The following is a 263,838-nucleotide window of genomic DNA, read 5'->3' as shown; positions in this document are numbered from 1 at the left end:
CCGGGCGAAGGGAGGAGGCAGAGGAGGAGGAGGAGGAGGCGGGGGCGGCGGCGATGGGGCCGGGGCGCTGCGGGCTGCGAGGAGGAGCCGTGCCCGGCCGGAGTGGGGCTGCGCCGGGGGGGGCGCGGGGGGGATGCCCCGCGCTGCTCTGCCGTAGGCGCCGCCCGCCCGCCCCGCTCCCGGGCTTTATTTTTATTTTTTTTTAATTTTTTTTTTTTTTTAATTTTTAGAAAATATTATTTTTGCTTGCCTTCCAAAAATACCCATCGCAACCCCCCGCCATCCCCCTGCCCCGCCACCCCCGCAGCGCATAAGGCCGGGCCGGGCGCGGGCCCCGCGCTCCCGCCGCCCGTCACCGCCGCCCCGCGCCCCCCGCCCCGCAGCCCGGCCCCCCGCCCGGAGCATGGCCCCCGGCAGCGCGACGGAGCCGGAGCGAGGGTGACCGCCCGCGGGGGACACTGTGCTCTGCCGCTGGCCTCGGAGGACTTTTATTATAATTACCATCATTGTTATTATTGTTATTATTATTGGGTTTTTAATTTTTTAATTCTTTCGCGGGGCAGCGGTTTTTTTTTTTCTCCTCCTTCGGCGCGGTGGAAAACACACGTTTTAGACCAAAATCCCAAACCAGCCCATCCATCCTCTTTGCTTTGCGCTTCGCAGCAACTTGGAGCCCGTTAATTGCACTTGGCGATGGTAGGTCCCATGACACTTTCGTTTTCTCTTCTACTTCCCCCCTCTCCCCTTCACCCCCCCCCCGTGTGCGTGTGTTTGCGGGTGCCCCCACGAGCAAAAGTTGCTGCCGGGGAGGGGGCGGCGGGGCGAGTTTAATACGGTGTCAGGGCGGGGGGGGCGCGGGGCGGCGGGGGCGGGCGGGGGGAAGCTGCCGCCGTCTCTCCTCCCCCTGCCCACCCGCCCCGCGGTACCGGGGGGCGGAGGCGGCGGCGGGAGCCGCCCGGCGGGGAGGTCGCGGCGCGGCGCGGGGGGAGCCTCCGCAGCCCGCGGAGGGCTGGATGGAGCTGAAAATGGCCGCTAAAAAAGGGGCGGAGAGGCCGCCAGCCGCACCGACTTGAACTTGGAAGTGACGCCCGGGAGGGTCGCGCTCAAGTCCGCGCTGCGCGGGGCCGCCCTGCCCGTACCGGGGAGGGAGGGGGGGAATCACCGTCCTCGATGTGAGAATAAAAACATTTCCCCCGGCCCCGCTGTGCGGGGCTTCTCCCGCTTCTCCTCCTGCCAGGCCACGGCGGTAGCGCGGCGGCGCGGCCCGAGCCGCCCCGGAGGATGCGGGATGCGGGGAGCGGGCCCGCCCGGCCAAGTTTGCGCGGAGCCGCCGCATCCCGCGGGGACGGGGATGTCCCTGCGGGGGGAGTGTGCGGGGTGAACCCCAACCCCCGGCGGGGATTGGCCGCGGGGGCCGGCAGAAGTTGAGAGTGAAAATCAGTTGTGCGGGGAGAGGCGCTGCGGGGGCTCGTCCCCACAGAAGGGGGGAAAAAAAAAAGGCCAAAAAAAGCGGTTTTCTTCTTTTTGGGGGGCAGAGAGGCAGCGCTGGAGCCGCGGCCCCGCGCCGGGAGCGGCCGCGCTGCGGGCCAGGTCCTTGAAGGGAGCGGCGACCCCCGGTGCGGGAGGGGAGCGGGGCGCGGCCCCCCCAGCCCGGGAGGTGCCCGGGGATCCCCTTTGTGTTCCGCCCGTGGCGCTCCCCGCGCGCTCTCTAATTAGCGTCATTAGCGCCCGCGATCGGCCGGGGCCGGGGGGGTGCGGAGTGAGAACTTGCGGTTTGGAGTTTGCCGGGCGCAGGCTCCGCATTTTTAATCTCCTGCTCTCTTTGTGCGGGGGGTGTTGCGGGGCTCCCCGGGCCATGGGGGGGGGGGCTGCCCGTGGCGCTTTCCCCCCGCCCCGTGGCACCGCGATGCTGCCGGTCGTTAAATAACGCGGGGAGGGGGGCGGAATGAGCGTCTCCGCGGGATGAGCGCGGTGCGGCGGGGGCAGCGCGGGGCCGGCGGGGCGGCCCCCGCGCCCCGGGGCTGGGTGCGGGGGGTAACACCACTGCCCCCCCCCCGCGCCGGGGCCGCTGCCCAGAAGTTGCACATGAATCTGCAGGGTTTTTTCTCTCCCATCGCTGGATTGGCTCCGTTGAGTTAAAAAAAATAAATAAAAAATAAAACCCCCAAAACACGCAAAGCCGGGCGCGCTCGGCGCCGGCCGCGCCGGGGCGAGGGGGGATTCGCTGTCCCAAGGGGGGCCCCGTCCCTCCCCCGCCCCCCCCCGCCCCGCAGCGCCTCGGCCCTGCGAGCCAAAGGGGGTTCCTACATCTTTAAATGGGATGTAATATTTTGGGATGGGCTTTTTTCATAACGTCACTTCATTCCTCGCTCCTTTTTTTTTTCCGTCTTTTTTTTTTTTTTTTTTTTTTTTTCATTTTCTCATTCTTTCTTTCCTCTCTCTCTCTCCGCTGCCCGGGTCTCGGATGGAGCCGCTTCCCTTCTAACTTCCCCGCCGCCCGTGCCTGCAGGCTGGGTGCGGACCCCCGACCCCCCCCGGGGCGAGGATGACCCTTCTGCCTCTTTAAACCGCCCCCCCAAAACCCCCAGACAAACAACAACAACAACAAAAAAGAGCTTTATTTTCCAAGGGGGGGGGGGAAATTTTGCTTTTTATTTTTAATTTTTTTTTTTTTAGGGTTGGTTTGTTTTGGTTTGTTGGTTTTTTGGTTTTTTTTTTTTTTTTTAGTTTTTTGGCGGGGGGGTGGAAGTTGGAATCTTTTTATTTCCTCCTCGGCCCCCCCTCCCGCGGGGCCGCCCCCCCGTGCCCGGCTGCCCCCCCCCGGGCCCCGCAGAGCCGCTCCGGAGGAGAGAGAGAGAAAAAACGCCCGGACTGCTCCAGCCTCCGAAATGACTCAGTAACTTTTACGCCTCGAGTCTCAGCCCTGCAATTAGGCACTTTCCCAGCACGGCTCGGGATGTATTCGTCTCCTCTCTGCCTGACCCAGGTAACCGGGACCCCCCCGCGTCCCCCCCCAATTTGCTCCTTTCGCCGCAACAGACTTTAACAGTTGCAATACAAAAAAAATAAGAAAAAAACAAGAAAACCCAAGAAAAAGCAACACCCCCCTCCCTAAAAATAATCATAACAGAGAAAGGCGGGTTGGGGCCGTGCAGGGCTGCTCAGAGGAGCCGCGTTCCCCTCTTGTCCCCCTCCTTCGCCTTTTGCAGGGTTTTTTTATGGTGTTTCTGGTGCTTTTTGGGTTTTTTCAGCCTTCACTTTCACTTGGGGCGTGGGGGGGTTGGAAGATTGCGTTGTGGTTTGGGTTTTATTTTTTGTTCGCTGCGCCCAGAGGTGGGTGGTGCGGGGAAGCCGCCGGCTTTGGGGGCGAGGGGGGACACCGTGGGGTGCAGGGGGTCCTCGGTGGGTTCGGGGAGCCGGGGGGGGGGCTCGGCGCTGCAGGCTCGGGCTCGGCCGTGCTGCCTCTTGCGTAGCGTGAAACTTTTCCTTCCCCCCCCCAGCCTAGCTGCACATGGTGGGGTGCAAGGGGTGGGGGGGGCACAGGCTTTTTGTTCAAAATCCTCCAAGTTTGGGACAATGTGCACCCGGCCGTGCCACGCCGCGCTGGCGGGTGAGAGGGCAGGGGGGGTCGTGCGCGGCAGGATGTGGGGGGCACCCTCTCGGTATCCGAGGTGAGGGGCGATGCCAGTCCCCACCGAGGTGTCAGGGTGACGAGGGTGAGCCCCGAGCCCTGCGGGGGGACACTGGTGTCACCCCAGGCCACGCCACCATGGTCTGGCGGCACGCGGCAGGGTGGCCGTGCCAGGGCCCACGGTGCAGGCGAGCGAGGCGTCCCCGAAATCTCCCCCCAACAGCCGGTATGGCCACAGGGGGGAGATTCAGGAACCCCCCCCTTGCCCACAGCACGACCACTGCGGCTCTGCCTTTGCATTGTGCTTATTGATCGCTGATATTTATTTAATTATTGAGCAGGCAGCTTTCCCCGCCTTGTAACCTCTTCCCTGCTGGCAGCCACTGCCCGCTCCGGGCCTGGCCTCGTGCTGCACTCCACGAGGGCTCTGCTGTGGGCAGGGGGTGCTGCTGCAGGACCCCCCTGCCCGTGCCAGACTCCCTCCTGCCAGATGCCCTCCCTTGGGCCGGAGCTGCGGGCTGGGTCTGGCTCCACCTCGGGGGCTTGGGCTCCGCTGCCCGTGGGGGTCCGTGGGGGTCCCCTCGTGGCACTGTGAAGTGAGGGGGCAGTGCGGGGTCCGGCCCCAGCTCTGCCCGGACGCAGCGTGAGGCTGGTGAGGGCACGGGCAGGGGCAGGGTGGGCAGCACCAGGGCTGCTCAGATGACCCTGAGGTGGTGCTCCCTGTCGTGTGGTTGACTTGGCAAGGGTCACACCTCAATCTGGCTTATTTTCTTCTCTGTCTTTCTTTTTCTCTTTTTTTTTTTTGGTTCTTCTATGTTTTCCTTCTCTTTTTATTTCCTTTTCTCTTTCTATTTTTTATTTGCATTTTTTCTTTTTTCCCTTCTTATTTTTCTTTTTCATTTTTCCCTTCCTTTTTTTCTTTTTTCTTTCTTGCTCTTTTCTTCCTTGCTTTTTTCTTTTTTCCTTTTTTCTTTTTTCTTTTTTTTTTTTTCTCTTTTTTCGTTCCTTTTTTCCCGTTCCTTGCCATCCCGCCTTCCCCACCCTGACTCCATCCCTCCCAGGGGTCCCACCACCTCCCAACCCTCCCAGTCTCCAGCTGGTGCTGGGTTGGCAGCGCCTGTTGTTGCCAGCTCACAGTGCTGGTGTGATGTGGGAAGCCGTGCGGTCGCTGGCCGGGCCGGGGCTGGCAGGAGCCCTTCTCTTCACAAACCCGTGCTGTTCCCAGCACTCCTCCTGGCCGACGGAGGGGAGCTGGTTTTTCCTCCACGGATCCTCTGCCCCACTGCCTGGGCTCGGGGAAGGCTCTGGTGTCCTCCCCCTCACCCTGACACGGCCTCAGCTCCGATCCAGCCCGGCTCGGTTGGGACCAGCCGTCGTCCCCCGCCGCCAGCCCAGCCATTCCCGCTGCCGTTCCCATCCCACCCGCGCGGCGGGCAGGCTCGCCCGGGCTCGGGAGCTGCGGATGGTGATGTGGATACATTGGAACGTGCGCGGGAGCCGCCCTGCCTCGGCCTTTGCGCATCTCCGCACCACCACCGCTGCCAGCCCCTGGAGCCCGGCGCGGCCGCTGGGACCCCGGCGACCCCTCAGGCGGGCGCCCTTCCCAGCCGGAACAGGCCCGAGCTGGAGAGCCCGGCGGCACCAAAATAGCCCTGGCAAAGGCATCGCCCGTGACACGCTCCTGGCCACGGCCTCGGCCGTGTCTCCCGTTAGGCAAGAAGGGTGGCTTTGTGCCCTCCCCAGCTCTGTGTCCCTGCTTGGGGACTTCCTCCCGCTCCCGCAGCTCACCTCTGTCCCCCTCAGGGACAGGCCGGGAAGTCAAGAGGGAGCTGCCTAGATTAGCAGGGAAGCAGCACCGGAACCGCCGCCACGCACGAGGCCTCACCCTGCCCACGGGGAAGCGGGACGGGGGAGGGGGCAGTGTCCGGCTGCCCCGGCTCCAAAATAACCCTGGAGCTGAGCACCTGCCAGGGACCTGCACGTGTGTCCCCTGGGAGCTGCTGCTGAGAGCCGAAGGGATTTCCAAAGCCGTAACGGTTATCCTTGGCTCCTGGATCTGGATCTGCAGTGGGGGGAGATTTGGGATACATCTGGTGGGGGAATATTGCAAATTTTGTGACTTGTGATGCTCCTACATCTCTGGCTCGTGCCTGGCACCTGGCAGTACCCCCAGCACACCCTCAGCCCCCCACCCTGGTACCTGCAGGATAGGAACGAGGTGAGATGGGCACCAGCCTCCAAGGCAGCTGTAATGTTGGAAGCCAGGCATCCCGCCAGGGTCTGGTCAGAGACCCTCTTCCCTCTCCCAGGCTCCATACTAGGGGTGCAGAGCTGATTTTGGGTTGGCAGAGGCAATGCACCCGCGCTGCCTGACCGAGAGCCGGCGGCCGGGCACGGACCCCTGCGTGTGCCATTGTCAGTGGCTCAGGATCCGAGGGGAGCGCCTGGCTAAGCTGGCCTGGCACAAACCTCGGTACTGGCGAACTGGCACAGCTCAGGGCCTGGGGATGGAGCTGGGCTGCCAGAGGCGTTGCAGCCACGTGGCACGGTCACAGCCACATCTCCAGGCATCCGAGGGGATCCCACCTCTCTCCAGCCACAACCGGGCTCCAGACATCACTCGGCTGCCACCACTGCTCCAGGCACGTGGCTGGAGCAGGGAGCTGCCTGCTGGGCACATCTCATGGGGCATCCTTTGGCAAGCCCCCTTCCCAAAAAGCGCTGGGATTTTTCAGCGCCGGTGCTCGCCCCCTCCACCAGTAGCTCTGGCGAACTGGTTTCCAGCCGGGAGCTCAGATCGTCTGCCAAAGGATGGGAGCAGCAAGCCGGGCATGGCGGGGGAAGAGAGGGAAGGTTGCAACACACTTTCAATTCTCCCATCTGCTGAGTATTGTTTGGGAAAAACAATGAGGCTGTTCTTTAAATGCAACCTTCGGGAGATCCTCGCTTTCCCCGCGGCGCCCGCCGCGCTGTGCCCGCCTGCCCTGGCGAGCCCTGCCCCGCTGCTTGTGCCCGCTGCTCCTGCCTGATCCCATCTTAAATCCTCGCCCGGGAAACACAGATCCTGTTTTCAGTGAGGTTTCTGAAGCTGGATCGGAGGGCTGGAGTGGGCATGCGGGGAGGTGGATGGGATAAAGCCAGCTGCACGAGGGGCTGCTGGCCGGCGCTCACGCTGTGCTGCTCTCCCCCTCATCACCTTGAACTTGTCTGGGGCCTTGTGCAGTAAATCAGCCACCCCTTTCCGAGGTACCTGCCGATTCCTCCCCTCCCTGGGCAGCTTTGCCCTGCCCACGGTTCCCTCCCTGACCGTGGTTCAGGTCCCTCGTGCCCGCAGTTCCCTCCGTGCCAGGGCAGGGAGTGATCCCACCGCGTGGCCAGCGCTGCGGGTGTGCGCACGCCTTTGCAGACTGCTGAACAAAGCCCAGCTGCCAGAGCCCAGAGCACTGCCCGGAGCTCTTGGAGCAGTTGGGAATAGCTCCCTTTGGCGCTTTTCTATTCCCCTGAGCCTGGGAGGGCTGGGGATGGATGCTGGGAGCCGTAGCCTGATCCTGTTTTGACCCGGCGGTTTTCCCCCCTTGCAGGGGTGGCTGTGGCCAGGGCAGTGCTGGCATGGCAAGGCTCGCTGGGCAGAGGAACCATGGCAAGGGCCAGCCCAGCCAGCCACGCTGCCCTTATCAAGGCACAGCAAAGAGCAAGAAAGGCGGCTCCCCAAGGAGCCCTGGGCAGCCCTGGAATGGGGAGCTCAAGAGCCCAGGGGAGAACTGCCACGGTGGCACCAAGGGATCTGTCCCGACACAGGGCTGTGCATGGCGGGGAGGCCCCGAACAGGGATTTGGGACTCACAGGGAAAGGGAAGGACAGTGTCTCCCACCTTTGGAGGTGGTAGAGGCAGGTCCCTGCAAGGCAGGGCTCCGGAACGGCCCTGGGATAAGGACAGCTTGCCCTGTTTGCTCACCAGCCTTCCTTGCCCGATGCTGCCTGTGCCAGCCATCCCTGTGCCTGGCCCCCGGACACTTCCCTGCAGCCCAAGGGGTGCCCATTGTCCCCCCATCACTCCCGTTGTGCCTGCACCTGTTCTAGCCACAGGCCAAGCCCTTGGTGGCAGGACGGGGATGGTGACGGTGATGGGGAGCATCCCCAGAGTCCCTCACTGGAGGGGAAGGAGAGTTGTGGGGGAGGCAAAATCCCTCCCTGTGAGGCTGGCACGCTGCCTGCCACCCCCGGCCGTGCTGTGGCTCCTCTGCGCAGGGATGGCAGTGCCAGCACTGAGCATCTCTGAGGGGGATGGCTGCCCCTGGGAGGGGGCTGGGGGGGCTCCTGTCCCCATCAGTCCTTGCACCCAAGCTGGGAAGTGCAGGCAGGGCCCTGGGGTGGCAGGGATGTGCTCCTTAGGGACCCATGGGGAGAGGATTTCTCCCACAGCACCTTGGGGTGTGCCGGGCAGGTCGAGGCAGGGTTGCGAAGGCGATGGGAGCAGCCAGGGCATCAGTGGGTGCTGAGCCCTGCCAGGATCATGTGGCATTGCTGATGACGTCCCCACAGCATGGCTGAGGGCTGCCAGTGGGGCTGAGTCTGAGTGGGGCAAAGCTTCATGGTGGGCCAGGAGTGCCCAGTGCCAAATCCTCATGGATTTTCGGTACCAAAGTTCTTTTGGATGCACCAAATTGGTGCAGACAAAAGCCTGAGCTCAGCTTCCCTCCCTGCCCTGGCAGCCAGACACCCTGAGATCTCACCCTCGAGGAGGGTATGCAGACCCCTGGGATGTGCCAGCTGCAGGGAGGGGATGCACAGGGTACCCCCGGGCATCCCAGGGCCTGGCTCGCACCCGGGCGGGCGGCTGGGCTCGCCATCCGTCACGTCGGCCCTGGGCAGGCATCCCCCGCGGCCGGGCGCTCTGTGCCAGCTTGGCCGGGACCCAACGCCCTGCGCCGGCCGCCAAGACCTGGAGCTTCCCAAGTCCTGGAGAGGAGCTGGGAAAGGATCCCGTGGCTCAGGTGCGGCAGCGCTCACATGCTGGGGGACCTGGGGCCAGCCACTGCCAAGGATTGATTTCTCGGTTAACTCACCACTGCTCTAAAAGCGCATTAATCCTCCTTCCCCGGCCAGCAGCCAGTGCTGAGCAGCTTTTGGGCGAAATCCCCAGGTCTGGGCTTCGGGCTGCCTGCCGTGGACGTTGCCCTCCCCACCACCGCCACCGCTCCAGCAGCACTGCCTGGCACGGGAACACCGGGATCCGGCCCTCCTGCTGACCCCTCTTCCCTGGGAGCTTATTCAAGTCCATAGCCAGGTGGATTTTTTTTTTTTTTAACTGGTGGTTTTATCTTGTTTTTTAAGAAGGCTCTCGCTCTCCTTGCAAAGGGCCCCTGCATTCCCTTCACGGGGAAACGGTATTTGACCGGCTGTTGTCCAAAAAAAACCCCCAACATGTTTCTGATCACGAAAAACCAAGAAATATTTTTGCTTTCAAAGGAAAAGAAAAAAAAGCCCATGAGGGAGAAATGTTGATTTTCCACCCAGACATTTCCCCTTTCCCCAAACCAGCCCTGAAAAAGAGAGGCCCCACTGCTCCCTCCTCGCCCTAGGATTCCATCCTGGGCGTACAGTCCCGCCAGGGGCACGGTGGATGTCACCCAGGGCTCATCTGGGTGCTGGCAGCTGGTGGCAACACCAAGTGTGTGCCCCCCTCTCTGCTCAGACCCCCTTTTCCATCTGCTCCCACACTGCACAGGCACGTGGGGCTGCGGGGAGGACGGCGAGCGCCGGTGACCTGCTGGCTGTCCCCAGGGAGCCACCCATCACTGTGTGCTGCAGAGCCGCCGCCGCCAGCCCGCCTCGCCCCGCTGCCACAGGCGACGAGGCCGCTTGGTCCCACGGTTGCCTGGCGGGAGCTGTGATGTGTCGGATCCTGCACCCCCTCCCACCGGCCCTGGCTGCTGCCCAGCGATTTGGGAAAGCGAGACGGCGCGGGCTGAAATGTGACCCCCGCCACGCTGCGCCGCAAAAATCTCCTTTAGTAACCTGTGCGCCAGGACAGCGAGCGCGCGGCGTGAATACCAATGAGGGGAAAAGTGCCGAGTAAAGGGTTTTTGATGGAAATGGCATCGCATGAGAAAGAGAGCGGGAGCGAGAGGGCGAGTGCGCGCCCGGAGCCTGCGCCGCGCACGGGCACGGTGGGGCACACACGTGTGCGCACCTGTGGCCCGCGAGGCTGGAGGCTGAGCGTGGCAGGGTGCCAGGGTCGTGCCACCCCGGCGAGAACGGGGGCGATGGGAATGGGGGCGATGAGCGGAGGGGGCTGCGAAGCAGCACTTGAGGGGACGCACTGCAAGGGGTTGCCACGGGCAGCGTGTCCGCAGGGGCCGGGGCACTTCCGTGGCACAGCGTGGCCCTGGCCAGGGGGAACGGCTCCCGTCCCCCGGCGCAGTGCGCTGCTGATCAAAGGCGCAGGCGGGGAGGGAGCGGGCCTGTGTGAGCAGCGCCCTGGCCGCGCGCCACCCCACCTTCCCGCTCCGCTCCCCCGGGAGTTTGTTAAACAAATTTCTCTAATTGCACAAGCCAAGGAGTTTGTTGGAGAAAAAAGCCGGGGAAATTCCCCTCCTCTGGGCCACCCCTTCCCCGCTTCCCCCGGGGCAGCCGGCGCAGAGTGAGCAGGTCCTCCCCACGACCCCCGGCTCTGCGGGAGGCTGTGACCCCGACGCCTGCGGGGCGCAGCTGCGGGCTGTCCTCATGTCACCCCTGCCTACGCAAGGACGTCCCCTGCTCGACCTCTTCGCAGCCGGGTCACGCTCATTCCCGGCCGTCCAGCCCCCGGGGTCAGACCCTGTCACCTAACGCGGTGACACCCAGCACCGCCGTCTGCCCTTCCCGGCTGGCGTTCTCCATCGCTTGGCTGAGCACCCCTGGAAACGGCCTTTGTGAGCCTCCCGTGGGCAGCCCCTGACATCGAATCCCGTCGGATTAGCGAACGTACGGGATAAAAGCCTCGGCTTGGCGGCAGTTCTGTGCCGGGTGGGGGCTGAGGCGGTGGCCCTGCCAAGAAGGGACGATGCGCGGCCGGGTCCTGCCCCGGCTCCCGCTGAGGTCATGGCTATAGATAGCCCGGGAGGGCGCAGCGCCGAGGGCAGGATCCTCGTGCCCTTGCCAGCTGCACCGAGAGCCCTGTGGGCACACGCTGCCTGGGAAGAGACGCTGCCAGGGCGCTGGGGCTTGCTCATGTATGGGTTGGCTGGGCCAGCCACTGACCATCGCCAGGTGACAATCTGGTGCTGCGGGCTGTGACCCCACACCTGCAGGGATGCTCAGACCCAGCCACTCTCCATCCTCCGTGGTGAGTGGGGTCCTGCAGCCTCCGCTGACGCAGTGACCTGGGGTGGCTTTTTCCGTTCCTCCCCACCACGTTTCCTTCTTCCTCTGCTCCCGAGCAAAAGCCAGGCTGGGGCACCCCCCATCCCCAGGGTGCACCCATGGGTGCGAAGCTGCTGGGTCAGGGAGTGCAGGGCCAGGGTTTGCCCCCTCCAGCCCCCCAGTCTGGGTGCAGCTCAGCTCCCCACAAAGCCAGGCAGGCGTGTGCCCAGGGTGCCCCCGCCAGCCCCATGGGGCCCTGGAGCGCCGGGGTGGCTGGGGAAGGCGTTGTTGATGAGGGCACTAAAAATAGAGTGGGACTGGGATCTTAATGGGACTTTGTGGGAAACCTGGAAACATTTTCTCATCCCCATAAATGAGTCCAGATGCATTAACGATGACTGCATCGCATCCTGAGGTACCGCCGGAGGGAACCGGGACGCGCTCACCAGCTTCCTCGCCTTGCGGTGGGGAATTGGTTGGAGAGAGGAGTCACATTGGTTGGAGAGCAGCAGCCGGGGCGGAGCCGTGACCGCTGTATCCCATGTGGGGGGACAGGGACTGGAGCTTGCCCAGCATCACCTTGGTGAGGACCTCAGTCCCATCCCATGGTCTCTGTTGCCAGTGCCCGTGGGTGCTCAGAGCTTTGCGTGCGGCGGGCAGCGTGCAATGTGCACGGGTTGGTCACGGTACCGCAGCCCCTGAGCCTTCTGGAGCCCCCAGGCCCTGAGGTGGCCAGTGGGGGGAGGGTGGGGTGATGCAGGAGGGCCACCAGTCCCAGGGCCAGTGGTGCTGGTACACCCCAGTGTGCCCTGCAGTGGCATCGAGCTGTGGGATTGGGCCTGTCGAGGGGTTTTTTCCTGTTCTGTCGCAGAGCTGTGACTGGGGTATTGGCTCCCGAAGTGCCCGACCCCACTGGGGGACCTTGGACTCCCCCAGGGGATGGCTCAGGGCCAGCCTGGGCAAGTAGCCCAGGGCGGGTGGCTGTTGGAGCCCACGTCACGAGGCAGGTTGGCACGGCCGTCTCCGCGGTATGGCAGTGTCACTCAGCGGTTACAGCGGCAGCCTGGGAGGCAAGGGCAGTCCCGCCCTCTCCTCAGTTTACATCCAGGTGGGGAACAGCACCCGGCACGGGAGGAGGGCACTCGCCCCCTGCCCCAACCCGGGCTGCTGACCCATCACATGGGGGGACAAGGGGACCGGCCGCAGCCACCGGCCTCCGTGCCGGGCACCGCCGGAGCCCAGCGTCCCGAACAGAGTCCCTTTGTGCAGGTCAGCCCCCACCCACTTCTGTCGCTTGGGACACATCCAAAACCCTCCCGAAATAGGACCCAGCCGGGCTCAGCCTTTGAATCTCCCCAGGAAGGCTCTGCTGAGCTGCTGAAAGCGGATGAACACCCCCCCTTCCACTCCGTTGAACCAGTCCCATCCTTCAGTGCTCGGGGTGTAGGGCCTGGCCAGGCTCAGAGGTGACCCTTCGGGGACACGCCCAGCCCCTTTGACCTCCAGGCACCACCCCGTGCCTCAGTTTCTCCATCTCTCTGTGGAGGGTCCTGGCAGGTTGACCCGAGCACCCAGGGAGCCAATGAGATGCTGGAGGAGGGGCTGAGTCTTTGGCACATCCATGGCACAGCAAAGGCACTGGGGCTGTGGGGGGGCCATGAACTCTTCACCTCCAGGGCCCTGGGCTGGCCGATCCTCCTGCAAGGTTGCCGATTCCACGGCAAAAGGCTGGGGCTATTTTTAGCCACTGACTTGCTCCAGGGATTGGATTTGCAGCGGAGTGAGCCCCGCAAGCCCATCACAGCACTGCCCATCGTGGGGTGCAGAGATACCCCCAGTGCCAATTCCCCCAGCGGGCACCCCCAGGAGGGAGCTGGGGACACCGCTCTGCACCCCTACACCTTTAATGGTGCATGATGGGGGGGAATTAATCCCCCTCAGAAAGGCCAGGACAAAGCAGGCAGGGCTAAAAATACGTTGGGAGGGAAATAAAACCTCCTGCGTCAGGGGCTAAAGCTGGGCTCAGAGCCCTGGGCCCGGCCCGGGGGGCTGGAGGGACCCTTTCTGGTGGTGGCTCCTCCCCAGAGCGCACACGGTGTTGCCAGCCCCAACACATCTGCCTCAGTTTCCCTCTGTGCTCCTGGGAACATCCTCCGTCCCTGGGTCACACCCTGGCAGCTCCCAGGCTGAGACCCTGGGATCTGGGACGGGCCAAACGCTGGGTCTCGGACACCGCAGCCCCTGCCATGTGCCAGGAGCAGGGATGTGGGCATGGGCCACCCCCAGGGCCCCGCGCTGAGGCAGGGCAGGGTGGAGGAGCTGGCAGCGCCAGGACCCGTTGGCACAGCTTTTTTTTTTTTCCAGTTCCATAAAATATTTCCCTTCCTTGGAGCCCCAGGGGAGTTTCGGCTGGGAAGCCACGTGGCTCTGGTGCTGCTGGCCACGGGATGCTTCCTAGGACGAGGGGACATCTCCTTGGTCCCCCCGGTGCTGCTTCCAGACCTCTCCCAGATCTCAGCAGCCACCGTCGCATCCTGCCTCTTCTGTGGGCTGGCCTGGCAGGCGACGTGCCTCAGTTTCCTTATTTTTGGAAAGGCAGCGCCTCACCCTGGGGGCAGGTGGTGTCACCCTGGGAAAGTGGCTGAGCCGTCGGCTCCCAAACCCCAAATGTGATGCACAGAGACGGCACCTGGGGAAACTGAGGCACCTGGGGAGTCCAAGTGACTCTTCAGGAAGGCAGCGAGGGGCTTTGGGCTCTCACACCACCGAGTCTTCCTCACCAGAACCCTCTTGACTCCTCCACCACCCAGTGCTAGCCGTGTTGCTGCTGGATACCATCCCTGGGGCATCCGTACCCCTCCCTGCACGTTGGGCACGCTGCTCCCCAGTTTGGGGTGCATTTAGGAAACCCGGGGACCGGCAGTGCCAGTTGTTGCCGGGGTGGGGGTGCACGCAGGCAGACCAGAGGCGGTGCTGGGCATGGTGTCGGGGCACGCAACGTGCCGCCGGAGAAGCCCCCTCCGGCTCCATCCCACCTGGGCCACCCCCAGCTGCCGTCTGCGGGGCGGGCTGTGCTGGCTGGCGGGGGCCCAGGCCAGCGCTGGCACCGGAGCCCGGGGCTGCCAAGAGAGCTGCTTTTCTTCCTGCTGTTTTCCAAAGCAACTGGCAGGTTCTCTGCCGCCGCGGCCTCCTGTGACCCGCGGCCTCGGCGCGCTCCCCCGCGCCCCGCTCGCAGCCGCAGCACCTGCCGAGGGCGAGCGCCGGCACCGCTCCCGCCCCGGCACGTAGGCGCGGGCAGGTGGGCACCGGCCCGGCACCCGGGGGCGGCGGGGACCTGCGTGCTCCAGGGTGGCTCAGAGGACCCGGCGGGGCGTTTGTGGGCAGTGCCAGGTGTGGGGACCCCAGGGCGGCTCAGTGAGGAGTCACCGCAGTCCCGGCTGCGTGGTGAGCACCAGGGGCTGTACGAGCCCGCCCACCCCCTCCTGGGCTGGTCCTGAGCGGGGCTGAGCATCGCGGCAGTAAATGAGGGGTGGGAGCCCCTCTCTGCCGCATCTCTGCTCACCCTTCCAGCAGAACCCGTAGTGGGAACAGTCCAGCCCACCCAGAGCCCCCAGCCATGTGTGGATGTTGGCTGGGGGATGCTCTTGGCTCTGGGGGGGGGAAAAAAAGCCACAGGGTCTGGAGAGAGGAGCTGCGAGGAGGTTGCACGGTGTCCTGCCTTCACCTCCACCTGTGCCAGGGGTGCCAGCCAGATGCCCTGGGCGCCGAGGCTCTGTGCTCCGGCGTGGGCTGCAGAAGGGGTTTTGCAAGTGAGGGGCTGGGTCAGCCAGGAGCTGGGGGGCGGAACGTGGCTGCGACAGAGTGTTCTGCCCCACAGGCAGCTATGTCGGGGGGCCGGGAGTGCACAAGCAAGGCCAGCACAGCTCGTACCTCCCCTGGGAGCCTCAACTGCCCCCGTGCCCCCTCGCCGCCCCGCCCCAGCGCAGCGCTGCCGCTCTCCCGGGCCGGGGAAGCCGCGTTCCGATGCGGAGCAGGCCGGGACGCCCGGCTGCGCCACACCGGCGAGCAGCAAAAATTATGAATAAGCTCTTGTTAATAAATACTTTATGATGAATCCAAATAGATTTCCTCCTCTGGAGCAATTATTGTAAAATGGGCTCTAATAGGGTGCAGGGCGGCCCCGGGAAGGGCTGGGTGCCTTTCAGGGCCTAAGTGCCTTCTTCCATCCCCTCTAATGAGCACTTCCCAATCATTTGCATCTGTCTCGGCAACAGGTCTCATTACCAGGTTAACTCATTACCCAGAGCCGCTTCGGCGAACAGTTATAAGCGGCTACCGGAGGCTCCGCGGTCCATGCCAAGGGCATCTGCGGGCTGTGGCGAGGAGAAAGTAAGTTCCCGCTGTGCCCCTTTCAGGTACCGGGATTTTCAGGATTACCGGAACCTCTGTAGTCGCATCCCCTCCCTGCCGCCGCGCCAAGGCTTCCCATGGGGGCACGGAGCCCGGCGCCCGACTTGCCAGCCCTGCCCGGGCTCGCAGGGCCGCGGGGAGCGGGACCTGGCAGGAGCGGCGGCCGTGGGAGCCGGCAGCGGTTCGGAGGTGTGTGGCTGCTGCAGGGGCGGCTGAGCATCCTTTCATGAAGTAAACGCTGTGTGGTCCCTGCAGGGCTGCGATGCAGCGAGGTTGACCCGCGTCGCGCCCTGCCCGCGGTGGGGATGGCATCCCGCTGCTCCCCGCAGCCGAGGCCGCGCTGGTGGGGAGCAAAACCGACTGCCGAGGTGTCTGACCCCTCCCGTCCCGCTCCTCCTCCTCCGCCCCTCACCCCAGCGCCTCCCCCGTGAAAACTGCTCGGGAATTTCCTGAGGAAACGTTGTTTTTTTTTTTTTTTTCATTGGAAAATTCAGGCTGTTTCACTGAGCCCGACCTGTTTGGACAAGGCGCTGGAGCGGAGGATGTTCGGAGGGTGGCCAGCCCATGCCGCGGTGCCCGTGCCAGGTGCTGTGTCCCTGCGTGGCACAGAGCATCCCCCCCTGCCCCAGGGTGGAGGGTCCCCGGAGTGCAGAACCCCGGTGCTGCCGAGCCGGCGGCAGAAGCAGGGGAAGAGGCAGCGCCTCAGCTATGCCCCTTCCCACTCCCTGGCGCTGCCAAACCCTGGGCTGCAGAGGAGTTAATCCTCCGTGGTATGCCCAGCTCCACACAGAGCATCCCTCCTTCCTCTCCCCACTCCACCGCAAGACAGAGCCGGGCTTGACCCGTGCCTCAGTTTCCCCTCACAGCACCTGGCACGGAAAGCCAGCGCTCCAGCAGCCCCTGGAAAGGGGGTGCAGGGGGGCCCGGAGCAGGGCCGGCAGCACCCGACGCAGGCGTGCTGCTGCCTCGGTTGCAGGGCTTTACAAGCCTGGGCTGGATGAGGCCCAAGGGCAGGCTCTGCTGCCAGATTCTCATCCGGAAATGCCCCGGGAGCAGCCTCGTCTGGGGTATTGCAGCACGTCTCTGCTTCCCAGCCCCGCAAAGGAAAAACAGCAGGAGAAACACTTAACCAGTCCTTTGCCGGCACTCGGGCTGCTGGATGGGGGGAACGGGGTGCGAGACTGGGACGGACAGACAGTGCATCCCTGCCTTCGCCTTCCCAAGTGGATCCGGCGCGCAGCTGGCTGGTGCCAGCCGGGGTGCTGTGCCCGGCTGAGGGGCTCGCTGGCTGCACGGCTGGGGACGGTGCCCCAAGTCCCCGCAGCGTGTCCCCTTAGCCCCCAGCAGCAGCGTTCCCGTGTGGTTGTCCTGGTGCCCCCCGGCCGCCCTCGCCTGCCCTGCTAAAGCAGCTTAACCGCGGCATCGCGGCGCGGGATAAGCCGGGCGGGAGGGAAAGTTGGCGAGGGGCTGATTGGCTTTGGGTGCAGCTCCCGGCCTGCCGTAATCCCGGGCAAGGGGGGGGTCTGCGATGGCTCCGGGGACACCGAGGGCTGCAGGGGCTCCTGCACGCAGCGGGTTTTTGGAGAGTCTCAGTTGTGGGTCCGAGTGAGAACTGCAAATTCTCGGCACCGTGGCGGGGGAAGGCACAGAAACCGGGGTTTGCTGCTGCTGCTACCCCGGAGCAGAGCACCGAGCACCCCCGGCTCCTGCGGTGAGCACAAGCAGCACCCAAGGGTGCTGCCTCTCCCAACCCGGACAACCTGGTTCCTGCCACGCTTCCCCGCAGTGGTGCCTGGGGTGGCAGGTCCCAAGCGGGAGAGCAGGGATGGGGACAACGGCGTGGTGTCCCCCCGGCCCTGTGGCCAGCCCTGCCGCCGGCTGCCTGGGGAGGGTGGCGGGGCCAGGGGATGGCAGCAATTTGTAGGGCTCGTCTGAATAACCGGCCACCAAGGAAGATCAGCCGCCCACCGCCCCGGCCAAGTATTGTTTTTGGAACTCACTGCTGCTTTTTTCGGCTCCTGTCTTACTTTTCTTTGACCTTCTTCCCTGATTTAAGACACATGCCCAGCCCTTGCCCAGCTGCACTGAATTAGCGGCTGCTGCTGGGGAGGGAAGTGGGAACCAGACCCTGTGGCCGCCCCGAGAGCAGCCGGCGGGGACAGGTCCCCCAGGCAGAGACGGCTCCTCCAGGCAAAGAGGGGTTCCTCCGGCTGGCTGAGTCCCCTGGGCAGGGACGGGTCCCCAAGGTTAGGAGGGGCTTGCCAGCAGATTTGGATCCCTGCTGGTGCAATGGGCTCTCCAGGGAGGGGACAGTCCCCTGTCCCTTGTTGGGCATGGGAGGGACACCTGTGGGGTCACAGCTCTGGGTCCAGAGAGGGGCTGGTGGCTCCCAAGGGTGGCAGGGTCTGTGCCTGTGTCTGGGATGTTTAGGGGATTAGCAGGGCTGTGCCGGGGGTTGGGGCTGGCAGTTACTGGTGTCCGTGCTGGGTTCAGGGACAGTGAGGTCTGTACTGGGATGCCTGTGCCAGGACACAGCAGGGTCTGTGTAGCGGTCAATGGTTCAGCGGACACCCAAGGCTGTGCCATGGGACTTGTGATGGCTGTTGGCAGGGTTTGTGCTGGGGTGGGAGTTTTAGGGTTAATGGGATCTGTGCTGGATTTGGGAACCAAGTAGGAGTTAGCAGGGTCTATATGGGGCCAATCCTTGCCAGGAGCCTGTTTCAGGGGACATTGTTCCCTCCAGGAAGGGTCACTCTGGGACACAGCTGCTTCAGCCAGGGAATGGCATTGCTGCTCTGGGATGAGTGGGACCAGATCTGGAGCACTTGCCCCATCCCACAGCCACGGCCCTGTCCTCTCCCAGCTCCTGCCCATGGCCACCTCCTCACCCCAGAGCAGCACTTGCCCTTGGCACCCTTCCCAGGCAGGGGCAGTTGTCACCAGCCACCCCCCTGCCAGCCCTGACACCCTGCAGCAGGAATCCAGCTGAGGTCCTTCCTCCTCCTCTGCCCCACAGTCATGAGGGACACCAAGGGCCAAATCCTGCCCTTGGGGAGCAGCTTGGTGCCACCCTGGCTATGCACAGGGATGTTCAACCCTCTGCCTGCTGCTTTCCAAGCTCTGCTGCTCCTCACCAGGAAGGCTCCCAACACCTTTCCATCCCATGGTGGGGTTGTGGGCCGCCCCAGCCAGGAAGCACTGATTTTCCAAATTGGAAAAAAAAAAAAGGGATGCGGGAAGGAGGGGCCAGCGAGGGGGATGCATTTTCCTTGTTTTCTTTTTGGGGCCGGACTCATCCAGCAGCGCTCGCCAAATGGAAAAAGGCAGTCAGAGCACGCCTTGTGTGCCGGGCCAGACGCCAGCCGCCGGGCTGGCTGCAACTGGGGCAAACTGGGGGAGTTTCTACTGGTCCAGAGGGAGTGGAGAGGTCCAAGGCACCCACAGCTCAAGCGGGAGCACCCGGCATGCTGCAGGCGTGGGGGACCCGGCACTGGGGTGTTGCGGTCTGGCAGCACCTGACGCCGGCACAGCGGCTCCGGTGGGCACGGTGTCAGCTGGGATTTCAGGTGGGATTTCTGCACCTGGTGGGAGCAGATCCTGGCATGCAGATCCTGCGAAGGGGAGAGGGTCCAGGTGCTGCTGAGGTGGCCACGCTTGTGCAGGTGCCTGTCCCCCTGTGGCACTGCTGGCTCCACTTTGGCCTAGCCACTCCCAGTGGGTTGTTGGTCCGGGAAAATTGCAGCCAGTGGGATTTATGGAGGTTTTCTGGGATGGGGATAACCCTGCTGTGTAGTGAGGGGATCCCCATCCCTGGTGGGCATGTGCCTCTGCCACAGCTTTTCCTTCTGGTTGCACTGGGACGCAGTGGGAATGAGCCTGGCAGGTCCCCAGGGCTCCCCAGCCACCCCAGGAGGGAGCTTGGAGGGAGTCAGCCAGGAGTGACCCCCTGTCCCTCTGCTCCCACAGGATGAGTTCCACCCCTTCATTGAGGCGCTGCTCCCCCACGTCAGGGCCTTCGCCTACACCTGGTTCAACCTGCAGGCCCGCAAGCGCAAGTACTTCAAGAAGCATGAGAAGAGGATGACGAAGGATGAGGAGAGGGCGGTGAAGGACGAGCTGCTGAGTGAGAAGCCGGAGGTGAAGCAGAAATGGGCCTCGCGCCTCCTGGCCAAGCTGCGAAAGGACATCCGGCCCGAGTGCCGCGAGGACTTCGTGCTCTCCATCACAGGCAAGAAGCCCTCGTGCTGCGTCCTCTCCAACCCCGACCAGAAAGGCAAGATGCGCCGCATCGACTGCCTGCGGCAGGCGGACAAGGTGTGGCGGCTGGACCTGGTCATGGTCATCCTCTTCAAAGGGATCCCGCTGGAGAGCACCGACGGCGAGCGCCTGGTCAAGTCGGGCCAGTGCAGCAACCCCATCCTCTGCGTCCAGCCCCACCACATCAGCGTCTCCGTCAAGGAGCTCGACCTCTACCTGGCGTACTTCGTCCGTGAGAGAGGTGGGTGCTCGTCTGCCTGCAGGGCAGAGTCTGGCTGTGCCCTGCCACAGCTGGCTCCGGGGGGTTTGTTTTAGCTTTCCCTCCCCGTCTGTCCCATCCCCATCTCCAGCTGGGGACACTGTTCCTGGATGCCTTTCCCATTGCAGACCTTGCAGTGCTTCCCTCTCTCCAAACTGCTTCTCGGGTGGGTGCCCCCCACCCTGGCCCCTCTCCCCCAGCCAGGACTGGTCCCAGCTGCCTGGGAGGAGGAGGAGGAGGCAAAGGTCTCTGAGGATGCTCCTGTCTCAGAGCATTCCCAGCATGGAGTTTTGGGGGTTAAACCAAGAGCTAACCCCACATCCTGCGCCTAGCTGAGGGGAGTGGGTGGGCAGCGTGGGCGGGGAAGGGACAGCCTGTTCCTGGTGCATCCCCAAGGGCTGGAGCTGGGAGAGGTCCAGCAGTGCCCATTTGCCATGGGCTACAGTGCCAACCCCTCAATGCCAGAGCAGGGACAGGAGCAGCGAGGCCGTCTGGGGAGGGGGCAGTGATAATGTTGGTGGGGCACAGCTCCTGCTGTGCCCTGAGGAGATGCTGGTCCCAGCCCTTCACCTGCCTGGGGGTCCCATGGACTTGCTGGGAGAACTGGCTGCTTTCATTGCAGCAAGCAGGGTCAGACTTGCTCTCAAAGCCGTCGGTCAAAAGGGGGAAACTGAGTCACGGTGTGCGGTGCAGGCAGCAGGTCTCGGTTTGGGTCCCCGAGCCACCATCCTCAGCACTGCTTCATGTCACCTCCCTGCGTGCTGGAAGGGAAAGCTCATAAGAAGGTATTTTACCTGGGCAGGTTTGTTTTCCCTGGCTGGTGACATGCTGGCACAGACACTCTGCCAGCAGCTGGGGTCCCCCACAGACCCTGCCAACCCCCCAGTACCCCCAGGTGCACAAGGGGCCAGGGGAGATGCTGTGTGATCCCAGGTGAGGGCTGGGCTGTTGTGCAGGGCTGGCTCACAGACAGGGGGGTCGGTGACTTGCAGCCTTAGGGGCAATCAAGGGGCTTATGGCCACCTCTGGCCAGGCCAGGCGACCCAGGTGTGCGGGGACCAGGCAGTACCTTCTGCCTTTGCCCACAGCGCTTGGTGATGCCCCCCGGCTCCGTGAGCCCACCCCCGTCAACACCACGGCAGGGGGAGCGTGGGACTGGTGGCTCTTTGCCTGGCACTGGCCAGAGCCCAGGGACAGACAGTGACACCACAGAGGCCACCTTGATGCCGGCAGTGCCAGCAGATCAGGTGCCAGCGTTGTGAATCATGGTGGGCACACGCTCTGCCCGGCCATCCATGGGATATGCTGGGTGTCACTGGGGAAACTGAGGCAGGGCGGGCATGTGACCTCCCCCACTACCCAGGGGAGGGGCTTGGCAGGACTACCAGGCCCTCGTGGCTTTGGGGAAAAGCGAGGACACAGCCTCCAGCAGGGAACAGCCAGGGCCAGACCCTGCCCCAGGGCCCAGGCGGGACCCCGGGCTGGTGCGGGGCACAAGTGTGGTTGCACACGCGTGTGTGGCCAGGACCTGCCGGCCCGGCCGTGTCTCCCGGCGTGTGAGCACGTGTGCTGCCAGCACCGCGTGCCTGTGCCCACGCCCGTGACTCGCCCGCTCCGGGGCAGCGTGGGACCCAACGGGGCCTGGCACCGCCGCTTCCCAGCAGGGCACTGGGGAGAGTGGGTGCTCTGCTGGGAGTGGGGGAGCCCAGCGTGCAGGCTGGGGGCTCTGGGTGTGCTGTGCACCTGGGCAGGGAATGGGGTGTCATGTACTGGGCTGAGACATGGCCATGCTGGGCTGAACTGGGATGGCGTACTGCGCTTAACTGGGGTGCTGCATGCTGTGTACTGACTGGCATGGGGTTGCTGCATACTGGGCTGGACTGGGGGCACCCTGTGCTGGCTCAGCTGGGGGTGTAGTGTCATACTGGGCTGGGGTACCCTGGACTGGGCTGAACTGGGAGCACCCTGATGCTGGACTGGGAGCCCTACAGTGGCCAAGCTGAAGGCAGGGACCAGGACCCCCACTGCATCTGCAACGGGGTCCCCATATGCCACCTGGTGTGCCTCACTGGGGTGCCATGCCGGCAGGTTCCCTGGCCATGCCGTGTCCAGCTGCTGTCCCTGGGAGGTGGCTGCCCCTCTGCCACCCCCCACCCCCCCACCGGCGACCTTGACCCCCGGTGTCTGGGTCCCCAGCAGCCGCAGTCACCTGACTGTCTAATTGGGAACACAGCGGCTGTAAATACTCCCTGATAAGGCCTGGCAGCCTCTCACTTTCACTGTTAAGGTCGCTCTGCCCCTGGTTAAGGGGGACCAGGATGGGCCAGGAGCAATGGCGTGGGACCCCTGAGGTGCTGCAGGGTGCTGGGTGCTCGGCATGGCCCGGTCCCAGTCCACAGTGGGCACGTTCTGTCAGGCTGTGGCTGATGGGAGGGGTCTCTGGTCTCCCACCTTGGTGGGGAAACTGAGGTAGGGAGGGACACGGAAGAAGCCACCACATCGATGGGACCCTGCATGGCACGGCCAGGCTGGTGACAGCACTCGATGGGTGCTGGGGATCACTGTACCACCGCCTTGTGGGCTCAGTGAGCTTCTCCCTGCCCGACACGCTGCCCTCCTGCTCCCTCCTGCCGGCTCCCTCCTACCTGCTCCTGCCCGGCACACTGCCCGTTCCTACCTGCCCCCTCCTGCCTGATTCTGCCTCCTCCCTCCTTCCTGCTCCCTCCCGCCTGCCCCGCTCCTGCCTTCTCCTGCCTCCTCTCACCTGCCTGCCCGCTCCCCCGAGCCACCCGCAGCATCCCCAGCCCTAAGGAGAGGGGCCTGGGAGGGTCTCTCCCGCGCAGGGCCCCCCCGGCCGGGCAGTCCGGGCTCCCCGCCAGCCCCCGCGGCCCCCCGTTATCAGCCCGAGCACGTGCGCCCCGCGCTCCCCCGCCCCCGCCGCCCGGTTTTGCCGATGTCAGCACAATTTCCCAGCCGCTGCTCTGGCAACGCCGGGGAGGGGGGGGATGGAGGAGCCCCCGGCCCTGCGCTCTCCATCCGCAGTCTGGGGCAGCTCGGCAGGGGCTGAGCGCCCGGACGGCTCCCCCAGGCCGATGCCAAGGGCGAGCTCTGCCCCTCGGCTTTTTCCCCTATCCTCGGCTTTCAGTGCCCCCGGGATGGGCAAACTGAGGCACGACCTGTGCCGGGCTGGGGGGAGGCCCCGTCCCGGCCCTGCCGGCCCCGGGGATGGCCGCGGGGTGCAGGGAGAGCTGAGCGCCTGGGCCCTCCCCAGAGCAGCACCGGCCCTGCTCCCATCTTGCTCCCATCCTGCACCCAGCCCTACGACCGCCACCCCCGGTACCTTTGGGGAAGGATAGGATTAGGATGGGTGCGGGATGGGAGCAGGGCTGGATGCAGGATGGGTGCGGGAAGGGCAGGGGATGTGAGCAGGGTTTGATGCAGGATGAGTGCTGGATGTGAGCAGAGCTGGTTGCAGGATGGATGCAGGATGGGAGCAGGGCTGGATGCAGGATGGGTGCGGGATGGGTGCGGGGCTGGGTGAGGGCTGGGCTGTGCACACCGCAGTGGGGGAGGGGACGGCGCTGCAGCCCAGAGCTGGGTGTGCGGCGGGGGGGCGGGGGGGCTGGGGGGGAGCTCGGAGGTCGCTGGTGAAAGTCAAAAGCATTGCAGTAAAATGGTAATCAATCTCCCCAGCCGATGGTGCCAGGACCTTCGGAGCATTACGGAGAGATTCCTCCCAGCAGCTCCCGACGGCAGCAGCCAGTGGAGGGGGACATTGCCCCCCCCCGCACCCTCCCGTCAGTGCTCCCCACCTCCACGGGCTCTCTTGCTGCACCCTCACCGTGGTGTCTCCATCCCTGTATCCCCATCCCTGCATCCCCCCGTTCTTGCATTCCCACACTGGTAGCTCCCATCCTTGGACCCCATCCCCCCCAGGCTCCCAGAGCGGGGGAGAGGCAGAACAGGGGCAGTGCTGGCCCCTCACACCCTCTGAGGTTCCCTGCTCCCCCCCCCCCCCCCCAGGCATCATGCTCAGCGGGGCAGGAGTTGGGGCTCTGCCCTGCTGTGAGCTTTTCCCAGCAGTGCCCCGAGCTGAGCCCCCAGACCGAGTGGGGTGGGAGCAGATGGGTGCCCAGGGCAAGCAGGCAGTGGGCCCCAGGGTGGCATCGAGCTCCTGGCAGCCCCGGCCATGCCTCCGCCAGCGGACAGCACCTGGGGGGAGGCGGGGACCCCCACGCTGTGCCAGCATCTGCGTCTCCCACCGCCTGGCAGCCCCTTATCTCCCCCCACCAGCCTCGCCGCTGGCTGCGGCGCGAGGCAGATGGCACCAATCTGCCGGGGAGCCCGTGCCAGGGCTCTCATCCCAGGCGCGCTGTGGCCGTGCCAGGCCGGCCGTGCCAAGCGTCTGCTCAGCCCCTCCAGATGGAGGGGCAGGCGTTTCCCTGGGTACCGCCGCTCCGCCAGCCCCCGTGCAAATATTTATTGCCAGGGTCGTGAGAAGATTGATGGGGTTCACAATATTTGGGATCTGCCGTTCACAGAGCTGGGCACCAGCGGGCAGGCAGGCTGGAGAACCCCCCCAGCACACAGATGAACACGGGCAAACCCTCCCCCTGGTCCAGGTATCTCTACTCGCAGTTAAACAGCCAGGGAGGCCAGGGTTGAGGGGAACGAGGTAGGCAGAACCCAGCAAGTCCAGGAGGAGACCCCCGGGGAAAGGGCACAAGTGTATGAGAGAGCAGAGAATCCGCAGGGGCTGGGTGCCTGCCCCCAGAGCTGCGTGCTGCAGAGGCGGGATGGGAGGGGGCTCCCCAGGGTGCCACGCCCCCGCCACCCCCTGTCTTCTGCAGCGTCACTGCCCGGGGTCCCGCCGTTCCCGAGCCCGGCCCCGCTGCGAGCCTGGCGCTGGCACGGCCGGGGCGGTTTCCATGTGCTCGAGCTCTCCGGATCGATGTGCCGGCGACCTTGGGGAGGTCAGGGCTTCCCCGGCTCTCCCGCAGTGCGCCGAGCCGGCGGCGTGCCGGAGCCGGACGGCTTCCCCGCAGTGCCCGCTGCCAGCCCCGGCCCCGCGTCACCACTGAAGCGAGTTGCGCCGTGCTCAGCGCGGCGGCCCCGGCAGCGTGAGCGGTGCCTGCCGGGGACCTGGCACACGGTGCCACGTCCTGCGCTGCCGGAGGGGACAAGGGGCCAGAGCGGTTCCGCGCACCGTTAGGCACCCGATGAATAAAAGATGAGCGAGCTTCTCTCACGAGCACCTGCCGTCCCCCGCCCTCGCCACCCGCCGTCCCCCGCGCTGGCAAGCGCCGTGCCCTCCCCGGGGCCGCAGTTGCCATCCTGGCCGGGTGCCCGGCTTCGTGCTGCGCTGGCAAGGGACAGCTGGGGCGGCAGATGCCCACGGTGCTCTCTCCCGCCCGTGGCCGCGGGAGGGGGGAGAACAGACGCCGGCAAGCCTCCGGTGTGCCCCTGCACCCCCGATCAGGGCTGGCACTGCCAGTTGGGGCATGGGATCGGTCCCCTGTCACACTGGCCCCTGCACTGGGGTCTTGGCCCTTGGGAAGGGCTTGAGCCTGCTGCCGCAGCCCTGCGTGGTGGTGGTGAGGCAGGGGCTGGTTTTGGGGGAGCATCGGAGGGGCCATGGTGGGGGCCCATGGGACTCTGGGGGGAGGCTGGCTGTGCTGTGGGGCTCTGCCATGGGGCTGGGATTGGCAGAAAGATAGTGGCAGCATATTTCCCTTTCCCTGTCCCTGTCCCTTTTCCTTTCCCTTTCTCTCCACTTTAATTTCTTCCTTCCTTTCTCCCTCCCTCCCTCCCTTCCTTTCTCTCCTTTCCCTCTCCCATCCTCTGTCTTCTCTCCCACCCCCTCCCAGCAGCTGCACCCCCAGGTGCCCCCAGCTCAGGGCGCAGCGGCTGGATGCCAGCACCCCGCAGGGGAGAGTCCCAGGGAAGGGGGGGGCTCAGCCTTCCCTTTGTCTGTCCCACTCTCCCCATCCCTTTGCCCGCTGCCATCTGTCCCCCGCTCGCCTCCGCGGGCGCCGGCAGCCCTGGATGGAGCCCAGGCCTGGCAGGGCTGAGCGAGGGGGCGGCCGCGCCGCCCGCCTGGGGGGGTTCCCCCCGGCCGCTGCCATCTCCCCGTGCCGGCCGGGGTCGGCCGAGGACAAACCCGCTCGCTCCCAGCGCCGCTCGCTCGCAGCCGCCGGCCAACGTGCTCGCGCCTCCCAGGCTCCCGCCCGGGCCAGCTGGCCGCGGCCGGCGTACGTGGCAGCGGGGCGCGTCCGTCCCCCCCGCCACCGCCCCGCCACCTCGGGGGATGCCTCCGGCCAGGACCTCCCCGGGGCTTCGCTCGGCAGAGGGAGGAGGAGCTGCCGCCCCCGCAGCGTTCGTGGCTAAGGCCCAGCAAAGTCGCCTCACCCCGACGGCCCCGCAGCGCTCCGGGCATGGCGGGGGGCACCGGGGGCGGGGCGGGATAGGGAGTGGGGAGGGGGGGTCCCGCGCCCCGGCGCGCCGGCCGGCCCGGCTGAGCCAGGATTTACCCGGCACACGCGGCGGTTCAGGGTATTATATAAAGGAGGTTACACAAGCAGGACTGTTCCGGGTTTATGTAAGGGCCACCCCAGCCTGGCGGCAGAGGGATGGACGGTGGGACGGGCAGCGAGGCGGGCAGTGCCGCTCGGACCTGGGGATCGCTGTGAGACTGGGACGAGGAGTTCTCGGGGGGGGTCTGACAAGGCAGGGCCCCCAAATCACACCCTCCCACAGCCTCGCTCGCCCCAGCCCTTGCAGTGGGATCTGCCCCACGGCACACTGGCTCCCTCCGGTCTCCAGGGGTCTCCCATCCTGACCAGGCTGTTCACTCTGGGCCATTCTGGTCCGCGCTGTGGTCACGGCCAGCCGGAGGAGTGCAGTGACACCTGAGCAGGTGCTGGGGCTTTGTGGCCACGGAACATGGGGGCAGTTCCCCCCCAAGCCAGCCCCCAAGGGAAACTGAGGCACGGGGCAGAAGCCTGCAGGCAGCAGTGCTGAACCCTCGCCCATCTCCTGCTCTCAGTTGGCAGAGCTGGGGAAGAAGGAGGAAGACTGCTGCCCTCGATGGGGGGCTGGGACTGCTCACACCGGCGCCAGCAGCTCCCCCAGCCCCCGGCATCCTCCAGCCTCTGCGCCTGCGCCCGCGCCGTTGCCGGTAACACCGTGCCCTGTTACCGTCAGCTCTCGGGCACCGAGCCAGGGCTCTCCCGCAGCTGCGCCAGCCCCGGGGGGCACCCGGCCTGCAGTGACACCCCCCAGGGCCGGCCCTGCTGCCCGGGGGTCGTTCCCACGCGCTGAGACCGCGGGCGGGTGTCGCTGTGGGGCCCGGGGGCACCGTGCCAGCCAGCAGGGCCGGGGTGCGGGATCCGTAATTCAATGGGTGGCACGGGGCCAGGCTGCCAGCGCGGCCCGGAGCCCAGGCAGCTCGCGCCCCCCCCGGGCACACACTTGGCTATTTTTAAAAAAGAGATTGGATCGACCTGTTTGGGCACTGAGCACTCTCCTCCACCTTGCCGGAGACGACCCTGGCACTGAACCCCCTCCCCCCTGAGCGCCCCACAATGTGGCAGCAGGACCACCCCCACCTCCATCCCCCATCCCGGCCCTCCGAGGGGGTGTGGAGGGCACAGATCACCGAAGCAGCGGGGGCATGGGGGGAGCTTTACAGGCTTTTCTCCTCTCTGGTGCAGTCGAGCCACTTGTTGGGTCCTGGATCTGGAGTCTCCCCAAAACACCCCTTGTGGGGAGCGAGGCCCGGGAGCCCAGGGCTCCCTTCGCCATTTTAGCGCGCGCCAGCCGGCGCAGGCGGCCGTCACATGGCGGTGAGAGCAGCGCTTGGCCCGGCCGCCCCGCCGAGGAGGCAGCCAGAAATCTGCTGGCGAGCTCGCCCGCCCAGCCACGAGGAGCGCCGGGGGTACCGGGCCCGGGGCCCCGGCCTCGCACCCTCTGCCTCCATCGGCCCGGACACGAGGGGGCAGGGAGGGGCCGGCCCTGCTGCCAAACCTGCGAGCTCGGGAAAGTCCCCGCTGCTCCTCGGGCTGCTGTGGGTGGGAGTGGAGTGCTCGGTTTGGGGGCAGGTCCCCGGGGTGTCCCCTTGGGAATGGGCGTCAGTGAGGTGGCGTTGGCGGTGCTGGGTCAGGGTGGTGCCGTGGGACGGTGTGGGGGTACAGGACATGAGGCCCACCCGGGGGGCACCCGGGTGAGTGCCTGGGTGCCCTGGGGGAACAGGGACCAGACTGGGGTGGTTCGGTGTGGGCAAAGGTCCATGTGGGGCACCTCAGGACGAGCAGTGGTGGGGGTCCCTGGGCTGAGCCAAGGGCTGCATGGGCGCCTCAGAGGTACCAGGCGAGGGCACGGCCTCGGGGGCTACCCAGAGGCCGAGCACCCCAGGATTGGGCAAGTGGGTGCTATCTGGGAGGCAAGTGGGGCCCCAGGGAGCCCTGAGGCCACAGTGGGGGGCTGTGGGGAGCCGGGCCGGCCTCAGGCTGTGACCGCCAGCCTCCGTCCCGCGCCTTGGCCGGGCTCCACCACTAACCACTTCCAGAGCCGCCGCCAGATTTGTTGTTTTTAGAGGCGAGGAGGGGCCGTGTCCGGCCACGCGGTGCCCCTGGATGCGCGGGGGGTCCCCGCTGCCACTCCCCCCTGTCCCGGCTGGTTTGTGCCCCGCTCACTCCCACCACCCGCGCCCCGGTACTTGGGCACACGGCCGCTTCAAAATGGGGGAATAAGGTTAGAAAAAGAAAAATGGAGAGAAGGGAAGGAAAAAAACCCTGCGCCTGTCTCCAGGGGGAGTTTCTGCTCCCTAAAATGGCTGCCTGGAGGGAGCCAGGGGTGCGGGCACGGGGGGGGCTGGTGGTGGGGAGCAGCTTCAAGGCAGGATGCCATGGGGCTGCCAGCGTGGTGCCAGGCTGGCACGGGGTGGGTGGAGGGGAACGCGGCAGCTGGGCAGGGAGACAAAATGGCTGATTTGGCATCGGCATTGAGCAGCACCAAGGGGGTGTGGGCACACAGGGCTGTCAGGCTGGGAGGTGGCACAGTCCCACTGCCCCCATGGATAGTGTGCCAGGTGGGCAGCACACAGGGGTGGCAGGGTGGGGGGTGGCATGGTGCCCACATGGATAACTTGCCCAGCCAAGGATAACCAGCCTGGGAGCCACATGTGAGTGCAAGGGACTTGAGGGGAGAAAAAGGGGGAGAAAAACAGGGAGAAAGGGAAGAATCCCAAGGCGAGCACATGGGCCGGCAGTGGCAGCTGCGTGGTTTTGATGGTGTTTTTGGATTGTCTCAGCCCTTTCCTGACATCTGCCAAGACTGCCAGAGAGAAATGCCGAAGGCCAGGGGGTGGGAGGAGGATGGAGAAGCAGTGAGAAGAAGGAGTATGGGGGAGAAATACATGGCAAAAGTCATGGAAGGGCTTTGGGAGCAGCCAGGTGAGGAAGGATGCTCCTGACTGCAGTGTCTTTGCCGTGCCAGGCTGCTGAGCTCAGCATCTGAGCCGGGATATTTTTAGCCAAGAGAGAGCAGGGCCGGACGGGGCTCCAGGGGTCAGCGCCGGTGCTGCCCCAAGCCCTGCTGCCCTCCAGGAGCTGGGCAGAGGCAGGACAAGGTGCCACAGGTTATGCCATGCTGCAGTTAGCTGCCTGGTGGGGCAGCACTGGGTCATGGATGTGGCTGGAGAGAGGAGAGCAGGCAGCAGGCTGGAGCAGGGCCAGGTGACCAGCACCCAGCCCAGCACCGGGGGTCTCCGCCCTGCGGGCAGCGGTGCCCAGATCCTGCATGTGGGGCTGTCCGTGCTCCTGTCGCTGGCGGGGAGGGCAAGGGGGGCTGGTCGGCGACTGTTCCTCAGTGACTGGGGATATGCCAGCTTGGTGGTGGCCCTACTGCGTGGTGAGAGCTGCTGGGCAGCCTGTGCCTCAGTTTCCCCCAGCAGGGCAACGAGGGGGCAGTCAGCTGGTGGGCAGCCCTGGCTCACACCAGCATGGAGGCTCACACTGGCACGGGGGGGCTCACAGCAGCACGGAGGGCTCACCCTGGTGGGTTTTCCTCTTGCAGATGCAGAGCAGAGCAGCAGCCCCCGGACAGGCATTGGCTCGGACCAGGAGGACAGCAAACCCATCACGCTGGGTGAGCGCAGCGGGCAGGGCTTGGGCAAGGGGACAAGGGACACCCCAGCCTGTCCCTGGGGTACCTGCCATGGGGGGGGAGGGGGGCCCATGACACACAGCCAAGCCCCCCGTGCTACGGCTCTGGTGTCCCCCAGCCCCAGCCAGCCGCTGCCTGGCACCTGCAGTAAGCTGGGCATAGCCTTAGCCTTGTCCTACACCCAGCAGAGTCCCACTGAGGCCGCAGCCCTTGGGGACAGCAACTGCCATGGAGGTCCCATGGTGGGGGTGCAGCCCCAAGCCCTGCCAGCACTCTCAGCCACAGGGAAACTGAGGCACTGAGCAGCTCCAGGGCGTCTTTAGCAGAGGGGACCAGTTCGGGTGGTCTCTTGCTGGAGCAGGGAGTGGAGTGGAGGCTGAGGAGGGGGACAGATGGGGATTTGGGGGTGTTGGGGTGCCCTGATGCATCGCCACAAGGCAGTGCAGGATGAGAGGGGTGCTCCTGTTGTCCCCTCAGCACACCTTCCTCTCTCCCGCACAGATTCGACAGACTTCCAGGAAAGCTTCGTCACCTCGGGAGTGTTCAGTGTCACCGAGCTCATCCAGGTGTCCCGGAGTGAGTGTCACTGTGATGCCACAGCCCAAGCCCCCGCTGCCTGGGCACACCAGTGTCCCAACAGCCCCCCCACCCCACAGTGGGCTGGGACTCCCCTCCCCACCAGGCCTCCCTGACCCCCGTCTCTCTCCCCACAGCGCCGGTGGTGACGGGCACGGGGCCAAACTTCTCCCTGGGAGAGCTGCAGGGCCACCTGGCCTATGACCTGAACCCCTCCAGCACCGGCATGAGGAGGACACTGCCCAGCACCTCCTCCAGTGGGTAGGTGCCACTGGGGCTGTGCCAGGGCGGTGCTGGGGCCAGCCCGAGCCCGGCCATGAGGAAGGACGGGGGCAGCCAGATCCTGCCACGGCCTGGCACTGACCCATGACAAGCTGGGAGAGCTGGGGGTGTCCAGCCTGGATAAGAGAAGGCTCCAGAGAGAGCTCAGAGCCCCTTCCAGTGCTTAAGGGGCTCCAGGAAAGCTGGAGAGGAAGTTTGGACAAGGGCCTGGAGGGACAGGACACTTCTGGCTTCCCAGTGCCAGAGGGCAGGGCTAGATGGGTTCACTTCCCTATGAGGGTGGGCAGGCCCTGGCACAGGGTGCCCAGAGCAGCTGGGGCTGCCCCTGGATCCCTGGCAGTGGCCAAGGCCAGGCTGGACATTGGGGCTTGGAGCAGCCTGGGACAGTGGGAGGTGTCCCTGCCCTGGCAGGGGTGGCACTGGATGGGCTTTGAGGTCCCTCCCAACCCAGACCAATCCATGATTCTGTGACCCTTCCCTATCCCCAGGAGCAAACGGCACAAGTCGGGGTCCATGGAGGATGACATCGACACCAGCCCTGGGGGCGAGTACTACACCTCCTCCAATTCCCCCACCAGCAGCAGCCGCAACTGGACAGAAGACATGGAAGGGGGTTGGTGTCACCTCGTTACCAGTGCTCTTCCAGTGCCCCGGGGCCCCCATCCTGCTCCCAGCGTTCCGCAAACCACTGCCAGAACCCCCTGTGACCATCTGGGCACTGCCCGTGCCCTGGTGTCCCTATGGGCCTTCAGGTCACAGCACACACTGGCTGTGGGGGCTGCGCTGCCACCCTCAAGTCCCCCAGAACATCCCTGTTTTTCCGAGGATCTGTGGGGTTGCTGTCAACCCCCCCTTATGTAGGCACAGGCTCTCCATAGGTGCCCAGGTGTGTCTGTGGCCCCCCACTTCGGGCAGGGCTCTGTGGGGGCTGCGGTGTTGCTACAGGGCCCCCCCCATTTCAGCATGGGCTCTCTCTATAGGGCCAACCCAGCCTCCAGCCCCACACCAGCCTCCCCCAGCCCCACACTGCTGTGGACAGCTTTCTGGCTTGGTGGGTTTTTTTCCCTTTCCTGTCTAGACAGCCCCAATTAGCTGTTCATTAAGAAAGGGGGGGGGCTGGGCTAATTAAAGCGATGCTGCAAGGCTGGCACAGCAGCTCCCACGCCCCGAGGTGCAGGCAAAGAAGCTGCTCCTCTTCCTCCTCCCTTGGCTCTTCTCCTGCCTCGCCCAGCAGTGGGGTGGGCTCCACATCAGCCCCCCAGCCCTGCCAGAGCCTGGGGGTGCCCAGATGGGGGGCTGGAGGTACCGATCCTGTTGGAAGGAGGTTTGGGCGATGCAGGTCCAACCCCCAAACTGTATCCTGTGTGTGCAGGAACTGTGCCCCATCCTGCCCCATGGGGCTGGTGCATGGGGGGTCCTGGGGAAGGTGCAGCCCCCTCCCCAAAGTGGTGCGTGGAGGCAGGAGGGAGCTGTGCCAGGGCATCTGTCCCCTGCCGGTGGCCTGACCCGGGCAGGGGTGAGGGTGGCTAGCAGAGGAGCTCAGCCACGGCGGGGGGGGGGGGGGGTGGGCTTGGCAATCCTGTACGGGATGTTCTGGGAAATCCTCCTAACGCCCGGCTGAGAACGGGCTAAACCCATTACCAGGCCTGGGCCAAATGGCCAGAGCTAAAGCCACGGCAGTGGGAGATTAACGTGCCTGCCAACCCCCCTGCTCAGCCCCATGCCCCGGGGTGGCCTCGGGGACCCGGGCAGCTGCTGCTTCTGGCGAGGTCACCCCCATGCCGGCACCTCTGTGCCTCCCCAGGAGCTCCTGTAGCCCCCAGCCCCATGTGCCAGGGGAGGTGGGTGCCATGTGGGGGCTGCAGGGTCACAGTGGCACCCATGAGGGCACCCACTTGTGCCACCAGGGTGGGACACACACAGAGCTGTGTGCACCCGCATGCACACGCCTGCAGGGTCACACCTGTGCACGGGTGTGCAGGGACACACACACAGGTACACAGCTGTGCTGGTACACAGCACACACACACACACACACAGCTGTGCTGGTACACAGCACACACACACACACACACACAGCTGTGCTGGTACGCACACAGCACACACACACACAGGTACACAGCTGTGCTGGTACACAGCACACACACACACAGGTACACAGCTGTGCTGGTACACACGCGCACACACACACACACAGAGCTGTGCTGGTACACAGCACACACACACACAGGTACACAGCTGTGCTGGTACGCACACACACACACACACACAGCTGTGCTGGTACACAGCACACAGACACACACACATTCATACATACAGCTGTGTGCACACTCACACACACCCTGTGCGTGTGCATGCCTGTGGTAGCCCCAGAGGTGCCCACATATGTGCTCACCCTCCTGCCGGCACACACACTCACAGCACCACCCTCCCCACGCCCACCCTGACCCCGGGGTGCCCCTTGCCCCCAGAATGGGCTCCCCCAGCACTGCACTGAGATGGCAGCAGCCGTGGGATTTTGGGTCCCATGGCAGGTCCTGACGTTGCGCCCCACTTTCCCCAGGCATCTCCCCAACCGTGAAGAAGACAGAGATGGACAAGTCCCCCTTCAACAGCCCATCGCCCCAGGACTCCTCGCCCCGGCTGAGCAGCTTCACGCAGCACCACCGTCCCGTCATCGCTGTGCACAGTGGTGAGTGTCCTGCCAGGGAAGCCGAGGCACAGAGTGAGCGCTGAGCGGTCGAGGGGCTAGGGCAGCCACTAGCTAGTGACACAGGTGTGCGTCCCCTTTTGCTGTCTCCCGCAGGTATCGCCCGAAGCCCGCACCCATCGTCTGCGCTGCATTTCCCCACCACCTCCATCCTTCCCCAGACGGCCTCCACCTACTTCCCGCACACGGCCATCCGGTATCCGCCTCATCTCAACCCGCAGGACCCGCTCAAAGACCTTGTCTCGCTGGCCTGCGACCCGTCCAACCAGCAGCCCGGACCGGTAAGGACGCAGCCCCGTCCCCGCACCCATCGCTCGCCTCGCCGTGGGCACCGGGGGCTGCTGCCAGCCGGGCTGCCCGAGGAGAGTCCCCCGGACCGGCCACCGCCGCCGTCACCTCTGCCGCCGCACGGGGGGGGTCGGGGTGTTCCGGTGGCGCTGGTGGGGTGTTCGCTGGGGCTGAGCTCCAGCCGTGCCGTGCGTTGGTTCGGGAGCGCTGCTGCGCCTGCTGCGTGTTGGCACCTCGTGTCTCCGGCGATGGAGGTGCTGTGCCCCGGCTCGGCGCGGGGTCACCGCGGGTGTTGGGGTGCTGGGGCTGAGCCGTCAGCCGGAGCTGGGGTGTCGGGGGGGAGCGAGATGTCTGCCAGGGGTGTGTTACGATCTCCCAGAGTCACCGTCCGCCAGCGTGTCCAGGAGAGTGATGGGCTTGGCGTGCTCCATCCACCTGCAGAGCCCACGGGTGACCCGTCAGCTCCTCACTGTACCCGTGTCCCCAGTGTGCCTGCGGGGATGGCAGAGCCACACTGTGCTGCTGTGGGCCTTCCCTTGCCGCAGCGGCCTGCGCCCCATGCACCCAGTGCACCCCACAGACATGGGACCCCACACACCCGGGACCCCACACCCCATGCTCCCATCACCAAACAACCCATGCAACCAGCACCGTGCACATGCAGCACCCAGTGCATGCAGCACCCAAACCATCACCCCATACACCCAGCGCCCCCACACACAGCACATGCCCCACCACCAGCACCCCGCACACCCCGTGAAGGGCACCCTTCATACCCGAAGCTGGAGCCTGGGAGTGTTCCCGCTTCCACACCATCCCGTGGCCCGCTTCCACATCTTGGGGAGCCCTTCTGACCTCTGCCCACCGCTTGCCTGTTTCCCCTCACCAGCAGGGCCTGATGCCAAGGTGAGGGGCATGGCCACTCTTCCCCTGTGCAGTGGCTCAGTGCTGGCTGATGGACACCAGATCAGGAGCAGCCCACGGCCAGGTTGGGCACAGAGCACTGGTGCAGGAGCCTTTGGAGGCTCTGGGTGCCCCTACCCCTCCAGGCAGTGCTTCAGAGGCCCCCCTGTCACTGCAGAGAGGGGTCCCAGCGCCCCGGCTCCAGCATGCGCCACTGTGGGTCATGACTCCCATGGGGCCTCTGTCTCCACAGCCCCCCAAATCCCTCCTGTCCCGCCGTCATTTCCTGCCTGCTGCCAATGCCGACCATTCAGGGCTGCTCTGAGACCCAACAAACTCATGTCTGCAGTGAGGGACACCCCGTGCCTGTTCCGGGGGTGTCCCCAGGGCTCCCCGGCCATGCTGGTGTGCGTGTGTCCTAATGGCTTGTGCTGTTTGTTTTTTGTCTGTGTTGTCCCCAGTTAAATGGAAGTGGTCAAGTGAAAGTGCCCAGCCACTACCTGCCCACGCAGATGCTGGCGCCGCCACCTCCCCCCGGCATGCCCCGCTTGGCCGTCTCTCCTGACACCAAATCCACCACGACAACTTCCGAGGGAGGGACGACCTCGCCGACATCACCCAGTAAGCACCCGCGGCGCCCACCCTGCTCCCCGGCCCGGCTGGCCCCCTCCTCTCGCAGCCCCCCAGGGTGTCCCCCCATCCCGGTGCTGGGGGATGTTGGCGGAGGTGGCCTCCCCGCAGCCGGGGAGAGGGCGGCAGCTGGCACGCCATGAGTTTGCTGGGTCTCAGGCAGGTCGGAGTGGACAGGGTTTGGGCAAGTGGCTGCTGTGGCTGCTGAGCCAGGGGGTCCCGTGCTGGTCCCAGGGACCAGCTCGAGCCCCATGTCCCTCTGAGCGTGAGTGGAGCCGCAGCAGGGCTCCCCAAACCAGTGTCCTGCCCAGACCCTCGGTGTGGGCAGTGCTGTGGGGGAGGCCGTGGCCTCTCCGTGTCTGTTTATCCCACCATGGTGGTGGCTGTGCTGCCGGGAACGGGGACCAGCTGGCACGCGGGTGGCACTGGGACTAGGGACAGTGTGCCTGGTGTGCTTTGTGGGCTGTCGTACTCTTGCTGCCATGGGGGTCCTTGGTGCTGGGGACTCTGGTCTCGTGGGGATGTGAAGTGACACCAGAGAAAGGACTTTGTGCGGGTCCCCCAGAGCCCTTGGCAGGTGGCACCTGGGATCTTCGTTAGCACAGTGGCTGACAAACTCTTTGCCCCCCGCTCCACCTCAGGGCCATAAGTGCCTTGGCCAGGAGGGTTTCGGGGTGCTGGGCCCAGCAGCCAGAGGCACCCCAGACTGGCACTGGGGTGTGTGCTGCAGTGGTGGGACACCATGCCGTCGCCACATTCTGTGAGGAGTTGTTCCTGTTCCCATCGTGCTGTACCTATGGGACATGCTACCCCAAGTGGCTGCTGTGTCCCCACACAGTCGAGCCCTGCCTGGTTGGGCCATTACCCTGTCCCTGAGTAATGGGCCATGGCTGATTGCCAGCAGCTGGTCAGCAGGTATGGATATCCCATGGCATGGAGGAGCCAAAGCCTGGACAATCTGGAGGGGACAGTATGGGATGGCATGGGGTGGCCTGGCTGATAATGGGGTCACAGCCTTGGGGAGGGACAGAGGAGTGCAAGTTCCTGCAGGCTCAGGGAAGGATGCATTAGGGGGACACGGGCTGTCCCCAAGGGTTGCAGCTGGCTCCAAGTCCCCCATTCCCCTTGGCAGCACTCTGCTTCCAGCAGGGCTGCACCCAGATGCTCAGCAGGGCTGGAGGTCCCACTGCTGGACCCCCAGCTGAGGGATGGAGGTGGCAGCAGGGTGATGTGGCCAAGTGGAACTGGTGGCTCCCTTCGTTCTCCCCGTGGCAGCTCAGCTCTGGAAGCCGCAGCGCGGGCACAGCCGGGAGCACCATCTGCGCCTGCACCCCGGGGCACCTCGCCCCCCCAGCCTGTCATCGTCCCGAAACCACGGGTGGTACCGTCCGAGCGCAGCACCCCTGGGTGCAGCACCCCTGGGCTCCATTCGCCTGCCATCAGGTCACAGCCAGGGACGTCGCCCGGTCGCCAGCGCCGGGTGCCAGGGAGCTCCGTCCCAGCAGTGCCAGGGAGAGGGCCGGGCCTGGCCCCGGGGGGGACAATGGCAGTGCCACCCACAGCCCCGTTAACGAGCTCTCGTTTGTTCCCCAGCCTACTCTGCACCAGGCACGCCCCCTGCGAACCGTTCCTTCGTGGGATTAGGACCAAGGGATCCTGGGAGTATCTATCAGGCACAGGTGAGAGCGGGGATGCTGCTGGGGGGACCCTCCTGCCCTCGCCCCGGGCACCCTCGCCATGGCATCACCGTGGGCATCGCCGTGGGCATGGCCAGTGCTGGCATCGCCGTCGTGGCTGTCGCTGATGTGATATTGCTGATGTGGGCATCCCCGCCATGGCGTCCCTGCCGTGGCATCACTGCTGTGGCATCACTGCCATGGCATCGCTGCTGAGGGCATTGCCACCATGGCATCACTGCCGTGGGCACTGCCACCATGGCATCACTGCCATGTCATTGCTGCCATGTTTATTGCTCCTGTGGGCATTGCTGCTGTGGGCATCACCACCATGGATATTGCCACTGTGGCGTCCCTGCCGCGGGTCATTGCTGCTGTGGATGTAACCTCCATGGCCATTGCTGCCATGGCCATCGCTGCTGCGTCTGAGGCCACAAGGAGTGTCACCACAGCAGTGGCATCACTGCCATGGACATTGCCACCACTGGTGTTGCCACTGCAGGCATTGTGGACATGGGTATTGCTACTGTGGGCACTGCCACTTTGGGCACCACTGCTGTGTGTGTCACCACTGTGGGGTTATTTCCATGTGCAGTGCCACCGTGGGCATCACCACCACGGCATTGCAGCTCTGGCACTGCCACTGACGGCTTTGTTGCTGTGGGCATCACTGCCTTGGCATCACCGCTGTGGCCCATGGGCATTACTGCCATGGCGTCCTCGCTACGAATTGGTACAGGGCACTACAGGGCCTTGGGCACTGCTGGTGGCTCAGGGCCACCATGAGTCCTCCATCATAGCGGGAGGTCACTGCCATGCTCCAGCTGCACCCTGCCTGGCACCACCTGGCACCCTGCCCAGGTGCCAACAACATCCCCAAAGGAGGAGCAGCAGGGCCGTGTGTCCCCCTCTGTGTGGGCACAGCCACCTGCTCTCGTCCGGCTGCGCCCATGGCCACTCCAGCTGCAGCGGGAGGTTGTGTGCGCCTTTCCAGGGGCTTTCCATTAGTCCTGGCTTCTGGAGCTGGCATCGGTGCTGCAGGCAGTGCAATGGTGCCAGGACAGGGGTGGCAGCTCCTGGCATCACTTGTGACATGAGTGGTTTGGCCTCAGCATTCCCTGCAGGGGCAGTTGCGGTGGCTGCAGTCCTGCCTGGCGGGGGACACGGGTGACAGGACAGTGGGATGAGGCTGTGGATGGTGCCGTGTTGGGGCACCCTGGGCTGCTGCCCTGGCTGGGGGGGAGTACTCAGGGGGCTGTGCCGTGCCAGGGTGTGGGTACTTGGGGGCTGTGAGCGGTGACACGGCACCCGGGGGTGCTGTGCTGTGCCAGGCTGTGAGATTTGGGAACCATGAGCTGGGACACCCGAGGGTGCTGTGCCGTTCTTGAGGAAAAACATGGGGGACCCGGCTCTGATCACAACCCCCACTCTGCCTCAGTCCTGCACATGGGGTGGGTACTCCAAAGGCCTTGGGTCCCTAAAGAGGAGACCTGGGACAGCACCAGGAGAACCTTGTAGGAGCAGGGGGCCAGAGTCCCTGTCCCGACACGGGGGTCGCAGCCACTCAGTCCCAGGACACCAGGGTCCCTGTGTATGGATGTCTCCAGTCATGCTCGGGGAGGCTCCCCAGGGCTCAAGAATGCTCTGCCTGGGGAAACTGAGGCACGGGCGAAGGAGGCGGTGTCACGGGAGGAGCAGCTGAGACCTGCCACGCTCTGGTCATGTGTGGCGGGGCCTGGAAGGGTTAAGGGAAGCAGCGGCCCCGAGCTGTCTCGTTTCCAACGGAAACCAGACATGAGGTAATCGGGAATGAACTTGAACTTGGGGCTGGGGGGGCGGGAAACAATGGGAGGGTGGCAGGGGGCCACCTCGCGGGGTCCCCAGCCGTGCCACCCCCCCTACCTGTCCCCAGGCGGCACCAGTCCTTGGGGAGAGTCGCCTTTGCCGTGAAGGTGCAGAGGGACCGGCCCCCAGGGGAACGCGGGTGGCCGCGGTGCGGAGGACGGCCAAACTCAGTGCAGGAGTGGGGACGCCAGCCCCGTGCGCCGAGCAGGGCACAGCGCGGGCACAGCGGGGCTCTGGGGACCGGCCGGGGGACGGAGCAGCTCCGCGGGGCAGAGCACTAACGCCGGCCTCTCTCCTCTCTCCCGGCAGTCCTGGTACCTGGGATAACCGCCGCCGTGCCGCCCCTTCGCCTCCCTTCTCCTCTGCTTTAGGCACCCCCAGAGGAACATCCCCGTCCCCGAGCACCAGGCCCAGCCTTGCGGTGACGACGGAGAGCGCGGCCTCACGACGACGACGACGACGACAAGCAAAACCCACACCCGAAGGAAAGAGCGAGGGAAAGGAAGAAGGAAAAGGGTCAAACTGTTTTAAAAAGGAAAAAAAAAGAAAAAAACAAACAAAAAACAAACAAACCAACAACCCATCCCAGGAGGACCTTTCCCCCCACCCCGGCGATGCGCCAGAAAACAAAGAAACAGAAAAAAAAAAAAGAAAAAAAAGAAAAAAACACTATTATTTACCCCGTCGGCCGGCGCCGCGCTGAGACCTGACACAAGTCGTGCCAGCAACGCCTCCCGGAGCGGCGGCGGGGCCGCGGGGCCGAGCCCCGCCGGCCGCTCGAATATGCAAACGGCTTTGACTCTCTCGTTCTTGCCTCTATGTGAGTAAAAAGATCAAAACCTCCCCCGCCGACCCCCCCGGCCCCAGACTCTCGGGGGGCCCCGGGGCTGGGGTGGGGCGCGGCGGGGCGGGGTGGGGGAACCCCTCCTGCTGCCGGAGCCCCGCGGACCGGGCGCGCTCGTGGTCGGGGCGGGTGATGCTCCGTGCTGTGCAAGCGCCTCGGGGACAGGCGGCACCGTGCTGCAGTGACACGGTGACGGTGGTGCGGTGGCACGGAGACATGGTGGCACAGTGGCTCGAGCGGGTGGCACAGGAGGAGGGGGCTTGTGGCCACGGAGGGTGCATGGGCACGGCCAGAGATGGTCGCGGCGGCGGTGGCACCTCGGTTCCCGCGCGGACGCGGTGTCGGGACTCTCCCACCACGGCCCCAAACGTCACAGCGGCGGTGGCACCCCGATTCCACCGGGGAAACGGCATGGGGACTGTCGCAGCCCGGCCCCCATGGTTCCCGGGCGGCCATCCGTCGCGCCGGGGCACCGGTCACCATCCCTCTGGTCACCTTCCTCCCCCAAGCCTGCACCGGCCCCGGCCCCAGCCCCGTGTGTTCCCACCGTGTCCCTGTGTCCCCCGGCGTGTCCCCGCGCCCGGGGGGTCCGTGGGGCTGGGGGGCTTGCGTCCGTGTGTTTGAGCTATGCATTCCTGTGGACAGGTACCAGGTGGGAGGCAGGGGAGGGTGCGCTCGTGTTGCACATTTTGTAGGAAATGCACTTTTAAGAGGGAATCGTCAAAAAAAATAAAAAAAAAAAAGAAGAAGAAAAAAAGAAAAAGAAGAAAAGAAAACAAAATCACAAAAAAGGAGGAAGAGGAAGAGGAGGAGGAGGTGGAGTCCCCGGCACTGGCTTGCCGGGACGGCTGGTTTGGGGTTTTTGGGTTTGGTGGTTTGTTTTGTTTTTTGGTTTTTGTTTTTTTTTTTTTTTTTTTGGATACAAAAGGATGGCGCAAAGAAGCCCGAGCGAGGGAGAGGGCAGAGCTAGCCCCCCGGAGCCCCTCGAAGTCCGCCGGAGTCCCCCGGAGCCCTCAGCCCCGCGTCAAGTGCCTGAACTGCAGCGGGGAGGGGTCCCGGCCTCCCCGGAGGAGCCCCCGGCCGGGGGCAGCGCGGGAGAAAGCGCTCGGCCATCCCCGTCCCGTGCGGTGACAGCGTGGCCAGGAAGGGGACGCAGGGACGTGGCAGTGCCTTAGAGCAGAGGGACCCCCTCGACGGCCGAGGCGAGGAGGAGGAAGAGGACGAAGGTCCCGCTGTCCCCAGCGAGATGAGGAGACTGGTCCCCAAAGGATCTCCGGCCCAGAGGACACCCGAAGGGTGGTGATGGAGAGAAACCACCGTGGGATGTCCAGGAGCCGGGGATGCCACCGAGGCCACCGTCGCCACCCGCCTGGCCCCCTCCCCTGGCACCCAGAGCCGCCCCGAGGACCACCGGCATCGCATCCCCCATCCCAGTGGCCCCCGCTTCCCCCCGCTTCCCACCCCCCCGGGACGGCACAACGAGGCACCAGGGAAAGGGCTGACGCAGGAAATCCCGGGAGACAGAAAAATAATCAAAAAGGACAAGAAAAGGAGAAAACCCACCAAAAAAAAAAAAAAAAAAGAAAAAAAGGAAAAAAGAACAACAACAAAAAAAGCGCTTGGCGGAGAGGGAAACCTGTTTTTTTTTTAAAGATCTGAGAAAAGAAACACATGAAAAAAAAGACAAAAAGACAAAAAAAAAAAAAAAAAAGACAAATAAACTGCATGGTGCTTTAACAGGATCTGGTGACCTGGCTCAACCCAGCCGCGGCTGGCTGATGCTGTGCATGGCAGACTCTATTAACCGGCTCTACCTTCCCCTTCAGCAAAAGAGAAAAAAAAGAGGAAAAAAAAACAAAAAAAAAAATCTGTATAAAAGAAAAAAAAAAGCCGTAAAAAAAACACACACAAGAAAAAAAATCCATGTTTTCCTAATTTGCACGAAATTTTATACCACATGATGTGCCTTGCCTTCGAAGCCTAAGTATTACTGGACCCGATATCAGTGCGAGGGAGTCGCTGCATGCCCGGGGCTCCCGGGGGGCCGGGGGGGCCGGGGGCCGCTGCCCCCCCCTCGCCTCCTGCATGGCTTCTTCTCGGCCGGAAAAGTCCCTTTTTCTCTCTATTCTTCTTTTTTAACCGATTTTCCCCCTCAGAAACGTCTTCCAGTTGGTAATACCGATGCATCCTCTGCGCCAACACACCGGAATATGCAATAGCTGTGGGGGGGGGCCGGCCGGGGGGGCGGCCACCCCTTTGCTTTGCCTCTCTTTTCTTTGTTTTCCTTCCCTTTTGGGGGGTTTTTATTTGTTTTTTCTGCTTCCAGCAACCAAAGGCAGCGAGGCGGGAGGCGGCAGCGACCCCCGGGCCAGAGCCCCCCAGAACGCTCGGGGGGGGACCCAGTGTCCGGGCGCGGCAAGACTGACCGGCATGTGGTGGGGTCCGTGCGGGGAGGAGCAGGGATGGAGACCCGCAGGGCTGATCCTTACGGGGGGGTCACAGGGTCCCACCCCCCCCAAGGGGACCCCCACTTTTTCATTGGTTTTCAATGGGGCGCAGGGCCAGGAGGGCTGAGCCCAGCTGCTCTCGTGACAGGAATGGAACCGTGTGAATGTAGCTGTGCCCCCCCCGGGCTGGTGTCAGGGGGGTCACAGCCTCCCCCCCACCTCCACCCCATCGGCTTCATCCCCGGGGGTCCGGCTGGCGCAGCAGGGAATGGCAGGAGGCGCCTTCTCGCCGCCTCTCCCTGCTGTGCCCGCTGCCGAGCAGGGGCCCGACACCCCCTAAAAACCCAGAATTTGCCTTAAAACCCCAGCGTTCCGCCGGCTGGAGAGACCCCCCCCCAACCTCCCTGAGGCTGAGGACTGACGCGGGTCGTGACACCGGTGGGCGGGTGGCACCGGCATCGCTGCTGCTCGGGCATGAAGAAACGTCGTCGTCAACAGTTTTTAATTTTAATTTTTTAATTTTTTTTTTTTTTTTTTTGGTGTCTAAAAGTATTAGTGGGGGGTGACGGGGTGGTCGCGTCCCGCCGGGTTTCGCCCACAGTTGAGGCTGGTTTGAGGGTCCCAGACCCTTTGGGAGGAGCCTTGGGAGACGCTTCTTTATGCAAGGTGCAGTATTGATTTCTGCAAGGACAATGCAAGGAGGGAGCGGGGGCGGCGTCCAGCTGGGGGGGGGGAGGAATGAAAAATAGAATTTAAAAAAAAGAGGGGAAAAAAAGGACAAAATTAAAAAAAAAAAAACGAGAGAGAATTTTTTTTAAAAATAGAAAAACAAAAAACAAAAAAAATTGGGGGGTTAAGGCTGGAAAAGGCTCAGCTCAAAGCAAAAAATATTAAAAAAAAAAAAGCATTTTTCAGCGGTGACAGCGACAGCGAGAGCGGAGGGAGGGAGCGGGGGGGCACCGGGGCAGCCCCTCCGGCCAGCCCCGGGGAGGCGAGGGGCGCTGGCGCCCCTCGGGCCTGGGCCCCCCCGCCCCGAGGAAGCCCCGGAGCCCCCGTCCCGTGGGGACCCCACCGGGGCCGTCCCCTGCCCCCTTTTTGCTGCCTCCCCACCCCCCCGGGCCGGCAGCAAGTCCGGCCGGGCTGCGGTCGCAGCCCCTCAAAACCCGCCCTCGGCAAGAAAAGCACCTTAAACCGTATTAAAAAAGGCAAAAACGAATCAACTCGACGCCCCCCAGCCCGTAGGGCGGCATTGGGGGGGGCGGGCCGGGGGCTTCCCCTTGCGGGGCCGGGGAGCCCCCCGCGCCCCCGGGGTCTTTGCACTGCTCCCCCGACACCCCCCCGGGGCCGCACCCCCGGCTCTGCCCAAAGGGAATATGCAACACCCCCCCGGTCCCTCCCTGGGGGGGGGCACCACTCATTTTTATTATTTCTATTTTTTTAATAGTTCTCCTTTCTTTTTTTTATCTTCTGGCGGCCTCGATGGCCACGGTCGGGGTGACCGCAAAGCCGGGGTGGAGGACACCCCATCCCTGGGGATGCTCCGGGGGGGTCCCCCGCAGGATGGGGATACGAGGGGGCTCCGCTCGACAATCACCGCGGGGGTTTCATGCACTACAGTCTCTCCTAGAGGGTTTTTAGTCGGGCTCGTCGGCTTAAAAAAATTAATTAAAAATAGTCCTTGTGACCTATAAATAAAACAAATAACCTGTACATATATATATATATATATCTCCACATATATATATATGGGGCTGCAGGGCCGGGGGGGGCGCGGGCCCGCGGGCCCACACACAGTTAAGGTACTTTAAATCGCAAAGGAATATATATATATATAAAATCTCATATATATATATATATATGTCTTGTTTGGTGGGGTTTGGGCTCTTTTGTTTTTCTTTTTTTGTTTGTTTGTTTGGTTGGTTTTTTGTACTCAGAGTTTGGAATTTGCTGCTTTCTGCCCCCCCCCTCCTCCCTCCCCGGGATCCCGCCACCGGCTGGGATGGGTGCCCCCGGTGATGGGTGCCCCGGGTATGCCCATGGGTGACCCTCTGGGTCCCCTGTGCGGCGCCCGTGGGTGTCACTGGGGGTGCTCCAGGTGATACCCGCGGGTGCCGCACCGGCTGCCCCACCGGGTGCCCATGGGTGCACCTCTGGGTGCTCCTTTGGATGCTCCAGGTGGTGCCCACGGGGGCCTCTCTGGGTGCCCCAAGTGATGCTCACAGGTGCCTCGCAGGGTGCCTCGAGCAATTCCCGCGAATGCCCCTCTGGGTGCCCTCTTGGGTGCCCCTCTGGGTGCTCCAGGCGATGCCCATGGGTGTCCCTCTGGATGCCCCGAGAGATACCCACGGATGCCCCTCTGGGTGCTCCAGGTGTTGCCCACGGGTGCCCCGGTCCATGGGTGCCGCTCTGGGTGCCCCCATGCCCCGCTGGGCGCCCCGTGCGATGCCCGGGGGCAGGCGGGAGGTGGAGCCGGGGTGGGGGGGGGGGGGGGGGAAATCCCACCCCCGGGCAAAGAGCGGCAAAAGGAGAGAAACCGCCCCAAAAAGGCGCCGAGGCGGCAGCCGGCCGGACCGCGCCTCTTACCCAAACCAAAAATCCCGCCGCAGTGCCTCCGCGCCGCCGGCTGCCCCCGCCCGCCTTTTCGGGGGGTCCCCGCTCCCCCCGGGGGGCCGGGGGTGCCCCCTCCCCCCGCAGTTATATTTTACTCGTTCGCCGGATTCTCGCTTTCGCTTTGCCGCAGCCGATACACACCGCGAGCGCACCAGGGCCGCGAGCCGGGGCCGGGCCCCCCCCGCTGCGCCCCCCGCGCCCCCTGGCCCCGCATGACCCCCCCGAGCCCCCGCTCGCCTCCCTGGTGCTTCACGATATTTGATTATACCATTGTACGCAGCCATTACCGATAGCGCCGCTCCTGCCTACATACACTTACTGACCCTGATACGGATTTTTGGGGTTTTTTTTTTGGTTTTCTTTTCTGTTTTGTTTCTTTTGTTTTGGTTTTGGTTTTTTTTTTTTTTCCGTTGTTTTTTTTTTTTCTGTTGTTGTTGTTCCCCCCTATGCAAAAAAGAGAAAAAAGAGACAAAAAAGAAGAAAAAAACAAAAAAGAAAAAACTGACACACAAAAAAAGATTAAAAAATGAAAAGGAAAAAAAAAAAGACAAAAAAAAAATGTATAAAAATTAAACAAGCTATGCTTCAACTCCAGCTCGCCTCCGCCCTTCCTTTGCAGCCCCCGGGGGAAACTGAGGCACAGCGTCCAACCGGGGAGAACACGAGTGTCCCAGCGGAGGAGGGGGGCACTGGGGAGAGCAGAGCCCAGCCAAGCACCCATCACCCCAGAGGAGGGACCCGCACCCATTACTGCTCTTGGGCCGGATGAGGAGGGTGACAGAGCTGGGACCCCGCAGGGCGCACCCCCAGCCTCAGGCGGGGCCGCGGGGTGGCAGGGACAGGATGGGGACAGGGACATGGGTGGGGGCAGCCGTGGTTCACGTGGGGGTTCAGAGCTGCTGCCGCTTCCTCTGCTTCCAGACCTTGGCCACGGGGTGTCACCATCTCGTGCGCGTGACGTCATCGCCTGGCTGCGTGACGTCACTGTCCTCACCCGTAGGTCAGCGTTGGCCGAAGCTGCGCTTCACCCCCGCGGTCCCCACGGTCCCTGTCCCCAAGCACTGCTCAGGACCTCCTCGGTGCTCCCCAGCCCCCTGTGTCCCCTCGGTGCCCACCCCTCGGTCCGGGGTTGTCGGGCAGCGATGTGGCTGGACATGGACACCGGCTCTCGCCCTGCCGAGGTCGCTGAGGTCTGGCAGCTTGGAACTTGCCATTGTCCCCTGCCCCTAGTGGCACCCGGGGGTGCCGCACAGCCTCCTCCCCAGCACGGTGACACCAGACGCTTCACTCGGGGCAGGCTGGGGACCTTTACTAGGTACGTCTGGGGAGGGGGCTGTCCTCGTCCCCCCGCGGCCGGGACCCCCCGCCGGCCCAGGGTTGGGGGACACGGGGAGACCCCGCTGCCGTCCCCCCCTCTCCGCTCCGGCGAGCGGGCGATCCGCGCCGGGTCTTGGTCACAGCCGGGGCGGCCGCAGGGCGGGAGGTGCCACGGTGGCTACGGCTGTCGCCGAAACCCGGCGCGGATCCCCGCCCCGCGGACGGGGTGAGGGTGCGGCGCCCGTCGGAGGTGCTGCGGAGCGGGCAGAGGGGGGGCCGGGGGGACTCAGAAGGACGTGGCCTTGCTCCGCTGCTTGTCGTCGCTCAGCTCATCCCAGTCCTCAGCCGCCGGGTTGACGTGGCCGGAGCGCCCCAGCCTGCGGCAGGGAGGGAACGTCGGTCAGCCGCGCACTGCACCGGCATCGCGGCCGTGCCAGGGGCACGAGGGCACCACGGCAAGGCCGCCTCCGGCCATGCCAAGGGCATACAGCCACCATGGCACCTCCAGAACGTGGCCACTCTCGAGGGAGTCCGAGCCCCGGTGCTGGGGGGGTCCCGGTGCCGCCCCGCAGCACCCGGGCTGTGGTACCTGTCAGTCGCCAGGGTCTCCGGGTAGTCGTTCTCCTTCCTGCGAGGGGAGAGAGAGGCTGAACGGTGCCCGGGGACGGCCCTGTCTCCAGCCCATGGCAACCTTCCACGCAGTTTTCCCCCAGCCAGCACCCCCCGGCCCCCAACCAATCCAACCTGCGCCTCCTGAGATTCCAGAGCCGGTTAACGAGCAGCATCACGAAGACGATGAAGAGGAAGACGACGACGGCCGTGAGGCCAATGAGCCACGGCTGCAGCACCTTGGGGCCCGTGTCTGCATGGGCAGGGGACAGGGAAGGGAAAAGGTGGGGATGGGGACAGCTTCAGGGGAGTTACATCCTTCAGGGGATGGGAACCCCCATGAGATGGGACATTGGCAGACACTCACTGTGCCCCCTTCCCACTGTCCCTTGGGTACCAAGGAAGCCACCCCCAACACAGCTCACCCGCCCCCAGCACAGTGGCGAGCACTGGGGCAGCAGATGGGTGCCTCCAGATCTTTCTGCTCTGCCCCCAAAAGTTACTGTCGGAGCACTGGGACAGACTGGTCCCACTGGAAAGGTCTCCCAAGAGCTGATCCGATGCCTTGGGAGGGCCTGGCCACCTCCCCAGGCACAGCAGCACAGAGCATCACAGGGGCACCTACCAGCCTGTCCCTGGGCGGTGGCAGTGAGGACGAGCAGGACCAGGAGCGAGAGGGGCTGCAAAGGCCTCGGCATTTTTGAGTGGAGGGCTAGAGCACGGCTGGATCCTGCTCCTGAAAGTGAGCTCCTGTCCCCCGCTGCTGTCGAGCCCTGCTCTCCACACCCAGGGCAACGGGCACCTTTATTGGCTCCAAGAGGACAAGTGGCACCAAGCACCATGGCAACGTGTCTCCTGTCACCCGTGGGAGGTGGTACCACTCCCCTGGCTCAGGCACCGGCACCCCACAGCACCCAGTGGCCACCACCTCAGGGACCGCAGTGGCAAAGGACAGGCATGTCTCTGTGCCCAGGACCGGGGACCACCCCCGGGATAGGTGGATGGACGGAGGGAGAGACAGACAGGTGGGAGGGTGGAAAGACAGACGGGTGGGTGGATGGACAAACACGTGGGTGGGTGCACAGGTGGAAGGACAGATGGGTGATGGGGTGAAGTGCCCACCCTGCCTGGTTCCACCCAACCCTGCTGGCAGGGCTGGGGCAGATCCCATGGGGATGGGGCAGCACTGAGGGGTGGGCAATGCCAGGCCACCCCCAGCCCTCCCCTGGGCACAAGCCAGCTGGCCCCAGACAATCCCAGCTGGGACCCCATGACATCCTCAGGGCCCACGTACTGCCAAGAGTGAAATACTGATGGGGTTATCAGGGAGACCATGGCGGGGTGCCCACCCACCAGGGCACAAGGAAAACTGAGGCACAAGGTGGCCAGCAGCCCCCCAGGGAGGGACAGTGGGCTTTGGCAGGGCCACCCTGCCTGTGGCAAGTCCTCAATGGGCAAAGAATGAGACTGGGGACACAGGGATCCAGCTCCAGCCTGGGTTTAGGACAGGGGGTGCAGGACCATGCAACAGCCCCCATGCCCAGTGCCCTCACCCAGAGCCCAGGAGAGGCTTGTGAGTGCTTTGTCCCCCAAGAATGGTTTGGAGGTGCCACTGGGCATGGTCTGGCAGTGCCAAGGCACTGAGGAGGTGGTGGGGGCACAGCCAGCCTCAGTGTCCAGCTGTCCATCTGTCCCTACCCATGTGTCCACACTGACTTGGCCCATCCAGAGGTGTATCCATGTTTCCCTGTGCATGTGTGCACCCATGCCCACGCCCCCTGCCCACCATTGTCTGAGCCCCCACACCATGGGTTTGCACCCCCAAGCACCCACCTTTACACCCACGTGCCCATGGCCAGGGGTGGCATGGCTGTGCTAAGGGGTGCTGTTACCCCAGGCAGAGGTTGGGATGTCTCAGCCCTGCCACCCCTAGTGCTGTGCTGGGCCAATGTGCAGGTGGCTTTATTGGGGTGACAGCTCAAGAGAAGCCCCAAGAGCAGCACTAGGGCTGGGCAGGGAGGGGAAGGCTGTGTGCCAGTGCTGGGCAGTGCCTACGGCCAGGGCCACACTGTGACCCAATGGTCAAGCAGGGCTGCAGGGGTGTCCCCTGGCCCTAGAAGAACCTCTTGGGGGAGTCGGCAAAGGAGACGGAGCTGCGTGGCACGACCAGCCCCAGCGGGATGTCCGAGCCGGAGAGGATGCCGGTGCCTTCGTCCTCCGCCTTCTGCTCCACCAGCACCTCGTCCTTCTCCAGCCACTCTGCCTCTGGCACGGTGCCCTCGGCCATCCCTGCCTTCTCTTCCGGCTTGGGCCCGAATGCCCAGTCTGCAGGGGCAGAGACGGAGCTGTCAGCAGCAGCACCCCTGCCACAGCACAGTCTCAGGTGGGGGGGATCCCCCCAGCCTCCCGCCCACCCCGAAGCCTGACCCTGCTGTGGGCAGCACTCACCGGCGAAGTCATGCACCAGGTCCTTGATGAGGTGCCCCACAATGGCATATGCCACCACCAGCACCAGCGCTGCCGCCATCATCAGGTACAGGACGTAGCGGGGCAGGCGGATGCTGTCCAGGGCAGGGGGCTTGTAGTCCACATACAGCACCCCGTCCTCCTCGGGGGGTGACTGCAGCAAGTGCCGTGGCCCCCATGCCCCCCCGGTGCCAGGGAGGGGGACACCCCCTGCCAGGGCCATGGCCAGCTATCCGTGCACCCCCACCCCGAGCCACCGAAGCCTCTGCCACGCAGGGGACTGCAGGGGAGGAAGTGGCATCAGGGTCCACGAGGCTCCTCGGTGCTGGCAGCTCACAGGGACAGTGGTGTCCCCATGGCTGGTGGCAGTGCCACTCACCCAGTGACAGAGCTGTTACTGAGAAGGAGCTTAGCGCCTGCTAATCCAGGCACAGCCCGGCTGCCTCAGCATGGGGGGTGGCCAGTGGGCTCTGATGTGGGTCAGGGTCCCCAGATCCTGCCCCTCTGGCAGCACCACTGGTACCTCTGCCTCCCTGGGAGTGGGGAGTCACCTGCAGCTGGAGAACCCCCAAGGACAGGGATGGGGAGGGATGCTCAAGGTCTCTCCTCCCTCCCCTGGGCTGGGTTAAATCCCTCAGCAGACCCCAGATCCCTGGAGCAGATGGTTGAGATCCCAGAGGACACAGTACCCTTGGAGCCGGAGGCGATGGGCAGAGGGGATGGGGATGCAGGCTCGGCTGGGGGGCTCCCACAGGGCCCCCTTTGCTGTACAGTGGAGCAGCCCATGACAAGAGGCTGTCGCCTTCCCAGAGCTTCACGATGGCTGCCACCCGTGTCACCCCAGCGCCCAGGATCACCTCCCCCATGCTTCCCCCAAAAGCAATTCCTCCCACACCAAGAGGGTGCAGGGTTTAGCCCAGACCAGCAGCAGCTTTGGAGAAACCCCAAACCCTCCCCAGCACAGGCTAGACTGGGAGGGGTGAAGGTGCTGGTGGGGTTCAGTGCCAAGTCAAGGCTCAAGGCTCAGCCCTGCTCCCTTCCAGCACCTCCCAGCTCTGTGGCACCAGGTCACCCCTGCCCAGATCCCAGCCTCAGAAATGCACTTTGTTCCAATTTTGTCTTAAAAGGTGTTGGGGGGAGCAGAGAGAAATGCTGGCACAGAATGACTGAGAAACAACCCTGTATGGTCTGGGTGAGTCACCCGTGGAAAGGTTGGAGAACAAGGGTGGGGGCAGCTGGGGTGATAAGCGGGGACAGACACCCTGGCAAACTCCAGGGTGCTGGAGCCCATGTGCCAAGAAGGGAACAGTGGAAGTGATAACAGCCCGGGGGAAATCACCCATGGGGATGGATACGGACACAGGAACACCCCAAAAGTGCCAGTGGGTCCTGCCCATCACCCAGGGGCTACACAGGGTGAGGGAAGGGGGACAAGCAACCCATACCAGCTGCTGACTCCAAACAGTGTGAAAACATCAGGTGTTTGTCCCCAGTGCTGGGGAACTGCAGTCTGGAGCCCCTCACCCTCCACATCACACACAGGTGACCCTACCCACAGCGCTCGGGCACACGTCACTGACTCCCAGTGTGTACAAGTGACCAAAACTGGTCACATCTTGACTAAAAGCCCTTTCCATGGGGTCCTGAACTGGGTCAGACTGGGCCATGGCCAGGGCTGCCCCTCCCTCAGGTGTGTCCCTGAGCACCAGAGCCCTGGGGATGCTGAGCTGGCCTCAGGGACTAAGAGGATTGAGCCTGGGACTGACTCACAGGGAGGCCTCGGACAAGGGGAAAAGCCAGGTATGCCCAGCAGGAAGCCAGGCCCTGCAGGGCAGTGGGACCTACCAGGGCACCTCAGACAGTTCATCTTCCTCCCCAGGGCTGGGGGTTTCACCTCATACCATCAGGGATGCCACTCATTGCTCCTCCCAATGTGGCTGGACTTGATTTTAAAGGTCCTTCCCAACCTCAATGGTTCTATGATCTCATTTTGGCAGCCCCCAGGCTTCCACCAGGGCCTGACCCCGTGGCACTGGGTGCACTCCACACCTGGGCACAGGTAAATCACAGCTCGACTCACTCCACCTTCCCGTGCCAGTGCTTTATTCCCTGCCAAACCCCAAACCCCAGTGTCCAGGCTGGGCTGGCTGGGGGGTTTGGGTGCCAGCAGCAGCCTCAGCCCTCTTGGCCCTGGTTAAAAACGGGGGAAAGCCCAGGCAGGCTCTGCCTCACCCTGCCCGCCCTAATGGCAGCGCCCTTCCCTGCAGAAAAAACCCAGCCGTATCTTCCCAACTTTGCCATGAAACAATCCCCATCCTGGGGCAGAGGCTGCCACAGGCTCAGCTCCAGCCTGTCCCAACAAGAGAGGCCAAACCCACTGCGGGGGCGAGGAGGGCCCCGGCTCGGTACCAGCACCAAGAGCAATTTCGAAGCATCCTAACACCACAGCCCACAAGAGCGGGTGCCCAAAGCCCATCCTGGCCCCCAGCAAAGCTCAGGTGGGGAGAATGGAGCTGCCGATGTGGCAGCACCAACCTAGGGCAGGCCCAAGCCCCGCAGAGCTGCAGCAGGCTCTGACACGCCAAGCAGAGCCCACCTGGTCCAAGCCCCAAGCCAGGCTGCGGGCAGGCAGTGCTGATCCTGGCAGGGAAAAAGGGGCAGATCCAGGAAACAGTGGCTGGCGAGGAGTGGTGGAGAGGCAAGTAGCAGCTCAGCCTGGATTTGGAGGGAAAAGGTGGTTGTAATTGTGCCAGAGAGCATACCCAGTTCCTCCTCCAGCTCTGCGTGGCAAGGCACGGCTCCACGTTGACAGAGGTGGCCGTGAAAGCGCCATTGGCAGCAGGAGGGGGTGGGAGGCAGCACACCCACCTCAGTGCCCCCAGTCCAGGCTTAGGAGGAGGCCTGCAGCTTGCAGAGCCCGTCGGCGTACTGGAACTGGGCGCCGTTCTCATACTCATACATGTCCAGGGCCACCTGGCAGCTCTCGCGCACCACGCGCTCCTCGTCGCTGGCGAAGGCGCGCAGGGCCTGCAGGCAGGAGGGCCGGGCGATGGAGCCCAGCGCCTCAGCGCACTCGTGCCGCACCATGGGGCTCTCGGCGCGGCTGCGCAGCGCGGCCGTCAGCTGAGGGACGCACGCCTCGTCCTGCAGCTGCCCCAGCACGTAGCCGATCTCGTGGCGGAACAGCGCGCTGCCACAGCGCAGCCCTGCGGGAGGGGCAACGGTGAGCTGGGACGCCCCAAAATGCACCAGGGTGCCCCAAAACGCACCAGGGTGCCTGGATGGAGCCCCCCACCCGAAAGCTGGGGATGTAAAGGGTCACCGCCCCAGCCCTGTGTGTACAAAGGGGTGTCCCACCCTGTTCTTCCCTGATCCCACCCTGATTCCTGATCCCAGCCCTGCCCCAGTGCCTCCCTTGATGGCAGCACCCACCCTCCAGCAGAGCTGCCGCCCCTCACCTGCCCCAGGTTCTGCCCCACCACACGATGTTCCAGGGGATGGCAGCATGGCCAGGGACTCCAGCCCTCCAGGACCAAGCAGCTGGAGCAGGAGCTGACAGATCCCATCTCATGGATCTCAACTGTCCCAGATGTCTGAGAGCCTCACCCACTTCCCTCAGGCTGGGGGTGGGTCCAAACGCTTCCTGGGCTGTGGTCTGCCCCTTTCCCACTCCGGGAACATTCCCCTCTCCAGAGCTATTGCCAAACACCAGCAGCCCCTGACTTTCCAGGCCAGGAGAGCAGGACCCCAACAATCCCGGGCCAGGTCTGACAATGGGTCAGACCAGCTGGTCCCAGACCACCATCACAACCGGTGCCCTCCCTCCCTCAGGGAAGGGGGTCTGGAGGGTGGCAAGGGGGCTCTGGAACACCAGAGACCACTCAGCACTCTGTAATGTGGCAGGCGACAGCAACCCTAGACACAAACATGGGAGAGCAGCTCTGGCAGTCCTGGATTTGGGAAGGGCTCATCCCAGATTAGCCTGGACAGACCCACAGCAACGACAGGCCCTCACCTTCTGCCAGTGCCAGCACAGCAGCCTGGCCCCCCACGTTCCGCAGGGCAAACATGGCCCGGTAGCGGTCAAACAGTTCCTGGGATTCATCCAGGAGGATCTCCCGGAGCTTGGCAACATCCGTCTCCTCAGCAGGGGGAGCAGGATCTACAGAGAGGTACGGGGTGGTGCTTGGCTTCTCCTTGTTGTTCTGCAGCCACTCCAGCCTCCTCACGGCCAGCTGACATGTCTCTGCCACCTGTGGGGACAGGGACACGGCCCTGGCTGCAGAACAGCACTGGCCAGCGCCAGGAGAACCCCAGCATGCAGCAGGATGTCACTGTGATGTCCCCACCCACCTGCCCAGGCAGGACCTGCCTCGTGCTCTGAGGCCAGCAGTGCTGCATCCCAGAGGAAATGACCCCTCAGGAACCTCACCTCGACCACAGGATCCTGGGAATAGCGTTTCAGGATATCCAGCACGTCGGGGTTCCCGATAGCACCCAGGGCTTCACCTGAAGGATGTATCGGGATGTTATCGGGGTGTCTGTATGAGAAGAACCCTGCTGTGTCCTCTGGCAATGCCTTGCCTTGCTCTAAAGCACAGACACAGGCCTAACTGACTGATCCCAAATGGGGCAAACGTGGACACAGGCTGGACTGACTGATTCCAAACAGGACAAACACAGCAGGAGAAGCCTGGCCAGCAGGAACAGCAGGACCTGGCCAACCTGTCCTGTCAGGTCTGGTCAAGGTGAGATGTTCTGTGACTCAGGGTTTGACACCCAAGCCGGATCAGGCCCCCATGAGCTGCTCTGTACAGTGGGGGAAGCACCTCCAAGCCCCACTTGCCAGCCAACCCCTTCCCCAGTCCCCAGAGCCGCAGGAGCTGCCACCATACCTGCCTCGTGCCTGACCATGGGCTCCTGGGCCGTGTCCTCCAGCACGCTGATGAGCACCGGGATGGCCGCCTCGTCCTGCATCTGGCCCAGGCAAAAGGCCAGCTCGTGCTTCAGCAGCGCCGAGCCGTCCCCGAAGGCGCGGCCGATCCACTCCACGGCCGCGCGGCCGCCCAGGTTCCGCAGGGTGAAGAGGGCCCGGAACCGGGCGGGCAGGGGCTGCGCCGCGTCCAGCAGCGTGCGGCCAATGGCCTCCACCTCCTGCTCCGTCACCATGGCGCGGGCGGGTCTGTGCACTCTGGGGGCTCTGGGGGGCTCCTCGGTCACACTCCTGCGCCCGGGGAAGGAAGTCAAGGTGAGCCCTCAGCCGCCAGCGGGTCCCGTGGCTCGGGGGGGCGGGCAGGAAGGGCCGCGGCCCGGCCTGTGCCGGAGAACCGGACCCCGGGGCCGACCCCACAGCGCGTGTCCGGACTCGGTTTCACCCGATACCCGGGAGGAACGTGGACCCCCTGCCGTGACCGCGCCAGACGGAGCCGCCGGGCCAGCGGAGCCGGGGCCCGAGTGGAGCTGCCCGGGTCGGGGGGGTGCCGGGGGGGTTCGGGGAGGGCCCGGCGGTGCCGGCGCTGCACTCACCGCACGCCGCCATCTTGCTGCTGCGCCACGTGACCGCCCGGCGGCGGCGCCTGCGCAATACGCACGGGTGGAGCCGCCCACGAGGGGGCGCTGCCTCCTCTCCAGCTGAGGGCGCTGCTGTTCCCGCCCGCAGCTCGCCATGGCCGGGGCCGGGGCCGCTTCGGCTCCAGCCGCGCCCAGTCAGGGATCGGAGGGACCGGCGGGAAGAGCCGGGCAGGGGCACAAGGACCCAGGAACTGAGCCACAGACCCCTCCGGAGAGGGGCTGGGGGTGCCAGGCATGACAAACCCCTCCAGAGAGGGGCTGGGGTATTCCAAGGAGAGCAGAATTCCTCCGGAGAGGGGCTGGGGATGCCAGGCAGGGCAAACCCCACCCTGAGAGGAACCTGGGGTGTGAGACTGGGCAAAATCCCTCAGGAGAGGAGGCAGGGGTGCCAGGCTGGGCAAACCTCTCTGGAGAAGAGCCAGGTATGCCAGGCTGAGCAAAATCCCTCTGGAGAGGGGCTGGGGGGTGCCAGGCTGGGCAAATCTCCAGGGCAGCACATCCCCGAGTTTGTGGATGCAGTTTAATTCCACGCTGGTGTCAGCCCTTGCAAGTCATTGCTCCGCCTCTTCCTTCCCTTTTCTTCCCGTGTGTGTTTACACAGCAAGTTGCAAACCTTCAAAGGAGTTTTGCCTTATTTCAAGGCTCCTGCTGATTTTGGCCTAATGTAAAGGCCTTAGGACAGAGGAAAGGGAGATCCCAGCAGCCTCCCCCTCCCAGCCCTAATCCCCACTGTACTCCCACAGCACATAACACACCACCAAACCATTTAGATCCTGGGAGAGAGAATGGGCACAAAATACATTCCACTGCCTGAAACCTCCACAGCAAACTCAGCCCGAGCGCGACACGGCCGCCCCTCCCAGCCCTGGGCCCGCCTGGTACAGCTTTGCCAGAGTCCACGGTGAGTCTGCAAGCAGGGATGCACAGGGATGTGCAGGGCGGTTGCTCCCCGGGCCCGTCAGCCCTCCCCGCAGCTCTCAAAGTACTGGCACATCAGCTCACGCACTTGCTCGGCACGGTTGTCCTCCATGGCGGCCGGCGCCGGCTGGCAGGGCTTGGGCAGCTCAGTGGGCTCAGTGCCCTCCAGCCACTCTTCGTTGAAGGGGTTGTCGTGGGCCTCGCAGACGTTGTGCAGGATGCAGCAGGCAAGGACGAGGGTGGGCAGCAGCTCCAGGCTGCAGTCATCGCACTTAAGGAGGATCTGCCAGCGTGCCTTGAGGCGCAGGAAGGCATTCTCGATCACGCTGTGGGCCCGCTTCAGGCGGTAGTTGAACTGCAGCTGGCGCTGGGTGAGGTTCTCATCCTCCTGGTAGGGCTTGAGGATCCAGTCTTGCAGTGGGTATGTGGCATCACCCAGCAGCACGTACTTCTGTGCCTTCCCCATGAAGTGCTTGGGAGGGTTGGGGCACAGCCGGCCCTCCTTGGCCAGCACCCACAGGCTGGAGCTCTCCAGGACCGCGCTGTTCTCCATGCTGCCTGGAAAGGCGGTGGAGACGTCCCAGAACTGCCCCAGCCCGTCCACGGTGGCCTGCGTGAGGATGGAGTGCCAGCCCTGGCCATTGCAGTAGTCGGCGGTGAGGCGCAGGGGTGGGTGGATGGGGATGTGCAGGCTGTCCAGAGCCCCGATGCAGTGCGGGAAGCCCCAGCGCGTGCAGAAGATGCGCACCATGTTCTCCAGCTCCTTCTCGTCGGGCAGCCGGAGGTAAAGCGGCTTCAGCAGCAAGACCACAGCGTAGCTCACCTCCCGGACACAGCTCTGCACCGTGGAGGGCCCCACACCGAAGAGCGGGCTCAGAGTCTGGTACTCCACATTGGTGGCCAAGTGCCATAGGGCCACAGCCACCCTCTTCTCCAGGGGCAGGGTGGGGTGGAAGTGGGCACTGTGCGGAGCCAGCCCAGGCCGCAGCTGGTTGCAGATGTAGAAGAAAGTCTCCTTGGACATCCGAAACTTCTCCAGCCAGTCCTGGGGCCCAAACTCCTTCAGGACCACCCGCTCCCACCAGTCCGTGCTCCTGAGGCTGGGCCAGGCACGGGGGTAGAAGCAGCAGCTGGTTCTCCTCCGGTGAGCGATGAGGAGCTGTAGTGCAGGGGGCAGACAAGAGCGGTGTGAGACAGCGCTTCCCTGCACTTCACCTGGACCCCCCTCTGAAGATCACCCAGCTCAAGAGATCTGCTCAAGGCAGGAGGATGCCCAGTGCCAGGTGGTCAGTGGTCCCAACTGGTCTAATACTGGTCAAATCTTCCTGTTCCTGAGAAACCTCACTGCAAACCCACCAGGCAGTAGGTGTGACTCCAGATAAGATGGCCAGGTGTTGCAGATGGAGTTTTCTGGAAAAGCCCCTTTTTGGGGTGGCCACTCCCTCTGGGGGTTTATATTTTAATGAGCATTACTGGATTTCCTGCTACCAAGGGAACTGTGGGCTAAGTCCTGATCTGGAACGGGGAGAGAGCATCCCTTGAAGGTGGGAATCATGATTTGGAAGGGGAAGCTCCTGGCCTCTCCACAGGAATTGGTTTTCTGTTATTAAATTTAAAAATGCAACTTTAAACTAAAAAGAGGCTTTTGTCACTTTCTTCAGCCACTGCCCAGGCCAGCAGGTTCCCCGTGTTCCACTCCAGCTTGTCCTTGCTGCCACGTATCCCTTGTATCCTCAGGCCTTTCATATCCCCATTGCATCCCCCACCCCCTCCTTCACATCCCCACGTCCTCTGCATCCGCCATCCTTTGTGTCCAGGATCAAATCCTGTGTCCTTCAAGCCCCATCCTTTGTGTCCCTGTCTTTGTGTCCCACAGAACTCCCACGTTCCCCATCCTTTGTGATCTCTGTGTCCATGTGTCCTTCCAGTCCCACGTCCCATGTCTTGGGTCTCACATGTCCCCCACCCTTTATGTCCCCCTTGTGGCTTCCCCGTGCTCCCCATCCTTCCCACCACTGTACTTTGCATCCTGAACCCCCCCCCACTGTCCATTTTTTGTGTTCCTGTCACCTGTGTACCCGTGCCCCAAACCCCTCCTGCCCCTGTGTTCCGTGTCTCACGTCCCCCATCCTGTGTCCCGGTGATCCGTGTCCCCGTATCCCCCCGTCCTCCATGGCGCCGTGACCTCCGCGCGTCTCCCGTATCCCCCATTCTTTGTGTCCCCGTGACTTCAGCGCATCCCCCGGGACCCCCCCCCCATCCTTTGTGTCCCCGCGATCTCCACGTGTACCCCGCACCCTCCGTCCCCCGTGATCCCGTCCCCGCGTGCCGTGTCCCCACGTCCCGTCCAGGTCCCCCCCCATCGTGGCCCCGCCCCGGTCACCGTCATGAGCCGCTTCTGCCGCTGGCTGTAGTAGTGCCGGAGCCAGGCGCGCCGCTGCGGCCCGTCCCAGCCCCCGGCGCCGCTCCCGCTCCCGGCGCCGCTCCCGTTCCCGCTGCCGTTCCCGGCCATGGCCCCGGCGCGCCGCCGCCGCCGCCGCGCCAGCGCGCACAGGAGCACCAGCAGCCGCTCCCGCATTTTCAAATCGGGAGCCGGGGCCGCCCTGGAAGTGATCGGTGGCGGGGTCACGGTGGCACCGGGGGGCGGGACGGGGCGGCACCGCTCCGCTCCGCTCCGCACGGCACGGCTCTGCACGGCGCGGTACAGATATCCCCATCCCTGCCGCACTGCACCGTCCAGACATCCCCATCCACACCGCTCTGCACCGCACCGTCCTCCCCATCACCACCCCCACAGCACCACCATCCCCATCCCCATCCCTGCCTCTCCGCACCGTCCTGCACAGCTCTGCCATCTCCATCCCCACCACCATCACCAACTCTCATCAAACCACACCGTCCATCATCCCCATCCCCACCACCATCCCCACCACACCACCATCCCCACCTCCATCCCCATCCCAACCCACTCCCTTCTTGCCTCCAGGCTGGGCTGGAAAAGGGTCACCGGGCTCAGCTGCAGCAAGGACTGGCACTCCAGAAACAATAAGGAAAATCGCAACAACAAAATCCTAAATCTGCCTCGGATTTGCAGGAAGGCTTGAAAAGGCTGGATAAGACTGGACAAAGCTCATCGGGCTCGGCCTAGGCAAGGACGGGCACCTGAGTGACAAAAGACCCAGCCACAGAGAGGCAGTGCCAGTGCCCTGCTGGTGCCCTGTGAAAGGACTGAGATGAACGTGTCTTTACAAACAGATGGTGTGAATCTGCTTGTAGATAGGGCCAGGGACTTGTGGATAACGAAGTAACAGGAGAAACCAGCAGTTTCAGAAAGTGTTGCTAATTCACATGGATTGCTGCTCAGCCAAGGTCATGCTAAATTCCTGAACTTGGAGAAGAACAAAGATTTAACAGAGCTATGGACATCATATGTTAGACAAAGGGGGGATGCATATTAGAGGGGGACATACAGTAGGCGATTCAGGGAGTTTGTACCTTCCAAGTACCTCAGTCAGTGGAGAAAGGGACAGGGAGATGTGGCCATGAAAATTATGATAAAAAGGAGGCTGCGTCCCCCAGCAATTTGAGAGATCCCCTGGGAAATGCCCCATGGCCTCTCCCTTTGTTCATGAATAAAGTTACAGGACTCCTCTCTCTTTTTGGACACAAATCTCTGGCGTTGTGAATTTTTCCGCACACCTGGGAGAGATGCCAGGGCCTGGACAGTGCCCCAAAAGCAGTGCCCGCTCTCCCAAAGCCTGTTGGGTTTCCAGATGTGCCATGGAGAGGCATATCCCATAGGTCTCCTGCGGCAACAGAGAGTGCAGGGATGCCTGCAGGGAAGTTGCTGGGTTCCTCATGGCCTGAGCCCAGGATCTGTTTGAGGGAATCATCTTGAGTTCTGGAGGCACTCTGGGCACCACAAGATCAGAAGGGTCCAAAGCTGTTGGAGAGTGTCCAAAGGAGGGACACGGAGCTGGGGAAGGCTCTGAGGAGCGGCTGAGGGCACTTGGCTCGTTCAGCTGCAGCAGAGGAGACTGAGGGGAGGCTCCTGGGGGCTGCAGCTCCTCCTGAGGGGAGGCGGAGGGGCAGGGGCTGAGCTCTGCTCTGGGACAGGGACAGGAGCCCAGGGAACGGCTGGAGCTGGGTCAGGGCTGGGCATGGAGCTCAGGGAAAGGTTCTTCCCCCCGAGGCTGCTGGGCACTGCCCAGGCTCCCCAGGGAATGGGCCCGGCCCCGAGGCTGCCAGAGCTGCAGGAGCGTTTGGACAGCGCTCTCAGGGATGCCCAGGCTGGGGCTGTTGGGGTGTCTGTGCAGGGCCAGGGGCTGGACTCAGGATCCCTGTGGGTCCGTCCTAGCTCAGAATATTCCAGGATTCTATGAATGATTCTGTTCCTTCTCAGGGCTGCAGTTATCAGCTGTTTCTTGTTGAAAATAACATACAAGGGAGCCTTAAAGACAGACTTGATTGTTATGTGAGGCTGAGCTGCATGATTGATAGGGAGTCCAAGATTAATAACCAGGGAATTGCATGCAGTTGGCTGCATTGCTGCAGTAGGACCAGAATGGGTGGTTGTGCTGGGCAGGTGACAGTAAGATGGTGGTCTGGGGTCGCCAGAGCATGGCAGATGGGCAGTCTGCAGACAGGCACCCCTCTGCCCCCCAACGAGCACCCCAGACCCCCAGCACCAGCCTCTCTGTGGGCATGGGCAGGAACTGTGGGGTTCCAGCACACAGCAGCGCTCAGAAGGGCGCAGGGCCACGAGTCCTCTGCAGCAGCTGCCCCTGGCTCCTCCTGGGCCATGCAGAGCTGAGCTCTGGGGCAGCAGCAGCCCCTGGCCCAGTGCCCTCCCAAGAAGGGTTGGACACACAACTCGCTTCCCAACAGCCCCCCCCAACTCCCTGAGAAGAGTAATGGGGATCAGAGACCAGGAATGGGGAAGACACAGACACTCTGCGGTGTCGTGGGGGGTCCTATGCTGAGTCACAGACAATCTCTGGGGGAGGGGGGCACAGGAATCCCACACCTTCCTGGAGGGGCCAGGACCAACCCCCAGGACCCAAGAAGCTCCCCAAGGACCTGAGGCACCTTCTTAAGGACCCAAGAACCTTTCCCAGAGACCCAAGGATCCCTTTAGGGACGAAGAAACTTCCACTAAGGAGCTCCCCAAAGACCCAAGGACCCCCTTAAGGACTCAGGGAACCCCTCAGGGACATGATGAGTCCCTTCCAGGGACCAAAAACCCTCCTAAGAACCCCCTCAAGGACCAAGATAATTGCCTTAAGGACCCAAGACCCCTCCACCCAGGAACCAAAAGAACCCTATAAGGACCCAAGGCCCCCAAGAAGCCCCTCAGGGACCAAGAGAACCCTCTGGAGGGCCCAAGGGCCTCCTTACGGATCCAAGGATCCCATCAGAGGCCCAGCAGTCCCCGGCCCTCCAGGGAGGGACACACAGAGACACCGGCGCCCCCGCCATGACGTCATGGTCTGGCGGTGACGTCACCGGGCCGTTGCCATGGCGCCGCGCGCCGCCGCTTCCTGTGTGTGTTCGAAGCGGCGGGTGGGGCGCGCTCCCGTCGTGCCCCGCGCGGGGGCGGGGGCGGCCGCCATGTTGTGGAGCGGCGGGGCCGGCGGGTGCTGACGGAGGAGGCGGAGCTGGGCCGGGCCGGGCCGGGCCGGGCTGGGCTGGGCTGGTGGCACCGGCACCGGAGCAGGTACGGCCGGGGCAGCGCCCGGGGCACGGTGTGGAGCACGGCATGGCACGACACGGCGTGGCGAGGCGGGGGGGCTTCGGCAGGCTTGTGCCCCGCACTCTCCCCCCGCGGGCACGGGCCTGTGGGCCGGGCCGGGCTGGGCGGAGGGGCCGGGCTGGGCTGGGCCGGGCCGGGCGGGGCTGGGGGTGCCTTGCCTCCTTTACTCCCTTTCTCCCTCCCTCTCTTCCTCCGCAGCCGGTCACCGAGCAGCCCCGCCTCTCCCTCCCCGCCCGTTACGGTGCCTTGTCAGCCCTGGCAGGATGGGCCCAGTCTGTGCCGGTTCCTTCGGGCCCAGGCGGGCTGTGCTCCGTCACGGCGGGGCCGGTGAGCCCCAACGCTCCGGTGTGTTTGGTAACGGGCATCCCGCACCTGCACCCAGGGCCGGGGCTGTGCAAAGCGGCTGGAAGCTCGCGGTGTAACCCCTTCGCTCGGCCCGTGTGCTTTGGCCCTCTGGGGAAGGACGCAAAGAGCTGGAGCCTGGATCAGCTCTTGATTCTTGATCAAATTGGCAACACAAACGGTAACAGATTTTAGTGGTGTGGATCTTATTCCTAAAGAGATCTGCCAAGCAGAAGCAGAAACTTTGGCCAGCAGTCTGTTGTTTACGTGCAGCACCGGTGGATGTGCCCCAGCCCACCCGATGGCTCTGGGGTCTGAGGGAGCTCTTTATCGCTGCGTGTTTCATCAGGGTGTTTTTAACCTGTTGTTGATATTTTGCACTGGGATTTGTACGCAGGATCAGCCTGAGCTGAAGGTCCTCCAGGTGGTGAGAAGGTTCTGCTGGGCCAGGGGGGGCTGTCAGGTCACATTGGAGTCACCTCGGGAAGGTGTTGTTGGATTCTTGACATGGAGGATTGTTTTCTCTTGATTTGTAGCTCTCTTGAAGGCTTTGTGCCTGTTTTCTTGTGAGGTGCTGATTCTTCCTGAGTGTGTTTAATGACACCACCCCAGTATTTTGTGCTGAAGGTCCTTCAAAGAGCAGTTCTGCTGAGAGCAACAAAATCTCATTGCAGCCTTCTAGTAGCTGAAGGAGCTGACAAAAAAGATGGAGAGGCTATGTACAAGAGCCTGGAGGGACAGGAGAAGAGGGAATGTCTTAAGGGAATGTAAGGAAATCCACTTACAGAAGTCAGGGATGGATGGGAGATTGGGAAGGGCAGGCCCTGGCACAGGGTGCCCAGAGCAGCTGGGGCTGCCCCTGGATCCCTGGCAGTGTCCAAGGCCAGGCTGGACAGGGCTTGGAGCAGCCTGGGACAGTGGAAGGTGTTCCTGCCATGGCAGGGGTGGAACAGAATGAACTTTAAGGTGCCTTCAAGCCCAAACCATTTTGGGATTCTATGATCTTGTCTTAGTCTGATCTTTGTGTTTTGATTATTATAATTAATACAGAAGCAGAGTTTTCTGGGGCTGTTGACTGAGGCTGTTGTGTTTCCTAAATCCTATGGTTTTCTTTTGTAGTTTGTCAACTGTTGCATCTTCAGTATCTTAAGTGTTACGATGAAGCAAAGTTTTGGATGCCTGACCTTCCAGTAAAGCTCTGAACACAGAGCTGCTGGTGAATTTTTAATCTTTGCTTATAGTGCACTGATTTCTCCTTTACTGGAAGCCTTACTAGAGCGTGTATCTATAGAGCTGCTGCTTTTAGCTGTCTGTACCCACTTGGATGTACAAGATAATTGCACAACCCTCTTCTTTTGAAGGGAAACTGGATGTTACTAAAGTCAGTAGCCATATAAAAAATGCTCAGATAGAGCATAGGAACTACTAAACAGAAGCAAGCAACAAGCCTTGAAAGTTCTGTAAGTTGTTATAAAATGCAGGCTATGGCCTTTGCTTGTCCTTTTTTCTGCTCCTAAGTCAGTCCTCTTTGAGTCTGGAGTGTCTGACATGTGAAAACATTTTAAAAAAAGTTGTAAGGACCCTGTGTCCCTAAGATCCAAGTACTTCATTATATCCATCCCCACTTTTTATTATTATTCTCCTTTTTATTAGCCCCCCAGGGTTCAATCCTGTGCCCAGTGTTGTTTAACTCACCCATCAGTGGTTGGATGAAGGGGTTGGTGTCTCCTCAGCTGCAGACACAGAGCAGGAGCAGTGGCCGATCCCCCCGAGGGCTGTGCAGCCCTGCAGAAGAGCCTCGGAAGGGTGGAGAGGTGGGCAGGAAAGAACTGTCAGAACTTCAGCAAGGGCAAGTGTAGGATCCTCCACCTGGGGAGGGATAACCCCAGTCCAGGCTGGGGGCTGAGCTGCTGGAGAGCAGCTGCAGAGGGCTCTGGGTGTCCTGGTGAACAGCAGACTGTTCCTGACCAACCGTGTGTCCTGGGGGCTGAGGGGCCAGTGAGATCCTGGTGTGCATTAGGAAGAGCATTGCCAGCAGGTTGAGGGAGGTGATCCTGCCTTTCTGCTCAGCCCTGGTGAGGCATATCTGGAGTGCTGTGTCCAGTTCTGGACAGGAGGGACATGGAACTCCTGGAGTGGGTGCAGTGGAAGCTGTGGAGATGCTGAAGGGACTGGAACATCTCTCTCTTCAGGAAAGGCTCAGTGAGCTGGGTTGTTCAGCCTTGAGAGGAGACACAGCTGAGAGGGGACCTCATGCCTGTCTCAGTGTCTGCAGGGAGGGCTCAGAGCAGGGACCAGGCTCTGCTCCATGAGGCCCAGCAATGGGACAAGAGGAGAGGGGGCAGGAACTGATACCCAGGAAGTTCCACCTGAACATGAGGAAGAACTTCCCTGTGCAGTGACTGAGTGTTGGAACAGGCTGCCCAGGGAAGGTGTGCAGTCTCCCTCACTGGAGATATTCCAGAAGGGTCTGGACACAATGCTGTGCCCTGTGTTCTGGGATGACCTTGCTTGAGCAGGGAGGTGGGACCAGATGACCCACTGTGGTCCTTCCAACCTGACCCACCCTGTGATTCTGTGTAACACTGGGATATGCAGGGCAGTGGTGGAGTCCTCATCCCTGCAGGGGTTTAACAGACATGGATCTGGCACCTGGGGCATGGTTAGTGGTGGCCTTGACAGTGCTGGGGGAACAGTTGAACTCTGATGTTAGAGGGCTTTTCCAACATAAATGATTGTGTGATTCTACACAGAGTAATTAAACAAGTAAATATCTCCTAGGTGATTACCAAAATAGGTGCCATCATATGCTGGTTGAAAGCAGAACCTTTGTTTCTCCTGTCTGTCCAGTGACTTGTCCAAAATGTGTTTGTGTGGGGAAAACTGCCACCAGGTGACAGTGGGAACAGAAGTGCTGTGGCTGTAACTGGCCTTCTGGGGAGACCAGTGACTGCCCAGAGCTCAGCTCCTGTATCCGAGGGGAGTTCCGGGAGCCAGACAGTGTGGAGAGAACTGTGGGGTTTGATCCGGCCCTGCCTCACGAGAGGCACATCCGTTTGACACTGGTTATGTCCTGGACTGAGGTGAAATCTCAAAGCAGAGCGCTGTAAGGTTATTGCGTGTCCCCTCCTTGCCAGTAAGTACCTTGGGGAATTCATACCCAGCCCTTTCCTCAGTGCAGGAATTAGCCTCCAGCACCTACAGAAGGGATGGGGTTCTGTGCTGTTCTGCCTGAGCACACAGGGACCAGTGGCAACCTCTTCCACTGGCAAGTGGGAGCAGCAGAACTTGCTCAGCACTTGGTGTTTCTCAAACAAGACCTGCTGGAGCTGAGCCTGCTCTTCACCCCAGCCCTTGGAGCATCCCGGAGCCGGGTGACAGCCAGCGCAGCCCAGGGGTGCAGGTGCTGCTTCACCAGGTGCCTTGGCTAATTACTTAATCTCTGAAACTGGAGTGCTTCTGCTGCTGCCTCTTGTTTGTTTTGCTTTTGTAACAGATAAACCTCTTTAAGGAGACTTCCTGTTAATTAGGGGCCTTCTGGCCCATGGGCAAGAGGTACCACCAAAGTGGCCCCATGTGTTGTGCTTTGTTTCCCTTTGCAAGGCTTCCTGCACTGCTGAGGACTTCGTGCTTTATTTTGTATGCCCTGGGAACAAGTGTGTCCCTCTTATTTGTGGAGCATCATGGTGAAAAGGTGAAATAATCACCACCTGCAAGCAATAAAAAAGGGGTTTAATAGTGGTGATTTTCTGAGAAATCCCCTGCTGAGTGCATGGTTGTCATGTCTGCTTGGATAAGCTCTGCACTGCCAGGAGACAATGGTACGCTGCAGTGGGATGTGTATTGAATGAAAACGTCATCTACGAAGGTAAAATAACAACCCTACAGTTCTCCTGACTTCTTAAAAGCAGGCTGAGGCAAATTTGGAACCCCTCAGCAGGGGGCCTGGCTGATGTGTGGGTACATCAGTGGGGTGGCTGCTGGTTCTGACCTCTGTAGTTGCCCATCACTTGTATTTGAGTTTCAGCTGAAAATAGCCTGGTCTTTGGAGTACAGGCTGGACTGTCATCTTCCCTTTTTTTCCTTTAGTTCTGGAGAAAAAAGGGATTTAGGAAAAACAGCTATGCTGAAAGCAATGGTGATACCTGAGCATCATCTGTGTGAGAGGCAGCAAGAGTGATGTTCCTGGTCAGCTTTCTAGAGTGTCCTCTTTGAGGAGCACTTGCATTTAAGAGCAATTGTTTTGTATACAAAAATCCTGGTGAAAACCTTTTGGGCCTGTAATGGTGTACTGAGAAGATTTATTAGACATTAGGAAGGAATTGTTCCCTGTGAGGGTGGGCAGGCCCTGGCACAGGGTGCCCAGAGCAGCTGTGGCTGCCTCTGGATCCCTGGAAGTGCCCAAGGCCGGGCTGGATGGGGCTTGGAGCAGCCTGGGCTAGTGGAAGGTGTCCCTGCCCATGGCAGGGGGTGGAACGAGATGAGCTTTAAGGTCCGTTCAAGCCCAAACCATTTTGGGATTCTGTGATTAGTGGTGGCAGTGTTTATCTTTGGTAAAGGCCCTTCCAAAGGCAGAGATTTTGCTGTTTCCTGAAGATCTTACAACCCTGAGTTTCCGCTGGCTCGTGATAGTCCAGGCCACAAACAGAGCTCTGTGTTATGAGCATTATGTCCTTGGCTCCCGCAGGCTTCCTGCAGCCTTGGTCATCAGAGTGCCCTAAATTTTTGTGGTTTGCTGTTCAGAGTTCCTCTGTCATCGTGGTAGGATTGTGCATTGCTTTGGGATGGTGGACATGAAGCTTTACCTGAGCTTCTGAAGTTGTCGTGGAGGGCTGTGGGAAGTCTTGGAGTTTGTCTGTGAGTGCAGGTGGGGGTACAAACGTTTGTCACCTCCAATCTGGATTGCAGGTTGGGCCTCTGCCTGTGAGGAAAGGGGGATATTTTCTGCCTGTGGAGAAGGAGAGATGTTTTCTACCCTGAGAGGTGAGTGGAGGCAGGGATTACTGTGCATTTTGCTTGTATCTCCAGCTTCTGTACTCCTGTTCAAGACTGGGTGGCTGAGTGCAGGCAGGAGATGCAATCAGTGTTTTGGCTCTACCCTTGAGCCGCTCTGCCTTCAAATGAAGCTGGAGTTCAGTTTGTGTATATTGCCACCCTCTAACAGTTGGCACTTTTGGAACAGGGGCATTGTAAGGCTGATGGCAGTGAGTGCATAAAGGTGTTTCTGAGTGCCCTGGGCAGGAGGTGCTCGGCACAAGGCTTTGGAAAGGCAGAAGAATGTGGAATTGTGCAGGACCTTCAGTGAAGAGCAGTCGCCTACATCTTACCCTCTGAAGTACACTGCTGTGGTGTGATGGCTCTTGCCATAATCCAGCATCTTGGATTTTGGAGGATATTGAATCTTCGAGGAGTGTGAGGACTAATGGTGAAGATCCCATCTGACACTGGAGTAATTTTTTTCTTGTCGTTAGTGTGATCTCTGTTGTACAAAGCTGTGAACGTGCGTCTCTGATAAGGGCAAGGCAGCAAGGGTTATAGTTTGTTTTGAAATAAAGCTTTAACTGCTCCCATTGCATAGGGGTAAATGGCTGATTTTATAAATGCTTCTCACACTGTACCCTAGTAAATTGCTGAGTAACAAATTATATCCTTGTAGCTTTAAAAAGGTAAATATTGGTAAAACACACAGCTCTCTAACTTTTTGTGCTATTGCTGGTTTGAAAGGAGGCCAGTTCCTGAAAAGGTTTGCTTGGTTGGTGTAATGTTCCTCTGGGTTAAATGTGAGCAAGTTCTGCTTGAGCTTGGCCAAGCACAGAGTATCTTGCTCGTTCCCAATGGCTGCCCTGTGAAGCCTCAGCATTCTGAATGCATTCCTAATAGTCTTGACTATTACACAGCTAAAAGCTATGGCTTAGCTCTTTTTGTTGGTTTTGTTTTCCTCTTTCCCCTTACAGCTTGTTCAAGAGCCTGTAAAAGAATCTATAACTGGTAATACTCTTGCAATACCCCACGTTGAGGAGAAGGTGATGCCTGCTAAACCAGCTGAAAACATCAGCCCTTTGGGGCTTTGTGTGATGTGGTCAGTACGTGGAGCTGGCATGAGGAGGGGCAGGGCACTGCAGCTGCCAGGGATAGAGGAACTGCCACTTCTGCTGCCAGCTGAGGGTTTTGCCTTATTGATTTGCAAGTGTTGTGATTGAGTTTAGTCAAATCAAAAGAAGATGAAAACTTTGGATTTGGGGAAGCAGGACATCTAGGTTTGATTTCAAACCTTGCTGGTCGTGACTTGGAGGACTAAGTACTTGCATACTTTTCCCCTTGGCAAATGATGGGGCTATTCCAGAGAGCTTGGAAATGTTCAACACCTGAATAGTGACATGTTTTTACCTTAAAGTTTGTGCCATTAAATACAGGCCCAAAGAGCAGGCAGCATCTCTGGGTTTGGGTAGGCTCTTGCTGACTATAAATGTGGGGTCTGTTTAGGGCTTATTAGTAAGAGAAGCTCCAGGCAACCTTTTTCAGACTTGAGATGCTTCAAAATAAAGCACCAACATAACATTAATGGTATTTAAATTACCAAGGCATCCTTTACCTCCCTTTGGCCCTGTGTAAATTAGGAAATATATTCAGCTTTACATTTACATTTGCATCCTGCCTTTGGTATTCTGAGTCTCTCACTTTCGTCAGCACCTCTCTCATTTAACGCTTACCCACCCAAATACTTTCCAGAAGAGAAGGTACGTGAACAATTTCTGGAATAAAAAAGGGTCAGGAATCATCCAGCTCTTGAACTGCTTGAGCAGAGCATGTCTGAATTGAGAGAACCAACCTGCATCTCTTACTCCCCTTTCAATGTGTGCTGGGGAATCCAAACAGGTACAGCCTCTCTCAAACCACAGAAATAATTTTGCAAAATTACTGCCCTCGTTTCCCTGCCAGGCCTGGCATTCTGCATGTTGGCTTATTAAAAACACATCCATACCGAGACAAAACACTTTTGTATTTGAATACATGAAGGTTGGGTCAATAAAAAGAACAAAAGGCACTTGTTCAGCACCATAACTCTGCCTGGAAGTATTGTTTGAAGGTAATAAGCTGTGAGACAATCCAGCCAATTCAGAGAGACGACAAAAGGTGCATGAAGAACAAAGTCAGAATACAAATTCTTCTCAAGGAATTCAAACCCTTCCACCAAATCCCACCTTTCTTCTCCAAGCATAAACTGCATAATTAGTGACAAAATAGCGTCTGAAGAATATGTAACACCTGTAGCTCCTCAGTATCTTTTATTTCTTCAGCTTAAAGGGAACTTGAAGCCCACATATAGAACGACAGAATTGTTCAGTTTGGAAAAGCCCTCTAAAATCAAGTCAAACCATTCCCCCAGCACTGCCAAGGTCACCACTAACCCATGTCCCCAGGTGCCACGTCCACACGGCTGTTAATCCCTGCAGGGATGGAGATTCCACCCTGCCTATGCCAGTGTCATGCTTTCCATGAAGAAATTCCTCCTGATGTCCCACCTAAACCTCCCCTAGCACAGCTTGAGGCTGTTTCCTCTCATCCTGTCCCTTGTTCCCTGGGAGCAGAGCCTGACCCCCACCCGGCTGCCCCCTCCTGTCAGGGAGTCGTGGAGACTGAGAAGGTCTCCCCGTAACCTCTCTTTCTCCAGGCTGAGCTTCCCCACAGCTGCTCCTGGTGCTCCAGCCCCTTCCCCAGATCCATTCCCTTCTCCAGATATGCTCCAGCCCTGTTGTGAGAGGCTCAGAACTGTCCCTGGGATTTGAGATGGGGCCTCAGCAGTGCCCAGCACAGGAGGACAGTCACTGCCCTGGTCCTGCTGGCCACACTGTGACTGATACAAGCCATGTACTATTTGCCTTTTTGCCCACCTGGGCACACACCAGTTCATGTTCAGCTGCTGTCACCAGCACCCCCAGGTCCTTCTGGCAAAGCTTTTTTTAATTGCTTTGGGGGAAATGGAAAATCTGCTCACTTCCCACAGACAAATTTAGAGACAGCAAAAGCCTACCCCAAACCAGAGGTGCTGCTTGCTCCCTGGGCCTGTGTTAGTGGCACGTTTTTAGGGTAAAAACATGTCACTGTTCAGGTGCTGAACGTTCACTGCTGTGTTCTGCCTCTGTAGTCTCTCTGTTGAACAATCTGTGCTGTGTTTCTGAGTGCAAGTTATAGGTGAAATTTGGGCAGATGAGATCTCAAAAGCTCGACAGTCGAATGTGTTTCAGATGTAGAATTTAAAATGTCTCTTTGCTGTGTAACTGGGTCTGGATCTCTCACGAATACTGTGCTGAGCTGTTTTGGGAGGACACTTCAAGTGTGTGGTGTTCCCTGGTTGATCACGCTCCTTGTGTGGGTTCTGCAGGCTGAGCTCTCTTACTCATGGTGTTAAAACAACAACAACCCAAAAAAAGAAAAAGGGGGAGGGGGCATTTTGTTGGACTGTTTGGTTTGAGACACACATTTGGTAGCTTGTGGGTCGGTAAGGGTGGTGGTAAGTAAACTTCAAAATGAGGGAGAGTGATTGATATGGCATGCACTAATTTTTATTTTTTAAACCTCCTTTATTAATAGCATCACAGACTTTTCTAACTTTTCACTCCAATAATGTTGTCTCTGACTCTTTGCTTCATTTGGTGGAAGCTGATCTCTGTTAAATTAGGGAGCTTTCTCCAGTTTTGCCGCTGAAAGAACATATGGGAGAAATGTGTTAAATTAAGAAGAAAAAAGCTTGGGGGAGGAGGTGGTAGAGGTAAGCAGGTGTGATCAGAACCAGCTTGGCACTAGCTATTTCAGGCATGCTCCTGTAAAAGTGTTGGCATGCTTAATGGCAAGGAAGAGAAGCATTTCAGCATTTGTAAGAAGTCCAAGTTTCGGCACTGCAAAATGGTGTAGCTCAAAGAGCCACAGAGATCTCCTGAGGTGGAAGGGACCCTCAGGGATCATCAGTGCAGCCCCTGGCCCTGCACAGACACCCCAACAACCCCAGCCTGGGCATCCCTGAGAGCGCTGTCCAAACGCTCCTGCAGCTCTGGCAGCCTCGGGGCCGGGCCCATTCCCTGGGGAGCCTGGGCAGTGCCCAGCAGCCTCGGGGGGAAGAACCTTTCCCTGAGCTCCATGCCCAGCCCTGACCCAGCTCCAGCCGTTCCCTGGCTCCTGTCCCTGTCCCAGAGCAGAGCTCAGCCCCTGCCCCTCCGCCTCCCCTCGGGAGGAGCTGCAGCCCCAGGAGCCTCCCCTCAGTCTCCTCTGCTGCAGCTGAACGAGCCAAGTGCCCTCAGCCGCTCCTCAGAGCCTTCCCCAGCTCCGTGTCCCTCCTTTGGACACTCTCCAACAGCTTTGGACCCTTCTGATCTTGTGGTGCCCAGAGTGCCCCCAGCACTGGAGGTGAGGCTGCCCCAGTGCAGAGCAGAGCGGGACAATCCCTCCCTGGCCTGGTGCCCCCAGGACACGGTGGCCCCTTTGGGCTGCCAGGACACACCGGGGACTCAGATCCAACTTGGACCAACCAGGACCCCCAGGGTCCCTTCCCACGGCGCTGCTCTCCAGCCTCTGATTCCCAGTCTGTCCCTGCATCCAGGGCTGCCCCATCCCAGGGCAGGATCCAGCACTTGCCCTGTTAAACATCACATGGTGGGGGATTTCCCAATCCTCACATTTGTCAGGGTCTCTCTGTGGGGCCTCTCTGTCCTTGAGGGTGGCAGCAGTTCCTCCCAAGTGAGTAACCTCAGCAAACCCACTCAGGACCTTCCAGTCCTGCACCCAAGTCACTTACAAAGAGATTTGAGAGAACTGGCCCTAAGATGGAGCCCTGTGGAGCCCCAGTGGTGACTGGTTGCCACCTTGATGTCACCCCATTTCCTGTAACCTTTTGAGGTGAAAGGCCATCAGCTCTGCAGTGCAGAGTGTGTGTACTTTGCCTTGTTTTCAAGCTTATTTCACAGAATATTGTAAAACTTCATCACATCTTAGTGAATTGCAGCATGTGCTGCTGGACCCCTCGTAGCTTAGTAACTTGCCCCCAGTTTTTAGCCGTAAAACCCTGGGCAGGTCTGTGGTTCCTGGAGGCAGCCTCTTCCCAGGAGGGAGCGGGAGGCAGTGCAGGGCTGTCCCTGAGCGGTGCACTGTGCAGCTGCTCCCTGGGCAGCCTCCTCCCAGCACAGCCTTTGTGTGCAGTTGCCTCCTGGATTTTACCACAAGTTTGTATCTCGAGGCAGCTCCGTTTGTGCAGCTGGGACTCCAGCCAGGTGCCATAAATGTTTATGCAATAACAGGAATGAAGATCCCTTTATGTTCTGCACAGCCTCCAGATGCCTGTGTGTTGTGGGGATTTGCTTATGTGTTAAATTCCACCTTTGCCTTTGGACATGTTTATCTTGGGTTGAAAGGCCAACTTGATGTCTCCTCTGGCGTTGGCATTTTTGTGTCCATGTCAGCTGTGGACAAACCACATGAGGTATGTGAGGGGGGAGGTTGGACCCTGGGGGTGCTGCTCTCTGCCCTTGGGGCTTGGGAAGGGCTTGGCTGTGTATTCTCACACAAGTGTCAGCTCATTTATTTTTTATTGATGCACACGTTAATTTACCAAGCAAATTGCAGCTATGAAGCAGCCCTGTCCTAAAAATATATGGTTAAAATATGTGCTTAAGTGATGTTAACGTTGCTTATAGACTGTACAGCTCTATGAGTGAGCAAGCTTTGTGCCAGCCAGGAGGAGTATTTGGGATAGTGCAGGCATCAGACATGGAATGTTCACTGGGACTACTAGATCCCTAGTGTGTTCCTGCAGTGAAAAGTCTGCAGTACTTGTGGCATGGCTAAAAGCATCCCACCCTCAGCACTGCTCCCGTGCCCCTGACCTGAGCGGTGGGACAGGCTGTGGTGGGATCACGGAATCCCACAATGGTTTGGGTTGGAAATGACCTTAAAGCTCATCTCATTCCACCCCCTGCCATGGGTTTCACTACACCAGGTTGCTCCAAGCCCGGTCCAACCTGGCCTTGAACACTTTCATGGATGGGGCAGCCACACCTCTCTGTGCAACTGGTGCCAGTGCCTGGATTTTTCATGCCCCTGTCCTGAAGGATTGCCAGACTCTGCTGCTGCAGGGCCTGGGGGCAGTCCCTGCTCCAGGTGTGGTGGGGACCCACTGAGGTGCTGTCAGACACAAAATACTGGCTGCCTGCGTTCTTCAGTGTCACACAAGTTTGGTACCAATGCTCTGGATAGGAAAAGTGGTCTCAAGTTCAAAGAGCAGGCTTAGGAGACTCTGAAGAGGCTGTTTCAGCATGGAGGGGTTCAACATTTTGTTGTTTTTCTCCTCCTGTCTGTTGCAGCACACTAGTTACTGCTTGGACTTTGCAAACAAATTCCTGAGCCTGCTGATCTCTCCAGCCAGCTTCCCACCATGGATCAGGACTACGAGAGACGTCTCCTACGCCAAATCAACATACAGAATGAGAACACAATGCCTTGTGTGAGTACAGATGGGTTCAGGTTCACTGTTATGTTGTTGTCTGTCTCACTTGTGACTCTTTTCCTTGAGCTGCTGAAGGACCTGGGACCTCTTCAAAGCAAACCACAGTCTTTTGTTGGGTTGTGAGCAGGTGTGAGTTCCTGAGCTGTTCTATGAATACCCAAACACTTTGACTTTAAGAGAGTTTTTGAATATATAACCTCAGTTCAGGTTGCAAAAAGGAGTGAAGATATTTTTATGGAGTTCAGTAATACCTTTTTAATACATAATCTCAGTGACTACATGTAGCATAAAAAATTGAGGGCTAACAAACCAACCAACTCTAGGGCTTGACAAGAATAAGAGTAAGTTCAGTGTCTTTTATTCTTTAATTCAGGTAGCAGAGATGAGAAGAACCTTGACCCCTTCCAATTCTCCAATGTCTTCTCCTAGTAAGCATGGTGACAGATTCATTCCCTCAAGAGCTGGGGCCAACTGGAGCATCAACTTCCACAGAATAAATGTAAGTTTTGCTCCCTTCTCCTACAGCTCAGCCTTGGAACTGAGGAAATGGTACCTTTTGTTTTGGCTGGCATGATTGCTCTGCTTATCTTCTGCACCATGGGCTTCTGCTGCCCCAGAAGAGTTCCTTTGAGTGCTCGTCCTCAAACCCTATGCTCCCTGCCTTTGCTATTTCACCATATACCCTGAGGTTTCTGTATGGTGATGGCATGTTTCCCCATTTCAGGAAAATGAAAAATCACCAAGCCAAAACAGAAAAGCAAAGGATGCTACATCAGACAGTGGCAAAGGTGAGAGCACCCTTCTACTGCTTGGCAGTGCCCAGAGCTCTTATTGCAAACTGTTGGGGAAATTAAGGCCACGCTGGCATTTTCATGCTTATGCCAAAACTCATGCTGGTGTTTTGGGAAATGCCCACATCATGAGTGAGTACTAGGTCACTGCTTCTGATGAGCGTCTGGATGCAAGAGGCTGTCTCTATCCCCTGATTTATTGTGTCATGGAAGCACTTTCCTGATGGAGTGGAAGGAGGGGAAGCTTGCTACTAATCTTGATTCTAAATGGGGGCCCCAGGCTTATTAAGAGACTCTGTGAGTGTACAAGCTGTAGAATCCCAGACTGGTTTGGGTTGGAAGGGACCTTAAAGCCCATCTCCTTCCACTACACCAGGTTGCTCCAAGCCCCATCCAACCTGGCCTTGGACACTGCCAGGGATCCAGGGGCAGCCACAGCTTCTCTGTGCCAGGGCCTGCCCACCCTCCTAGGGAACAATTCCTTCCCAATATCCCATCTAACTCTGCCCTCTGGCAGTGGGAAGCTGTTCCCCCTTGTCCTGTCCCTCCAGGCTCTTGTCCAAAGTCCCTCTCCAGCTCTCTTGGAGCCCCTTTAGGCACTGGAAGGGGCTCTAAGGTCTCCCTGCAGCATTCTTTTGTCCAGGTCAGGCACACATGATTCTGACACTCCCTGCTGTTGCTGCTCTGAGCTCTCTGCTCAGTGCCTGTTTGGGTTTACAGATGGCCTTGCCTACTCTGCCTTGCTGAAGAATGAACTCTTGGGAGCTGGGATTGAGAAGGTGCAGGACCCCCAGACAGAGGACAGGAGGCTGCAGCCATCCACCCCAGAGAAGAAGTCTCTCTTCACTGTAAGTTAATTGCGTTAACACCAGTGGAGGCTGTGTGTGTGTCACAGGAACACAGCACAGGGCTCTGCCAGGCTGCTCGTGCAGTGAGTTGGTGTTGGGGCTTGGCTGAGATAAGGTGTTGATAACAAATGTGGTGGCCTGCAAAGGGAACCTGAGTGTGCAGCAAGCAATGTGCTTCCTGTGTCTGTGCTGGCAGGAAAGCTGGGTGGAGCCAGGCTTTTTGGACAGTGTGGTGAGTGGCCAAACCAGGCTTTTGGACTTGAGCATTGATGAGGGGTTTTGTATAGTTTTGGAGCACCTGGGAAAGGAAAAACTGTGTTGGAATTAGCTTGGCAGCAGTGCACGTTGGGTGTGATGCCCCAGGCCTCCCGCACGCCGGGTTCCTCACGAGGTGTGTTTCTTTGTGCAGTACTCACTCAGCACAAAACGCTCCAGCCCCGATGATGGCAACGAGGTCTCACCCTATTCCCTGTCTCCTGTCAGCAACAAAAGGTAACACTGATCCTCTGCAAACTGTAAGAAGGGAAGGGCTGGGACAGAGGGTTCAGTGAGGTTCTCTAGGACTTCTGTCTGAAGCTCTAAAATTGCAATGTGAATTGGGTTTGGAAATCTGGAGAGATAATAAATTTTGAATTTATTTTAAATGCAAGTCAAGTTCTAAGAATTCCTTCAGGTGCCCAGCCTGCTTATGTGCTTGACATATCTTGGTCAGCTCTCAGTAATCAGTTTACCTTTCTGCTTCATAGCTCCTTTGTAGAAGCAGAACCTAATTCCTTCCAGTCTTGCTGCTGAAAAAGTGTTGTGCAGCCTTTTTGTCTCTGCATTTCCATAGAAACTTCAGGGTGCTCTGTAAAGAGTGGCTACACCTATGCCTCCCATCTGCTGTGATGTGCAGATTCCTGTAGTTGTTTTTTTATCTGTTTTTGTAAACAGTCAGAAGCTGCTAAGATCACCTCGAAAACCAACTCGGAAAATCTCCAAGATTCCTTTCAAAGTGCTGGACGCCCCAGAGCTGCAGGATGACTTCTACCTGAACCTGGTGGACTGGTCTTCTCTTAATGTCCTCAGCGTTGGCCTTGGGACTTGTGTTTACCTGTGGAGTGCTTGTACAAGTCAGGTAAATTGTCATGAGTGTCTGAAGATTGAATTGCCTATTGATGTAGGGTTTTTCCAACCTTCCAGAGCTATGCAATGTGCTGTGTGAGGGCTTCAGCACTTGTCACACTCTATCCCAAACTCAGCACTGGTCTGAGACAGCCAGCAGTGCTGTGTGACGAAAGTTTCTTACCCCATTTGTCTCTCTGAAGGTGACCCGGCTGTGTGACCTCTCTGTGGAAGGAGATTCCGTGACGTCCGTGGGCTGGTCAGAGCGGGTCAGTATGACACCGTCAGCAAGGACAGCTGAGACACGTGTCACTTAGTCACTGTCATCATAGCTGTAGTTAACTCCTTGGGTTGGTTTTTCTCTGCTAAAAGAGAGGGGATAAAGAACAGCCTCTTGTATCTTGAGGTTCCTGAGGCATTGCTAAGAGGAGTGGGAGGGAGAAGGATCCAGTTTACTTCTTCAGCTCTTGACAATAAAATGTTACAATAAATATATTCCAGACAGGCTGCTTGGACCTCTCAGTAGGGAAAAACATATAAGATGGAAGAACTCTGGATGCTTTCCATCTCGTGGGATTTATGTCAAGTCTTTTCCTCAGCTTTCAGTTTTCTGGCTGTACTTCCTGGCTGTACTGATCCTGGTTCTCTGTTTGTCCAGGGGAACCTGGTGGCTGTTGGTACTCACAAGGGCTTTGTGCAGATCTGGGATGCAGCTGCAGGAAAGAAGCTCTCCATGCTGGAGGGACACACAGCCAGAGTCGGTAAGGAGTGGGGAGGCAGAGGGTTCTCAGGGGTCTCTCCTTCCTGATTGAACTTTGCTAGCCAGGGATCTGCTGGAAATAGAGAACTCAAGAGTACCAGGGTTGATATTTTTTCCCTGCTGTGTCTTGAGCAGGTTCAAAATATTATCATCTCACAACTGTGGTGTTCTGATCTGGGTGTGATGGTGGTTGGGTGTTGCAGCAGGTGTTTCCTCCATGCTTGAGGCTTTTTGGGTTTGGTTACAACATCTCTTCACTGCTGCTGGCTTCCGATTTCAGCCCTGCTGGCAGCTTCACACTGAGATTTCCAGTTCCCTTTTTTGGGGGGCTGGTTTTTTCTGCTTAGAGATGTTGTGAGTGTGAACTCTGGGGTGAGATTTGGGAAGTCCATGCACCTTCCGAGATCTGTTCCTGTGCTTTACTGCACTGTGAAGTGGGGTTGGTAATACCTGCAGTCAGTGTGTTCAGGGGAACCTCTATTTGTGCCCTGATCTAGGACTCCGGAGACTGGATGTAAGGGAGGTCTGTAAGGAGTGGTTTGAGGTTTGTTAGGGTTTATTTTAAAACCCTGGCAGCTGTGATGGCTGTATTTTGCTTACCAACTGCTGCAGGACTGGAAGGGTTGGACTTGATAGTGTGGCCAGCAGGACCAGGGCAGTGACCATCCCCCTGTGCTGGACACTGCTGAGATCCCATCTCAAATACTGGAGTCAGTTTTAGATCTCTCACAACAGGAAAGACATCGAGGGGCTGGAGCGTGTCCAGAGAAGGGAACAGAGCTGGGGAAGGGGCTGAAGCACCAGAAGCAACTGGCAAAGCTGGAGGGGCTCATCCTGGAGAAAAGGAGGCTCAGGGGAGACCTTGTGGCTCTGCGCAAGTCCCTGACAGGAGGGTGGAGCCAGGTGGGGGTTGAGCTCTGCTCCCAGGGAACAGGGACAGGATGAGAGCACATCCCCTCAAGCTGTGCCAGGGGAGGTTTAGATTGGATATTGGGAAAATTTCTTCACAGAAAGGGTTATAAATCATTGGAACAGGCTGCCCATGGCGGTGGTGGAGTCACCAAGCCTGTAAAGTGTTCAAAGGAGATATGAATGTGGCACTTGAGGAGATGGTTTGGTGGTGAATGTGGTGGTGGTGCTGAGTTGATGATTGGACTTGGTGACCTTTGGAGTCTTTTGCAGCCTCAGTGATTCTGTGATTGCATGACTCCTACGACACCCTCTGAAGCTCTGCCCCCGTTGCAGGTGCCTTGGCGTGGAACGCGGACCAGCTCTCCTCCGGGAGCCGGGACAGGATGATCCTGCAGCGGGACATCCGCACCCCACCCCTGCAGTCTGAGCGGCGGCTCCAGGGACACAGGCAGGAGGTCTGTGGGCTCAAATGGTCCACAGACCACCAGCTCCTGGCCTCTGGAGGGAATGATAATAAGGTACATTCCTTCCAAGGGGTCACAGGAAATGTCAGACCCCCTTTCTTTCTAGGGCAAGGAGGAATGGTGTCAAGTTGCACCAGGGGAGGTTCAGGTTGGATGTTATTATATCGCTGGGGATGTTCAAGGCCAGGCTGCACAGGATGTGCAGCAACCTGGTCTAGTGGAAGCTGCCCCTGCCCATTGCAGGGGATGGAACTAGATAGGCTTTGAGGTCTCTTCCAACCCAAACTATTGTATGATTCTATGATTAGGGAGAAATTTCTTTGATGGAAGAGTGGTTAAGCGTTGGAACAGGCTGCCCAGGGCAGTGGGGGAGTTGCCATTCCTGGAAGTGTTCAAAAAAACAAGTGGATAGGGCACTCAGCAATGTGGTTTAGTGGGCATGGTGGGATTAGGTCAAAGGTTCGACTTGATCTTGAGAGTCTTTTCCAGACTTAATGGTTCAGCGATTCTTTAAGGAATGTTTGGCCTCTCTGAAGAGGACTTTTGTTTTGGTTGTTGGACTGTGACCAAATATTAATCATGCTAAGCTTCTACTCAGTCTTCTCTTCCTAATAAAATGAAAAAGGCAAATTTAATTTTGCTTCTGTATTTGGCTAATTAAATCTCTAGCTTGGCTCAGGGGGTTGAGTTCAACAAAACCACTGCTAAGCTGCCCTTCCTGGCTTTGTTTGGGTAGTGTATGGTCACGTTTGGTGCAGTAATGTTTGTGTGCAGCAGGAACCTGAGGTAGAGCTCTGTGAGTTCTCATACCTGTAACTCAGGCTGGCAGCTCACTGAGCACCATATGGGAGAAGCATCTGTCACAAAAAAGCAGTGTTCCAAGCCCTCTGGAGTGGTTGCTAGGTAGGGAATGTGCCCAGTGTCTGTGTGACAGCATGGTTGGACCGAGTTCCTCCTGCTCAGAATAACTCTTAATGAACTGAGCAGATTCCTAGATGTGTTCTGGAATGATACAGCCAGAAAGGCAACAGGAGGGTCTGAGGTCCCCTTCGGTGACACCGTTTCTTTAGATTCATTCCCTTACCTTAGGGGCTGTTCCTGCCTTGTGGCCTGGGGGTAGGACAGCTCCTCAGCTGAGTGTGGTGCCAGGGTGGTTGTGACTGCCCCATCCCTGGAAGTGTTCAAGGCCAGGTCAGATGGGGCTAAGAGCAGCCTGGTCTAGTAAAAGGTGTCCCTGCCCATGGCAGGGGTTTGAACTGAATGAGCTTTAGCCAACCCAAACCATTCCATGATTCTGTGAAGTGCAGAGGGGAGCTGTGCATGCCTGGGCAGGACTGTGGGAAATCAGCTTGTTTCCCAGCTGCCTTCATGGGTCCCATTGTGGCTTGTGGGTGTAGTGGACACATGACTGAGGCACAAGTTTGATCATGTCTCTCCTCTCTGCCAGCTCCTTGTCTGGAATCACTCCAGCCTGAGCCCTGTCCAACAATACACAGAGCACCTGGCAGCAGTCAAAGCCATCGCCTGGTCTCCACACCAGCACGGGCTCCTGGCCTCGGGTGGGGGCACAGCTGACCGCTGCATCCGCTTCTGGAACACACTGACGGGGCAGCCCCTGCAGTGCATCGACACCGGGTCCCAGGTGTGCAACCTGGCCTGGTCCAAACACGCCAACGAGCTGGTGAGTCCTTCCCTGTGCGGCTGCTGCCAAGCTGCCCTGTGTCAGGAAGCGTGGCTGAGCAGGAGCCAGCTGTGTGCAAGTGGGCAAGGAGGCCGAGGGCATCCCGGCTTGTACCAGCAAGGGTGTGGCCAGCAGGACCAGGGCAGTGACCGTCCCCCTGTTCTGGGCACTGCTGAGGCAGCTCAAGTGCTGGAGTCAGTTTTTGAGCCCCTCGCAACAAGAAAGACATCAAGGGGCTGTAGCGTGTCCAGAGAAGGGAATGGAGCTGGGGAAGGGTGTGGAGCACCAGGAGCAGCTGAGGGAGCTGGGAAAGGGGCTCAGCCTGGAGAAAAGGAGGCTCAGGGGGACCTTCTCGCCCTCTGACAGGAGGGTGGAGCCAGGTGGGATTCAGGCTCTTCTTCCAGGTAAAAAGCGACAGGACAAGAGGAAACGGCCTCAAGTTGCTCCAGTGGAGGTTTAGATTGGATATTAGGAAAATTTCTTCATGGTGGTCAGGCACTAGAACGGGCTGCCCAGGACAGTGGTGTAGTCACCATTCCTGGAAAGTGTTCAGAAAACATGGGGATGTGGGTTAGTGGTGAACATGTTGGTGGTGCTGGGCTGATGGTTGGATCTTGGAGGTCTTTTCCAGCCTTAAAAATTCCATGATTCTATGATGTGTGTCCCCTTCTCTCCTTTCAGGTGAGCACCCATGGATACTCCCAGAACCAGATCCTCGTCTGGAAATACCCCTCGTTAACTCAAGTAGCAAAGCTCACAGGGCACTCCTATCGAGTCCTGTACCTGGTGAGTGATGGCCATGGCTCTGTAGCTGCTCACCTGGCTGCGGGTGTGCTCACATGGGGACCCAAAGCAGCAGTGCCAGTGGCACCATAAGCTGCCTGGGTGGGAACGTGAACACTCCCCATGAGCAGTGGAAAACTCTGTCTGGTTTCTGTGCCTGCAGGGGGACGCTTTGATTTGCTGCTATGGAAATGTGAGGCTTTGTTAATGATAGCAAAGCCTGCCAAACTCTCCTGAGGAAACATCTGAGTTTTATTCTAAGAAAACTCTTCTGAGCCTGGAGAACACAAAGCTCCAGGGAGACCTTCTAGTGCCTAAAAAGGCTCCAGGAGAGCTGGAGAGGGACTTTGGATAAGGATCTGGAATAGCAGGACAAGGGGGAATGGCTTCAGACTCCCACTGGGCAGGATTAGATGGGATATTGGAAAGAAATTCTTCCTGTGATGGTGGTGAGGCCCTGGCACAGGGTGCCCAGAGCAGCTGGGGCTGCCCCTGGATCCCTGGCAGTGCCCAAGGCCAGGCTGGACATTGGGGCTTGGAGCAGCCTGGGACAGTGGAAGGGAATGAGATGGGCTTTAAGGTCTCTGCCAACTCAAAACGTTCTGGGATTTTATGAAACAGAAGTTTCTCTCCCAGAAGACTTTCACACCTCTTCACTGATGACTGCTGCCCAGGGAAGAATTTGCTGCTTCCAGCCCTCCTAATTTGTTATTAAACATTTGTTGCGGGTAATCCTGACCGATCTCGTATCTGCTGTTACTGTCACATGGGGCTGTCAGCAGTTCACAACAGAGCTGACAAATGCTGATGCTGTTTTGGGAGGTAGATCCCAATGTAAGCAACCAATACAGCCAGAAAATCCAGTCATATCATCTTCCTGCCTTTGGGCATGTTGATAATCCCAGGAGGAACAGCCTCAGTTACTCATAGCTTGGATTTCTTAACAAAAACATCCTTTCCACAGCCCTCCCCCCATGTGTTCCATAGCTGCACCATAAGGTGCGAGCGCCCAAATTGCACCTGAGGCTGCATGAGGCACCTGGAAGTAGAGGGAGTTGGCTTCTCACCACCGAGTAGGAAGGAGAGTTAAATCTCTCCTGCATTCCAACAGAGACTTGTTTTCAGCCTCAAAAATGTGACAGGTGCTAAAGGTTGTTGTCTTGTCCTTAGGCAATGTCCCCTGATGGGGAGGCCATTGTCACAGGAGCTGGAGACGAAACCTTGCGCTTCTGGAATGTCTTCAGTAAAACTCGCTCGACGAAGGTAAGGCCAGGCATGGGGGCAGCTGCCTGGGGGAGCTCAGGCCATGTTGGCTCTGCTCTGCTGCCTCCTTTCTGATCCCTTCCTGCAGATCAAGGCTGGGGCAGTGAAGGGTTCAGCTTTGCTGAAATTTAAGTAAAAGGTCGCCCTGTGTGCCCAAGGCAGGTGTGACACAACATTCCAGGCTGGTCCAGGGCTGCTGAGCAGAGCAGCGTTTCTGGAGGTGTCACTGAGCTGAGCCCTTGGGTGACAGCAGGCTGGGGAAGAGAAGGCTCCAGGAGACCTTAGAGCCCCTTCCAGGGCCTAAAGGGGCTCCAGGGGAGCTGGAGAGGGACTGGGGACAAGGGCTGGAGGGCCAGGACCCAGGGAATGGCTTCCCAGTGCCAGAGGGCAGGGCTGGATGGGATCTTGGGCAGGAATTGTTCCCTGGGAGGGTGGGCAGGCCCTGGCCCAGGGTGCCCAGAGCAGCTGGGGCTGCCCCTGGATCCCTGGCAGTGTCCAAGGCCAGGCTGGACGAGGTTTGGAGCAGCCCATGGCAGAGTGTGGAGCAAGGTGAACTTTAAGGTCCCTTGAGGCCCAAACCATTCTGTGATTCCCTGATTATCCCCTGCCTCTTTACAAAACTGCTTGAAATGGGGGTTTGGATGAAAATGGCATCATGGATTCTGCCTGTGACAACTTGCCATCACCAAAAGCAGTTTGTGCTTGATGCTCTGAGAGCTTTCCTGAGTGCCTGGCGGAGGGATTTGGAGGAGGGGACTGGGGGGAGCTGGCATGGCTCCTGGGGGTCCCCCACTTCTTGCCTTCTCTGGGGTACAGCTGCCTGCAGAGCTCTGGGAATGGCACTCTGACCTGCTGTGCACTTTGTTACCATTTGGAAGAAGCTCATGGGAATATTTATGGTGTTGGACTTTGAGCTGGGATCATGCCCTGAGCTAGAGATAGCAGATTAAAAACAAACCAACCTAGAAGCACGTGAAGTAACAGCTGTTTACCCCCTGCTTTGTCTTCCCTTGTCAGGAGTCTGTATCTGTGCTCAACCTCTTCACCAGGATACGATAAACCCCCTCCCTGTGCCCCGGGAACCTACAGCCTGACATTCCAGGATCAGACCACTCCCTCGGCGTGCATGGACCCCCAGAGCCCAGCCAAGGGGAGGGAGAGCCGTGGGACTGGAGAAGGACCCAGCTCATTAAATATGTGCTTGTGACCCACAGGGCTGGGCAGTATTTGGGATGGGGTGGGGAGGGGAGGGAACTGCCAAAGGTTATTGGATTCATCGTTCATAAAGGGAAACGGGTACAAGAGAAATGCTGACCCAGCATCCTCCAGCTGTCCGGATGGTCCTGGGGAGGACTCGTGTGACATGGACCATTGAGAATGGACCGAGGCCATCCCCACTGCCGTGGTGTCCCTCCTGCGAGAGAGGAGCATATCCTTGCTGCTGTGGGAAGGGGCTTGACGTGCTGCTCTGTGTCCCCGAGTGACACCTCTGGAGGCAGGAGCCAGCCAGACTGGTGCAGTACAGCTGGTGCGAGGGGCACAGCTCCAGGCTGGGCATCTAAGGGCTTTGTTCATAGCCTGGCATCCCCATTCCAGGAAGAAACTGGAGAACTGCCTATTTTCCTTTTTTTTTTTTCTTTATTTTTTCCCCCCCAGACAGGTACTATAGTACTTGACATGATCATTCCCATAAGACAGCTTGATTTTTCTGGCATGCTTGACAGCTGCCTCCGAACAAATATACTCTGGGGCTCTAGACTTTGGAGGAGACTTGAAAAAGCTTTACCTCTAAGGGAGCAGATTCGGGAAGTTCTGCAGTTGCTGTTTCATGTTCTGGGCTGATCCTGGGAGTTACCAGAGAGGAGAAGCAAGGACTTTATGAAAAAAGAAACCCACCCAACCACCTGTGCATGTGGAGCTTCCTTCCGGGTGGGTGCCTTGCTCTGGAGTCTCCCTGAGGCCAAAAGCAGTTGGGATGTGTTTGAGAACAAAAACAAATCCTGAAGATCTGATTTTTGGGGTGAGCAGGGCCTCTTCTGGCTGAAAGAGTGGTTCTCCTGAACCAGGGCTGCCGTGTTGCTTTTTTATCTCCAAGTCCCAGCCAGGGCCCTGCTGTTGGGTTTTGGTGTGTGTTTTGGGGTTTTTAGGTTGTGTGGGATGAGAGTTCTGGCTGGTGTTGGAGCCCATGGGGTGTAACACGAATGCTCTGTGTGTGTGGTGCTTTTAATTTAAGAGAAGCTGTGAGGCTGCACAGCCTGTTCCATCTGACCTGTGCCTGTGCCTGCCTGGGCCCTGGCTGCCTCCTGCCCTCTCCCAGCATTGCTTCCTGTTCCCACGTGGAATTTCCTGGCTGTGTATATAGACTTGTCCTCTCTCTGTAGATTGCATAGGTAATGCTTTATCTTTCTTTTTTTTCTTTGTTGTTTTATCTCCTGTCCTTTCTTTCCCTAAAACCAGGCAGTAGGACTATGATTGCCTGTCCTCAGTACCACCAGTATCCTTAGGGTGAGCCAAGGTGTGGGAAGGCCGATACAGCCTGTTCACCACAGCCTTGACCACTTGTGCCATCACATCGGTGCCTGGATCAGGCTGTTGGTGCTGCACCTGGGTCACACATACTGGGAGTCACTGGTGAGGAGCTGGTGTGCTGGGAGCCCCCTGGCAGCTCCCAGTCTCCCAGGCCCACAGGCCACTTTGTCATCTCACAGTCTCACTTGCCACCAAAATGGAATTTCCATGGAATTTCTGAAACACAGTTTGAGCACAACTGCTTTAGTGCAGCTCTGGTCGTGGGACGTGAGGCATGGTTTGAAGTCACTCCCCGGCCTGTCTTGTGTTGTTTGTTCCACTCGTGGGCACTGTTCCACATCACCGTGGATTGGGAGCACCCAAAGCACCCAGCAGGTGTTAAATTGAGTTGGATCATTAAATTGGGGAATTGATTTGAAGCAAAGGTCTACCTGCAGCAAGAGGTGATCTGTTGTGGGTGTCATCACCTGGGGAAAGGGCTGTTCAGAGGGGCTGGGGAGGTTGGTGGCTGTGCTGTGGATTTTCCTGTTGCGGTTTGCCTTCTGCTAAATAGCACTGTGCAGACCCCCAGGACACACTGCTTTCTCCTCTGGGAGGGCATAGGTGCTTGGGTTGGGGGCACACAGGAGTTCTCGGCCCATTGTGGAGCAGGAGGGAGACAGGCACCCAGCTGGAGTGCAGGGTGAGTGTGGTGATGATTGGGCTCCCCAGTGCCCTGGGGCTCCGCAGGAGTGGATTTGCCCCTCACCCTCTGATGTGGGAACTTCCTCAAGGAGTCCCAGAAGCTGCTGGGGGGACCAGCAGTGCTGTGGGTGGGCAGTGCCAGGTGGGCACTGCAGCCACTGCCCAGTGCTCCCAGCTGCAGAGCAGGGACAGCTCCTCATTGCTCTGTCCCCCACCATTGTCCCCTCTTGTCAAGGACTTTCCCGAACTGCATCTTGTGTCTACATCTCGCTTTTCTCTCTCTCTGCCTTGGGAGCAGGTTGGCTCATGCTGGCTTCTCTTATTGCACTTGGCAGGGAGGCTGGTGATTCCCAGGCTAGGGCTGTTCTGTAGCCACACACGCTGGTGACGGAGCATGGCAAGAACAGGCTGCTCACCCTCACCTGGCTGTCAGAGCCCGGTACAGCTGCCTTCTCTGCTCCGCTGCCAGCTGCCAGGCAGGAGCTCCCGGTTGTATCCGTGTGGAGATGGGTTTGTGCAGGTGTCTCAGGATGATCCTGTCACTGTCACCGGCTGCGGGTTCAATAGGGAAAAGGGCAGAGCTGAGGTGCTGTGTCAGGATGTGTGACCTTTGAGCACTGACCCGGGCACAGGGTCCTCCCAGAGCTGGGTGACAGTCTGCAGCCTCGTGGCATCGTTGTATCCCAGGTGTCATGTGATGGAAAACAAACATGGAGCGCGCTGTAACTTTCCGTGTAAAGCAATTGAACTGGCATTAAACAGGTTGTCAATTTATTGGGGTTGGGCTCCATGGCTCTGCTTTGCTTCTCCCCAGCGAAGGGCGCAGCAAGTCCCCAGGGTCCCCACCCCACCTCTGCAGGTACCAACTTTCTTGGTGCAGCTCTCAGCTGAGGTTTATTGCTCCCAGCTTCCTGCTCCTGTTTGCTTTCCTGCTTCTGGGAAAGGGCACAGTTGCCCCCTCCCTGCCCTGCCCTGTGCCCCTTGGCACGGCAGGAAGGAGGAGAAGGGGCCCCTGGCCTGGAACAGCCCCTCCTTGGTGTGGGGCAGTTGCCAGGGGATGGCTGCAGCGAGGCTGGGGGTGCAGAGCCCCTCGGTCCCACAGGCCCTTGAGTCAGGAGTCCTGCTGTCCCCATGCAGGTGGGACCCTCACATGGGGGGAACATCCCCTCCCTGGGCACTGGAGCGCTGTGGACCGGGGACACCTCTCCAGTGGGGTGCAGCCCTGTGCCCCCACACCTGTGCCTTGTTCCAGCCCTCGGGAGGGACATGGAACCCTAGCAGCTCCCTCCCCCCAGTGACTAGTGTCTCATGCTCTGGGGATGAGGCCTGCTGCTGGAAAACCACCCCCGGGCTGGGTGGTGTGGGGCAGAGCTGGTCCATGGGGCTGAGCAGCAGGATGAGTGGAGGGATCCCTGACCTTGGCATCACCCACTGCTGCTGCCCCAGGCATGGAGCTGAGCTGTGGGTCTGGGGAAGGGATGGCCCAGGAAATGGCACAGAGAAAAGAGTGGAACAAGGAGCTGTCAGTGCCTCAGTTTCCCCACCTTGGTGCTTGGGGGAAGCCCCAGGGCCCCTTGACTGGCCCAGAATGGGATTAGGTTCCAGGGCTTTGGGCTGGGTGCAGGTCCTCCTGTGCCCCCAGCTCTGCTCCCACCCCCAGCTTATGCTCAGAACCTGTGGGACCCCACTGTCCCCACCGTGTACCTGAGACCCTGCACCTGCTGGAACCCGTTCCTCTGCCAGGTGAGCCCAGTCCTAGGGAAGGAGTAGGGTAAGATCCAAGGCCTGGCCAGCTGCAGGGCCCTGGGGCTCCCTGGTGCACCCCCACTGCCCCCTTCCCCTCTGTCCCCCATTGTCACCAGCAGCCAGAGCTGCGGGGGACTGCTCAGAGTCTCCTGCTGCTCCCTGGACCCCTGGGACATCAGCACCTGGAGCTGCCTCCCCACACCCGTCAAAGAGAAAAAGCCCCTGGTCCTGCTGTGTCCTGGTCTGTTCTGGGGAGCAGGGGGTGCGTGATGGGGGACTGGCTGCTGCTCATGCTGTGCCATCTGGCCCAGCAAATAATAAGTATTAAAACAATACAGATTTTATTAAATCTTTATTAATAAAATATTCTGTTCTCTGTACCCCTGCCTTGCCTGTGGCTTGGCCCCCTCTGCCTGCTCCCCTTGGCAGGGAGGGCTGGGTGGGTGCTGGTGCAGACTCCAGCCCCCCTTCCCTGCTCTGTGCCCTGCTGGGAGCTCTCTGGGTCCCTTCTGCTGCTGCTCAGGGTGGGCAGAGCGAGGTGGAGCCTCACGGCCCACGTGGGCTTCCCAGGCATCGCGGGGGGCTGGAAGGCACTCGGTGACAGAGGCCCCTGAGAGGCCAAGGAAGGCTCGGAGCAGCCCCTGAGCCCCCGGCTGGGGCTCTGGAGGTGGCCGGGTCCTCACTGGCCTCACGTTGTCTTGTACCTGAGGGGAGGCAGGGTGAGGGGGGGGTCTCTGCTGGGGACAGAGGTCCCCCCACGCCCCACCACTCACTGCTGTGACAGGTTGAGGTCTGGCTGAGCCCCCACGAATGCCAGCTGCTGCTCCAGCTCCACGATGCGCAGACCGATGTACCCCGAGGACAGCAGCAAGGCCACCATGCTGGGGACAGGCCAGCATCAGCCAGGGGGCACAGGGTCGGGACATGGGGCAGGAGCAGTGCCACGGCCAAGCTCCCGAGTGCTCGCCCTGGGGATGGGTGTCCCGGGGAAATGCGGGAACCCCGGCCCGCCAGTGCCACCCTGGAGAGGCTGTGTCGGGGCTCAGTAGGGATGGGGAGCAGGGGTGTGAGCAGGTCCTGGGGACTCACAGCAGCAGATAGATGATGATGATGATGTTGAGAGGGCTCAGCTGGGGGAGTATCCGGGACCAAAGTGCAGTGGCCCAGGTGCAGAGCACCGTGTGGGGTCCCCCTGCCAGCACAAGGCAGTGTTAGTGGCACTGAGAGTCCATGCTCCGCTCTGCCAGGGTGTAAACCCCCAGCATCATCTCCCCATCCCGAGCCCCTTGACCCACCCCAGAGGCCACGTGTCCCTGCCGAGGGCACCCATTCGCTGCTGCTGGGAACCAGCAGGGCCACCTCATCATCCTCCTCCTCCGCTTGCCTTGATCTCGGGCTTGGCTCGTCTGTAGGTGACCAGGAGACACTTAATGAGTGCCCCAGGGAGGGGTCTAGGCGTCCTGGGGGCACATGGGGCCACAAAGAGCCGATCCTGCCCTCCCTGGTGCTGCGGGAGATGCTGGTCGGGGGGGCAAGGGCCACGCGGTCCCTCCCAGCCTGTGTGTGTCTGGGGAGGGGGAGCAGAACCCAGAGCTGCCAGCACAGGCAGGGGCACGACTGTGAGTGGGGACACGAGCAGGGGGCTGTGAGCGTGTGAGGGGTGCACCAGGGTGGCCACTCACCCAGGGACTCTTGGAGGCTGTTGGGCTCCGGGGTGCTCTGCTCCAGGCCCGACTGCTTCAAGATCTGGAAAAGGACAAGCCCTGGTCATGGTGTGTGTCCCCAAGGCACCTGCCGCGCTGCCATGGGGACATGGGCAGGACCTGATGGGACCTGTGTCACCCACAAGAAGGGAGGGTCCTGGGGTCTGCTCTTTTCATGTTTCCCCCCCACGTCTTCCCAGGGCCCACTGCACCCAGCCCACCCCATCCAGGGGTCTGGGACCACCCCTCCTTCTGCTGCACCCTCCTGCCCTCTATTCCATGGCCTTTACCGGAGACTTCCTAAGGGTTTCCTCACTGTCCACTGAGTCTCGAGGGCTCTGGCCGCTGTCCTGGATGAGGAGAGATGAAGAGTGGTGCCCTGCCATGGATGGATGGAGCCCCCCTCCCCATCCAGCCCCCGCATACCTGCAGGTGTTTGCAGACTGACCTCAGGAGCTGGTACGTGGCCTCTCGCTGGCGCAGTGACACGAAGAGGAACTGCCAGAGAGCAGGAAGGGGATTTGTGCCAGAGCTGCCCCCTCGGTCATGGCCCAGAGCCCATGGGGACCAGGACACTCCAAATAGCCCCGGGTGCAGCTGCCCCCCAGCACTGTCCCCACTCTCACCTTCTCCCCCTTGGCTGTGCGGATGCTGATTGCGTTGGGCACCAGCCGTGCCATGTTGGTCTTTTTGAGGGCTGTGATGGAGTCAACAGGGACCACGGCCTGTGCCAGAGGGGACAGGCTGTGTCACCGTGTTCCCGGCTGCCACCTGTGCCCCTGCCTGTGCCGCCAGCCCCACACCCGCTCCAGCCCACCTTGATGTCCTTGAGCAAGAGGTTGGAGTGGAAGCAGATGTGGTGGGAGGACACGTAGAGGCGGCCGTGGTAGGGCATCTCTCTTTGCCAGGCACAGGAGAAGCAGCCCAGCAGCACGTTCTGCTCAGCGAGCTCCCCGAAGGCCCGGCGGTAGCTGCTGTCCTGTTTGCTCAGCTGCGGGAAGTCGGGGGATGGTGCTCGGGGCCTGCCCTGGCACTGCGGCCATCCTGCAGCCCCCTGCTCCATCACCACGACTGCCACGGAACTGGGACGAGCCCTCCCATGGCCCCCGCCCCAAGAGAGCGTCCAGCCGAGACCATGGGGCTGGGGCTGGCGCTGGGGTCCTGCTCCTCAGCTCCAGTACCCCAAGACTCACCGAAGGGGATGGTGGTCCCTGCCTGCCCGTGGCCTCCTGCTCTGTCTCCTTGCAGGAGGACTCATAGGTCCTGGATCTGGAAGGAGGCATCGGAGGGGGTGACTCGAGGGGCACAGGTGGGATGCAGGGCTGGGGTGCGGGATGTGTCTCCGTGAGGTGCCAGCACCCACCTGGTGAGCTTGGGCTGCCCCAGCTGGGCACTTCCCCTCTCTTCCAGGCTCCGCCACTGCTTCTCCCCCAGGACCCGCTGCCTGCCGCGTCTCAGCTTCCCTGGCAAGAGGGATGAGTCCGACAGCTCGGGGAGAGGGGGCAGGTTGTGGGGACGGTCCATTCCTGCGGCACAGCAGCTCCCAGGGTCACCAACCTGTTCCTCCACTGGGGAGGACATGGGGACAGGGCTCAGGCCACGCCGGGACCGGGACATCAGAGCCCACCGGGTCGCATGAGCCCTTTGCCTGTCCCACGGTATCATGTGCCGGCTGCGATCCCTGTGGGGAGCGGGGGCCGGGGTGACGGGGAAGTGGTGACCCGTGTACCGGCGGGTGACGGCGAAAGTGATCCCTGGACCGGGGGGTGCCGGCCCGTGTCCCGGCCGGTGCCGGCTGCGGGAGTGCGTGGCCGGGCTGGCTCCAGGGGGACGGGAATGCGGCTGCGGTCCCGGACCCACGCGCGGCCCCGGGGCCCCGTCCCGGGCGCGCCCCGCGCCCCCCGCTCTGTACCTGCTGGGGGGCACAGCCAGGTCCCCCCCGTCCCGTCGGAGCTGTCCCGCTCCCACTCCTTCCAGCGCCGTTCCTGCTCCGCTGCCACCTCCTCCTCTTCCTCCTCCTCCTCCTCCTGAGGAAAGGCAGCGGGCGGGGCCGGGCGGCCGCGGCGGGTTCGCAGGGAGCGGCCGGGGCAGCCCCAGCCGGGACACCCCGGGGCTGTGCGGGGTGAGCCCCTGCCCGGCCCCCGGAGGCATGCGGGACCACCCAGCCGCCCCCCAAACCAGCTGCAAATGCACTCCAGTCCCAGCAGTGCTGAGAGCCGGAGCGGCACAGCCACAGTCCCGCGGCACTCTGCAATCCTGTGGCATTTCGCGGTTCTACGGGCACCCCGCAATCCACGGGCACTCCGCAATCCCGGGACACCGCACAGCATCGTCCGCCCGGTGCCCGCTCCCCTCCCTCCTGCCCCGGCCCCCAACGCCGGGCAGTGCCGGGGCACGGCCGCCCCTCGCCCCGGGGGTTTCTGCCGTGGGACAGGGACCCACCCCCAGAGGAAAGTGGGGAGGGGGCGCGGCCGGGCCGGGGGCGCTGGGCAGAGCCCGGACCGCGCCCCCCCGGGGGCCCTGGGGCAGGTGCGAAGGCCACGGGCTCAGCCCGGCTCAGCCCCTGCTCTCTGGACCAGGGCTGTTAACGCCCTTCCCGCAGCCAGGAACGGCCATAAACCCGGGCCGGCCCCACGTGGGAAGCGGCGCGGCCCGAGGGGGCTGCACCCCGCATGCCCACCTCACTCTCAGCATCCCGCTCCATCCCCCTGGATCCATTGCCCACCACCGGGCACACTCGGGGTGTCACTCCCTGCCCTTGGCCACACCTGCCACATCCCCCAGCCCCCACACCCCCCCTCACCCCACACTCGTGTCCTGCTGTGCACACACGACCCCACAGCCCTCACGGCAGGGGCTCCGGCAGCTCATCCAGGGAGCACACACAGACAGGGGGCCATGGAGAAACCCTGCCATGGAGCCAGGCTGGGAGAGCTGCGGGTGCTCACCTGGAGAGGAGAAGGCTCCAGGGAGAGCTCCGAGCCCCTTGCAGGGCCTAAAGGGGCTCCAGGAGAGCTGCAGAGGGACTGGGGCCAAGGCATGGAGGGCCAGGAGCCAGGGAATGGCTTCCCAGTGCCAGAGGGCAGGGCTGGATGGGATCTTGGGCAGGAATTGTTCCCTGGGAGGGTGGGCAGGCCCTGGCACAGGGTGCCCAGAGCAGCTGGGGCTGCCCCTGGATCCCTGGCAGTGCCCAAGGCCAGGCTGGACATTGGGGCTTGGAGCAGCCTGGGACAGTGGAAGGGGTCCCTGCCCATGGCAGGGGTGGCACTGGATGGGCTTTGAGGTCTCTCCCAACCCCAAACCATTCCATGGGTTATGAACGCACCCCCCACACCCTCCTGCTGGCACCTTGTGTGCTCACAGCACATCCCTGCACGCACGTGTGGGCACACAGGTATGGACGCACGCAGAGCACACAAACATCCATGTTCTCACACACACACATACAGGGACACAGACACACAGACACACACACAGACACACACACAGACACACACACAGACACACACACACACACACACACACACACAGACAGACACACACAGACAGACACACACACACACACACACACAGACACACACAGACAGACACACACACACACACACACAGACACAGACACACACACACACACACACACAGACACACACACACACAGACACACACAGACAGACACACACACACACACACACACACACAGACACACACACACACACACACAGACACAGACACACACACACACACACACAGACACACACACACACAGACACACACACACACACAGACAGACACACACACACACACTCTCTCTCACAGGCCCCGCCCCCCCACGCAAGGGCCGCTCCCATTGGCTGGCCCCTCCCGGGAGGCGGGGCTGCCGCACACGGACCAATCATTTGTCCCCACCGCTGCTCCGCGGCCGCCATTTTGTGTGCGGGCGCCGCCATGGTTGCTGAGGGCGGCCATCTTTGCCCCCCGCCCCTCAGGCCGCCCCTGTCCGAGGGGCCGGGCGGGAGCAGCTCTGGGCACCCCCCGAGCCCCCTGCGCGCCCCAAACCGGCTCCAGCCCCAGCTGTCGCGTCCCGCACCCCAGAGCAGATCCCACCTCCATCCCAGGGCCATCAGCGCTGCGGTTGTTGTTTCCTCTCATTTTTCTCCTCCTTTATAAAGTGCCGCTTGTACGTATTTACAAAAGCAGGTAAAACCTCGGGCCGGGCACCCACCTCTGCTGGGGCTGCCCCAGCCCGGCCCGGGCCCTTCTAGTGTTCATTGTGCAGGTGAGAGGTGACAGGTGACCCTGCACCGGTGACACCGCACCAGGGACAGCCTTCATCAGCCCGCTGGGGTCTGGGACACGAGAGTCCAGGATGGGGACACGGGTCCAGTGCAAGGAGACAGGGTGGGGGTCACCCCCTCCCCAGAGCCCAGAGGCCCCCAGTGCAGGGGACCCTCCGGGCTCAGAGTGTGGCACCGCGGTGGCCAAGGACACGGTGGCTGAGGACAGTCAAGGACGTGGCCCCGCTCAGTTGATGGTGCTGCTCCGGCTCTCTCCCTCAGCGCCCCTGGTGCTGCTTTCGGGGGTCCTGGCGCTGCTCAGCCCCTGCAGGCCAACAGCACCTGCTGCTGTTGGAGGAAGAGGAGGGACAGGTCAGGAGAGATGGCAGTGTGGGGTGACTCACACGTGGTGGCCTGGCCCTCCTGGGACTCTTCTGCTAGCACCAGGGGCCTGACCCAGCAGGGCCCCACGCAGCACGAGGGGTCCGTCCTGTTCCCCCACCCCAGAGCAAGGCACTGGCACAGAGAGGCAGAACAGGCACTGAGCACGGGTATTGACTCCCCAGCCTGGCAAAGGTCACCCCACCGTCCCCCACGTTTGCTGCCAGCACACGGAGCTGCCCCGGCACCCCTTGGAGCCCCAGGGCCAGCATGGCCATGACTGGGCCAGGGGGTGTTGACCCCCCAGAAGGGCACAGCAAGCAGACACAGCCCCTCTCTGGGGGCAGCAGCAGAAGCAGGACAATGGCCCTGCCCCGTGTCCTACCATGAGGGTTCCCCTGCGAGCGTGGCCGCAGCCAGCCCAGTGAAGACAGGGCTCCCACCGCTGCCCCACTGGGGCCATCTGCAAAGACACTGCAGCTTTAGCCCAGCTGGCACTGGCCATGGGGCTCCCAATGCCCCCAGCCCCATGCCAAGCCGCTCCCAAGCCCTCAGCCCCACTCACAGCGGATCCGGATGGGCCACACCATGATGCAGCAGAGAGTGGCAACAGCGGCAACGGCGATGCCGCCGGTGACCAGCACCATCACCCAGCGGTAGAAGCCAACACAGGCAGGGCAGCACAGCTCAGTCCTGTGGGGACAGGCAGGGATGTGACTGGAGGCTGGGACTGGAGCCCCAGGCTATGGACAGTGGTCCCATGTGCTCAGAGTTAGGACTGGTTCCCAATGGGATGAGAGGGAAAGGCCCAGGGCAAGGAGATCCCCAGGGCATGGCTCGGGCCCTCGTCCAAGGCTGGGAGAGAAGGTGAAGAAGGGTTTAAGACAAATCAGAGCTGGAGAAGAGAAGGCTCCAGGGAGAGCTCAGAGCCCCTTCCAGTGCCTAAAGGGGCTCCAGGAGAGCTGCAGAGGGACTGGGAACAAGGGCCTGGAGGGCCAGGACCCAGGGAATGGCTTCCCAGTACCAGAGGGCAGGGCTGGATGGGATCTTGGGAAGGAATTGTTCCCTGGGAGGGTGGGCAGGCCCTGGCCCAGGGTGCCCAGAGCAGCTGGGGCTGCCCCTGGATCCCTGGCAGTGCCCAAGGCCAGGCTGGACATTGGGGCTTGGAGCAGCCTGGGACAGTGGAAGGTGTCCCTGCCCATGGCAGGGGTGGAACAAGATGAGCTTTAAGGTCCCTTCCAATCCAAACCATTCTGGGATTCTATAAATCCAAGCTGGTTCCCACCCATGCCTCTTGCTCCAACCCTGGAATATTTCCTTGTGGCCCCTCAGCAATGGGGAGTCCCAGCTCTGCAGAGACGCTTACGGGCAGGGGTGCAGGTTCTGGATTGCCATCACAGCCAGGCCATTGGCCATCTTGTCCGTGAAGCTCATGGCACCGTAGACAAACGCGCTGCTGTGCTATGGGAGGAGAGGGAACCACGCTGTGCCATGCTGGGCTAAGCAGCGCTGTGTGCCCTCTCATGGGCAGAGCCCTCACTGCAGCAAAGCAGCAGAGCCCGGGGCACAGCACTCACGGGGCACAGCACACCGGGGTTTCCCAGCAGAGCCCCCTCCCAGCGTCTCCATCCCCCAACCCTAACCAGTGCCCACCCCAGCCTGTGCGTTCTGAACCTGCCATGACCCCCCCACTCCATCGACCAGGAGCAGCGGCCGTACCGTGTTGGTGCCGATGAGATCTGCAGTCATGGACAGGGAGGTGACCAGGATGGTGGCTGAGCCGGCCCCGAGCAACACGGCCAGCCCGTAGATCTCATCTCCCACCGGCCTGGCCAGGGCCACCCAGGAGGCGAAGGCCAGGACCACCAGGATGCCCACAAAGTAAGTCAGCTGGGATGGGGACAGGCAGAGGGAGAGAGGGGAGTTCAGACATCAGCTGGCACTCGGTGAGGGAGGAGCAAGCAGGGGGACCAGCACTGCCCAGGACCCATGAGGGACAGCCCTGGCTCTGTCCACGGTGTAGTTAAACAAGGAGACCCCAAAAGCAGGTCCTTGCTGTGCTCCAGGCTGTTCTGCAGCCCAAGGGTTGAGCCCCAGGCAGAGTTGTGGGAGAGTGTCTGTGAGGGCAGGGGACATTCCACTGGCACCCAACAGCACAGAGGGGACACACTGCAGGGTCCCTCCTGCTGGCACTGCAGACTGTGTGCCCACCCAGGCCAGTGTAGCCAGACCCCCATCTGCCCCTACCACAGGGCTCTGCAGCCCAGTCAGGCCTGCAAGGGACATGGTAACTCTGGGCCAGCATTGCCTTCCCCAGCCCCAGGGATGTGCAGGACAGGCCCCCGCCCCCATCCCTGCCCACCACTCCCAGTCCCAGTGGGACCCATGCTGCAGTGGGTGGTTGCTGGCAGAGAGTCCATGAGGGGTCCCTCCTCTCCAGCTCAGGTGTGCCAGGAGCTCTGCTCACAGCCAGGATTTGGCCCCTGGGCCTCTCCTGGGGTCAAACTCCAGCCTCTCCAGCACCCTGGACTCACATTCCGACCGATCCATTTGTTCACAGGCTTCATGAGGAATGAGGAGAGGAACCCACTGACGTACATCACTAGGGGAATGGTGGCAATGTACTTCTGCAAGGGACAAGGACAGGGAGGAGATGAGCCCCAGGCCATATCAGGACACTTGTCCACGTGTCCCTGCCCTGCACCCACCTTGGAGAGCAGCAGCGAGTTGGTCAGGTACATGGCGATGTAGGTCTGGGACAGGTTGACGATGAGGCGGGTGGCCATGTAAAGCACCGCGACCTGTGAGGGGCAGGGCCAGGGCATCACCACTCAGCCCGTGGGAAGGACTTTCCCTGCCCAGCTGTCACGGCACAGGTGCCTACCAGGAAGGGGATGGCCCCTCTGAGGTGGTGGATGGGTGCCCAAAACAGCCCCTCTCTCCATCCCCACCCGCACCTGGGCAAGTCCCTTGCCTGCAGGACATCCAGGGTGCCCAGGCAGGGCAGCAGCCCAGGCCAGGGGAGTCCCGCCCAGCCATACCTGGTAGAAGGAGGGCTCCAGCAGCCAGTCCTTCCAGAGCAGCAAGGGGCCTGGGGGTTCCTTGTGCAGCAGCGGGGTGCTCTCCTCTGGCTCGAGCCGCACCCTTGGTGGGTATGGCTTCTCCTTGGTGCCCAGGTGGAAGATGAGGGAGAACACGGCCCCCAGCCCCACCACGATGAGGGCCAAGTTCTGGTGAGGCAGTGGGGGTGAGCACAGCAGTGGGGGCAGCCCATCATCAGCCCCCCAGCAGTTTGGAGGGTAAGAAGGGGTTCCCAACCTCCAGGGAGGGCTCAGCGTGGCTCTTGCCCAGTTGGTGAGGTTTTAGGGCACTGCCCCCTGACTCCCTCCAGTACCTCCCCAGCTGAGCCATGGGAAGAGGGAACCCCAGGGACTGTGCCCTGTCACTCACCCGAAACACGGGGATGTCCTGGGGGCCCAGGTGCTCCATGTGGTCGGGCTGGTCCGTCTGGAAGTTCAGCAGGAGCCAGGTCAGGCCATAGACAGTGATGTTGGCCATGACGGTGAAGGCATACCTGAGGGGAAGGAAACCTCAGGGTGATGCAGAGGGACAAGCACAGGGACAGCACAGCAGGGCAGCTCGGCCCATGGCTGCCCTCCAAGCCAAATGTGCTACAGCTTCTGCACCCCAGTGCCACGGCTGAGGTGACACCTCTGCGGGCACGAGGCACCTGGCCAGGCATCAGCCTTACTGGTGCAACTCCCAGTGTGCCCAGTCCAAGTGTTGGGACTTCACTGGGAGGAAACCAAGATCCCTACAGGTCAGTCTGTTCCCCTTCCAGCCACAGCTCACCTCTGCTTCAAGGATGCCATGAGCTGCCTGATCTGGTACCCCCAGAGTGGGACCACTTGGCCCCACAGTTACCCCACATCCTCCCTGCTCACCCTGCTCCATGGGATAAACACCCCATCTCACATCCTGATCCTGACAGAGATGAGCCAAGTGCACTGCCCACCTGGCCCTGGGGACATCTCACCTCCAGAACAGTCCCCACAGCCATGTCCAGCTCTCCCCAAGGGCATCTGGGAGGAACAGTCCCTTCGCTGAATGCCACCCGCAGTTCCCAAAGGAGAAGTGTCCCCAGCCCAGGAAGTGTCCCACAGGCTGCATCACTGACATCCCTGGCATCAAGACACTCCCTCCTGGCACCAAAGGCTTTGGGCCACCAACCCAGGACCAGTGTCCTTTGGCACATCCCACAGGACACTCACATGGCCCAGTCCTCATCCTGCCATGCCAAGGTCTCCGGTGTGCCACAGCACCCAGGGACCTCCTGTCACACAGCAGTGGGACCCAGCATGGGCAGGGCAGCTCCCCCAGCCCCAGGGGACTCCCAGGTGTGGCTGTGCTCACCTGAAAGCCGTGAGCTCCACCTTCCCATGGTCACTGCTCACCAGCTCGGGGATGAGGGCCAGGTGGGACACCTGTGTGGCTGCCCAGCCAAACTGGAAGATGATGATGAAGGGGAGGTAGTAGATGAAGGCTGCCCACTGTGGAGTGCTCTCCCTGCAGGCCAGGCAGGGGCTAAAGACAAAGGGAAAGGACACGAGGACACAGGTGGTGCCTGGGGAGAGAGCGGAGCAGTGAGAAGCTGCACACCTGACTGGGACTCCAATGTGACACAGACAGCCCTCTCCAGGACAGGTTCTACCCCGGAGCTGGGGAGGGAGGTCGGCCCCTTCCCCAGCCAGCTGAGATACGTGGAGCTCCAGACACCCCCTCAGCCCATCCTGCACAGGGAATGTCCTTCCCTCTGGCACCCAGCACAGACAGGCACCCCCCAGTCAAGGTGCTTCCCCAACACAGTGCTGGCACTGCTCTGTCCTCTCAAGACATCATGACAGACCCTCACTGTCACACCCACAGCCACCAAGAGGTTCTCGCTGTCCCCAGGTGCAGATAACCAGTCAGATAACCCCTCCCTGCTGCCTGGCCATGGTGATATGGCACCCCTAGGCTGGGAGAGCTCTGGGTGTCCCATGGGTACTGGCACCCCATCTGTCTCCACGTCTCCCCTCCCGTGGGGCTCGCAGAGTGGGGCTGGCAGAGAGAGTCATGCTTCTGCCACACTCACGGACATCACCCGCTGCATGACAGGGTGACACAGAGCCATGGGGGGCTCCGGGAAGGCCCTGCTGAGTCAGGGACACCAGAGCCAGGCTCCTCCCTCTTCTGTAGTGTGACAGCATGGGGACGCAGCCTGGGGACGCAGCATGGGGACGCAGCATGGGGACGCTGTGGGTAGGGCAGACAGGCCAGCCTGGCCTCTCCCTCCCCTTTCCCAAAGTTACAGAGTTTATCTGCTAAGCGGCTCCACGGGCCCCCAGGCCCCGATGCAGAGCCTGGTGCCCTGTCCCACATGTCCCCTGGTACTGTCCTACATGTCCCCAGCTTCTCTGCATGCTGATGAAGAGCTGTTCCTGCAGCTGAGGGGAACCTGCTTTGCCAGGTCCCCAAAGTATACTCTCTACTTTGCAAGAACCTCTCTTCCTCATGAGTGATTCCTCTTCCTCCCACCCATGAAGGGCAATTCCTCCTCCTCCTTGCTCCCACATGGCACAGCCATGCAGGGCCAGGGCAGCGCCAAGGGCAGCGCCAAGAGCAGCAGTGACAATCCCAGCCCAGCCCCATCCATCCCACTAAGGGGTGCTGGGTCCCCACATTGGCTCACAGTCGGCTTTGGTGCTCCAGGAGCTCCAAAGGACAGGGAACTCGGGCACACGTGGTGCCTCTGCCCCAGACAAACCACAGGCATGGGAAAGTCCACGAAGGCTCAAACCAGCCCAGATCCTCTCTGTTCCCTGGGTCTTAACTGGGCCCAGATGAGGGGTGAGGGTCCCAGGGCCCCACAGGGTCAGGCTCTGCAGCCCCCTGAGGGCTGTGAGGGCTCCCAGGGGAGCACTGAGGCAGGGGCTGTGGGACCTCCAGGGCTGCTCCTGTGCCCACCCATGAACCATCGCCACCAGCACAACCACAGGAGTGTCACCTCCTCCTCATGGCCCCCGGGACAGGCAGTGCCCACCACCAGGGTCATCCCACCTGGCCACCCCACAGAGCTGTGCCCCTCTGGCACCCCAACACCCATGTACCCCAAGTGCCCAGGAGTGGCTGCACTGAGTCAGAGGGGTCCTGGGGACCCCCTGCTCTCCCGAGTGGGGCCATGGGACCCCCCCAAGACCATCCTGCCCACCCCTGCAGCACCCCAGGGCAGGCAGAGGCCCGGGTTCTCATCGCTGGCCCCGCGGGGCACGGGAATGCCAGGCTGCTCGGCACAGGCGCCTGGGGCAGGGATTTTGGGACAGCACTGCCAGACAGGCTCAGACAGGCATCAGAGAGACGCTCACCCTTCCTCCCCACTGTGACAGGAAGCTGGACCCCAAAAAAGAGCTGGCGATCAGACGGGGAGATCCGGGACCGCCTGTGGGAATACCCGGAACCGCGGCCGCGGCGGGGAGATGTCACCGATAGCAACTCGTGGTGTGTCCCCCGCCCCGAGGCTGCGGTTTCACAACGTTTCCTCTGATCTGAGCACGGGTTTGCCACCGGACGAGACACCCCGGTCCCACACGACACCCCTCGCTGCAGCGTGATCGAGCGAGCCGAGCGGCCCCGGCACAGCCGGCTCCGGTGGGTTTGCCGCCACCACTGGTCACTCTGTGGTCAGCCAAGGTGGGCACTGGGCTTCCTTGGGAATAACCCACGCTCCAGCCTGGGAAACAGCCTGCATCTCTGCTCCAGCCCCTATCCCTCTCCAGCCGCCATCCCTGCTGGGCTGTGCTCTGCTCCTGCAGCCCCCGTGCAGGGCCTGAGTTAGGACTTCCCCTCTGTGCTCCCGGGCAGCACCCGGCTGGAGCGGGGGGACGGAACAGCTCCGGCCACTTCCCTAAATCTAGGGCGCCGATGCGGCTGACACTGGGCCAGGGGTGAAGCTGCCCCCTCAGCACTCTCCCTGACTCACCAAGCCAAGCTCCGGCGAGGTCAGACACTTTATCAGGCTGCTGTTGGGTTGCACGAAGTGGTTGGTCGAGATAAATTTGGGATCAAGATAAGAGCACCCACACTACAACCGTCCTCGCTCGGCGCGGGTTTGCTCCGGGTGAGGCAACACCCGGTTGTTATCGAGGGTTGTTATCAATGGCTATTTCTTCCATTAACTGCCCCGTCCCCAGTGCCAGCTAAGCAGGATGTGCAGGCTCCTGCACCACTCACAGCACCAAGGACCCCTCTTCAGGCCATGCTGTCCCTTCAGAGAGGGACCAAGGACCCCTCTCCTCCCCACACTGCTCTCCATGTTACATTGTCCCCTCAGAGAGGGACCCCGCCAGATGAGCCCCCACCAGCCCCTGGACTCCGTTGAACTTTTTGACCCAGGGCACAATACAAGACGAACCTGTAAATAATTCCCATGAGCCAGAGCCTCCTGTGCATCCCATGGCCATACCCCACTGCTGGCCCCCAGGGTGCCCAGCCTCAGCACAGCCAAGGGCCCCACGCTGCACGGTCCCCCCTGGGGACACCAAGAGCTGCTCAGGAAGCACCTGGGCTTTTGGGAGCCCAGATTTTACTGCTGGTCTTGGTTTTGCTACCGCTCCAAGGTCTGAGCACGTGGCTCTCACCCCAGCTCGCTGCCACTCACGCGCAAAGCCCTCGGGGCAGCGGGGAGCCCCCGGGGTGGGATGGTGCCCAGGCAGGACAGGGACACCATGGTGCCCCTTCCCCATCCAGCCTCAGCATCCCGCTGTCCCCTACACATGGAACACCTCTGTCCCCACTTCGCTGCCGCAGGGGATCCCAGAAAGGCACCTCCCAGGCTATCCCCTCCTCACAGAGTAGCCCAGGCCCATCTCCTGTCACCCAGGGCACTGCCAATGCACCAGAGCCCCTTCACCCTCCACCAGGCACCCCAAAAGCCCCAAGCGCAGCCCCCCCTTCCGTGGAGAGGCTGCTCCCTTCCACCCCAGGGCACACAATTCTGCTCAGCCCTGGGGCTGCCCCTCTCCAGCTGGGGGGACCCTGTCCCCACCTCACTGCCACATGACGGTCCCCCTCCCCAGAAAGGCTCCCACATCTTCATGGAGACCTCCACACCACAAAGCACCCTGGTTCCTCCCTGATCCAGGGAATCCCCAAGGCTGATCCCCCCTGACCCAGAAAGGCACCCTTGGTCTCATTCCCCCTCTTCCAGGGCACCCCAGAAAGGTACCCTGGGGCTGATCCTGTACCCCAGAGGTACCACCCCAGAGGGCCACCCACGTCCACCCAGCAGAGCTGCTTGGGGCCAACCCCCTCCAGCCAGCATCCCCCAGCAAACCCTTCCCAGCTGTACCCCACCCTGGGCACCCTAGAAAGGTGCCCCGAAGCTCATCCTTCTCTTCTTAGGGCATCCCAGAAAGGTTCTCCTGGGTAGCTCCCACTCAGGGCACTTCAGAAAGGCTCCTTGGGGCCACCCTTACCCCTTCTGGGCACCCCAGCAGGGTGTCTCCCACCCTGGGCATCCCAGAAAAGCTCCCCCAGGGTCACCCATTTTCACACATCACCTTGTATAGGCACCTCAGTCCACGCCCTCAGGGCACCCCAGAAAGGCCCCTCCAGAGCCATCCTTAGATGCATCCATTTAGAGCATCCCAGAAAGGCTCACCCAGGTGACCCCAAACCCAGAGCACCCCAAAAAGTCTCCCTCACAGCCACACTCTTCCCCTCCCCCAACCAAAGCCCCTCGGGGTTACCCATCTCTTATCTTTGGCACCCCAGCAGTGTGTCCCACCCATGGCACTCCAGAAAGGCTCCCTTGTGTGGCCCCCAACCCAGGCACCCCAAAAAGGCTCCCCATGGCCATTCATCTCCATCCAGGCCACCCCAGAAAGGCTACCCCCGGGGCCACCCATTTTCACCCAAGACACCTTGGATAGGTACCCTTCCTTGGGCCGCCCCTTTCCAGGCACCCCAGAAAGGCTCCCCTACGTGTCCTTCAACACAGAACAACACAGTAGGGTCCCGCAGGGCCGTCCCTCTCCACTTAGAGCATCCTAGAAGGGCTCTACTGGATGTCCCCCAACACTGACACCCCAGGAAGTCTCCCCAGGGCCACCCATCTCCACCCACGGCACCCCAGAAAGGCTCCCCCGGGGCCATCCCTCTTCACTTAGAGCATCCCAGAAAGGCTCGCCTGGATGTTCCCCAACACAGCCACACAGAAAAGCTCCCCCGGGCCATCCCTCTTCAATTAGAGCATCCCAGCAAAGTTCCCCCCTCAGATGTCGCCCACTTAGGACACCCCAGAAAGGCTCCCCTGGGGCCATCCCTCTTCAATTAGAGCATCTCAGAAAGGCTCCCCCGGGTGTCCTCCACCCAGAGCACCCCAGCAAAGCCCTCCAGGGTCACCGCCCTCCACCCCGGGCACCCCAGAAAGGCTCTCCCCGGGTCACCCCTCTCCACCCAGCTCCCCCCATCAAAGCTCCCGGTCCCCCGCACCCCCCGTCCAGATGTCCCCGGTCCCTCCGGTGCCCCGCACCCACCGGCCAGGTGCCAGCCCTTCCTGCGCCCGTAGCGGCCGCAGCCGTGGGCTCGGTCGGCCTCGAAGCCGAGCAGGGGCGTGCAGAGCCCGTCGGCCGCCTGCCCGGCGAGCAGCAGCGCGCCAGCCGCGCCGTGCCCGTAGCCCAGCACGGCGTGCAGGAAGGGCAGCAGGTAGGTGAACCACAGCGCCGAGCACGCGTCGTTCAGGAAGTGCCCGCACGCGAAGCTGAGCCGCGCCCGCAGCGGCAGCGCCGGGCCCGGGGCCGCCGCGGACTGCGGGGACTCCGCCATGGCCCGGCCGGAGCCCGCGGGGACAACAGCGGGACGGGCCCGGCGGGAGGGACCGGCAGGGAATGGGAGGGAGGGAAGGGGAGGGGACAGGGAGGGACAGGGAGGGACCGGCCGAGACCGGTGACCCCCCCCCGGGGCCGCCGCGTCCTGGGCGGGGAGAGCGGGGGGTGACCCGGGCGGGGGGAGGCGGCAGCGGGTGAGCGCCCCGTGACACCAGTGCTGTCCCCACACCGCTCCCAGTGACTCCGCTGCTGTCCCCACACTGCTCCCAGACACAGCAGTACCGCCACACTGCTCCCAGTCGCATCAGTGCTGCCCCACACCGTTCCCAGTCCCCACACCGTTCTCAGTCACACCAGCAGTGGCCCTATACCAGTACCACGATACTGCTCCCGGTCACACCAGTGCTGTCCCCATACTACTCCCGATCAGACCAGTAATGTCCCCATACTGCTCCCAGTCGCCCAGTAACGGCCCTGTACTGCTCGCAGTCACAGCAGTGCTGTCCCCACAATGATCCCAGTATTATTCCCACACGTCTTCCAGTTGCTCCTGTCCTGCCTGCAACAGTCCCACAGACCCCAGTACCCTCACACTGCTCCCAGTCACACCAGTGCTGTCTGTAACAGTCCCAGCCACCCCGTTACCCACACAAGGGAATGTCCCAGTCACTCCAGTACCCCCACACTGCTCCCAGTGACCCCAGTACCCACCCAAGCAGGGGGTCCCCATGCTGTCAGTAGGCACCCCAGAATTCCAGTGACACCAATACACCCACACTGCTCCCAGTAACCCTGGTATTCAAGCAAGGCGTCCTCATGATGCCAGCAGTTGCCTGAGTTCCAGTGATCCCAATACACCATCACACTGCTCCCAGTCACCCCAATATCCCAGTATGCACTAAGTGGGGAGTGTCAGACTACAGGAGTGAGGGTACAGGGATTTGTGGGCACTGGAACCAGTCAGATGGGAGTCACTGGGACACTGGGATGACTACGGATATCGTGGGGAGCCCTTGCTTGGATGGGCACTGGGGTCAGTAGGAGCTGAGGGGGCGGGTACTGGGACCTTCTGGGTAATGGTGTGTCTGGGGCCATTATGGGCTGTACTGGAGTGGTTGGGGACACTGTGGAGGGAGTACTGGGGTCACTGGGACTCTGGGGTGGCTCCTGGAGTCACAGGACACCCCCTCTTGGGTGAATACTGGTGTCACTGGGAGTGGTGTGGGCATACTTGGGCAACTGGGACCTCCTCTTGAGTAGGTACTGGTGTGACTGGGACCAGTACGAGTAGTACTGGGGGCACTGGGACCCTCTTGAGAGGAGTATTAGGGTCACTGAGACTCTGTGGTGACTACAGGCACCAGGGGGATCCCCAACAGTGTGAATACTGGAGACACTGGGAGCAGACTGGAGGTCGTGGGGGACCTCCCCTTGTGTATTAAATGGAGTGACTGGGACCAGTATGGGCTGTACTGGGGTGACAGGAAACAGTGTTGGGGGAGTATTGGGGTCACTGGGAGCAGTGTTGGAGGAGCACTGGGGTCCCTGGGACTCTGGGATAACTACTGGTGTCATGGGAACCCCCTGCTGGGTGGGTCCTGGGGCTGCTGGGAGCGGTGGGGGAGGGTAACTGAATCAGTGGATCAGCGCTGCGGTGGGCACTGAGGATACTGGGAGCGATGGGAAGGTACTGGGGTCACTGGAATGGGTCGGTGGCGGTGGGACCCCGCCGTGACGTTGCCCCTTTAAGGCGCTGCCCACAGCGGGCCGCTGGCGGTGCGTCCCCACCTCTTTGTCGGTGCCCCTTTAAGGCGCTGCCCTCCCCACAACACTTCCTCGTCCCCAAGCTGGCTGCTGATTGGTCGGGCTGCCGGCCGCGCGCGCGCGCCGCTCCCGCCGGCCCCGCCCTCCCTTCCGCCGCTTCCCTCTGACGTCATCACACCCAACCAATCCGCGTGGGGCCGCACTCAACGAGTCGGCGCCGAGCGGCCAATCGAGGGCGGCGCGGCCGGAGCCTCGTTTGCATAATAATAGAGAGGCGTGGTCAGGTGAGCGGCGGCGGCGGCGGGTCCGGACGGGCGATTCCATGGGGGTTTCCATGGGGGGATCCGATGGGGGGCTGGGGGGGGATCGCGGATAGAGGGCGAGGTGTGGGGGCGAGCCCGCTGGGGCGCCGCGGTGGGACCCCAGGAGGGAGGGCGAGAGGCGGAGGGCCGGCGAGGGGGTACCGGGGGGCACTGGGGATGCGAGGGGGTGCGCAGTGTTATGGGGATGAACCTGTTGGGGCTGCGATGGGTCTCGGGGGGGATTTCTGCAGGGGAGGGCCCAGGGGACGCTGGGGATCGCGGGTGGGAGGGGGACGAGGGGAACGAGCCCGTGGGGGCAGCGATGGCACCCCCAGGGAGGGGGGGGGGGGGGTCAGTGGGAGCGGGCCGGAGCGCGTGCCCGGGCCCTGGGGGCTGTGGGGGGTGGAGAGGCCAGTGAGGGACTGGCTGGGGGGGGAGAGGCCATTCGGGGAGGGGTCCTGTGATTTACCCACGAGAGAGACACCTCCGAGGGCGGCTTCGGCAGGGGAACATCGGTGGGCACCGCCAGCCCGATGGCGGTGCGAGCTGGGCTCTGTCCGCAGGGTGCTGAGCGAGACCCCCGCCCATGGCCCACAGCACCAAGCAGCCGCCCGCCGCCCTGCTGTAAGTGCCACCACCTGCCACAACCTCCTCCGGCCGCCCTGCCCTGTGTCAGTGCCCCTGGGGAAAGAGCAGCAGAAACTGCCCCCCTTCCGAGCCTTGGGGTGCTCTGTGTGTGTTGGGGAGGGATTGTCCCGCTCTGCTCTGCACTGGGGCAGCCTCACCTCCAGTGCTGGGGGCACTCTGGGCACCACAAGATCAGAAGGGTCCAAAGCTGTTGGAGAGTGTCCAAAGGAGGGACACGGAGCTGGGGAAGGGTCTGAGGAGCGGCTGAGGGCACTTGGCTCGTTCAGCTGCAGCAGAGGAGACTGAGGGGAGGCTCCTGGGGGCTGCAGCTCCTCCCGAGAGGAGGCGGAGGGGCAGGGGCTGAGCTCTGCTCTGGGACAGGGACAGGAGCCCAGGGAACGGCTGGAGCTGGGTCAGGGCTGGGCATGGAGCTCAGGGAAAGGTTCTTCCCCCCGAGGCTGCTGGGCACTGCCCAGGCTCCCCAGGGAATGGGCCCGGCCCCGAGGCTGCCAGAGCTGCAGGAGCATTTGGACAGCGCTCTCAGGGATGCCCAGGCTGGGGTTGTTGGGGTGTCTGTGCAGGGCCAGGGGCTGCACTGATGATCCCGAGGGTCCCTTCTAACTCAGGATATTTCAGGATTCTCTGATTCTAAGCATCTTGGGAGATCAGAACCAGTGAGGGCTGAATTCCTGTGGGATTTGTGCTGTCCTGAGCTGGCCTTGGCCCTTCTGGCATGGGGGAGGGGGGGTGGACGGATGGGGAAGTGCCTCAGAGGTGGAGGGAGATGGATTCCAGAGCAAACTGGCTGAGGAGGAATCTTGCCTGAGATAACTTTACTTTATAAAGCATCCTTAGGCATGCAAGGAATCCGGATCACAAGGGGGGAGGGTGATCCGTCTGATGCTGGAGGGTGTTGATGTGTTCCTGGCGAACATGATGATGCTGTGGACATCACTGGGAACATTGCTCTTGGAACTGATAAAGCCAAAGGCTGGCCATGATTCTGCACAGCCTTGAAGTGTTCTTTTCCCCCATGAGCTGGAAGAAGAGGTGGTCTCACACCTTTCTGTAGGCTTTTTTGTGAGTGTGGCTACTGGCTGGCCTCTGATTCCAGTGGAGGGACTTGTCCCACCTTGTCTGCAAGGGCCGGTGCAGTGGCAGCCTCTGCTGGGGGCTCACAGAAGGGGCCCCCTGAATTAACTGCAAGGATGGCTTGTCTGGGTGAGAAATGGGGTCTCTGCAGGGATTGGGGTGTGCTCCAGCTACGTCATGTGGCAAACACAAGGGAAATTCCAAGGTGCATTCTGAGCAGGTTGGGATCGCTGTGGCTTTTGGCACGTCTGTGCCGGGGCTTGTGTTTGGCCCCAGGCTGGTTCCCAAGTCTGGGGACCTGGTCAGAACCCAAGCAAGCATCATTTGGTGATACTCTGGAGCCCTTTGTGGCTCCCCTGATGTGGTGAAGACATTTCCAGCAGAGCAGGAGCTGCCTTGAGCACCCGGGAGTGTGAATGGGACAGGGCTGGCGTGGAGGAGGTGCCGGGGAGGCTTGGGGAGCCCCAGGGTGAGGCTGTGGTGGAACAGGGAGGCTCTACCCACCCAGTGTGGTACCCGTGGGTGCCCAGTGGGGCAGGGAGGCTCTGCCTGAGGCAGCTGCTGATCTGTAAAGCCGTGGCAGTGACCTGGGGAGCGGGGCTGGGCCCCGCGCTGCGGCTGCTCGAGGTGTCGGGGAGATGTCACAGACAGCACGAACCTGCCGGGGTGGTTGTGGCCAGAGCAGGTCGAGCCGGCGTCCTGCCCTCACCCTCTGCCTCCAGGGTTCCTTGGGTGTGGGTGATGCTTCCAGGGGGTGCCTCTGGAGCCAGGATCCAAACCCCTGCGGCTCCTTCTCCCTTGCAGAGTCCCTTGGGACTCCCCACCAAGGTGTGACCTGAGCCCAGGTGACAGGCAGGGATGTGACTGTTGATGTTACCTGACTCCAAGAGCCAACCCCCTTCCAAATGTCCCTGACGAGGAGTCCCAGTGCTGCCACCAGACCTCAGGGCCCTGCTCACCCAGTGCTGGGCTCTGTTCCAGTGCCATCGCTCTGCTGTAGCCTCCCCTCATGGGAACAGGGGCTCCATGGCTGGTGCCGGGTTTGGGGCTGTTTGAGTCGGGGCATTTGGGGGAGCCAGTGAGTGCGAGGTCGCACTGCTGGGGGATGTGTCACTGTTGGTCCCCATGGTGTCCCAGCCCTCTCTGATAGTGCTCTCTGGCTGCAGGCATGCCACGGGCAAGGCTCAGCATGGGAACTTCCTGGTGGCCATCAAGCAGGAGAAGGGAGAGTCGGCGCGGGTGGGCGGCGAGAAGCCAGAGGAGGAGGTGAGTCCCGGAGCCCGTGTCCCTTTTCACATGATTCCTGGGAGTGGGGCCCAAGGTGCCTGGCCTGGGGCTGTCCCTGTCCCTCCGCTTGCCCTGCAGCAGCCCAGGTGAGTCTGTGGCTGTGGCCATGGGCCAAGGAAGGGCTCAGACTTTCCCTTGAGGGCTGTGTGGCGCAGGTGGGTCTGGGGGCTTCTCCCATGTCCCACTGATGTGATGGCTCTGATCCTTGACGGGCTGTCCCTTCCCCATGGGTGCCAGCCGGTGAAGAAGAGGGGCTGGCCCAAGGGCAAGAAGAGGAAGAAGATCCTTCCCAACGGCCCCAAAGCCCCCGTGACGGGCTACGTGCGCTTCCTGAACGAGCGGCGCGAGCAGATCCGCACGCAGCATCCCGACCTGCCCTTCCCGGAGATCACTAAGATGCTGGGAGCAGAGTGGAGCAAACTGCAGCTCTCGGAGAAGCAGGTACTGGCTCCCAGGAGAGACCCCCGAGGCTGGGCAGCTCCAGAGCCTGCTCCCCGAACCCCTGAGCTTGCTCCAGGGAAGTTGTTGGGCCCAGTGCTCGGGAGTGAGAGCTGGGCAGGGAGGGGTCAGCAGCTCCCGGGAGCCTGGGTTGGGCCAGGCTGAGGCCCCTCTGTGCCCTGCCACAGCGGTACCTGGATGAAGCGGAGCGGGAGAAGCAGCAGTACATGAAGGAGCTGCGGGAATACCAGCAGTCAGAGGCCTACAAAATGTGCACGGAGAAGATCCAGGAGAAAAAGATCAAGAAAGGTGGGTTGTGGGAGCAATGGCTACCAGGATCCAGCCAGGTGCTGTCAGAGCCTTTCGGGGACACGGGGCCGGCCCCCGGGGTGACCTCCTTCCTCCCCTGCAGAGGACGTGGGCGCAGTGGCCGTGAACACCCTACTCAACGGACACCCGCACAAGGTAAGGCCCTGTCAGGTCTGCCTGTGTGTGGGGAAACTGAGGCACGTGGCACTGCTGGGCTGGCTGCAGGTGTGGGTGGGCAGAGAGAGTTCCGGGGCTGTGGGTCCCAGGTTTCTGGAGGGGTGGGAGGCAGAGCATAGCCGTCCTCCCTTCCCGCTTGCCAGGTGGGGCCAGCCCTCACCCTGTCCCAGTGCCTTCATCAGCCCGGCCCCAAGGTGTTGGGGTCCCCTCTGGTGGGCTCAGCCCTGCCCAACCCCTCCCTCTTGTCCCTCAGGCTGGCGAGTGCAGCGACACCTTCTCCACCTTCGATGTGCCCATCTTCACTGAGGAGTTCTTGGACCAAAACAAAGGTAGGGGCTGTGGAAGGTTCCTGGGGAGCCCGGATGGAGGGACCCCGTGGCTGGAACGGGGTTTGGGTTTGGAAGAGGGAGGTCGGGGTCTGTCCCTGCGGACACGGTGCTGTCCCGGCAGCCCGGGAGGCCGAGCTGCGGCGCCTGCGCAAGATGAACACGGAGTTCGAGGAGCAGAACGCCATCCTGCAGAAGCACACGGAGAGCATGAACTGCGCCAAAGAGAAGCTGGAGCAGGAGCTGGCGCAGGAGGAGCGGCAGACCCTGGCCCTGCAGCAGCAGCTGCAGTCCGTGCGGCAGGCCCTCACTGCCAGCTTCGCCTCCCTGCCCATCCCCGGTGAGTTGGGGGCAGCCATGGGGGCCCCCAGCTGCTGGGACCCTTGCCTGGGCAGAGGGGCACTGAGGGGTCCCCCCATCCCATGCAGGGAAGCACTGTGGGGCAGTGGGGTGCTGGTAAGTGCCCATCTGCTGCTGGGGTGGGATCCTGCAGCACTTGGGAGGCTTTCCAGGAAGCCCAGGGATGTGACAGCCAGCTGGCTTCCCTGTCCTGGGCCGGGGCAGGCTGGGATCCTCTTTCTCTGGAGCCACACTCACAGCTGCACCCCAGATTAGCCCAAATCCATGTGTTCCTGGGCTTGTGCCAGTGCAGGAGGTGGCACCTGGTGCTGGGGTCCCTTCTGCAGTCCCCAGTGCATGGGCAGGGTTGGGTGGGGACCTGCTGGCCCTGCTCACTGGGCTGTCACCTCACAGGAACTGGGGAGACGCCCACGCTGAGCACCCTGGACTTCTACATGGCCAAACTGCACAGTGCCATTGAGAGCAACCCCCTGCAGCACGAGCCGCTGGTGCTGCGTGTCAAGGAGATCCTGTCCCGGATCGCCAGGTGAGTGCAGGGCTGGGACTGTGGCACGGGTGTCCCCATGGGACTGCGGGGTTGACCTCGAGCCAGTGGTGATGGGAGCTGAGCAGGGAAGGTGTGGACAGAGATGGACTTGGAGCTGCTCCAGGGAGCTGTGGGAGAGGGAAGCCCAGTCCCTGATTCAGGAGGTGTCCCCATGTCTGAAGATGCTGATCTGCTGGAGCCAGTCCAGAGGAGGCCACGGAGCTGCTGCAGGGCTGGAGCCCCTCTGCTCTGGAGCCAGGCTGGGAGAGCTGGGGCTGCTCACCTGGAGAGGAGAAGGCTCCAGGGAGAGCTCCGAGCCCCTTGCAGGGCCTAAAGGGGCTCCAGGAGAGCTGCAGAGGGACTGGGGACAAGGCATGGAGGGCCAGGACCCAGGGAATGGCTTCCCAGTGCCAGAGGGCAGGGCTGGATGGGATCTTGGGCAGGAATTGTTCCCTGGGAGGGTGGGCAGGCCCTGGCACAGGGTGCCCAGAGCAGCTGGGGCTGCCCCTGGATCCCTGGCAGTGGCCAAGGCCAGGCTGGACATTGGGGCTTGGAGCAGCCTGGGACAGTGGGAGGTGTCCCTGCCTACGGCAGGGGGAGGAGCTGGATGGGCTTTAAGATCCCTTCCAGTGCAAACCATTGTGGGATTCTGTGACTCAGCCACTCTTTTCTCCCTCCTCAGTGAACACTTGTGAGAGGACCAGTCCTTCCAGACCCTGGGCCTGGCTGGACCCCGGGGCTGTCCCTTGGAGCTCACTCAAGGGACAGTCTCTGCAGGGGGTCTGGCTGCTCCCCCTGCCCCTCGCACCTTCCTGCAGCTGGGACCCCCCAGCCCGGAGCGCCCGACCCATGGCCGCAGCAGCTCCGGGAACCTCGAGCTCCGGGGGACGAGCGGTGACAGGGCTGAGAGCCCGGCTGGGGCAGCGCTGGGAGAGGGTCAGCGTTGGCGTGAGCACCCCCTGCTCTCACCTGAGCCCCCCAGCCCTGCCTTGCCAACTGGGGCAGGGGAGGTGCTGGTGGGGTTGGTCCTGGAGTGAACACACCCCTTCAGGGTGAACTGGGGCTGTGGGGATGGGGGGCAGTGGGGAATGACTGGGACCCTCTTGGTCCTGCTGCTTCCTCCTGTCCCCTGGCCAGCTGGGGAGCCCCTTGGTCTCATCCCAGCAAGGGCATGGGGGCAGCTCCTTCCCACTGCCTGCCTCTGCTTTTATTTAATGGGTGCCTTCAGCCTCTGCCCCTGTCACCCTGCTTGGCTCTCCTCCTTTCCCTTCATATCTGGGACCAGGCAGCGAGCTCCTGAAAGCAATAAAACTCTTCAGGCCAGAGGGGAGCTGGCACTGACCCCCTCCTGGGGCAGGGAGCAGGGGAGAGCTGGGACTGACCCCCTCCCATGGTGGGGACCCCTGGAAGAGGGGAGGTGGGACCCGCCATGTCCTGGGGTGGGGACCCCTGTAGCAGGGGAGCTGTGGCCGACCCCTTCTTGCTTGCAGGGACCCCGGGTGTGCTGCACTGGCTTCTGCCTCCTGCCCCTTTTGCCTGAGCCCCCCTGCTCTCGTGGGACCACTGTGCTGGCAACCGGGGTCGGGGTCGGTGTCCCCGGGGCTGCCTGTCATTAATCTCAGACTGTAATTAGAGAGTGTCTTATTTTCTTACTTAGCACTACGTGGGCCTGGCCCTGGGTCTGACGGGGCCGGGGTGTTCCTGCCCCTGCCTCCCATGCCAGGCCTGCGCTGTGTAGCTGCATCTGCCATTGGCCATCTCCTGGTGCCGCTGGGCTTGGGATGGAGATGGGAGCAAATAAATGCGGGAGAAAACCACTCTGGTCCCTGTGTGTTTGTGCTCAGAGGGAGCTCTGGAGGTGATCCTGGGGCTGTTGGGGTGGATCAGCGGCCCACAGCCCCGAGCCCATCACTGCAGCCCCCAGCCCCAGCTGGGGAGGGTGCGGTGGTGCTGGCTCTGGGCCGGCTGCTCTCCCACCTCCAGCCTGGCCAGGGCTCTTCCTACGTGGCAGAGCTCACCCGATCCCCGCGGCTGACCTGCGCCACCAGCTCAGGTTCCCGGGCGCGGGGATCACCTTACGGCCGGCGGGGAGCCAGCTCCATCCATAATTCAGCAGTGCCGCAGGGATGCAGCGGGCGGGCAGGCACGGCCGGCAGCCCCCCGAGGGCGGCCCCATGGAGAACGGCGTGGGGCAGGAGCCGGGGACCCCCGAGCCCCCCGCCGCCGGCCCGCGGCCCCCCGGGCTCCCCGCACCCGCCCCAGGCTGGTGTTCCACACGCAGCTGGCCCACGGCAGCCCCACGGGGCGCATCGAGGGCTTCACCAACGTCAAGGAGCTCTACGCCAAAATCGCTGAGGTCTTCGACATCTCGCCCACCGAGGTGAGGGGCTGCGGCCCGGGGAGGGGTCTTTGTGCCCCAGGCAGGGACACGCACCCTGTGGCACTGTCCGTGGCCTGTGCATCCACAAGCCCCCAGATGCTTGCAAACGTAGTCCCCAAAGTTTTCTGGAAAGATGTTTTGGCCTCAGGGCTGTATCAGCTCCTCTGGGGAGGGCTTGGGGGCTCTGTGCCTCAGTTTCTCCTCTGTATGTGGGCAGGGAGCCAGGGCTGCCAGTTCCCTGGCTGGTTGCAGCTGCCTGGAGCTGTGGGAAGGTGCACAGGGATGGGGCAGTGCAGGGTCCCAGGCAGGCTGGGGGTCCCTGGGCCCTTCTCTTCTAGCAGTGCCCAGATCTGACCAAATCCCCTTGAACTGGCCGTGGCTCCCCTGACACCTCTTGCCCTACTGGGGCATCCCCAGTCCCGGCTGATGGGGTTCCCCGGGGCAGATCCTCTTCTGCACGCTCAACACACACAAAGTGGACATGCAGAAGCTGCTGGGGGGACAGATTGGCCTGGAGGATTTCATCTTTGCCCACGTCCGGGGCGAGACCAAGGAGGTGGAGGTGACCAAGACAGAGGACGCGCTTGGCCTCACCATCACAGACAACGGGGCCGGCTATGCCTTCATCAAGGTGAGCCCCTGGGGACCAGGCTGGGGCTGGGGCAGCCCTGGGGACTGTGGTTCTGCAGGTGACATCCCCCATGCATCCCCTCCCTGGAATCAGGCTCCTCCCTGACTCCCCACATCAATCCTTCCCTGTGTCCATCCCGGCCCTGGAGGTCTCCCCTGCCTGACCTGGCTACCAAAGGGTGTGGGACCACTGAGGTGGCTGTGTGTGCGGCGGGATGGGGGCTGTGTCTGACTGTCCCATTGTGCCATGTGGTTGCCGTGTCCCTGTCCCACCGTGGTCCCCAGAGGATCAAGGAGGGGAGCATCATCAACCGGCTGCAGACAGTGTGTGTGGGGGACAGCATCGAGGCCATCAACGACCACACCATCGTGGGCTGCCGCCACTATGAGGTGGCTCGGATGCTGCGGGAGCTGCCGCGGGCTCAGCCCTTCACCCTCCGCCTGGTCCAGCCCAAAAAGGCCTTCGGTGAGTTGAGAGGGTGCCCCTGCTCCTGCCCTGGGAACCCTGGGATCATCCCCAGCCCCCTGTGGCCCTGCAGCCCTTCCTCAGTGACCGAGTGCCCCCCAGGGCTCACTACCCCCTGTGTGTGCCCCTCTGCACCCCCACTATGTGTGTGTGTACCCCACAGCCCTGGGGCACCCACGGGGGTGTCCCCACACCTGCTCGTGCCCCCCATGGGTGCCCCTCTTGCTCTGTGTGCATTGTCCCGAGCACCCGTGAGCACCCCATAACCAGGAGCATCCCCACCCTGCACCCCTGGGTGTCCCTGGCACACCAGCGCTGTCCCTGCACGGCTCACCCTGCAGTGCCCCCGGGGCTGGGGGATGGCCGGGCAGAGGGCAGCGAGGGGCTGGGGATGCCAGGTCCTGCCTGTGCCCTCACCCCCCACCCTGGGGCACAGACATGATCGGGCAGCGGACACGGACAAGCAAATCCCCCGGTGAAGGCAGAGTGGCCAGTGGGAAGGAAACGCTGCGGCTGCGGACACAGGGCCCGGCCGTGCTGGAGGAGGGGGTAAGGCCCACCCCAAGTCCCCCACCCCAAGCCTATGGCTCCTCACACTATGGCAGGGTGGGGAGAAGCATCCCTGTGCCCTTAGGAGCCCCTGTGCTGCCTGGCACTCACCCCCTGGGCTCCTTGCCCCCAGCCCAGCCCCACCGAGGAAGAAGCTGCCCGGCAGGTGGACGATCTGCTGGAGAGTTACATGGGCATCCGTGACAGCGAGCTGGGTGAGCAGGGGGCCTGGACCCTGACCTGGACCTGCCCCTGCCCCTGTCCTGACCCTCACCCCCACCCCAACCCTGCCCTAGCCCCTGCCCCTTCCCCAGCTTCTGCCTCTTCTCCTGCCCCTGCTCCTGCCCCAGATCCTGACTCAGCCCCTGCTCCTGTCCCGGCCCCCCACACTGGCCCTGACCTCCCCCTTCTCCCCAACAGCCTCGACGATGGTGGAGGCAGCCAAGGGCAGCCCCAGCGTGGCCCAGCTTGCCCAAGGGCTGGACTCGGTGCTGGGCGAGTTTGCCTTCCCCCAGGAGTTTGTGGCCGAGGTGTGGGCAGCCGTCTGCCACCCCAAGGGGGATAAGGAGTAGCTGGGGGAAGGTGTTGCCCCTCACTTTTGTCCTCTCCCCACATCCCCACCTCATCCCCACCCCATCTGGGGCTGAGGCGCTGGTGGGGGTCCCCATCCTGCCCCCCACACCCTCCTGAGCAGCACCCAGGTCTGCCCCTTGGGTTGGGGGGCAGAGGGCACCCAGCCCACCCACGTTCCTGAGGATCCCCTTTGCACACGCCCCAAAGGTGGTGGGCAGTAGCTGTGGCTCATTAAAGGAGAGACTGGAGAAGGGCTGTTGCTCTGGTTGTCAGCAGGGCAGGATCCCCCCCCAGGCACCTTCCCTGGGGCCCCCCCGGGTGGTCACCCCCAGTGGGCACCAAGAGCTGCACAAGCTGTGCTTTATTGGGGACGGGGAGGGGGAAGCAGCCCTGTGCCCCCTGACAGCCCCTCGGGTATCGGGCTCGGGGGGCGGGGAAAGCCCCTGGATGCGGGTGATGAGGATCCATCAGGGATGGGACGGGGGCATGGCCGGGCCCCCCTGCCTGGTGCCCGTCCCCAGGGCTGCTACTGCAGGACGGAGCCAGCGGTGAGCTTGCGGGGCAGGGAGGGGGTGAGGGAGACGATGGAGGGCCGGGGGTGCAGCCGGGGGTACACGCGCTGCAGCACGGCCCGGCGGAACAGGATGTAGACCCAGGGGTCCAGGATCTGGTTCCAGGTGACCATGCGGATGTAGATCAGCAGCATCTCCTGCGTGTCTGAGGGCAGCACCTGTGCCTGGCCAGGCAGGTGTTGCAGGACCACCTGGACTATGAAGATCTGGGGGGAAAAAGGGACAAAGTGTCAGTGGAGGATCCATGAGCTGCGCCAGGGTGGGGAAATGATGAAGGTCGAGGCACTGAGCCCCTTGGAGGAGTCCTGGGCTGGTTTGGAGCACTGGGGAGCACCTGCTCTGCCTGTCACCAGGGGCCAACTTGGCGTGTAGAGAGGTGGCAGGGGGACACCGGCAGGGGAGGTCTTACCAAGGGGACACCTCCAGACCTGGGACATCACCAGCAGGGACATGGAGGGGACATACTGAAAGCTGGGACCTCACTGTGAAGGGCGGGGGACACCAGGAGGGAGATGGAGGGAGGGTGAGGGGAGCACACCAAGACTGAGGCCCCACAAGGAGGAACAGGGGGGACATGAAGATCCAGGAGGGCCATGGAGGGGTGGTGATGGGGCACACCAGGACAGAGGCCTCACCAGGAGGGGCATCCAGCAGATGGTGGCGATAATCATGATGCCCACGAGCTGCACCATCATCTCCACCTCGCTGTCGCGGCGCCGCTGCACCGACTCGCGATCGTGGTAGACACGGCAGAGTGTGACCACGCTGACGGTGTTGAGGACGAAGGAGAGCAGCACGGAGAGGATGCCCAGCAGCGCGAAGAGCAGGCAGAAGACGACGTCGCCGGTGTCAGGCAGGAGGGTGAGGAAGCACCAGGAACCAGGGAACTGCAGCGTGTACCGGCCCAGCCCCAACACCGGCAGCAGTCCCAGTGAGCAGGAGAAGCCCCACACCAGCCCCACGATGGCCCAGGCGCGGCGCTTGGAGAGGCTGGTGGAGCGCGAGAAGGGGCGGTTGATGCCCAAGAACCGCTCCCCGGCCATGGTGGCCCCCAGCAGCAGCGGGCACTGCCCGAAGAAGACCATGGAGAAGCCGAGGAAGTTGCAGAGGTGGCAGCCAGGGTCCACCTCGGCCCAGGAGAACTTGGTGAAGTGGTAGGGGATGATGACTGAGGCCGTCACCAGCAGTCCCATGAAGTCTGTGACCACGAGCCCACAGAGGAAGATGAGGAAGGAGGAGCGGGCCTGGCTGGAGAGCTTGCGGGAGGAGCTGACCAGGACGCAAAGGGCAAAGAGGTTGGAACAGAGGCCGATGAGGCCGAAGGCCGTGGAGAACCAGGGCGAGGCGATGCTGTTCTGTGCACTGGCGCGGCCATCGCTGGCATTGAACACCCCAAAGCACGAGTCCGCCTGCCCGGCCGTGCTGCTGTTGGGGGGCTCCATGTCCCGCACTCCCTCCTGCTCCTTCCAGCGGCCTCAGGCACCCTCCTGGCTCTCCTCCATGGCCGGAGCCCCTGGCTGCTGCTGGCACCAATCCCGCCTTGCCCTGCGGGGGGAACAGAGGGAATTTAGGCCAAGCCCACCCATCACCCACCCTGAGCTTGCAGATATGGGGTCCTCCAGGGGCTGTGGAGGGGGACACCACGGTGGAACCCCAGCCCATGGAGAGGGACACCAGGGCGGGACCTGGCTCGTGCCAGCTGCAGGCACAGCTGCAGTGGAGGCCAAGGGCTGCAGCCCTGCAGCTGCTGGGATTAACTGTCCCCGGCCACGAGCCACATGGGGCTGCAGCCACGAGGCTGAATCCCGGCACAGCGGGTGCCGCAGGAAACTCGTCATTGACAGCTGGGCTCCCTCCCGCCCCGGGGGCACATAGCCAGAGATCCCTGGGCCATCACCCTCCATCACGGTGGGGGACTCACTCTGAAGGATGCAGGCACATGGTGGCTGCACCAGGGCATGATCCTGACTCTCTGCCTATCCCTGAGCTCAATGTGGAGATGTCCCATTCCTCCAGTGTGCTGGGGAAACCTGAGGTACAAGTTTGAGGCTGTGCTGCAACCCTGGCACCGCTGCCAAACCACAGCCAGTGTGGGTGACAGACCTGCTCTGCCCTCCTGGCATCCCCTGCAGTGGGAGCTGTGTGTTTGTCACCAGGACAGTGGCTGTGACAGGGTGTGACAGGGTGTGACAGGGACGGCTGTGGAGGTAGACAGCCCGCTTAGTGCCACTCTGCCTCACTTGGGCCGGGAAGCAGTTGGGAATCATAGAATCGTGGGATATCCTGTGGGAATGGACCCACAAGGTTTGTCAAGTCCAACTCCTGGTCCTACATAGCCCTCCATTGCTAATTAGTCCAGGCTGCAAATGAGATGATGTGGGACAGGACAGAGACATGGCAACAGTGGGGACTGGACAACCTGGGGACACAGACGCCCACAGGGAGCTGACCCCTCCTCTCCTCCTGGGACCTATTTCTCGAGACTGTGGATGTTCTTGCCACACCACCTGCCTCAGCCCACCCTCCTGGCTGACACAGTCCTCAGCCCAGTGGCCCCAGTGGGATGCCCAGCTCCACCCCAACCCGCCACCCCTGCAAAGCCCCACTGCGGTGCCCCTCCCTCGTGCAGGGTGGCACTGCCACCTGTCCTTCGTCGCCAAGTTAAACCTCAGACCAGCCCTGATCATTGCCAATCCTGGCCGTTGGTCCATCACTGGCCTGGCTCTGGGTCCCCGTGTCCCAAGCAAGCCCCGTGCCGCGTCCCTCACCCAGACACCCCTCGGCCGCCAGCCCCTGTCCGGCCGGGGGTGCGAGGGTGGCCGCAGGGCCGGGAGCCACCGCGCACACCCGAGCCACGCGCCGATCCCACAGCCCGGCCGGGCTGGGATGGGGCCAAGCATTGCGACATCCTCTGGGGCCTCACCCCGGCCGCACGTGGGGCTGGGGGTGCCGGCACCCACCCAGCGCCGCAGCGCCCTGCCCGTGCCCGGCCCCGGCTCTGCCTCGGGCCCCGCAGCCCTGGGGAGCGGGGAAGGGGCCAGGGGTGGTGGTGGCGGCTCGTCCCCATCTCTCTCCTGTCCTGGTGTGGGGGGCTGGCAGAATGTGGCGGTGAATCACTGCGAGGGTGGGCCAGGCTTTTTCCATGAGCCAAGAGTGAAAACTTGCGGCTGTTTGTTCTCACTGCTCCCCGAGGGACCGCGGCAGCCCCAGAGGCGTCGGCCCTGCAGACACATGGTGAGGCCTCGGCACGACTTTCTAAGACCCCGAGGAGTCACCAGCCTTTCCCAAGTCCTCTGGGAGGTGACAAAGTCACCCCTGCCCCACAGTGATGCCACGCGAGTACCTGGTGTGCCAGTCCCACTCCAGCTGTCCCTTGCCATGTACCCACCCACACTGCCAGGGTGCTGTCCCCAAACATGTTCCCGTTGTCCCAGGGTGCTCCCTCTCCTCACTGGGGTTCAAGAGCCCATGGGGTGATGCTGCCCTGCTGTCCCTGTTACCTGGGAACTCACAGCCACAGTGTCCAGCGGGGGGGTCTCCCTGAGGTGGTACCGTGGCCAGGCAAGGCGGCACCAGCCCCAGAAGCTCCAAATCTCACCATTACCTACATCCCCTCCCTGTCCTCCCTTCACCTCCTGCCCCGACACAACCACAACCTGGACCCTCATCCACTGCCCACTGTGGCCTGGACAGGGACCCCGGAGGCTCGGAGGGGTCTGAGCTGGGCTCAGGCCCCCTGTGCAGAGCTGCCTCGGCCAGGCACAGCATTTAGAGGAAATCAAATATTTACAGCCACTTAGCATCTGCAGGGCTGGGAGTGAGGGAACCCCTGCTGTGCCAGAACACACCAGTGGTGCCTCCAGGAAGGGGCTCATGTGGGGGTCGGGGTCCCCACTCGCCATTTTCCCCTCATCAGGGGCAGCCACTGCAGGAGGATGGACATGTGGGGACATGTGGGGACAGCAGGTCCTGCAGAAGAGAAATCCTGAGCCCAGGGACTGTCCCCACCAACCCCTTGCGCTCAGGTTTGGGGTTCTGGACCCAGCAAAATGGAGATCCCATGCGAGCAAGGGTTTGGCAAGGGGTGCAGGGGTAAAATCCTGGAGGAGAGGAGCTAGCTCTGAAATGTTCTGCTGGAGGCTGTGAGGCACTGGCAGTGGGGTGTGGGGGGCTGGTGCAGGCACTAATGCCCTGCCTCTGCTGGGTACTGCTTCCTGCCCTGGCCACATCCGAGGGCAGCGAGGGAAAGGCAGATGGGGAGTGAGGGAGGCTGCTCCTTATCAGTGTCTGCCCCAGCCTGCTGCCTCCCCAGGCTTCCCCGGGCAGGACTGGGCATGGGGCCTGTACAGGGCTTGCAAGGTCAGGCCAGGGTGGGAGCAGGAAGGGAAGAGGGCACCACACACCTGCAAAGGGACCCCAAAACCAGACAGCAGTAACTCCCCTCACACCCCATGTGCACCCTTGACCTGGGCTCTGCCACTGGACATGGTGTTGAGCCACAGGGCAGCTGTGCAGAAGATGCTGCAGGGTATTTGCATTTATCCCTTGCGTGGCCACTCTCTGCTCGCTGGACCTCTCCAGGACAGTGACTTTCCCTGCATGATCCCCTCTGTCTCTGCAGCCTGATGCCCCTGCTGCAGGTGGTCCCATGGGACACTGTGTCACCTGTCAGGGATGGATGTGCTCCCACTGCCATCCCCCTCCAGGCTGGGGCCCTGGGGCATCAAATCGGGTCGAGGTGATCAGCTGGAACAGGAAAGGTCACGGGGATGAGGACTTGTCAGGGCATCAGTGTTCCTCCCTGGCCCCACAACCATCACAAGGACCTGCTGCTGAAGAAGTGGGCCTGGCCTGGAGCAGGGACATCCCTAGGACACCCAGGACAGAGGACATCCCAGGGAAGCAGTGACACACAGGATGGTCCCTGCCAGGCGTGTCCTCGCCTGTCCCTGCTGTGACCCAGGGCTGACTGGGACACAACTGGCACCAACCCCATTCCAATCTCCAGAGCCCGGAGCCGGGCAGGCGGTGGCTGGAGGATCAGCCCTGGAGTGCAGAAGCCGGGACTCGGCAGCCCGGGGGCACCAGGGCCCCCCGCCCCACCGCTGCCCCCGCCCGCAGCGTCGCGGCATCTCGAGGGCTTCAAGGCTGCTGGGCCGCCCACTCCGACAGCCCGAAATAGACCCTTCCTTTCCCGGCCCTTTCCTGAGCCTTTCCTGGTCCTTCTCCGGCTCTTCCCAGAGGAGCCAGCGGCACATGGGGGCGGGGGGGGAACCGTCCCGGCGGGGGAGCCCCGAAAGCAAATCCTGGTTCCGATGGACAGACACACAGTGGGGGGAGCAGGGGCACCACGTGTCCGTCCCTCACCATGGGGTGCCCGCTTCTCCTCCCCCGAAACGCACCCGATCCCCGGGGTTGTGTGCGAACCCGGCGGCTGAGCCCTGGGAGCTCCTGGAGCCCCGACCGTTCTACACAGCCCCCAGAGCCCCGCACAGCCCCTCCGTTCGTCCCAGCCCTGCGGTCTGTCCGCCCATCCCAGTCTCTGTCCGTCCATCCCGGTCTCTCTGTCCGTCCATCCCAGCCTTCTGGGCTTTTTGTCCTTCACAGCCCCCTTGGCCGCGCATCTCTCGCCCCCCCTCCAACGCCTCCCTCCCCGCGCAGACCCGAGCCCTACCTCGCTGCCGGCGGGACCCACCCGGCTCGGCTTTGCTCAGCCCGGCCCAGCTCAGCCCGGCTCGGCTTTGCTCAGCCCGGCTCAGCTCAGCTCGACTCGGCTCAGCCCCGCGGCGGGGCGGGGGAAGGGCCGGGCTCGCCGCGCCCCCCGGAACCGGCCCCGTCCCTCTCCGCTCCCTCCCCGCTCGGGACGGGGCTCCAGGCGGGGGTCGCCCCCCGGTCCCGACAGCGTCCCTCCGGCGCAGCCCCCCCGGTGCCGGCACACAAAGCCCCCCCGGTGGCGGCACCCGCGGCTGAGTCCGTCTCGGGGCTGGGCTCCTGCCCCGTTACTCACTTGTTTACCCGGGCGGGCTTGAGGCGGGGGGGGGTCCGGCCGTGCCGCCCCTCCAGCGGGACCCGGGCCGGCGCCGCGGTGGGGTCCGCCAGAGGAGGGGTCCCCCGCCGAGCCCCGCAGTGACCCCGGGACCCGAGAAAGGAGAGGCAGCTGCGGCTCCGGGCACTGGGGTGGCCGAGGGCCAGGGTCCCTGGGTGCCGTCCGTGCCCCGGGGGGATTCACCTCCCGGGGGTTTTCCCAGCCCGGCAGCTCCGAGCTGTCGCTGCGCTGTCCAAACCCGAGAGCAGCTGGGCTGGCACGTCCCCAGGCAGTGTTCCCTCCCATGGTCTCATGGCCTCCGTTGCTGCTCCTCGTGCTCCGCTGAGGAGGGCAGAGCTCGGCTCTGGCCGCGGCGTCTCCATCAGCTCCGAAGAGCTGAGAGCGCCTGAGGCCACGGGGGACGCGGGGACATCCCGAGCACCCAGCATCCCGTCAAGGCAAGCAGGGGGCACAGTGGCTCGGCGCTCAGGTGGATGCCTAGGCAGGTTTTCCTTGCACTGGCTCGGCAGTGCGGGGGGCTGCAGAGCCCATCATCCCTTGGTTTGGAGCAAAGATTGTCACAGCGAAAGCCCGGGAGGAAGGCAGGGCCAGCTCGCAGAGCTAGATGGCGGCTGGCCCTGTGTGCCGGGGGCAGGAGTGGCCCCACCGCCGGCGAAACGCGCGGGGCTCGGCAGCCGCTGTTGTCCCGGGTGGGGCCGGGGTGTGCCCGGGAGCAGCTGCGCTCACAGGGGATGGGGCACGAGGCAGCTCCACCGACTGCCCGGCCCGGGCAGGAACCGGCCGAGCTGCTGTGTCCCCCTGCCCGGCTCAGGGCTGCGCCGTGGCAGCTTCCCCCGAAACGTAGGGGAGATGTGGACAGGGGCACGGAGAGCAGCCAGGTCAGGGAAAAGCCGTCAGGGGCTTCAGCCGGATCCAGCCCCTGATCTGGCCCCGGCCCATGCTCAGAGGCTGCAGCAGCTCTCGGGAGCTCAGGCTCCTGTGCCTGCCCAGTGACCTCACCCAGGGCCTGGAGCGCAAGGAAATGCAGTGCCGGGAAGAGGACACGAGCCCTTCACAGGCTGGAGAGACAGCGGGACGTTTCTGGGGGAATTCCTCCACCTTTGTGTGTGCCCAGGAAGGAAAGGGACAGGCTGTGGGGAGGGAGGCTCTGCCTGGCAGCTGGGCAGGGAGGGCACCAACCACCAGCTTTGGGGTTTGGGTTTTTTCCCGTTTCCTCCTCCCTTCACTCACTTCCTGCGCTGAGCCCTGAAACCCCTCTGCACAGGCAGCAGCTGGAAATAACTCACAGGAAGGAGAGGCCAGGGAATGTGTCCGGTGCAGCTGCTGGCCCTGGGGATGTCTGGCAGGATGGGGAGGGGGCATCCCCAGCAGGGCCAAGGCAGTCAGGGTCCCCCACCCCATCTGAAGCAGGCCAAGCCCTGCAAGTGGAGGTGGCCAGGGCAGGCATGGGAGCCTCCTGAGCACCAGCTCCCACGGTGGCTGTGGGGCTGGATCCTGCCAGCAGAGCCAGCAGAGCCAGGAGCAGGACAAGGCAACTTTCCTGAGCCATGGGGCAGCCCCCAAGGCCCGGAAGGGTCACACAGCAGGGTTGGCTCTGCCCTAGTGCTGGGGGACCTGGGCAGCCCCCTAAGTCTCTGCACCATGGGCCTGTACTGGGGAGAGGGCGGATGCAGGTAGGAAACGGCCTCTCAGTGAAGCCAGGACAGAGGTCTCCTGCACCCCTGGGCACTGCTCACCAGCACCCTGTCCTGCCTGCCTGAGTGGGGACAGCCCGGGGTTTGGGGGCTTGTGGGGATGGAGCCATGTGGGGTGATCCCAGAGGAGTGTGGCTGGGCCCGTGGTCGTCATCTGCTCAACCCTGAAGTGCCCCTCAGGTGCCCAAAAATTATCTGAACATCACTAGAGGCCCTCAGGAACCCCCACTTCATCAACAGGGTGCTGGGGAGTGCAGCCGATTCTTGTCCAGGGCAGGGAGAGCCTCACAGGCATGGTGTGGGAGGGACTGCAGGCTCTGGAATCCGGATTTTCCCCTGTAAGGAAATATCCCAACCAGCATCCCTCTCCTCCGCTCCGCCAGAGCCAGCGCCTGGCAGCCACTAAAAGCCTCCCATGCCACAGCCAGGATTGAAGGATGTGGCGGCACTCCCAGGCTGGGGAAGCCAGATCCCAGGGGAGGACGTGCCAGGAATGGGGCCCCAGAGAGGGTGAGGGGCCCCGCTATGACCCAGGACCCAGGGCAGTGCTGGACTGGTGAAGCCAAGGGCCCTGTGACTCCAGCTGGGGAGCAGCAGCTGGACTGGTCTGCCACTGGTAAGGGGAGGTGTTGGGAGTGGGAGGGGGCTGGAGTGGGGCAAGGGAGTGCATGGGGCTGACGCTGTGGGGATGGGGCAACAGACCCTGGAGACACAGGGGTGAGGACACCCCACCCTAAGCACTACCCAGTCCTCAGGGGAGTTCCCAGCGCTGGCCGTGTGGTACTGGCTGGTGATGTCATGCAGGAGCAGTGGGGCTGCCCACGCTCAGGAGCTCATGGCTAAAACAATCCTTATTTTATTTATACCAAAGTCTCAGGGTCCCTCATGATAAATGCAAGGACAGGGAAAAGCCTCAGGAACATGCCCAGTGCTGAGCCAGGCCTTGGGGATATCCATGGAACAGTGTCTGTGCTGTGGGATGAGACCCCCGACCACCCCGGGCAGGTGTCTGAGGGTGCTGAGCAGCCCCTCACCGGCGGTAACGGTAACGCTTGAAGTGGAACCAGAGCTGGAAGATGCCGTTGGCAAACTGGCAGCGGAAGCCGTGGCGGTGGGAATACTCCCACTCCCTGTTGACAATCTTGAAGGCTATGTCCTCGTAGGGTGGCCCGGCATGGAAGCGCAGGATGGCAAAGTCCTTGTTGTCCTGGCAGGCCTCCAGGAAGTACTCGGGCGTCGAGCGCTTGTCGATGAGGTCAGGGTAGAAGATGTTGAACTTGTAGCCCTGCACGATCTTGGGGGGGGGGTTGTCGAAGTCATAGTGGGTCTGGTTGTACTTGTTCCACTCGAAGCCCGTGTGCACACGGTTGAAGAAGCGGGGCTTGCGTGGCCGGTACTTGTCAGCCCACAGATAGGCCTTGCCCGTGAGCGGCATCTCCACGCTGAACTGCGCCTCATCCGCGCCCATGCCCTCCTTGGCCTTACGGAAGAAGATGTCGTCGGTGCTCTCGGAAGCATCACCTATAGGGGGAAGAGATGACATCAGGTTCTGCAGTGCCAGCCAGGCCTGGGCCATGTAACACTGCTCCAGGCACGCCGAGAGAAGGAGCTGCTGGGCAGAGGATGCAGAACTGGACACAGGAATGTGTGTGCTGCCCGGTGGGCTCTGAGTGAGTGCTGGGCTGAGCTGTGCTGGAAAACTCAACCAAAACACCCCTTGTGCCTGTCTGCACCCAAACACCTTGGTGGTACTGAGGCAGGTCCCCCAGGAGCACCCTGAGCACCATCTCTCTGCTCCTGCCCAGGCCACAGTGCCCTTTGCTCCAGGGGCATCCCTCTGCCAGGTCAGCTCTGGGTTCCTGCTGCAGATCCAGCTCTTGCCCTTTCCTGAGGGCAGTGTCCCCTCCAGCCCTGCACCCCGAATCACTGCACGCTCTCCATGCCGAGCAGGCTGCACTCACCTGTCACCTGGAGCTGCTGGCGCAGGAGCAGCAGCCGGTGCGTGTCCTCCTCAGCCTCCAGCACGTGGGCGTCGAAGGGCAGCTCGTTGGGGCCCAGCAGCCGGGGGCTGTACTTGCCCGCGTCGTAGTCATCCAGGCTCTGCTGGATCAGATCCTCCTCCATCAGCACGGCCTCCCCCTCTGCCTCTCCCTTGGCCTCCGTGTCCTGCTCTGCCTCTGGCTCTGAGGATGGCCCTGGCTGTGCCTCAAGGCTCTCCTCAGGATCCAGCCTGCATGGAAGGGAGAAGAGAGGACTGGGACGGGGATGGTACCCTCATTCTCTGCTCACCTGGGCTCTGCCTTGGGAAGGGTAGGGGCACAAGGCTGCCTTTCTGCCCGGGGTGCCCCGGGGACAGCCCCAGGTGGCTGCTCACCTGTCACTGGGGGAGGCCGGCTCCCGCTTGATGATGGGGAAGAGTGGCTCACTCTCCACACCCTGCTCCTGCTTCAGCTTGTACAGCTTCTGACGCAGCACGTCCTGGTGCCGCTCCCGCAACCTGAGAGAGGAGAGGAGCTCTTGGGTCCCACTCAGCAGAACCACCTCACTCCCACTGCCCAAAGCTGTGACTCCCACCTCCATAGGCAGAAACCCGATGGGCTTGGATGGTTTTGGGGTGAATAAGCCCCAGTTCAGTTCCCTCTTGGAGACCTCACTACACATCACCACTGCAGAAGGGACTGGATGTCCAGCCCTGCTCCCCTCTTGGAAATCAGCCATTTCACAAAAGGTAGAACACCCTCTCCCATTCCCTCCACCAACTGGGTTTGTGCCTCCCCAGCTCTGCTCATGGCAGGGTCTGCACTGCCCCCACTCTCTGCTCTCACCTGGCCCGAGCCATGTAAGCCTTCAGCTGCTGCAGGAGGCTCTCCCAGTACCCGATGTCCAGGTTGGGCCCTCCTGCCCGGATCTTGCTCTCGATGCCCTGGTACAGAGCTTGCAGCTGGTTGTACGTCTTCCCCTTGAACACGGACTGCACATCTGAGCTGACCGAGGCATTGACGCCGTCCCGACGCTCCCCTGGACAGGTGAGGGCAGCCGGTCAGTCTCCAGGCACTTGGCCGCACTCATCCCGGTTCTCCTGACAGCAGGAGGCCAGACCCCAGCCAGACACAGCTGCTGGACCCACAACCTCCATCCAGCAGGTCCAAGAGAGCCCCTCTGAACCTGAGCACACGTGGCAGACCCTGCACCCTAGGTGACCCACCACTCACAGTCCCCAACACCCACACCAGGCTCTGCTCTCCTGCTCACCTGGTCCTCCTTTCCCAGAGGCCTCCAGCTTGCGAAGCTTGGCTATCTCATCCTCTGTGATGATGGTCATGTCCCTCCAAAAGTCCACATTCTTCCCTTGCTCCAGCTCCATGTATACCTGCAGGCAGGAGACAAACCTGACATCAGGCACCTGCTCCACACCACGGGGAGGAAAGCAGAGCTGGTAGAGAAGCCCTGAGCCCAGGCAGAGGGGCAGCAAAACAGGCACCTGGATGTCCTCCACTAGGTCCTCCATGTCAGAGACAGTCAAGCCGTTCAGGAAGGTGTAGGGCTCGTGCATCTCCACGGCCAGGTCATCGTCCTCTGCACTGATGTACTTGGCCAGAAGATCAATGGGTTTCGCCCTCCCATCCCGAATCCGGATCTTAGACCTGGTGAAGGGAGAGGAACAGAGGGACAGTGGGGGATACAGAGCAGTGCCATCCTCTGCTGCCTGCCAGGCCTGGCTCTGAGCAGCTGCACACTTACCGCAGCTTGGCCTGCTGCAGGTGGAAGTTGTCTTCCTGCTCCTCCCAGGTTTTGAAGTGCTCTGCCTCTTTCTCCCGCTGCAGCATCTCCAGCTCCTGCTCCCGCATGGCTTTTTCCCGCTCCCGCTCCAGGCGCAGCTGCTTCACCTGCCCAGGGTGACAGAGCTGTGAGGCCACTGGGGATGGGCCACTGTGCAGACACCACAGACACCTGCTCAAGGACACAGCCAAGACCTGTCCCCGAGTTGCCTTGGCTCCTGCCATCAGCCTGAGCTCCTACAGAGCTGGGAGCCAGCAGGGCCAGGTTGCCTGGGCTCACTGCCAGCCCTGTGGGGGACAGGGGACACAGGCACAACTGAGTGCCTCAGTGTCATGACCTGGCATTGTCCTCCTCAGCACCTCCTGAGCTCCTGGGCTCAACCCCAAGGGAAGAGGTTTCTCATCCTGGAATAGGAGAAGCCAGGGTTCTGTGGCCCCCAGAATCCTACAGACTGGACACCCCCAGGAGAAGAAAATGGGGACTTCCCAGTGAGGGATGGAGAGAACCAGGCTGTAGACAGGGCTCTCTGTCAGACAGTGACATGGAGGGGACATCTTATCCCACCTTCTGCAGCTCCAGGCGATTGTCCTCCTGGATTCGCTTGTTCCTCTCCTTCAGGTCCTTCTCATCCAGATGGCTGATCCCTTTCTTTTCCAGTGCCTTAAACAGAACAGCCAAGAGAAGCTGTGGAACCCAAGGACCTCCACAGCCCTTCACTGGCCAGCAAATGCTACTACATTCACCCATTTCTGCTGTTCCAGTGAGCACTGATCCTGTTGAAGGTCCCTAAATCACTCAAACCCTGCTCCTGAAGCCCCTCAGCAAACCCAGACTCAGCCCACATAGCCCACCTGGCCTGGTGAGGCAAGTGCCAGCACAACAGTATCACAGAATCATGGAATGGTTTGGATTAGAAGTGACCTTAAAGATCATTTTGTTCTACCTCCTGCCATGGCAGGGACACCTTCCACTGTCCCACGCTGCTCCAAGCCCCAATGTCCAGCCTGGCCTTGGACACTGCCAGGGATCCAGGGGCAGCCCCAGCTGCTCTGAGCACTCTGTGCCAGGCCCTGCCCACCCTCCCAGCCAAGAATTCTTTCCCCATCTAACCCTGCCCTCTGGCAGTGGGAAGCCGTTCCCCTTGTCCTGCCCCTCAGGGTCCTTGTCAAGTCCCTTTCCAGCTCTCCTGGAACCTCTGTAGCTACCAGAAGGAGCTCTAAGGTCTCCTCAGAGCCTCCTCTTCTCCAGAGAACCTTCTCTTCTCCCTAACCCTAACCCTGAACACGCCCAGCCCTCTGTCATTCCTATAGCAGAAGTGCTGCATTCCCGTTACCATCTCTGTGTCCCTGACCCAGTAAATGCTGCCCAGCACTCAGCCTGTAGCTCCCAGCAGCTCCAAGTCCCTCTCCTGCTCTCGACCCATCTCCTTATCCCATCCTCCTGGCTACAGACCCCACCTCAGGCACAGATCCCCCCGACTCCTCCTGCCTGTGCCACCTGGCTGCAGGGACATGGCAGAGCTCACCTTGCTCCAGATGAATGTGCCCAGCAGGTTGTTGTCCCCGAAGGGGTTGTCGGTGTTGGTGTAGCCCATGTACTCCTCACCCCAGCCCATCTTCTCCCGCTTCTTCCTCTCCTTGGCCTCCTTCTTGGCCAACCTCCGTGCTCGCTTCTCCTCGGGCGTCTCCAAGGCCTTCAGCAGAGCCGCCTGCTTCTTCTTCTCCTCCCTCAGCCTCAGCCGCTCCTGCAGGCTCAGCTGCTGCCCCGGCTCCTCCCGGCCCCGGGGCCGTGGCGGGGAGGGGGAGCTGACGGAGGACACGGAGGACTTGGATCCATCCCTCCGGCGGCGCCGCTCCCGGCTCCGCGCTGCCCTGTCCCGCCCGCGTTCCGGGCTGGAGCCGGAGGAGCGGCCCCGGGACCGTGAGCGCTGTTTCCTCCGGTCCTTACGGTGCCGATCGCGGCTGCTGCTCCTTTTTTTCTTTTTCCATTTCTGTCTCTCATCGCCAGAGTCCGAGCTGGGGGGGGCACAGCGGGGCTTCAGCGGGAGAAGGCCGCGGCCGTGCCGGGCACGGAGCGTCTCCCCGCCGCAGCTCAGGCCGGCCCGGGCCCAGCGCCACCGGCAGCGCCGAGACAGCGAGAGGTGCTTGCGGCGCCAGCCCTGATCGCCCCGAGCCGCTGTCACGAGCAGCGCTTGGGACCGAGCGCCCGGCCCCACTCTCCCGCCCCCAGCCCTGCCCGAGCCCGGCGGCACCGAGCACCCCTTCCCGTCCCCCGCCGGGCCCGGGCTGGGGACAGCAGCCGGGCCGGGCCGCGCGGGCCCCGGCACACCAGCCCCGCTTCCCCACAGACACGGTGCGGCCGCTCCGGGCCAGCTGCTCACTCACCCCGAGCTCGGCTCCCGGCGTCGGCCCCGACTCCGGCTCTTGCTCCGGCTGCGGTGCCGCCGCCCGCGGCTCCCGGACCGCGAGCGCCCCCGATCCCGATCCCGATCCCGATCCCGATCCCGATCCCGATCCCGATCCCGATCCCGATCCCGGTCCCGCTCCCGGTCCCTCTCCCTTTCCCGGTCCCTCTCCCGCTCCGAGCGGCCGCCCCGGGCCGGGCTGCGCGACCCGGAGCCCATTGGCAGCGGCGGCTCCGCCCCGGGGCCTCGCGGGGCCTCAGCACACCAGGCTGCCCCGCCGTCCGCCTGCGCCCGCCCCGCCTCACCAGCGGCCCCGGCGCAGACAGGCGGGCGGCCGGGCAGCCCCGCCGGTGCGAGCCCCTTTCGGCCGGGCCGGGGCGGGCCCCGCGCTGCGCTCAGAGAGGAGGCGGAGAGCCCGAGAGCACAGCACAGACTGCAGAACGCTTTATCAGAGCGGGGTACAGATCTCTGGAAAAGGGGCGCCCCGGAGAAGGAGGAGAAAAACCCTCAAAACAACCGAGAAAAAAAAAAAAAAAAAGCGCCCAGGCCTCGAGCCCCGGAACAGAGACGGGATAACACCCCAGCATCGGCGTCCCCGTCCGGCCGCAGCGCCCGCGCCCCCTCCGCCGAGCATCCAGCACACGGGCGCGTGTGGGAACAGCGATATCCACGGGGACATCCACCGGGACACGCGTGGGGACAGGGACAGCCACCGGGACAGACGTGGGTGGGAACCGGGACAGCCACCGGGACACACAGCGCGTGTAGACATGGACAGAAAAAAACCTTCAGGCACGGCCCAAGACGCCTCAGCCCTGGCTTTCTCCTTGTCCGCTCGGGAAGTGCTGGAGCAGTGGCTGGGAATGAGAAGGGGAATGCGGGGGGCGACGGAGCCCTGCGAACGCCTCTGCCTTGGACCAAGTCCTGTGAGTGCTCTGCCTTCTAAAAAACTCCCCGAAGTGCAATTCCGCGGGAGACACAGCGGCAGCCAAAAGCTGCACCCCCTCTGTATGTGTTGAGTGTCTCTCTACGAGCTCCTGGGTTTGCCCCAGAGCCTTTACAGGAGCCTGACTACAAACTCCAGGACAGAGATGCCCATTTTCTCCTGCCAGCCCCTTACCTGGCAGGGAGAGCTCACCTGCAGCCCCAGCACCAGGCAATGGTCAGGGCATGTCCCACAGAGCCGGAGATCCTGTGTGGGACGACAGGGATGGACAGCAGTGGCACACAGACCTATGTGGGAAGGGGCTGTCCTGCGGGGTCGAATCTCAGAGTACAAGACACATGGATGAGAGAGCCTGGACAGCACCTGCTGGGTCACTCAGGAGAGCCCAGCAGAGAACAGCAACTCAAGTCCAGAATGAGCTGAAGTGCAGCTGGAGGAACGTTCAGACCAAGGATGCTCTTTTCCATGGGCAAGTGCTGTTCCTGCCCAGGCAGCACTGGCAGTGCCTGTGACATGCTCCAGAGCTGCTGCTGCTCCCCTGCAGTGCCGTGCAGAGGGGGGCCAAGAATGAGCTCTAAAATCCAAGGTCCTTTCATGAAGCCTCTGTGGGAAGCAGAGACTGAACAGTTCCCCAGCACTGAGCTGCTGGGACAGGAGGTGACACGGCAGGGACTGTGCCAGCCTGAACAGGGGCAGTTTCCATTTCAGATCAGCATCTCCCTACAGGAAGGTTCCTCCTTGTCCCCTTGACAAAGCTGTTCTAAGCCTTTGCCTGTCCTCTTACAGGACCACCCCCACCCGTCCAGACCTGCTCCAGAGGGTCATTACAGAACTGCACAAGGATCATCTCAAAAAGGGAAGACAGTTCTTTGAAATGAACATGCTGCAGGAGCTCTGGGTTCACCTCCTCTCTCAGGACCCAAGCACAGCTCCAGCTCACAAAGCTCATTCTCTGGGACACTCCCTGCACAGAGGCCAAGCAGCTTTAGAGACCCCTAGAAATAAGGGGAAAGAATAAAATCTCCATCAGCAATGCTTAAACCATCTCAAAAAAGAGGCTTGATTTCAGGTGGCTGGAAAGTCCTGATGAGGCCAAACACTCCAGCTCCTGACCGAGGTGGTCCCAGGGCAGGGGCCTGGGTCAGAACAGCTCGAGCCCACCCTGGTTCCCCCCCAGAGCCCCCTCCTCCAGCACAGCACTCAACAGCAGCCCTTGCAGCAGGGGTGTGGCTCCCTCTGGCTGTTCTATGCACACGCTGGAGGAAAAATAGGTTGCATTTTTAGCTTTTTGAAGCCCCTTGCCTTGAGCCCAGAGGCAGGTGAGGCTGTAGGTATTGCACAGCTCCCATTCCCCTCCACCAAGCCCTGAGCCCCCCCCAGCCTGCAGAGCCCCCCGGGTGGCACAGGCAGGTGGGCTGGGGCAGGAGCTGCAGCTGGGAGAACGAGCTGCCAAGCAGCGACGGAAAGGGGAGAGTTTCTTGAGAGACTTTTGATAGACTATTTGGTAAATACATGGATACATGAACAGCAGCAACTTGCACAATCCCCAGACTGTGCTCCCAAGAAGCACAACTCGCAGCCTTCTGCATCCACAGGCAGGGAAGGGAAGTCCAGGTCCTGTATTCCAGGCAAGAAAAAACCCATCAGTTCCTGAAGAGTCTCACTAAGTTCAGCACAGTACAGAAGGAAGAGCTTCCCATCAGCCCAGCTACCTCCTGGGACCCAACATAACCGCTCCTGAGTGCTGCTGTGAAGACAGATTGTGGGGACTGAGGCCTGAGAGCAGGGTCCTGCTTCCCCACCCCTCTACAGGGAATCCCGAGGACAGTGAAGATTGTAAAGGGAATAAAGAGATTTCAACCCTCTTTCTCAAGTGAGGTTCATAAAGCACACGAACAAGACCTGTCTCCCTCTGGTCTAAAGGATTTCCTGTTTTCTCTCTGGGAGATGAGGATGGGATTGCTGGATTCCAGACAATGCTATGATATATGTCCTGCTGATGGATGAGCCTCAACACTACCCCGTGACACCGAATTCTCTCACCTATAGCCTGCAGCCCTCGCAAAGCAAACCCTCTCAGACACCCGCAGCAGGGATTTCCACCAGCAGACGTGACCCCAAGCAACACCCCAGTCACCCAGCTTTCTGTCCAAGAGTCCATGAGCACAGCAGTGCTGGCACAATTCCATGGCAGAGCCAGGCTTCTGTTCCTGCCTCCAGCGATTGAACATCTCCCTGCCTGCCCTGAGGGGCGGAGGGGACTTGTGAACCCAGTGTCCGTGACCCCAGGGTACACCCACGAGCAGGTGAGGGGCTGAGTGGCTCCAGGAGGATGCAGGGTCTGGACAAGCCCCACATGGGCCGGGCAGAGTGGGGAACTCGCCCTCCAACGCGGCCGGGCTTGGGAGGTGCCCAGTTCCCATCTGTCCGTGCCCGTGGGTCCGGAGCAGGCGGCGGCCGGTCGGATGAAGCGTGGACTCCAAGCACAGAGGGAGGGGTGGCGCAGCAGTGCAACATAGGGTGAAGGTGGAGCCCGTCACGACTTCGGGGAGAGCCGAGGAGTCCATGTCACTGTCGCCAGGAACTGTGTGCTGCCCCGCAGTGGTACAGACAGGAGAAGTCGCTAGGGAGTTTGGATCCAAGTGAATTGGCATGGCTACTTTGGACTATGGTAGCATGGGAGCAATTCTATTCCATGGCCTTTAATACATTTCATTTTCATAGCACCTTTCATCCCAGGGTTTAAGTGCTGTAACAGAAGTGGGTACTGTGCACCCATTAGCACAGGGGAAACCGAGGCACAGAATGGTTTAGTGACTCGCCTTGGGCCACTCGGAAAAACCGTGGCAGAGTCTGGACAGCCTTAAACCTCCTGACTCCCTCAGTTGGTCAGACCACACTGCTGCCTCGCATGAAGCCACTCCGGTCCCTGCCCTCCCCAGCAATGTGCTCCTACCCATTCTTCGGTGAGGTCTCATGCTCCTTTCTGATGAACAAATATATGACCCAAAAAAAAAAAAAAAGAAAAAAAGAAAAAAAAGTAAAAAAAAAAAGTGCAGTAAACTAAATGTTTAAAAAAGCACATTTGTGCTGTCTCTGTGCAAAGATAAAAGAAATAAATACATGATTACAAAATTAAAAAGGTTCACAGTATCACACATGGATAGGTAGCTACGGTAGTGCACGTCTGGAAAACACTGTGGTACTACCCAGGATTCTCTACATCCAGCTGGAATTCTCTGCTGGGAGCTGCGGGTGAGCGGGTGGTTTCTTTGCTGCCCACATCTGGGATAAGTAGAAATACATGGTTATAGTTTTGCTCCATTCTGAAACGCAGTGCCCGGGATCCTGCAGTGCAGCAATACTGGTGTCAGCAAGCTCTTCCCCATCCCACTGGAATGGCTGCATCAACGAAAAGGGAACACATCGACCTGCAGAGGGAATCGCTGCTCTCTGGGACTTCTGTGTCTGCATAGAGATTACTGCAAGAGGCAGAGAGAAGAGAGTCACAGAATCATGGAATCATTAAGGTGGGCAAAGACCTCCAAGATTACCAAGTCCAACCATCAGCCCAGCACCACCACCATGCTGTTTGACCACTGCCCTGGGCAGCCTGTTCCAATACCTGACAATCCCCTTTCAGTGAAGAAATTTTACCAAATATCCAACCTAAACCTCCCCTAGCACAGCTTGAGGCTGTTTCCTCTTGTCCTGTCCGTTGTTGCCTGGGAGCAGATCCCAACCCCCGCCTGGCTGCACCCTCCTGTCAGGGAGTTGTGGAGAGCAAGGTCTCCCCTGAGCCTCCTTTTCTCCAGGCTGAGCCCCCCCAGCTGCTCCTCATCACACTTGTGTTCCAGCCCCTTCCCCAGCTCCACTCCCTTCTCTGGACACGCTCCAGCCCCTCAATGTCTTTCTGGTCGTGAGGGGAAAGAGAACCAACCCCTGAGCACCAGTGCCCACATCAGTCAGGTCTGTGTCCCACCAACTTCCCAGCACAACCAGAGAGGCTGTTCTACATTCTCCAGCAATGGCAACATGTCTGGAAAACCTGAGATCCCCAAAGCTTTCCCTGCACCAAACAACTGGGAATAAGCCACAGCCCTTGCTGAGCGGGCCGGGGCTCTGCCAGCACAGAGCTGACCCGGGAGGCAGCCGGGCTCTGCTGCAGCCATGCAGGAGCCCCAGGCTGCCAGAGGCCAAGCTGATCTTGCAGAGGGAGCACAAACTCTGACCTCGACCCACCGGGCACCCGGCACACGGCTGTTGGACACTTACTGTATCGCTCTCCTCATCGGAGACAGAGTGGAGCTGAGCGCTATAGTGGAGCGGGGAGTAAACCCAACTCCTCTCGTCTGTCGGCTGCCAGAGTGGCCAGAGACGGCAGGGAGAATGCAGGGAGAGCAGCAGCAGAGCAGGGAGCAAAGGAGAGAAGAGGAAAAAATAAAAGGAGAAAATAAAAAGAGTAGGAGACAATACAGTAAGAACAGCTGTCCACCTGGAGGGAGAGCACTGAGCCCAGAGCCAGCTCTCAGCAGAGGAGCCCTCCTCATCCTCAGCACGTACCTGCTCCCTGCCAGCCGGGACACGGGACCTGCGCCAGCTGCAGTGGGGGTGGCACAACCTCTCCTCTTGTAGGGACAGAGTTTTAGAGCTTTTGAGATGTCAGGGAAACCTCAGCTCCCTGCCATGGCATCACCCCGGCTCCAGAGAAACCTAGAGACTTAGGAAGTGACTTACCTAAGAGCAGTGACAGCTCTGGGTTCCTGCTACCCGATACCAGCTCTCACCCTCCCATTTCTAGAGCCCTGTGCATGCTACAAACTGATATCCAGGAGGGCTTTTACAGGGAAACTGGATTTGTTTGCTGTGCCTTCCTCCTTCTCTGCAGAAGGCAGCGGAGCTGGGGTGAGACCATGGCGGATGGTGGCCACAGAAAGGAAACAGTTATTGCTGAGATCCTGGGGACAGTGGGGTGATGGGAACAAGTACAACACAGGAGGCAAAACACAACTGGACCCTGGAAAGAATGAGGGGAAGGAGGTGTGCCTTGAGGGACAGTTATCACAGCACTGGGCATTGGTGTGAGAAGACACACTCTGCTGCCAACACAGCACAGATTCAAGGGCTGGTCTCTGCTTCCAGGGTTCCCAGGGGCAATTTACATTGTGAACAGGCTCTTTTAGTCTCCAGCGGAGCTCCCACAGAGAGGAAACTGCCCCCTTTGACACAGCCTGGCATTTGCAAAGGAAGAGAAACAGAACTGGGTGCTTGGAAGAAGCCTGGGTGTTCCCAGCCCAGGAACTGAGTGTGACAGTCTACAATGTACAAGGAACTACAAGAAGCCAGAGAAGCTTTGAAGCACTGGGCTCCACATGCTGAACCCTCCAGTAACTGCAGCTCCATTAGTAGAGACCAGTGGGTCTGGGACGAAGGAGGGTTGAGAAACCCCTTTCTGGAGCTTCTCTCAGGGCTCTGTCAGAGGTACAGGAAAGCTCCCCACCACATCAAGCATGATCCACATCCTCTTTTTTATCCATCCTGACTGAACCACATGCTCCAGCCAGTCTCTTTCAGAGCCTTTTAGGAGCTTGGATGCATACGGGGAGCTGCGGGAGATAAAGGAGCATCCAGTGCTTGGCACTACCCCTCCCGGTGCCGGAGCAGGCAAACCCAGCTGAGGGGCAGGAGGAGCTGCAGGAGGAGTTGCCTGTTTGCCCACAGAGGTGCAGCACCTTCCTCATGCCATCAGCCACGGCAAGGGGCACATTCCTGCCCCTGCTTCCCCATGCACCCTGCCCAGTACCCAAATGGGAGCACCAGGCTGCACCAGCACTTGTGCGAGGCTCCGGCAGCACTGCCAGCACCCCGTGGGGACAGCAGCTCTCCCAAAGCCTGAGAAGGGAAATGCTAAACTCAGCTCTAGATTCAGCCCCTAAAACTCAAATGCCTCCCTGCATCTTTTGGAAAGTAAAATCCTCCCTGCTCACAGAACACCTTCAGTGAGGAGGGAGCACACTGGTGATGCTGAGAAGGGCTGGAGAGCTGAAACCAGCCCTAACTCAGCACCACCTCCTGCCTCATTTAGTTTATGAGCTGCTCCCCACAAGCCAAAACAGTTCTGTTTGCAACTGGATTTTTGGAAGCTTCGAAACATCTTAATGGTGTCTTTAAAACTCTCTTCCTGGGCTGAGGGAGCTGAGCCTGACATCATCTATAGAGGCCCCGGTGCCTCCCTGGCCAGGTCTGGTACTCAGAATCACAGACCAGTTTGGATTGGAAGATCACCCAGTATCCCCCCTTGCCATGGGCAGGGACACCTTCCACCATCCCAGGCTGCTTCAAGCCCATCCAACCTAGCCTTGGACACTGCCAGGGATGGGGCAACCACAGGTTCTCTGGGCAACCTGTGCCAGGGCCTCATCACTCTCACTTTTCCCAAGGGCTGGGTGACATTACGGCCCATGCCGGGGTAGGAGCTGTGTCACCAGTCTGCAGAAAAGCAGGACAGAGCTCATGATTCTCCCAGATCCTACAAGGAGATCCACTGGTGTCATTTCAGTATGCTTCCCCCATTTCTGCTGGGCTGGTTCCTAATGCCCACTCAATCCAGAGCCCCAGCCGTCGAGGGAAATGGGGTGCTGGCCCCAGTGTTTCAAAGCTGCAGCTCTGCTCCCCTACATGCTGTGCTGGCATGGTCACTTACAATCCCAGAGGAATGCGAGGTACTTCGGAGTCTGCGCTGGCGGGGAGAGTAAATCCAGTACCTCCCATCTGTGAACTGGGTGGCCCAGGACAAGTGAGGTGAGAAAGGAAACAGAGGAAAAAAAGGGTGATGTGAAAGAGAGGATGAAAGAGAAAGCAAAAAACAAGGGGTTGGGCAACTCCAGGCCTGAATGGGTGAGCAGGTGGGAAAGCCGTGCAGGGGAGAGCAGGGGAGAGCGGTGCCCATGCCCTGCCACACTCTGCACTTTTATTCCCTGGGGATGAACAGGAGAATGAAGTGCTCTCCAGGAGCAGACTTGCAGTGATCAGATCACAGTCCTCTGGGACTGGCCAAATCCTCCTCTGTACACACCAACCCTTCACCCACCATTGCTCCTGAGCACTCCTGTAGGAGCAGCTGTGGTGCTGCTTGAGCACACGGGTGCAGCCTCACCTGAGCTCCAGCTCAAGTGGCTTTCCAAGGAGAGCGCCCATGGGAACCCCAATCAGCTTTTCCCTTCATCCCAGCAGTGACAAACACTCCACAGCACACGACACACATTTAATGCAAAACTCAGACTCAGATGAAGTATGAAATGCTGATGAGCAGTCAGTCACGCTCTCAAGAACACTCTGCAGAATTTTCTCTTGGACAGAGGTGCCCCTCAAGCTGGGCGGAGTCCATATGCTCAGGGACAGGGAGGAAGAGGAGCTGACCCTCGCTAGAAGACACTTGCCAGGAGAGCAGGCAGGATTTGCCTGCACACAGCTGCCATCCACAGGCAAGGAAGGGGCAGCCGTGTTAGAGGAGCCGTTTGCATTTTGAACAGCATGCATCCAACTCCAAACAAGCTGTAAAACAGGGCTGATTCCTTCCACAGCTCCCACGAGCCTCACAGTGACTCGGCAATGAGTGAGCAGCTCTGCAGCAGAGTCACAAGAGCTCAGGGAAAGGCCAATGCTGCATTTTAGTTTAGCCTGAAGGAGCCCATCACATGGGCTCAGCTCATCTCCAGCACCACAGAACCAACAGCAACAAGTTGGAGCAGGGAGAAGCCGGGCACCTCTTTTAATGAGGGTTCCAGTGCCAAGGCATGAGAGAGAGCTCAGCTCTCGTGGGACAGGCACTCAGCTCTGCTCCGCGAATCCATGGGACAGGTACATGTTGCTAAAAAACCTCTTCTCTGGTCTGCAGAAGTTGCTCAGCCACTGTGGGAGCTGAGTGAGGACCAGCGCCAGGCTCCACGGCACTCTGCTGCCAACCACCAACTTACTCCCTGGCTCAGCACTAGACTCCCACTGCATCACCTAATGCAGCCTGCAGGGAAAGGAAAAGCCGGAGTTCACCAAAGCCCAAGGTCACCCTCTGCAACCACCTCCCCTTGGGTCTAGGCCATGTTTGTGTCAGGAAAGCAGCCAAGATCTCTGGCTGAGGAAGGAAGAACCTCTCTGTTGCACCCACATCACCTTGGCTTGTCCCAAGAGCAAATGTGCTGGCCTAGATAAGCACTTGTGCTTGGAAGTAGAGCAGCACAGCTACAGCTACATCCACAGCAGGAGTGCCACCTGTGTGAGCCCCACTAGATGCTGGTTTGAGTTCTCCAAGGGTTAATCCAGTTCCCTGCATTCAGAGACCCACCCAGCATCAAGGTCTCAAGGTGCTCTACACCAAGATGGCGCAGGGCAGCCACTGCCCTGCGCCGAACTGCCTGGAATGGATACTGACAGCCTTGTCCAACCCTTCCCATCACACCCCAAGGGTCAGGTGGAGAAGGTCTCTTACAAAGTATATGTCTGTGACTGGCACGTCGTCTTCATCCGAGGCCTGGCTGGCTGGTTCCGAGGCCTGGCTGGCCGTCTCCACCTCTACGGTGGCTGTGGATGTGACAATGGCACAGGCTGAAGAAGCTGCCTCTCTGCAAAGGGGAAAGAAATGACAGTCTAGTCACTGCAATCAGGACAGGAGCAAGCAGAACTGATTTATTACAGAGGAGCTGAAGATGCTATGCTGTCACATCCTGAAAGGTCAGGGCAGGGCAGGGCAGGTCAGAACTGTTCTCAGCCTCACCCAACACCCAGCAAAGCTGGAGACCGGCAAAGCCTCCAGCACAAGCAGCCACAGGTCAAAACCCACCGTGTGGGCTCTGCTCGACACTCTTAAACCACTCACTCTTTGACCTTTTCTTCTTCAGGAGCTACAATCTCAACGTCACACTTGGGCTCCAGCTCGACACTGATTTGCTGAACCTCCTCCTCGACCCGCACCTCCTCGTGTGACCTGGAAACCAAAGAGAGACAGGCCCAAAGGCTCAGCTGGGCAGGAGTTATGCACAGCCCTCAATTTTAGGTCAGCCTGAATCAGTCCTGAGCCAGCCAAGCCTCTTGTGCAGCTCTGCCCCAGCACAGCGCTGCTGCTGCTGTGACTGTGGCACCCGGCTCCCAGCCGCAGACAGTGGCTGATTTCAGCTCAGAGGGAGCACTCAGACCTCTCAGCATTGAGGGTTTGGATAACCAAAACTCCCAGGAAAAAGAGTCAGTCCTGGAAGATTGCAGCACTCAGGAATAACATGGTGGGAGAAGAGGACAAGAGCAAAGGAGTTAAACAACCAGTGCTGTAGGAAAGATGGGCAGTGTCAGATGGAGCATGGGAGCAAAGAGAACTGGCCTCCAGGGAAAACTTGTATCCAGAGTTAGCCCGGCACCAGGCCAGAGCCTCTGACCTCTTCCAAGACTCCCAGCACATTAAAGCTGCTCCAGGGTTGACATCAGATTTATTTGCACACTCTGGAACTGTTTCTGACAGTCTTCACTTTAATACCTCATGTTATTAGAGTAATTACTTGTGCCAGCAGGGCTGGCTCCACTGTCCCCACGGGAAGGAGGAGCGGGAGCCTGCCAAGCCAAGGGGCAGTTGTCAGAGAAGGGCTGAGCTCTGGGTTCACTGACAGCACTGCCCTGCTCCAGGCTGGCTCTGACCAGAGCTGGGGCCAGTGGGCAGCAACTTCTGTCCAGCTCCACGCAAGGAGCTCGCTCCTCTCTTCCTCACAGGGCTGGACCTCAAACCTGGAGTGAATTCCCCAGCAGACAAGAATAACCAGAGGCGTGACACATTCTTGAGCAAATTGGGTAAGGCTTTTTCCATCTCAGCTCAGGAATGTAAATTCTTGCTTTAATAAATTTGTGCTTGCACTGGTTTTCACCAGGGGATCCCAGAGAGCTCTACAAGTACACAGGTCCCTGCTCTCCCAGGAAGGGCACATGGAGGCACTGGCACTAGAAGGGACAAATTAGGCAAAAAACAGCAAAGGTGGCCTGCAGACAAACACCTGCAGAGGGTCAGCGTAGCTTTGGTAAATTTGTAACAGACAGATCTACTCTGACCAAGCCACTGAGCTCCCTGAATGCTCCCAGGTCACTCTGATTCACCTGACCTATTTCTGGAGGAGCAGTCACATACTACAGCAGCTCCCTCCCTCCATGAGGCACCATTGAGTCCAAACTGTTTTGGATGAAGTCCCTGCATTTGCCACATGGGCACCACCACTGGGGCCTGGGTTTAAGTCTCCAATTTTCAGCAATTTCTAGCACTGGATTCTACAGGATATGAGGTACTCCACAAGCCCCTGACACTTCACACAGCGAGACCCTCCAGGGACAGAAATTTGCCAGGATTCAGCAACATGCAGCATCCAGAGGTATTTTCATTGGGAAATACCACAGAAAGGGATTTTTTCACAATGCACATCAACTGAACTCAGCAAACCACTCAAAGCTTGGAACAACGGCAGATGCCTGTAACATGGGGCAAACCCTCATCTTCCAAAGTCCTTTCCTTCCAAGCACCAAACACTGATGCAGGGAGAGAGGACATCAGCCTGTCAGGCTCCTCTGGCTACGGCACATCCTGGGACTGAGTCTCTGATGTCATTTCAAAGCCTACTACACCTACACAGTGTCCTGGAAAGCAGGGCAGAGCCAGCAGCATCTGCTGGCTCCTCGTGCAGATCCTGCTGACATGGGCAATGGGGTCATTTTTACTGGTGCAAAATAATTCCACAATAACGCACAGTAATTCCATGATATGAGCCTCTGATTTAAATCAGACACCCCTCTGCAGCACAGCATTTCTATCCTGCCTTGTCCTTGGCTCTAAGACACCACAGGAGGGAAAAAACCTCACAGATTTCTGAAGACAGTGGAAGCTACTTCTGTGGGGACTGAGGGTGCTCAGTGCCTTCTGAAGTCAGAGGCCTTTCACTTTGCCCAGGCCACAAGCAGATGCTCAGAGGAGGAAAGTTCCTGCTGTCAAGGCTCACTTACTCTCTTAAAGGGACTTAAATGACCTTCCTTGACTCTGGTGCTGGGTGGGTGGGTAAATTTGGACAACACTGTTGTCCCCTTTCCTATCAAATAACTGTGCTATTTTCAAAATACTAAGAGATCTGCTTGCAAGGAAAATTCTGTGTAAGAAATGGGGATCATCTGATTGCAGAAGCAGCTCAGCATCCTGCAGAGGACCATGCCAAAATCCTGGAAATTCCCACTCAGCCCTCTAAGAGACCTTTGCACAGGGATAAACATGAGGTCTCTGTGCAGCAGAGAGAAGATGAGAAAAGAAGATAGGAGACCCATTTCTCACCTGCCATCCTGCCCTGAGGAGTGTGTACGCCTCCTGCGGAAAGAAAACAGAAGAGTTTGTTAGGAGCAATTTAAGCCAGAACTCCTGCACTGTCCCCAAATCTACCTCCACACCCCATGAGGGAGATGTTCTACTTAACAGCTGACACTTCTTCCAGCAATAATTAATCCCATCAAAGCTGTGTCTGCTTGCTCCCAGGAGAGATATAATTAAAATCGGTCATTAGCATTGCAGGGTGCAGGGCAGCCTGCCGGGATCTGCAGCACGGAGAGGAACGGCAGCCACTCGGTGCCAGTGGGAGCAGGGGAGGAGTGTCCTCACCTGTACCTGGGCTGCTCAGAGGTCTCCGAGGGAGATCGCTCGGGAACAGAGAGGGATGTTGACGATAGTGTCGTGGCTATGGAGGCCGTGGTAGCTTCTTCAAAGGAAGGAGGAGTGCAAGGGAGCAGGTCTGGCCTGCCTGCTGGCCCAGAGCACAGGCAGGGGAGAGGCAGGAAGAAGAGATGATTAGGTCAAACACCACCACTTCACCTACACCTGCCCCGTGAGAGGCTGTTCCACCATGAACCTGCACACCCGCACTGGGACTGGGCACTCAAACCACAGACAGGCAGAAGTTTAGCTGGGTCCATGAACGTGACAGCCTCTCCCAAGGTGTCATCTGGAGAGAGCCAGTCAGCACCACTTCCAGCACAACAGGCAGGGAACAGAATGCCAATGAAGACGTCTCACTGGTGACCAAAGCTGGATTAAAGGCTTGGATCACCAGGGATAAATATCCAAGTGAATTAAGAGATGAATTGAGTGTCCAGTGCTTTGCACAGGGAGCAATCCAACACCCATGTGCCCCCCAGCACTCAGCTGTAAATGCAGCCAGATGGAAGTGAAGGAAAGGCAGCACAGAACCAGCCCATTCCTCTGTTTTCCAGTGGCAAGATCCTACCTGTTTTAACTGCCCAAACACTGTCATTGGAGTGCTGCAGTTCCCAGTCACCCTCCCCTCCCCCCACCTTTTTTAAAGGGTAGAAAATGCAACTTTCTGATGGCTTTTGGGCTATGACTTATGGTGCCCCTTGGCAGCAGCTGTCTTGCAGCAGTGATGCAGGTGACCATTTTTACTGCAGAACCCCACAGTGCTGCAAAACAGGGATTTGGTCTCCTTTGATGCAGAGGTGTTGCATCAAGTACCTGCTGGTGCTGCAACAAAACAATGTACTCTTACCTTCTTCCCTGTCCTGGTTAGGTTTAGCACCTGCAAAGCACAGCAAGACATGCAATGAAGAGCTATCCATGAGGAAAGATCTGCAGTCGGTGCACAGTGGGGAGCTTGATGACAACAGGGGAGGATCCTAAGGAACTGCTAGGAAAGAGAGGGTAACCACAGAGCCAATACCCTGACCGGGGCTGTCACCTTCATCGTCGAGCGTGGGGTAACTCCTGGCCGCCCGCAGGTCGTACTGGGTGTCGTCCTTCTCGGAGGCCAGCTGGCTGGCCGAGAACGCTGCAGTGGGACCTGCCGTCTTCACGGCCAGCAAGGCACTGCGCCCTTTCTTCGAGGGGGACGACTTCAGAGCTGGGGGAGGGAGGGAGACAGAAGGTCAAATTACCACCACCAGCTACTGTCCCACCAAAGGCATTTTTCCCTTCACAAGGAGAGGCTCTGCCCTCACACACACACCTCCTGGACTGAACCAGGTCAGGTGCAGGGACTGGGTGGGAGGCTGAGCAGACCAAGGCAAGCTGTGACAATCTGAGGGCTCTGCAGTTGCCAGTTTTGCTCTGTATCATGGAATCTTGGAATGTTTTGGGTTGGAAGGGACCTTAAAACCCATCTCATTCCCCTTTCTCCATGGGCAGGGACATGGGCACTAACCCAGGTTGCTGCAAACCCTGTCCAGCCTGGCCTTGGGCACTGCCAGGGATCCAGGGGCAGCCCCAGCTGCTCTGGGCACCCTGTGCCAGGGCCTGCCCACCCTGTGAGTAAAGAATTTTTTCCTGACTTCTAATCTAACCCTGCCAGCTCAAATCCATTGCCCCTTGCCTGTCACTATCTGCCTGTATAAAAGTCCTTCCCCCTCCTTTTTCTAAGCCCCCTTTAAGCACTGGAAAGGGCTTTGAAGTCTCCCGAGAGCCTTCTCTTCTCCAGGCTGAACACCCCCAGCTCTCTCAGCTGTACCCCAGTGGAAAACCCTGCTCAGGCTCCAGCCCAGACTCCTTGTGAGGGCTGCAGCAGCGAGGCCGAGGCAAAGCCTCACAGCACAGCAGCCCCTGAACTTGGTACTTACAGGAATTCTTTCGAAATACTGTGTTGGTCATGAATTTGAAGAATCTCTCTGCATAAAAGCTGGGTCTGTGTACTGACACCGTGTCCTACAACAGCAAGAAGCAATTGTTTAATTTTAAAATGATCCCTCAAGGCAGAATTTCTGTAACAACCAACACAGTCTGTTTTATTCCAACATTTAGCACTGATAGAGCCTTAAAATGGAAAGGCTTAACTGAAACACTCTAATTAATGCTATAAATAACCCTGAAGCGTTGCCTCTGATTGCATTTGATTATATTCTTGCTGTGATTTTATAATGGATTTTGGTGATTTTATTCCTTTGTAGACTTCCTGGATTTTTTTAAACACTGGCCTGATTGCATACATGAAATTTCTTCTGGCTTTGCTGGCTGCCATTCCAAGTACACCTGGATACCTTTGCATGTGACACAGACACCCAAATTTAGCCAAGGGTCTCCATACATTTCAAATGTTTTTGTTTAAAATAGTAAAACTGAAGCTCTTTCTGCTTCTGATGTGTGACTGTGTTCCCATGACTTGGCATCTCCACATTTCCTTTGCCACATTAAGGGAAGCCAGGAGATGCAACACTGAACGGTTTCCACATGCAAGGTTGTTCTTTCAGAAACACACACCTGGCTGCTGCAGGAATGAAGCCAGCAGGGAAACATGGAAAGGGATTTGCTGGCAGAGAGCTTGCTGAAGTGGAAACAGCCAGTCACCAAAGAGAACAGCACAGGGCTCCTGACAGCCCAGGAACACACACACCTGAGTGTGTGCTCCTGGTGTCACGGGAGGAAGAGAGGGACAGACAGGAGCAGGGGAGGAAAGCTGTGAGCACAACTGCTCAACATGTGAGGAACTGGACTGAGCAAGGAAACCTGGCTGGGAATAAGTGGGACCACCCTGCTGTGTGAGAACTGCTCCTTTCATCAGCTGCAGCTGTGCCAGGTCAGGCTCTATAAACAGCCACCAGGTAATCCTGTGAGTCTTGGACAACTGCCTCTGCAGGCACTCACCCCATCATGGACAAGGGCCTTCCAGGTGTGTTCTAACTTCTTGATGAACCTAATTCCAAGGAGAAGGGAAGAGAAAAAGAAAGGTACAGATTCAGGCATGCACTCAGTACTAAGCTCCCTTTCATACCCTATGGGGGAGATCCCTGAGCTGCCAATGTCACCAGGACTGAGCTTTGTCCAGCATCTCCCCAGCCAGGTCAGGACTGCCTGGGAAGTAGAGAAGGAGGAGATGGGCTGGAAGAGATGCACCTTCCATCCATGGAGATATGCTTCCCACACTGAGGTGGGAAACTACTTCTTTATGAGCAGCTCATCATCCTGGACAAAGGGCTGTATGTTCCCACCTGTTCTAAGGACACGATGGAAGCCCATGGCCAGCTTGGGGCAGCCATATCTACTCATCCTCACAGTCTCCAGGAGAAGACATCCCCCCTGCTTTCATTTGGTACTAAGAGAGATGTTATCAGCCAGAAAAGACACACTGCCAGGTTACCTACCTGTATGACTGCAGGATATCTATGATTCCAACGTGCAGCAGGAGACGCTCTCCTTTGCCGTTCACTGCTGGGATCCCTCCCATCCTGCAGGTAAAGCAGAACTTCAGCAGGTGCAGCCTCAGCCAGAGCACCTGTAACACCCAAGCTCAGGGGAAGGGCGACAGCAGCCCCGCTAAGGGGCTCTGGTGTGGTGTCAGACACATCCTAAAACCTGCGTGGTCACTTTGTGCACAACCACGGGAGTCACCGACTGACCTGGCCTGACCCCAGGTGTCCCAGGGTCACTGCCTGCATGGCCAAACACCACTGTCACGACAGAACCTGCGTCATGTGGCACAGCTCTGCCTGGGTCACAAAGTACCACGGAGTTTTTTCCTGCCTACTTTATTCTGGGGGTCAGGTTATTTATCACGTCAGCGAGAGCTGTCTGCCATTAGGGCAGTAAACCCTTAAGAGTGAGAGTATTCCCAGTCCACACTAATGCCATCCTGCCAAAGGTGCAGCAACCATCAGCACCAGCACACAGCCAAAACACAGGGCTACCAGACAGGCCACTACAATTATTGATGCAGCTTGAAGGACTGGAAACACCACGGTATTATCTCAGCTCTCAGGACTGACCCTCCATCAAACCCACAGCAGCTGGTTTCAGACAGCAGCAAGCAGCAAACTCCACAATTCCTTGGCCCAAGAGCCAGGGAGCCAGGCAGAACCCCAGATCAAGCACAGCACAGGCTTGGGGCAACCCCCAGCCTCCAGCTCCAGCAATGACTCCAGCACTTGGCTACACTGCTGTCTGCTAACCCCACTGGGATGGCCTCAGGGAACTGCCAGGGATTCCAAAGGTGGGAGTGATGGAGAACTCCAAGCTCCTAGGGACAGGCTGATCCCTACTTCTGCTCCAGTATTTGGGTGCTGAGCTAGAACTGAGCGAGTCTCCTCCCTAGGGCATGGGTGGATGTTTAGACGCTGTTACACAAGCTGACAACCTACAGCCTGGCCTAAGAAGAGAGACTGCTGTGAGGCCAGAGCCTTACAGAACTATTTCCCACCCTGGCTTCCCCCTTTCCCACCACAATGGCAGCACTACCAAAATCCCAGGAGAGCTGCTCCCTTGAACAGTTCCTGTGGGCCTCATTAGGGACTTCCCACTCCAGCCTCCACCTCTGCCTCTCCCAGCAGCACAAGCGAGCCCAGGTTTCACCTACGTGTCGTCCGTGTCTATGGACTCCCCCCGGGCAGCCCCTCCCTGGATGGACTCCATGGCTGTGGAGTACAGGGCCTTCTGCCCCACAGGACGCTTCTCATCCGACGTGCTGTGGGCTCCCTCCGACAGCTGCTCCCGCTCGTGCTGGTCTATGTTATGAACCCCAAGCAGGAGGCTGTAGTCCATGATTTTAAAACTTTCCAACACCTACAGGTTAGTATTGAGTTCAAGAACAAAGACAAAATATCAAGCCAGCAGCAGAAATACAGACCCCCGAAGCATGGAATCAAAGCAATCAGAGCAAAGCATCCCATCCACATCCCCACTAACAACTCCTTTGACAGAGCCTGAAAGTTTCTGAACCAACAGTCACCTCTGGGCTTGACTGCACAGAGTTTGGCCATCCCACACTCACACCAAAGGCCTGAAGACTTGCAAACAACACTACTGCATCTGCTGCACAGTGATTGGGAAAATGCTCCAGCAGAGCAGCTACAAGTGGAGCAGACTGCCAAAGTGTGATGCACCAGGCAAAGGAACACAGCCTCAGTCCTCAGAGGCTGCCATGAGATCCAACTCTACTGCTTGGCTTTCAGGGAAAAGGGCAGGAGAAAGGATTGATCCTACTCTGGGGTCAGCAGATTAGCAAGGTTCTCAGTCGGGGATTGCTCTTCCTCATGCTTGAGAGCCACAGAGGCTCTTTACCCTGCCTCTGAGCTGCCCCCTCCTTACCAGACAGTCTCGCTGCAACGTCTTCACCAAAGCGCTGAAGGTGTCTGCATCCAACATCAGGCCCTCGGGCATGTCTTGGATGAAGTCCAGGTCCTTGTACGTAGGGCTGGACTTTTCTTTTTCCTTCTTTGATGCCCGGCGTTTGTAGGTTGAGCCTTTGAGGTCAAATTTCAGGTGCATTTTCACCACTCGAGGCAGGATGTTGTTCATCACGACCACGCGGATGTTTTTGCCCCCAGACTGCACACAGTACAGCCCATAAAACTTGGGCAGCAGCGTCCGGGGGTTCTGGTTCAGATTCTGTAGCAAGGATGAAAAAAAACATGGAGAAAGGTCATTTGAGCAGAAAATCCCTGCTGTGTTCACCACAAAGCACGTCAACAGCTGGACTAGGGATTCTTTGCCGAGAGATTTTCTGAACTTAACAGGAGCTCAGTGTACACATTTGACAAAGTCCTGCATTTCAGTGGCTTTAGGACCTGAAAATACAGGGACTGAGATGTTCAGCATTCTCTGGGCAAATAACCAAGTCCGGAAATCCCCTACTTTCCCCAAGTACAGCAGCTAAAAAAGAGACACCAAACTGGGAGAGAAATAAACACAATAAGTGGGAACTTCAAGCTTAAAAATAACAGCTCTCTTTATCTCTTCACAAGCATCAGAATCAAGAGCCATTCTCCAGCCCAGAATAAACCAGGGTTATTTTTTAAACAAAACAACATAAATGTTCTCCTCCTGTTGCAGAGTTGCTTTATAAAGCAGTCAGCCAGAGAGCACGGATATCCTGTTCTGCTGTCATGTCCTTTTTTTAGGCAGCGGAATGATTAGGAATGACATGACAGGCAGGATTTGCTTGTTCAGCTTTGGGCACGTTTGGGAAGGAAACAGAACTTCTCTGCACACTATGGCAGGAAGGACAGACCTGACAGGTTCTGACAGACAGCAGAAATGGGACTGTATTAAAATTTCATTCCCCTCAGCTCACCCACCTGGGCACAGCAGTGAGCCCTCTTGGAGAGTGCCAAAAGTAACAGAGGCAGGTAAATGGAAACAGCTTTAAATAACTCAGGATGAAACCACCCTGCTTCCTTTCCCTGACTCCTTTGACATGGGTGGTTTCCCAGGAGCAGCAGAGCGATCAGGGGTAGCGTAGCACCACAGAACCCACAGACAGTGGAAAGCTACAACAGGTCACTCAGAACTCTGCATCAGACAGGTAAGTTCAGTTTAATTCACCAACTGCTTGGCAGGATGATGGCAGGATTAACAGAGCAACTCCATTCCCACTCAAAACCCCACACCTGATTTACTACACACATTCAGGCAACAGGCAGTGCTTTCCAAGAAAGCTCATCCTCTCCAGGAATGTGAGTGTCACCTGCAAAAGCAAGTGATTCACAGAATCTCAGGATGGTTTGGGTTGGAAGGGACTGTAAAGACCATTTGGTTTCACCCCCTGCCATGGGCAGGGACACCTTCCACTGTCCCAGGCTGCTCCAAGCCCCGTCCAACCTGGCCTGGAACACTCCCAGGGATGGGGCAGCCACAGCTACTCTGGGCAACCTGTACCAAGGCCTCACTACCCTCACAGGGAAGAATTTCTTCCTGGCCTGGCTGTCACTAACACACAGACATCCCATAACCTGGCTCCCTTGGGTAAATTTTCCCCAGTAAATACTGAGCGAGGAAAGGATTTTCACAGAACCAGTGTAGGATCACATAAACCCACTGCACCAGGCACACAGATGGGGCAGCAGCATCACTTATCATCACCTTCTCCTTGGCATCTCCACAACAAAAAAATCCCTGGTCATTCTAACTGAATGTCAGAGTCCTCATCCATAAAGCTGGAGCGTCCAGCACAGCTGTGCAGGGACACCAGCTCCTGGATTTTACACCCAAACAGCAGGCCTGGGTCCAATTTACTTCACCCAATGCAAGTCTCTGGGTCTCAATATCCTGCCTTGCCAGACTGATGTGCAAAGCTGGCTGCTACCACGGGGGCCTCCAGCTTGGAACTGCAGCCAGTGGGAGCCAGGACAACCTTCGGAGTAGCTGTCAAACAGCAGGAATGGGACAGATTCAGGGACAGCAGTGCTTTCCCCACAAAACCAAGGTGGTTGTGTTATTGCCTGGAGAAAAGGAGGCTCGGGGGGGACCTTTTGGTCTCCACAACTCCCTGACAGGAGGATGCAGCCAGGTGGGGGTTGAGCTCTGCTCTTAAGGAACAAGGGACAGGACAAGAGGAAATGGCCTCAAGCTGTGCTAGGGGAGGTTTAGGTTGGATATTAAGGGAAATTTCTTCATGGAAAGGGTTGTAAAGGATTAGAACAGGCTGTCCAAGGCAGTGGTGGAGTCACCATCCCTGGAAGCATTCAAACAATGTGTGGCTGTGGCACTTGAGGACAAGGCTTAGTGGTGACCATGACGGTGCTGAGCTGAAGGTTGGGCCTGATGATCTTGGTGGTCTTTTCCAACCTTAAGAGTTTTAAGATTCTGTGATTGCAATCAGCAGCCATCCCCAAATCCAGGCTGGGGCAGATGCACAGTGCCAAGCAAAGAGGAACGAACTAGTTCTGGGAAAAGGACACTAAGAAACACACATCTGGGAAGCCATTCTGAGGCCAGAACATGCCTCCAAACTGTGGCACAATTATCTGCCTCATGTTTACCCACAGAGTTTGCAAATAATCAGTAAGATTTGTGCTTCTGGGACTGGCTTCATGACACTGGCCCTGGCATGGGGACAGGCCACAAGACACCCAGGTGGAGGACCTGCCCTGGGAGATGCTCTGGACAGAAAAGCTGCCATGACAAACCCGAGCTGGGTCCGAGCTCCTGGGTGATACACACCATGTAGTATCCAGGAAGGAGCTTCTGTAGGAATTCAGCTTCCTTGTGCATCACAGTTTTTATGATGAATTCATCGTCGCTGGTGACATAGAAGAGGGAGCCGCTGGCCCCAGGGTTGGACAGCTCGATCAGAGGCTCGTTACATAACGAATACTGGTGAGAAAAAGGAAAAAAAAGGTGATGTTTTATCCCCCGTTTATTGCAGATTTGAGTTCTATGCCCTCAAGGGCCTTCCCCAGCATGTCATCACCCTGGGAGATTAAGGGGTAGCAAAGCTCAAGTGAGAACTATTTTCATTATAGGTTAGGTCTGAGCAGCCAAACTGATGGACAATTTATAATTAGAGACTAAGATTACAGTTCAGAGCATCCCAACTGCTCAGTATCCAACTAATCATCTGCTTTCAGGAACATCCAGCCTTCATAATGACATCTTATCTGTTCCCATTGTGCCTGCACGCACGTATCGCATTCAGGCTCTTTGAGCACAGCCCAGCACACGCTGACGGACACAGAGGATTTCAGGAGACACCACAACCTGCTCAGGGAACCACGTATCACTGCACTGGAGGGAACACAAAGCACTGCCTGTTCTCCCCTGGCCTTGTGCTCTCCTATTCCCTGCAAAAGCAAGTGCCTGATCCACAGAATCCCACAATGGTTTGGGCTGGAAATGGCCTTAAAGCCCATCTCATTCCATACATGGGCAGGGACAGCTTCCACTAGACAGGTTGCTCCAAGCTCTATCCAACCTGGCAGTATTTTTACAGCCACATCTCACTCCATCAATCCTGCTGAAAACACACGACAAGACTTAGCCCAGGTGTGCAATCAAGAGGGATGAGCCCTGCTCAAGCACAGCAAAGAGTTCTGCATTGGGACCTGAACTGGGAGAACATGTCTAGTCACCAGGATCCTCAGATCCTCAGAGGACAGCAGGTCCTCAAATAAGGACTTGCCCAGCAGCAGAGGAAAACAAAAAGGAGAAAGCAAAGCAGGTGGATGCACTTTTCAGCTCAGTGCCCACCCAGATACTGCAGGGGTCAGGTGGGTTCAGGGCAGGATCACAGAGCTGCCCAGCGAGAGGTGAGATGGGGAGAGGGAGGTGGGGCATGGAAGGGAGATGATCAGAGCAATAAATTAAATGCTCATCATTATGGACTGAAAACAGCTTTCAGCTCTGCACAGATTAACAATCCCAGACTTGATCAAGTTAATCATCTCATGTGTAATTAAAGGCATTTGCTGCTGTGGCAGGCAAGAGACAACCAGGAGAAGCAGAAACAACAAATCAGAGCCATGACCTTTGCAACTGAGGCAAACTCTATGCCTGTCTTCAGTTCTGAACACTCATCCATCGGTCAACACTGCCTTGGCTGGCACAGGAAGGGTTCACTGTTACCCTCCCACCAGGCACTGGCACAGGTCTGTTTCACTGGGAGTGTTCAGCTGCGATCACCCCCATCTACAGGTGAGGTCACACAGAAAGGGCTGTTCCATGTGTGCACTCATGGGTGTGCTTCCTTCCCCAGTTCACATAAAGGCAAGGGCCCAAATTCAACCACAGTGCACTCGAAGCCTCAACAGCTTGTACTCCAAGGTATTTGAAAACCAGCCTTTCCAGCTCTAAGGAGCTTTTGGAGCACAAGAACAAGCTGTGGTTTATTCTGTCTTGTTAAGATGATTAAAATAACTACACTCACATAGCTCTCCAGTGAGTACACAAGAAAAAATTCCCATCTTTGTCCTTAGAGCCGCAGGGGACATTACAGGGTCGCACCCAGCAGAACACAACTCCTTTGGCTGGTAACAGTAAGTTATTGTTACCACAAGGACCAGAGAGGGAAGCCCATTGCAGGGCTTACACAGCTTACACTGTGTGCAGGTCATGGCCTCCCTCCAGTACAGGCTGGCAGCTGCCACTCAGCAAAAGCAGACTTGGAATCATGTAATGTTTTGGGATGGAAGGGATCTTAAGGCCCATCTCATTCCACCCCCTGCCATGGGCAGGGACACCTTCCACTAGCTCAGGCTGCTCCAAGCCCCGTCCAACCTGTCCTGGAACACTCCCAGGGATGGGGCAGCCACAGCTGCTCTGGGCAACCTGAGCCAGGGCCTCACCACCCTCATGCTAAAGGTAAATAAAGGAGGAAAAGACAGAGAAATGTAAAAATATATCCATACCAGATAATCATCTGGACGAATCCCAAAGAGCTCTCGGAAGTAGCGGAAAGCCACTGGGGCATAGGTCTTGAACCTGAAGTCGGCGTAGTGGTGAGCCGGGGTGAGGTTACTGCCTTCGCTGCACAGAACACACACATGGGCAGGGCTGTTACCATTCACCAGACATGGACACTCACACCAAAGCTACTGTGCATTTCAGATGCACTGAGCCTTGCCAAAAGACATCTTTGGAACAACAACCACCACCTTTCTTCTGTGGTAGGACAACAGGAAAACAGGTTTCAAACTATCCGCCAAAATCTATTTCCAGAGAGTAAAGGAACAACCACTTGCCAAGCAGAATATATTTACACAGAGAACATAGCTTTTATGAGCTTTGTTTATTCACAGTTAGAGAGCTCCCAGAAGGAGTTTCTTCCATCTAAGACATGGTATGATTTTGCGGAAGAAATTCTAGATGGACAGGTTGAAAGAAGCACGTAGGAAGGGTAACAAACTGGAGTGCACTGTGCTTCTCTGCAAGCCAGTGCACTGCAGAATCCAACACTTCCCACTGTTCTGTTTGTATGTCACGGAGTGGATTTAAAACATTCAGAGCATGGAACTCTGATCTAAAGACAGATGGAAGCTCTCTTGAAAAATCAGTGAGAGAAAAAGAAATAACTCACGCATTCATTCTTCCCCCCTTTTCCTTTACCTTGGGAAAAAAATGCTCTCCACCACATAGAAGTCCTGCATCAGAACATCTCTCTCTGGCTTGGAGCTCAGATTGCCCACAGTATATCCAATCCCCAGCTGGATGGCCCCCTTCAGAGTGGATGAGGTGGTCTGGCAAAAGGAAAACAGCAGCCAGTGAGCATTTCACAGCAGATAATCATGGCAGCATCCCCTGCATTTCAATGCACCCGTGTCTGTGACTTCTGTGGGGTCATCTCAGGCACTAACTTGCTAACCAAGTTTACTCAGCTGCTGAAGAGATGAATTAGGGATTCAGATTTGCTGTTTGCAGGATTATGCTGTCCAAGGGTGCTGCATAAAAATCTCAACCAGATTAATAATTACTGGGCCGTAACTTTTCCTCTGAGCCTGTCACCCACACTTGGGTGCCATCACCCACTCCCCAAACTCAAACCTTTTTGTAGGTGGTTTCCCCAGAAGCATCCACGCTTCGATGGCCAATCTTCTTTCCTTGGCCTGGCTGTCCTGGCAGTGATGGGCCCTGCAAGGAGAGCACAAGGACAGTCAGGGCACAGGCTGAGCTGCCACCAAGCACATACAGAGCAGCACAGCCACACTCCCACGCTGTACTGCACACAGGGATCACAGTACTGCCAGAGAAAACCCTGCAGAGTGCCAACAGGTGAAACTGATGCTCTTTGAATTCTACTTCCACCCCTCAAGAGGAGTTAGAATAGCAACACTCCACCTGACACCCCCACTGCTCGCTGGCAGAGCCCTCAGCAAAGATGCCGAGCTCGGAAAAGATCCAGCTGCCAAGGTTCCCCTGGTGCTTGACTGAGGTTTCCCATTGATTTAAAACAGTGATGTATTAAATCAAACAGCCACAGAGATTTATTCTTAAAATCCCACACCCTCAGGTGTCACACTGACACCTCGGGCTTTGCTGGAAAGATCAGAGCCAGCTGATGGGGACAGCCCAGCCCCACACACACTGAGATAATCCATTTAAGCAAGATCTCATCTGTTTACAATTCCAAGGCTGAGCCTATACAGGGTGAACCACAGGAATGTCTCTTCCACAAGTTTTGCAGTTTACAGAAATGCTATAGACTGCCAGTACTTCAGGGTGACAACAAACCTGCTCCTGTCCCCTTGTCCTCTCCTACCTCTGTGTCTGCCTGGGCCTTTCTTTGCCAACCCAGGAGGTAGCAGGTTGTGGCTGCTCTTTTAACAGCCTGGTGTAATCAGGTGTTGGGAAGTTCCCTGCAGCTCCTTTTGCAGCTCTAAGGACTCTCTACTCCACCACCAGGTGACATAGCAGCCACTCCCAAGCTCTCTGCCAGGTGACCCCCATGGATCCTGGAGCCCATCAGACAGCTAGAAATGCTGGTGAGATACCAGCACCATTTCGGGGTTTGCTACATTGCAGAACAGCTTTGGATGCTCCCTTGAGTAGCACGCAGAGAGATCCAAGGTCACTTCCCAAGAGACACGGTTCTATCCCTGTCCCTCTTGAGTGCTGCACAGACCCAGCTCTGAACCAACGGCTCCAGCAAACAATGGATAATTTTGCTCAGACTAAGAAGTTCTTTGTACTTTAGCTTTTGATCAAGAGCTTGCAGTTATTTTTGATCAATCTGCTTGTACTAAGGGGCAGTCTTGAGTTCTCCTTCAAAAATCCCATTTCCTACCCTATTTCATTAGCAGAGCCAGCCTTGCTCCTGAGCACTCCTCCTCCAGCAGCTGTGAGCAGCAGCACAGATCAGCCTCTCCTTCTACCAGCCCGCTGGATCTTACTCCATGCAAGCCCAAGCTGCGCTGTCCTGCCTTGCCAATGGCTCACATCATCCTCCCAGCGTGATGAGCAGACACAGGCAGGGGGAAGGGACTGCCATCCTAGGAACTGCAGTGACAAAAGCCTTTCCAGTCTCTTCTCTGCTTGTGGCTGCTTCCAGGGCAAGAAACAGTGGCCCTATTTGTGCACTGAACTATGCAACCAACTTCCACAGAAGTTGAGCCTCCCACTATGCATATTCCTGTGCAGGTACAAAAGAATCAAGCGTGGCATTCCAGGGAAGTTTTTGGGAAGATTTTGCTGTTTGTGTATACAAATTCTCATCACCACAGGTGAGGAATGGGAAGGGGGACGTAAAAAAATTTGATCAAACAAAAATCATTTGAACATGATGCCCTAAACCACAAGTGTGGGTTTCAGGGAACAGCTTTCAGGCACAGAGCCTCCTACTTGATTCCCTGCTGCCAACTGTGAAGAGTTTTGCTCCAGAAGGTAACAGTGACTCAGAACCTGTGACCTGAAATATCTACAAGAGAAGATGAGTCCCTGGAGATGTTCCCCTGTTTTAGGGCTTCACAAATCACAGGCTCCCTGACTTGGCTCCCACCAGTGGGTAAGACCCAACACAGAGGACCTGGAGATGCCCAACAGATGCATTCTTTAGTTAGCACTTCCAAGTGCTGGTGTGGAAGAGGCGCCCTCAGTCACTGACGTAGAGGCATCATGGATCACCCAGCCAACAATGGCCACGTGATGAGCACAATCCCTCCACATCCCTTCTGCAGCTGCACTGATGCCAACAAAGGGACCCCGGAGACCTGCCACTAATTTTATTTCTCCCAAATAACAGATATTAATTTTTAATAATCTCGTAAGTATTTTGAAATCCAGTTTTGATCAAAAAAGGCAGGCAGAAGAGTTTCCTAGAGCTCTGTGTTACCATTTTTCAACACAGGATTGTCAAACCCAGCTTTACACATCTCACCTCAGTGATGGCTGTCTTCTTTGGGCCCAGACCTGCAGACAAAAGGGAAGAGCATCAGGAAAAGTAGGGACATAAAATAAAAACCCCCAACCCAACCACCAAACCTCTGAGAAAACAGCTCAATACTTTGTCTTTTCAAGTACAGCAGCCAGCCTTTAGAGCAGCTGGTTTTACTCCGTTTCAGCTTCACTAGTGCAGGAATCTGACGGTACAGGAGTCACCTGAACAATTTCATATTCAGAAGCACAAAAATGCACATTTTTTCCCAGCAACAGTATTTCCTATAGGCTTCAACAGAGAGGTCTTGCAAATCTCTGCTGCCCCATTAAGCAATGGGTCCACACTACGCTGAAGAGTTGGCTCCATGCAGAAGCCCAGAGAGACACTCCTGAAGCTGTTTTCCAGCCACTCAGAAGGCACTTGACAAACTATATTGATAATTGAATCTATTTATAGAATCCAATGTCCAAATATATCACACAAATGAACGCATCATTCATCTTTATTGCTGCCTCAGGAGAAGCCACTGCTGCTCCATTACAGCCAACGGTGGAAATCAGGGTTTTGCCTCAAGCTTTTAGATACATAATCAGAGCTGGAAACACAGGCCCAAACCCTCTGACATGAGGCCATCTCCCATTTCCTAGACTGAGTTTGTTTTTCTGAGCCCAAGTTTGCAAGAAGTTCCTTCATTTCAGACAGCAGTGAGCACAGGCTCCTGTGTGGAATGTGGGACCATGAGATCCAGCCCAGCTGGCTCCCGAGAGCTACCATGAAGGATCAAGAGCTGCCAAAGAGGAGCTCCCCACACCACCCCAGCACCTCTGTGTGCACAGGCCAGTTCTCAGGGGGGAGTCTCCTGCACAGAACACAAACCCAAGGGACAGGTTTAATGCACCTGTTTCCACGTATGAGCCTGCCACTCCCTGTTCCTGTCCTACAGCGTTCCTTATCAACCCATAATCCTTCAGAAAGGGCTTAATTTTGCAAGAGACCATCGAGTGGAGTTTTGAGTTCATCTACACTCAAATTAGGGGGTAGTCTTCTCTGGGGGAGAGTGTCTCTCCTGGCTGGACAGCAGGAAAAGCCTGGAGCACCCAACCCAACTTCTGCTGCTTCAGCATCTCCCCTATCTGGTGAAGGAAGAACTTTGACGGTTCACCTGTGGTACCTGTTCAACCCCCTCAAAGTGAAGCAGTGATGCTGCTCCACGGCTTGTTTCAGAAGGAGCCTGAGCAAGAACTTGGGCAAACCTTCAGTAGCTGAAGCAGCTCCAAAAGAGCTGGAAAGGGACTTTTGACAAGGGCCTGGAGGGACAGGACAAGGCAGAATGGCTTCCCACTGCCAGAGGGCAGGGTTAGATGGGATATTGAAAAGAAATTCTCCCCTGTGAGTATGGTGAAGCCTGGCACAGGGTGCCCAGAGCAGCTGTGGCTGCCCCTGGATCCCTGGCAGTGTCCAAGGCCAGGTTGGATGGGGCTTGGAGCAACCTGGTCTAGTTGAAGGTGTCCTTGCCCATGGCAGAGAGTGGAACAAGATGAGCTTTAAGGTCCCTCCCAACCCAACCCATTCCAAGATTCCATGATAATGGGATAACAACAGCACCAGGGAAGTGTGTGACTCAGTTACATTTTGGAAAATATTTCATACTCTGGAAAGCAAATAAACAACAAACCCAACAAAAAACCCTTGGTGATCACAGGGGAGATGAAGCTGCTCTGACTCAGAAGTGCTGCAGGTTTCTCACTGTCCTGATCTTCACAAACTGGGCAGTCCCTCATGCAAAACAGGTCCCGTCATGTGGCATTTGGAGCTGTCTGCAGAGCACCCCCGGGCCTACAGCCCGGCCTGTGGGGCAGAGCCAGAGCGGCACGGGAAGAGTCACTTCTCATTATTTTCTTTTAAACAGTGCCCAGCTCCTGCGTCAGGAGCAGTCACTGAAACGCCACTCCGTGTGTCGCACAACCCCACTGCAAACGGGCAGAGGGAAGTGAGCAGAGCGGGAGCCCGAGGGGTGCCGAGCAGCTCCCCTCTGTCACACAGCCAGGCCGGGTCCCCTCCGCCCAGGGGGAGTCACTGACACGGGCGGGTGACACACACCAGGAGTGACGTGAACCCTGTCACTCCTCCAGCAGCGCATGGCTCAGGACCACCGTGAGCTCCAACTGTGCCGAAAAATTAGTTCTTTGGCCCAAGCCAACACAATTTTGTGATTATTGAACAAAACACCCTGCAATGGCCCAGAGAGTAGGAAGTAAGGCTCTGAGTGAGCATTTGGCCAATGAACTTCCAGGGCACAATCTGAAGCAGCACTTCCAGAGCACTGGGGAATCCAAAGGAGCGAGTGCTGCTCCAGATTGAGCACTGGAAATCGCTGGGAACGCAGCGCAGCTGAGAGCCCCGGGCCAGGGGAATGTGCTCTCCCTGCATGGCTGCCACCGCTCTCCTGCCGCACTAATCTCGTTTCTGCACTTTGTCACAATTCCAGAGCTGGAGATTATCTTTAATTTTGTGGTAATTACCACAAGCCGCTTTCATTCCCAGCTTTTAAGTGTCTGCTGCTGTACACGTACCAAATGTGGAATCGACGCCAACCACCTGCACAAAGGAAAGGTATCGGAGGCAAGGAACCGCAGGTCTCTGGGAGAAATGACGCTTGATGTGGGTAAGAGCAACCCCAGCAAAACTTCCCTCTGCCTCCACCAGTAATAAAAAGTAGTCAGCTTTATAAAATCAACTTGTCTAGTCAGAAAATGTAAAAAATCTTCCACTGGCTCCTCTCTGCATGGCACACGGCTGTGCTCAGCTCAAACAAGCTGACAGATGGCCTGGCAAAATCTGATTTAACTCCAGCTCCGGGGGTTATAGAGCCACGAGGCAGCACTGGGGTTTGCGGGAGTGGGAGCACTGCTGCGGGAAGTTTCGACACTTAACAAGCTAATTGAAATGATTCTTATCCGATTTGGTGTGGCTTACGAGGCTGTGCTCAAAAATGTGATGAGTGGCTCTGGAAGGAAAACCCTGAGATGAAACCCCAACTTTCTGCCCTGCCTCCAGTCTGTGCCTGGGCTCTGCCAGGCACTTCATGCATGCTTGACCTGCTGCCTTCAGTTCTGTTCTCATCTGTGCATGGCTTTGAGTGACCCTGTCCCAATGCTTGGGCTTCTACAGAAGTGAAATAAACACTTCAGTTGTGGCATTCAGCAATTCCCGTATCAGACTTAAATTGTGTTTTTTTCCATATTCACAGTCACATCAGCCATCTCCACCACTAAGCTGACACCCTACAGGACAGGCAGGAATTTCCTCCTGGAAAGCCTCTGCACAGGAAAGGGCTTAAGTTTCAGCTCTACCAGTCAGAGGAGCAAAACCCCCACAAGGTGAGGGTGGTGAGGCCCTGGCACTGGTTACCCAGAGGAGCTGTGGCTGCCCCATCCCTGGAAGTGTCCAAGGCCAGGTTGGATGGGGCTACCTGGTCTAGTTGAAGGTATCCCTTCCACTTCCTTCAAAACCAGCTGAGGCAGGTTGACTTGCCAAAACCCTTCATCATCAAAACAGGCATTAGAGGCTTCTGTCCCCTGGAAAGGAATTTCTTAAAAGGTTTACAAAAATCCAGCAGAAGCCTAATTTAATATTATAGAATCCTGGAATATCCTGAGCTGGAAGGGACCCTCAGGGATCATCAGTGCAGCCCCTGGCCCTGCACAGACACCCCAACAACCCCAGACTGGGCATCCCTGAGAGCGCTGTCCAAACGCTCCTGCAGCTCTGGCAGCCTCGGGGCCGGGCCCATTCCCTGGGGAGCCTGGGCAGTGCCCACATGATCTAATAACTAAGCTTTCTTTATAAGACAGGTCTATACACAAAGACATATATTTATAAATTGTAAGTATTTGATGCTTTATGGTGCCCTAGAGAAGTCAAAAGAAATCTGAATAGCCAGTGGACTCCTTTCTCTGATCAGAACTGCTGCTGCATCTTTACTAAAAGCTTCACTTTACCTAAGGGTTTATAAGGATATACAATGTGACTGGAACTAAAAATACATGAAAATATAAATGCCACGTAAGCTCCTTGGCTGGAGGCTGCAACAGCATGACTCCCCCAGAAATCCAGCACGCCAGGGACCTGCAGTTTGCCACTCACTCCCAGCCTGCTCTAGTGGAAGGTGTCCCTGCCCATGGCAGGGGGATGGAACTGGATGAGCTTTAAGGTCCGTTTCAACCCAAACCATTCTGGGATTCTATGAAATGCTGACAAGTTACACACACCCCAAAGGAGTGTGTGAGTCTCATTTTTCAATTTCTCCATTGAGAACAAGACAATGTGACACACCTGAACAGCCCATTTGGACATTAAAGGGATGTGGAGACTGTGACCAGGACACTACAATTCCCTGTTCCATCAGACCCCTAACACAGACTCACTCGGTCAATGCCTTACAGGCAAAGGCAGAAACAAGAACGCCAAGACAGGAGCTGTGGACGTTAAAGCCTCTACACATGTATTGCTATCGAAATACAGGCAGAAAGGATGGAAATTAAATGCATCCATCAAAAGAGACAGCTGTTACTGCCTGTAAGGGACTGCTGGTGAAAACTAATTAAAATTAAGGGGAGTTAGGGAAGGCAATTCAGCGAATCATGGAATGGGTTGGGTTGGAAGGGACCTTCAAGCTCATCTCGTTCCACCCCCTGCCAAGGGCAGGGACACATTCCACTAGCCCACTATCCTCTGAGCCCCCTCCAACCTGGCCTTGGACACTTCCAGGGATGAGGCAGCCATAGCTCCTCTGGGCACCCTGTTCCAGGGCCTGAATTTCTTCCCAATATCCCATCTAACCCTGCCCTCTGACAGTGGGAAGCCGTTCCCCTTTTTCTGTCCCTCCAGGGCCTTGTCCAAAGTCCCTCTCCAACCCTCTTGTAAGCAAGAAAACACTCCTCAACTGGGAAGCAGCCCCTAAGCCAGCGTGGCAGCCAGCTGGGCTTTCTGAGGAGCCAGCAGAAGCATCAGGCTGTGTCTCAAGGCACAGGCAACAGCAGTCCCTGAATTTCTTCTCGCACTCCACACGTGGGGCTCCAGCTCCCAGCACACAGGGCAGCAGCACAGGGCAGTCCTGGGAGGGACATCACAGGGAGCAGGAGCTGGCTTAGCAACCCCCCAAAGAAGGCAGCTGAGTACAACCTGCCCTTCCCAAGCACCTGTTTCCGATCATTAAACATACTTTCTTCCCATTTGGTTTGGATGAGAAACATCAAGTAAGGCACAATATTAAATTAAAAATTTGTTTTTTTCCCCCCTTAAGCGTGCCATCTCTTGGCAGAAAGATCTGTAGCTGTTCTGCACCCTGGGCATGGATCACTGCTCCTGCCATCCAAGACCTTGGAGAAATAATACAGAAATAAAGCAATCTGAGATAAATTCTGCTTGTTATGTAGAACCTACATAAAGCTTTACCACCTAAATATATCTGTTTTTCCCTGGACACTGCCTGACTGACTGACTTTAGGAATCATCCACACAAAACTGGTGCTGGTCAAACCCAGTTGACCCTCTCTACCAGCTGGTTTACCCCATTATTCATTCCAGTGCTCAGGCAAGGCTGGCTCCATCCCTACGGGCAAGCATACAGGGGGAGGAGAGACCCGGCTCTGATGTGCCTACAGCACAGGTAGCTCAACATTCCTCGGGACACTTTAGCCAGCATCCAAAGTCCAGCAGCTATATGCAGCAGAAATGCTGGAAGCACCGGGCAGTGTCCAAACTGGGCTACCAGGAGCACCCAGAGATAAATAATCCTGTTTAATCCCACCTAAGCCACCCTGACCTCCCCCCGTCCCCTGCTCCTTCTCATCACCCACACAGGCTCTGTGCCTTGTCTGAAGCCCACAGGAGCCACCTTCACATAAAATGACATTTGCACATCAGGATCTGCTGCCCCAGCTCCATGTGCTACACTCTTCCCATGGCCTTTGTCTTGTTTATCTCAGCAGAAATGCTGGGGATGGGAACAGCAAGGCTTGTACAAATAAATGGCTTGTACAAATGAAGGGAAGGAGTTTAATGTACAGGCTGGGCAGGCCGGGCCTCGGGGCACTGCTGGGGCACCTGCTGAGAGCAGTGACACGGCTGACCCCTCCTTTCCACCCCGGGCATGGACATGCTCTTCCATTAAGTGGAGACAGACAGGCGTAGGGAGCCCCAGTCCTGTCCCAGCCACCCCCTCAGGTTTCTGATCCCCGAACTCCAGAAGCTGCTCCTCTGCCAGCTCCCACGGATCAGCACTGAACCTGTATTTTACAGCCCAGCTCAGCTGATCAAAGCAAACTTCCACCTTATGGAGCATCAGCACTGCCAGGGACTGCCACAAAAGGATGTTCTGCAGTAAAGGCACCTACCAGCCTGGTTTATTTTTGGGTTTATGCAGAAACTCTTTCTGCCTCAAAAATAAATCCATTTATCCCAGCTCAAGAGGCAGGGCAGAAGCTGAAGATGCAAGCAGGGAGTTAACACATCCCTTCCTCATCGTCAGCTGCAGGTGCCACCACATCCGGGGTGCAGCATCCCGGGTGCAGCCCTCCTCGGGGAGCTGAGCCAGGACACCACCACGCTGGAACGTTTCCTTGACAACTCCCCGGAAAAGCACTCACAGCGCCAAAGCCCAATTACAGTGAGGAACGAGCAGGACAAGACCAGGGAAATGAAATTCAAAAAGAACTGATTTGTTTTCTTGTTTTGGATCAGCTGCATGTAGAAAAAGGACAATTTTGGAGTGCTGAGCCCAAAGCGTGTGACACAGCGACAAAAAGCAAACCAAAAATCTCATCAAGAGCAGCACACAATAGCTGCCACCCAGCAGCGGAACAGGCTGCAGCCGCTCGGCTCGGTAATTATGCAATCCAGTGGGATGTTCGGGCAAACATCTGCTCCATGGGAAAGGTGCAGCCTTATCTGAACACCGTGTTCCTGCTCCCTTCCACACGCCGGTCACAGGAGGATTGTGGAGTGGAAGAACACACGCTCCCCAGCACGTCCCTCGCGGGCAGTGGGGGCAGGAAGGCGAGAGGCTCCCAAGGTCAGGCACCCAGCGGTGGCATTGGAAATGCTGGTCTCTTCCCAGCTTCTGGTTTCTCTCTTTATTACAACCTGCAAATCCAATCTGCCTACCAGCACTCACAACAAAGCTTGATCAGGATTAGAGATGGCAAACATGGAGCAGGAAGTGTCACCTCTGCAGGACTGAGCCAGTTTTGCACCTGTGATGACACCCAGGCACAGAGGTGCCGCACTAAAACCACGAAGCCAATTTAGAGCAGGGCCATAAAAGGCTGAAGGACTTTGAAGCCACATTCCTCACAATCATCCAGAAGAGCCAGAGCAACATTCAGCTGCCCTTACCTTTGTCCAAGGGCAGGATAAGCTTTAAATCCCCTACTAGCAGGTTCCAACCCACCAACTCCACTCACTCGAGCATCTTCTGCCTGCCCAGAGCTGTGGTTCGGCAGCAAGAGGACACAGAACCTCCTGCTGCCTTTCTAGCTGTGTTGCAAAACCACTGGGGACCTGAATGTAGCACATGACCCCAGGCAGCCCCTGGGACTCTTTTCTGTGTGTTCAGATGGAGTTTCCAGCAGCCACAAGGTCCCCGAGAGCCGTTTGTCAAACCCAGGTCAGAGAAACACAACACAGTGAAGGAATTCACTTCCCTCCTTCATTTTCCAAGCATCTGCATCCCCCTGCCTGCAACTCCTACTGAGAAGCAGGATCCAGGACCTTTACCATGTCCTCCCTATGTGCAGGGAAGGAGGCTCACCTCCATCCTCTGATATGCTGCTCTCCCAGTGCCACTAATAAAGAGGGAGAAGTTTGACCTGACTAATTTGAGGTTACACCCTGCCTGCCACAGCCAGAACAATTGTTCTGTCCCAAATACCCAGGGTTTCCATCGTGGCACAGCTCAGGGCTTTGGCTGCTTGGGGCTTGGTGTCAGCCCATAGCACCTCCCAGCCAGGTAGGGATTAGTGTCACTGGAGCCTCTTCACTAGCCAAGCTCCTTGTGGAACTCACTGGCTCAGTGAGGATACCTGCAAGGCAGGTGCCAGGCAATGGACAGGGAACTGCTAGCTGGAAAAAGGATATAGTCACTGCGGGCAATCCCAAAATTTCTTATGCTGATAAATGCACGGGATATTGTTATTGAGAGGACAAACCCCCTTTAACTAGAGAAGGAGGATGCCTTTGCACATCAGCTTGGCTCCCTTTCCAATATTCCTTCTCTGGGTATCCTGCAAAGGATCTCAGCCTGCCTGGGGGGAGCACTGGTAATGCAAAAATCGTTCCAGCTGCTTGCAGGAGGAGCATAGCAGATACCAAGAGGGTTGGAATGCAGGCTGCATGAGACAGTGACAAAATATCCCCCCTACTTTATCTCTCAGCCCTGTCTCACAGAGGGTTTTGCATCTCTGATCCAGGAGGGATTGGCCAGATTATTCATAACTTCCATTATTTAAAAGTGTTTTCCTATAGGACCTACCTCAAACAAGACTGGCCCCCTTGCTCATTCACCAGCAGGAATTATTCTAATCTAACTTAGTCAGAGTATAGAAGAATGCAACCCACGAAGATATCTACCTGCCCACATTTTCCATTTTCTGACATTCTAAAAAACGTGTTGAAGTCCAGTTACTATTGTCAAAGAAGGTAAGAAAATCTACTTGAAGTTTCCCAATAACCACCTCCCACAACACCAGGACATAGAGATGTCACCACAGTCAGCACAGCTTTAAACCCATGGGATCCCAGCATCCCAATCAACAGCAGCCTCCAAAGGGAAAACAGCTCTTCTGTCTGCAGGCCACCCTTCACAAGACATCCCAAAGATGCACCTGGATTTTTAACGAGTGGGGTATTTCCTGATTTACTCTGTAGCCAAAGCTGCTCGGCTAAATCCTCTAAGATTTAATTCCACTCTGGCTAATGTCACCTGACAGAGATTTTCTGAGGGTGCTCAAGCACTGGAGACTTGAAAGGGGATTTCAGAGCAAGGTTATGTACAACATGCGTCACTGCAGATAAAGTCCTTGTACCCAGCCTGACGGGAGCAGCCAACAAACTCCTTCACCAAACACTCCCAGGTTGCCACAGGTGCTGCTGACAACACTGCAACGTAGAGCTTTGCATCCCAAAGCTGAGGACAAAGCCTGAGTGGGAAAGGAGACAAGGACTCTAACTTCTACCTGTTTCAAAAACAAACATCCAGACAAAAGCATTAGGTTGCATTTCCAGACCAGTTTTCAGAGTGTGAGTTTGTGATACAGCCCTCAAAGAGCACATCCTCTGCACAACTCAGACATGGTTTTCAAGTTGATCAGGTACCACCGAAAACACACAGTTACGAAAACATGCTCAGAAAAGCAGAGCAGTGGCACATCCCTGTTTGAGAAACCAAAGGTTTGACTTGATGATCTGGTAGGTCTTTTCCAACCTTAATTGTTCCATGATTCTATGACCTTCTAAATAAACCTGAGTTTTTGCTGGTGTAAAAAGGAGAAACCCAAGCTCTCCAGGCTGCAGATACGGCTCATCTGAGCTGGTTTCTTGGCCTCATTCAAAACTCACTCCTCCAACTCTGCTGCTTCCCATCAGCGGATCCTGTGCCTGCCTGGCAGCACCTCACCACCCTTGCTGCCTGTGCCTCTCCTGCACCACCCAGCCAGACCCCACAGCACAACAAAGTGAGGGCTGGCCAGCTCTTTGGGAGCAAACTCTGCTTAATCTATCCCAGCTACTGCAAATTCTTTCCTGCAGGTAAAGTCAGATGGATCCTGGGCTGCATCGAAAGAATTGTGGACCAGCAGGTTGAGGAAGGGGATTCTGCCTCTCTGCCCCACTCAGGTGAGACCCCACCTGCAGAGCTGCCTCCAGGTCTGGGGTCCAACACCAGCAGGATATGGAGCTGCTGGAGCAAGTCCAGAGAAGACCCTCTGCTCTGAAGCTGGGCGTGTTCCCCTGGACAAGGCTCCAAGGAGACCTCAGAGCCCCTTCCAGTGCCTAAAGGGGCTCCAAGAGAGCCAAACAGGAACTTTGGACAAGGGCTGGAGGGACAGGACAAGGGGGAATGGCTTCCCACTGCCAGAGGGCAGGGTTAGATGGGATATTGGGAAGAAATTCTTGGCTCTGAGGGTGGTGAGGCCCTGGCACAGGTTGCCCACAGAAGCTGTGGCTGTCCCAACCCCAGAAGTGTTCAAGCCTAGGTTGGATCAGGCTTGGAGTAACCTGGTCTAGTGGAAGGTGTTCCTGCCCACGGCAGGGAGTGGAACAAGATGAGCACCAAGGTCCCTTCCAACCCAAACTATTCTGTGATTCCATGATCCCTCCCTCCCTGGACATGCCAACACCTCCTCTCTTCCCCAGACTGAGGGGGCTGGTACCCAGGAGGGGTCCTGAGCCTCCACTCTTCTCCCCAGCTGGGGCTCTGTGAGCAAATATCTATCCCCTAGAGCTGCAGTGGCTCTGGACAGACAGGTCCCTGTGCTGTCAGACTCAGGAATGATCTCCAGGTCAAAAGCTACTGACACAAGGTGTGGGGAGTTGGAGGTTAAGAACAAATTTACATTATTGCTCATTACCATGTTCTTTTCTCACTGGCCTTGCTAAGACCTTCTGCTCTTTGCAACTCAAGTGTTTTGGTCGGGTGCTCCTGCACTGCTCTCACAAAGGCACCTGAACAGATGGAAGAAAACAAGCCACAGCAGAACAAGCTCAAAAGATGGAGTGTGCTGCCAAAAATCGTAACTCAAAGTTTCAGCAAGAAGTCTCTCCTCTCCCTGGGATCCTGGCTGTAGCATGGCAGCTAGTGACTCAGCTAGCAGCTGAAAAGAAGGTACCTAGAAAACAATGACATTAAAAAAAGTACTTCTAGAGCTCTTACTAGGAAATTCAAACAGGTGAGACACACAAAGAGGGCACAAAGAGATAACCTGGTGCCCATGCTGGGCTACAGGATCATCTCAGCTGCGCTACACAAGTGATCAGTGACAGCCTCCTCCGGTGCAGGCAGCCACGAGCTGAAGCACAGGCTGATTCTGGCACAGACCTGCAGCCTGCTCCAAGCTGGGGCAGGAAAGCAGCTTCTCCAGCCTGGCCTGGAGGACTTAGAGGCTGAGCCAGGCACTTATTACTTCTATTTAACCAAGCGCAGCAATGCCCATTTATTTACTCATTTGGGAAACCAGATCTCCAGACTCTGCACAGGTATGTGCCCAAACAAAGATGCAAAAGAAGAAATAGCAAAATCCAAAAGAGCACTCAGGCTCCCAGGGTGCTGCTCAGGAAGAACTGAGGCTGTTGCTGAGCTTGTTCTCCCAAACTCCCGCGGGCCCCCAGGTGCTGAGGACCCTGCAGATTCCTGGCATTGTTTTCCCCGAGGCTGAGCACACACTTGTACCCAGCACAGCCACAAACTCCTCTGGGAGCAGCACCAGTTGGGCTGAGCTTGCATGGGGCAAGAGATGTGCCTCACCCTTGGTATTCCTGCACTTGCACAGGACAGAAGAGTGGTCAAGGTCTCTCTGAAGTGATTTCTAGGATGTGTCTGATAGAAGACTCTTAATAGGTAAAGACAACAAGTTACCTTGGAGTTGAATCCCAGCCAGCTGGGTCAGCTCTCTTCCCAGCTTTCCAGAGCCTCCAGATCTTGGGCTGTGGGTTTCAGAGCAGCTCTTCTCCAGTGAGGGAGTGGAGGAAAGGCATGCCTTGAACAGAGAGAACTACAACTAAAGAATATCGGGCTCCAAACACAAGTGTCCACCTCAGGAAGACCCCAGTCTGGCTGCCCACACAGCTCATAAATGTGCATTGGCATCACTTTGTAAGCTCCAGATGCAACTGGGAACAACTTCTGGTCTCCCAGGTTCTAAAACAGAGCCCTGAACTATGAAAAACTTGTGCCCTTCTCAGGGCTTTACTCAGCATCTGCCCAACACAAGGAAGAACTTGGGATGTCATATGAATCATAGAATCACTGAGGTTGGAAAAGACCTCCAAGATCATCAAGCCCAATCTTTGAAGCTCATCATGCTCACTAAACCATACAGCAAGGTGCCATTTCTACTTGTTTTTTGAACACTTCCAGGGATGGTGTCTCCACTGCTGTCCTGGGTAGCCTGTTTTGAGGCCTGACCACTCTTTTAGGGAAGAAATTTTCCCAGTGTCCAACCTGAACCTCCCCTGGGCCACCTTGCAGCCTCTTCCTCTTTCCTGTCCCTGTTCCCTGGGAGCAGAGCCCGACCCCCCCGGCTGCCCCCTCCTGACAGGGACTTGTGCAGAGCCACAAGGTCCCCCCTGAGCCTCCTTTGCTCCAGGCTGAGCCCCTTTCCCAGCTCCCTCAGCCGCTCCTGGTGCTCCAGCCCCTTCCCCATCTCTGTTCCCTTCTCTGGACATGCTCCAGCCCCTCGATGTCTTTCTTGTCGTGAGGGGTCCAGAACTGACCCCAGGATTTGAGGAGGGGCCTCAGCAGTGCCCAGCACAGGGGACAGGCACTGCCCTGGTCCTGCTGGCCACATAACTCAAGCCAGCAGCATGGAGTGAACTTCAGCTTAGCATTTCTGAGCTACACAGAAGAACCTCATGAGTTTTTTAACACTGTTTACTAAGACTTCAATAAAACAAGAAATGAATTTGTTCCCCTGAACCAGAACACTACAAGTTTGGATCAACCAAACACACACTGCCACTGACCTGCAAAACAGGGGGGAACAGCACAATCTGCTCCCATGTTTGGACAGAAACAGAAGCCACAGCCAGGCACGCTGACATCAAATATTCCCTCAGAAAAGCATCTCCAGGAGGACAACCCAGCTGTGTGCTCAGGCTTCTCCTCCCAACCACCAGCTTTCTGGTTTATGGTGGTGGTTGGGGGGGAGGCAGGAAGAGACAGAGGTGTGTGGTGATGCTGGCCAACACTCACACAACACTTCTCAGTGAGGAATGAAGGATACCACTGGCAGTCTCATGGCTTAAGGTCTTACATTTCCTGGCTCCCAATCCAGTAGTGTTCTTCCAAACCAGATGGCTTAAGCCTACAGCTCTGTCCCCACCAAGCAGTGGGGCTCCCCAGCCACACCAAGGAAGCCAAGCAGGTTTGAGCGGGGGAGTTCTTTTCACAAAGCACAGCAGAAGGGCAGCTGGAAGGCTCAGAGCAGCTGGGAGCTGAAGGCTGTCCGTGGGAAGAGGAGAAGGCAGGTGTGATGAAGCAGAACCATCCTGCAGGTACTGCGGCCCCTTTTAAGGATGGGCCTGACCAAGCTCTGCTGTTTTGGATGGGGCTTCTTGGCTTCCTCTTCACCAAAATGGGTGCATTGGTTTTGCCAGAACTTAAAGGCGAGTCAAAAGGCAAAGGAGGTTTGGAGACTGTTTTCTTGTTGAGTCAAAAGCAGGAGCTCTAACAGAAAACATGAAGTACCAGGCAGCACTTGCTACTTCTGCCTGCAACACACTCCTTTTTCCTTTAGATGAGCAGCTGCCATTCAGACACATCCCTCCCTCCCACAGGTCTTGAATTAAGTTATTTTTCACCCCACCTCACCCTTACAGATTAAGTTTTTACCCCACTTCACAGCAAAACTTGCATTTAAATTTCATTTCTTCAGCTGCTGTAAAAACCCACTTTGTTTCTCTAGGTTACAGTTTGCTCTTCATGCTGGGCACTTCTAGCCTCCTTGCACTCCCAGTTTTCAGTTTAGAAAAGATTAAAAATAAATCCAATCTTTGTGTTTTAAAACCTGGGAGTTCAGGAAGCCACAGTACCTCTCTAAGATTCTTATAAACCTTAAATCTCATCTCCTGTGGAAGTTTGTGCATTGCCATCCCATCCATACAAAACCAGAGCCTGCACATATTAAACCAAGTTCCTCCCAAACTGCCACGTTTCTCATTTTCTTTAATAAGCATTTTCTGGCATTATCAGTCCAGAAGCCACTTGCTCAAAAGAGTGTCCCAGATAGTTAATCCACCAGTGACTCCTGCCCAATACTGAAATGAAAACAAACATCCAGCCCTCTGAGACTACACAGGAGAAAGATTATGTCAGCAGTTCTATACCATCAAAATTAATTTAAGCCTGAAGAGATGCTGGGCCGAAAAGAAGTATCTTGGAATTAAAAAAACCCATATGCATATCAATCAGTGTGAGACTGCAGCCTCCCCTTGAGTTCTGGAGGCAGTTTGGGCACCACAAGATCAGAAGAGTCCAAAGCTGTTGGAGAGTGTCCAAAGGAGGGACACGGAGCTGGGGAAGGCTCTGAGGAGCGGCTGAGGGCACTTGGCTCGTTCAGCTGCAGCAGAGGAGACTGAGGGGAGGCTCCTGGGGGCTGCAGCTCCTCCCGAGGGGAGGCGGAGGGGCAGGGGCTGAGCTCTGCTCTGGGACAGGGACAGGAGCCCAGGGAACGGCTGGAGCTGGGTCAGGGCTGGGCATGGAACTCAGGGAAAGGTTCTTCCCCCCGAGGCTGCTGGGCACTGCCCAGGCTCCCCAGGGAATGGGCCCGGCCCCGAGGCTGCCAGAGCTGCAGGAGCATTTGGACAGCGCTCTCGGGGATGCCCAGGCTGGGGTTGTTGGGGTGTCTGTGCAGGGCCAGGGCTAGATCAATGATCCCCTGGGATCCAACTCAGGGTATTCCAGGAATCTATGAAAAGCTACAAAATGCAACACAATATCCACCTCCTGAAAAACTTCATTGTCTTGTAATGTAAGTCAGAATTACAGGGGAAAACACATTACATTAAGCAAAGGCAATTGTTAACCTTCCAGATTTCACCTCTTATCACTGAACAAACAGTCCTTACCAACCACAAAACCCACCCCATAACATGTGCTATTTAAACCCCCAAATAATCCCCACCTGTTAGGCAAGAGTGAAACCCAAGGCCTTATTTCTGAATTCTACCTCAGCAAGTGTCTGTAACTGAGCATGTCATTAACAATGACAAGCACAGCTTTGAGACTTCAGCTTCATTTTCTGCTCTCTCTATTCCAGCTTCGAAGTCAGGGACTATTTTACATCTCTACAGTTTGCATTTCTGCCAGTAAATGCTCTGCGTTTTGTACACTGCCCCCGTCAACACACAGCCAGCCAGATGGAGAGAGAGGCACACAACACGTACAGAGAGGAGGAAAACTGTCATTTTGCAGATGACACCCAGTTAAAAGTGACATTTAAAGAGAAGACAAGTGGTTTCAGGTATTACATCTGCCCTCTCGGCTGCATGTGTGACTGAGCACACCACCCCTTCATCCTGGCACAGGGATGCAGAACCAGCTACACTGACAGAAACTGTGGAATCAAGAATGCAGAGAGACAACCAAGCTCCACATCAGCATCCAAGTGGAGTGACTGTGACTGCTGAAGTACCATCAGCACATTCAGGGAAGGAGCACTCAGCCAAAGGAGGATTTTAGCCAGCTCCCTCCCTTTGAAAAATGCAATAGTGGACAATTTTATACTGAAAAATCCACAAAATCTGGTCCATCACATGTGCAGAGAAACTACAGAAAGAGAAACTACTCAGGATCTTTGTCTTCAGCTGCTGCATCTTGCTCAAAGCAGAGGCTTTGGCAATATTTCCTTGTGTCTTAGCCCAGGTCACAGAACGTGCCAAACATGACACGGCAGCACAAAGACGGCCAGATCTGCCCTGATTTCTTAGAGCAGTTAACGAAGTCCACCACTTTTGCCTTGCAGAGGACTCTTCCCTCTCCACCCATTAACCCACATGGCAAACACCATCGGTGTCACAAAGCCAGGGTGAGCTCCAGTTCCCAGCCCTACACTGGGAAGAGAGCTGCACATCCTATGGGAAGACCCAACCAGTGGCCATGGCAGGCTCCAGCTCATCACCTTCATTTTACTTTGTACAATGCACACGTGTGTTTCTAGGCCTTATGCCAAGCCTGAAGGTTTTTCTTGAATCCCTCAGTTTTTCAGGACCTCAAGTAAAATCAATGGACACCAGAGGTGACAACTGACTGAAGTTGGGCTGCGCCTCTGTAGGATCCGCTTTGGACAAAGTGGTAACAGAACCGAGCAGGCTCCAAGGGCAGACACCAGCCATGTCCCATCTCAGCTGTTGGGACTCCCAAGATTTTATCAGCTGTGTTGACAAAGCAGGATACACCACTGTTGGTAGCTGAGGTCACCTGAACTCTGCCAGAGTTCACAAGTGTTTGGACAATGCTCTCAGGCATGGTAGGATTCCTGGGGGTCTCCTGTGCAGGGCCATGAGCTGGACTCAATGATCCTTTTGGGTCCCTTCCAACCCAGGAGTTCTATGACTCTATGGTTTCCAGCACTGCGGTCTGCTGGGAGCCTCACAGGACTTAGGAGATGAGCCTTGAGCTTTGAAAGGACTTCACAAAAACCTCTCAAAACTTGCCAATTACATAAAAATACTCAAGTGCTCTGAACGCTTTGTGAGCTGTATCAACGCACCAACCCAAATAGCTCCCACTCAAGTTGCTCAGATTGGTGCCAAGTGGCCTGAATTACCTGAGCTCAGACAGCCCTGAATGAGATGAAAATCCATACACAGCTGTTCTGAGCCAACTCCATCACTGGAGGGCTGACAGGACCAGCACTGAACAGCGTCTGAAGCAGTGCTGTGACTGTACTGCTGCCCAACTACAACTGGAGAAAAACCAGGTAAATTCCTAGAGCTCAGGAGGATGCTGTTGACTTGCCCTTTAAACAGAATCACAGTTCGATCTACAAATCAGGAATTCCACCCCAAAAAATGATTGAAATAATTGAATTAAATCACTTTGAAGTCATTCATCTCTTGCACAGAAACAAGACTGTTCTGCCATACTGTTGGAGAGCTATATCTGATTTTTTTGGTAGGTAATAAACAGGTGGAAAAGCCTCCCAAGGTCACAGGATGCTCCCCAGGTCGACAGCAGCAAGATGAAGGTGGTCCCCCCTCATCATCACCCTGCAGCACACGTGGCCGGGATGTTCTCCCATCCCGCAGGAAAGGGAGGAGGGAGAGCAGATTAAGGTGACCTACATTACCCCTGCTTTAAATACACAGGAGAATTGCTTTTATTCTGCCTACCTCATTCCTCCCTGGCCTTCCTGTCCCACCTAGGGTTGGCAAGACCCCTCTGCCCAGGTGGGGTATGCAGGTGGGGTGAATCCAGCCTTAACCAGGGAAGCAGAAAGCAAGTTTGGGCATCCAGCTTGAATTCCCAAGAGACTACTTGGCAAACAATGCTCTTTCAAATGGAGATGACAGATGTTTCTGTGTCAGTCCTCAATTCCATCAGGTTGCACTTCACAGGTCTCAGTGGTTGCCTCAGCCACGGGAAATCTGGACCTTCACTTACTCGGGGTGACAGAATATAAAGCAGCAACTGAGAACAGCAAACTCCAAGGGAAAGAAAAGTCTAACTAGCAATTTAAACAACATCTTGTCAGGCAGAAAATGAGCAGGCAAAACAATCTTGACTAATTCTACTCTTGCAGAAGCACAACATGGTCACCAGCACAGTCTGACACATCCAAGATGCCCATTTTGAAGGGCAGCATCCTGATGTGCCCGAAGTTTGGGTCACGTTAAGGACAGGCTTCCAACACCAGCCCTGCTAAATGACTGTGAACCCAGGCCCCTGGCCCCAAAAGCAGCAGAACTCTTCTCCTACGGAAAAAACATGAAACAGCTGGGGAATTACTCTGATTTACTAAATTCAGTGAAGGAGTAGAGACCCGACTGGCTCCCAGCCCAGTACTCCCTTCCTCTGGTGAGCTGCATTTCCTCCAGGAGATGGCTGAGGTCAAAGTGCTCCCAGATCTTCTGGAAAAGAAATTAGGAGGTGTCTGCCATGGTACAGTAATGCAGACAAGTTGAATGTGAAGAGTCAGCAGTTTGACAGAGCTTTGTCCAAAAAAGCATTACCGAGTTTAAATGAAGAGTTAACAGCTGCTGTGCCTAAATGGGCCCTCAGAGCATGAAAACTCATTCTGCAGGAGCCACCAAGACCCATGCAAGAGCTCCCACAGGAGAGCAGAAGCAGGAAAGCTCTAACAGCGGCAGCTGGAGCACCTGGCAGAAGCTGAACCAAACCTCATTCCCCTGCATGGCTGGGAGAGGTGGAACATTATGCAGTAAAGTGAAAAGCAGCATTTGAGCTCTGTGGAGTCTGACCAGTCTGACCGAGCTCCCCACCAGCCACGGCGCCAGTGGCAGCATCCCAGCAGCGCTGCTGTGTTTTAATGACCACAAACAAGGCAAAGCTGCCCTCGTCTTGTAATCCATTAATTCCTCCCAGTTCAGGAGACTGGGCTATTTCACCCAGAACAAAGACAGGAGCTGCTGCCTGTGCTGTTCCCATGCTCAGCTAATCTCCAGGCCCTTTCAGTCATGGACATGGATCTGCCCGGGCTGGTCTTGTGACAAACCCTGGGCCATGACCTGGTTCCCTTTCTTGGATCAAGGAGTGCCTTGGGCAGCAGGAGCAGCTACAGTTGTGCTCCTGGAATGTGCACCCTTGCCTTTCAAGCACTCCTCATGCAACAGGCAGGTCTTCAACGATGAAGGCAAACAGCTCGTTTACAACTTCTCTTTTCTGCCAGGAAGTCTGTCCCACCCTCTCTAGTAGCAATTTCTGCAAAGAGAACATGCAGATTCTGCTGATTACAGAGGAGATGAGGACTGGGCCCCCTTAACGAATCTGCAAAGCATTTACACTCCTCACACTGAATGCAAACCACACAGGCAGTGGTTGGACACAGCGAAGTTTTGTTTCCTGCAACTCCAGATCAAAAGTCGAGCAGTTATCCAGAGGGACAGCACTTCTTGTGGGCATCTGCCAGAGGTGCCACTGTAAAGAACATGCCAGCTTCATGCTATAAAAGAACACTGCTCTTCTTCACATGTGGCTTAGTCCAGCCTGCTTCTGTGTTACAGTAAATATTTAAGAGAACCCTTCACACCACACACTGGCTCCCTAGTTGTACACATCTGTGTTTTTTTTCAATTGAGTTGGGAAAGAGCAGTAGGCTTGCTGTAGCTGAAAGCTTGCAGCTTTCAAAGAAAGCTGGAAGAGAAGCAAAGGGACTCGCAGCCTCTCCCCAGAGCTGTGAGACAAAAACACATCATGGTAAGTGGTGACCAGTGGCATGGGCAGGGCTGGGAACACTGGGGCAACCCAGCACATTGCCAGCTTTAGACTTCCTCCCCACCACAGCATGTCCTCTGACTCAGCCTGGTAATTCACCACAAGCCAGTGCCAAAACCCACACGTAAGCTGGGGAAGCCACAAGAACACACCATGGAGGACGATGACACTTAATTAGGGGTTGACAGCATTTTCTGCTAAATATGTGGATGAGGAAACAAAGTAACAGAAAAGCTGCTCTAATCACTTTTAGCTTTTTAATTACAAAAATGCTTTCCAGAAAGTCTGGAGGTTAACCCAGCTATTGGCATCACTGAAAAAGTCAAACAAACAAGTGCCAGGCTGCTTAGAAACTAAGTATTTCAAAGACCTACCTAAGAAGGAAAAGCCCTAACATCACCTTATGATCACTGGCTTGTGCAGGGCTCTTGGAGAAGCCAGGCTCCTGTCTAGGGACTCAGTCTGCCTGTTCTCCCCAGAAGAGGAGGAGAGCCTGGCACAGCCAGCAGCTGGCTTTCCCTTTGGCACATCCTCCCCAGGCAGGCAGGTGAGCAATGCTGGGCTCTGCTGAGGTTTGTGCTGATGGGGATCAAGACCAAACCCACTTCACACAGGCCACAAGTTTGGTTTTTTACACGAGCCTCTTCTTTCTTATGCTTTTGTTTTATTTCAGCATTGAACAACCTTTGGCTTCCAGGCCCTTGCAGTGCCTTGATTTCCCTCTCTGCTGTGCTCATGTCTTTTCCTGGCTGTGAGTGCATTCCCGTGGTGGAACAGCCGGCAGTGGGGGCTCAGCACGGCGCGTGTCCTCATCCCAGCATTAGAGGAAAACACAAGCGGCTGCACAGGCAGCCTCAGCCAGCAGCAAACACCCAGACCTTGCCTGGCCAGGAATTCTGCTTTGCCAAAGACCTACAGAACACAACAGGACTTTTCTCCTTTGAGTTCCTGCACTCACCATGGATTTAGAAAAGGTGAAATACCACAGCGGTGTGTCTATCTATCTAACAGTAAGTACTTACAGGGAACCCACACCAAACAACTAGGGCTTTGCACCTGCACAATGCTTAAAAATAGCTTCTGCCTGGCCCCACAGACATGATCAGACAATCGATGTGACTAAAAAATTACGTTATTGGGCACACTCATGAGGTGACCCAGCTTGTAGGCCTGGGAGATGGGTGAAGGACAGCAACACTGTCACTGGGTTATTAAACAAATCAAAATGGACTATTAGAGATCTTGGTTAGAGACTTAGAATGACTTAACGGGAAAGGAAGCACCCCACCTTGGCACCTGCTGTTCTGCCACTATTTATGAGTTTCAAGGCCAATCTGGATGGGGCTTGAAGCACCCTCTGGTCTGGTGGAAGGTGTCCGTGCCCATAGCAGAGGACTGGAGTGAGATGGTCCCTTCCCACCCAAACCATTCTTTGATCCCGTGATTCAAACATTCTGAGTCACTTCTCTCCCAACATAAGCATCCCGGAAAAAAGGAGGTGCCAAGGCCTCTGTGTTAAACCAGAGAGTGTTTCCCAAAACTGGCAGCCTGCTCCAATACCTGCTGCCCCCACTGTCTTCCCTGGGACCCAGGGGAAATCTGTGAGGGTGCACCCATGGGATCACACCATCTGGGGAAGGCAGGACCTGCTTTGGTTCCTACTTTCCTGCAGCCAGGATGCCAGAGGGAGCATCTCCTGCTAGCGACATGGGCAGCAGCTCCCTCCCCATGCTGCAGATGGGAGCATTGAGTGTTCACTTCCACCTAAACAAAGCCAACCCTCCTTGCACCGGGATCAGCAAACGTTTCCCCCTCCCACTCCACTTCTGACATTCCCCAGTGCAGTGCAAAAGGTGCAGTGGTTTCTGCTTTTTGAGTCACAAGTTACTGACCCCCACGTAACACCTGCAGTTCCCATATACACAGATGAACTGATCTCATACCAGTAGGTCCCAGCAAGCACGTGGTACCGCATCCATGTCGGAAGTGAGGCACCTGCCAGGCCTCTAGAGACTAATCATGGTACATGGGACTATCCTTGGCAGCCCAAAAGGATGGATGGGAATAATCAAACATTGACAAAGCTGAAGCAGCAAGTGACGAGAAGGGCTCTCAAGTCTTTGCCAGGGTATCACACAGCCATGGCAGGGGTGTTTCTGGAGTCAACTGGTGCTAACTGAAAGATGTGTCCATGAAGGAAGAGAGTGCTGTAATTCCTGCAGCTGCTTTTCAGGCTATAACCACCTGATATGGGAAAACCATATTTATTAAGATTGTGCATCTGGCAAGAGCCCATAATGGTCATGTCAGTGAATCACTTCAATAATAGTTCCCAAATTATACACTGTTCATACTGAATCCACTCAGGTCATTCCCTGAGGAGCTCTTCCAGAGAGGCCCATGCACCTCCCAAGCGGGATGAGGCAGTGGCAGCTCTGCCAGCCTCAGTCCCAGCAGTGGTGGAATGGGCTGTTATATACAGGTCAATGCCAAATGCTGGTTAATGAAAACGAGACTAATCATCCCCCGTCCTGTGTGTTTTTGGGGACTTGTTCTCCAGCCTGCCCTGACACCAACACAGGCGGGCTCAGCATCCTTTGGGCAGTGCCCACATCTGCCTGCTGTCCACACTGCCCTTCCCAGCTCGCAGGCTCCATCATCCCAGCTTCCCTGTGTGCTTCCAGCTGATTCATATCTTAAAGAACAATTAATTTGCCAGAGCAGCCTGAATTCTATTTTCATTGCCTTCCTCCTTCCCTGCAGCTGAGCTGTGACTTATTGACTGTGAAGTAACTGCAGGGTCTTTAAGAGTTCAAGGCACGGGGTGTTTTTCTGCCTGTTCCTGCCTGGCTGACTCCCTCTGTAATCATCCTCGCCAGCACCATTTCACGGCACAGAGGCATGTGACATCCAACTAAGCTGTGAACCATAATCATGCTGGGGATGATGTTTACATTTGATTTTTCCTCAAGCTGATAAGCTCTCTTCAATTTCCCCTCTCCATCACGTTGGTATGAATTGAACTGCTTATGCCCCACAGGGTGGAATTCTTCTCTTATCTCTAATCTGCTCACTGAAAAAATTGCTTTCAGCAACCCTTCAAAAGTCACTTCAAAGTTATCACTGCTAAGAGGGACGAGCTGCAATACCGTTCCTGGGCTGTCGCAATCAACGCCCTCCCAGTGCTTTTCGGAGACAGCCACACAGGTGCCACCAGCACACAGCACACCTGGCTGGGATCTTCATTTTGCTCCTTCAGCCTGAGGTACAGAGAGACAGCTGTCCAACAAGAGTGTAAATCCTTGTTAAATCATTTCAGCTCCCTAAAGCATTAGAATCCAACCTTGAAGAACACATTGGAGGCTTCTGCTCCAGCTCTAGACCATAAGTGATTGGCAGACTGCAACCTGTGTAATAGGAGACCTGACCGATGGAAATAAATCCGATGTCAACTTTACTCCCCCATTAGACTGAGAATTCCCACTTTAGAAGGGAGATGGTGGAGGCCAGTTCTGCTGTCCAACAGTTGGACAGTGCCAGTTCTTTTGTAGCAACAGCTCTCCCATAACTTGACCATCCTTGGATAAAAGGTTTCCAGATCCTGTGTCTCCAGACTGCACCTGGCTAGAGGAATGGTGATGCGCCATTTGCTTACCCAACCATCCCTGGGATGAGGGCACCCCAGCCTGAACAAGACCAGTGCTCACCTGTCACCCCTAGCACCATACCTCCCCACACCAACTCTACTCCTGCCCAGAGCTCACCGGAACCCTGGAGCAGCCCCTTACACTCCCTGCAGTCCCTCCCCAGGGCATGAGGGTACAGATTCAGGGAGAAGGCACAGCAAGTATCTGCACCCATTAGATCTTAAAACTCCCTTTTCAACTAGTTGGTCACAAAACTTTTTAAATTTTGAAGCCAAGGTCTCAGGAAGGGACTAATCGGGCCTGTGTGTTCATGAATGAACAGCCCTGCTGCTGGCAGTAAGTGAAGTTTCCTCCCTCCAAAAGTTCCCTTCAGACACTCTGTACCTTAAGTCAACCTACTGCCACGGTCTCACCGCCTTCCAGCCCTTCTCCATGCAGTTTTATTCCTGTACCAGACAAACTGGTAATTTTACTATAATTACTGAGGGCTTGGGGAGGGTCTATGCTGGCCTGACCCACAGTCTGGATTAACCCTGCCACATTGTTCAGGCAGAGCACAGCACCCAGATGGCTCCTCTCCAGCCAGGAGCCAGGCAGCAGGTTTCAGCTGCGCCGGTGATCCTTCATCAGCAGCACATGCAGAGCAGTGAGCACAAGGGGAGCAGCACGAAGCACCCGTGTAGGTGGGTCACGGGCACTTCAACACCTCCACACAGCAGCGAAGGCACACAGGCTGATATGGGGATTTGTCACCCAGTTCAGACCACAGAGCACAGTGACAACCCCAGACCCGCAGCACAGCCCACCCTGTGCAGGTGCAACTGTGCCTTCCCACAGCCCACCAAAGGCCACCTCCATCTCCCGGGGTTTGCTCTTCTCCAGCAAAAACTCATTTGCTGTTGTGCACATTGTCCCCAGCCCCCCGGGAGCTCCAGCTGCAAGTGCAGCTGAGGCCAAGCGACACAATTTGGATGCTACCCAAGTGAGGAGTAAGCAACTTGACTTGAGAAATCAAAGCATCGGTGAGATTACTGGCTCCGTTTCATCTTTTTTACTATCAGCGTAAGGTAAGACAGCCTACAGGTTCATAAACTCAGGTTTACTTGCTCACGGAAGAAGAAAAATACATGCTCCCTGCTTAAACCTTTCCTGAGCAGCAGTCTCCATAGACACTTTGCCTAGTCCTGAGCAACAACCCTCTACCCTCCCCAAAAACCAGAAAGGTGACTGAGAAATGAGAAGGACAAATGGTATTTTAATTGTTCATTGGTGTCTCTGCCCAGGGCAGAAGGGTGGAACAAGATGGGCTTTAAGGTCCCTTCCAGCCCAAACTCTTCTGTGACTCTGATCAGCAAGAGGTTCTCTCTCACTCCCTCAGCATCACCAGCCAGCCCTCCTCGTGCTGGGAGAACATTCCCAAAAAGAGGTCCAAGGGTGTGTGGGAGCATGGCAAGCAGCCTTGGGAAGTCAGGCTGCAGGCTGCCAGCCCCTGCATTTCCTTGCAGCACTGAGGAACCACAGCAGGATGGCTGGGGACAGCTTCCCTCAGCCTAAACCTCGGCACCTTACCCAAAGTTACACACTACACCCACATCCCCGGCGCGGCAGATGACATCTGCGAAACGAGCACGGCTCCCACTGTAATTAGCTGGTTCTCAGAAGATCTAATGATGCTCATTTAAAGGTCTGACGACACGGAGATCGCTGTCATCACACAGCCAAACCCATCACACAGCACCCCGGACTCGGGCAGGTGCCCGGAGCTCCGCGTCGGGCCCGCGGAGGAACGTGTCAGCCCGGCAGCAGCGGGGCTGAACATCACGAGCACGGCTCAGCCAGCAATCCTGAGGCTGTTAATGAACTAGAAATAATTAGGCAGCAGCGGAGGCGGGGGCAGGTCTACAGGCACAGCCCCATGGATCTATCCTGCCACTCAGAAACCCCAAACCTTCTGCTAATGCCGCTGCGGGGCCGGGGCTCGCTCTGGGCCCTGACAAACGGGCCCCCTCCGGCGGGAGGGACCCCGGCCGGCGGCAAAGTCCCCGCCCCCGCTGCCAGGGTCTGCCCGGCTCTCCGACCAACCCCTCCAGCCCGACCCTGTGATCTCCGGGGAGCGAACCCCGAGAGGGGACGGGGCAGGACGGCCCCGACACGGCCCTCCAGGCCCAGCCGGGGCCGGTTCCGGGGCTGGGAGCAGTCTCGGGGACGGGCAGCCTGTGCCCGGCAGGGTGGTCCGGGGGTTGCCCCTGCCCCTCGCAGCTCCGAGACTCCCGAGGGCAGAGAAGGGGAGCCCCATCCCGGTATCCCCGGTGTCCCCCGGTGTCCCGGGCCGGGGGCGAAACCATCCGGGGCCGGGGGAGAAGGGGGGAAGGGAAGCAGCAGTTGGACGGGACCACGCGGTGTCTGGGGGGGGCGCACTCCGGGGAGGGGGGGAGACTGGACCGAACCACTCCGAGAGCCCCGCGGGGGGGCCCGGCCGGGGTTACGGCTGGGGTGGAACCACTGCGAGCCGGCGGGACACGGGGACACGCCGGGGCTCGGCCGGGTGGGGACAGCCAGCGGCAGCCCCCGGTGCTCGCGGCGCGTTACCTCCTGACGCGTCCGGTCCCCCCACGCCGGCCTCCGGAGTGATGGCACCGGCACCCGCCGCGGCCGAGCCCTCCGCCTCCTCAGGCACCTCCAGCTCCATGGCGGCCGCGGGCAGGCGCAGCCCCAGGGCAAGACAGGCCCCGGACAGGCCAGCGCCCGCCGCCGCGCTCCTCCCGGGTACCGGCCGCGGCGCGGGGGACCCTGGAGCGCCGCGGACCATAGAACGCGGGTGGCGCCGCGGCCAGACACGCCCCGACCAGTGCCGGAAGCACAGCGGGGCTCTTCCGCCGGGGTTAATTGCGACGCGGTGGAGGGCTGTCGCGATAACCGGCGGGCTGTGGGATTCGACGGAGTGGGGAATAAGGGAGGCCGCAGAAACTCCCGCCGCTCCCTCACGGTGCGGCGGCCACGACATCCCCGGTGGAGGGGGAAACACCACAGGGCCGGGGGGCGAGGCCTGCGGTCACCATGGCAGCGGGGCGGGGCTCCTCGGGGCGGGGCCTGCCCGGAGTTGCTATGGCAGTGGAGGTGGGGCTCCGGGGGCGGGGAGTCTGCCGGTCGCCATGGCAGCGGGGGCGCGGCCTGCAGGTGGCCGTGACGGTGGGGGCGGGGCTCCGGCGGAGGGGCGGGGCTCTGGCCCCGGCGGGGGCGTGGTCAGCTCTCCGCGGCAGATGTCGCGCCCCCGGCCCGGTGCGGCTCGGTTCCTGCGGCGCTGCCCCCGCTGGACCGGGGCCCTCCAGGGGCCTTCCTGGTGGCCGGGCGCCGCCTACCACCCCCCCCACCCCTTCCGTCTCCGGGAGCTCCCGGTAGCCACACAATCCGCTGGGCTAGACCGGGCCTGCCGTGCACCGGGACCCGGACACGTTCCCTGGCCCCTGCGCCGTTCAGCGCCGCCGGTTCCCGGCCTGGGCCGGGGCCCCGGCTCCTCCCGGCCCCGCGGCACCACCTAGTGGCGCCGCCCGGCCCAGGCCCGGGTCAGCCCCCGGGGCGCGGGTCAGCCCGGGGCCGGCCCCGCCGGTTCTCCGGGCCCCGGGGCCACGCATGTCCCGGACGGGTAGCCCCGGCTAGGAGGCAGCGCTGGAGCCACCGGCACTAATGAGGCTGCTCGCGGTGCCGGCCCCCGCCAGAGGGTCTCCCGACTGCGGCTGGTCCTGGGGAGCGGCGGGAGCTGCTCCAGGCTCTCCGTGGGGCTCGGCCTGGAGCAGCCGGTGCCGAGGAGAGAGGCGGAGGGGCAGGCGGCGGCATGGCCCCGGCTCCGGGGTGGCGGTTGCGGGCCAGGGGCTTCCGCAGGAACTGGTCCCCCCACGCCGCCTCGGCGCTGGGCTGGGAGCGGTACCGGCCCCGGCAGGAGGCGGAGACCCGCGGCGTGGACCTGATCGCTGTCACCGCGGGAAAGCGGCCCCGCAGGACGAGGCATGACGGGGGGCTGGTCCCCAGGTGCGGATAGGGGCAAGGGAAGGGGAGGAGAGGGGACAGCAGCCATCACCAGCCTCCCCAGCCATCACAGGGATCCTCAGGCTGGCCCCCGTGTCTGTCCCTTCTTGGGGCAATGGGTGACGCTGGGAGGGTTTGGGAGTCTGGGGCAAAGTCCCACTGCTTGCCTGGACAGGGCAGGGGTTTTGAGGGGGAGGAACCCCTATCTCCAGGCACCGCCACCACCAGCATCCTGTGAGCCTGTCCCGGTGCAGCGCTGGGAGGGCGGTGAGTGTAGGTGCCTGAGCCACCATCACGGTGGAGGACACCAGGGACAGCCCTCCGGGAGACCTGCTGTGCCCGGCAAGCTGCCCCGGGACCCCCTTCCTGCTCCTTCCCCGCTGCAGGCAGAGTCTGGGCTACAAAGGGTTACGCAAGGCACCCTGGAGTGACACCACTGCCACCAGCCCGGGAGCTCAGCTCCTTCCTGGTCGGATCCCAGGCTCGGTGAGTGCCTAACTCTGTCCCCCGGGATCTGTCGGCCGTGGTTTCTGGCTTTCAGTCGTGCTGTCAGCTGGGGAACCGGCCATGCTTTGTCTCTCTCTGGGTGGCTTCAGGACCCACTGACCCTCCTGGAGCTCTGCTCCATAGTAGGGACATACCGTGGAGGATCACAGCTGCACGCCCCACGGCTGGAGGACGTGCCTCTCTGCTGCTGATTTACACTCGGTCCGGAGCAGCACTTCCAGAGACCTTTTCCCAGAGCAGGGGGTCGGGATCAGCCCATTGCTCTTTGGGTGGGTTTGGGATAGAGCAGCCTCTGGAGGGATCCGGGACCTCGGTGCTGCATGGTCAGGACCAGATAAGCGACGAGTGGTTTTGCAGCACTGGCTGAGAGCAGGGACCTCGCTGATCCCAGGAAGGCTTTGAGGTTCTCAGGATGAGGACCCCTATCAGGGGAGGAGGGGTTGGGAAACATTATGGGTGGTGGGGTTGGCTGTGTGCACGGCTGAGGTGGACAGTGTGTCCCTTCCCCCGACTCGTTGCTGTCCCCATGGCGGGCATTGTTGGTGGCGTCACTCAGGGCCAGGCACAGCCCCGAACTGGGGACCTGGCAGTGGGATGAGCTGCCCGAGCACAGCTCGGCTTTGTTTGGCTTTAAAACCCCTGGGAGGTGCTGCCACGGTACCTGTGAGGAGCGGTGTGGGGCTCCCAGTGCTTCCCGAGCCCGGTGCTGGGTGTGTCGGGCTGAGGCATGGTCAGCTCTGCCCAGATACTGCCTCTCCCTGCGGGGCCATTCCAGGTGCGGGCTGGTTTCTGTCGGAAACCGGCTGAGCCGGCTCCTCCTGCTGCCAGCCTTGGCCTTTGGCTGGTGCAGGCCCTACGCCAGGTCTTGGGGGGAGACTGGGGACAGGGACAGGGCTTGGTGGCACCGTGGGTGCACTGCCTGTGCCACTGGCGACATGGGAGCTGCTGCCGTCCCCATGCAATGGGCAGCAGTGGAATGCAGGTTTGTGGCCAGTGTGTGGCACCCCGCTGATGGGACAGTAGTGGGACCCTGTTGGAGACAGCGAGAGGCTGTGTTGAGTGGCATCAGGGGTGGCTCTGGCACAGCAGATGTCACCACCCAGGGGAGGGGGATGATCTGGCTGCTCCAGGTTGGTGTCTCTTGGACCTATAGCTCACACACCATGTCACCTGCGGGTGTCCAGGGAGCATGAACAACACTGGCGACACAGCTGAAACCACCCCAATGCCACACTGGGAGTTCCTGTTTATTATCAGCTTTCCTAGTGCTGGTACAGGACAGTGGGTGCTGCCACACTGTGGCTCAGCCCCAGCTACCCCCGATCCCACGTGTCCCTGGGTGGCAAGTGGAGGCCACCGGGCTGGTTCGCAGCCTGGTGACACAGACGGGACTTCCTGCCCTCCTCCACAGACCCGTCGCGCCCTCCGCAGCCCCCATCCGGGCTGAACTGAATTACCCCCCAGGCCTCCCCTGGCCTCTCCCGCCGGGCTCGCAGTGACCGCCCGGGTGGTCATTTCAGGGCTCAGCCAGGTCCCTCGTTTTGGGGGCTCAGCTATCTGCCTCGGCACAGCTCCAGCCGGGGCTGCCCGTGGGATGTCCTTGTGCTAGGGCTGAGCTGCCGCGCTTGCCCAGGGCTGGTTGCCCACTGCCAGATCCCTGATGTAGCATCACCCCGGCATTGCCCACAGGGTGTCTCTGAGGCCTCCAGGTCCCACCAAAGCTACCCCATGGCCAATTCCCAAAGGGGTTGTGGAGGTTTTGAGCTGCCTGTGGCACCAATGTGGGGATCCCTGGCTGAGCTTGAGGGGGGCTGAGCTGTACTGGGGGGCTGTTAGGAGTGAGCACAGCCCTGGCACCGCCACTCCAGAGCCCTCGGACACCATGGGCCGTGTGGTGCCGTGGGAACTGGGGGTGTTCCGTTCGGAGACGAGGATGCTCAGGGAACCTCATTGCTCTCTACAGCTCCCGAAAGGAGATTGTAGTAAGGTGGGGATCAGCCTCTTCTGCCAAGTGACAGGACCAGAGGAAATAGCCTCAAGTTGCACCAACAGAGGTTCAGATTAGATACTAGATAATTTTTTTCACTGAAAGAGTGGTCAGGCAATGGAATAAATTGCCCAGGGAGGTTCTGGAGTCACCATCCCTGGAAGCATTCAAGAGGCATCTGGATGTGGCACTTGGGGACATGGTTTAGGGGTGATTATGGTGGTGTAGTGGTGACAGTTTGATTTGATGATCTTGAAGGCCTCTTCCTACCTTGATGATTCTGTGATTCTGTGAGGCCCTGATCAAAGTGGCCTCTCCCTGTCCCACCCCATGGGAACTGGTGGGAGGCTCTGGTCCTGCTGTCTCCCACCCACATGGGAACCCATGTCTCTCTGGGTTCATGCCAATATTCCCTCCAGGGAGCCAGGGGCTGGTGGAGATCCCTGGGCCCATCCCAGGAGTTTCAGCCTCAAAGGGATGTTATTCTGTCAGTCAGGCTCGTCTGTCCAGGGAAACCAAATGGTGAAACTGGGGCAGTGGTGCTGCCAAACCAGCAGGCAGAGCTGCTGGAGCCCAGGGTGGGTGGACAGGCACTGAAACACCATCCAAAGCAGCAGCCCAAGGTCTGCTGGAGGGGAGTAAGACCACGAGGATGGCATAGACAGTGGGTCCCAGCCATGGAGATGAGTCCTGTCCTTGCCCTGTGTAAAACCTCCCCTTCCATGGATGCATGTCTGAGGGGATGGAGATGGACCCCCAGGGGGGTGATTTCATGGTGTACAGAGGCAGCTCTGGGTTCGGAGCCATGCAGGGTTAGCTGGGGTGTGACATAGCTGCCAGTCCTGGTGTCCTGGCACTGTGGGGCTCTGTCCCCTGCAGCCTCACAGTCCCTTATGGCTCAGCTTTGCTGCTGCTCTTTGTTGCAGCCTGATGTTGGATTGAGGAAGGGGCCAGCAGCTGTAAAGAGGAGCCGGAGCCGGTCAGAGCCCCCCAGCTGTCCGGCTGCCACTGCTGCTCTCCCCAGCTTGTGCTGGTGGGTGCCCACCATGGAGGAGATGGTGATCTGGGAGCAGCACACGGTGACACTGAGCAAGGTGAGTGTGGCCTGGGGTGGCCCTGGGAAGGGACTGGGTCTGTGGGGTCAACTCTACCTGACCCCCCTTCTGCCCACGCCCACTAGGACCCTCACCGGGGCTTTGGCTTTGCTGTCTCTGGAGGCCGTGACCATCCCAACAGGACAACCGGGGACACAGCGGTGTTTGTTTCAGATGTGGTGTCTGGGGGACCAGCGATGGGTCAGCTCCAGTGAGTGCACGGGGACGTGGGGCCATATGGGGTGCTTGCTGCCAGCGAGGGTGGGAAGGATGGAGAATCGCTCCTGCTGGGACAGGGCCAGCACCACTGTTGCCCTGCCTGGCTGGAATGGGATCTCTTGGGGTACACTTGCTACCCCACAACCTCCCTGGGCTGGGAGCTGTGCCTGGGGCAGAGTCACAGCTTCATTTTCCCTCCCAGGAGGAAGGATCACATCGTGATGGTGAATGGCCTTTCCATGGAGAATGTCCCATCCTCCTTTGCTATCCAGACACTTAAAACCTGTGGCAAGATTGCCAACATCGTGAGTGTGCTCTGTGGTGGGATGGGGGCTGGCGTCATGCCCACGCTGTGCCTGTCCCCATCCCAGCTCCCCTGTCCCACACACCCAGGGTTTGGGGCTTGAGAATTGCTGCAGGGACATCTCCTGGCAGAGACAGCTGTACCCACCATCCTCTCCTACTCACTTTGCACCTGCAGACGCTGAAAAGACCGAAGAAGGTTCACATCCCTGTGAGCAAGGGCAGCCCTGGGTCCCCCACTGTGCCCCGGCACTACGACTCAGACGATGACTACAGGCTGCACCGCTCCCGGGATGACCTGGACCACAGTCAGGGCTACGATGGGGACTCATCCAGCGAGAGGAGCTCTGGTCACCACCACGATGACCGTCGCCATCATAAGCTGGTGCCACGAAGCCGGAGGCGAAGCCAGGACAGCAGCCACTGGGTGCAGAGTGGCTCGGATCGGAGACGCCATGGCCAACATTGCTCTGCTAATGCCTTTGGCCAGGACGGGGACACCAACGGGCTGGCCCTGGTGTCGGGCTTCAAGCGGCTGCCACACCAGGATGTGCCAATGAAGCCCATCACATCGGTACTGGTGAAGCAGAAGCAGAGTGAAGGTGAGGCCCTCCTGCTCCTGCTGTCCCTGGGTCTTGTTGCCTGATTTTTGTCCATGCCTGCCGCCAGGGAGGAGGCGATGGCTGGGTGGGTGCCAGGGCCTGGCTGCAGCAAGGGGACAGGGCATGCCATGCTGGGTGCACTAAACCTCCTGCCCTCAGCCAGGGGCTACAGAGCTCAGCTTTGGGGCTTGCCAGTACCCCAAGGGGAGCTGGGGTTTGTGGGGATGGTGCCGAGGAGGGACCTTGAGGGGGTCCTGCATCTGCCTGACTCTGCCACCATCACGGCTCTCTCTGGTGCAGAGTATGGCCTGAAGCTGGGGAGTCAGCTCTTCATCAAGCACATAGTGGAGAGCGGGCTGGCGGCCAAGGGCAGCTCCTTGCAGGAGGGAGACCTCATCCTGAAGGTATGGGGGCCCTGGGCTGCACGGCACTCACTGGGGGTCTCATCTGCCCCTCTTTGGAGGGCTCATCCCTGGCTAGTGTCACTGCAGGGGCCAGTCATGGCTGTGCTGGAGGCAGTTCTGTCTGGTGCCCACTCCCTGCCCCAGCCCCCCTGGCCCCCCCACAGGGCCACAGGGGCTCCCAGGGCCCAGCTCCCTGTGTTGCCAGGGCTGGTGGCACGTCCTGCTGGCACAGTGGGGTCGTGTCCACCCCACTGTCCCCACGGTGTGTGGTCCCCTGCTGTGTGTCTGTGTCCCTACTGGACGACAGTCACAGAGGTGTTTGTCAGGTAAAATGATGCTTGAAGTATTTGGGGAGGAGAAAATAGAGGGAGGGAGACCCTTTGTTTGCACACCTGGTCCAGGCAGACCTGTGGCTGCTGGGAACTGGTGCCAAGGTGACTCTGGGGCAAACAGAAGGGATTACGTCCCACAGTCTGTTGGGAAAAGCTGCTACCACTCAGGGAGATCCCAGCCCCTGATCTTGGGGGCCTGACTTGGGGCCTGACTCCCCGGCACCAGGCCAGGGCATGGAAGGACAGGGCTGGGCCCAGGGCAAAGGAAAACTGAGCTTCAGGTGTCTGAGGGGTCCATGCAGCTCCTGCCTCTGGGCAGGGCCCCAGGCAGGTGGAACAAGCCACACTAATGTTTCCTCTGCACAGAATAAGGTCACACTGGGAGGCAGTCAGGAACAGAGACACAGAATAGGTGAAGCTGTGGGAGCTGGGGCTGGGCTGGAGGGGCTGGGAAGGGACCAGGAAGATGGCAGTCAGAGCATCCCATCCCAGTGGGGTGTTCCTGGGGGTGGCTTTCCCAGGAGCAGGTGCCCTGAGGACTCCCACTCTGCCCCTCCAGATCAATGGGGTAGCCAGCCAGGACATGTCCTTGGCTGAAACTCAGCAGCTCATCGAGCGGACAGAGGGGATCCTGACCCTGCTCATCCTCCGGGACCACCGGCAGTTCCTGGTTAACATCCCTGACGTCGACAGCCAGAGCGACAGCTCCCGGATGGATGGTGAGGAGACATGATGGCGGGGCCAGGGCCAAATACACAGCACAAGGACTGCATGGTCACTGATGCATCTCCCCTCCTGCTGCTGCAGATATCTCAGACATTGACTCTGAGCTGTCCCATCCGCCATCTCCAGAGACCTCCCCACGACCTCCAGCTGCTGCCAGGACAAATTCACCACCGTAAGGCCCTCACTGTCCCCATGAGCCCCTCTGTCCCCTGGCAGATCATGCTGTGTTCTCCACCTGGCTGGGGATGCTGGTTCTCCATTCCTAAGCCAATGTCCCTGGAGGTGGTACTGCCATTCCCAGCTTGCTCTGCTGTCTCCACTGCCCATTTGACACTGCCTGCCTGTGCCCTGCCTAAATCCTGCTCACTCTTGTTCCAGGGAGAGGAGACGATCAAACAGGGAGCCTGTGGCTGAGGTGACTGTAGCCGATGCTCGGGGCCCGGGTGAGTGGACTGGGCACTGAGAGGGCTCCAGGCTCCCGTGCATCTCCACTGCCCAAAGCCCCGGCAGAGCTGTGCCAGGGCTCCCTGTGCCTCAGCACAGCCACTGCTGCTCCTGCATCAGCTCTCCTTCCTGCAGACCTTCTGGAAGCCATGGAGGGGGATGGCCACAGCCCCCACACCAGCCCCACTGCCCGAGCTGCCCACAAGGATGGGTATGTCTGCAAGAGGCAAGGGGGAATGGCTGGGGGACATGTGGAGCTGCTGCGGCACAGGGTTGGGGTCACAGGGTCAGTGCCTCCCCGTCCTGTCCTTGCATGTCACCACTGGGCTGACTGTACTTCCCCGTGGCAGGTACAGCACCAACTCCAGGGTCGTGCAGTTTGTGAAGGCCAAGAGTGTGGGGCTGCGGCTGACGGGTGGGAATGATGTGGGCATCTTCGTGTCGAGCGTGCAGGAGGGGAGCCTGGCTGACAGCCAGGGCGTCCAGGAAGGTGACCAGATCCTGCAGGTACCCGGGGCTGAAAATGCTCCATATGCTGCTGCACCTGGACGGGCCCCAGCCCTTTTGGGTCCAATATCTCCCCAGGGTATCACCTCCAAGGTGACAGGGACCAGTTCCCTCTCCCACTCTGCCCTGGGCACTGATGTCCCTGGGTCCCCTGCTGGTGCCTATGCCCTCTGTTCTGCTGGCAGGACCATGTCCAAGTGCTTTTCTGTGGCAGGTGAATGACACCAGTTTCCAGAACCTGACCCGTGAGGAGGCTGTGGAATATCTCATGGCCCTGCCCCCAGGCGAGGAGGTCACGCTGTGGACCCAGAGCAAGCAGGACAGTGAGTGGTGACCAGGCTCATCCTGGGCTTGTGCCTCTCCATCCTCTGTCTCTTCTGGGCGAGCATCAGACCTGGGCTTGCCATGGCCCTTCCTGCCCCTGCAGGGTGGTCCTTCTTTCTCCCTCCTCTTCCTCCTGATGAAGTTGATGGGTGGGGACGAGACCATCCTGGCCCTGTTTGTGCCTTGGCTTCCTGGAGCACAGGGGCTTTCTGGAACCATGGCTCAGCCTGGAGAAGCCAGTGTGTACTGGGGAGTCAGACCCTACTGTCCCCAGCATGCCTGAGAATGCCATGGGAGGAAAAGGTGTCTCCAAACCCTCCTTAGCAGCGAGGGCTACTGTGGAGCGTCCCAGCCAGCCTGGTGCCTTCCCAAATTTCTCCAGTATCTTCTTCCTCAGCCACCTCTTCCCCTGATGGTCCATCTTGCCTTGGGCTCCAGTTTACAGGAAGATGATCTCATCCAACGTGGGTGACTCATTCTACATCCGGACACACTTTGACTTTGAGAAGGATACGCCATCAGGGCTCAGCTTTGTCCGTGGGGACGTGTTCCACGTGCTGGACACCATGTACCGGGGCAGGCTGGGGAGCTGGCTGGCTGTGCGCATGGGCAGGGACCTGCAGGAGCAGGAAAAGGGCATCATCCCCAACCGGAGCAGGTAGGGATGGAGCCAGGAACAGCCCCTAGACAAGCAGAGCCAGGGAAGGCTCCCAAGGGAGCTGGGGACATGGATAGTGGGCTCAGTGAGAGGCAGGGCAAGGGCTGGTGGGGCAGTGGTGTGAAGCGTGAGCTGGTGAATTCCCTCCTTGGGGTGGTGGGGCAGCTGATGGTCAAGTTGTCCAATGTCCCAGAGAGAGAAGTCTACCACAGCCTCACCTGGCTGAGCGGGGGTGCCAGCTTCTCCTGACCTGCTCCTCAAACCCAGAGGCTGCAGGTCCTGAGCCCTCTCCTCTCCCAGGGCCGAACAGATCGCCAGCCTGGAGTCAGTGCTGAAAGCCACGTCTGGCGCCAACCCCTCTGGGGCAAGGGCTGAGTTTTGGAAGCTGCGGGGCTTGCGGGGAGCCAAGAAGATGCTGCGGAAGAGCCGGGAGGACCTGTCTGCCCTCACAAAGCAGGGGCACTACCCACCATATGAGAGGGTGGTCCTGAAGGAAGGTGGGCACCAGGACAGCCTGAGCCACCTTGGGGATGTTGGTCCTGGGGCTGCCTTGCTGATGCTGATGGGCCCCCCTCTCCTGTGAGGAGCAGGGCGAGTCGCAGGCCTGTGGGCACTGCGAGGAGTGGGGCTGGTGCTCGGGTGCTGGGAGCTCTGCCCTTGCCCCCACCCACCCTGAGCACCTCTGTCCTCCCACAGCCAGCTTCAAGCGGCCAGTGGTGATCCTGGGCCCCATCGCAGACATTGCTGTGCAGAAGCTGAGCAGGGAGTTGCCCGAGCTGTTTGAAATTGCCCGTAAGTGCCCCCACACTGAGGAGAAAATGACATCCAGCAGCCAGACCCCATGAGAGTTCTTTACCTTTGGCTCCCTCCCTATGACACCCCAACACCTGCCTGGGCTCATTCGCCCTCTCCCCTCCTCTCCCTGAGGGACACGACCCTGGGGCTGGGCATGACCATGCCCAGCCTGGGGCTATCAGAGGTGCAGCCCCTCTCACACCCCATCTCTGTGTCCTGCAGCGAGCGTGCCCCGCGATGGGGCATCGTCCAAGGTCATCAAGCTGGACTCGGTGCGGCAGATTGCAGAAAAGGTGAGACTCACATGTCCTTGGAGCCAGCTGGGGCCTGTGGAAAGCCCATGGCCCCCACCCCTGCTCCCAGCAGGGCTGATGGCTGTGCCCTGCCCCAGAACAAGCACGCCTTGCTGGACATCACACCCTCGGCTGTGGAGCGCCTCAATTACGTGCAGTACTACCCAGTGGTGGTGTTCTGCGAGCCCGAGAGCCGGCAGGGCATCAAGGCCATGCGGCAGTGGCTGGCACCTGACTCCAGGAAGAGCTCCCGGCGCCTCTATGCCCAGGCCAACAAGATGAAGAAATATTGCAGCCACCTCTTCACGGCCACCATCAGCCTCAGTGGCAGCGGCAATGCCTGGTACGAGCAGATCCAGGACATTGTAAGGACACAGCAAAGCCAGCCTGTCTGGACAACAGCAGAGCAGGTACAGGCACAGGCTCTCTGGGATGAGGCTTGGCCTCCTGGGGCTGCAGCCAGGCAGGTGATGGGGCTGCGCATGGCCCCGCACAGCTTGAGTCCCACATCTCTGTCATCCCCCCCCCCAGGCAGATGTAGCACCTGAGGACAGTCTGGACCTGCTGAACCCACCAAGCACGGTGGCGTCAGGCTACCTGACGTGTGACAGCCATGCCAACAGTGACTACGACGACACAGATGGGGAGGCGGGCGCCTACACTGACGGCGAGGCAGAGGATGCCTATGACCAGCCCGGGCTGGCCCGTTCCTCTGAGCCAGCCCAGCTGGCCCCGAGCCATGGCCTGGACTCCTCCGAGCAAGCACAGCTGGCCCCAAGCCACAGCCGAAGGGAACAGGTGGGTTCCCCCAGACTGGTACAAGGACCTGGGGGGGGCAGAAGAGGGTGGCACAGTGCCTGGCTCTGGGGTGGAATTCCCATCCTTGTGGCACAGGCAGGGTGTCACCTCTGGCTGCTGCAGCGTCCAGCTGTGTGTCTGTGCCCAGCTCTGGGGCTCCTGCCCTGACCCCCCCACCTGCTCTTCCCCAGGTGCCCGAACAGCCACGGCAGGGCCGGCGCTATGACAGCATCAGGTACCCTGTGCCCCGGGGTGGGGGTGGCAGCCGCCCAGCGCTGGGGACGGTCCCGGAAGGGCAGTCCCTGTCACACAGAGCCATCACCACCCTTCTGTCCCCCAGGGAATACGAGCACGAGGCGGTGAGGAGGAGGTTCACACGAGCCAGGGATGACTCAGACCAGGATGAAGGCTACGAGTGGGGCCCAGCCACAGATGTGTAGTGGCACTGCTGGCCTGTCCCTCTGGGTGCAGGTGACAGCTCAGGTAGTGCCCCTGTGGCCAGGCTGGGCTGGGCCCAATCCTGCTATACACTGCATCACCAAGTGCCTGCACTACCGTGTGCCTCCTTCCCTTTTGGCCACAGCCCCTGCTACTGGAATAAAAGGGATGTTTGGATCAGGACAAGCTGTTTCTGGGGGTGCTGTGTGGCAGCATGCAGGGGACACTGTGCAGCAGGCTGGCCTTGCTGGGACCCAGGCACCTCCCTGGCCAGTGGCCCTGCATATGCTGAGGCACTGCAGGGGGAATTGGGGCCTGGCACTTCTGCAGGCCTGGGATGTGCCCCCCAGAGCTGAGCCTCCTCTGCTGCAGCCCCCCTGCAGCTCCTCAAATGCAGCCTCCTGTATTTCCCAAAATTTTTATTTTTAGAGCAACCAAGCACACAGACACAGCCAGGCCAGCACTGCTATGGCTCTGGGGGGCCAGAGAGCTGCTCACAAAAAGGCTCACAGCCCCAAGCTCCCAGGATGTGGGGCTGGGCAGTGCCATTTTCCCTTTGCTGCTCCAAAGGCTGTGGCTCTGGGCCGGGCTGTGCATGCAGAGTGATTCAAGGCAGCACCAGGGAAAAGCTGAGGCAGGTTCCCAGCTTGGTGCAATGGGTCCAACGGAGTTTGTTGCACCCCAACAGGCCTCTGGCCAAGCCAGGGGAAAAGAAGTGCCAACAGTGCTTCTGTCCTTAAGGCCAAGTCTGGGAGCTGCTGGGTGTCCCTCATGGGTGCCAGTGTGCACCTACACATGGGTGTGCAGGGTCAGTGCTGCCCTGGGGCTGTGCTGGCCTGAGCTCTGCACTTGAGCTGTGCTTCCAGCACCATCCCCGCCTTCGGAAAGGCACCGTTGGTGAGTGTAAAAGTACAATGGTCAGTGACTGGATGGGGGGAACTTTCACATAGGGTCCCCTCTCCTACCAACAGCACCAGGCCAAGGCAAGGGACCCTGTGCAGCAGCAGGACAGGCACTGTGCAGGCACTGTGAGGTGGGGAGGGGTGATTGGAGAGTGAGAGGTGCCCAAACTGTGGCACCACAGGCCTCGATGCTGCTCAGGCTGGGTATCAGCCCCCAGCCTCCCACGGTGTCCTGAGTATAACAAAAGAGGTGCAGGCTTAGGCCCTGCTCAGGGCTCTGATGCAGGGCTGGGGCAGAAGGCAGAGCCAGTCCTGCCCCTGCAGCCCCAGGCCCGCTCCTGCCTGCCCCAAGTATGGTGGCTCAGAGGAAGAGGGGCTGCTCCTGCCCCGTCAGCAGTCGGTACGTGGAGGCCGGCATGGTCTTGATGTGGACCTAGGCAGAGAGGCACAGGTCAGAGGCCCCATCCCAGGCTGCAGGGTGCTGGTGCACAGCTCCGAGCCCAGCGGCTCCATGGGGGCCCAGCTCACCTCGCTGACTGCCTCGGTGAGGATCTGGATGATCTTCTCGTGGGGCGTGGCCACCACACTCTGCCCGTTGATCTCGATGATGCGGTGCCCCACGCGGATGCCACCCCGCTCCGCGATGCCCCCGCGCATCAGGCTGCAGATCTGGGAGCGGGGAGTGCTGTGAGAGCAGGGCTGTGCCCACAGCCCAGCCCTGCATCACCACTGCTCCAAACCCTCACAGCCCCGTAGGCTCCCGGCCGGAGCTCTGGAGTGGGGGGGCACACCTCCTCCAGCCGCCGGGCACGCAGTGAGGGCAGGGACGTCCCTGTGCATTGCTGCCACCAGAGCGATGTGATGAGCTGGGGCAAAGGCAGCCCCCAGGATTTTGTCCCTCGGCTGACGAGGCTGTGGCTGCCCCACTCACGACCCCTCCTGCTCCCCTCGGGCCTGGGCTGCAGAGACTGAGCTGCTCCCTGGGGCATCAGGAGAGACCCACACCTCCAATCCTAGGGGGAGCACCAGTCAGTGTGCGAGGTGGCTGTGCCACCCACCCACCCAGCTCCCACTGAGCCCAGGAATGCCCCTCTCTGCCTTCCCAACACAGCCACGGGAGAGCCCACGGCAGGGAGTGGCTGGGGCACTGGGGACAGCAACAACTGGCCCTGGGGTCATGCCCAGAAAGCCAGGAAGAAGCCACCACCCCAAAAGCAAACAGCTACAGAGCACCAGGGAGAGGGATACAACCACTGGTGCTGCAGACAGGCTGTGAAGAGCCTTTTGCTGTGCACAGCAGAGCCCTGTGACCCCTTGGCCCAGGCAGGCACATGGAGTGTGGGAGCTGGGGGCTGCTCCCTGGACACAGCCAGCTCTGCCTGTCCCTCAGGTAGACCCTGGCCCATTTCCCATCCCACGGGCACTCACCACACCGTTCTCAACGCAGAAGCCCAGCTGGTACTTGGAGTCAGGGCGTCGGATGACAGCTGTGGTGACAGGGGGACAGTGCACAATGTTCAGTGTCACCTCAGTCTGGTGCTTCACCTCCTGGAAGGGGGGATGGGGCTTGGTCAGATTTTGGAGAGCTATTCAGACTGGTTGAGGGACAATGCAGCCAAATTGCTCATGTGAGGGCTGAGGATTAGCAACCTGCTTTCAATGGGTAAACTGAAGCACACAAAGGGATACTGCAAATACAAATCCAGGGACAAGAACTTACAAATCCAGCCCAAGACATCCCTGCCCCTGAGGCTATGCTGCCCTTGCTTCCAGCTCCTTTCCGAGAGATAGATGATGCAACAGGTTCCCTTCAGGACAGGTGCCTGCCTCCTCCTCCCCCCCCCCTCCTCAGGCAGGGCCACAGCAAGTACAGTCCCCAGCTTTGTCCCTGCCTTCCTCCCAAGCACTGAGCGGGACCTGTCACAGCCTGCAGGACAAGCATGACCTCTGCACACCTGCCTCCACACCTGAGGTCCCCAGGGGAATCCTGGTGTCACAGACGCTCCCAGATCATTCAGGCCAGTCCCCATCTCCCTCCTGGGGTGAGGCAGGTCACCCTGCCCCAGCTCACCCGGATGATGCTCTGGCAGGTGCCCAGGGGCAGCCCCACCAGGCTGGTCCCGTTGACCGACATGAGGCGGTCCCCAATGCTCAGCTCGCCTGACCGCTCCGCAGGGCCCCCGTGCATCAGGTTGGCGATGACCACGGTGGGCAGGATGGAGCCCCAGCCCGACTCCACAATGGCAATGCCCAAGATCTCCCCCTTCTGCTTCCGGATGCAGACCTGGGGGAGGAACAGGTGGGTTACAGTTGTAACCTCCACCAGAGTTGTGAAGCACGTGTCCCAGCCCACAGCTGCGCTCACAGCTGGCTGGGATGGGGTCCGGTTTTGTAGGGAGCACCTCAGACATGGAGCGGATGACACAGAGGTGCCAGTGAGTTCCCCACACTGTACCCGCCCCCCGGAGCAGCTCTTACGTCCTTGCAGTTCTCCTGCCGGGAGAAGTGGGTCAGCTCTGCGTTGTACTGCTCCTGGTCCTCGAGGGCACGGCTATACTGGCGTGGGCTCAGCTCACTCGGGTCGATGCTGTTGGCCTCCAGGAAGCGCTGGTAGGCCACGCCAAACGCCTGCCCGATGGCCTGGGCAATGACCTGCGCCTGGGGAACAAAAGGGCTGTTCCTGCCCATGGCTCAGGGCTGGAGGCAACAGCTCCCAGTGCCCTGCAGTGCCCAGCACAGCAACTGTCCCTGGGAGCTCCAGGGCATCCTGGCTCCTTCCCTGCCTGAATGGGCCCCTGTACGGAGCCAACCCTCCCCTCCACTTTGCTCGCTGGGCCTCTGCGTGTCACAGAGATGCTCAGGCTGGGCTCCTGCCCTCTCCCTTGTGGGGAGGGAGGGGTCTCTGCTGCAGCCCCAGCCCAGAACACCCAGTTATTACACTGGGATGGGGCTCAGGTCCCAAAGGTGACCCGCCCACCCCAGGGACCCGTGTGTTGCCTCACATCAGCCGAGTGGAAGACGTGGCAGATCATCTTGTAGAGCCGCTTCTCCTCTGCCACCTCCGAGCGCCGCGGCAGCTTCCGGCGTGCCATGAGCACCACAAGGGAGCCGATGTCGGCAATGTAGGAGATGGTCTGAAGGGAGTGATCCATCATGGCCTCCTGGCAAGGGGGACACAGGCCAAGAGTTCAGCCCCCTCTGGGCCGTAAGATCATGTGGGCAGCTGTGAGACTGCTGGCACGGCAAGCAGGAAGGGTTTGGCAGCGGTGCTGGGATGTGGCACAGCTGCCTGGCACATACTGGGCAGAAACCATGTCTGTGCCAAAAGGTACAAACAGCTCCTTCATCAAGGACTCATTTGTGTTCCTGGGTGCTGCCAGGGAACAGGACAGCTCTTCCCTCTTGCTGTAATGCAGAAACTAATCCTGAGGCAAAGAGCTCCCCAGATTTCAAACCTGGGTTCCCCAGAGCTTGGTCTGGGATCCCAGCAGCTCCACGGGGCGCAGGTTGCTTGGGAAGCCTTGTGCAGCCACAGAGAGACAAGGACATGACACAGGATGGCTATGGAGTGACACGTCCTCTCCCAGACGTGTGTCCTCATCCATAGGCCATCCCTGGGCAAGACCCTGCTGGTGTGGGAGCAAAGCTGAGATCCTAAGACCAAACAGGAATGCTGAAGCAGCCACAGGGCCACGTGGGTACTGCTGTTCCTGCTCACCTGAGTATCAGCAGTGAGCACCTTGATCCTCTGTGTGGAGACAAACAGATCCACCTCTGTCATGGGCTGGGACTCCCCCTCGGGTGCCTGCAGAACGATGGAGAGGTCACAGGACCCTGCTGGGACCCAGCCCCACAGCCAGGTGCCCCTGGGTAAATTCTGAGCGCTGCCCCACAGCCACAGGGGGCCAGGCTCAGGGCAGCCAGGCCCTCCCTCCCTCCTGCACCTTGATCCTGTCCACCGCCTCCTGGGCCTGCGCCATGCGGACGCTGGTCGGGGGGTTCCTCTCCGAGGCCAGCTGCGTGGAGCCCAGGTACTTGGCCCCAAAAATCACACCATCCAGCAGGTCCTCTGGGTCACAAGGGCCTGGAACTGAGGCATTGGGAGGGATTGAGCAGGGGCTGCTCCTCAACCTCTGAAACTGGGGGTACCAACTCCTGCTGCCTGTTAGCTGCATTCCTACGCAAGATGAAGCAGCTCAGTACTTGGTACATGGGCATCTGGCATCACCAGGGGACCAGGCCTGCTTCCCCCTTCCCTTGAGAACACATGGCATCCCTTTCCCCCAAGTATACCCCCTCCCTGATCCCTGACGCACCTCCATTTCCTCAACAAAGGCTCAAACAAGCCACCTGGAGCCTGGTGCACCCACTCTGGATGGGTGCAGAGCTGGCTGTTCCCTCCCCGACTGGCATCCCCGACCACCCCCATTCAGGGTCAGACCAGGTGGGTCAAGACTCCTGGGTGCTCTTGCTGCTTGAGCACAGAAGCAACTCACCCGCTTTGAAGGCTGGGCAGGATGATGGGGATTCCCTGTTCTGCAAAGCAATGAGAGGGCAAGTGAGGCTGTGGCTGGGACCTCAGGGATTCAGCCTGCCTGGCCCTGGAGCAGTGGGACAGCAAGGGCAGAGCATCGCTGGGAATGGGGGAAATGGCACAGGGTCCCAGGGCTGGACAGGGAGGAGCAGAGTCATATGCCTGTGGGTGTGATAGTGCAGGGTCCTGGGGCTGGAGGGGAGGATGGCAAGGATCCCAGGACCAGAGGGGCTGTTCAGACCCACCAGCCTCTGCCCCAGGGCACCCATGAATCAGCCAGCCAGGCAAGTATGCATTCAGAGCCAAAGTTGGTACCGAGGGTCTTGTCTGGGCAATCTCGCAGTGCGAGGCCCCGTAAGACCTGAGGAAAGTCATCCCTGGCTCTCCTTTGCCCCCATCCCAGATCCCAGGAGGGAGCAGAGCCAAGTGGCATGTCCTGGCTCCTGCTGCCCCATCGCAGCCCAGGACACGGTGCACTCACGGTCACAGCGCCCTGAGGTGGCTGCTCTGTCCCGGAGGCCAGAGCAGAAGGCAGCGCTGCCCACGCCGGCTCCGGGGAACCTTCCCAAGCACCCTCGCCGGCAGAATCGTCCTCGCAAAGCCCCTCTCCATAACACCAGCTGCCAGAAGGTTCTTCCTCCGAGCTCTCTGGCCTCCCCAGCCCTTCAGGCTTCTCCACAATGGCTGGTTCCTCCTGAGCCTGCAGCATCTCCAGGTTGGTCCCAGCAAGGACATCGGAGTGGGCCAAGGGGGTCTCGGCACCAGCCTCGGGCAGCCCCCCCTCATAGCACAGGAGGCTCAGCAAGTCCTCCCGGTCAGCCTCGGCGAAGAGCAGCCCGTGGCAGGGCCGGTCGCAGGCGGAGTGCTGGGGGCAGCAGGGACGCATCGCCAGGCCCCGGCCCGTGGCCACGTGCAGCGGGCACGGCCGGCACCTGCCCGGGCACTGCCCGCGGCCCCGCCGGGCACCGGCGCCCGAAGGGGATGGCGAGCCCTGCTCTGGGGCGGACGAGCGGTCGCGGAGGTTGGGGTCGAGGGTCTCGAGCTGAGCCAGCAGCCCCTGGATCTCCGAGGGTTCGTCCTCCACATCCTCGGCCCACTCGGCACTGCCCGGGCGGGCGCGGGGCTCGGGGATCTCATCCAGCTCCATACCCGCGGGGTCGGCGCTGCTGGGGCTCCGGGGGTGCCCCGTGCCCCGAGGGGCGCTCCCGGCGCTGGGCTCCCAGCGGGCAGAGCCCTGCAGCACCGCGGGCACCGCCTCCGCTTCCATCGCTCTTCCTGAGCCCCGGCACAGCTCGGTCCGTCCGCCCGTGCCTCCCGCGAGCTCTGGGGCTGCGGCGGGCCCCGAGCCGGGCCCCGGCCCCTCCGGCCCGGAGCCGCTGCCGGCCTGCGGGGCGGTGCGGGAGGGCTCCTCCGGCCGCCCGCCTCCCGCACGGCGCCCAGGGGCGTCCGGCCCGTCCTCCGTGTCCATGGCCCGCGGCTCCGCGGTCTCATCGATGCCGCCGCCGGGGGCGGGGAGCGCGGCCGCCTGGAAGTCCATGGTGATGCCGCTCTCCATGGGGCCGGCGGCCCGGGAGGGGCCCGGGCCGGGCGGACTCAGTCGCTACCGGCGCCACCGGCCCGGGACGGGACGGGACGATCCCGCCGCCGTTTCCGTTCGCCCCGCGCAGGCGCGGCCGCGGCCCCGCCCCGGTCCCGCCGTGCCCCGCGCCCATGGCCGCCCGGGGGCTGCTGCGGGCGGCGGGAGATGCGTTCCGCGCCTCGGCCCGCGGCTACGCCAAGAAACCCGGTGAGACCCGCACGGGCACCGGCCCCGGCCGGCGCTCCCCGGCCCCGTGCCCCCTCGTCCCCCGTGCCCCGGTCCCGCGCTCCTCGGCCCTGGAACCGGCCCTGCCCTGCCCGCGCTCCTGGCCCCGTGTCCCGGTCCCCGGCCTCGGCCCCGCGCCCTCCCGGTGGTGCCGCCGCCCCAGCTCCGTTCCTCGTAGCCCCCACTCCCACCCGGCCCCGGCCCCGGCCCCGGCCCCGGCCCCGGCCCCGGCCCCGGCCCCGCGGTGCCCTTGCCATCGAGTCCCCAGCCGTTCCCCTGTGTGCGTCCTTGCCCTCCCGCATGTCCCCTGCCTTGACCCCGCTGTTTTCACCACAGCCGCCAAGGCCAAAGGCAAGGGTGTGCCGAAGGAGATGTTGAAGGGGCCGGAGGTGTGCACGGACCCCACCATGCTCGCCACCCACGCTATGGGGGTCAACTACTTCAAGGAGGGTCCGGAGGTGGCCCTGAAGCCCGACTCCGAGTACCCCGACTGGTACGTGCTGCCCCACTCCCCTCTGTGTCCCAACAGAGGTACCATCCCAGGGGCACAGAGCTGTGTAACAGGGATGGGGAAGTGCCCTGGGAGGAGGCAGACTGCCCCTCTGAGACCCAGACACCTTCATCAGGGTCAAGAGAGAGGCGTGGGTGCACTGAGGACGTGGGGGTGAGGGATCTGCACATCCTGGTCACTCACGTCCATTGCTCTGTCCCGTGGTTGTCCCTTTGTCCTCCTTCCCGCAGCCTCACATCCTCTGCATTCACCCCCAGGCTCTTTAAGATCCACCTTGGGCCCCCCAAGAAGCTGGAGGAGCTGGACCCCGACTCGCTTGAGTATTGGAGACGCCTGCGGAAGTACAACACATGGCAGCGCAACAGGTTGAAGAAGGGCAAGAAGCTGTAGGTGCTGCTGAGTTTGGGGCTTCCCCACGTGCCAGCACTGGGACCTGCCCTGGCTTTTGGTCTCTTCTCTTTGCTGTAAATAAGAAATAAATCTCTGGTGAGGCTGATATCTGTTATAAAGGCTGTGACAAACCAGATCCTTTGCAAGCTTGGTGCAGGTCCCATCCATGCCAAAGGCTAAGGCAACACAGGCCACAAGGTCTCTCTGTTTGTTAAGACAGAAGCTCAGGTTTTGGGTCGTAGAGGGAGCCCACACTGCACATGGGTCCTGCTCCCTGCTCCATCACCGGCTGTGCCACAGCAGCTGGGGCTGAGGGCTCCGTGGGCACGTGGGGTGGGGGAATGACCCACCCGTGTCACTGCATCCCTGGCCGGTGGATCTCGGGGCCTGAGCAGCCTGTGCTCCCAGGAGTGGAAGGATCTGGGCCAGGCTTTGGCAGTGCTGTGGGGAGCAAGCAAAGTGGGGGAGGGGACATGGTGGCCCTTTGCAGTGCCACCTCGACACCATGTTCCTCCTCCAGCAGCAGGAGCAGTGGTGCTGGCATGCCAGGGTTTGGCTGGGCTGGATGGTGAAGGCAAGGTCTTCCCCACAGCAATGGGGGTCTTACTGCCCCATCCCTGATTCTCCTTGGGCTGCTTCAGCCTGGCAAAGCCCGGCAGCTTCCGCTAGCCTTGATTCTGTCTGCATGTTGGGCAAACCAGAGAGGTGCCTCTGTCACCTCAGTTCACCTCCACTCTGGACTCGCTGCCCTGCAGCTCCTTCTGGGCTTGAGCTGGGCTCTGGAGAAAAGAGGTGCATGTGGGTTCCTGTAGTGAGGAAAGGACAGTGGAGCCTCTGCCAGGCCCAGCGGTGTCCCCGGTGCTGTGTGCCCTGTGACAGGGCTGAGCCGTGCCCAGCTCCCCTGGGGCTGTGGGCGGGGGGTGGCAGCTCTGCGCCCATGTGCTGCACAACAGGAAGGAAGGCAGAGGGAAGCAGAAGTGCTGTGCTGCAGCACGGGGGCCTCGGGGAGATTTTGGACTCAACCTTCATTTCCTCTGTGTGGGGCTCAGCGCACATTCTCGCAGCCGATGGGGCTCGGCCGTATCCCGCGGTGAGCACCCATCCCTGCCGGGCCTGCAGCTCACCCTCCCCTCGCCACCCCCAGTGTGTCCAGACCCCAAATCCAGCAGCAGGTGAGCAGACGGAGCACCTGGATCCCTGTCCTTGGTCTTGGAGCCCCCTGCTTGGGTGAGTGTCACCCAGCTGCTCTGGGCAGCTCAGTCCTGAGGACAAGGGCCCTTCTGGGGTGGGTTGTTGGGAAGGGACCTGAAGGGAGGAGGAGGGAGCTGCCCCTGTCCAGGTGGTTCATGTCACATGGAAACCTTTCCCAGGACTCAGGGCAAGCTGAGTTGGGTCCCAGTCCCAAGACCCCCATGTACCCTCTGCCCTATAGGCCCCTCGTGGTGGCTCCAGAGCCACCACCCAGAGGCCTGGTGACAGCAAGGGGGCTGCTGCTGCCCCACTGGGGCCTCTGTCAGAAGGAGAGGGGTACTGGGGCCCCATTCTCTGTGTCACCTGACAGGACAAAGAAGGTGACGGGGGCCATCCCCTCTTTCTAGTTCCGTGGACCCCCATTCCATGAAGGTCCCTTTCCTGTGGCTGGGCTAAAGTACCGTGGCTCCTTGCCCAAGGCTGGGGGAATGAGCAGGGTCCCCTGTGCCACCCAGCTCCAAGTGGGACTGTGTGTCATTCCTGGCTGGCTGCTGGTGGCCAGATCCAGCAGCACTGCCCAGCCAGATCCCAGCACCTCCTCAGGCTCCTGCCGGGAGCTGTCCTGACACCAGTGATCCCACTGCTCTGCCCCCTAAGCCACCCTGTGCCCAGAGGGGTCCGGTGGGGCAAGGGTGCCTGTCACCCCGTGACCCACTGACAGCTTGTCCCCTCGGCGTCCCCAGGAGGGATGGGGGACTGGAGCATGCCCATCGGCTCGCTGGGCGAGGAAGTGGTGGCCCGGCTGTGTGAGCTGCTGGATAACGCCGGCCGGGGCTGGCGCAAGCTGGCCGAGCTGGCCGGGGCCGAGAAACGCTTCAAGTGCAGGTAGGGCTGGGGGAGCACTGCCGGGGGCTGTCCCCGGCCGGGTCACAAGCGCACGTGGGCCCAGCTCTGCCGCGGGCCGAGCGAGGGGCGCTCGGGGCGGTTCCCTCCCCGGGCTGGGCACCGCCGAGGCCCCTGGCCGGGCTCCCACCCGCCCCGAGGGACGGGGCTGTGGCTCTGACGGCTGCGGGCGCTTGCAGCGCGGAGGAGCTGGAGATGTGCTCGCTGAAGGTGCTGGAGCCCCGCGGCAGCCCCACACAGTGCCTGCTGCAGCTCCTGGCCGAGCGCGACTGCACCCTCAGGTACCTGCTGGGCTGCCTGGAGCGCATGGGGCACGAACAGGCCTGCCGGGTCCTCAGCTCCGCCGGTACGGATGGGCAGCGGGAACCGGGGGGCTGGAGGGGAGCACCAGGGGGCAGGGGCTCAGCAGGAGGAAATGGGGATGGGGGTGAAGAACAGCAGTTCCTGATGGGGGTCTTGCTCTGGTAGTGAGGTCCTGGGCAGGCAGGGTGGAGTTGGATGGATGCAACAGGATGAGATAGGATGGGATGTGGTCTGATCGGATGGGACAGGACAGATATGGACAGCATGGGATGGGATGGGATGGGATGGGATGGGATAGGATAGGATAGGATAGGATAGGATAGGATAGGATAGGATAGGATAGGATAGAGCAGAGTGGGAAGGGATAAACTGAAGCAAGATGAGATGGGTAGATGGGATAGCAATGAATATACCAATGGGACAAAGTAGGATGAGATGACTGGGACAGGACAGAGGTGTGGGATGGGATAAGATGGGCTGGGTTGGGAGAGGAGAATCTGTTGTAGGTGGGGATGGGGCAGGATGGGATGGGGTGATGCAGGACAGGGGACTCAGTCCAGGCTGGTCTCTCCTCTCCTGCAGTCCAGGACATGATCCGCATCACGGTGCAGCCCGAGTCACAGGTGGTGGCAGAGGGGACACAGGTGTCCCTGACCTGCTGCGCGACTGGCCCGCCGGGGCTCACGTACCAATGGTTCTGTGGGAGGCAGGAGGTGAGGTCCCACTGTGCCACACTGAGCAGGGCCCCCACACCCTGTCCATGGCGAGGGCACCTGCACGAGTAAGAGGGAGCCCATGACTCCTTGACCTCCTCCCCTCTCATAGGTGCCTGGAGCCACATCCCCAGAGCTGCTGATCAACACGGCCACCCTGGCAGGCCAGCCCGAGTGGTACATCTGCCGGGTGAACTGCGGGGCCACCTTCACCTTCTCCAGGTGGGCTCACGTCCAGGTGGAGAAGAGCAGCAGCCCCAGCTCAGGTGGGTCTCGAGATCTGTGTCCCTGGGCTGGCTGCCATGGGGCACCACTTGCCCCACTGGGATTGGGACATCTCCTGCAGGGCACCTCTCACCCCATCAGGACAGTGGTGGGTCCTGAGTGGTATCATTTGCCATGTAATGCCCTGGCTCAGCTGCGAAGGTCTCTGGGCTTGCTGGTGTGATGGTGCCCACAGAGGAGCCACATGCCCCGTGTCCTCCTCACGCTTGCTGCCTCATGCCAGCCATGGGTGCCAGGACCTGTGGGGGAAGAACCTGGGGCCTGGCGCAGCTCTGCAGAGTGCTGCCATGGCTGGGTGCCTAATTTGCCACCCTGTCCCTTCCCCAGCCAGTGGCTACTGCCTGACCATGGCAGGGCTGCAGATCCTGCAGCAGCCGCGGCCGTGCCGGCTGGCCGAGGGGGACACGCTGGCACTGGAGTGCAGAGCCATTGGCAACCCCCCACCCCAGTACCAGTGGTTCAGGAACCGGCGCCCCGTGGAAGGGGCACAGGCACCCCAGCTCCAGGTATGAAACTTCGGCATGGCACAACATGGCATAGCATGGCACAGTGTGGCACAGTGCAGCATCATCTGGCACCCTGCCCCAGCCTCCTGCTCTGTCCTGCTGGCAGGTGAAGCTGGTGACAACGGCCGAGCGGGGCAGCTACTCCTGCCGTGTGTTCAACCTCTTCCACGAGGTGTGGAGCCAGGAGGTGGACGTGGAGATCGGTGAGGGCCCCAGACAAACCTCTGTGACCCCCCACCTGCTCTGTTCCCAGTAAAGCCCTCATGGCTGCTCCACAGTTCTGGGGGCACTGCAGCCCATGCCGGGAGGTGATGCCATGCATGGGGTCCCTGACATCCCCTCTGCCACAGGCCCGCGTCTCTTCACCTCTGGAGGCTCCTGGCCAGAGGGGGATGGAGGTAGGTGGGGGCAGAGCAGACAGGTCATGCTGCTCTGCCCTCTGTGCTCCCCTGGCACTGGAGGGCCATGGCACAGCATTTCTCTCTTCCCAGGCTCCCTAGAGCATGGCAGCCCTGGACAGCTGTACGGTAAGAGCCTGCCCAGGAGGGGCTGGTGGCCCTGGGGGGCTCTGACTGTCACCACTGTCACCACTGTCACCCCATAAGGCTTTACTTGGCCAGGACGCTTTGGGTGCAGCATACTGGGAGAGTGAAACAGCAGCCCAACCCTAACCTGAATTAGGAGAGCAGATCAGCACCCTAACCCTCAACCCAAATCCCCAGCCCTAACCCTTAACCGTAACCTGAGGGTTTGGGGATCAGCAAGGCAGGGATGCCACAGGGTACCTTGGTACCCAGGGACAGTGATGCTGGCCAGAGTTGGGTGTCACCTCTGTGGGCTGTGGGTAACATGGAGAGCAGGAGTGTCCCACTCCATAACAACACCTCCCTCTCCCATCCCTGCAGCCACGGACAAAGTGGCGCTGCTGATCGGCAACATGCACTACCTGCACCACAAGCAGCTGCAGGCGCCCATAGTGGATGTTCACGCCCTCGGTGCCCTCCTCCGCCAGCTTGACTTCAAGGTGGTGTCACTGCTGGACCTGCGCAAGGCCGAGATGCAGATGGCCGTCGATGAGTTCCTCCTCCTCCTTGACAAGGGCGTCTACGGTGCGACAACACCCGCCAGGGCGGCTCCAGCCCAGGGGGAACTGGGTGGTTTTATGCTGGTGGAGTCTTGGGGTGCAGCCAGGCAAGGAGCAGGTGCTGGCAGGTCAGGGGATGCCACCATGTCACCACCATGTCACCTGCCCTCTGTTCCCCCAGCAGGTTTGCTCTACTATGCTGGGCATGGCTATGAAAATTTTGGCAACAGCTTCATGGTGCCCATTGACGCACCCAGCGCCTACACGTCCGAGCACTGCCTGTGCGTGCAGCGGGTGCTGCGGGAGATGCAGCAGCGCCGCACCGGCCTCAACATCTTCCTGCTTGACATGTGCCGCAAGAGGTGACCCGGCCCTGCCACCCACCTCGGGACAAGCTGCCACTCGGGGAGGGCCCAGCACAGGGACCTGTGGGTGGTGGCTCCCGGGGGAGCGTAGCGGAGCACCCCCAGGGTCCCATCTAAACCCACTGTCTGTGTCTAAATGCCCCAAAACTTCACTGCCCCTGTGAGCTAGCAAATGCTGTAATGGGTGGGCAGAGGAGCACAGAGCAGCCCTCCAGGTCTGGTGTGCTTTGGGGTGGGTTTTGGGGGAGGACAGGTTCTCACTCTGTCCAGCTTCTCTTCTCTTGCAGGAACCTCAACGACGACGTCATCCCGCAGGTTGGGGTGCTGGAGGTCACGGCCAACATCGTCTTCGGCTATGCCACGTGGGTTCCCTCCCACCATCCCCTGGCACAGGCAGTGGGGCTGAGTCTCCCTGCCTGGCTCAGGGCAGGGGCTCAGACCCCCACGCCTGCATCCCTCCACCCTCGATGCTGGAGGGGTTGGGCAAGCAGCAGCCCCCAGTCCCTCACAAGGCAGGGAGGTGTCCATGGCACTGCTTGGGTTTGGGCAGCACCTGCTGGCATGAAGCCCCAAGACTCCTCCAGAACACAGGGGTTTGGGCTGGTGATGCTTTAAAGCATCCAGGATCTGGCCATGCTCTCACCTGTCCCCAGCATGGTGGCCAAATGCTGTGATGGGAACAGGAAGAGCTCTGGGCACTCAACTCTGGCTTCCTTAGGGCTGTCATCCTGTTGGGGGCCAATTCCCAGGGTGTGCCAGACCCCATGACAGATCCAAACACTGCCCTGTCCCCGCAGGTGTGCGGATGCCGAAGCCTATGAGCTGAGCCAGGGTGAGCTCTCCAACGGCATCTTCGTCACCTTCCTCAAGCGCTGGCTGATGGAGGATGAGAAGATCACGGTGCTGCTGGACAAGGTGGCCGAGGGTGAGTGAGGAGCAGTGGGGAACAGTGACCCCCCTGGTGGCCCCCGCCGACCCCCTGTGCCCCCACAGACATGGGCACTCTGGAGATCACGCGGGGACGGCAGGCACTGGAGCTTCGCAGCAACCTCTCAGAGAGACGGGCTCTGACAGACCCCATCCGCCCCCCGGGCCAGGATGAGTCCTCTGCCAGGAACCTGCAGTGGGCCAAGGCTCACGGTGAGTCATGGCCACCCTGTCCCAAGCTGGCATCTAGAGGGGGGACAGCCCAAGGAGCAGAGAGAGGCTGCGAACATCTGCTGGGTTCCTCCCACCTGGAGGAGAAACTGTCGGCACAGAGCCACCAGCCTGGAGACAGGAGCACGTTGGCACCTGTGCTCCGGGGTGACCCCGCGGCCACCTCACCTGTGGGTACAGCTCCAGCCCTGAGCCCCTGCAGGTCCCAGCCCTGTGCTCCCTGTCCCCTCCCCAGTCCTGCCAGAGAGCCGGCACCTTCGCTTCGACTGCGGTGTCAGCGTCCAGCTGGGCTTCGCCGCCGAGTTCTCCAACATCATGATCATCTACACGCGTGTGGTGGCTGCCCCCAAGGACATCACCAACTGTGAGGCCCGGCTCACGGATATTCCTGAGGTGGGAGCAGCTGCTGAAGTCCCCACTAGGGCAACGCTGAGGAACTGGGGGGGAAACTGTGGTGGTTTTCACATGGATGCCATCCATGGCAGGAGCTGGATGTGGACCTCAAGTGCACCAACAAGGAGAGCCCAGAGGAGGTGGGCAGCCCGCTGGCACCTGTCTGGAGCCTCGGCTGCCCCTCCTGCTGCCTCTACAGCCGGATCTGTGGCTTGCAGAAGCTTCAGGTAAGAGCCATGGTGGGCAGGGGCTGGTGTTGGGGGCACAGCGTGACCATGGCTGCACCAGGACAGGAGCCCATGGTGCTGGTGTCCCCCGCAGCAGGAGCTGGCCTTCACCATCTGCCTGCAGTATCGCTACCAGGGCATGGACGACTTTGTGGAGGAGCGGCAGCGGGTGAACGTGGGGCGGCCGCTCATCGCCAAGCTCAACCTGCAGCGGGCGGCCTCCCCCTCGCCGCCCCACAGCCCCTCTTCTCCTCTCCCCCCAGGAGCTGGGGGGTGGTGGGGAGCTCGTGGGTCAACACCCCTGAGGAGAACCTGAGCCCCGAGGGCCCCAGCTCCCACACCCTGTAGAGGGACAGTGTGGCCCCCTCCCCCATCACTGCAGTGCCCTGGCACCATGTCTGTCTGTCCTGCCGGGGGCCAGGGGATGGAGGGGGTGGAGGTGATGTGCACAGAGGCTGAGCTCCATCCTGGCCTGTGCCAAGGACTGTTGGCCCCAGCCACACGTCCTCTGGCATGGCCGTGCCACCCCCACATCCCCCGGCAGTGCCAGTCCCACGTCCCTGGGCAGTGCCAGCCCCACATGCCAGGCCACCGCCGGGCAGTGCCAGGGGCAGAGTGCCCAGAGACCACGGCTGAGCGGGCTCGAGGTGTCGTGCCGGGGCAGGGCTAGGTTCGTTCAGGCCCGGGAGAAATAGAGAGAAATAAGCAGCTTAGGGGGCAAATCCCGCGGGAGGAGATTAGAGGGGGTGGGAGCGGGAGGGCTCCTGTTCGGCCACGAGGGGGTGGGAGCACCCCCCGGTGCCCCCCCGCTCCCAGTAGCATCCACTCCTCACAGTACAACCCCAGCAACCGGCCCCATCTGGGCAGTGAACGATTTCAGGACAGGATTGGGATCTAAGGGGAAAAAAATGATTTTTTTGCTTGGATTTTTCCCACACAAACCCCCGCATGCTGGGGCAGTCTCCAGTGGGTATCCACCGGGGAAAGCACCAATAAAGCGGTCCGGCCAGGCGGCTCGGCGCTTCTGCGCCCTCCCTGCGTTTAAATGGCATTTTTGGGGTCAGAAATCTTGCCCGTTCCCGCAGGAGGTGCAGCGCACCCACGGGAGGGAAGGGAGGTGCCAAGTGAGGGAACCCCGACATTCCCCGTGCCACCCCCATGGAAAACAGCTCGTTTCCATAATTCACACAACCCCAGCCCCCAAGGACCGGGGAGACGCATCCTCCTCGCGGGGCCCCTCCGCGCTCTCGGGCGGCGGTTGCGGGCCGGGCTGGGGGAGCACCCTCGCCCCAATTAGGCTCCGATCAAACGAGCCGGGGGTGCGGCGCTGCCGCTCCCGGCGCCAGCCGGCCTTTGTTGGCGCTCGGGAGGCCGAGGGGTGCCCGGGCTGGGCCAGCCTCGGCAATTATGTCATGTGAAAAGCGCAGCCCCCATTGAGCGCGTCCCGTCCCCCGGATCAAACCCCATTACTTCCGCAGCCGTTGCTTCATTATCTGCCGGCCGGAGCTCGCCTCGGCTGGGGCGCTTCACCCCATTAGCTGGGCCGGGGAGCCGGGGAGCATCGATTATGCGTTTAATGGGCTGTTAAAGGTTTAATTGTCGCTAACGAAACAGACGAGCAGCAGCAGCCGGGGGACGGGGCACAAGGAGAAGGGGTCTCGCCGGGGTCAGTGCCTCGCCTGGCCCCCTGGCATCCCGGCCAGACCCGCCCGACCGCGGGGGTCTGGGGACGTCAGGGTCCGCCCCGGGGGGTTCGGATCGGGGTGAGACCCCGGGCTGGGGGGGGCTGCGGGCGCGGGTGCTGGCACTGAGCGGGGTCTGGGCCGGGGGGGAACGCGGTGGGGATGGGGCTGCCCCAGCACAGCCCCGGCTGGGGGCTGTTGTCAGGTCCGAAGTGGAAAGATTTTCTGGGGAAACATCTTGTTTTGGTGGGGGGAAGGTTGTCCCTCGTCTGGCTCCTCCAGGGACTGGGGCACCCCAGGAACCTAGGACACCTCAGGGCATCCCAGGGACCCGGGGCACCCGCTCACCCAGGGATAAGCCCCCCTGTCTTGCTGTGCTTAAGCACCTCAGAGCCACTGTGGACTCAGCCGTGTGCTGGGGCCATGCTGGCCTTTGCCATCAGTGAGGGTGCCAGTGACACTGGCTGTGCCCCGAGCTCCGGCGGATGGGCAGATGGGGTCCCCCGGAGCTGCAAAACCACTGTGGGGACCCCTGAGGACACGGCACCATGTCACCACCGCCCAGCTCCCACCTGGCAGGAAACACTGGCAAGGCGTAAGCCGCGCGTTGGTGTGCCCCAACAACCCTGTTGCGGTGACCCCAGGGCTCACAGCCGGCCCCCTCCTCTCACCAGCCCTGGCCAGGGGCCTCGGGGGTCCCACTGCTACCCATCCTCCCACCAGCACAATTCCAGCAGCTCTCTGCCACTGGCACCTCCGGGAGTGTTAGGGCAGGGGGCAGCGGGCACAGCCCCTAAGGGACAGTCGAGCAGGTGACCTGCGACAAGCTGTTGAAGCCACGGTGCAGCAGCACAAGCCAGTCCCAGCTGGGGCTGGATCAGATCACCTGTGCCTGGACCTGGCCCAGCCCTGCACGCAGCGGCCCGAGGGAGCAGGGCAGGAGGGTGCTCCCATGCCCCCACAGAAATCTCCTCTCTGGCAGAGGCTTGGCAGCCCCACAGTGCTAAGGAGGGCACGGCATGGCACGGCACGACCGAGGCCCCGGCAGTGCCCGACTCCAGCATGAGGCAGCCGTCCAGCTTATCTCTTTACTCACAATACACCCGTGCTCTCGGCGCCGGTGCATCTCCCGGCATGACCGGCGGCGTGCCCCGACGCAGCTAAAACATCCCCCCAAGTACTCCCTACAAAACTAGAGCTTTCTGTTCAGTTTTGTTTAAATCTGCAGCATTAAAAAAAAAAAAAAATTAATAGTAATGGCAAGGGGAGGGGCTGTGGAGAAAGGAGGTGTCCAACTGGGGTGTGATGGGTGGCACAGTGGGATGCCTGAGCCTCAGCCAAGTCCTCAGCTGATCTTGGTGCCTCAGAGAGGCAAAGGGGCTCTCCTGTAGTGTTCCCCCCAGCCGTGGGGTCCTGCCAGCACCCCAACTCACTCCCCTGACACCACCAGTGCTGGGTCAGTGTGGGGAAGACGCAGCCCGGCATCCCTGCTCAGTGCCAGCTTTGGTCCTGCTGAGCACCCACTGTCCTCCCCCACGGCCACGGGGCCAAGCCAGCACCGGGGGCAGGAGCGGCAGCCGGGGGGCTCGGAGGGGAGCGTTCATCAAATGGGCTGCCAGGTCTTGTCAATGGTCTGAATGTGCTCCTTGGCTTTCATGCGGAGCGAGGCGATGCTGGAGCTCCTCTGGTCCACCTCCTCCAGTGGGTACTTGTCCACAAAGGGGGTGCCGCACTGGTAGGGCGCAGGAGCCATGGGCTGCATGCCCTGCGCCATCGGTGGGGGGGTGTTGAGGAAGGAGTGCCCAGCGTAGGGGGGCTGCAGGGCCTGCGGGCTCCCATGAAGCCGGGGATGCTGTGGACTGTGGTGGCGCTGGAGATGGGGGACGTCAGCCATGGGTCGAGCGGGAGGGAGTTGCTCATGGGCCCCACGTTGGGGGTCATGGGGGGCCGGTTGAAGGAGAGCACGGGGGTGTCGTGGAGCTTCATGGAACTGGCCTCCATCTTCTCCTGCCGCCTCCACTTGGCTCGTCGGTTCTGGAACCAGACCTGCAAGGTGAGAGCCAAGGTGAGCTCACTGTGCCCAGCTGGACCCTTGCAGTGTGCCCCACATGCAGTGTCCCATGCAGGGTGTCCCATACAGGGTGTCCCATACAGGGTGCCCCATGTCTCTGCCCCAGGCAGAGTGCCCCGTTCTGCAGTATCCCATGTGGGGTGCCCCACAGGGAGTGCTTGAGGTGGGGGTGTCCCATCCCACAAGGGCTGCCCTACAGGGCTCCAGCAATCCCAGCACCTCTGCCAGACCTCTCCCACAAGCCCCAGAGACCAAGGACATCTCCAAGGTATGGAAAGTGAGAGGTGTAAGCACACAGCCCCTTTCTGCTCCATGGGAACATGCACCCTGGCCCTGCAGATTCCCAGCAGTCCATGGGACAGTGCTATCTGACCTTCCCAGCCCCTTGGTCACAGCTTTTATAAGTTAAACAGCCACAGTTGCGCCAAGACCCAGCAGGAATGACAGGGACCGGCGGCCCAAATGCAGCGGTGACGTCAGGCCCCATGGGAATTGCTCATTAAAGTGCTGATCCTCCTGTCCCCAGAGCAACACAGGGCACAGGGTCTGCTGCAGGAGGCAAAGGGGAGGAAAGATGAATGGCTGGGTGGGAAAGGGGAGGGTTCTGTGGGCTGGTCACGGCTGTTGGTGGACACTGGGCTGCACTGGTGCAAACTGCATGTCCAGAGAAGGGAACAGAGCTGGGGAAAGGGCTGGAGCACAAGTTGGATGAGGAGCAGCTGAGGAAGCTGGAGGGACTCAGCCTGGAGCAAAGGAGGCTCAGGGGGGACCTTCTGGCTCTCCACAACTCCCTGACAGGAGGGGGCAGCCAGGTGGGGGTCAGGCTCTGCTCCCAGGGAACAAGGGACAGGAGGAGAGGGAACGGCCTCAAGCTGTGCCAGGGGATGGTTGGGTTGGATATTGGTGGAAACTTCTTCCCTAGGGCAGTGGTAGAGTCCTCATTCCTGGAGGGACTTACACGACATGTGGACGTGGCACTTAGGGACATGGATTAGTGGTGGCCTTGGCAGTGCTGGGGAACAGTTGGACTGGAGGGTCTCAGAGCGCTTTTCCAACCTGAACGAGTCTGTGATTCTGTGAAACTGGCTGTTGCTCAGAGAGCTCAGCAGAGGTGTCTGTATGGTCTGGATCCCCACAAAAAAGGCTGCATTGTCTTGACTGGGGCTGAGGCCTGGGGAATTCAGTTCATTTGTATGGGAGTTACTCCTTTGGTTCACAGGGTTTGTCACTTCAGCTTCCTGACCCCTTCTCCCTTCATGATTTCACCCCTGATTTCAGTCCAGGCATGGTGGGGAGCAGACTGGTGGGACCCCAGGCTCTTCCCAGGCTCTGCTGTCCCTCCATGAGCCTTTTGCTGCAGCCTAAGGTGCAAAACATCCCCAGCCCCGCTGCCCTCCTGATCCGCTCCAACAAGATTAAAACCCTCAAATACATGAGGATCTTGTGCTTTCCCAGCCCAAAAGACCTGGAAGGGGCCACTATCAGCCAAGGTGGGTTTTTTGGCCACTTTCCCGTGTGATCAGCAGGAGGGATGGGAGCAGCCACCACCAGAAGGGGCAAACGTTTCTGAAAATCATCTCTGTGCCCTAATGGAGCCTCTGGCCTATGGGCCCAACTGGGACCTTGTGGGTCAAACTGGGACCCCATGGGGGAACAAGGTTTAGCCATTAAACCCTTTCTCTGTCTTTGTTGGGAGCAGCTGGCTCTGCAGAGATGCCGCTCCCACCTCGAGCAATGGGGAAACTGAGGCACAGAAGGAGGCATTGGCAGTAGAGCTGAGAGCTGAGCAGAGCTCTCCAGCACCTTTGGGACCCTCTGACACTGCCCAGGGACAGATCCAGGGTGCTGGGGTGCTGCCCTCCCTACCTGCACGCGGACCTCCGGCAGGTTGACCTTCATGGCCAGCTCCTCGCGGCTGTACACGTCGGGGTAGTGGGACTTCTCGAAGGCGCGCTCCAGCTCGTGCAGCTGGTACGTGGTGAAGGTGGTGCGGTTCCGCCGGTGCTTCTTCTTGGGCTGCTCCTCCTCGGCAGCGGCTGGTGGGGTGCCCTCACCGTCCCCTGGCTTCCGCAGCTCACCCAGGTCCCCCTCGCACTTATTCAGGAACATGGTGGCACCTGCAGGGGCACCGCAGAGTCAGAGGGGTGTGGGGTCTTTGGAGCCCACGTGTCCCCAGTCCAGAGACGGACAGACAAGTAAATGGAGGGATGGGAAGATAGGGTGGCTCTAGGAACAGGTTATGCAAAGTCATAATCCTCTCTGCCACAGCAGAGGATCCCAGGGCTGGGGTGTCCTGGGGGCTGATCCACAGCCCTGGGGACTGACCCAGCATCCAAAGGGCGCCTCACGCTTGGCTCTGCTGTCAGATGCCACCAGGCCAATGAACCCACTCGTGCTAAAAGTCAGATTTCCTCTAAAGTGGAGAATTTTATGCAAGTGCCATCACAGAGAGCCGACCTGATCTCTCTCTGCCCTGGCCTGGGGGGACCAAGCCTGGGTTAATTTCCTCCTTCCTGCCCAGCTCCTCTTGTCCAGCCTCTTCCATGGTGAAGGCTGGCCCTGGAACGCTGGAGGACCCAGTGTCAGTCCCCAGGCTGGGCGGGAGTGACCTGGCACTGTCCCCCGGCTAATAACCATTTTGGTGACGCTTATAAGCATTTTCAACCCTTGCAACGTTTCATCTTTAAGCTTTTTATCCGGCATCTGAAATCTTCCTGCAGTATTTGCAGAGGATTAAGGGTCTCTTTCCACCATGAGGATGTCGGCAGACATGGAAATGGGGCAGAAAACCGTAATCCTGGGGCAAGGGGAAGGCAGCGCATTGCCCAGACCCGCCAGCAAAGACTCACCTAATGCCTTAATGGGAGTGGGGAGAGAAAAGGAGCGTGGGTTCATGCTGGGAGGCGGTAAATGGGGGTCCTAGAGGGCAGCAGGCAGGGGGTGGGTGTCAGGTGTTGCCCAGGCTGTGCACACAGGGGTGTCTGTGTGGGGGTGCCCATGTGTGCCGTGGGGGTGTGCGCAGTGTGCCCGCGGCGGCCGCGTCTGTGCCTGTACCCGGGTGGGTGCCCAGGGGTGCTCAGGGGTGCTCCCAGTGAGGCACAGGTGTGTGGGGGGGGTGTGCAGTGGGCTGAGCATGCGGTGGAAGGTGTGCAGCATGGGCACAGTGTGGGTGTGTACGTGCGGGGATGGGGGTGTGGGGGTTGTTTGTGCCACACGGGAGCAGTGCTAGGGCACAGTGCCTGTGTGCCGTGCACGCAGCACACGCGGCACAGTGCGTGTGCACAGCGCTCGTGCAGGGTGTGCACAGCACTGTGGGTGTGCAAGGAGCACAGTGTGTGCGGGGCGCAGCATGGACCCCTGCACGGGAGCTGTGGGCACACGGTGCAGTGTGTGCAGCTGTGTGTGGAGCGTGTGCAGTGCCCACGGCACATGCAGCAGCGGCGCATGCAGAGCCGGTGGCACACACCGTGCAGTGCAGCACATGCAGTGCGTGCATGCGTGTGGCAATGTGCAGTGCCTGTGCAGCGTGTGCTGTGTCCATGTGCAGTGCACCCAACACGAGCAGCGTGTGCCTGGTGCTGCTGTGGTGTGCTCAGAGCGTGTGCCACAGGTGTGTGGTGTGAGCAGTGTGCCCAGTGCAGTCGGTGCATGCCTGGGGACTGTGTCTGCAGTGTGTGCAGCATGTGCAGCGTGTGTGCAGCATGTACAGTGTGTGTGCAGTGTGTGTGCAGTGTGTGCAGTGTGTGTGCAGCGTATGCAGCATGTGCAGTGTGTGTGCAGTGTGTGCAGTGTGTGTGCAGTGTGAGTGCAGTGTGTGTGCAGTGTGTGCAGTGTGTGCAGTGTGTGTGCAGTGAGTGCAGTGTGAGTGCAGTGTGTGTGCAATGTGTGCAGTGAGTGCATTGTGTGTGCAGTGAGTGTAGTGTGTGCAGTGTGTGTGCAGTGACTGCAGTGTGAGTGCAGTGAGTGCAGTGAGTGTGGTGTGAGTGCAGTGAGTGAGTGCAGTGAGTGCAGTGTGTGTGCAGCATGTGCAGTGTGTGCAGTGTGTGTGCAGTGTGAGTGCAGCATGTGCAGTGTCTGCAGTGTGTGTGCAGTGTGTGTGCAGTGTGAGTGCAGCACGGCATGTGTGCCTTTGGGAGCTGCAAGCCCCCCCGAAGCCCCACGGCCCCTCACAGGGTGTCTGTAGCCCTGGGGGCTCTGGGTCCAGCCCAGCAGTCTCAGGGAGCTTCAGGGGAGCTGCAAGTCAGGACAGAGGTGTTGGGTGCTGCACCCTGGGGTGCCCTGAGGCAGAGGTGGGGGGGGGCTGGGGGGAACAGGGACCCTGTGATCACTGTGTGGGCATCACAGTGTGTCCTGGGGCTGGGAACACAGGGAGGGGATGGGGTCCCCCACTGCCATCCTGCTCGCACTTACCTGCTTCTCATTTGTGCAGCTCCACACCTGCAAGGAGAGGAGAGAAGGGGGCTGAGCACCCAGAGCACCTTCCTGGGGCACAGACCCCCCAAGGGACCCAGCATCCCATCAGGATCCCTGTCTGCCCTGCCCAGCCATGTCCCACGGTCCCATGGAGCAATGGGGGGGAGCCGGAGCTGGGGGGGGGGGAGCTGGAAGGAGCTGGGGCAATGGGAATGGGTGAGATGGGCCCTGGGGGGGATGAGTGAGAGAGGCTGGGAGGGCTGGGGATAAGATGGGGCAAGCAGGAGGAGAGAAGAGGTGAGGCAATGGTGGGGGGACAAGGATGAGATGCAGAGATGGAGCCCCATGGTTCAGCCCCGACCCCATCAGAAAGCAAAGGACGCAAAAACTCCCCAGGGAGCAGCAAACTCCGACCTGGGAGCACAGATGAGCCAAAACCAGCAAAACACCAGAGCAGCAGTGACCCAGCAGCAGGGCGGCAGCACCGGACCCTGCGGGATGGGGCCAAGGGCTGGACCCCCACCCCAATCTGCCTCAGCCTGGTCAGGGGCACAGATGTCCCTGAGTGGGGAAGGGGGGACCATTACAGATCAGGCTGGGAGGATATCAGCACCAACCACCCCATATTCCCCATCCTCCAGGGACTGGCCTCAGAAATCCCAAGCCTTTCCCACCAGTGTTTGGGAATCCTGCCTGGAAACGGGCCACACTGAGCTGGGGGCGGGGGCACTGCTAAACTCCGGCTCCCGAAGGATATCTTCCTGCAGCCACTGTCGTGCTGGCAGCAATTTTTGGGTTTAAGCCCTTAAGCTGCAAACCTGCGCTGGCAACCATTAGGACCCAACACCTCAGGAGAGTTGTTCCCCCCCTCTCTCCCTGATGCATCAGCCCATGGTTTTCCTGTGGGGGCTGCTAGCCAGGGGGAGGGGACAGCTGTTGGTAAAGACGCCCAAAAAAGCAACAGAAACGACACTGAGCCCTGGTCAAAGTGAGTAAAAAACCTCACTTCCTCAGTACTGCAAAGCAGCAGAACATCAGTGAGGACAAGTGGCCGCAGGGGATGTGGAGGAAACAGCCCAGGGACAGCCCCCGCTTCCACTGGCACCCTGTTCTTTGCCTTTGGAAGCCCATCTGGGTGCCAGGGTTTGGTTCCCTGGGCTCAAGCTGCCTGGTATGGGCGGTAGGAGCATGGGTGGCTCCTGCCCCTGGCCCTGTGTGATTCGGGGCCAGTGACACTGGCGGGCGCCCGCACCCGCTTCTGAGTCCCCAGGAAAAGGTGCCAGTCCCGTCCCCAGCACCAACCCCAGGCACACCCTGGGGACACCCACTCCCTTTCTCAGCATCTTCCCTCAGCGCTTTGTCCCGAATTGGAAAAAAAACGGCGTTACCTGCTGGGCCCAACTCGGCTTTTCCAGGAGTATTTAACTTTGCTGGTCCCTCCCGGGAACCAAACAAGCGGCTCAACCTCACCAATCTCGCAGCTTTGGCAGCCAAAGTTGCCTCTAGTCTTCTTATTTGTCACAGAACCGCCGTGCTAAGGCTCGGGAGAATCTTTATTTAGTGTTGCAGATGTCACCAAGGCACCGCAGATTGGAAATGAGTCCAAAGGATTAAGACGAGGTTATTAATTGGAGGCCTTCCCCTTTAAGAATGATTGACAGTTACTTTCTGGACAAGTAATTGCTCTAAATGTCCCCCCAGCACGGGTCCGGGGGGGCAGCGGCGGACAAAGCCCCGAACTGCCTTCCCCACTCAGATTGTCTCCCCACAAAGGCGTCCTGCTGGAGTTTGCCGTGTAATCCCCTCATTACGGGCGAGGAGAAAGAATTAGAAACAGGGGGAGCGGAGAAGAAAGGATGGAGGGGGAGGGGGCAGGATTTCCTTGGGCTGCGGAGGCTCTGCCCCAGGGATGGGGTCTGGGCCAGGCACCCCAAGCCTCGGTGGGATGGGGATGCTGCGGTGGTGGGTGTTATCCCCCCTGGATAGGGATGGCGAGCCTGAGGGTGGCCCTGTGACAGTGTGGGTGGCCCTGTGGCTCCCAGTGATGCTGCCTGCAGAGCCCTGCCCAGGTGGGGAGCAGAGATGGGAACAGGTGTGGGGACAGGAATGGGGACCAGGTATGGGGTCCAGTTGTGAGGACCCAGGGTGTGGACACGGTCTGGGGACCTGCTCTGAGGTGTGGCTGTGGGCCCATGTGTGAGGACCAGCCACAGAGACCAGGCCGCCTGAACACCCTTGGAGACCTGGTATGAAGACCAGGCAGGGGGAACACTCATGGGGACCAGAGCGGGGGACCAGGAAGGCGGGCCAAGTGTGGGGAGCAGCCATGGGGATGAGTCATGGACATGGGACTGAGCACCGGGGCCAGGCATGGGAACACCCTGTGGGGACCAGCTGTGGGATCCAGCCAAGGGCACAATCCCTGGGGGCTGCCCATGGGCCCTAAGGGGCATGGGACAAAGGCAGCTGGGCTGAGGGGCAGACTACCATCCCTCTCCTCCCCACTCCCACTGCTGCCCCTGGGCCCTGAAGAATGATGGAGACATCATGGTGGGGGTCCTGGGCTGTGCTGGGGGATTGCTTGGTGCTGCCCACAGCCCCTCTCCTGTGGGGTGGATTTTGCCCTTTTCTTTCTTTGCTCACTTTTACTTTCTCCAAAAACCATCTTCCTGCCACCTGCAGCCGCTGCCGCCCCCGGGCCTGTCTAGGCTTCCTCCCACTCCCTTCCCCTCCTTGCCACAGTTCCCCTTTCAGATGGCAAATGCCACTGCGGGGGTTTTGGACCCCAGCACCCTGTGCCAGGTGGCTGCTGGCCCCTGAGTGGATCTGTGCCATCCCCACCAGAGCTGCTGTTGGCAAGACCCCGCAGCCCCCTCTGTGTCCTGGTGTGGGCCCCAAGGCCATCCCATTGTCCCCCACTGGGGTTGTGCAGCTTCACCTGCCCTGTCTGACACCAGGGTGACACAGGACAGTGTGATGTTGTCTTGGGGATGGCACGTCACCACCCTGGGGACAGTGTGCCACCACCCCAGGGACAGGCTGGCACTGCCCCGGGGATGGCAAGGCCACACACCAGGGATGGTGTGACGTACAGGCAGGCCATGCAGCCCCTGGGGATGGGAGGACACCCCCATGCCATGCAGCGCTGCAAGAGAGTGCAGGGGAGAGCAGGGAGGTGCTGCCTGTGGGGGTACTGGGGACATCCCTGGGGCAGGGGTGGTTTGTGGGGCCAGGGGTGCAAACAGGCACCTGGACCCCACTCGCCCGGGTGCCCGTGCTGGCCACTGTGACGAGTGCAGGAGCCGTGTACTCCACACTGATGGCCCTCGACAGCCCTCCCCAGGGTGCCCCACTGGCCCGGGGGTGCAGGGAGGTCCCCAGGGTGCCGGGTTTGGGGCGGGGGACTGCCCAGCTGCCCGGCCCCGGCGCTGTGTGCGCCGTGCCGGCCCCGCGGCCGCCGCAAGGTGCTGCCGCGCCCGGGGGAGGCAGCAGGCTGATTTGCCAAATGATTATAATTGCCTTTTAGGAGCAGATAGCAAATTGATTTGCTTCCTTGTCCAAGGCCCATAATCGCTTCATCACTTTAAAATATTAATGCTATACTTCTTTGCTAGTTTCCCAATTACCCTAATTGAAGGCAAATTGGTTAAGAAGGTGCAATGCAGAGTATCAGGGGGTTTAGTTCACTCAAATGACAGTTTTAAACCTCCCTAATCCTATTAGCGCGCAAAGCTGCTAACGCTTAGAGACGCTGCGTCAGCTTACTGGGGCGGTGGGGCCGGAGGCGGGAGTCGGGCCGGGGGGCGGCCGGGGGCCACCGGCCTCACGTGACCAGCTCGGCCGGGGATTTATCACTTTTTTAGTTCATTAAGAGGCCTTGGGCAGGCGGGGAGGCAGCAGGGGTGACCCAAAGGGTGCTGAGCGGGAGGCAGGTGGCAGCGTGGGGAGGGCGGGGGGGGGGGGGGGGCAGGACGATTAGCCAAGGAGACCTGGCGGAGGGTCCTGACCCGAATCCCAGCTGGCGCTGGGAGTCCCCATGCAGCCCCACTGGGAACACTGGGAGAGGGCAGGATGGGGCCCTGATGTGGAGCAGGGATGGAGGACTGAGCTGGTGGTGGCAGAGCTCGCTGGGGACCTCAGTGCCACCATCCCAGCAGCTGGCACTTGGTGGTGAGCCCAACCCTGGGGAGAGCAGCGATGTGGGGTGGGATCAGCGTTGTGCTGGGCGCCACAGCTGCCACCACCATGTCAGGGACCTGGTGAGGGACTGGTGTGGCACAGACGGTCCCATCCCACAGGTAGGGTTTGTGCCTGAAGGGAGATCTTCTAAGTTCTGAAGAAAAGCTGGTGAACGGGGGTGGGAATGGTGGCAGAGACAGCAGGGATGGATGAGGACGGCAGGCATAGTGGTGCCACCAAACGTCAGGAGGCTGCCCGGTGTCAGGCCCAGACGAGCCTGTCTCACGCTCCCTGGGATGCTGCAGCAGCCACCAGCCCCTGGACTGGTACCCGGAGGGGTTCCAGGGCGAACTGGGCATCTCGTGCATCCAGGGACCTCCTTGCTCCGTGTGCTCCAGCCGCGGCGGCTCAGCCCGATGGCTCTGGTGACAGCGCTGAGCTCGGTGACACAGCTTCCAGCCCACCTGCGCTGGATCCGGCCGCCCCCTCGCAGCCCGGCCACCGCGGCCGTGGGCAGCCCGGACGGGGCCGTCCCCGCAGCCTTTCCGGAGCAGATGGCAGCGGCGTGGGGAGGACGGAGGCGGCTCAGCGCGTCCTTCCTTTCAGGCACACACAGCGTGATTCCCGGCGGCTCCGGCTCCGGCGGGAGGTGCCGCTGGGGCCAGCGCTGGCCGTACATTTTACACGGGTTCAGCGAGCTTAGTCCTCGGGGACAGGCGACTCAGGAAGATTAGACCTCGCTAAAATAGGCAGGTATTAGTGATCTCAGCAGCCCCCGGCCTTCCGGCGCGGCGGCATTTAAGCCAGCGCTGCTGCCGAACGCCCAGGAGAGAGTCTCTGGCGAGGCAAGAGGCAGCCGAGCACCCTGGCCCAGCCAAAGGGATGCCCCTGCTGCCCGCACTGGCAGAGGATGCTCGAGCACGGGAGTAAATGCTCCACCCCCCCTCCCAGTGCTGTCCCCAAGGGATAGCCAGGGTGACTACTGACCCCCGTGCTTGGGGGCTGCTGCAGAAGGGGGGGACGGACCCAGTGGCCAAGCATCCTGGGCTGGTTGGTGGCTCAGGGGACATGGGACAGCCCGGCTCCAGCGCTGTCATCACGTCCCCTCACCGACCAGGACAGGGACTGTGTGGGCGCGGGAGATGGCAGGACGACCAGAATGGTGCCGGCAAATACTGTGTTTATTGAGCCAAATGGTGCACGGCGCCAGGGCTGCTGCGGGGGGTAACAGTGTCAGGGACCTGCCCCACTGGAGGCTCACACCAGGAGCATCACGAGAGGGACCTGACCATAACGGCTGGAGGGGACCCAGGCATTCTGCACCCCAGCACACCCTGGGAAAACAACTGGGAATGGTTTTGGGGAAGAAAACCCACGCCCAACAGGTGTATTGGGACCCCCACCCCAAGTAAAGGCATCCGGAGCCTCCGCATGCCGTGGCTCCCGCGGACAGGGGCTGCCGGGGTCGCTGCTACATCAGGGCGCACTTCTCCTTCACCTGGTCCACGCCGCCCCGCGCGCGGTCCCGCAGCGCCGGCAGCTCCACCTCCCGCAGCTTCGCCAGGAAGGCGAAGGCCCCGGCGCTGCCATCCTCCTCCTCCTCCTCGCTGTGCACCATGGCTGCCAGGTCCTGCGGCAGCTCCACCGCGCCTCCGGCCACATGCACCTGGGCATCGTCCCGCTCGTCCTGCACGCGGGTGGGAGAGGGCGTCGGGTGGGGACAGACACGGCGCCTACCGCGGTGGAGCGGGGGACAGGGGGCAGAGAACAGCCGGTCCCAGGGTACTGGGGGACACGGGGGGATTTCAGGACTGTCCAGTGCCACACTCGGACGCGGGATGGACAGTGGGCGGCAGATGGCCAGATGGAGACAGTGGCCGTCTGCTGCCCTCTTCAGGAATCCCTCCCATCCAGGGGATCACGGCAGCCGTGGGCCTGGGGCTGCTCCGGGTGATGTAGGGTCAAGGGGAGCCCCCAGGTCCCACCGCAGACAGGCTGGTTCTTACCTGGGTGAGGTGGTACTTATCCCGCAGGTGCATCCGCACCGTGGCCCGCTCTGCCTTCCTCCGTGCAAACACCTTGTCCCGCTCGATCCTGCAGCAGGTGCCACACCATCACCCCCCTCACCGAGCCGCCCCCGGACCACCCCGACATCACCCTGGTCTTTCTGCAGAGCAGGTCCAGGGCAGGAGGGAGGAGAAGGTCTGAGACCCACAAGAGGGTAAAAAGGGGGGCCCGGGAGCAGGAGCCACATCCTGCCCACCCAGCCCCAGCATCCAGATTCAGAGGTGATGAAGGCATGAGGGCACCCATTGCAGGGACTCGCTCCCCCTGCAGCCTCCCATCTCCCTGGTGCTGAGCCGCTGGGTTCCCACAGCACCCAGTCCTGGGGAGGTGGGACCTTAATCCAATCCCCTGTTGACCCTGAATCTCTTGGCTCCAAGGGTGCTGGGCTGCAACTACCCTGGGGCTCTGACACCTGGGGGTTCCCCTTGTCACCTGTGGTACACAGCCCTGTGCCAGCACCTCTGTGGACCTCCCATGCTGGGGGGGAGAGACTGAAGGGCACCTGCTCTGCACTTTCTCTTGCCCCAGCTGCCTCCCCGTCCCTGTCCTGTGCCACCCTGGGGAAAGCCCACAGTGGGTGGGATCTTCATTCTGGTGTGTTGGGGGACCCTAGTGACCCGCCCAGCCCCAGCAAAGCCTTACTTCTCCTCCAGCAGCTGCCGCTGGTACTCCTCAAACTCCTCGCGGGCCACGCCGCTGGGCGGTGCAGCTGCCTTGTCATCCTTGGGGGCCCCCTTGGGTGACTCGTCCTTGCCCCCCTGGAAGCTCTTCAGGGCGGCCGTGAAGAAGGAGGCCATGGTGGGTGGTGGTGGCAGCTCGTGCCCCAAGGTGCCCACCCGGTCCCAGTGCCTGCAAGGTCAGTGGGACCAGCCCCAGGAGCACTGTGGATCAGGGGCGGATTAAGGCATTAGGAGGGGAAGCCACAGCCAGGGTGGAAAGACCTTCCCTTCGCTGCACCCAAGGGTGCTTGCAGGGGACAGTGACAGTGCAGGGGGACAGCAAGTGCTGCCCCATCACAGTGATGGGGAGGTGGAAGGAGTCATCAAACTGCAGCAGATGCTGCGTCAGGCTGAAATACCCCCCATTACATGGATCCCAATTTGGGACAGCACCCATGGGGCCAGGGCCAAGCCCTGGGGAGAGCCCCATGCCGTGGGCACCCAGAACCACACAGACAGGGGATATTGGAGGTGCAGGAAGTCAGCACAGAGGAGACACAAGAGGATTAGCTGAAAAAACTCAATCGAGGGTCGAAGGACTGGCAGCAGACGAGGCGGTGGCGGGTGCACACCCACCCGCACGGCAGCCTCGTGCCCCCGCTAATCCCTGCTCCACCGAGACTCGAGATTGCTTGGGAGCCTGCGGGGCCGTGGGCTCCCCGCTGCTGGGGATGTGCCCCACGCCCGTAATCTATACCAAACAATTCCCATACAGCCTCTGATTAAAAGGCTGTAATCCCCTGCTGCACAGAGCCCTGACGGGAGAGGGGCTGGATGGCATGGGGGGCTCTGAGGGCCAGAACTCCTGGCCCCCCCCAAAGCCTTTCACTGGGCTTTGTCAGGCCCCAAGTGAGGGATAGGCCTAATTTCACCCCAGAGGCTTAAAGATGCTGTTGAACTAATTTCTTTGGTTTAATCAAAAAGCCCAAATTCATGTGGTTTAGCTGGCTGTGCCAGCATCCCCGTGTGGGGCTGGGTGCTGGAGCAGGGCTGAGCCAGGGTGGGGTCTCATCCTCCAGTGAGTGGAGATGTCCAGTCCTGTCTCCCATCACTGGGTGTTGCAGCTTGAAGGGACCCCACATGCAGCATCTGCTCCTGGGGCTGAGCACACGGGGTGTGGGCACGGCTCCCTCGGGGTCTGCACTCCCCACTCTGGTGGGCCAGGGGAGATCGATCCCATGGCAACCTTCTCTGGGCTGTGTGGTGGGTAGAAGGACCATGCTGGGATGGAGGGAGGCTGCTGCCCCATCTCCACAGGGTGAGAGAGCAGCACCACAGGCCATCCTGTTCCTGGCCCCTATTGCCCTGCCACTCCCAACCCTGGAGGGTCCAGGGGCTTCAGGTCCTGGGTCCTGGTAGCAGGATGGAGGTCAAATGTCCCTCAGGTGCTTCAGCTCCTTCTGCAGCTTCTCTGTGAGTTTCTTGAAGGATGGGCGTTTGCCTGGCTCCAACTCCCAGCAGCTCTTCATCAGGGCATAGATGGTGGGTGGGCAGCCCTCGGGGGGATCCATGCGGTACCCCTGCTCCAGCAGCTCCGTCACCTCCTTCAGGGCCTGCCAGGATGGAGAAGCCAGCTGGGATTCCCCTCCCTGCTCTGGTCAGGGAGCAGTGGGATGTCCCTGTCCCATCAGTGCCAGTGGGGTGTAACCTGTGGTGTTCCCTGGCACAGTGCTCACCAGCTTGGGGTAGGGTGCCCGTCCAAAGGAAAAGATTTCCCACAGGAGGATCCCATAGCTCCACACATCCGACTTGGAGGAGAATTTCTGTGGCGGCAGGAGAAGGGGAGGCTGAAGCCAGCTGAGGCTGCGCTGGGTCCCCATTGCCTCCCGAGGGCAAGACAGACAGTGACTGCCCCCTGCCCCCCTCAGCTCCCCAGGGTGTGAACATCCCACAGTCCCATCATCCTGCCCCAATTCCCACTGCATGCCTGCTCAGGACAGAGACAGAATTTTGGGAGATGCAGGGCTGACTGTGCCAGAGGCCACTGCGGGGCAGGGATGGGTCAGTGGGAACGAGCAGGGGCAACCCAAGGGGGTGGGTGAGATGCTTTGGAAGGACCCCCTGGCCAGCCCCTTCCCTCTCACCGTCGCTCACATTGTGTTTCAGGGCCTCTGGTGCCGTCCACTTCACAGGGAGCAATGTGGCATCTGCACCCTTGGGGTTGACCCGGGCCAGGCCAAAGTCGCTCACTTTGGCCACGTTCTCCTCAGAGATGAGGATGTTGCGGGCAGCCAGGTCCCGGTGCACCAACTTCTTGGACTCAAGGTAGTCCATGCCTTGAGCCACATCCCTGCCACAACCGAGACAGAGCTGTGTCACCGTGTGTCCCCTGGGGCAGCACAGGGGGATGCAGAGCCCTGGATTCCAGCCCAGAGGAGAGAGATAGACTTACAGGGCGAACAGGAGGAGCTGCTGGGTCGGGACGAGCGCCCGGCCCCGCGTGCGCAGGAAGTTCACCAGGTTGCCCTGACAGAGGAGGATAAAAGGAGTCAGGACCAACAGGATGGGGCTGCAGAAGACTTTGCCTTCTGCAGGTGCTGCAGTGCCCAGCGTCTTTATGACTCAGCCCCTAGACAGGGATATTGTCCCCAAATCCAAGTGGTGATGGGTCCCACTGGCTGAGGAGCAGCCAGGTGCTCTCACCTTGCTCATGAACTCCATGACAATGTAGAGGCCATTGTGCAGGATCACTCCCAGCAAACACACAAGGTTTTTGTGCCGGACCTTCCTGGAATGGAGGGGATCCAAGTCAAGGAGGTGCCTGCTCGTCCTGGGCCACAGGCAGGGTTGGGCCACACCTCCACGGGGCACTCACGTCATGGCAGCTGTTTCGGCGAGGAAGGCCTGGGCAGTCACATCGCACTTGATGTTCTTCACAGCCACCCTCTGCCCCATGTACTCGCCTTGCAGGACATCTGGGAGAGCATGGGAGAGTCAGGCTGAGCCCCACACCTGGTCTCCTGGACCCCAGGCTGAGCCCCCCATGCCAAGAGGTGGGGAGAGGGATCAGAGGGTGCCATCTGGGGAAGCTGCAGCTGGGGAGCCTCCAGCCCCATCCTCTCACCTACCTCCGAACTCGCCTTGCCCAATGCGGTCTCCCAGCGTGAGGTGCTTCAGGTTCAGCAGCCAGCCAGCTGGGCATGGGCACAAGGGCAGGTTAGCAGGGGCCACCAGTGGGGCCTTGTCCCTAAAACGCAGACCACAGCCCCCTCGCACCACCCCTACCTTTGGCCAACTCTTCCTCAGCTGACTTCATCCCAGATTTTGGTTTGGGCTTCACCAGCTTGGTGCAGATGGCTCCCTGCTCCTTCATGTAATGCTGCCAAGGGATGAACAGATGGAGGTGATGCCACCTCTTACCCTCAGGTTTGGGGTGTGAGTCCAGGGAACAGCTTTGGGATGCTCCACAAGACCCCACCATCGCCACCCTCGAGGGCAGCCCATGTCTCTGCCTTGCTCTCCTCGGGGCACAGCCAGAGGAACACCAGGATGGACCACAGGGGATACAGGATGCTACTGGTGGGGTTGAACCACGGCAGGTGCTGCAGCAGCTGAGGGCAGTTTGCAGAGGTGATAGGAGCAGAAGCAGCCAGACAGGATGGGACAAGATGGGACAGGATGGGATGGGACAGGACAACCTTTGGAGCTTTAAAGTGGGGCTGGGGCAGCTGAGAAGGGAAAGCAGCCACCCAAAAGTAGTTGTGTCTAAAAGGAAAACATGAGAGTGCAACTCCCTGGAGAGGAGACACGGTGAGGATGGACCACCAGGAAAAACTCACTGGAAGGGTGAGAGCTCACACAACAGCCTGGGAGCTCTGTGGGGTCAGCAGGTGAGAGGGGGCTTTGAGTGGAGGGAGACACAGTAAAATGCCTCAAAGTCCAGGGGAGGCAGAGGCCACCAGGGTCTTCCTGCTGTGTGAAGCACTGAATAAGCAGGGATAGGGATGTGGCCCTTGGCCGGGGACTGGCTGCAGAGACATCCTTGGGATATCCCAGATCTGCCCATTGCACTCCAAACAGAGTGGGAATCACGAGCCTTTGATGGAGATTGAGAATTACACCAGGTAACAAACACCAATGGAAACCACACAGAGCAGGACAAGGACAACAGGACCTGCCACTGCTCTGTGCGAGCCCATGAGGTCCTTGCCCTTCTCTGGCACTGCCCTGGGACTCTTCTGCCCAGGGATCTCACCTCAATCATGTCAATGAGGTTGGAGAAGTACTGCTGGCTGTCGATGCTGAGCGTGTTCTCCTCGTGCACCACGCGGTAGTGGATCACCTCCTTGCCGAAGCTCACGCACAGCACGTAATCACCGGGGTGCCGGACAGACTCACGCACCAGGAACAGCCCATCCTCAGGGGGCTGCAGCTCCTGCACTGCCTCCAACCCTGAGATCTTCCCGTGGAACCAGCTGAGGAGAGGGGCATTGGAGAGGGGGCTGAGCCAGGCTGCTTCCCCCAGGGGCAGCAGCGAGATGGGGAAGGCAGAGCCCCTGCCAAAGCTACACAGACCCCACTGCATGAAACCCCTCTCCATCAGGTCCATCCAAGGCGGGTGGGCGCAACCAGGGGTCTTTAAAGCCAGGTACTGGCCCCAGCAAATCCCTCCATCACAGGGCATGGACATGGGATGCTCCGTCCCCAGCTGCCCACCCAAAACATGGATGGGGGGAACACACTGGACTCATCTGTTGTTGCAGCTCCCAGGGGCTCAGCTGGGCCCCCTGGGTCCCCCCAGTCTCCCCAGCTGTACTCACGGCATCAGGCTGAGTTTGGGGTCGGCGCGGATGGCCCCACGCTCCCGCAGTGCGCTGGCTGCCAGCAGCCCCTCCTGCCCCGTCTCGTTGTGCCTGACGCGGTACCAGCCTTTGCCCTGGGGACGAGAGGGTCTCAGAGCAAGGGAAGGAAGGGGGGGAAGGGAGGGACTGGCTCTGGCAGCTGAGCTGATGGCACCAGAGTCCCATTCTGGCTGTGCCCTCTCAGCGCAGTGTGTACCTGAGCACCCACAGGTCTCACCTCCACGGCCTCGATGATGGTGACCATGTCACCCTTGCGGAAGGCCAGCTCCCGGGGCTTGGGCTTGGTGTGGTCATGCTTGGTGACACACTGTGTCCCGGGGGGCCAGTGCTTCTGCAAGGAGAAGGTGGCATCAGTAGGGACAGCGAGAGCTGGACCCCTCTGCTTCCCACAGGCACCAGGGCCAGCCCCAAGGACCATCGGAAACCCTGGCTGAGGACCAGGGGCACTGGGCATGAGCCCTCCTCCACCCCACTTTGGTCCTGGGGGCACACGTCACCCCGGTGTCAGCTGGAATTGCTGGTGTCCCTGTGCAGCCCCGCTCACCCCGGACATGGCCAACCGTCAGCGCATCAGGGACTCCCTGTCCTCTCCTGCTGCCACCTGCAGAAGAAACCAAAGGGGCTGTGGCGGGACAGGGCTGAGCTGGCTTGTTCCAGGTCATGGCTGCTGTCCCAGGCCACTGCTGCTGTCCCACAGGCTCCCCTGGCCAGCACAGCTCCTGCCCCTCATGCAGCCTCGCACACAGGATGGAGGAAAAGGCTTAGAGCAGGCTGTGAACCCTGCCTGTGCCAGCTGTGTCCTGGGGACACTCCTGTCCCACACACAGATGGGAGCAGGACCCAGCACTCCTGCTCTCTGCCTCTGCCACCAAAGAGGGGCCCCAGCTCCCACCAGCTCTGCTGGCACAGCAGGAACCCAGCACCACAGCTGTGGGGAAGTAATGTGGTTTTACCAGGAACTTGCTTTTTCACCTCCTCTTTCAGGAGCTCCGAGTCACCAGGGCCACAAGAGGCACCAGCCATGGCCCTGATGATGTGGGACGCAGCAGGGCTGATGCGGGGGCTGCCTGGCAGCAGGGACACTGACAGGCAAGGCTGGGCTGAGGTGGGACTGTCACATGCACTGGCTGTGGGATGATTGCACAATGTCCCTGTGCTGCCCTTGACACCAACTGGTCATGCTGTGATGCATATGACAACGCTGCAATTTAAAATTCTTTTTAAAAAGGGTCTTTTCCTCCTGGAGTCCTTCATCCCCACTGTCACCTCCTTGGGAGGATCATAGAATCAGGGAATGGTTTGGTTTGGGAGGGACCTTAAATCTCATCTCATTCCCACCCCATGCTGTGGGCAGGGACACCTTCCACTGTCCCAGGCTGCTCCAAGCCCCAATGTCCAGCCTGGCCTTGGCCACTGCCAGGGATCCAGGGGCAGCCCCAGCTGCTCTGGGCACCCTGGCCAGGGCCTGCCCACCCTCCCAGGGAACAATTCCTTCCCAAGATACCATCCAGCCCTGCCCTCTGGCACTGGGAAGCCATTCCCTGGCTCCTGGCCCTCCATGCCTTGTCCCCAGTCCCTCTGCAGCTCTCCTGGAGCCCCTTTAGGCCCTGCAAGGGGCTCGGAGCTCTCCCTGGAGCCTTCTCCTCTCCAGGTGAGCACCCCCAGAGCAGAGGGGCTCCAGCCCTCAGAGCATCTCTGTGGTCTCCTCTGGACTCACTCCAGCAGCTCCACGTGCTCCTGATATTGGAGGTCTCAGAGCTGGAGGCAGCTGTGCAGGTGGGGTCTAATCAGAGCAGAGCAGAGGGGCAGAATCTCCCCCTGCCCTGCTGCCCACGCTGTGGGATGAGCTCCTTGGAGCAGAGATGACTTTGCTCCATTCCTCCTTTGGAGGGTGAGTCACAATCACTCCTCTGCATCACTGGTGGTAAACTCATCTCTGTGGCAGTGCAGATCCAAGGATTATCTGATTATGCCAGTCCCTATCCACGACAACAAAACAGGGACAATTGCAGCTGCTACAAGGTTAGCATCAGAAGGCAGCAGCAGTTTTGTCTCTACAAAGCCATCGTTAGCCAGCACTGCCATCCCCTCGCCCCGCAGCCCAGCCATGGCACACAGACTGTCTTGGTGAAGTTGGGGATGCAAAGGCAGTCACTGTGTGCCTGTTCCCCAGCAGGCACAGCCAAAGGCTGACGTGACTGGGTGCAGCTCAGATCATTTCCAGGATGGTGAGGACCTCATGGACACAGAGCTTCAGAACAGGGCCCACTCCATACCCCTGCCGTGGTACATCCTGGTCCGAGGAAGGATGTGCTGGCTGAGCCAGGGGGACTGATGGCAGCTCCGACAACTGTCCCTCATTTTCTGCTGCTCCAGGACAGAAACTTTGGGTGAAAAGCAGCAACTGTTTGGTCAGTCGTGCCCCCGTGTGCAGACAGCAGGTGGACAGGGAAGGCACAGATCCTCCACTCGAGTACCAGTGGGAAGAGCTTCTCCTCTGCCCAGCTAGCCCTGGGGCTTGGGGTGCTGGACACGCACCCCCACATGAACACCTGCTGCTGGCAGAGCCTGGACACCAGCCAGTGCCTCGCCCAGGCACCAGCAGGGACGGCTGTGAATCACCTCCCTCCTGCTGACACTCACATGCCTTGTCCTAAAGCAGCTCTTCGTTCCTGGAGGTGTTTGATCCGTGAGGTTCCCATCACTGGAATGAATGTTCCCACAAGCAGAGTGTGCAGGCAGAAAGCCTGAGAGGAGATATTTGCCCCCTTCTTTGTTTTGGGGCTGTTCTGTACTTTTATGGATTGGTAAACCTGAGTAATTGCAATGAGGTTGAGAAGCACAGAAACATGGTGGGGGCTGGTAGAGCTGTCCCGACCCTGGACTGGAGAGCTCAGGCTTATTCCCAGTGCACAGAGTTACCCCGGCCGAGGAGGTGCCAGACCTGACAGCACCGTGACAGGAGGGGACACCGCCTGCGGGGGCTGCACCTCTGGCTGCGGTGGAGCCGACACACTGTGCCCTCCCCTCCGGAACACAGACCCCGGCTGCACCGGCTGCCACTCGGACAAAGGGCAGCTACAGCTCCTCTGCTGGGAAACGGGTGACACCTGGGCATTCCCCCACTGCCCACCGCGCCCGCCCCTCCCTGCTGCCAGAGGGGACAGGAGGACACCTCACCTGCCCGCGGCACCTCTCAGACCTCCCTCTTACCTCTCAGTGGTGGCCATGTGGGGCTGGGGGCAGCGATGTCAGGGGAAGCTCACAGCTGAGCCTGGACATGGATTCCTGAACTCCTGGAGAGTCTCTTTCCTACACAGAGCCAAGCTCTACGATCAAGGGTAGTTCCCAGCCAGAGCCGGGGCCCAATTTCCTGATTTCTCTGCTGGTGAGGCTGTGATGCAGCGTCCGGGCGGTCCCTGTGGCAGCACCGCCTGCGCCCTCCAACCTCCATCAGAAATGACTCATTATTTGACAACACTTAGAGCAACTTCTGCCCTTTGAGGGCACAGTTACACACCCCTGCTAGAAGGGAACTGGAGCTCACCAGATCCTGTTCCCTGTGGCACTGTGGGGGAATCAGTATCCCCCTGCAAACAGGGACAGTGCTGTCACCACTGCTGGCCTGGCCAGAGCAGTGACCATGGAGTGGGTGCCTGTGGTGGCAACAGCTCTCCAGGGAGGCTGAGTCTCAGGAGAGGAAGAGCTGGGACCAGGGATCTCCCAGTGTAATCCTGTCTCAGCATCAACTCTTTGAGCCTCAGGGCAGGTTGATCTGGGAGCACAGCCACCTCTCCCTGTTCCACTGGGGGTTACAACCCAGAGGCATCGTGGGTTGGGACAGGCAATGGCAGAGAAACCTTTAACTGAGCACCACTGTCAAACAGAACCAGCTTATCTGTATCCTGCAGCATCCGCAACGAGTCGGGAGGGAATAACCCCCTCCACAGTTCACCATCCCAGCCAGAAAACAGACACCAGTTCTGCACTCGTGTTCAGCACTTCCAATATTCTGAGCAAAATGGTGAAAAAGAAGAAAATGCAGTTGTAGGCAAACACCAGACTTCATTCAGGGGTCTTGGGATCTTTTTGGGTGTACTTTAAAAAAAAAATTAATAAAATAACGTTTAAGCCTTCAGAAAACACTGGCAATTCAAGGGCAAAGGCAGTGTAGAAGAAAACTAGTCCAAACTAGCTGGTACTTTCAGGTCCTGCTCCTGAAACAACCTCCACAAACAACTTCCCCAAGCCATTCAAGCCAGACTGTTCATAGGATTCTTGGGGCGGGTTTCCCCAGGAGCACTCCTTGCATTATTCCCTGTATTTGTAGGGATGGATCCTTAGAAACCTGGTCTGTTCAGGCTGGAGAAAAACACACAAGTTCATCCTTACAGCCCTACGCTGCACTCCCAGGATCTGCACAAGGCTCTCTGTGACAAACAGAAATGTTTTGTACTTTTGGGTTTTGCCACATCCGGCCGTTGTTACAGACGTGACCATGGGCCGAAGAACTCCGGCGTCACACACAGGGAACCACCCCTCAGATGTAATGGATGGGCTTTCCCTGTCCTGCTGCACAGCCAGCAGAGGTTCCCACTTGCTTCTGCCTGAGCCGGTGTCCCCTTTACATGCTGGTACCTGCCACCCAGCCAGAGCCTGAGCCTTTAACACACGGAACCTCAGCACTGCCTGCTCCCTTCTCCAGAGCAGCAAAGACAATGCCCAGCTCGGTGGGTACAGCTGAACCACCGCGTGCCCGGGTCCCTCCAGAAGCTACAGAGCCGAAACATCGGGACTGTGCAGCCCTTCCCAGGTCACTATGGGCAATAGTATGGGAATGTTTGTCTCACATTCTAGGCTGAGGCTTTGCCTACTTGCCAGTCCTCCTCCTGGTGTCCTGCATTTGGGCCAGGGAGAGCAAGGCCCAACATCCTATGGAGCCATTCCTGGCAAAATGAAAGTTATCCAAAGGAGCAGAGTTTGGAGGTGGAGAGATGGGCAACAATATTCATCAGGAACAGCACACATTTTGTACAGAAAAACCAGCTCCTGTCATCTCTGCAAGATCTGGGCATTAGCAATCCCAAACCCACAGGCTCTCTTTTGCCAACTCAACCCCTTTCAGTCCACTTGGACAATACCATTGGATTCACCAGAAATGTACCTTCCAGCCTGAGAAAATACCCTGCATTTCAAACCTTCTAAAAGGGAACCAGAACTGGCAATAAGTCATAAGAGCAGACATGTCTTTGACATCCAATCTCCAGCATTTAAAGGGAACATCACTGACTTAAAACATGCTAAATGATGATAAAACATCATTTTATCATATTATTTATAAATTTTTGCTTTATCACAGCAGACTTATATTCCTACCCAGAAATATAGAATCACAGAATCCCAAAATTGATGAGGTTGGAAGAGACCTTGAATATCATTCCTTCCTAAACACCTGCCATGGGCAGGGACACCTTCCACTATCCCAGGCTGCTCCAAGCCCCAATGTCCAGCCTGGCCTTGGCCACTGCCAGGGATCCAGGGGCAGCCCCAGCTGCTCTGGGCACCCTGTGCCAGGGCCTCACCACCCTCCCAGGGAACAATTCCTGCCCAAGATCCCATCCAGCCCTGCCCTCTGGCACTGGGAAGCCACTCCCTGGCTCCTGGCCCTCCATGCCTTGTCCCCAGTCCTTCTGCAGCTCTCCTGGAGCCCCTTTAGGCCCTGCAAGGGGCTCGGAGCTCTCCCTGGAGCCTTCTCCTCTCCAGGTGAGCAGCCCCAGCTCTCCCAGCCTGGCTCCAGAGCAGAGGGGCTCCAGCCCTGGGAGCAGCTCCATAGCCTCCTCTGGAGTGGCTCCAGCAGCTCCACCTCCTTTTGGTATTGGGGGCCACAGAATTGGAGGCAGCTGTGCAGGTAATTGTTGGTTCATTTGAAGAGAGGATCATTTGAAAGGGTCTTTCACTCTGAACAAGCTTTAGGTGATGCCTTAAGCTCACCCTTCTGTGAGTGGCTGTGCCCAGCACTGGTTCAGGTGCTCCTGTGCACCTGCATCTTTCTCTCTGCATCACCAGGAGCCCGACTGATGCCTCCAGGAGCGATTCCCCTCTGTCCCCAGCAGCCCCACAGAACAGTGTTGACAGAAGAGGTATTTTCCCTAAACTTGTGCAGAGCAAATAACAGTGCCCAAATCTCTGCCCCAGCAAGAAAGCAGAGCCTGAGCATGCTCAAGGGACAAGTGGAAGATGCTCAGCTGCAGCTGAACATGTGAGTTGGTGACACCCAGCCCCGATGTCAGGGCAGCTCTTTCATAGGGACACCTCAGGCCTTGGCTGCAGTGTCCATGCTGGTGTGTTGCATCTGTCTGGGGGGGATGTGCAGCACTCGGAGGCTCGTCCCACATCTGATTCTTGTTTTTTTCAGGCATCTGTGTCACTTGCCCTGAACGGGGACTGCTCCATCAGTTAAAATCTTTAGTACTTAGTATCATAACTTGGCTCCCATTACTAGCAGCACTTGGCAGTATCCAATGGCTGTACTTCCTAATTTCTAATGAGGAAAGCTTTTTGCAGCAGATGTACTTTTTCATCCTCTTTTGATCTGACTAAGGTCAGGGTAGAAAATACTCATGATATTTCAACACTTCCCAATCTTTCTGATTTACCAATAACAGGGGATGATAACTGGATGGCAAAAGGAAGATCCCAATCAAGGCACGAGGTTATGGTAGCACTGAGTGTACAGGGGGACAGCACCAGCTCCAGCAGAGCTCAGAACATGCTGCACTGGGTTAGTTCATACAGCGGTCATGTAGCGATGGGACAAGGGGGAAAGGCTTTAAACTGAAGGAAGGTGGGTTTTAACGGGATATGAGGAAGAAATATTTTTGGTTATGAGGGTGGTGAGGCCCTGGCACAGGGTGCCCACAGCAGCTGTGGCTGCCCCATCCCTGGAAGTGTCCAAGGCCAGGTTGGATGGGGCTTGGAGCACTCTGGGATAGTGGAAGGTGTTCCTGTCCAGGGAGTGGAACTGGATGAGCTTTAAGGTCCCTTCCAGCCCAAACCATTCTGGGATTCTGATTCTATAAAACAATGCATCTATGTCAACATCTATGAAAGCTTTGAAATACATCCCTCTCCAAATATATATTTCTGTATGGCTTATGACCTTTATCCCAGAATATTTAAACAGAACCTTCTTTACACCCCCCAGAAATGTACTTAAAGAAGAAACAGCTTCATTTGACAATAAACAACACAGAAATAATGTTCTTCAGGAAGTTCTAAAAAGCCATTCAAAATACTCCAAAAAGCCTGAAGGAATGTGAAAAGTGATTTGAAACTGAGTTTTAAATGAAGAATCACAGTGTTCCACAATGGTTTTGGTTGGGAGGGACCTTAAAGATTATCCAGTCCCACCCCCTGCCATGGGCAGGAAACCTTCCACTAGACCACATTGCTCCAAGACCTGTCCCAACCTGGCCTTGAGCACTTCCAGGGGTGGGACAGTGTTGGGGTTTTAGGAGCTCTCCTGGTTTGTTTTTTTCTGTTAAAGGAATTTTCCCCATACGTGTTGCTAGGGGGCAAATTGCTGGGTACTTCAGAAAAACAAAAGAGCTAGCCATTGGGGTGGGGTGCATCTGGCTGCTCTTTTGTTTCACCTGGGTGTGCGGTCAGTCGGTCCCTGGCATTTGGGTGGAGAAGGAGGCTTTTTCACTGGCTGCTTTTCCTTCTGCCAGAGAAACCCTGGGATCCCAAGCCCACCTTCCCTGCCCTGCTGGGAGCTGGGCCGTGGCCGCCCTGCCCCTGCCGTTGTTTGAGCCTTCGCTGCGTTGTAGCCCTGCTCACCCTGCCTGCCCAGACCTCCGGGGGTTCCCACCGCAGTTTGGATACATCTCGTCTGCCACCCGGGATTTGTGCTCGTCCCTGCCGCTCCAGCCTGCTGTTCCCGAGGGTCCGGCCGGACACCGGGATCGGCTGCCCAGGGTTTGTGGAGCCTTTGTTCCATCCCTTCCCGGGATCCCGGGGCACCGGTGCCGCGTGCTCCCCGAGCTCGCTCCGGAGCGCCCCCTGCAGCCGCGGGGGAACCATCGCACCTGCCCTGCTCACCGGGAGCCGCCAGCGCCCCTGCCGGCTGCGAGCGGAACTGCACCCGAGGGGAAAGGGCCCGGCAGCCGAGAAGGCTGGGACTGGGTTTGTGATTGTTGGCCGTTACTGCCAGTAGTTATTGCTGTTTGTTCGACTGGTTATACACATAGAGATATATGATAGTAAAGAACTGTTATTCCTATTTCCCACATCTTTGCCTAAAAGCCCCCTTGATTTTAAAAATTATAATAACTCGGAGGGAAAGGGGTTACATCTGCCACTTCAAGGGAGGCTTCTGCCTTCCTTAGCAGACACCTGTCTTTCAAACCAAGACAGCCAGCCACAGCTGCTCTGGCCAACCTGTGCAGCCAAGAATTCCTTCCCATCTAGCCCTGCCCTCTGGCAGTGGAGGCCATTCCCCCTTGTCCTGTCCCTTCAGGCCCTTGTCCCAAGTCCCTCTCCAGCTTTCTTGGAGCCCCTTTAAGCCCTGAAAGGGGCTCTGAGGTCTCCCCAGAACCTTCCCTTCCCCAGGCTAAACACCCCCAGCTCTCCCAGACTTCAGCAAATACATGAAGCCGAAGCCTATGGCAATTTTCTTCCTGTCTGGTGGTGTCACATCCAACATCCAGTGTCCACCTCTGGTTGTCTCCATTGCACTCTTTTTCCAGGTACCACTATGACAGCACCAAAGCCACATTACAGCTCGGTCACCTTTGTTCAAAACCACTGAGAAGGAAGTGTCTCCGTATGTCTGCACCACTCTGTACACTGCTGCTCCCAAACAGCAGCCCCTGGAGCCCAGGATCCCTGCTCCAAAGGGTGGGGGAAAACCCCAAACCCACACAACAAAACCTGGCAGCTTCAGGCACTTCAGGCCAGAGGGCAGAAGTCTAAAGTGATAAAATGTTTAAAGGATACACATGATACCAGAGCGTGGGTGGGATTTATTTCTTTTTTTCTTTAATATATCTCTCTATATGTTTTGCTGTGGGAAGAGTTTCTTCTAGAGCAAGGAGTGGGAGGGAAGGAAACATAACAGAAGGAAAGGAACTGTTGCTAGAGGCAACTCAACTCTTATACAACAGTGCAATTTCTGTAGTGATTATGGAATCACAGAATCACTGAGGTGGGAAAAGACCTCCAGGATCATCAAGTCCAACAGTCAGCCCAGCACCACCTCCACGTTCACCACAAACCCATGTCCCTAGGTGCCACATCCTCACGTCGTTTGAACACTTCCAGGGATGGTGACTCCACCACTGTCCTGGGCAGCCTGTGCCAGTGCCTGACCACCATTTCCATGAAGAAGTTTTCCCTATACCCAACCCAGACCTTCCCTGCTGCAACTTGAGGCCGTTTCCTCTCGTCCTGTCATTTGTTACCTGGGAAAGAGACTAACCTCCACCTGGCTCCATTGTCTCATCAGGGGGTGTATGATTTTGGAGAATTATAGTACAACAAAACTACCTGCAATGGACTATTTAAAATGCAAGATATCAGACTAACCCAGGACTTCTTTACAGGCAAAAATTGCAATCATATGAGCATTATTTCATACACATAATATGATTACTATGCAGCATGTCTTGTTTGTAATTTTTTCCACCTCCTTCACCCTCTGCTCTTCTACCTGTCTCTCTTCTTTTTACTGTGTGCATTAAATGTATTCTTTCAAGATTTCAAGTCCCCTGATTGTGTTTTTTCCCCTCAAAGCCAGCATTTTTAAACCATTCCAGGAGAAGAAGGAGATAAAATGGTAACAACCCAACTGAAATGAAGGCAGCTATGTGGAATAAATACACAGAAAGCTGCAGTTCTTCCCACACACTATGGAAGGTGGAATTTTAAGTTATTTAGAAGTTAATCACCACCACTACACCATGCACAGAAATTAAGCTTATATTGCAAAACCTCACCTCAAGCTCATTTGAAAATACGAAACCAAGAATTTGGTGTCCAAGCTGAAGCCTTCTTCATCAGCCTGAGCCACAGAAGTTTCAGGCAAGACTGGCTACGGCAATTTTAATTTAATCTCAAACTGGGTTCTCTGTCATCATATTTAACTTGAGTAACTGTAGGGTTTTAATGTTTGCTTATTTGGTATTGATCAAGAAAGTCAATGCTCTCATTGCACAGTCAAGAAAATTGCAACTGTTAATGAAAAAAAGTAATTACATGTAAATGACCTTTCCTGCTGCGTATCAAACCAAGAACGACTGAGCAAACAGGATGGGAGAGGGCTTGAGTCATGCACTGTACAATTTTCATGTGCTACAATAAATTCTGTGGTTTTCCACATAGGCAGTAAAAAACGGGACAGAGGAGTCAATGGCATGCAGAAACACTGAGGACAAGAAGCATTTCATTTATAGACAGTAGGACTCTCATTTGGTGGGACACCCCAACCTCACACTGTCAGTGTGGAGAACCAGCTTAACCAGGACCCTCCATCCATCCCAGGCTGGGATGGATCTCAGGGAAAGGTTCTTCCCCCCGAGGCTGCTGGGCACTGCCCAGGCTCCCCAGGGAATGGGCCCGGCCCCGAGGCTGCCAGAGCTGCAGGAGCGTTTGGACAGCGCTCTCAGGGATGCCCAGGCTGGGGTTGTTGGGGTGTCTGTGCAGGGCCAGGGGCTGCACTGATGATCCCTGTGGGTTCATTCCAACACAGGATTTTCTATGGTCTTATGCTCCTCTCACTTTGATGAATCCCTTTACTTAAATCTGAGCAACACCAAAACAATTTCTCGTGTTACTAATTATAGAAGTAAAATAAAAAAGAAAATGTAGTCCAGATCTCTCAGTAGTTTAGAAGTGTTAATTGCAGTGAGAATCTTCAGTATCTCACTGTCAGGGACATTCAGCAAACTGGTATTAACCACTCTTGTCTACCTGTGCATCATTTCATTACAGATTCACTGAATCCCAGAATGATTTGGGTTGGGAGGGACCTTAAAGCCCATCCCATTCCACCCCTGCCATGGGCAGGGACACCTTCCACTGTCCCAGGCTGCTCCAAGCCTCATCCAGCCTGGCCTGAAACACTTCCAGGGATCCAGGGGCAGCCCCAGCTGCTCTGGGAAACCTGTGCCAGGGCCTCCCCACCCTCGCAGGGAACAATTCCTTCTTCTACAGTAAAGAGTTCCTGGCAGCTTACAGTCTCTAAAGCATCCAACTTACCTTCCTAACAGGGATCTTGCAGTCCAGGTTCATCTGTCAATGCAAGAGATGAGAAAGGAAACCCATCACAAAAATAAATATATTGCAGTCAGGTTTTTAACAGCAAACATCAGCAGCAAAGAATTAAAAACATGTTTAAAAACAATTTAAATAATTCTGGAATCTTGCTTTACCTGAAGTAAGAAAATGTGAGAAGCCGATCAACTGAGCTTTAGATTCTCTGGAATGAGCCCACAGTTACAGCATCTGAGACTTCCCTTAAAAGCTTTTCTATAAATAACAACTGTGAGTGTTCCGAAAAGCAACATGAGCTTTGTAGAAGTCAAGTGGGAGTGCCTGGGGCTGGAAATACAGTTCTGACAAATCCATAGAATCACAGAATCCCAGAATGGTTGGGGTTGGAAGGGATCTTAAAGCTCATCTTATTCCACACCCCTGGCCAGGGACACCTCCCACTGTCCCAGGCTGCTCCCAGCCCCAATGTCCAGCCTGGCCTTGGGCACTGCCAGGGATCCAGGGGCAGCCCCAGCTGCTCTGGGCACCCTGTGCCAGGGCCTCACCACCCTCCCAGGGAACAATTCCTGCCCAATATCCCATCCAGCCCTGCCCTCTGGCACTGGGAAGCCATTCCCTGGGTCCTGGCCCTCCAGGCCCTTGTCTGAACTTCCTCTGCAGCTCTCCTGGAGCCCATTTAGGCACTGGAAGGGGCTCTGAGGTCTCAGAAAATCCTTCTTTTAAATCTTTGTTTACAAAAAGTCCCATCATCTCTGGAGAGGATTAAAGTGACATGACAGAAGTAAAAAAACCAGACAAACATGCTTTCCCTTTAACCAAACCTTGCTACTTCTCTGGACATTTGCCCATTCTTGGGACTCTGCCTTGCGGTTTGCAGCACTTTGAAATTAATTACTAGATTGCTTTGTCACAGGTCGCCAAATTACCAGGAACATATCCACTTTTGTGGGAATTTTGATTATATAAATTATCAAGTAAGAAATTATATTTGTTCTTTTATCACCAAAATGCACACACCCACAAGAAATCAACCCTTCGGTCTGACCTTGGTGGCAGAGCTTCCTTGGGATGGACTCAGGAGAATAAAGAGCTGATTTCAGAGCTCCTTTCTAAAAATGTTAATGATCTCAGACAACTGAGTGCATGCGGGATTTTACAGCTGCCTGATAATCTTCTTAACTGCAGTAATCATACAAGAAATTCTCCCTCAAAAGCACACCAAGACCCAAATATATCACCTCTGTCACTGAGACCGAGTCTTCAAGGGTCTCTGTGGATATTTCTGCTCTCTACTGGCATTTTCCCATCACTCACCTGCTGCAGTTTGATGGCCGTGTGCAAGAGCAGAAGTTTTTTCCCCACCTCCTGTCACATATTTTATTTGGGTGTAGGATTCTGGCATTACTCTCTGAATACTAAACACAAACCCATTGCAGCTGCACTCAGAGTTTACAGGGGAGTCAGATATCTTAACCTTCAGCATTTCCAATCTGAGACACAGGGCACATCCTTCAGGATAACTAACCATGACAGTAACAGCAGGAAGTTCTCATCAGAATGTATTTTCTCAAAGTGTACATACTTATGCCTTAATAAAATGTTGCCACCCTGTTGAGTGACAGTGATTTTAAAAGCTCCCAGCCACCTTACACTGCAATTCAAGACAGGAAGGAAATGTAACATCCATTGAAGCTGCAAAGGGCTCTAGAAAGAGCCAGTTGAAAACCCCACAGAGAAATTTAACTGGAGCACAATTCATTCACATACATCAACAAGGTTTGTCACCACAATGGACATGTCTTCATTTTAAAGCTTATAGGAGGTAGCAATCATTTAGCAAAGAATTTCTTATAGCAGATTGTTTTGAGTCCATTGTGCACTCAGGTATGTTCACTTGAAGATTATCACCCCTTCCTGGTGCCAGTCAATCACCTGTCTGTGTTATCAAGGGCATTTTCCAGGCATAAATAATACTTACATTTGGGGTTTTTTATTTTTATCTGGCCCTGCTTATAGTAAGAATGGGAAGAACAAAACCTGATCTCACTGAAAATGAAGATTTAATTTAGATTTCAAATCTTAATGTATGATTTCACAAGTAAAAGCAAAGTAACATTTTCAGGAATTTACAAAATAATAGCAATGCAAATAATATAAATGTGTCATCATCTGTCCCAGCACTGAAAACAGTATTTGCACACAGAAAAAAAAGCCTGACTAATACCCTGACTAAAACCCTACATGAGAGCCCATAAATGTATATTTGAAAAATCAGAGTAAGGTGATTATGCACAAAATAAACCAGCATAAGTTCAACAGCTTGATCAAGCTGTAAAAAAGTTAAAAATCATGATGAATATGTCTGAAAACAAAAGCCTCACACAGGAATTTGTCCCGCAAGGGAAGTGGCAACCTCTCCTACTCAGTCATGTCAAACAGGATGTACACCCAGCAGCCCTCAAGGTACACTTTCAGAAACAGTTGTAGTCTGCTTCAGTGTTGTCACCTTCTCTTTCACAAGCTTGCCTCTTCTTTCCTCTATTTTTAGCATTTTTGTGAATGAAGAAAACAGGCTCAGTAGCCCAATTCTTAACCATTTAGGAAGACATCCTTAATAGCATAAGTTAAAAATCCTTCATACTACTGTCAGCTGTTTGTTCCTATGAAATCTTTCCCAATTTGTTCTATTCCATCTCATTAGAGCAATTATTAGAGCAGCTGGCCGTGGTGGATTAAATTTATTACTGACATTTGCATCTCTAACCCAACACTGAAGCAATGCCTTTGCTAAAAGCTTTGCTTTGTTAAGCAAAAGCTTCTGCTTGAGCACCAAGCTGGCACTCAGCCTCCCCAGTGTCCAACACATAACACTCATAAGGCACACCTGCCAAAGTTAGAACCTCTGCAAAGATGGGCTGGGAAGGTGCCAATCTAATGAAGTTCAACAAGGCCAAGCGCAACTCCTGCACCTGGGTCAGAGCAATCCCAAGCACAAACCCAGGCTGGGCAGAGAATGGATCAGGAGCAGCCCTGGGGAGAAGGACTTGGGGGTGTTGGTGGGTGAGAGGCTCAGCCTGCCCCGGCCATGGGCACTGACCCCAGAAACCCCCCCTGGGCTGAGCTGAGCCCCAGCGTGGGCAGCAGGGGAGAGGGATTCTGCCCCTCTGCCCCGCTCAGCTGAGACCCCACCTGCAGAGCTGCCCCAGCCCTGGGGAACAACATCAGGAGCACGGGGAAGCTCCAGAGGAGGCCACGGAGCTGCCCCAAGGGCTGGAGCCCCTCTGCTCTGGAGCCAGGCTGGAGAGCTGGGGTGCTCACCTGGAGAGGAAGGCTCCAGGGAGAGCTCCGAGCCCCTTGCAGGGCCTAAAGGGCTCCAGGAGAGCTGCAGAGGGACTGGGGACAAGGCATGGAGGGCCAGGAGCTTCCCAGTGCCAGGCAGGGCTGGATGGGATCTTGGGCAGGAATTGTCCCTGGAGGGTGGCAGGCCCTAGGGAGAGCAGCTGGGGCTGCCCCTGGATCCCTGCCCAAGGCCAGGCTGGACATTGGGGCTTGGAGCAGCCTGGGACAGTGGGAGGTGTCCCTGGCCAGGGGTGTGGAATAAGATGAGCTTTAAGATCCCTTCCAACCCCAACCATTCCATGATTTCAAGTTTTTCCAATGGTAAGAAGTCTTTCAAGTCAAAAGGCAATCCAAGATTCTCCTAGAACCTTTGTGCGCTGCAAATACAAACTTAATTGTAATTATTTCTTTGATGATGGTTATATCAACTACAAAGCTGTAGTTAGGCCTGAGAGATATTAAGCTTTTTATCACAAGCTGACATGAATGTCTCCATGATGCTATACATCAGATGCTTTCAATACTGCAGAACATTTCTGAATAGGTTATAGCTCACACCACTTTCTCCACCCTTAGCATCCCTCCACCCTTAGCATCCCTTCTCTGTGCTCTTCTCAGGATCAGCTGCTGCTAAACTTCTATTCATGCCACATTTCCAGGCTCAGCAAAGAACAGTAACTGCTGAGTAACTTCAGATGCTTGGCTGGTCCCACAGACAAACAGACCTCTAAGTCATAGCCTCTCTAAGAGTGAGGACTAAGTACTGGTACCCTCCTCTTAAGTACTCTGGGATAGAAGTAGATGTTGGAAAAAACTCCAGTCAAGACAGCTCTGAATGACCACACTGTGATCATGTGCATGATCTTCTTTCCAGGCCACATGAAAAATTTGACAATTCTTGTGCTCAGACATTTTCAAAGCCAGAACTCAGAGAAGACATGAAGTACAATGTCCAAAGATGAGTGAACACTTGGAGCAAAAGGTTTTTAGAGACATCGACTCGAACAGTTGTGCTGACGTAGCACAGCCTGGTTTTTGGTAGCAGGGGGAGCCACAGAAGTGGCTTCTGTGAGAAGCTGCTGGAAGCTTCCACCATAATGGACAGAGCCAACCTCTGATGGCTTTGAAGATGGACATGCTGCTGGCCCAATTAGAGAGGTTGGTAATGCCTCTGTGATGACATATTTAAGAAAGAAATCAAAACAGCACAAGGGCAGTTTTTTCCAAGGGGCTGCGAGGTGCTGCCACTGGGGGCGATCCTGGTGCCGCCTGCAGCCAGGTGGCCACCATGGCCACCGCCATCTCAGTGTGGCCTGCGGCGAGCTTTGTCTGCCTGGCCGCCCCTTAGCCAGCCGTGCTGCGGACAGAAGGGACGGCAGCAGAGGCTTCTCCTTTTCGGCGCTCCGCATGAAGAGAGGCGCTGAATGCAGCATGCAGCCATGACTGCCCGCACAGTGGCAGTCGGGCCGTGTGGCCAGCAGCAGAAACATGGTGAGCGATTCCCCGACGCAGAACCTAGACGAGATCAGCTTCTTCGTGCTGCAAGATGCTGCAAGAATCTTTGAATTAGTGAAACTTATTGACAATGATACCTAAGAGCAGCAATTTTTCTTCTAGTCGGAGAAAGAAAAGGAAGTGAGAACTTGTGGAGAAAGACAACATGGCGGCACCAAGGTCAGTGAAAAGAAAGAAGGGGAAGAGGTGCTCCAAATGCCGGAGGCGAAATTAATCTACAGGCTGTGATGAGGACTATAGTAAAACAAACTATCCCCCTGTAATGCATGAAGTCCATGGGGAGTGCAGAAATCCACTCACAGCCCGTAGAAAAGGTGCCCACGCTGGAGCGAGTGGGGGCCAGAAAAAGCTGCAATCCAGCTGGAGACCCGAAGAAAGAGAGAGGGCCCCTACTTCCAAAAATAGAGAAAGAGGGCCCTTGCTTCCAAACTAGAGCATCCTATCCTTAAAAAACGGCACCCCGTGAACCAGTGACCAACATCACAGCGCTTCTGGGAAAACCGTTTTGCCCATGGGAGGGGCTTATGGCATAACAGAAAAAAGAGACTCCTCTCCCTGAGCGAACTGGAAAAGATCTCGGGTAACGAACTGACTGAACCACCCCTTCCTCCCCACGCCCTATCTCCCTGTGCTGTCGGTGGAAAGAGGGAGGGGCTGGGAAGAAAAAGGTGTTCTAAAGGCTTATTTTACTTCTCATTATCCTCCTGTGACTCTGTTAATAATAAATTTACTTTATACCTTTAAATTTGAGCCTGTTTTGCCCTTAGAATATTTTCTCCCAATCTTTATCTCAACGCATGAGCCCTTTGTTTTTTTCTCCTCCTCACTATAGCAGAGGAGAGTGAGTGAACAGTTTTCACAGCTGCCTAGTGTTTTAACCAGTGTCAAACCACGACAACAGTCAAAACCAATTGTGAAATAATTTTCAGGAATATTTTAAGAAATAACACTTGAGGTTTGATTGTGCTCTGCTTAAGTTGTTGGGTTTTTCTGAAGTGATAACATTATTTCCTTGTTAACTGTAACATCAGCCTGACTTTTGAGAAAAATGTGATAGAAAACTTTTGTGAAGTGGTTTAGTTTCATAGCATAGATGACAACTTCAAGCTAAGAATTTTTGGCAAAGCTAAACAACCCACTTAGATCACACCAGGTTATCCCAAGAGCTCGTTTACTGCTGTGAACTGACTTAAAGCATATACTTCTATCACAGTTTTTATTTCAGAAATGTTTCTGAAAGAGCTGTTCCTTGATGTACATCCTTCTAAAACGTAAACAGGCTCTGTGGTGTTCAAAACCCTACAAACGTGTCCCACCTCCCGAGGCTCCCCGGATACGCATCGCACCTGCTCCTGTGAGCCACAGAGCAGACATCACAGAGCCCACATTGACGTGGTTTGCATCCTGCAGAGCTCCTGTTTCCTCGGCTTCCTGCCTGCTGAACAACGCCTTTCTTGTTGCACTTTTGTCATTCTAAGTGCCCCTGGTACGACAGGGCAACATATTCATTTCCCTTTCAATGAAAGTACTGTTTTTCTATTAAACATTGTGTCCTCTCAACATAAATGGATAATTTTCTGAAACACTCAGATTAAGAACAAAAAAACACTCTTTGGAGTCACATTCAAACCTGCAATGTATAAAAAGCTCACAAGCACTGGTGGTTTGATGAGTTTCTCCTTCACTGCCTCACACTGCTGTGTCCCTAAAGCAGGGCTCTGTCACCCTGTGTGCAAGAGCCAACCCACACACTGAGTCTGCAGAACAGGGTGCCAGGCCCCTCACAGTGCTGGCACACCTGGGAAACAAGCACAGGCTTGTATACAAAAAGGTAACACAGAAAAATGACACAGAAACAGGTGACTGGTCACTCACACTTCCATCATGTAACTCTTAACGTGCATCTGGTGTCTTGATCCAGCTCATTACACCCTCATTCACACAAATTTCCCTGAGAGGCTGTTTTTTAGCATAATAATAATCTGAGGTAACTTCAGGCTGTATTTTCATCCTGTCAGCTACCACCAAGTTATTATTTAACCTTACACTCGATTACAGTTTCTGCATGAATCTGCTTGAACAATTGTCAACAAAATAGGGATTCTGATGTTCTGTTCCTGGGGGCTCCATTGCTCTGCACCCTGTTCTCATGGTGTCAAGTTGCTGTGAACTTTCTGTGAATTTTTTTAACTTCATCTGACATCACTACTGCAAGAATTCACACAGAACCTGTTCACTTTAGGCTTCTTATACAACCAGTCCAATCTTGGCTGCAAGACTTACATGCGGCATGGACTGAGTGGGTCCCTTCCCACTCAGGATATCCCAGGATTCTATGATTCTCCGTGTCAAAATGTACCTATGTGATCAGCTCATTGCTGCCTGCAGAGCACACCTGAGGTAGCTGGTTTAGATCCAGGTGACAGCATTGTTGGCACATGCACTTGGTTGGATGCACTGACCTCACCAAGTATGAAGAACTAAAGACCCTTTTGCCCCAATCTGTTTGTCACTTAAGTTTTCAGTAAGGGACAGACTGAGCACCACAACAAGCGTAGAGCAAAGTTCAAAGAGGCCAGGCAGTTACAGGTACATCACGTACTTGCTCTGAAAAATGCGCAGTTTTAGATGTGGTAACTCCTGGGTTAAGCACTTGTGAGATGTTGTAGCTCTTTACAAACAGCCCTTTGAGGAATAGATCTCTTTTGTCCCACCATGACCACCAGGCTGTCACTCAGGTGGCAGATGGGGACAGTCACACAGGTCAGGGGAAAATCCCCCCTCGAGTTTTGTGTCTCTCAGTCGGCTGAGCTCCCTCCACACACCCCTCCAAGGGAGTGGCTGGCCCTGGTTTCAGGCATCAATGGACTCATCAATAACCAGCTGCTGGATTGAAGGCATCCCAGAAGATGTGTTCTCACATTTTCATATAAATTAAGTTAGGAAAGAGATGTTTAGAGCATCAATATACACTTCTTCTTAAAACAGAATAGGCTATTTAACAAAAATCATAAGAATTCAGGTGAAAAAAGAAAGTATATATAACTTTAAGTTCTGAAATAGCACATAATCATTCCACAAAACTACAATTTATCATAGAAATATTTGCATTTTACCTGGACAAGAAAGTTTTTCTCATTACTAAAAATAAATCTTAGAGGAAAAGAGAAATGTGAGCCAGTTTTTAGCATTTCTTGCTTCCTCAGCAGGACAAATACAGCAGTTTTAGTTACAAATATACTGCTTATTATCTCATTGTTTCAATATATATATGTTGAGGAAGGCATTTTTACAGTCCCTCAAAGACTGTACCTATTGAAACCTTCCCCTTCCTGCCCGCCCTACATCAAAAATAAATCAGTGATGGAGTAAGATAAAATACATCGCACCTTAAAAAGGTGAAATGCTAATTCTGTAACAGTTTAACTTCCCAAATTTGGTGCTACAGGAATATCACCTGTTCTATCATAATTTCAAGAAATTAATGGAGAATACTTATAGTTCACAGTTCATCTCATCATATTCTTTCAACAAATAGATATGGAAAAATATTGCATTCAAGGTACTTCAAATCCTGTTTGGAGACATAATTATCACAGAATCATAGAATCATGGGAAGGTTTGGATTGGAAGGGACCTTAAAGCCCATCCAATTCCACCCCCTGCCACAGGCAGGGTCACCTTCCACTAGACCAGGTTGCTCCAAGTCCCGTCCAGCAGATTTACTGCAGAATGTGCATTAAACACAACCTATTTATGAGAACTCAATTTCTGACAAGAAGCAGATGTTTGAGCAAGAAGGTTGTAATTTCACACTGAATAAATTATTTTTCTCTTTACATAGAGAGAGGCTTCTTCAGAAAGAGCCTCTGGGCAGGAAGCTCATCCCCTTCCGCGACCAAAGGAAGTTGTTGTTTGCAGAGTCTAATTTGAGAACCAACTACCTGTACTGCGAGAACTTTCAGATAAAACACAGACATACAGAAGCCATGGATGCTGGATTCCAGCAGCAGTGGTCCTGCTTGCTCTTCATAGCTGCTCACCAATATTTGTTGATCATAACTAATTATTGTGTATACAGAAGTCCAACAGAAAAACAGAAAAAAGAGGAATAGAGCGGACTGTAGTAAAAGATAGTTGTTTTTATTTGGCAGACAGCAGACAATTCATAAATTCAATTTCTTATTCTACCTCAAATATTGCGTAATTGTTTCTAGAAAAACACCTAAGGACATCTTTGTGGTGTTAGAAGGGAATGGGTTGGAGCAGGAACAGGGTAATTGTGCTCATTCCAGGGGAGTTCAGCTGGGGGTGCAGGGAAACAGCAGGAATCACTGACAGCAACTCTGGGCAAGAAGGTAGTTTTAATTCATGCCCATAAGAGGTCCATTCCATTTCCAAATGGTTCCCAGCTTGAGTCTACCCAAGATTACATTACGTTGCAAACTTTTAAAGCAAGATAACCTCATTAAAACTTACACAATCCAACGTTCTTGCCAGCATGACAGGTACCAATTCAAAATAGGTAATTTTGCAATGGGGGAAAAAAAAAAAAGATTTGTTAATTTTGACTCTCTAGAAATAATGAGGGCTAGAACACCAATAAAAAGGAAACACATCATCTCACCATTCAAAGGAAGCAGGTGAGGTGCTCAAGTCTAGAAGCACTTCAGACATTTAGTAGAGAGTCAAAGTTGATTCATTAACTCATTATCACTCATTACCTCTGGCAGTGCCTAGAGATATTAAGGTCTGAAACACATCATATTAGTGAAAAAAGCCCATCCCTCAAAAACGGAGGTCTGACATCAATCCCACACACAACTCCTTTAGTCACTTCTCTCGAGGGTGGGGATTGTCCCGCTCTGCTCTGCACTGGGGCAGCCTCACCTCCAATGCTGGGGGCACTCTGGGCACCACAAGATCAGAAGGGTCCAAAGCTGTTGGAGAGTGTCCAAAGGAGGGACACGGAGCTGGGGAAGGGTCTGAGGAGCGGCTGAGGGCACTTGGCTCGTTCAGCCTGCAGCAGAGGAGACTGAGGGGAGGCTCCTGGGGGCTGCAGCTCCTCCCGAGGGGAGGCGGAGGGGCAGGGGCTGAGCTCTGCTCTGGGACAGGGACAGGAGCCCAGGGGAACGGCTGGAGCTGGGTCAGGGCTGGGCATGGAGCTCAGGGAAAGGTTCTTCCCCCGAGGCTGCTGGCACTGCCCAGGCTCCCCAGGGAATGGGCCCGGCCCCGAGGCTGCCAGAGCTGCAGGAGCATTTGGACAGCGCTCTCAGGGATGCCCAGGCTGGGGTTGTTGGGGTGTCTGTGCAGGGCCAGGGGCTGCACTGATGATCCCTGAGGGTCCCTTCCAGCTCAGGAGATCCTGTGGCTCTATGACTCAGGTACCCTGACAGCTGACATGGAGCCAGAGGCTTCACACAGGCTGCAGTGCCAGGGCAAAGCACAGCCCTGGCACCCTGACCATCTGTTGGCCACCAGCCCGAAAACATCAGTCACCAATAACATCTGTGTGTCCCCAGAGGCCCGGGAGCCACAGACGCCTGACAGGTACCTCGCCGGGGCCACTGCGTTCCACTGCCTACAGAGGGAGACAAGACTGGCTGACACAGGAGTCAGGAAACCGCAGCAATGCCCACACGGAGGAGAAAATCATGCAATGCTGATAAAGTGACTGTGTGAAGTCTGCCACAGAGGTACTACCTGGCAATAAGCACACTGTTGGAGGTTAGGATTTTTCCTTTTTTTCTCTCAGGGAATTTTCTCCCATTTGTTGCCTGAGAGATGGTTAATGATACTCAAGAGACAAAAGATGTGTTGGGAGGAGGAGGAGGGGGAAAGGTGGAGTTTGCTACCGTCCCTTAGCTGGGGGGCTTTCTCTTGGGAAGTGCACAGATACCGTGAGATTTTGGCTGGGGGGTGAGGGGCTGGGCTCAGCTCCTCGCTCGCTGTCAGGACCGGAGGCGAGCCCGTTGAGCTGCGGCTGGGGGGAGAATTCGCTGCCACCGTGGAGTTCTGTCCTGCACTGCTTTCTCCTTACTGTGGGTGAGCTTCTGCTCGCAAGAGTAGCTGTTGAACTGGGACCTTTCCAACACCTGACCTCACTGGGAAGGGGACCCTGACCCCCTCACCCTCCCAGAGGCAGCATCTCCTCTCTGCTTGCAGTAGCTGCTTGTGGAAGCCCGCCTGCTGCTGCCCGGTCCTGCTGCTTTCTGCTGCTGCTTCGGGCCTTTTGGCTACACTTTAACTCAACATCACATGCCCACCCAGATATCCTGTGGCTCCTGGCATGGCTCTGGAGTTTTTGCTACACTTTGTTTGCCACCCGCGTGTGCCCACCTCTGCCGTTCCAGCCTGCTGCTGCGAGGTTCCTGCTGCAGCCCATTCAGCTTCCGAGTGCCGCTGAGCCCGGCCACCCCAGCGAGTGTGTCAAGGAAAGCCCCTTCTCTCCCTCTGCCGCCGCCTCAGCCGCCATTGCCGTGTGGAGAGGCGGCCGCGCTCGCGCCACAGCGCCCCCTGCAGGCGCGGGGCAATCAGCGCCCCCGCCCTGCCCGGCCGGGAGCCACCAGCGCCCCTGGCGGCCGCGAGCGGAGCTGCCGCCGAGGGGAAGGTGCCGGCAGCCGGGAGCGGCTGGGCCTGGGGCTCTGCTGCTGCTCGTTGGTGCTGCCGCTGCTGTTTGTTCATTCCTTGCACATATCTAGATACACTAGTAAAGAACTCCTACTCCTTTTCACATATCTTTGCCTGAGAGCCCCTTAATTTCAAAGTTACAATAATTTGGAAGGAAGGAGGTCACATTTTGTATTCCAAGGGAAGTTCCTGCCTGCCTTGGCAGGCACCTGTCTTTCAAACCAAGACACACATTCTGGTCTGTCCAGCAGGATATCCTCTCTCCAATGATGCCTATAAGCGAATGCTGAGGAAAGAGGCAGCACAGAATCCTCCCTTGCAAGTCCCTCTGCTTCAACTGTCAGCCCCCAGAATAACCCAAGCCTGTCATAATTTGTCCTTTGGTAAAGCTCAAAACATCTCTGAAGTACTTGCTCAGCCTGCCTTTTTTTCTCGTTTGACTTTCTGTAGGCGCAACATCCTTGAGCATCCCACAGATACAGTGCCTATTCCCAGGATCCTCTCCTCCCCCATCTGTGTTGCAGCCAGCTCCTCACAGCCTCACTAGCAACCCAAGCTCGTGCAGTGCAGGAAGAGACAGCAAACAATCAGTTCATATTCAGCGGCTTTGTGCCACTTCAGATCCAGTATCTGCTTTAAATCATCTCTCCGGGCTGAAGAGTTCCAGCCCGCTCAGTCATTCTTGCAATGGCAGCTCTGCTATGATTTTGATTATGAAAAATATTTTTTATTATTGTCACCAGCCCCAGGCCCTCCCCACATCCTACATATCCTCTCCAAGAATCACAGAATTGTTGAGGTTGGAAAAGACATCTAAGACCACTAAGTCCAACCATCTACTCATCACCACCACCATGCCCACCACTAACCCATGTCCTCAAGTTTCACATCCACATAGTTTTTGAACACTTCCAGGCATGCAGACTCCACCTCTGTCCTGGACAGCCTGTGCCAGGGCTTGACAACCCCTTCTGTGAAGAAACGTCTTGAAGACAAGAGGAACAGAACTGCATGCCAGCTGTATCCTGAGCACAGGTGAATCACTATCATTATACAAATAGCAGCATAATTTTCTCTGTCCTCTATTTTTGTTCTTAATGTCTGACATTTTATAAGCTAATGCTCTGCAACATCATAAATGCTAATATTTTGCTCCTGAGTGGTGATGGCCAGCGTAGCTTCTCAGCTTGTGGAAAATCCAGGAGAGTTTCCCCCAGGCTTTACTTCTGTACGTTAACTATTCAGTCATGCATGATGACTTCCTGTAACGCCTCACTGGATTATGTCACCTCACTGCTCACCTCTTTTTCAAACAATGAATATACTGACCCACACCTCACTGCGAAGTTTAAAACACACTGTGTGACTCATGCCACATCATGTCACCAGCATCACCTCCTATAATCTGGCAGAAATTTCTCCTCACACAAGAGGGAGATTTCAACATAAAACGTACCAGAAACACCCCAAATATCTTAATCTCCAACTAATTGATTCCAAGTTTCACAGTGGTTCTAACAGACATTAATGCATAGAGCTAATTGTGTGCTGGATCCCAGCACCTCCTACAGCCAAGAAACTAAGATTCAATTAATATCATACTACTACAGAGCTGTAAGTGATACATACATTCTGAGAACAAAATATGTACAATTCTGTTTTCCTAGTGGTCCATGAAAACTGTGGGAATTGCAGTCTTCAGTCCTAGAAGGGATTTCTCCCTGTATGAACCACGCAGTTTATTCCAAGAGGTAATCTGGTGGCCCCATGGTTCTCATCCTTCTCTACACTACACCAGGCACAGGCAGCATTCCAAACAACCTTTCCTAGCTTAAAACCCTTACTGACAATCTTGATTTGGAGCAAGAATAACAAAAGGCCACTGTGTTTGGGACATCAGGTCTACAGACTTGCTATCACTGGCATTTAACACGGACCAGGTAAAGAATTGCCACTGTGGGCAAGGAGGGCTTATCATTGAGAAATTATGGGAGCTGGATAATGGTCCTCTTCTTCTCCTGTCCTCTGCAGAACAACTGTTGTGACCATGGAGCATCCAACAAAGATTATGAACATTTTCTGTTCCAGCATAAGTGTCTCTACCTTTGACTGGAGCTTCTTGGCAGCTCACAGGACTCCTTCCACCTCCAAACATCCTATCCTATGCTTGGCAGTAATTTGGTACTTGTCCTTAGAAGCAAATCCTTTGGTTCATGTTGGAAATTCTGCATGGAAAGGGTTGTCAAGCCCTGACACAGGCTGCCCAATGCATTGGTGGAGTCACCATCCCTGGAAATGCTTGAAAAACATGTGAATGTGGTACTTAGGGATACTGACTTCATGATCTTAAAAGTCTTTTCCAACCTAAACAATTCTGTGATTCTATGAAATGCTAGTGACAGAGTGGGTTGGAGATGTTACTGCACCATGTATACTGATGGTCAGTCTAGGCAGTTTTCTACTCTCCCAAAGTTTCACAAACTGACAATTTTTTCTTCAAGATGTCAAATCTACTCCTTTATCAAAGCTCCCAACCTGCACCCAGTGCAGACAAACCTCATGCTTTCAGAAAGAGAAAATGTTAATGTATCCTTATAGACTAAAGGCTGCTGATGAATTTATTCATCCTTGATGCCAAAGCAGAGGTATTCCTATGAAACTGATCAAAAACATTCTATGAGCTCCACTGTCTGCTGAAGTGCTCTCAGTACATAGATTAAAAGAGCAAATCAAAGCAACTCCCTAGTTAAGCAAACTCCCAACCAGCCCACTAGTTCAAAGCCACAAGTCTGAACAAAAGGTCTGTTTTTTCCTTGGAAAGCATTAGCAATGTATGTCTGTAATAAGTCACATGAGATGTAAAGACAATGACTCACTTCATTATCTTCAAAGCATAAGAACAAAACACTCTGCTGAGACAAAAGTCCCTCAGAAATGCTGATACCTGCTGCACTTTGCTCCCTGGTGGCAGCAAGGAACAATAAAACAATTCCAATAAACCTCCACAAAAACAGAACTGCAGAGATTACAGGTTTTTAGTCTGGATTTCTGTGTTATACATGCTCATCTTGCAGCTCCAAAAAAGCTCCCTTTGAGCAACAGGCCTGCAAATTAAACCTAAAGTCTTAAAACTAAATATGTGCAGAGCTGAGAAGCAAACGTGCCAGCAGTAAAAGTTCTGGTGGCCAGAGGAAAGGTGATTTACCAAAATGTGAATATTGATCTAATATCGATATCCAACTGAGACAGACAAAAACTCTCTAACAGTTTAGAGTTAGAAAGTGCATGTTTTATTTGGCACCGGGCACTGCGTGGGATAGCTCCCTAAGACACAGGGCCCCGATACAAGCAAACACAAAGCTTTTTATTTACAAAAATTATGAATATCCAAAATACAAATGCATATTCATAACATTAACACCTCCCATTCTCCACTTCGTATGGAAATGAGCTTAAATGTCATTAAGCATGCATAGTGTGTGTCCTGAATGGAGTCAGTGGTCTTGAATTGGGTCAGTGGTCCCAAGAAAGATGAAGTAACTCATCTTCCTCATTTTGACCTTTTCACCCCTCTGAACTTTAACAGTCCTAATTACTTTAGTGACCTCTAAGTTTCCTCTTTCGTGACTTTTGAACAGGTTCCCACCAAGGGAGGAAATTGGTAATTGTCCTTGTTCCCTACACAACTTATCAATGTTTCTATTCCTCGTTCTAAGCACAGCTAAGCAAACATGCAAATGACAGATCATCAGTTATTTGGCAATCAGTTACTAACATCTTAAAACCCATTTCAGGTCCAGCTCTCTTAACTATTTTAATTAACTCTAGCTGGGCCCAAATTCCTTCCTATTCTAACTAATTTCAACACAGCTAGCCTATAACTAAAATCTTTATGTTTCTTCTAAATCTGTGTTTCAAAGGAACCCCGTGGGACATGGTAATTGTTTCTGTGGATAATCACAAGGGTTAGTTCAATACATTCCAAAACTGACACTTCTACTACAAGCAATAAAAACCTGCAAAATCTTCATAACTTGACACTATGCCAAACCAGGAAATTTCTAATTCACCTAGAGCCCTTACTGCCCACAAGCTACATCCCTTTCTTCTTGAAACTGCCTGAGTACTTACATTGGACAGGTCTGTTTTACCTGCTCTATCAGGCAGCCACAGGTGACAGGAACCAATTTCTCCTAAAATGATCAAAAATCCTGACTCTAATCCAGGAAATAAACGTAGTTGATGAAAGCTCAGAAACATGACCATGATGTCACAAAGCCCCTGCCTGAGGATGCAGTGCTGCTGTCAAGGCATTCCTGTCAGGAGTCCCAGGGAATTACTTGCCATAACCTAGACCAAAAGCTGAGATTTATTAATCCTGATGCACTATTACTTCCAGAGTTACGTGAAGAGAAATACGCAGCAGTAAAATTCAAACTGCATTAAACTGCTGTGTGGCAAAGGAAGTTGCAAAACGGGGTTTTCTTTTCATTATCCCATCATCCAAAATCCACATTGGAATGCCTATGTGAACTGTGACGGCTTTGAGAACACTGAAATTAGTGACAACTGAGTCTTTTCAATTAAACATTTGCTGTACAAATCATAGAGAATCTCAGTCTTTACTGTCTTGACTGTGTAATTGGCATACAAGAAACATTGAGGGGCCGGAGTGTGTCCAGACATGGGAATGGAGCTGGGGAACAGTCTGAAGCACCAGGAGCAGCTGAGGGAGCTGGGGGGACTCAGCCTGGAGAAAAGGAGGTTCAGAGGTGAACTTCTGGCTCTGCACAACTCCCTGACAGGAGGGGGCAGCCAGGTGGGGGTCAAGATCTGCTCCCAGGAAACAAATGATAGGATGAGAGTCAACAGCCTCAAGCTGTGCCAGGGAAGGTTTAGGTTGGACATCAGGAAGAATTTCTTCCCTGGAAGAGTGGTGAAGGGTTAGAACAGGCTGCTCAGGGCAGTGGTGGAGACACCAACCCTGGAAGTGTTCAAAATATGAGTTGACATGTGACTTGGGGATACGGTTTAGTGGGCATGGGGGGATTAGCTTAAAGGTTGGACGTGATGGTTCTGAAGGTCTTTCACAATGCTAATGAATCTATGATAAGCAAATACCATCAATACTGGTTGCCAACTAAAACTGCCCGTGGTGTTAATCCATGCTCCCTTCCTGAATGTTTGCTGTTAGGACAGGCTGGGGAATAATGACCTGGTCTGGACAGGGCCAGAAGGGACAGTTCACCTGGGCCAGCAGCCACAGATGCTCACATGGGAGTTTGCTCTCCGGTAGAGCTCACTCCACAGATGAATTAGGCTTAAACTGTACATGGCTGAGTGCTTAAAAAAAAAAAAAAAAAAAAGAAACAAGTCAAAAAAGTTCTATTTAACAGACCCAGCTTCCAGGCAGAGAATTTAGTGATACACCAGTTTAGCATCACCCTGCAGCCAGGCAGTTTGTGAAGACAGACTGACTAATGCAGGTCAATCCATGATATAACACTAAGGCCACAACTGATTAGACATGGAACTAAGATAAAGTCACACAAATCAGACAGAAAAAGCCAAACAAATAAACAAATAGCTCTTGAATTGCTAGCAATTAAGGATTTTAAATAGCTAAAAGGTTTCTGCCCAGCACGACCAGCCCAACTCTGTTCTCTGACTTAGTACACTGCAAAATACCAAGTAAACACTGAATTTTTGTAGGCATTGTTTCAATTAAAAAAACAAGCTGCTCTTCTGTCTGTGTGGACAAACCAACAGCAGCTCAGACCCCAGGAGTTACCACAGCCATGCTGAGCATTCCTGAAAGAAAGTACAACCCTGAAGTTTCTACCTTGCAAATTTTATGGCAGAGCTGATTTAGAAAACAAATAAATGATCTTTTCATGTGTCCCTAAGTCATTAACTTAGAACCCTATTCTCCATTCAGCAGCTCTAGTTTGCTGTTAGATTTAAATTAAATCCATACCATGCAGATAAGCCAGGTCATGGCAGTGGGGAAGCTCATGTAGAGACCCAAACCTGAAGGGAGGAAAAGTATTAAGGTCCATTAGTTGTAACAGCCAACAGAACAAGGTCCCTAAAATGATGTTGTTAAATTACATGAGGAAAACTGATTAAAGAACCTGCTCTAAAAGGCTTTATCACATCATACGGTCTCTCCTTACTGAGGAAGGCAGAAAACTATCAGAGCATTCATTCTCTTGCTGTACCTCCATCGCTCGTGCATATTCTATTCTGAGGCCATAGTTCACCTCAATATTCAAATAATAGAGCTTTTATTTTTAAAAAGTCAACATTTGCAAAGATTTTACAAGTATTTTACAGTGCTGTTTGTTTCCATGCTTAGTTATTTAATGGCAAAGGTGAAATTATGGCAAAAGTTACTTTTTCCAGCTTCAGAAATTATTGAAATTGGGTCACTAGCAAAAAGTTACATTTAAAACAAAACATTCTAAAATTCAATACTAGTATTACTGTAATAATTGCAAGCATTAGTTTCCATTCATGAGAAGAGTCTTGAAGACAGAAACAAGAATCATCATGCCTTGTAGAGAGACATCAAAAGGTACAGAAGAATTTGTATGCCCAAAAATCCATAAACTCGAAAAGCACTGTGCTGTAAGTCTTTAAACCCTGGCAACTTTCCATCCTTCCCAGATACAGAATTTTGTCATTTGAAAAGAAAGCTGGGTCTACATTGTGGCCTTGGCTTCAGTTTATTATCGGATTTAGCTCTTCAAATAAACCAAGCCTTGAAGTGCAGGTATCTTCTAATGAGCAGGGTTAACACCTTAAAAAAATAAAGTAATGCAGAGGTGAAGATCTTGTCACTTTTATCAAAAGAAATTATTTAGTCACTTTGGCTTTTTTTCTCCCCTTTTTACACAGCACTGTTATTAAAACCTGTTTTAGAGCTTTATCTAATAGCTAGGTAAGTAGCAAAGATACAAACATCAAATGCATGAGGTTAACCTACAAAGCAGGGAAAAATTATTCTTTATTGCTCTCAGGCAGATCCTGAAGCATTGTGATGTCACAGGAGAGAGTCTGACTGTCTTCAGCAGCCCAGTGCTCACCTGGTTCAAACTGCATTGCACCTTTTCCCACACCACATCCTCCAAGCAGTAGCAGCATGTTATAAACACATATTATAGTATTGGCTTCTCGCAAAGTATTAAGGTAGATATTATATAATGTTAGAAATGCTTTTTGCTGTGTGGATGTAGTTTTCTCTCGTTTTAGCAAGAATGTTAGCAAGTGTGAGCAAGTAAGATAACCTCCAAGCGAGCAGAGGATGAGGCCCGAGAAGCTGCTGATCAACACTTTGTCCAGGGAACAAAAGGGCCCAAAGGCTGCTCTGCCCGGAGAACGGGCGGCCAGGAGAGCCCAGAGCCGCTATCACCGCTCTGCCCGGGGGGCAAAGAGGCCAAAGCTGCAATCAGCCCTGACTGTCTGGAGAATTAAGAGATCCACCCTACCATCGACTCTTACCTAGCGGGCCCAACCCCAAGAATCAAAAGAAATAAAACCACAAGGCCGAAGACTACGCATGCTCTAAAAAGGCGGAACCAAGGAGTGGCCATGCAGAACAGCCCCGAGAAAAGTTTTAATATTAATAGAGAACGGACAATAAAAATGATATAAAAGGGACTCACCTCGAGCATCAGGTGTGCTCTTGGCAGAGCGCCAAGGCACCCGGCCGTTATCCCTTTGCTTTATTTTATGTGTCTCTTATTGTCTTTATAGAAAACTCTTTAAATTCTAACAGGAGAGTGAACCTCGTTTTTCACAAGCAACACTGCAGAACTCTGACTGAAACACAAGAGGTCACACTGGGGCACAGCAGACCAATAGTACAGGACAATTAATTATCATATAATTGTCATATAAGACAGGTTACAGGTACCCACATCAAAGCCAGCTCAGCAGGCTGGATCAGAGGAAGGATGGGAAGGGCCTGTCAGCATCAACACTGGGATGTGACACCATCTGAAGGCCACGATGGAGGTGCCTGGGGCCATTTGGAATCAGTTTGGGCCATAGCTGAGTGCTCACACATGACCATGGTGGCTGATATGCCTCAGCTTCAACTGGGGATGAATTTTCCTCAGGAGCTCCAGTGCTTTGCAGCATCTCCAAGATGTTCTTGAGAAGGATTTTTGAGAGATAGTGCCTTGGCTTCTGTTATGGAATCTTATAAAATTTTGCCAGAGGAGGTTTAGGCTGGATATTAGGAAAAGATTCTTCCCCCAGAGGGTGCTGGGGTATTACTGGGGTCCCAGCCAGCCCCATGGCTCTCATGTGTGAGCACACAGACGCAGGGATGGCCCCAGTAATATTAAGCCGACAGCAAGGAGTTGAGAAGGGTCCTTGCGTAGAGTTCCACAAAAAGCAGATTATTGCTACAACTTGTGAAGGTTTCCAGAGGCAAATGACCCCGAACACGTGGCAGCTGAGGCTTAAATACAGGGGTGTGGCCAACACCAGGAGCCAGCTGGGGAAGCAGAACTGGGGTACACTACCATAACAGAACATCCTGGGAGAGGCTCCTTTCCCTTACCATAACCGCTAAGTGTTTGGCACCAGAGACTGTCTTACCAAGAACTCGCTCTGTCTCTTGTACTACTGGTTAATTGGCCACCACACTGGGGCACTGCCCATGCTCCCCAGGGAATGGTCACAGCCCCAAGGCTGCCAGAGCTCCAGGAGTATTTGAACAACAATCCCGAGGGTGGGATTGTTGAGGTGTCCTGTGCAGGGCCAGGAGTTAGACTTGATGATCCTTGTGGTCGGTCCCTTCCTACTCAGGAGATTTTATGAATCTATGATGCTATGAAATAATATATTCAAATGATTTTTATTTTATAAGCCATTTAAAGCAGATAAATCAATTAAAGCTTGGCCAGCCTTTGAATACAAATTCATGATGTCAAATGGACCTGGTGCTACCCAACTGACTTGAGAACTCTAAAGATTTTAGAACACTTAGTCCAGATATGGAATCCCTCACACACTGAGGCAAGGGCTCTCAGCCTCCAGGAGTTCCCTTGGGCATCCTAACCCACAGGAAGAGTCCTCAACTGCAGACCCACTGCTCCAAGGAGGACTGACCCCACTGACAGCCCTGGCAGGGCTCCACCATAGCCCAGTCAGATCTGACCTGTGGTCAGATATGGCCATGGTCACCCTCCCTGGTGGGCTCTGACCTGCTGCCCACCACAGCCACTCCGAAATGTGATGGGGTCCAGCCTGCACAGAGCAGTCAGTGATCCATCCCTGAAGCCACACCACAGCTCAGGCCAGTTGCAGGTCCCTGCTGGGGGGAGCACCTGCACAGGTGCTGAGGACATGCATCTCCTGACTGCTTGAACACCTAGCAAACTTGTGACTGGATGACTGGAATTTCTGAAGTTAACCCCTTTGAGAGGCACAACTAATGTGGGTCATGTGAGCAGACATTCTTAAGACACCCCACCTATTCAGAAAAGTGTTCAGCATGTAAACACAGACAAAGCATTACGTTGGAAACAGGAGCAAAATATCCCAGCCATCAGCTGTACCACTGGACAGCCACACACATGTGACACAGCAACCAGCACAGCCACACACTGACTGGCACAATGTCCTCCTGATGTTGTTCCCCAGGGCAGGGGCAGCTCTGCAGGTGGGGTCTCAGCTGAGCGGGGCAGAGGGGCAGAATCCCCCCTCCCCTGCTGCCCACGCTGGGGCTCAGCCCAGCACAGGGGGGGTTTCTGGGGTCAGTGCCCATGGCCGGGGCAGGTTGAGCCTCTCACCCACCAACACCCCCAAGTCCTTCTCCCCAGGGCTGCTTCTGACCCATTCTCTGGGTTTGTGCTTGGAATGCTTGATCTCAAGACTAACAAACCACTCTCCAATAACATTATTGAAGCACACATCAGGCTCTTCAGAACTCCCTACTGCTAGTTCATAGTACCACACATAGTACCATAGTGAATGGTAGGTTTTGTCAAACATTCAAAAGTACTGAAAAAACAGGTGCTTTCCCTAAGCCATTGGGGAAACAAAAAAAGTAAATTGATCAGTGTGTTTACCACGCGTTTTACTACTGCTTAACATCTTCCTGGAAAATGGGGACTTGAAAATGATGAGAAATGTAATTAATATTGTCTAACTGACAGTCTGACAAAGTGTTTTTCACACGAACAGCTCACTGGACAGATACAACTATGCTACAAATTCATTCACAACCAGAATAAAACCACACACAACCACAAGCTTCATAAATTATGAGCTTGGAATAAAGATGACTCCTGGCAACCAGGAAAGGTTCTGGCTTGCTTCCTTACATTTTGTTGCTTTTTGTTAAATCTTTTACCTACTGATAAATTTTAAAGGAGATGATTTCAGAAACTAGGCTAATAGATAGTGGCTGCTGCACAACAAACATTGAAGGGGGAACATATACAGAGGTCATAAATACATAAAAGAAAAGGGAAATCAAAGAAAGAGTGAGGGAAAAATCAGCTTCAATAGCAGCTTATAATAACTGCAGATTTAAATTGAATTAAAACATTTCCACATCTACCCGCAAATAATTAAGTGTGGCTGGTTTAATTAGAGCAGCTCAGTGCAGAGGAACCTGAACCGACATGTTCCTCAGCCAATGTGCTGCTGGCGGCAGCGCTGCTTCAGAGCTCACACGGCCATGTCCAGCGTTTTCTGCATTGACCTCAGGAAAGCCAGAAAAAGCTCTCTTGCAAATCACTGGGAGTGTAAATGGGGGTGATCTTTCTGCAGCACAACTAGAGACAAACATGCTCCAGGTGACATAATTCACCTCACAAGTGAAATGACAGCACAGGCAGAACAAGAACAGCAGCTACAGGTAACCTCAGGGTAGGTGACTCCCATGGGAGTGAAGTGGCAAGGGTGAGTCCATCCTTCTGCAAACGGCCAGAAGGGAATTCCAAAGAGGACCAACTACTCCAGACAGTGGATATTATTGTTCCTCAGGGGAGGAAATGACCCTTGGAACAAAGAAAAAAGCGTCAAGGAACAGGACACCAGGAAAACTGAGGACAGCACAATGGAACACCAAGGAAAGAAAAAGCAGAGTTACCTAGAAGGATGCTGTTAGTGGAGCAATACAGGAGCCCTCAAGTCTGGGTGATGGAGACACAAACCAAAAGATGAGTGATCAAAAAGTGTCCATAAGCAAAGCCTTGGAACAGTGCTAGGGCATGTGCTGAGGGAGGGAGGGGCGAACCAGAGGATAATGGAGAACAGGGGCTGAAAGACACAGGAGAGTGAAGGTGATTGCATAAAGGTGAGAAATCAGAGAACAATGCAAAACCCTGAAGGGACAGAAATCCAGACACTGAGGGGCCAAGGAGGGATGGCTGGAGGCACCAGGGCACTTTTCCAGGGGGGAATCACAGAATCAGGGAACGGTTTGGGCTGGAACAGACCTTAAAACTCATCGCATTCCACCCCCTGCCATGGGCAGGGACACCTCCCACTATCCCAGGCTGCTCCAAGCCCCAGTGTCCAGCCTGGCCTTGGGCACTGCCAGGGATCCAGGGGCAGCCCCAGCTGCTCTGGGCACCCTGGGCCAGGGCCTGCCCACCCTCCCAGGGAACAATTCCTGCCCAAGATCCCATCCAGCCCTGCCCTCTGGCACTGGGAAGCCATTCCCTGGCTCCTGGCCCTCCATGCCTTGGCCCCAGTCCCTCTGCAGCTCTCCTGGAGCCCCTTTAGGCCCTGCAAGGGGCTCTGAGCTCTCCCTGGAGCCTTCTCTTCCCCAGGCTGAACATCCCCAGCTGTCTCATACTGAACAAGGGCGGGAGATGAGAGCAGTAGCAGCTGCCCAGGACGCTGCAGCACCCGCAGTAGCCTGTGCCCTGGAGACAGAGACCTGTGCGGGGCCAAGCGAAGACTGCCCAAAATATCCCACGCCGAGAACGGGCGCTGCCGCCATTTCACCCCTGAGGGCTCGGGGGACGGGGCTCGGGGCGGGCCAATCGCAGACTCCGCCCCCTCCCCGCAGCCCCGGCACTCCCGGCCGCCATTTCAGAGCCGCGCTGGGGGCGCGGGCTGGAGCGGGCTGGATCGGCGCCGCCGGGGGTTGACGGTGCTGCTCTCTGGGGCCTCGCAGCGCTCACAGCGGCCGGAGCCTAGGGCCCCAGGGACTGCGGAGCCGACACTGCCTGCTGCGAGCGTGTCCGGGGGCGGCCGCTCACGGCTGTGAATCGGGAGAGTGCACTCGAGGTGGGGCGGCTCCTGGAGCTTCCCTGCTGCTTTCTGTGTGGCGTCTGCGCCGTTAGGAAGCTCTGCATCCATCCATCCATCCATCCATCCATCCATCCATCCATCCATCCATCCATCCTCCGGAGTGCCCAGCTGAGGGCACTTGGCTCGTTCATCTGGAGCAGAGGAGACTGAGGGGAGGCTCCTGGGGGCTGCAGCTCCTCCCGAGGGGAGGCGGAGGGGCAGGGGCTGAGCTCTGCTCTGGGACAGGGACAGGAGCCCAGGGAACGGCTGGAGCTGGGTCAGGGCTGGGCATGGAGCTCAGGGAAAGGTTCTTCCCCCCGAGGCTGCTGGGCACTGCCCAGGCTCCCCAGGGAATGGGCCCGGCCCCGAGGCTGCCAGAGCTGCAGGAG

The 263,838-nt window shown here is 58.3% G+C and overlaps 19 protein-coding genes across 46 annotated transcripts; 7 read left to right on the top strand and 12 right to left on the bottom strand.

Moving 5' to 3' along the window:
- The first annotated feature begins 387 nt into the window (after window positions 1-387).
- On the top strand, window positions 388-39,542 carry NFIC (nuclear factor I C). Of its 5 annotated transcripts, none has more exons than XM_039566147.1 (11): window positions 388-696; window positions 19,352-19,883; window positions 29,976-30,047; window positions 30,567-30,641; window positions 30,779-30,902; window positions 31,412-31,536; window positions 33,487-33,615; window positions 33,730-33,914; window positions 35,286-35,445; window positions 37,048-37,133; window positions 39,285-39,542. In XM_039566147.1, exons 1-11 carry the CDS (start codon window positions 694-696, stop codon window positions 39,300-39,302), a joined length of 1,509 nt encoding a protein of 502 aa, XP_039422081.1. In that variant the 5' UTR covers window positions 388-693; the 3' UTR covers window positions 39,303-39,542. The 5 variants fall into 5 exon arrangements, with proteins under 5 accessions (XP_039422081.1, XP_039422080.1, XP_039422082.1 ...); XM_039566146.1 differs by lacking the exon at window positions 388-696 and adding an exon at window positions 2,786-2,986; XM_039566148.1 differs by lacking the exons at window positions 388-696; window positions 37,048-37,133 and adding an exon at window positions 2,786-2,986.
- Window positions 39,543-46,164: 6,622 nt separating this feature from the next.
- Window positions 46,165-48,642, bottom strand: SMIM24 (small integral membrane protein 24). Its single transcript, XM_039566031.1, has 4 exons — window positions 47,428-48,642; window positions 46,938-47,055; window positions 46,783-46,821; window positions 46,165-46,570 (listed from the first exon to the last, which is right to left on the bottom strand). The coding sequence occupies exons 1-4, from the start codon at window positions 47,642-47,644 to the stop codon at window positions 46,480-46,482; spliced, it is 465 nt and encodes a 154-aa protein (XP_039421965.1). The 5' UTR covers window positions 47,645-48,642; the 3' UTR covers window positions 46,165-46,479.
- A 2,712-nt stretch (window positions 48,643-51,354) lies between these two features.
- Window positions 51,355-54,898, bottom strand: DOHH (deoxyhypusine hydroxylase). Of its 2 annotated transcripts, XM_039566030.1 has the most exons (6): window positions 54,795-54,898; window positions 54,164-54,492; window positions 53,701-53,777; window positions 53,284-53,521; window positions 52,137-52,474; window positions 51,355-51,983 (listed from the first exon to the last, which is right to left on the bottom strand). In XM_039566030.1, exons 2-5 carry the CDS (start codon window positions 54,435-54,437, stop codon window positions 52,158-52,160), a joined length of 906 nt encoding a protein of 301 aa, XP_039421964.1. In that variant the 5' UTR covers window positions 54,438-54,492; window positions 54,795-54,898; the 3' UTR covers window positions 51,355-51,983; window positions 52,137-52,157. The 2 variants fall into 2 exon arrangements, with proteins under 2 accessions (XP_039421964.1, XP_039421963.1); XM_039566029.1 differs by having other exon boundaries at window positions 51,355-52,474.
- A 688-nt stretch (window positions 54,899-55,586) lies between these two features.
- Window positions 55,587-58,473, bottom strand: LOC104696955 (protein ANTAGONIST OF LIKE HETEROCHROMATIN PROTEIN 1-like). The gene is made up of 2 exons (XM_039566028.1): window positions 58,141-58,473; window positions 55,587-56,916 (listed from the first exon to the last, which is right to left on the bottom strand). Exons 1-2 carry the CDS (start codon window positions 58,333-58,335, stop codon window positions 55,798-55,800), a joined length of 1,314 nt encoding a protein of 437 aa, XP_039421962.1. The 5' UTR covers window positions 58,336-58,473; the 3' UTR covers window positions 55,587-55,797.
- Window positions 58,474-61,425: 2,952 nt separating this feature from the next.
- Window positions 61,426-85,938, top strand: FZR1 (fizzy and cell division cycle 20 related 1). Of its 2 annotated transcripts, XM_039566027.1 has the most exons (15): window positions 61,440-61,473; window positions 61,708-62,032; window positions 73,203-73,342; window positions 73,719-73,844; window positions 74,070-74,133; window positions 74,857-74,984; window positions 75,394-75,476; window positions 75,918-76,101; window positions 76,292-76,357; window positions 76,747-76,849; window positions 78,094-78,278; window positions 79,672-79,905; window positions 80,587-80,691; window positions 81,859-81,951; window positions 82,969-85,938. In XM_039566027.1, the coding sequence occupies exons 3-15, from the start codon at window positions 73,274-73,276 to the stop codon at window positions 83,008-83,010; spliced, it is 1,482 nt and encodes a 493-aa protein (XP_039421961.1). In that variant the 5' UTR covers window positions 61,440-61,473; window positions 61,708-62,032; window positions 73,203-73,273; the 3' UTR covers window positions 83,011-85,938. The 2 variants fall into 2 exon arrangements, with proteins under 2 accessions (XP_039421960.1, XP_039421961.1); XM_039566026.1 differs by lacking the exon at window positions 61,708-62,032 and having other exon boundaries at window positions 61,426-61,473.
- A 1,307-nt stretch (window positions 85,939-87,245) lies between these two features.
- On the bottom strand, window positions 87,246-91,373 carry LOC104696910 (GRAM domain-containing protein 2A-like). Its single transcript, XM_039566025.1, has 12 exons — window positions 90,526-91,373; window positions 89,977-90,181; window positions 89,807-89,882; window positions 89,431-89,604; window positions 89,240-89,338; window positions 89,040-89,111; window positions 88,904-88,963; window positions 88,593-88,656; window positions 88,206-88,316; window positions 88,000-88,102; window positions 87,684-87,791; window positions 87,246-87,614 (listed from the first exon to the last, which is right to left on the bottom strand). Exons 1-12 carry the CDS (start codon window positions 90,941-90,943, stop codon window positions 87,599-87,601), a joined length of 1,506 nt encoding a protein of 501 aa, XP_039421959.1. The 5' UTR covers window positions 90,944-91,373; the 3' UTR covers window positions 87,246-87,598.
- A 1,369-nt stretch (window positions 91,374-92,742) lies between these two features.
- MFSD12 (major facilitator superfamily domain containing 12) lies at window positions 92,743-103,169 on the bottom strand. 4 transcript variants are annotated; one of them, XM_039566290.1, is made up of 11 exons: window positions 102,841-103,166; window positions 97,679-97,889; window positions 96,716-96,839; window positions 96,307-96,495; window positions 95,974-96,066; window positions 95,800-95,892; window positions 94,985-95,155; window positions 94,632-94,726; window positions 93,831-93,958; window positions 93,651-93,728; window positions 92,743-93,232 (listed from the first exon to the last, which is right to left on the bottom strand). In XM_039566290.1, the coding sequence occupies exons 1-11, from the start codon at window positions 103,127-103,129 to the stop codon at window positions 93,132-93,134; spliced, it is 1,572 nt and encodes a 523-aa protein (XP_039422224.1). In that variant the 5' UTR covers window positions 103,130-103,166; the 3' UTR covers window positions 92,743-93,131. The 4 variants fall into 4 exon arrangements, with proteins under 4 accessions (XP_039422224.1, XP_039422228.1, XP_039422227.1 ...); XM_039566294.1 differs by lacking the exon at window positions 96,307-96,495 and having other exon boundaries at window positions 102,841-103,169; XM_039566293.1 differs by lacking the exon at window positions 93,651-93,728 and having other exon boundaries at window positions 92,743-93,229; window positions 102,841-103,165.
- A 1,913-nt stretch (window positions 103,170-105,082) lies between these two features.
- On the top strand, window positions 105,083-112,156 carry HMG20B (high mobility group 20B). 2 transcript variants are annotated; one of them, XM_039566295.1, is made up of 10 exons: window positions 105,083-105,179; window positions 105,761-105,821; window positions 108,083-108,182; window positions 108,441-108,644; window positions 108,830-108,950; window positions 109,054-109,106; window positions 109,381-109,456; window positions 109,578-109,793; window positions 110,207-110,339; window positions 111,022-112,156. In XM_039566295.1, exons 2-10 carry the CDS (start codon window positions 105,784-105,786, stop codon window positions 111,032-111,034), a joined length of 954 nt encoding a protein of 317 aa, XP_039422229.1. In that variant the 5' UTR covers window positions 105,083-105,179; window positions 105,761-105,783; the 3' UTR covers window positions 111,035-112,156. The 2 variants fall into 2 exon arrangements, with proteins under 2 accessions (XP_039422229.1, XP_039422230.1); XM_039566296.1 differs by having other exon boundaries at window positions 105,179-105,199.
- A 48-nt stretch (window positions 112,157-112,204) lies between these two features.
- GIPC3 (GIPC PDZ domain containing family member 3) lies at window positions 112,205-115,157 on the top strand (the record flags this gene model as incomplete). The annotated part of the gene is given in 8 exon segments (XM_039565958.1): window positions 112,205-112,374; window positions 112,376-112,552; window positions 112,554-112,719; window positions 113,165-113,350; window positions 113,635-113,815; window positions 114,252-114,364; window positions 114,498-114,579; window positions 114,785-115,157. Coding segments are annotated over 8 exon segments (1,227 nt in total), but the record flags the coding sequence as incomplete, so codon positions are not given.
- Window positions 115,158-115,281: 124 nt separating this feature from the next.
- On the bottom strand, window positions 115,282-121,975 carry TBXA2R (thromboxane A2 receptor). 2 transcript variants are annotated; one of them, XM_039566444.1, is made up of 3 exons: window positions 121,517-121,975; window positions 116,145-117,054; window positions 115,282-115,715 (listed from the first exon to the last, which is right to left on the bottom strand). In XM_039566444.1, exons 2-3 carry the CDS (start codon window positions 116,949-116,951, stop codon window positions 115,464-115,466), a joined length of 1,059 nt encoding a protein of 352 aa, XP_039422378.1. In that variant the 5' UTR covers window positions 116,952-117,054; window positions 121,517-121,975; the 3' UTR covers window positions 115,282-115,463. The 2 variants fall into 2 exon arrangements, with proteins under 2 accessions (XP_039422378.1, XP_039422379.1); XM_039566445.1 differs by lacking the exon at window positions 121,517-121,975 and adding an exon at window positions 121,184-121,283.
- A 2,107-nt stretch (window positions 121,976-124,082) lies between these two features.
- CACTIN (cactin, spliceosome C complex subunit) lies at window positions 124,083-129,667 on the bottom strand. The gene is made up of 10 exons (XM_039566350.1): window positions 129,414-129,667; window positions 128,555-129,044; window positions 127,594-127,689; window positions 126,991-127,136; window positions 126,731-126,893; window positions 126,502-126,619; window positions 126,075-126,267; window positions 125,624-125,746; window positions 125,211-125,479; window positions 124,083-124,770 (listed from the first exon to the last, which is right to left on the bottom strand). The coding sequence occupies exons 1-10, from the start codon at window positions 129,650-129,652 to the stop codon at window positions 124,280-124,282; spliced, it is 2,328 nt and encodes a 775-aa protein (XP_039422284.1). The 5' UTR covers window positions 129,653-129,667; the 3' UTR covers window positions 124,083-124,279.
- Window positions 129,668-129,854: 187 nt separating this feature from the next.
- On the bottom strand, window positions 129,855-181,797 carry PIP5K1C (phosphatidylinositol-4-phosphate 5-kinase type 1 gamma). Of its 11 annotated transcripts, none has more exons than XM_039566337.1 (20): window positions 181,364-181,797; window positions 155,960-155,991; window positions 153,631-153,717; window positions 153,196-153,326; window positions 152,499-152,616; window positions 150,316-150,468; window positions 147,463-147,762; window positions 146,732-146,937; window positions 145,524-145,607; window positions 145,027-145,075; window positions 144,006-144,090; window positions 143,114-143,293; window positions 142,943-142,972; window positions 142,042-142,183; window positions 141,721-141,753; window positions 139,252-139,359; window positions 138,865-138,997; window positions 137,083-137,157; window positions 134,655-134,738; window positions 129,855-133,861 (listed from the first exon to the last, which is right to left on the bottom strand). In XM_039566337.1, exons 1-20 carry the CDS (start codon window positions 181,776-181,778, stop codon window positions 133,859-133,861), a joined length of 2,448 nt encoding a protein of 815 aa, XP_039422271.1. In that variant the 5' UTR covers window positions 181,779-181,797; the 3' UTR covers window positions 129,855-133,858. The 11 variants fall into 11 exon arrangements, with proteins under 11 accessions (XP_039422271.1, XP_039422272.1, XP_039422273.1 ...); XM_039566338.1 differs by having other exon boundaries at window positions 142,042-142,180; window positions 181,364-181,796; XM_039566339.1 differs by having other exon boundaries at window positions 143,132-143,293; window positions 181,364-181,796.
- A 516-nt stretch (window positions 181,798-182,313) lies between these two features.
- On the top strand, window positions 182,314-193,411 carry TJP3 (tight junction protein 3). The gene is made up of 21 exons (XM_039566336.1): window positions 182,314-182,800; window positions 183,184-183,283; window positions 186,218-186,385; window positions 186,472-186,596; window positions 186,807-186,909; window positions 187,086-187,509; window positions 187,810-187,913; window positions 188,805-188,964; window positions 189,053-189,143; window positions 189,350-189,414; window positions 189,551-189,626; window positions 189,766-189,922; window positions 190,137-190,245; window positions 190,685-190,904; window positions 191,205-191,401; window positions 191,601-191,696; window positions 191,922-191,992; window positions 192,091-192,402; window positions 192,524-192,790; window positions 192,982-193,025; window positions 193,131-193,411. Exons 1-21 carry the CDS (start codon window positions 182,607-182,609, stop codon window positions 193,228-193,230), a joined length of 3,183 nt encoding a protein of 1,060 aa, XP_039422270.1. The 5' UTR covers window positions 182,314-182,606; the 3' UTR covers window positions 193,231-193,411.
- A 219-nt stretch (window positions 193,412-193,630) lies between these two features.
- APBA3 (amyloid beta precursor protein binding family A member 3) lies at window positions 193,631-200,334 on the bottom strand. Of its 2 annotated transcripts, none has more exons than XM_039566349.1 (10): window positions 199,146-200,334; window positions 198,627-198,666; window positions 198,075-198,220; window positions 197,849-197,935; window positions 197,133-197,291; window positions 196,609-196,788; window positions 196,202-196,414; window positions 195,559-195,678; window positions 194,659-194,815; window positions 193,631-194,563 (listed from the first exon to the last, which is right to left on the bottom strand). In XM_039566349.1, the coding sequence occupies exons 1-10, from the start codon at window positions 200,217-200,219 to the stop codon at window positions 194,400-194,402; spliced, it is 2,340 nt and encodes a 779-aa protein (XP_039422283.1). In that variant the 5' UTR covers window positions 200,220-200,334; the 3' UTR covers window positions 193,631-194,399. The 2 variants fall into 2 exon arrangements, with proteins under 2 accessions (XP_039422283.1, XP_010409798.3); XM_010411496.4 differs by having other exon boundaries at window positions 194,400-194,563; window positions 194,659-194,799.
- A 9-nt stretch (window positions 200,335-200,343) lies between these two features.
- MRPL54 (mitochondrial ribosomal protein L54) lies at window positions 200,344-201,488 on the top strand. Its single transcript, XM_039566351.1, has 3 exons — window positions 200,344-200,450; window positions 200,805-200,961; window positions 201,237-201,488. The coding sequence occupies exons 1-3, from the start codon at window positions 200,375-200,377 to the stop codon at window positions 201,367-201,369; spliced, it is 366 nt and encodes a 121-aa protein (XP_039422285.1). The 5' UTR covers window positions 200,344-200,374; the 3' UTR covers window positions 201,370-201,488.
- Window positions 201,489-202,342: 854 nt separating this feature from the next.
- Window positions 202,343-209,531, top strand: LOC104696963 (mucosa-associated lymphoid tissue lymphoma translocation protein 1-like). The gene is given in 19 exon segments (XM_039566284.1): window positions 202,343-202,596; window positions 203,304-203,445; window positions 203,643-203,809; window positions 204,349-204,479; window positions 204,592-204,749; window positions 205,092-205,176; window positions 205,178-205,270; window positions 205,377-205,473; window positions 205,621-205,668; window positions 205,762-205,797; window positions 206,176-206,379; window positions 206,539-206,716; window positions 207,007-207,081; window positions 207,517-207,644; window positions 207,713-207,859; window positions 208,113-208,270; window positions 208,363-208,497; window positions 208,592-208,706; window positions 208,709-209,531. Coding segments are annotated over 18 exon segments (2,229 nt in total). The 5' UTR covers window positions 202,343-202,596; window positions 203,304-203,308; the 3' UTR covers window positions 208,846-209,531.
- A 538-nt stretch (window positions 209,532-210,069) lies between these two features.
- RAX2 (retina and anterior neural fold homeobox 2) lies at window positions 210,070-220,590 on the bottom strand. The gene is given in 5 exon segments (XM_039566282.1): window positions 210,070-212,015; window positions 212,018-212,225; window positions 214,117-214,367; window positions 216,661-216,687; window positions 218,052-220,590. Coding segments are annotated over 3 exon segments (684 nt in total). The 5' UTR covers window positions 214,360-214,367; window positions 216,661-216,687; window positions 218,052-220,590; the 3' UTR covers window positions 210,070-211,782.
- A 1,415-nt stretch (window positions 220,591-222,005) lies between these two features.
- Window positions 222,006-224,427, bottom strand: LOC104696913 (complexin-3-like). Its single transcript, XM_039566283.1, has 3 exons — window positions 223,552-224,427; window positions 222,849-222,936; window positions 222,006-222,529 (listed from the first exon to the last, which is right to left on the bottom strand). Exons 1-3 carry the CDS (start codon window positions 223,704-223,706, stop codon window positions 222,314-222,316), a joined length of 459 nt encoding a protein of 152 aa, XP_039422217.1. The 5' UTR covers window positions 223,707-224,427; the 3' UTR covers window positions 222,006-222,313.
- Window positions 224,428-224,516: 89 nt separating this feature from the next.
- MATK (megakaryocyte-associated tyrosine kinase) lies at window positions 224,517-239,995 on the bottom strand. Of its 6 annotated transcripts, none has more exons than XM_039566278.1 (14): window positions 239,860-239,993; window positions 239,687-239,719; window positions 228,975-229,031; window positions 228,648-228,761; window positions 228,389-228,504; window positions 227,824-228,043; window positions 226,854-226,947; window positions 226,697-226,762; window positions 226,444-226,543; window positions 226,272-226,356; window positions 226,021-226,094; window positions 225,713-225,918; window positions 225,305-225,391; window positions 224,517-225,181 (listed from the first exon to the last, which is right to left on the bottom strand). In XM_039566278.1, exons 3-14 carry the CDS (start codon window positions 228,981-228,983, stop codon window positions 224,967-224,969), a joined length of 1,386 nt encoding a protein of 461 aa, XP_039422212.1. In that variant the 5' UTR covers window positions 228,984-229,031; window positions 239,687-239,719; window positions 239,860-239,993; the 3' UTR covers window positions 224,517-224,966. The 6 variants fall into 6 exon arrangements, with proteins under 6 accessions (XP_039422212.1, XP_039422214.1, XP_039422211.1 ...); XM_039566280.1 differs by having other exon boundaries at window positions 225,723-225,918; window positions 239,860-239,991; XM_039566277.1 differs by lacking the exon at window positions 228,975-229,031 and having other exon boundaries at window positions 239,860-239,995.
- Window positions 239,996-263,838: the final 23,843 nt, after the last annotated feature.

This window comes from Corvus cornix, chromosome 28 (genome assembly GCF_000738735.6).
Source record: "Corvus cornix cornix isolate S_Up_H32 chromosome 28, ASM73873v5, whole genome shotgun sequence".
Classification (NCBI taxonomy): domain Eukaryota; kingdom Metazoa; phylum Chordata; class Aves; order Passeriformes; family Corvidae; genus Corvus; species Corvus cornix.
The sequence above is the reverse complement of the archived record's forward strand: the minus strand, read 5'-3'. Positions and strand labels throughout refer to the sequence as shown.

Bases quoted from the DNA above. Each gene is read 5' to 3' on its own strand.
- TBXA2R (XM_039566444.1), bottom strand. From the start codon at position 116,951: ATGGAGCCCCCCAACAGCAGCACGGCCGGGCAGGCGGACTCGTGCTTT. The intron at 115,716-116,144 runs GTGAGGCCTCTG...TTTTCCCCCCAG, and splicing joins TCTGCTGGATGCCCCTCCTG to ATCTTCATAGTCCAGGTGGT.
- LOC104696913 (XM_039566283.1), bottom strand. From the start codon at position 223,706: ATGGCCTCCTTCTTCACGGCCGCCCTGAAGAGCTTCCAGGGGGGCAAG. The intron at 222,937-223,551 runs GTAAGGCTTTGC...CACCTGCTGCAG, and splicing joins CGGCAGCTGCTGGAGGAGAA to GATCGAGCGGGACAAGGTGT. The intron at 222,530-222,848 runs GTAAGAACCAGC...ACCCGCGTGCAG, and splicing joins ATAAGTACCACCTCACCCAG to GACGAGCGGGACGATGCCCA.
- TJP3 (XM_039566336.1), top strand. From the start codon at position 182,607: ATGGCCCCGGCTCCGGGGTGGCGGTTGCGGGCCAGGGGCTTCCGCAGG. The intron at 186,910-187,085 runs GTGAGTGTGCTC...TTGCACCTGCAG, and splicing joins GTGGCAAGATTGCCAACATC to ACGCTGAAAAGACCGAAGAA. The intron at 190,246-190,684 runs GTGAGTGGTGAC...CTTGGGCTCCAG, and splicing joins GACCCAGAGCAAGCAGGACA to TTTACAGGAAGATGATCTCA.
- LOC104696910 (XM_039566025.1), bottom strand. From the start codon at position 90,943: ATGCTGTGCGGTGTCCCGGGATTGCGGAGTGCCCGTGGATTGCGGGGT. The intron at 89,883-89,976 runs GTGGGTGCTGGC...GCCTCCTTCCAG, and splicing joins GGGCAGCCCAAGCTCACCAG to ATCCAGGACCTATGAGTCCT. The intron at 89,339-89,430 runs GTGGGCTGGAGC...CCTCTGGCACAG, and splicing joins TCTTGCTCAAGGACATCAAG to GCCGTGGTCCCTGTTGACTC.
- MRPL54 (XM_039566351.1), top strand. From the start codon at position 200,375: ATGGCCGCCCGGGGGCTGCTGCGGGCGGCGGGAGATGCGTTCCGCGCC. The intron at 200,451-200,804 runs GTGAGACCCGCA...TTTTCACCACAG, and splicing joins CGGCTACGCCAAGAAACCCG to CCGCCAAGGCCAAAGGCAAG. The intron at 200,962-201,236 runs GTACGTGCTGCC...ATTCACCCCCAG, and splicing joins GACTCCGAGTACCCCGACTG to GCTCTTTAAGATCCACCTTG.
- SMIM24 (XM_039566031.1), bottom strand. From the start codon at position 47,644: ATGGTGCTTGGTGCCACTTGTCCTCTTGGAGCCAATAAAGGTGCCCGT. The intron at 47,056-47,427 runs GTAGGTGCCCCT...CTGCCCATGCAG, and splicing joins CACCGCCCAGGGACAGGCTG to ACACGGGCCCCAAGGTGCTG. The intron at 46,571-46,782 runs GTACCACAGCCC...TCCCTGCCGCAG, and splicing joins GAGACCCTGGCGACTGACAG to GCTGGGGCGCTCCGGCCACG.
- DOHH (XM_039566029.1), bottom strand. From the start codon at position 54,437: ATGGTGACGGAGCAGGAGGTGGAGGCCATTGGCCGCACGCTGCTGGAC. The intron at 53,522-53,700 runs GTGAGGTTCCTG...CTGTCCCCACAG, and splicing joins CCCAGGATCCTGTGGTCGAG to GTGGCAGAGACATGTCAGCT. The intron at 52,475-53,283 runs GTGAGGGCCTGT...CCCCTCCCGCAG, and splicing joins TGTGCTGGCACTGGCAGAAG to GGCTGCGCTGTGGCAGCGCG.
- APBA3 (XM_039566349.1), bottom strand. From the start codon at position 200,219: ATGGAGAGCGGCATCACCATGGACTTCCAGGCGGCCGCGCTCCCCGCC. The intron at 197,292-197,848 runs GTGAGCAGGAAC...CCCCCTTGCCAG, and splicing joins TGCTCACTGCTGATACTCAG to GAGGCCATGATGGATCACTC. The intron at 196,789-197,132 runs GTGAGGCAACAC...TTTGTTCCCCAG, and splicing joins ACGTCTTCCACTCGGCTGAT to GCGCAGGTCATTGCCCAGGC.
- CACTIN (XM_039566350.1), bottom strand. From the start codon at position 129,652: ATGGGCTCCGGGTCGCGCAGCCCGGCCCGGGGCGGCCGCTCGGAGCGG. The intron at 126,268-126,501 runs GTGAGCAGGAGA...TCACCTGTCCAG, and splicing joins CTCTGGGAAAGGAGGACCAG to GGGAGCGTCGGGACGGCGTC. The intron at 125,747-126,074 runs GTGAGAGCAGAG...CTCCTCTCTCAG, and splicing joins GCTTACATGGCTCGGGCCAG to GTTGCGGGAGCGGCACCAGG.
- HMG20B (XM_039566295.1), top strand. From the start codon at position 105,784: ATGGCCCACAGCACCAAGCAGCCGCCCGCCGCCCTGCT. The intron at 108,183-108,440 runs GTGAGTCCCGGA...CATGGGTGCCAG, and splicing joins GCGAGAAGCCAGAGGAGGAG to CCGGTGAAGAAGAGGGGCTG. The intron at 109,457-109,577 runs GTAGGGGCTGTG...CTGTCCCGGCAG, and splicing joins GTTCTTGGACCAAAACAAAG to CCCGGGAGGCCGAGCTGCGG.
- FZR1 (XM_039566026.1), top strand. From the start codon at position 73,274: ATGGATCAGGACTACGAGAGACGTCTCCTACGCCAAATCAACATACAG. The intron at 73,343-73,718 runs GTGAGTACAGAT...TCTTTAATTCAG, and splicing joins ATGAGAACACAATGCCTTGT to GTAGCAGAGATGAGAAGAAC. The intron at 80,692-81,858 runs GTGAGTGATGGC...TCTTGTCCTTAG, and splicing joins CCTATCGAGTCCTGTACCTG to GCAATGTCCCCTGATGGGGA.
- LOC104696955 (XM_039566028.1), bottom strand. From the start codon at position 58,335: ATGCGGGAGCGGCTGCTGGTGCTCCTGTGCGCGCTGGCGCGGCGGCGG. The intron at 56,917-58,140 runs GTGACCGGGGCG...CCTGCACTACAG, and splicing joins GGCAGAAGCGGCTCATGACG to CTCCTCATCGCTCACCGGAG.
- PIP5K1C (XM_039566337.1), bottom strand. From the start codon at position 181,778: ATGTCGTGGCCGCCGCACCGTGAGGGAGCGGCGGGAGTTTCTGCGGCC. The intron at 144,091-145,026 runs GTGAGTGCCTGC...TTGCTGTTGTAG, and splicing joins AGGCCCTTGTCCATGATGGG to GACACGGTGTCAGTACACAG. The intron at 139,360-141,720 runs GTGAGAAATGGG...TTTGGTTTCCAG, and splicing joins TCCTCAGGGCAGGATGGCAG to GTCACACGAGGAGGTGCGGG.
- NFIC (XM_039566146.1), top strand. From the start codon at position 2,957: ATGTATTCGTCTCCTCTCTGCCTGACCCAG. The intron at 33,915-35,285 runs GTAAGGACGCAG...TGTTGTCCCCAG, and splicing joins CCAACCAGCAGCCCGGACCG to TTAAATGGAAGTGGTCAAGT. The intron at 35,446-37,047 runs GTAAGCACCCGC...TTTGTTCCCCAG, and splicing joins GACCTCGCCGACATCACCCA to CCTACTCTGCACCAGGCACG.
- MFSD12 (XM_039566290.1), bottom strand. From the start codon at position 103,129: ATGGCGGAGTCCCCGCAGTCCGCGGCGGCCCCGGGCCCGGCGCTGCCG. The intron at 95,893-95,973 runs GTGGGTGCAGGG...TGTCCCTTGCAG, and splicing joins ACTCGCTGCTGCTCTCCAAG to AAGTACATTGCCACCATTCC. The intron at 95,156-95,799 runs GTGAGTCCAGGG...TCCCCATCCCAG, and splicing joins ACAAATGGATCGGTCGGAAT to CTGACTTACTTTGTGGGCAT.
- MATK (XM_039566277.1), bottom strand. From the start codon at position 239,719: ATGAACCTGGACTGCAAGATCCCTGTTAGGAAG. The intron at 228,762-239,686 runs GTAAGTTGGATG...TTCTCCTTGCAG, and splicing joins GCAAGATCCCTGTTAGGAAG to AAGCACTGGCCCCCCGGGAC. The intron at 226,095-226,271 runs GTGAGAGCACCT...CTCCTCTGTCAG, and splicing joins TCATGGAGTTCATGAGCAAG to GGCAACCTGGTGAACTTCCT.